At 41.6% G+C, this 288,358-nt stretch overlaps 1 long non-coding RNA gene and 1 pseudogene across 1 annotated transcript; one reads left to right on the top strand and one right to left on the bottom strand.

Annotated features, from left to right (window-relative positions):
• The first annotated feature begins 157,867 nt into the window (after nt 1–157,867).
• LOC132346142 (uncharacterized) lies at nt 157,868–287,528 on the top strand. The gene is made up of 5 exons (XR_009495883.1): nt 157,868–158,144; nt 160,984–161,167; nt 180,988–181,096; nt 194,521–194,614; nt 286,374–287,528. It is a non-coding gene; the product is annotated as an uncharacterized lncRNA (long non-coding RNA).
• On the bottom strand, nt 202,804–204,079 carry LOC514725 (hydroxyacyl-coenzyme A dehydrogenase, mitochondrial-like; annotated as a pseudogene).
• Nucleotides 287,529–288,358: the final 830 nt, after the last annotated feature.

Here is a 288,358-nt window from a genome sequence, read left to right as displayed (position 1 = left end):
AAGCTGTGTTTTCATTTCTTGAAAAGTTTTGGAAAGTTCTTCATGCTTATCACAACGCTTGACATCAGAGCAATCACAGAAACAAGCAGGTTCTGCTTATAGTTCACGTTTGCTGTTTCCCCTGAAGGTTTCAGGAGCATATTCTGACCGTAGGTGTCATACTCAGAGGTCAAGGGTGCTCTTCTGCTTGTCTTCCCTTCTTCAAGAGAAAGGTGTATACAGTAGCCTTTTCTCCTCTTGTCTCTACAACATTTTGTTTCATTTATTATGTCCTAAGCCACAGGACTGGAAAAGGTCAGTTTTCATTCCAGTCCCAAAGAAAGGCAATGCCAAAGAATGCTCAAACTACCGCACAATTGCACTCATCTCACACGCTAGTAAAGTAATGTTCAAAATTCTCCAAGCCAGGCTTCAGCAACATGTGAACCGTGAACTTCCAGATGTTCAAGCTGGTTTTAGAAAAGGCAGAGGAACCAGACATAAAATTGCCAACATCCGCTGGATCATGGAAAAAGCAAGAGTTCCAGAAAAGCATCTATTTCTGCTTTCTTGACTATGCCAAAGCCTTTGACTGTGTGGATCACAATAAACTGTGGAAAATTCTGAAGGAGATGGGAATACCAGACCACCTGATCTGCCTCTTGAGAAATTTGTATGCAGGTCAGGAAGCAACAGTTAGAACTGGACATGGAACAACAGACTGGTTCCAAATAGGAAAAGGAGTACGTCAAGGCTGTATGTATGTTGTCACCCTGCTTATTTAACTTCTATGCAGAGTATATCATGAGAAACGCTGGACTGGAAGAAACACAAGCTGGAATCAAGATTGCCAGGAGAAATATCACTAACCTCAGATATGCAGATGACACCACCCTTATGGCAGAAAGTGAAGAGGAACTCAAAAGCCTCTTGATGAAAGTGAAAGAGGAGAGTGAAAAAGTTGGCTTAAAGCTCAACATTCAGAAAATGAAGATCATGGCATCCGATCCCATCACTTCATGGGAAATAGATGGGGAAACAGTGGAAACAGTGTCAGACTTTCTTTTTCTGGGCTCCAAAATCACTGCAGATGGTGACTGCAGCCATGAAATTAAAAGACGCTTACTCCTTGGAAGGAAAGTTATGACCAACCTAGATAGCATATTCAAAAGCAGAGACATTACTTTGCCAACAAAGGTTCGTCTAGTCAAGGCTATGGTTTTTCCTGTAGTCATGTATGGATGTGAGAGTTGGACTGTGAAGAAGGCTAAGCGCCAAAGAATTGATGCTTTTGAACTGTGGTGTTGGAGAAGACTCTTGAGAATCCCTTGGACTGCAAGGAGATCCAACCAGTCCATTCTAAAGGAGATCAGCCCTGGGATTTCTTTGGAAGGAATGATGTTGAAGCTGAAACTCCAGTACTTTGGCCACCTCATGTGAAGAGTTGCCTCATTGGAAAAGACCCTGATGCTGGGAGGGATTGGGGGCAGGAGGAGAAGGGGACGACAGAGAATGAGATGGCTGGATGGCATCACTGACTCGATGGACATGAGTCTGAGTGAACTCCGGGAGTTGGTGATGGACAGGGAGGCCTGGCGTGCTGCAATTCATGAGGTCACAAAGAGTTGGACACAACTGAGCAACTGAACTGAACTGAAGCATTATGATCGGAGAAGGCCATGGCACCCCAGTCCAGCACTTTTGCGTGGAAAATCCCATGGATGGAGGAGCCTGGTGGGCCGCAGTCCATGGGGTCGCTAATAGTTGGACAAGACTGAGTGACTTCACTTTCACTTTTCACTTTCATGCATTGGAGAAGGAAAGGGCAAACCACTCCGGTGTTCTTGCCTGGAGAATCCCAGGGACGGGGGAGCCTCGTAGGCTGCCATCTATGGGGTCGCACAGAGTCGGACACAACTGAAGCAACAAGCATTATGATTCCTCTTGTTGATGGTACTCTTTAATGTACATAGAGGACTTGTTTTATTTGTACTCCATTAATGCAAGAAGAATTTTCTAAAAATTTTCAGAATTCTGCAGTAGATTATTTTTATAATGTTACTCTGCCACTGAGTGACACGGGTGTGAATATTTTCCTCTCTTTACTCAGCATCGAATGGTGTCCAGACCCTAATTTTTTCCACAGACAGGAGCCCGGATGGTGCTGGGTCTCTCCTCTGCTTTTGTGAGTGATATTTGGACCCTCTGTTCAGAGCCACGCCTAAAGGGCTGACTGTGTGTCTCTCAGTCTGATGTTCAGGGGACAGCAGACTTCCATCTGCAGCACGTCTGCTCTGTCCACAGGGATTTTTCTCCTTCTCTTTACTCCTGTTCTTAGATATACTGAAACAACTGAACAGATAGAAGTAATAATTACCAGAAGTCACTCCTGAAAAATGTGTTAGTTGCTTAGTTGTGTCCAACTCTTTGCAGCCAATGGACCGCAGTCCACTAGGCTCCTCTGTCCATGGGATTCTCCAGGTAAGAATACTGGAGTGGGTAGCCATTCCCTTCTCCAGGGGATCTTCCTGATCCAGGGCACTCTCAAGCCTCTTTTTGTGCCTGCCCTTGTCTGTGCTATTTGACAGTTGAGGCATTGCCTGAAGAGTGCACTGTATCTCAGGTGTACCCATAGGTTCTTACTCGCTGGTTTTCTGGGAATCCAGAAAGAATGAAGGGTGTGTGTGTGTGTGTGTGTGTGTGTGTGTGTGTGTAAGGCAGAAGAGAGAGAGCTGTGCTGTACTTTAATAACCCTTAACGATAACAGTGTGGCTTAGTTGATGCAGTTTAGAAACCTGGGTCAGTGAGATACTGGAAGGGAATGGAGTCACTGACCATATAAAAATCTGTATCTATATTCAGCCATAGCCATAAAATACCATGGTAATGGATTCTTATTTTAAATGTATTCAGTTCTTTTTTTCTCATTAAGATAAGTTTATTTATAGTTTATGTAACCTCTGATTGGCAGGAAAATTTATGGATCATTTGAGAACACTCTCCCCCTGAAGTGTTAAACTATGTTAGCATTTAATGAATTACTCTCCAGGTCTCCTTAATGACTGATTCCTGAAAATCTTCTGATGACTGAGATGTAAAGCAAATGCACATTATGATAATTTCTCCCATGGATTTTCTGCCTCACCGTTCCTCTGCCAGAACACAGATGATTGGTTTTGATACTAGAGTCTGTGGTTTGGAAGATCAAGTTTAGATTGTCCACTGATAGGAGGAGCCATTATGTAAAATCCCTTATCCAAAAGAAATCACATATCTTAGACGCTTCCTCTAAACACAGTGTATAAGTTTCTTGTAGCTGCTGTAAAAAATTACCACAAATTCGGTGGCTTAAAACAACAGAAATGTATTTTCTCACAGTTTAGTAACCATCTAAGGTATCAGTGTCAATTAGTTAATACAGTTTTGAGGCCTGAAGTCCAAAATCAAGGGCGATACTCTCCCTGGAGGCTCTGGTGGAGGGTCCGTTCTGTGCCTCGTCTCAGTTCTGGTGGTTGCCTGCATTCCATGGCTCATGGCCGCCTCGCTCCAGAATCTGCCTCCATGGCTCATGGTTGCATCCCTCCCATCTCTGCCTCCGTGATCACATTGCATCCTCTTCTCTCCATGAAATCTTGCTCTACCTCACTCTTATGAGGACATCTGTCCCTGGATTTAGAGCCTACTCAGCTAATGCAGGACACTCTCTCATCTCATGATCCTCATCTTAATTATATTACCAAATACCCCCTTTTCCAAATTAGGTCTCATTCACAGGCCCCAGGGATTAGGAAGTGAAAGTTGTTAGTGGCTCAGTCATGTCTGACTCTTTGTGACCCCATGGACTGTAGCCCACCAGGCCCCTCTGTCCATGGAATTCTCTAGTCACGAATACTGGAATGGATTGCCATTCCCTTCTCCAGGGGATATTCCTGACTCAGGGCTGGAACCTGGATCTCCTGTGTCTCCTGCATTGGCAGGTGGGTTTTTTTTTTTTTTTTTTTTTAAACCATCTGAACCACTTGGAGATTAGGACATGGACAGATTTTTTTTGGAGGGGGGCATACACACCATTCAGCTCACTGCAATTTATCATTTATACCTAAAACCCATTAGTGTCTTTTTTATTGAGCAAATATTAAAGCAAGACTAAGGCTTGAGTTTCCATGGGAATGGAGACAAAAGTTGTACATACGTCAACTCCGAATGTTTTTTTTTGCCAACGTTTAAAGAAAGTCGGTAAGTACCTCCCCAGGTCCACTGATTGTGACAGCGAGTGAGCTTTGACTGTTTTCCCCATCCTCCTCTTTTGCCAGGGTACCCAACCAAAACACAGGCAGCAGAAGAGCCTGGGGACAAATAACTCTGCTGTCTGGCCCTTGAGTCAGAGTTTGTTGTGTGTGGCTGGAGGACATGGAATCACAGAGTGTTAGTCATGGAGAAAAAGAAATGCTATTAATTTTGAGAAGAAATGCTAAAACTGGAGGGAGGGAGTGAGAACCACAGGGCGGGGCCAGGCCTGTCTGGGCCTTCTGGGGCTGACGAACGGAGGATGAGGAGGTGACCAAGAAGGAAAAGAGTCTTAAATAAAGAAAATTTCAGAAACAACTCTGTCTGCCATCAAGAAGAGCTGAGGAGGAATGTTGGTAAGTCAGGGATATTCTGTATTCCCTGATGCCTCCCCTGTCCTCCACCCACCCGCCACCACTGCCCCAAACTCCAGGGGGGTGATAAACAGGTGAAGATCAAGGAGAATAACCTGCATTTCTTCAAGGACCTCAAAGTAATTGTTGATTTTCAAAAGCATTCATCTTGCAGAGTTAGCTACTGTTTTATTTTTAACTTGTGAGACCTCAGCTCACAAATGCCAGGGTTACACAGGAAATTAATGTGAAGGTCTCCTGGCTCACCTGGGAACATTTTTCACCATCACATCACCTGATCTATCTCGACAACCCTGACCTCTAGCCCCTGGGGTTCCTGGAAGAGGATGTTCTGAAGGTCAGCTCTAGGAATCAGGAACTGCTGGAAAGAAAACCTCACACATTTAGACCAGAAAAGGCTCACTTTTTTGAAAAATTGCACAATCTACCTGGGCTTCCTTTTTGCTGTCCAAAGAAGGAAAGATAAGGGGCAGAAACGAACATTTGTTGGGCTCTTCCTATGTGCGAGCCAGTTTGAATCATTTCTCTCCTTTACTCTTTGAGTGATAAACATATTTATTATTCCTGTTTTGATAGATTTGGGGGAAAAATGTTTCTGAGAGGTTAAGTCACATGACTGAAGTCCGTCTGACAAGGGCTGGGGCCGGAGTCTGGTCCTGACCCCGTGGAAACTCTTGCCCCCATCTCTCCAGGACTGGCTCCCTTGCGTTCCTCGCATCCACTTGCCTCGTTCTCCCCTTTGTCTGCTGCATCCATCCTAGCTTCTTTTTGTTTCCTGAACATCCCAGATCAGTTCCAGTTCCAGACTTAGCTCATCTGCTCTCTTTCTTTCTGGAATGTTTTCCCTCTGACCATGGTCTGTTTTTTCCCTTAGTTTTCAGCTCTACTGAAATTTCAGCTCCACTAGAGTTGAGTGTGATCTACTCCGGGGAGCCTCCCCGGACCACCCCACTTACACCGCTGTCTCCCCCGGCTATCTCATGCCAGCTCATTTTCTTCCTACACCAAACACTGACATCTGATGTGTGTCCACCCACTAGAATGTCAGCTCCAAGAGGGCAGGATATTAGTGGTCTCCTTCATTCTCTGGCTGGGCACATTTCTCGAATGAATACGTTTATTTCAATATATATTTGTTGAATAAATGCATGAATGAATGAATGAATACATGAATGGCAACATATTGTCACTCTAGTGACATTTCCTAGATGGTTTGGTACCATTTCCCTCTGTCGTCAGTGTGGTTCAACTTTAATGTTAATTGTGATGTGGTTTTTTTATGATCTGAGAAGTTGTCTCCAGACTATCTACATACTCTCTAGGTAGTGTCTACATGTCCAGAGTAAAGTAGAAGAATGAGTGCTACACTCAGTTGAAAAAATTGAGATTAGGCAACAGAAGTAGTAAGTCCTTGATTTTTGAATTTTTTCTCTCTGAATTTGTACAGACATCTGCATTTAGCCTTGGAGAAGGAAATGGCAACCCACTCCAGTATTCTTGCCTGGAAAATCCCATGGAGGGAGGGCCCTGGTAAGGTACATTTCATGGGGTTGCAAAGAGTTGGACACGACTGAGTGACTTTTTTTTTTTTTTCCTGCATTTAGCCTAAAGAAATTATACATGTTACAGGCAACCTATCTTATGTAACAGAGGTGTGTGAGAGAATAATCTGTTACCCTAGTTAGCTATTAGCCCAACAGCAGTCACTCCTGGGGGCTTCTCTGGTGGCGCAGTGGTAAAGAATCTGCCTGCATTGCAGGAGATGCAGGTTCGATCCCTGGGTCAGGAAGATCCCCTGGTGAAGAAAATGGCTACGCATTCCAGTATTCTTGCCTGGGAAATCCCATGGACAGAGGAACCTGATGGGATATAGTCCAGAGGGTCACAAAAGAGTCAAATACAACTGAATGACAACAAAGACAACAACACCGTTCACCCCTGGAGTCCAGGTGTTGTATTAAGAGTTATAGCCTCTTAATGGCTCTTAATGGCTCCAGGTGTTGTATTAAGAGTTGTAGCCTTTTAATGGCTCTCAGCACTGTGGTGAGAAGCATGTCCCAAACTGAGCTCATTGTCCCTGAACACTTTCTCCCCAGCCCCCAAGCCTTCCCAGTCTCAGTGATGCAACCTACTTCGTTCCTTAAGCCAGGTACCGAGTAGGAGAGGGGTCACACTAAACTCCTCTCTTTCCCTTCAGATCCCAAGATAAAGAAGTCCTGTTGAGACCACTTCTTGCTTATCTCTGCAGCTCCATCTTTGTAGGTAACTCATACCCTCCTCCCCACTGCCAACCCCGTGGCCACACTAAACGATGATCACATCCGTAGTGCACCATGCTGTTTCACATTTCTACGCCTTTGCTCCTACTCTGTGTAGAATGTCTTCTCCCTTGGCTTACCTCTCAACATCCACTCCATTTTCAGTACTCAGATTAAGTGTCTTTTTTCCATTGAAACCCTTTCCTCTTCCTTCCCACCAGCAGAATTAGCCCCTCCTATCTGTGGGCATCTGGTTTGCTTGATACACACTTAATTCATCTTTTCCCGTAGTGCCTAGCATACCGCCTTGTTCCAAGTCCTCCATGCCCAGTCCCTGAATGAACACTGAGACCTACAGGAAAGTTGGCTTGCTTTCCCCTGCAGCTAAATCTATAGCATGGTGAGATGTCTGACATTGTGTCCCCGAAGTCTGTATGGTTGAGAAGGAGGAAAGCCTGGGGTTTAGAAATCCACAGTGGATGCTCCACAGAGTGTGTCATGGATAATCTTGACATGAATAATTGATAGTTGACTGTAGCGTCATCAATTAGTAATGGAGGTCAGTCTTGTTTCATGAGAATGTAACTTCCTGGAAGTACCGCTTTTGTTTATTTATGTCCTAATTTTTTTTAAAAGTACCATGTCAAAAATGGTGTGGTATCCAAAAAGTTGAAAATCAATTAATCAAGTATATCAGGTTCCAGAGTGACCAAAGGAGAGGCTGATATTCAGGAAACCCATTTGCTCTCATTAATAAAACAATCTTATCCATATTAAAGTAACAGTAGATGGAGGATAGGAGAAGGATCTATTAGCGTGGTCCAGCTGGGGGCCTCTAAGATCATTCCTTCCTTCACGGAGCTCATGAATAATAAAATAAATCGGTGTGGCACCAGGGAATAAGCTGTAAAGTGTCACAAAATGCCAGGAACAAAATCCATCCAAAGTGCTCTTTTTCTTCCTGAGGAAAAACCTAAAAGAACTTTTCTGATTACCTGACAGTCCATTTAATCCCCAGGAAACATTCCTTTGTTATAGTTTCAAGGAGAATTACTTGAAATAATCCTTTGTACAATGTGCCTGGTTCTATTTTAGTTTTAAATCGTGTCCCCTTTCTTTTTGAATTTGTTAAAAAAAAAAAAAGACATCTAATCAATGCCCAAGTGGAAGTGGTATGGCCAAGTGTGAGTTTCTTTCTCTCCTGGATGAAGTTACCTTTTGTGTCGAGGCCCTTTTAAAAGAGACTTAAAAGACTTCAGGAGCTGAGAAAGAATAATAAAAAAAATCTTGAATGTTATAATTAAACTGTACAGACTTAAGCATCTCTCTTGAGTATTATTGAGGAGGAGCATGCCTTTTGACCAGCTTGCTCCATGTACGGATGCTCACAGTGACCCAGATTTTAAGGGACTTGGGCATTTCTTGGATAAGTACCTATGAGAATTTGTCTATAGCATGTGGTCAAGGCAGGAGGAGAGGGAGCACAGCCCTGCCAATAGTCAGGCCTGTTCTACTGATTAGCAGTTGAAAAGTGGGATAAAAAAGAAAAGGAAAGGGAAGGAAAGGAGTCTTACAGATATCCTGTACGCTTTTTAGGCTTCCCCATAATTTGGCTTGGAAATGCATCAAAGCAAAAGAATAAAGAGGGAAAAACATCAGGGAGATTTTAATTTAGGAAATAAGGCAACATTTAAGCTCACACACGTGGACTCTGTTTGGGAGACAAAATCAAGACTCTTTGGGTGAGCTTTCCAGTGCCCCCCCACCTACTTCAATTCTAGAGTACCATGAATGGGAATTTATTCCTCATAAGAGTCTCACTATCCTGAGTTATCCTGTGTTTTTCTGATTTAAACATTTTCTTCTCTCTCTCAGGTTCCTCCTTCCTCTTTCCATTCTCCAAGGCAGAGGTGGGGGAACGTGTATAATTCCTGGTTCAATTCTAGCATTTCTGAAACCCATCCCATCCAATGACTCCATCCAAATTCAAAATGCAAAATTAATGATTAGTTAACATGGGTGCAATCACTCAGTTCACAGCTCAGGAACCTTATTTATTTATTTATATTTTGTCTTCCAAACTTGTATTGCTTTCTTCTTCCTCTAGAGACAGAGTTTCTTTTTGATCTCTAACTAGTAACATAAGGTTAAACCTCAGAGTGATTTCTTTTTTTTTTGCAAGGATGAAAACTGTCCTGATAGTTTTGAGGTAGCTAGTTGCAAGGAAGGTTAATGAAAAAATTAAGGTAGAAATTTTGTTCACTCTTTCACCTGGTGAGGGGTTTTCAAATTTTTCTTACAGTTCTTTTTCCTTTTACTTAATTTTAGGGGAAAATGGTAGATTATAAGAATGCATTTTAAAACAAATGTTTAGTTAAAAATAATATCCAATTTGGCCTTAACTAGAGCATGGCAGAAATAAAAAAAGGCAGTTAATGTGGGATGAAGTAAATGCTCATGTCAAGTTGCCAGCACATTATCTTCGTGTCTTTTACAAGAAGGGCTTCACTTGCAGAAATGGCTCTTGACAAAGTTAAGTGGTCCTATATATTGTTGGGGAAATTGCCCTTATTTTGTGTGCTTCTTGTTCCAGTAATGGAACCCATGAGCAGTAGATAATTGTAGCGGCCTCATCTATCAAATAATATTAGAAGTCAACAGCTATAATCTGAGCCACTTGCTTTACACAGCTTTTCTCTGTATTTTCTGCTCAAATTGTCAGTTGTTACCTGTAAGTGTCCCCATTCCCTGTGGTTGAGAGAAGCAAAAAGATTTAAGTAAATCAGGAGGTGAGCTGTGTGCAAGCTCGGGCCCAAGCCCTGTAGCCAGCGTGCCGCAGCAGATGATAACAGCGCCCTGAAGAGGGAGAAATCACGGTTCTTTGTGCCACATTCTCTGTCACTATTACTGGTGCAGAGGCTAGGAGGAAGGGGGCTTTTAGAGATAGTCTGGGCAGTTAAAAGCTGAGTTTAAGGGGGTCAGAAAGGAACCTCTCATTACTGGAGAGTAAATCCATGTAGCATTTCAGCATTCTGACCTACTTTTGTTCATCTCTCACATGCCTGTGCTAAAAGCGAAGTTACTCGAAAATAGAGTTGTGCAAGCTTGGGGGTAGATACTTAGATGGTTAATAGATTATTCCATAAACTCATTTGTGGGTGTAAAATACTTCATTATAGAAAGGAAAATGTTAGTTTTGCAGGAATAGTCATTATAAACATCTTTGGTTTGCTTCCTCTATCAATGAAAAGTCAGAAAAATACCAAAGCAATCAAGTAAAATTATGAATGTACTTCACTTGATGGCAGACAGTTTTTATGCATATAAACTACTGTTATATACATATCTAAATTATAGGGCTTATATAAAAAATAATAGTATATATAAAAAGAATAGTATATATAAATAATAGTATGTATATAATAGTATGTGTGTATATATATATATATATATATATACACACACACATATATACAGTAAGATCACATTGTGTCTATCATGTATCCAGCTTAATGTATAATAAGCATATTCTATATTCATAAGTATTTACTTACTACATCATATTTGACGTCTGCATTATATTCCATTCCATGTATTCCTTATTATTGGACACTTTGGATATTTTCAGAGCTTCACTATTATAAACAATGAATATCCTTATAGCTAAAACTTATCAACATCTATGATAATTTCTTTAAGTGAAATTATTAGAATTTTATTAGAAGGATTTCTAATAAAGGAGAAGGAAATGGCAAGCACTTCAGTATTCTTGCCTGGAGAATCGCAGGGACTGAGGAGCCTGGTGGGCTACAGTCCATGGGGTTGCAAAAGTCGGACACGACTTAGTGACTAAACCATCATAGAAGGATTTCTAGAAGGACAACGGGTTAAACAGTTTGTACAAAAGAAGGCAGACCAGTTTCTATTATTACGAGCAGTATGTGAAGGATCCTGATGTGCCTTTTTCCTCAGTATTGATAATGTACAAGGCATCATGGATGGTTCTCATGGTGAGAGGTAGTCAGTGGAAGAGGGGTGCTTGGGTGCTGTGAGGTGGTGGCATCATGGATTAGGGACAGTCCAGCTGAACCACTCCGAGATGGAGGGTCTTGAGCAGGGAGCGGGGCACCTGAATTTGGGGAGTGATATGTCAGAGGCACGAAGGTAGCATTTAGGCACAGATAAGCAGACTGACCCCATCAGTGACTGGCAGAAGCGCCTGCCTGGTTGGTGGGCCCTGCTGTTTTGGGGCCAACAACACCTCCCTTCTCTGAACTCCCACAAAGTTTAATTGTATCATCCACTTTAATATGGAAAAGCTGCCTATTCCCTCATATTGTTCTGTCATTGGATCGTTGTTATCTTTGCTTTTCTGATGGGACTGGAAAGTCTTTGGAGGCAAGTGCCCGTTGTGGTCGAAGCAGAGAGGGTCTGAAAGCTGCCCCATGCTCCACACTATCCTTTCTGCCCCCTGAAAGTTAATAGTTCTCCGTGTACCATTTTCTTTCTTTTACATATGATTTTGTTTGAGAGAAAGTTCTGGGATTATTAGGGCTTCCCAGGTGGTGCTAGTGGTAAAGAACCTACCTGCAAGTGCAGGAGATGTAAGAGATGTGGGTTTGATTCCTGGGTCAGGAAGACCCCCTGGAGGAGAGCATGGCAGCCACACTAGTATTCTCAGCTGGAGAACCCCCATGGACAGAGGAGCCTGGTGGGCTGCAGTCCATGGGGGTCACACTGAGTTGGACACTACTGAAATGACTTAGCAGCAGCAGCAGGTGTTATTAAATGTACACCCTCCTTTTTTTTCAAACCACTGGGTTGATTTAAAGATTTAACCCAAATAATCAAACCAGTGATTCAGTTCTCTATTTTTCGTGGCATTATTATTTAGGGGCATTTCTTTGACCATCAGTTTCCCAGCTTGGCTACTATGTCTCCGAATCACCAAGTGTTCAGTTGTAGGTTTGTCCGTTCAGCTGTTACTGTAGGTACTCAGAAAATAAGAATGGGGAAATTACATTTTATGCAGCCTTTTTCTAGTATAGGGCAGGGGGTTCGAGGGATAGATGGTAGTTTACCCTCAAGTACTAATCTTTCCGGGCTTCCCCCAGTGGCTCAATGGTAAAGGATCCGTCTGTAACACAGGAGACGCAGGAGATGTGGGTTCGATCCCTGGGTGCGGAAGGTTCCCTGGTGGAGGGCATGGCAACCCACTCCAATATTCTTGCCTGGAGAATCCCATGAACAGAGGAGCCTAGAGGGCTGGAGTCCATGGGGTCACAAAGAATCAGACACGACTGAAGCGACTGAGCATATACGCATGCACTGATCTTCCTAGAGCTTCTTGTGCTGGAATTCACAACAATCAGGTGTAAAATCAGGTATAAAGAACCAGTGGTAACTCACTGTGAAGCTCAGTGGAGAGATCTTTGCTTGAACAGGAATACTCAGTGCTGCAGACCGTGGTCTAGCAGCAGCTGTTCTTCTCAGCCTTTGCTGTAGGATCATCTTTGCAGCTGGTGGAGACACTGGGAGTATTTCTATTTCAACTGCTGACTAACATCCCAGGGCCAGGGCCACGCTCACTTCCTATCAAGAGCCAGTATTTTAGCCCTGATACCCTATTGTTGTTGTTCAGTCGCTCAGTCGTGTCCGACTATTTGTGAATCCACGTTCTGCAGTGTGCCAGGCTCCCCTGTCCTTCACCATCTCCCAGAGCTTTCTCAAACTCATGTGCATTGAGTTGGTGATGCCATCCAGCCATCTCATCCTCTGTGGTCCCCTTCTCCTCCTGCCCTCAATCTTTTCCAGCATCAGGGTCTTTTCTAATGAGTCGGCTCTTTGCATCAGGTGGCCAAAGTATTGGAGCTTCAGCTTTAGCATCAGTCCTTCCAGTGAATAGTCAGGGTTGATTTCCTTTAGGATGGACTGGTTGGATCTCTTTGCTGTCCAAGGAATTCCCAAGAGTCTTCTCCAGCACCAAGAGCCAATATTTTAGTTCCAGTGCCCTGAGACACAGTCATTTGCATTCCTAACATTGATCATTTCCATATACTCTACAGTATTTCAACAAAATGTTCACATAGTGCAATGGTGGTTCATGACACAAACCAAGAAAAAAAGGTGCTAATTGATACAAATGTGTGACAGAGAATTACCAGTTGCCATTAGAAATATGCCATGTGACTTTTCACTAATGCATGCTGCCTAAAGGAAAAAAAAAGCAGTCAAAATTCCAAATGGTGCCGTCACGATTGAAGTCGCAGCAATACTGGTGGGTGATAGAATGTGATCTTGAGATGCAAAGCTGTGGGTGGCTGACCTGGAATTTGAAAAGATCCTCGGATACTTGAAATCATTTCAAGGTTAAATGGAAAATGTGAGTGAGGACTATCTGAATCCTCCTTTACCTGGATAATGTATAAAGAAATATGAAGTGGAGAATAAACCTGTTCACGAATGTGTCACTGTTAGAGAATCACTCTCCTGAATGTGTTCAAATTGCTGGAGAGCAGTTTGACCGTGTGCTTCTTTAAGTAAGCTGCTATGGATTTGAATACTGTAATTTTGTAATAAATAGAGATTATTGAGGGCTGACCTTCTTTTGAAGTACTTATGTCCATTTAACAGTCTCTAAGAAATTCGGTATAAGGTTAAATTCATACATACACTGAAAATAAAGATAGAAACTGTTTAGTCAGGGACTCCTCCAACATCTGTTATTACATTCTCACAACAACACTTTGAGGTACTTACAATTAATCTCACTTTACAGATGAATAAACAGAGGCCCAGAAAGGTTAAATGGAAAAGCTAATAAGTGGTAGAGGCACAGGTAGATTTGATCTCCAAGGCAATGTGCTCAGCCACTCAGCTACACCGAATACTTGGCTAGAACTCTTTTCATGTTTCTGAAAAGAAACTTATCTGACCTGTAGGGCTTAAAAATGACTGTGTTGATTACAAGATAGCAATATTTAATTCCACTCATTTTCATTCCTTTAAAGGAAAAACAAAATCATCCATTTGCGGCTGATTGCTTTGCCCTTTGTGCATCTGTTTTGTGTGTGAAGGTTTATAGCATTATATTGACTTTCTTCATTATCTAAATTTTATGTACCTAATGATACTTATTAGTATGCCTAGTGACCTCCTTTAAAATTTTTGCAATAAGGATGCACCCCAAACAATTCATCCAAGCAGCTTTTCATTGGTAAAATGCCTTCAGTGACCAAGCTGAAGCCACATATACTCATTTATGTGAGTGCTATTCTTGCAATTACTGTTGGAATGACAGTTTCTCTGAGGTATTTGAATGATGCAACTTGTTCAAGTTTAATGCCATCTATTATGAACTCTGCTGCATGCTGTTAATAGCTGGAAGGCATTGATTTTGTTTTCTGCTCTCTTATCTCAAGCCCATACATTTTGCTTGCGTTATTGACTGTTCTGATCATTTCATGCACCATGTCTTTAGAAGAGGTATAAATCAATGTCAGCCATGAAACTTAAGTTGTTTATTAGGCTGCCATGTAGGTTTACACCTTCATGAAAATCATCTAATGTGGTTGGTGTCAGATGTTTCAAACAATTGTTGGCCAGTCTGATGAAAGAGGACAGCCTTGGAACATGTCACCCCTAGAGTAGGAAAGTTCATTCAGTTATTTATTTGGGTCACATGTTATACTTGACTGGATGCACTTTTTAATGATGTTAATTAACTTCTTCAGGGTGCTAAATTAGTTTAGAACTGCTATGATTATAGCATGACATAAATTGGACTCTCTATTCTAAGAGATGCATTTGAGTTTTGCAGAGCAAAAGGATATTTTGTACTGAATTAGTGCAAATGAAACCACATTGCTTACATTTGAGTATACTTGATAGAAGACCCATACAGACTTCAGATCAATTTCACACTTAAATCAGAGTCAGAAAACAAGTGCAAGAGCCTGAAAGCCTGTCTATCATTTTATACAATTACTGAGTCCTTTATCTAGAATCCAAAGAGCATCGAATTGCACCTCTAATCCAATAAAAAGTGTTTTTCATAATTAAGGCAATTATGAAATGCCTTGCAAAATCCATTCTTAAGAATCAACTTCTAAATGCTTCCTGTGCATAAAGCAAATTTTGGATTAGTTTAGACTTTATATTCTTCCTTAATTTTTATAGTGCTTTCGATTCATGTCTCTTGGTCCCTTGTTTAGGATTTTTCAGAGCATTTTTCAAATATGGAGTTCTCTTGGTATGGGAGGTGCAGAGTTGCACATGGCAGCATTACTCACACCGGTTTCTGGAACAGCTGTGAATCCAGTCATACGAGGTGGCTGGTATTTCCACTCATGTGATGATTGATAGGTTTGGGAAAGTCTCCCTCAGCAATCAGTCATATGGCCCTGGCCAAGATCTCAAAACCCTCCCAACTGGTTAAAAATTAAATTCAGAAACATGGCCATAAGATTATCTTTAAGAATTTATTGCCTGGATATTTTTTGATTCAATTCATAACCAAAATTAAATACAAGGAAAGTTATTATTATTTGGTCACGACGTGTAGCTTGTGACCTTTGTTCCCTGGATCTTTGTTCCCTGCCCAGGGACTGAACCTGGGTCCTCAGCAGTGAGTCCTAACCATTGGAATGCCAGGGAATTCCCAGAAAATTTATTTTTAAAGTTATACATTTATGTGAGAGGCACCCTGTAGAGGTCTGAATTGTGCCCCCATAAAAATATGAACCTCAGAATGTAACTTATTGGAAAAAGAGTCTTTGCAGAGGTAAGGATCTTAAGGTGAGGTCATTCTGGGTTAGGGCAGGTTCTAAATCAAAAGATAAGTCCTGAGAATAAGAGAAGGAAATGGGAAGGGAGGGGAGGGAAGAGAAGAAGAAAAAGATGGGTGACAGAAACACAGAGAGATGAGGGCCATGTGGGGATGGGAGGCCAAGAGTGGAATTGTGCAGCTCCAAGCCAAGGAGAAGTCAATGGCACCCCATTCCAGTACTCTTGCCTGGAAAATCCCACGGATGGAGGAGCCTGGTAGGCTGCAGTCCATGGGGTCTCGAAGAGTCAGACAGGACTGAGCGACTTCACTTTCACTTTTCACTTTCATGCATTGGAGAAGGAAATGGCAACCCACTCCAGTGTTCTTGCCTGGAGAATCCCAGGGACAGGGGAGCCTGGTGGGTTGCCATCTATGGGGTCACACAGAGTCAGACACGACTGAAGCAACTTAGCAGCAGCAAGCCAAGGAACACAGGGGTTGCCAGCTGCCAGCAGAAGCTAGGAGGAAGGCAGGAAGGGGTTTCTCAGACAGAGCCTCAAGAGGGACCCAGCCCTCTGACATCCTGATTTTGGACTTTTGGCCTCTAGAGCTTTGGGAAAATAAATTTCTGTTGTTTTAAGCTGCTGAGTTTGCAGTACCTTGTGATGGTGGCCCCAGGCCTCCAAAACATGCCCCAGCCACTTCTGTCTGATATGCAGGTGTTACCTGCTTCCTCCTTCCCATTCAGGAGTGTGCTCACCGTGCCCTGCACCAGTGTGCCCTCTGTTCCCGCCTCTGCCTGGTGAGGGCCCCCATGCTTCCAAGGCCAGTTCATCATCCCCTCAACCACTTGGTTCTGATACTCCCTCTTCTCTAAACGCCCACAGCCAGCGTGTCTATATCCAGAGTAGTGCTGCCCACGCCCGCCTTGTATTATGTTGTACGTATATGCTTCCTCCCTTATTGTTTGGAAACATGCCTTGTTCAGCTTTAAATATGCTAGAATGCTTAGCACAGACCTTCATCTATAGTCGGGCTTCAAAATATGTTGAATCTAGTTGCATGGCATCATTTGCCATGAGACAAATTCTGTTTTTGTTTCACAATTTGGGTATGAAATTGTGTATGCAGAAAAAATTGAAGCCATGGGAGAAGTAATTTCAACAAAGCCAAAATTCGATGATTCTAAAAGCAAGCGTGAGAGAGCTGCTTATATTTCAATATGTTTTTGAATGAAAATATGTTGTTCAACGGATAATTCCAAGTCCAAATATTTTCCTGGGGAATATGATGTAGAATCATACTTACAGTTGGGGATACTTAATTCACTGTGTTAATGAGTATGCATTTGACTTCTCTATTTTTAGTCGTATTAGTCACTCAAATATTCTTCTGAAATATATTATCCTTGCATAATAAAAATGCTGTTCAAAAAGTCTTCATTCAGGACTTTAAAAACACCTTATTCACATCTAGTCAATTTCTGATCGTTTTGTTTAGCAATTTATTTTTATACTTTGGAAGTATAGCTTCTTTTTAAAAAAATGTATTATTTTTTGGCTTTGCTCTATCTTTGTTGCTGCACAGGCTTTTCTCTAGTCGCAGTGAGTGGGGGCCGCTCTCCAGTTGTGGTGGGCGGCTTCTCACTGTGGTGTCTCTTCTTGCAGAGCGTGGGCTCTGGAGCACAGGCTCAGTAGTTGTGGTGCATGGATTTAGTTGCTCTGTGGCATGTGGGATCCTCTTGGATCAGGGATTGAACCCATGACTCCTGCATTGGCAGGCACATTCTTAGCCGTTGACCCATCAGGGAAGCCCTTGTTTGGCAATTTAAACAAGATAATGTATTGGAAAGTACTTTCAGAGCTGCTACATGCAACACACATTAATTATGAAATTTGAAAAGTAGTTTGTGAGTCTGAACTGCCAAATTTAAGTCAGTGGTTGACGACTTTTAACCTTGGTGCAAAGCCTCTTTTTTATCCCATCTCTATTTGGCACATGCTTTCTGGATTTAAGCCCTTTCTTACCATGCCTGTGTGTAGGTAGTCTTGCTGCTGCTCCCTCTTGATGCCAGGTTTTGGTGGGGAGGACCATGCTTAGATGGATCTTCCCAACCCAGGGATCGAACCCATGTCTCCCACATTGCAGGTGGATTTTTTACCAGCTGAGCCACTAGGGAAGCCCAAGAATACTGGAGTGGGTAGCCTATCCCTTCTCCAGCAGATCTTCCCCACCCAGGAACTGAACCAGGGTCTCCTGCATTGCAGGCAGATTCTTTACCAGCTGAGCTATCAGGGAAGACTTAGATGGAATAAGCAAGGTTTCTGGCTTGAGGAAGATTTACATCTGAATGCTGGGTCACATTTTAGCTAATTGTACGTCTGTCACCAAATCATTTAGCTCAGCTGAGCCACAATTTTACCATCTGTAAGCATGATTAATAGTATCTACATCATAGCACTGTCATGAGGGTTAAATTGGGTAAAATAATATCTGTAAAGTGTTTAGACTTGGTCTTGGCATATTCAGGGTGCTCAGCAAATAAATTGTAGTCATGATTTTGTTGTGGATGATCAAGAATTAAACCCTCTGAATTTATTTAATTCATTCAACAAATATGTATTGTTGTAGGCTTTGAGAATACAACAGAGATGAGACACGGTGTCTGCCTTTTCAGATGGGAGCCAGATATTTAAATAGGTTGAAGGAAGTCTGAGAGAGAATCTGAACAGTATAATGGACACATGTTATAACCCATCCCATTCAACTCAACTCTTTCTGGTTCAGTTCAGTTTAATTGCTCAGTCATGTCCAACTCTTTGCAACCCCATGGACTGCAGCACGCCAGGCCTCCCTGTCCTTCGCCAACTCCTGGAGTTTACTCAAACTTGTGTTCATTGAGTCGGTGATCCCATCCAACCATCTCATCCTCTGTCGTCCCCTCTCCGCCTGCCCTCAATCTTTCCCAGCATCAGGGTCTTTTCCAATGAGTCAGCTCTTTGCATCAGGTGGCCAAAGTATTGGAGTTTCAGCTTCAACATCAGTCCTTCCAATAAACACCCAGGACTGATCTCCTTTAGAATGGACTGGTTGGATCTCCTTGCAGTCATAGCGAAATGTCTATACCTCTTTTTCTCCTTTCTGTCCCCAAATTCAATTAAAATGGCTGGAAAGGAGTAAAAATAGGTAAACCCACAAACACAAAGGAAAATGAATGGAGACACCAGCAAATGAAAGAAGCCTAGAGCTGTAGCTGAATGAGCAGCGTAGAGGGAAGAAACAATCCCAGGTGCCCTCAAGAGGGAGACTGTGAGGAGCAAGCAACCCAGAACTTGAAGAGGAGGGACATATTGAGGCTTCACGATGGGACGGCAGGGAGCAGAGAGGCACCAGGCAGATACACTGTATATGCAGTGGTTGGATTCCTTGGGTCCCGCCCCATTCCATGCATCCAGTTGACAAATTCCACAGGCAGGGCGTGAGAGGTTTGTATTTTGGACAAGTGAAACCAGAGAGAATTAGAATTTACTGACAAGGAATATGGCTTCCTAGGTGGCGCTAGTGGTAAAACACGCCCCTGCCAGTGCAAGAGACGTAAGAGACGTGGGTTCTACCCCTGTGTTGGGAAGATGCTCTGGAGGAGGGCATGGCCACCCACTCCAGTATTCTTGCCTGGAGAATTCCATGCGCAGAGGAACTTGGTGGGCTGCAGTCCATAGGGTAGCAAAGAGTCAAACATGGCTGAAGAGACTTAGCACAGCATAGCACAGCACAGCACAGGCATAGGGAAGGGCAAGGATGGAGTGGATAATTAAATACGAAGAATGAAGTGAGTGTCTGTACGTGACCTCTGGTTCCCTTCCCCTACTCTGTTATTAATACTAACATGTTAGAAGTCAGACATGTCATCCTAACCTCCTCTGCTTCCACTCACTAAACACACACACATAAACCCAACTGGGCCAGAAGATAGATTCTTCTCTGGAGAAACAATATGACCATAGAGAAAAGACCTTTACATATTGACATTATGGTACTCTAATGAAAAGATTAGATTAATAGCCCGTCACACTGTAGTGAAAACTATCCAGTAAGCCCAATCCAGGCAACTAGAACTTCCACTTAGATTGTTGTAAATACAAGCAGACAACCAAGAATTTCTACTCATTGGAGGGAGATCTGTGAAATGAGAGAGACTAAAGCAAAGAGAAAAAAGGAACTTTAGAAGAAATTGATATAAGGCAGGAAACTGAAGAAAACATCTAGAAAACTAAAATTAAGATTTAGTTCAGGAAATAGGGAGAGATACTGCATATATGAAGGAAGAATAGGACACTGGGGAAAAGGAGTAACCAGAAAGGATGAAATGCTATTGGAAATTAAAAATATGATAGGTGACATAAAATCCCAATAGAACGATTGGAAGATAAACTTGAATTCTCCTCCAAATAGAACAGAACAAAACACCAAAAAAACTAAGAGATGCAAAATAAGAGAAAAGATAAGAACTGGAAGATTGATCCCAGAGGTCTAACCTGTGACTAATGAGTTAAAAAAGCAGAGACGAGTGAAAGTGTAGCTGAGAGAAGTATTAATGAACTAGCACTAGAAAATTTTCTACAACTGTAGAAATAAATAAATCTTTCAGTTGAAAAGGCCTATTGAGTATCCATCATAATGAATGAATAAAGAATGATTAGAGATGGCTCATTATGACATACCAGGATACAGGGGAAATGAGAAGTTTACAGAGTAAAAAAATGTATTGGGAATCAGAATGGCATTGCATTTCTTAACAGCAATACTGAATGCAAGACCTGCAAAATTTTGAGGGAAAATAATTATCAAACAGGATTCTGTCCCCACCTAAACTATCTTGTCATGTGTGAAGGCAAAATAAAAGAATTTCCTGATGTAAAAGATTAACAGATATATGTGTCACATATATATATATGTATGTATTTTATATATAGCATATATTTACACATATAGAGATTAAAAAAATTTTGACTATGTTGCATGGCATGCAGAATCTTAGTTCCCCAGCTAGGGATTGAATTCCTATTTTTATATTTGTATTCCTCCGGGTCCAAACCTTTTCCTTCTTATTCCAAATATAACCCATGTGATATTATGTTAAGCATTCTCTTGCTTTTCCTTATCATTTTACTATATGTTTATATTTCCAAACAATATATCATCAGGAGGACAGGAGGCTCTGGGTGGAAGGGTGTTAGGGGGAAAAAAAATCACGATGGCTTATATGATAATGTTGAGCTTTTTGCAAATAATACTGAGGTGAATTTTTTAGATCTGATGAAATGTGAAAAAAAATTAATAGATGCTTCAGTTCAGTTCAGTTCAGTTGCTCAGTCGTGTCTGACTCTTTGCGACGCCATGAATCTCAGCACGCCAGGCCTCCCTGTCCATCACCATCTCCCGGAGTTCACTCAAAGTCACGTCCATCGAGTTGGTGATGCCATCCAGCCATCTCATCCTCTGTCATCCCCTTTTCCTCCTGCCCCCAATCCCTCCCAGCATCAGAGTCTTTTCCAGTGAGTCAAGTCTTCACATGAGGTGGCCAAAGTACTGGAGTTTCAGCTTTAGCATTCCTTCCAAAGAACACTCAGGGCTGATCTCCTTTAGAATGGACTGGTTGGATTTCCTTGCAGTCCAAGGGACTCTCAAGAGTCTTCTCCAACACCACAGTTCAAAAGCATCAATTCTTCAGCGCTCAGCCTTCTTCACAGTCCAACTCTCACATCCATACATGACCACTGGAAAAACCATAGCCTTGACTGAAAATTAATAGATGCTAAGCAAATGAAAAACAAGGAAACCACTAACTCCTGTCTCTCATTTTTCCTATTTGGGTATGAGTCGTTGGAGGGAAATGACCATGCGTTTCCACATCTGTCTGCCTGGTCCCTCACCTTTTGCGGACATTCAATACATGTGCATGAGTAGATAGAATGAAAATTGTTAATGAAGACATAGTCAAACCAACAGATAAACAAGCCTCCTTTATGTATCAATCTGCGTATGCAATTATTCCTATAATTTGGTGGTAGTGAAGCTTGGGTCTCCTGAAAAATGGTGATATTTTAGTTTATCAGACAACAAATACTTATGAGTTTATGATCTTACTCTTTTTTATTCAACCAGAAACTTACTGTCTTCTAAAAACTCAATCCACAATTGGGGTGTCTTGTTTCCTTGAGATCTTGGTGACTTCCCTGTGGCGCCTATTTTCTGAGTGCGTATCTGTGGGGACCTCACCAGGTCTCTGTTGAAGCTGGGGTCCTGTCCTTCATAGATGATTTAAATTTGCTTGAGCCAGATATTTGGAGGGCATGGCGAACCTGGGATCCTTTTAGAATAAGACTGCTGTTTTCCCAGAATGCCAGGTTGTTTTAACTTTGAAATCCAAGCTCACCTGAGGCAGGCTTCTTTGTGGTTAAAAATTTGCAGGGAAGATTTTTTTTTCAGCTTTGAAGTTCAAGACATAATCTTCGTTGTGCTCTCCTGGAGAGCGGAGGATTTATGTTTGGTTTACCTGTGTTGAGCATGCAGCCCTTTGGCATTGTGTCTTTATGCGGGGTGTAGTGTGCACCTCCTATTTATGTTCCATCTTAGGCTGTGTGTGCTGTTCCAGCACCTCTTGAGGCCTCGTAGACCAAGTTCAAGTCCGTCTGGTTTGCCTATTGACATCAGTTTGAGAGGCAGTTTTGGGGCTCTGGTCTTCATTCAGAATCTGGCTGTGACCTGGATTTTTGCTTCTGAGAATTCCTTACTTTCTTATCAACTCACTGATGCAAGTTAGAAGACAGATTTTCTATTTCATTAAGTATTTTTAGTCGTTTGTAGCAAATAGTTTGGCTAGAGTATCTAGTTCACTATACTCCTGAAAATTTAAGGCAGTAGTACTCTTTTCAAGTATATCAATGGATATTCTTACAATATACCAATCAACAATTCATCCTTTATAGAGAATTGAACAAAAGAAAGTGAGACTAAATTGCAAGTCTAATTAAAAGTTCTGTGACTAAAAGGCTGATTGGACTCTGGCCAAGCCAAGTGACTAAGAGGAATTTAAATATCTCTCTGAATATTTAAAAAACAGAAAGGGAAACAAAACAGTACCTGCAGTCATTTATCTTGTTTGATGGAGTCCTCCTTTGCCTGAGGCAGGAGGCTGGAAAAGATGACCTCTTAATGCCCTTTGAGTTCTGTCATTTTATTACATTTGTGAGAAATAGAGCTAAACTTTCAGAACAGTTTTTCACTGTGAGTTTGTGAAGTGATATTATGAAACTGGTCTAGTTTCTATCTGTCAATTTCAACTTCCTGCAGTGAAATTTCCAGGTACTGAGTTTTACTCCACAGGACACAAATTTCTTTTTCTTGTGATTTGTCAGTTTTCTCAGGCTTTCCAAATCATATACAAAAATGTGTAAAGAACGGTTCCCTCTGTCTGTATCCATAGGGATTCCCTTTGACTTTTCCTAGATAAGATAGACGAAGCATCAGAAATAACTAAATCAATTTTCCATTAATATTTGGTAGTGTAGTAAATGCCAAGATTAAGGGAAGGGGAAATACTTTTAGTATTCAGAAAGATGTTGTCATTGTCGCGAGTCACCAGGGTCTTTTGTGAGCTGACTGACAGAAATGTGCTCATCGGGGGTTATTCATTGATGTAAAATTTGATGTCTGATGCCTTGTTAGTCCCCCAAAATTTACCACTGTGTGCGACGGTGACTGTCTCTTTCAGCCCTGGCGTATTAGGACGAGCAATAGCCATTGTGATGATGGCATATTTTTCTCAGTAGATTCTTGACTCTATAGAGTTTTGATTTTAGAAAAAAAAAAAAAAATGCCATCACAGGCAACTTTCTTTCTTTTTTATCTTTCTTTGTTATGGCAGCCACATATTATTTTATAACTGAAAAAAATCCAGGAGAGTTAAAAAGAAAAGACAGTGCTAATTCAGACCTTGCTCTTGAGGGAAAGAGGAAGGCTAGACTGTGCATCCAGTGAGCCAACTTACAAGTTAGTTTGGCATTTTCTGTTTGTTTTATATAGTTTTCCCAGTGTAGGGGGAGGAGTCACTCTGGGCCTATTGAGCAATTTTACTTCAGTTCAGTTCAGTCGCTCAGTCGTGTCCGACTCTTTGCGACCCCATGAATTGCAGCACGCCAGGCCTCCCTGTCCATCACCAACTCCCGGAGTTCACTCAGACTCTTGTCCATCGAGTCCATGATGCGATCCAGCCATCTCATCCTCTGTCGTCCCCTTCTCCTCCTGACCCCAATCCTTCCCAGCATCAGGGTCTTTTCCAGTGAGTCAATTTTTCACATGAGGTGGCCAAAGTACTGGAGTTTCAGCTTTAGCATCATTCCTTCCCTTAAAAATTCCTGAATATGAGATGAGCAAGGTTAAATCACAGATGACTGAATCCTTAGGGAATCCGGCTGCCTTTCACTCTTTTCAGATATAGAATCTGAGCAGTTTAAAGAGCTGTGGTGAGCACACACACCACAGGGCTCCCCGTGGCTGTGGACAGCACTTGGCAGATGATCCTAAACTGATGCCATGGTCCTCCAGGCTGGCCCACGGGTCCCTAAGACTGCCCGCCTCATCTGTGAAACCTTTTGAATCCACATTCCTCCTTTGTGATTATTTGTTTTTACTTGCAGATGATATGTAAGTATTGCTCCCATTGTTGTTCAGTCGCTCAGTTGTGTCCAACTCTTTGGACCCCATGGACTGTATGGCATACCAGGCTTCCCTGTCCCTCCCCACCTTCCAGAGCTTGCTCAAACTCATGTCCGCTGAGTTGGTGATGCCCTCCAACCATCTCATTGATACCTAGATGTTTTATCTATTGTAAGATATATACAGAAAATATAAATTACCATCAGATGAGGGAACAAAAGAAATGTAAAAGAGAACATGTAGGGTGTCTTCCCAGCTCTACTGGATGGATGCCGTCCCCACCTTGCGTGCACCTACTTTGGAGGATGCCAAGAAAGGACACTTAAAGACCTAAAGATGATCAAAGAACAACTAACTTCTCATGTTAAAGAAGTGAACAGGGGATTTTCTGGGCAAGTGTGACCTGATGCTCCTCTTGACAGAGGAATATATGAATAGTATTTGTCTGCCTCTAGTTCTTTTGGCGGAGAAGGCAATGGCACCCCACTCCAGTACTCTTGCCTGGAAAATCCCATGGACGGAGGAGCCTGGTAGGCTGCAGTCCATGGAGTTGCTAAGAGTTGGACATGACTAAACGACTTCACTTTCACCCTTCACTTTCATGCATTGGAGAAGGAAATGGTAACCCACTCCAGTCTTCTTGCCTGGAGAATCCCAGGGATGGGGGGGCCTGGTGGGCTGCCGTCTATGGGGTTGCACAGAGTTGGACACGACTGAAGCGACTTAGCAACAGCAGCAGCAGTTCTTTTGGGTTTCCATGTCAGGTTGATAGCAAACAGTGTTAGAGAAGGGGGGAAATAATGAGATACCTAAATTATGATAAAAGGAAAATAAGAATCTCCCTAATTAATTTTGCTCATCTTTAGAGATCACAGGAAAGGAAATGAAAGGTGGCGGGAGCAGGCAGAGGGAAAATCTTGCAAATTCTTCAAATACGAATGAGATTCTGTGATAAACCCTCACTTTCGGGTAAGCATTTTAATGGATCCCTTAATTAGCTTTTCTGGAGAGCTCACTGATGATATGCTGGAATAATGATCCCCTGTGCTCCGAGTGTCTAGTCATTAGCTTGCAAGGTGACTGAACATACTAATACATTTGCCTTTTAGACACTTTAAGCCCATGTTCCTGTGATAAGGGTCTTGCCTTTTTTTGGCTCAACCATAGAAAGACGTAGGTGGGCTGGGTTCTCTCAGAAGGGCAAGGACACTGAGCCAGTCTCCATGTAACTCCAGGTCCTAAAAGGAGATTCTTGGGGCGGATCTTTCTGGAACTTTTCCCGTGCTGCCTGCCACTTCTGTACCAAAGCTTTGGCTCAGCATTTATAGGCATCCCCTAGATCTGGAATTCATTCTAGTTTAGAAAATTAATTACCTCTTGTCACCTTTATCTGCAGCATCTTTTTGAACATGCAGCTTTCATCTATGTGTATTTATGTTGTACTTCTAAATGGTGGATTAGTTTTCCATTTTATTTCTAAGGCATGCTTTCTACACTTCACGGTTGTAGATCAGACAAGGTGAGGAATAGGTTAGGCAAGGTGAGTGGGTGGAAACTGGGAAGGTGCTTCAGCTCCCAGCTGAGCCAGTGACTTGGCTTTGCACCAAGTCCGTAACAAACCGGGCTCGGGTCACCTCTGACGGGCCCAGCCTGGTTTGGTTCCAGCATGTTAGTACATGCTGGTGTGCGCAGCCTTTTGCATTGCATAACTTCTTCTTGTGCCCCTGGCTGAAAGCAGCTAAACTGCAGATAATTTATTCAGCATAAATTATTGCTAACCTTAGCTGGAATAACGCACGCTTTTGATCCTCTTTAGATATGGAGCCGATGGGGGATTGGCTGGCTACAAAGTTTTCCCTGTATCTTTCAGTTAAATCAAACTCCAGATCTTGAGGACATCTGATATTCCTCAAGGACATTAAATCTATAAAACTGGTGCCTGAATCATATGCTCAAAAAAATATAATTCACAGTTTGTTTTGTTAGTGTGAGCTATCAGTAACGTTTTAAACATCTAATTACATTTTTCACTTAATAATTCATTCCTGTATAATTAGAGACAAGTTATGCAACATGCCTAGGTTTTCAAATGTGGACATCTTCTTTAAGTGTTTTACACCAGTATCTACGAGATGAAACATAAGAACAAATGCATATTTTAAAAAATTAATGCTCAAGTTTTGTTTTGTTTTTGTCCTGGCACAGCCTCTCTCTAGGCAGTTTTGATGAGGTATGTTTTGAATGGTAATAAAAGTTCCAACCTGCCCAAACTACATATTCTTCACTAGGCAGTTTCAGGGAAATCTTCCCACTGTGCTTGCTTTTAACTTCCCTCCAGGTAGACACACTTTACCCAAAAAGTATGATTGTTTAGGTCAGCAAGCAACCTTACGAAGGGATTTTGCACACACCAGTTGAAAGTGTGTGTGTGTGTGTGTCTGTGTGTGTCCTATCAGAGTTCAGAATTCCTGGCCCAGCTCCTATGCTTCCACATTACACTCAACTCACATGGAAGCCTGGAAGCAAGTCACGCTGTCCGATTGGTGAATGTTGATCCTAATCATGTAGGGAAAATAATGTCTGGTTTTTAAATTGAAAACGTAGCACTTCAGTGTGGTAAGAACAATTCAAACACTGCCAAAGGGCATATAATGAAGACACGTAGATCTTCCCACCAGATCCCAATCTCTAGTTTTGTTCCACGGGTAACCACTCTCCCCACATTCTTGGGAATCCTTTCTGAAATAGTCAGTGCACATATCCGTTTTATATGTATGCTTCTTATTTTAAAAATACCCAAGGGGCATCCTATCTGTACTGTTTGGCTCCTTACTCATTTCACTTATCAATCTATCTCAGTGTGGTGCCAAATTGATCATGCATCCTTTCCACGTTTGCACAGCTGTCCACTCTTTAGATGAGTCATGCTTTATTTACTTATGTTAAATATTTATTTGTTTGGCTGCCTTGGGTCTTAGTTGTGGCACGTGGGATCTTTCACTGTGGCGCACAGACTCTCTAGTTGTGGTGCGCAGGCTCAGTAGTTGGGGTGCAGGCTTAGCTGCTCTCCGGTATGTGGGATCTTAGTTCCCCAGCCAGGGATCAAACCCACATCCCTGGCATTGCAAGGCAGATTCTTAACCACTGGACCACCAGGGAAGTCCCAAGCCATACTTTCTAACTCATCCCTTATTGCTGGACATTTGGCTGCTATTACAAACAAGTCTGCATACATTTTTGGGATCTGATGTGAGTAGATCTGGGCTACCCCGGTGGCTCAGTGGTAAAGAATCTACCTGCAAATGCGGGAGATGCAGGAGACATGGGTTTGATCCCTGGGTGGGGAAGATCCCCAGGAGGAGGAAGTTGCAACTCACATCAGTCTTGTCTGGCAAATCCCATGGAGAGAAAAGCCTGGTGGGCTATAGTCCATGGGGTCACAAAGAGTCACATGCACATGAAAAGATCTAGAGCATGAGTTACTTGAAGCAGGTTTGTTTGGTCCAAGGGGATGTATAGCTTAATTTTCATAGATGTTGAAAAATTGCCTTTGCAAAATCACACAATGTAAGATTGTAACAAAAGTAGACTCATTTCAAAGGAATACATCCAGACCCCAGTGTCTCCAAATCTCAGAGCAACGGCCACTGAGATGGGGAAGCCTGGGCAGGCAAACTTTCTGTCCTTCCTGTCAACCAGGTAGTATCCATGATTTACACTCCTGTAAAATGCTTCCCATGTATCATCTTCTTAAATCCTCAACACACACTCACGAAGCAGAGATTTTTATCCCATTATAAATCACTACATGATGCCAATATTTGGGATCAGTCAAAAATAAATGACAGCACGAACGTTTGACTTGTGCTTGCCCAGGATCTCTTTGTAATTGAAACCCTGCACATGGCTTACACAGAATATTCTAGGATCACTATGAAGTATAGGTAAATTCTGTCGTTCTGTGTCTCTGTAATACTGGCGATGAAATGACTTAAGAGCAGCACACTTGCATTTTAACGCTACTTGAGATCTTGATAGACACAAGCATGTTTAGCCCAAGCCATTTAGGTTATAGTTCAGGCTCAACGCAAATCTGTGACCTATTCAACTCTCCTTTATTTCAAGATGGCAAAGCGTGCTTGACAAAGAAGAGCAAAATTCGTGATTAATTCCAACGTCTGTAAAAAGAATGCATCCAACAGCACGTCCTGTTTGTTTATTTGTTGAGGTATTAGGGACATTTTGTATTGAATTAAAATACTTGAATATTGAAAAGTCTTAAAGTGCACTATATAATGATGAATGGGAGAAAAATCCATTGTGCATGGATGTGTAACCCTTATCAGACGGGTAAGAAGACAGGAAATGTTGAATGGAAATATTTCACAACCTTGTAAAATCTTCTCCATGGGTGACCTCAGAGCACCCCTTCAGGGACATACAGGCATCCATGGCTTCCTGGCTTACCGTGGTAGTCATGTGAGTTACAGGCCGTGTCTGTTCATTACTGCTTTTATTTGCTATGTTCTTTTTTTGTGCCTGTGTGCATAAGGATGGCTGATCCTGTAAGCTTCTCACTAGTTAATGACCATCTAGCTGGCTTTGTTTCCTTCTAGTTAAGGAGAGTAGTCTTGGAAGGCAGAGCATGTGGATTTGAATCACGGCCAGTAATTTATCTGTGTGTCTCTGGGCTTCAGTCTCCTCATCTGTAAAATGGGATCTTGATATTAACTGTCTCATAGGGTTGTAGTGAGAATTAAATGAATTCATCATGGAAATCTCTTAAAATAGTTCAAAGCCCATCATTTAAAGTAGGTCTTTACAAAGCTTCCTGTTACTATAACTAAGCCCCTTTCACATGAGAGCGCTGTAGTCAAGACTGAGAAGTAAATAAAAAATTTAAAATGAGAACGTCCTTGTCAGTTAGGGGCTCTCAGTCTAATTTGATAAGTATATACCACGTGCTAAGAGAGCATAAGGAAAGGAGAGATTATTGCTGAATGTGTGACTTCTTTTTAAAGATTTATTTTCTTAATTTATTTTATTTTTCAGTTTAGTTCAGTTGCTCAGTCATGTCCAATTCTTTGTGACCCCATGGACTGCAGCACACCAGGCTTCCCTATCCATCACTGCCTCCCAGAGCTTGCTCAAACTCATGTCCATGGAGTCGGTGATGCCATCCAACCATTTATTTATTTTTAACTGAAGGATTATTACACTATCGTATTGTTTCTGCAATACGTCAACGTGGATCAGCCACAGGTATACTTATGTCCCCGCCTCTTTAGCTTCCCTCCCACCTCCCATCCCATCTCACCCCTTCTGGGTTGTCACAGATTACTAGTTTGAGCTCCCTGAGTCATACAGCCAATTCCCACTGGCTATCAATTTTACACATGGTAGTGTATATATTTCCATGCTACTCTCTCTATCCCTCTCCTTCCTATTCCCCCGCCCCATGTCCATAAGTCAGTTCTCTATGTCTGCATCTCCCCTGGAGTGGGTGGTTTCTTGGAGGAAGCTGGATTTACCCTAAATAGTAAGACTCATGTCTTTCATAGAAAAGAAGGATGTCCTAATAGAAGCAATTCCCTGAGCCCATGTAACTATTACATTTACCTAATATTTCTTGACTACCTATTATTATGTATTGGCAATGCATTAGGTGATGGTGATCTAGTTAGGTCCCTGCCTGCACAGAGCTTCTCACTGAGACAAACACAGTTTCTGAATGATGTGTTCGTGCCTTCCTCAAGAAAGGAGGTCCAGGGAGAAGAGATACATGCCATATTTGGTTTTGCATATTATCGTGTGTCACTTTGTGATACAATCATTGATATATATATGAAATGGAAACAGGATCACAGTTTGACATATAAAGCATATAAAGCAATGGAAATGATAATTTTCAGAAATAATTTCAAAGGAAATAGGAGAGACTAAAAATTTCAAATTTAAGTTTTTTAAAAGCAGATACCTTTTTAATATTGGAAAGGGTTTTAACCTAGGCTGATTTTGTATGTCCATAGCTCAAATCACCTTAGGAATGGTTTCTTTTAGGGCATGCTTTCCTTCTTCCATTTACATCATTCATTCACCAAATACTATTGGGTCTACTCTGTGATAGGTCTTGTGCTAGACAGGCGATGAGGAGCATCACTGAGACAAACAGAGTCCTTTTCCTCATGAGGCTTGTATGTTCTTGGACTGAGTTAAAATGAAATGATCAAATAAAGAAACCACCACCTGCAGTATGCTCAGAACTTACGTATCCTTCCTGAAATGAATCTGTTGGAATCTCAAAGGTGAGTATGGAGCGTTTGGAATGAGCTGTGCTTTGTGTAAGGAGTGGGGTAAGACCTGTGGTTCATGTTGGCAGTGGGGTGTGACTGTTGGTTGGGTAACCTGTGGTTCCTGTGGGGAGTGTGTTGTGTACCCCCAAGGAAGGGGGAGGGGCATGGCAAGGAAAAGGGGTTTTCCTCCCCTCCAGATTGCTCACATCACTTTAAACTGCAGGATAACACAGGGTAGAAGAAGAAGGAGCTCAGATGGTAAAGAATCCACCTGCAATGCTAGAGACCTGGGTTTGATTCCTGGGTTAGGAAGATGCCCCTGGAGGAAGGCATGGCAACCCACTCTAGTATTCCTGCCTGAAGACTTCCCATGGACAGAGGAGCTGGGAGGTCTACAGTCCATGGGGTCACAAGAGTCAGACACGACTTTGTGACGTAAGCACATCAGCGTCCTTGTTTAATGGTGCTTGATGAATTTCCTACCCAAAAGCCTTTGAGCCTGTTCCCAGGATTCTGGGCTACTATTTCTTTTTTTTAAAAAACTCTTTATTGATTTTATTACAGTGTTGCTTCTGTTTTATGCTTTGGTCCTTTGGCCTCCAGGCATATGAGATTTTAGCTCCCCAACCAGGGACTGAACCCACACCCCCTGTATTGGAAGGTGATGCCTTAACCACTGGACAGCCAGGGAAGTCCTGGTCACTGAGTATTTCTAAGGGGTGGTTGGAACTTCTTGCTACCTTTTAAAGAACTGGAAGTAGAGCCTGTCTGAGATGTTTGGTCCTGGGAAGCACTCTTAGTCCTAGAAGGTCTTAGAACTGGCTGGCATCAAAATTGTCCTTGATCCAGGGCCAAATGTGGTTTCTGCTGCTGGGTGTGAGTGCTCCCTAAACCTGCTTGTCTTGTGGTTAGGGAACTGTTTTCATATCTCAGATTTTACCGTCATTGTGGCTAATTGACATTAAAGGTATAAGACCCAGGTGGGCCTTCCACTGCCATGGGTAAAAATCAAGAGCCCCCAAATCAGGAGGAAACCTGCTTGTGAAGAAGTGGAAAATGTTTCCCACCAGGACAGAAGAATGATTTTTTGGGAGAAACTTATTTAAAGTTCTTTTGTATTCTTGGTGCTTTTCAAGGCAGAAATATATTTGTTTCCTTGGTTCAGTGAGTGCCTGTCCAACGACTACATCATTAAGTAAAAGCTAAATGCAAATTGAGTGGTGATGATGTTTCATATGTTGACCTCACGGCAATCCTGTATGATCAGCTCTCTGATCATATATGGGGGTGCCTTGGTCCCAGACATGCAGCAGAAGCCTCTGAAAATTTGCCTTCATAATAAAAAGTTTATGGTTGCTTACATTTGAAATAGAAACTGCAGGAATCCTGCAGGCTGCAGGAATCAGGCTCGGGCACGCCAGTGACCTATTTTGCAATGCCGAGCTCACATCCAAGACCCTCTCAGGAATTGTGAGTAATGTGTGTGAAGCAAGAGACTGAAAACATGAAACAATCCGAGAAATAATTTAAAGTTTCAGATAAATTATAACATAATTTGGTGTTTCTTTGAAGATGAAAGTCGTTAAAAGTCTTTATTGCAGTACATTGTGCTTTGTAAAGTTGTTTGAAAAAACAAGTCAAGGATTCTAGCTTTTTTGTCTGACTACCAGACCCTTATCAGACCCTGGGAAGGTGGTGGGCGGCTGGGGTAGGAACTCAGGCAGGGTGAGGTGGGGAATTCGGGCACCTGAGAGTGTGGCCTGGGTCATGAATTCTTGCTTCTGCTAACCTGATGGGTCTGTATTTGTGGTTGAAATAGTCTGAGAATTCCTGGGAAATACAGATGCGATAGTCCCATTGTGTGAATCCTGCCTGTCTGCTCAGAGTCAGTAAAGAAAGCTGCCTAAGATGTTATCAAGTAAATCCTGAGGGATAGGTTGGCTTAGTGGTCTTGTAGGTAAATAGGAAAGATAAGAGAGGCTGTAAAGCTATTTCCAGTGAGACACGTGGAGAAACTCCCAAGAGGGTTGAGGCCAGGCGTCCTGTCCTTCTCCACTTCAGGTCTAGGAGGTGCCCCTGGCTCTCACTCCAAGCCTTCTGCTAAAATGCATCTCTAATGCATGAATTGGCTCTTCTGGGTCAGATACATAGGGTGATAAAATCACCAAAATGCAAAACCAGCTTTGCTCAAATGAGATATTTTTTTGTCACACAGCAACTAAGCTTTGCACTAACAAGAAACACCAGGTGACAGCGAAAATGCTTTGCAGGTGGTTGTGAGAGCCCGCAGGGGAGCACACGTCTCATCCTCTCTCTAGTGCCTCAATTCATCCTTATACAGGTTTTTCTGCGCATGTGTATCATGCCATTCTCCTGAGCTTGCAGGTTTTGTTGTTAAAAAATTGTTTAATACAGCAATGGAAACATGAACGAGTCCTTATAAAGAATTCCAGTGATGAGCAAAAAGGAAGGTCTTAAGTATTCAGGAGAAACTGAAAATAATGAAAAGTTTTAAAAGGTATAAGAATGAGAGACTAGGTGGTAGATCTGAAGGAGTCATCATCAGAGAGAATGCCAACAAGAGAGAGATTCACACACACACACACACACACACACACACAAACACACACACACACAGAGGGTCACAGAGAGAGACAGAGAGAGAGAAGTGAGAAGTGAGACCTGAGCCACGAACGCCGTGGACATCGTGGTGGCTGTGCTGCTTGTTAAGCTGTTGCTCTCGTTTCAGACCTGCTGTTTGTGCTCCGCTTTGTGAAGCAAGCCATATTTCTGCTTCGCCTTTTGGCAGCTGCTTCTTGTTGGGATCTGTCCATGGAGATGGAGGCTTGAACCTGGAGCAGCAGTTGGTTCCCGTTTCCAGTCTTTTCCTCCATTCCTGGACCCTGATCTGTTTACCAGCGCAGAGGTAGCAGTGCCAGCTGGCAGGTTCCTCCCAATCAGAGATCTGAGTTCGAGCTCTGTGGAGCCCCTCCTGTAAGTGCTTGAGGCATCACCACCAGTCAGGCACCACGATTTCCTCAAGGATGACCAACCATGCCCGTTTGCCTAGGACTCTCCTGGTTTTAGCCTGAAAAGTCTGTGTCTCAGAGAAACTTCTTCCCAGAAGTCTGGTTTGGTCATATGATGCTCCTCTTGGGTTCTGCTCCATTTCTCTACATTTTCCTTAGCCTCAAGGAGACCCTGATGCTGGGAAAGATTGAAGGCAGGAGGAGAAGGGGATGACAGAGGATGAGATGGTTGGATGGCATCACTGACTCAATGGACATGAGTTTAAGTAAGCTCCGGGAGTTGGTGATGGGCATGGAAGCCTGGTGTGCTGCAGTCCATGGGGTTGCAAAGAGTTGGACACGAATGAGCGATTGAACCGAACTGAGCAGTGGTGAGTGCTTCCTAAAATTGCCCAGATTTTCCCTTTGCCTTTTCAGTCATCCATTACCCACTTATGCAATCTCCTATATTAAATTCTCACTTCTAAGATAACTTGTGTGGTAGTTACCTAAGTGGGGTAGTTATTTAAATGATGCTTTAACTGGGGTTTAAAAGCACCTCCAGTGAACGGAAGATGATGACTTAATGCCAAATACAGCAAATTAGACGTTTTGTAATTAAAAGAGGAAACCAGCAAAAAACCGCAAACCTGGATTTCTAATTTAAATCAATGTAGGAGAAAAAAATGTAGAATGATGAGCCATAAGTATCTACCTCTAATGTCACTGCATTTCATCCTAAAAATTCAGATGTCATTTCTTCCACCTCTTCTTTGTAATTCAGAAGTCATAGATTTCACATGCATACTTCCATGAAAAAAGAAAAATTCATGCTATTTGTTAAGGTAATCGCCAAATCATGTTATTTTCTTTAAAGTATTAAGGACTTAAAATGTTTGGCATTTTAACAGTGCTATTTTTCTCCTTCTTCTTACTTTTCTACTTTATGGTATATTACTTAGAAAACAGAGAAAGTTTGGGGTGTCTAACCCAGCCCCATTGTTCCATAGGCCCATGTTTTCTTTTGGGGTCACCCGAGGAGGACCCTGAAACAAGACCTCAAGTGCAAGTCATTTAAATGAGAGGAGAAGGAAATGCTGGAAGGAAGTGGGGAGATGAGACAGGAGGAGAAGACAGCCAACAAAGGCATGTGAGGACAGTTTTAGCTGTGGCAGCTGGAACTTAATCCTTCTGAAGAAAATGAAGGAGCCAGTTCAGAACATGTGCTCCTGACTTATCCCACCTGAGGGGCAAGGGAGCTGGGGTATTTATGCTCCGACTCCTGTTTGAAGGAGCCAGTTCAGAACATGTGCTCCTGACTTATCCCACCTGAGGGGCAAGGGAGCTGGGGTATTTATGCTCCGACTCCTGTTAGATATTGCTTAGAGTGGCTCCTGGGAATTCTTGATTTCCCAGCATCCCTAGTCTTCCACGTGGACAGGCAGAGAGGGCTTCAGAGGCCAGAGACCTCAGCCAAAGAAGATAGTCACGTGAGCAGGCTGTGATAAGTCTGGTCCACGTGCTATGAAGTGATGAGGGTACGAGGATGTGGCTGAATCACTAACAGCATCTGCTGTATTTTGTTATTTTTATTGCATGAAGTTCTGTAACATGAAGAGAGTTAGGAACACATATTCATTGATGTAGGAGAAATCACTGCCATTTGATTTGTCAACCTATAATCAGTTCCCAGGGCTTGGAACCTATCATTCTTGTGTTGAAGGATTCATTTCTGGTGGATGTTAGAGCATCCAGGGACATATTTTAAATTGGGAGCTAGAGAGTTCCAGAAAAACATCTACTTCTGCTTTATTGACTACGTCAAAGCCTTTCACTATGTGGGTCACAACAAATTATGGAAAATTCTTCAAGAGATGGGATTACCAGACCACCTTACCTGCCTCCTGAGAAATCTGTATGCAGATCAAGAAGCAACAGTTAGAACTGGACATGGAACAACAGACTGGTTCCAAATTGGGAAAGAATATGTCAAGGCTGTATATTGTCACCCTGCTTATTTCACTTATATGCAGAGTACATCATGCGAAATCCTGGGCTGGATGAAGTACAAGCTGGAATCAAGATTGCTAGGAGAAATATCAATAACCTCAGATATGCAGATGACACCACCCTTATGGCAGAAAGTGAAGAACTAAAGAGCCTCTTGAAAGTGAAAGAGGAGAGTGAAAAAGTTGGCTTAAAACTCAACATTCAGAAAGCTGAGATCATGGCATCTGGTCCCATCACTTCCTGGCAAATAGATGGGGAAACAATGGAAACAGTGAGTGATTTTATTTTATTTTTTTGGGCTCCAAAATCACTGCAGATGGTGACTGCAGCCATGAAATTGAAAGATGCTTGCTCCTTGGAAGAAAAGCTATGATCAACCTAAATAGCATATTAAAAAGCAGAGACATTACTTTGCCGACAAAGTTCTATCTAGTCAAAGCTATGGTTTTCCAGTAGTCATGTATGGCTGTGAGAATTGGACTATAAAGAAAGCTGAGCCCCAGAGAATTGATGCTTTTGAATTGCGGTGTTGGAGAAGACTCTTCAGCTTCCCTTGGTCTGCAAGGAGATTAAACCAGCCCATCCTAAAGGAAATTAGTCCTGAATATTCATTGGAAGGACTGATGCTGAAACTGGAACTCCAATACTTTGGCCACCTGATGCCAACTGACTCATTAGAAAAGACCCTGATGCTGGGAAAGATTGAAGGCAGGAGGAGAAGGGGACAACAGAGGGTAAGATGGTTGGATGGCATCACCGACTTGATGGGCATGAGTTTGAGAAAGCTCTGGTAGTTGGTGAAGGACAGGGAAGGTTGGTGTGCTGCAGGCCATGGGGTCACAAAGAGTTGGACACAACTGAGCGACTGAACTGACTGACTGATTGGAAATAGAACACTGGCTTTCCCAAGTTTATCTCTCAAAATTTCCAAATACTATGGAACAGTTGAAGTTTTAAAAGGGGCAAGGGAGTTCCAGGAAGTAGTGAGCAAAAAAGCATCTTACTCTCTTTGTTCAAATGGGGACTCAAGGAGAGAGGGAGGGGACGGAAATGGAAAAATTGGACATGGGGGAGGAGCAGGTGTTCCAGCCCAAATCAAGCTGGAGCAGGCGGAGTGGAATGGATCAGGAGGTGACCTGTGAGTCAGGAAACACACCGGTGAAGAACAGCCCATGTTTTCACTAAATATTAAATAACTGATTTAGAGAAGCTAAGAAGGCCATCTTCTGCCTTTGGGGAAGGTGTGGTGGACATGGTGTACTAATTTACAGGTAAGAACAGGTGTCAGTAGGGATGAGGGAAGAGTCTTTGCCATGAGAGAACAGGGATTCACAGGAAGGCTGACATCCTTGGATCACCTCCCACTGTGCCAATTTCTATACCAGATTTTGTGGGCTCAGGGAGCATGATATGAAAGATATTTTGATGGAATCTCTGAAGTTTGGAAATGTACCAGAAGCACACCATCCAGCTTCTTCTCTGTTAGTAGTCACTCCTAAGGATTTAGTTTTTTTATAAGACCTAGCTATGGTTTTGTTTCAGTCTGAACTCAGCTGGGGACACTTTTTTTTTTTTTTTAGAGAGAGTGCAGAGAGTTTATTTCATTTTTTAAAAATTAATTGATTAATTTTAATTGGAGGATAAGTGCTTTACAATATTGATGATGTTTGACGTACATCGACATGAGTCAGTCACAGGGGGACACCTTTTATTCTTGTGTCCCTGGTTGGACTTCAGAGACTTAAGGAATCAGGTAGCTTACTTGTTCTCCAGGGAGGGCTTGGCATCATCACAAATTGATGACTTTGTTACGGCCTTTAGTATCCTCTAAATTTGCTCATCTGTCTCTCAGGTCAACAAAAACGAATATGATATCCTCTGTTCTCTGTGGAAAATCTAAGAGAAACTATTTGGGGGTATGTTTTGATGAAAACATTTATGAAAGTATTAGTTGCTCAGTCGAGTCCAGCTCTTTGTGACCCCATGCATTGTAGCTTGCCAGGCTCCTCCCTTCATGGGATTTTCCAGGCAAGAATATTGGAGTAAGTTGCCTTTCCCTTTTCCAGGGAATCTTCCCAACCCATGGATTGAATCCGGGTCTCCTGCATTGAAAGCAGATTATTTACCATCTGAGCCACGAGGCATAAGAGCATCTATTGCTGAGCAATAATTTTATTGATGAACTTTTCATAATGGAGGGAAAAAACTTTTCTTCCATGTTGCAGGCATTATCCGGACAGTGTGATCTGACTTGTTTCTTTCTGTTTATTATCTAGAGTTTCCATGTGACCAATTTCAGGTCTTTAGGTTTAAGCAGATTTTGTTTAACTATGTTAGATAAAATCCAAAAACAGTTATATAAAAAAAAAGGAACTGAATTTAAAATTTAGTACGATGCTGACAATGACTTAGGATGTATAAAGCTCAGCAAAAGAAAAGATGACAAAAGTCCCTTTTTCAGAGATGGAGCCCATTTGTTTGGAGTGTGTTACAATGTAATGGTATAAACATAAGCTTCGATTAGTAATGATCAGGAGCTGGAATAATTGGGCATAGGCTCATTTGAGCAGTTCCAATTCAGGACAGTTCTATTTGTATGGAATTATTTGCATTTATGTTTTTCCTGAGTTAAAAAAGAATACCCCTGGGTCTTGCTTAGAGCGTGGGGAATTAAACATACAGCTCTCATTAACAAGCCTGTGAATTGTACAGTCTGCTTCATTCCCTAAACACTTTGTGGAAAGTGCTCTGTCTGCCAGCGTGCTGGATACAACCGCGTTTTCCAGATTGGAAGGCTTAGCAGAGTGACATGGCACTGAGAAACAGGCCACATATGGGAGGTCTGTCACCCAAAAGGTGCCTTTGGAGCCAGACGTTTTCCTGGAAGAAGGCCAAACGAGGAAGATGGAGCAGGTGAGGGATGGCCGGTACTGGGATTTAGCTTCCCGTTGTGAGTTTTCTTTGAGGAAAACTTTCATGACTGACATAGGATCTCAGAATTCTTGGGTTCCCTTAGTGTGAGAACATGGGAGCTGAGAAGTGTCAGGAAAGGAGCTCTCTTGGCCACAAAGGCGATGTCATAATTAAGAGTATGGCCTTCAGCGTCAGATTTCCATACCTCATTTACCACCTGTTTGACCTTGGAGATGCTTTTTATCCTCTCAACCTTTGCTTCCCACCGCTGCAAAATGAGTTTGGGGCTTCACAGGTGGCACTAGTGGTAAAGAATCTGCCTGCCAATGCAGGAGACACAGGAAATGCAGGTCGGGAAGATCCCCTGGAGCAGGAAATGGCAACCTGCTCCAGTATTCGTGCCTGGAAAATTCCATGGACAGAGGAGCCTGGCAGGCTACAGTCCATGGTGCCGCAGAGTCAGACACGACTGAGCGACTGAGCACACAAAATGAGTATAAAAATAATACTTACCTCATGGGGTTATGATGAAACATCCATGTAAGAAATGCCTAGTGCATAGTAATGACTCAAGAATTTTTTTTTTCACTCTTGGATCCCAGGGATCAATTCATTTCAGAAGCCATTTCATCAGCACTTGTGCTTGCTGCAAATCAATGGGCAGATTGCCTGGATTGGGCTTGAAGGCAATTTATTCTGGTGTCTCTACTGTTTGCTTTGTCTTGCTCTGAATTCAGGCTGTGAAAGGTGAGTTGGCATCAGCAGCCGGCTGTTCCCACCTCCATCTGAATGCCAGTCTTCTCATCTATTGACACAAGAAGAAAGTAAATAAGGGAATGTCCTCGGAATTTTCTTTACACTAAACATGTAATTAGCCACTTACCCATGATGAGTAAAATTTAATTTCAGCTAAGTGAAAAGGAATGCTGATTAGATTTATTTTATTATCTGTTTACTTTCTGGGAAGGGGGCAGCTGGATTAAATATCTTCTTGAGCTGCACTGCTAAAGTCCTGCCGTGCTTACCAAAGAGATTTGTGAAAACTTGTAGGAACTGGACGTATAAATGCAAACGATGATTTTATGGGCATTTTCTTTCGTTTCATTTGTCAGAGTGATGGTAGGTCTGGCCATGAAGCTCCCATATGCCCAAATGCAGAGGGAAGAAGGGCAGGAGGAGGGTTGGGGGTCTGGGGGGAGGAGGCAGAGGCAAAGCTGTTCGGAGGGGTCTCTCCCTTCTGCTTTCTCAATTTCTCGCTTTCCAGTGACTTTGCTTCCCTTTGGCAGCTCAGAGCCCCAGCCTGGGCCACTTTCCTAGGCTGCCTCCACCCTAGGACTCCTGGCTGCTCCCCAGTCACTGCTCTTCCAGCCTTTAGTTTATCCAGACCCCGTTTACAAAGGGCCCAGCTCTCGACTAACAGCTTTAAGGAAATAAATAGAATAAATTCCTCTGAAGAGTTTCATAAGTGATAGCAACTTCGTGCATTTTCTTCCTAATGTGGTATTTTTATAAAGTAGAAACTTAGCATGCATGTACGCATGCAAAAAATTTGAGGTGTCAGTGTTTTAATTTTAAAAAATGAATCAGAAATGGAATTTCAGAAGGCCCTTCTAATTGCCCTTCAAATCAGACCACAGACTCAGCTCCAGCCTTGCCTTTGCCTAAGAAGGGAGACAACTGTGGGGTGGGCTATGGAGCTGCTTGAAGGGGTCTCCCCTACCCGCCCCCATGGAGCTTAGGCCTAAAGGTTACTGGGAGACACACTTTGGCAGCATAAGGAAGAATTTTTATACCAATCTATTAGGACTATGTAGCTTTGTGAGGTAATGAGTTCCAAGTCTTTGGAAGCATTTAAGCAGAGCTTAGAAAGATACCTGAGAGAAACACTGTGGAGAGGATTCAGATGTCATGCATATCAGTCAAGGTGGAGCAGGGGCCCCAGAAGGACTCTAGGAAGTCTAGACTTAGAACCATAAAGAAGGCTGAGCCCCAAAGAACTGATGCTTTTCAGCTGTGGTGCTGGAGAAGACTCTTGAGAGTCCCTTGGACTGCAAGGAGATCAAATCAGTCAATCCTAAAGGAAATCAACCCTGAATATTCATTGGGAAGACTGATGCTGAAGCTCTAATACTTTGGACACCTGATGCGAAGAGCCGACTCATGAGAAAAGACCATGATGCTGGGAAAGACTGGGGGCAGGAGGAGAAGGGGCTGACAGAGGATGAGATGGTTGGATGGCATCACCAACTCAGTGGACATGAGTTTGAGCAAACTCTGAGAGATAGTGAAGGACAGGGAAACCCAGCGTGCTGCAGTCGATGGGGTCTCTAAGAGTCCGACACAACTGAGCGACTGAATAACAACAGTCTAGTCAGGGGGCATTTCATCCAGGTTATGTTGGCCAATAAGGCAATTGGAGACTAGAATGAAAAACAAGCATTACCCATAGGACTAGAGGGACAAAGGGAAAAGCTGGTGGTTTGAGGGCCCAGAAACTGGGCCACTCTGGCCAGTGTTGAAGCTGCTCTGGAGCTTCCCTGAGAGAGCTGGGGCCGTGGAGAGAGGTGTTGTTTGGGCTGGAACCTCAGAGTGGGGACCTCCTGCTGCCATAGAAAGTGAGGAGCAGTACCCTGACCTCTCCCTTCCTCCTGCTTTCCAGTGTCCAACCAGTGCTTCCCATTGGCCAAAGCCAGCTGGGAGCCTGTCGGCTGGGAACTTGGACCATGGTGAAGGCTGGGGCATGGGTCTGAGAGCCACCTCCCAGGTACAGGGGTCTTTGGACTAGATGAACTCTAAGCTTCCTTTCAAATGTAACAAACAAAAGCTGGTTGTTGTTTACTCGTTGAATTGTGTCCGACTCTTTGTGACCCCATGGACTGTAGCACCCCAGGCTCCCTGTCCTTCACTATCACCCGGAGTTTGCTCAGACTCATGTCCACTGAGTCGTGATGCCATCCAACCATCTCTTCCTCTTCCGCCCACTTCTCCTTTTGTCTTCAATCTTTCCCAGTGTCGGGGTCTTTTCCAATAAGTCATCTCTTCGCATCAGGTTGCCAAAGTACTGGAAGGTCAGCTTCAGCATCAGTCCTTCCAATGAATATTCAGGGTTGATTTCCTTTAGGATTGACTGGTTTGATCTCCCTGCCATCCAAGGACTCAACCCTCTTCAATTCTGTTTTAAGACACTCCCGCTTAGCAAGTATCAGTCAGTTCCTAGAAAAAGAGACCAGTGAACATCCAGAAATCTAGCCTATGAATTCCACCTCCCCTGTTTCAGGGACATTTATACATTGCTTATCATCTGGTGCCACATAAGCTACACTCGATAGGATATTCTCCTTCGATATTTTTTCAGGCCATGGTGAAAAGTTAGGGATTGTGGATGCCTTCTTTGTTCTTGTCTTTCTGGTTTCCTGGTCATAGAATTAGATTGAAAAGGTTTTTATCATTGCATTTTTTAAAATTCTTTGCTAAGTATTATTATTATTATTTTTTTACTTATAGAGGATTTGGGGGATGGCCATTACAATAGCACATTCTCAGTGCCCTCACTCAGCACTGCCACTACCATTCGGCCAGGTCCCTCCTTGGGGTCATGTTGGGTTGGTACTTGGGGGTGAATGGGAAGCATCTGTGGGGTGTCTGGGTCTCATTATGACCCTGTTAAGATGCCCTGGCCCCGCTCCTTCTCACAGTTTCACCTGTCTCCCTGAAACTGGGTGTCTGGGTGCTCTTTCTTAGCGGTACAGTCAGCCTGGCCTGGCTTTGCTACAGCCTGGCATGATGTTTTTTGTTTTTTTTTTTGGTCTGGCAACCCACTGAAGATGAAAGCAGTTCTTCCCTTTCAAGTGGTGGCAGTGGGCAGGTTTTCAGAACTGGAGTGTGCTTTGCAGAGCTGCCATGAATCTGCCCATGGCTGTGGCTTTGAAAAGGAAGGCGTTTAACCTTGAAAGTCATCGAGAATGGAAATGGTGGGTGGGTGACCAGGCGTGCTGCTTACGGCCTCTCTCTCAGTTCAGCTCGTCTCCCCTGCTCCTGGGTCATGGAAGTTCAGGGTCAAGAGGTGAAGGTACAGAACTGGAGGTGACTGAGTTGAAGTCACATGGTTACCAAAAATGGGATGCCTTCCTAGGTTAGAGCATGAATGGGAGTTAGAAGCAGTGTTTGTCTTCTTCTGGAAAAAAGGCTTACTGCCCCAGACTTAGGGCACAGTGCTGCCAGACACATGGAAGAGGCCCAGAAAACATTAAGCAGTGGGCTTTGTCACCTCCCCTAAAGGTACGGATTTTACTATTTCATAATGCGCCGTCACCTCCTGGCATGGTTGGGGCTGGATTTTGAATGTGTCACCCGGTGCAGTTAAATGTGAAGAGACGAAGCGGCGGGTGGCGTTCCTGTGCTTCTCTCGGCCCCGCCGCTGCAGCTTACTTTTTGAAAAGTGGAATGGAAATGGCTTGCTTGGACAAGTGATATGGTTATTAATAAATATTTCGATAGCACCATCCACTTTCCTAGGCCTGAGCCATAAGCAGAATTGTGCTAAAAGAACAAAGGGAACAGGATCTCCTTCCCTTGGGAGCAGAAAGCTCCCTGTGTCTGCAGTAGCCACCGGTCCGGATGGCTGCATTTTGACGGCGGTCCTCTGGGTTCCATTACTTAAACAGAGGATGTGCCTGTCGTCCACCTCTGGCGGGTCATGCGATGCTTCCTGCTGGGGCCGAGAGGGAAGGGAAGCTTGAAGTTAGGGGTCAGAGTTCCTGTCTCAAAAATACCCATTCCTTTTGGTTCAAACACTGAGTAAATGATATTGATGGTAGCTCCGCACCTATTAAATATTAACTCAGGTGAGGTGTTCCAAGTAAATGACTTTTCTATAGTTATTATCAAAATCTTTCTAAAAACAGGCTACACGCTTACTTGCCTTGCAACATAAAGGATATGGAACATATCTTAACCTTTCCTAAATAATTTATCGTCCTCAGTGTGGGTTGACATTCAATCTAGAGGCTGTATTTCAGGGTGATAATTCCTGGGACTTGTGGGTTTTTACTTTTTATCTTATTTTCTTATTGGAGTACAACTGCTTCGCAATGTTGGGTTAGCTTCTGCTGTACAACAGAGTGAATCAGCTGTGTGTGTCTACTTGCCCCCTCCCTCTTTAGCCTCTCTCTGCCCATCCCATGCCAGCCCTCTAGGCCAGCACGCAGCTCGGAGCTGAGCCCCCGTGCTCTACAGCAGCCTCCACTGGCTCTCCAGTGCACACACGGTGGTGTATATGTCAGCGCCACTCTCCATTTCGCCCCGCCCTCCCCTTCCTGCTCTGTGTCCCCATGACCATTCTCGATGGCCACATCTTTATCCCTGCCAGGACTTCTGTTTGCTGTGTTTTCACTCTGTCTACTTTCCATAGGTAAGTCCTTCTTTGAGCAAATATTTATGGAGCATGTACCATGGTTGAGGCCGTGTGGCTACAAAGGTATATGCCAAATAACCTCTGCTCTCAGGAACTGCTGAGTTTGGCCAGGGACGGCAGAAACATACATTATGATCTGCATTTGATGCAGTGGCACAGGTGGACAGACATGATGGGAAGTCTCACGGAGGAGGGGGTATTTGGGTTGGATCTCAAAGGATGAGTAGGTGATTGATGACCAGACACCGGCCCTAGGGAAGGACATTCCAGGCACTGAGCCCACTGTGTGTAGAGGCTGCGAAAGTACATTGCATTGATGACCAGAGACCCTGGGAAAGGGCATTCCAGACACTGAGCCCAGCATGTGTAGAGGCTGTGAAAGTGCCTTGCCCAAGCGGGGAAGGCGCAGAGTGTCTGCAGGGGCAGGTGTGTGTGGGCCTCTGGAAGTGAGGGGCTCTCCCCTACCCCCGGGCTCTGTTTGTTTTCCATCGCTGGGGTCACTCTGCCTGGCTGTGCCCTCCTCTCTTCCTACCATTCGAGCACTTTGTCTTTTGTTGGTTGTGAAACTACATACCTGATCTCATCAGAATTGTGTTTAAAGGCACAACAATCAGCTTCCAGAGGGAGGGCTTCTTTTGCGCACGTATTGTAATGGCTTGGGTGGATCTGTTGGCCACTCAGAGGTTCTTAGCTCTCATTTGCCTACTGAATGATGGAAGATGCCAGAAAGGTGACCTTCTGAAAAATGAGGTATCTCTCTAATTTTTCTCTTATGTCCAAACAGAGACATAAATAGTTAACATGGAGCTCACTCATGACGGAGGATGAATGGACTAGTGTTTCCAAAGCATTTGGCTGTCGTTCTGCAAAGAGTGCTGTTAGATGCAAGAACACCATTGTTGGAAATTCAAAAAATGATGGATGGTGGCAAATCTCTTTAAAAAACTCGCATCAGCTCTCATCCACATTCTTCTGATGCACCGACCCTGTGCTTTGATTCTGGGATAAACCCCTGCTCACTGTAGATGTGAGAACTTGATAGGTATCAAAGCGTGAGAGAAAATAATGTCATAAAAATAACCAACATCAATAGATCAAGGAGTAAGAATCACTTCCACTCTGTGGGCTGCAGGAGCAAGCGGCACAAAAAAGAAATGATTGACATCAGCATATAAACATCTGCCTGATGAGACCTGGCCATGTAGTACAACAGGAAAGTTACAACCCATGGCCACAAGAATGAACGTGGGCTTAAAAGTGAAACACTTGGAGGACATCTCCCTGCCAACCCCCAGAGCCTCCGAAGAACCATATTGTCAATTTACTGACCTTATCCCTGTCTCTTCCTGCTATACAGCTTTGGAGTCCAGGTTCAAACACAGTTGAGTATTTGGCTTCCTGGCAGGGGCTGTTCTTTCTGCAGACCTATTAAATGGAGTCCAGTGCAGGCAGATTCTGGATGCCCTCTTCCCCCCTTCCCTGGAGCTCTCTTGAAGATCCCAGCTTATATAGTATTGCTTGCTCAACAGGAGTGGTGGTGTCGCTTGAGCTGGAGCCAAGCACGGAAACACTATTGAGTCAGAACGTAGCTCAGGGTTGTTCTGAAGCTTTCTTAAGAAAACAATCATTTCACTGATACCTACTGTATACTTACTAGTGCTTCCCATGTAGTACTGGTGGTAAAGAATCTGCCCGCCAATGCAGGAGACACAAGGGACACCGGTTTGATTCCTGGATTGGGATGATCCCCTGGAGAAGCAATGGCAACCCACTCCAGCTTCCTTGCTTGGAAAATTCCATGGACAGGGGAGCCTGGTAGGCTGCAGCCCATGAGTTCCGAAGAGTTGGACACGAGTGACTGAGCACAATAACACATACACGAAGCATCATGCTATGAACCATTGAGGGATTAAAAATAAAAACGTGGGGTTGTTTTTAAAGAGGGTTTTATAATCCTGTTGGTAAGAAAATACATAAATACAAAGATCAACGTATCAACCCTTGGGTTCTGGTTGAATGGAGATTGGCTTTACCTGACGAAGCTTGCTAGGAGGGCATGATCTTATCTGCAATGCAGGAGGAGGCAGTAGGGCCAGGGCACGTGACCTAGGCAATCACACAGCCCTAAACTGAGAAGGGCCCCACGCTTGTTTTACTGCTCTGTAGTTAGCACGTTCAATTCTTAATGATTTTTGAGCAAGGAGACCCACATTTCACCTTTGCTGTGGGCCCCACAAATTATGTAGTTGGTCCTGAAAGGGGGATGTTTGTGATGTGGCATGCCTAGGATAGCAAAGTGGTATCTTGTGAATGAGTGCTTCATAGATTGGCTTGGTTGAGTTGAAGAGTCCAGGTATAAGAAGTGTGGGGAAAGGAGGGGTCCCTGGAGGGAAGATAAGATAGTTGGATTTAAATGATAGTATGGGATCTTACTTGGAGAAGGAAATGGCAACCCACTCCAATATTCTTGCCTGGAGAATCCTGTGGGCAGAGGAGCCTGGCTAGCTACAGTCCAGGGGGGCCACAAGAGTTGGACATGACTTAGTGACTAAACCACCACCACCACCATGGGATCTTACTAAAGCTAGTGGATGCAATGAAATTCCAGCAGAACTTCAAATCCTTAAAGGTTGATGCCATAAAGGTTTTGCATTCGTTATGTCAGCAATTCTGGAAGACCCAGCAGTGGCCAAGGACCGGAAAAGGTCAATCCTCATCCCAATTCCCAAGAAGGGTTGTACCAAAGAATGTGCTAACCATCGGACAATGGCACTCATCTCCCATGCTAGTAGGGTCATGCTTAAAATCTTGCATGCTAGCTTCAGCATCATTTGAACCAAGAACTTCCAGATGTCCAAGCTGGGTTTAGAAAAGAAAGAGGAACTAGAGATCAAATTGCCAACATTCGCTGGATTATAGAGAAGGCAAGGGAATTTCAGAAAAACATCTGTCTCTGTTTCATCGACTATGCTAAAGCCTTTGACTGGGTGGATCATGACAAACTGTGGAAAGCTCTTAGAGAGATGGGATTACCAAACCATCTAACCTGTCTCCTGAGAAACCTGTATGTGGGTCAAGAAGCAACAGAACTCTGTGTGGAACAACCTGGTTGGTTCAAGATTGAGAAAGGAGTGTGACAGGGTTGTCTGCTGTCACCCTATTTGTTTAGCCCATAAGCTGAGCACATCACGAGAAATGCCAGGCTGGATGACTTACAAGCTGGAATCAAGATAGGTGGGAGAAACATCAACAACCTCAGATATGCGGATGATACCACTCTAATGGCAGAAAGTGAAGATGGACTAAAGAGCTTCTTGAGGAGGGTGAAGGAGGAGAGTGAAAGAGCCAGCTTAAGACTAAACATTGAAAAAACTAAGATCATGGCATCTGGCTCCATTACTTCTTGGCAAATAGAAGGGGGAAATGTGGAAGTAGTGACAAATTTCCTCTTCTTGGGCTCCCAAATCACTGCAGACAGTGTCTTGCAGCCATGATCAGAAGACAGTTGCTTCTTGGCAGGAAAGCGATGACAAACCTAGACAGAATGTTGCAAAGCAGAGACATTGCCCCGCCGACAAAGGTCCGTATAGTCAAGGCTATGGTCTTCACAGTGGTCATGTACAGTTGTGAGAGCTGGACCATAAAGAAGGAGAATGCCAAAGAATCGATGCCTTTGAACTGTGGTGCTGCAGAAGACTTCCTGAAAGTCCCTTGGACAGCAAGGAGATCAAACCAGTCAATCTTAACAGAGATCAACCCTGAATATTCACTGGAAGGACTGATGCTGAAGCTGAAGCTCCAGTATTTTGATCATCTGATGCAGATGACTCACTGGAAAAGTCCCTGATGCTGGTAAAGAATAAGGGCAGGAGAAGAGGGCATCAGAGGATGAGATAGTTGGATGGCTTCACCAATGCAATGAGCATGAACTTGGCAAACTCTGGGAGACGGTAAGGACAGGGAGGCCTGATGTACTGCAGTCATGGGGTCACAGAGAGTCAGACATGACTTGGGGACTGAACAACAACAACAACAGCATGGGATTTTAAGAGGGAGTTGCAAACATGACCAACACTGCCTATTTATGCATTTTCTCATAACTTATATTAGCCTACGGTGTCCCAAGGGATAGACAGGGTTAGAGTAGGCTTGAGCGTGCCATTTTCCTTTTGGGCCCAAGATGTTGTGTGGGCAGATCCATCCCACCATTCCACTCCTATTTTCACCTCAGTATTTGGAACAAGGCTCTGCATAGCTTTCCCCAAGAGACATTCATGCCAACAATACGGAAACACCTTAGCCCACCAGCCTTTTGCCTGGAGGAGTTAGGTAGATCAGAATTCATTCCATTCAACTGATGAAGTGTGAGAATCAAATAACCCAGGTTAAATTTTACACTGTGTTCCAAGATGTCTAATTGAGATTGAAATTCATCTGGTTAAATCCAAAATAAACTGACTCCCCTCAAGTCTCCTCCAAGTTCACTCTCAGGTTAGCTTTGGATCATGGTTAATGTTCTGAGGCTGGTCAGGAGAGGTAGGGAAGGAGGCTTCCCAAGCCTCAAGACCATGTGATTATTGGGAGTTGGGAAGAAGTGAATTGGCTCATTATTCTGAGTCACTTTTTGTGGGGAGCTGTGTTCTGGAAGGAATGCACTTGGCATTGAAGATCACAAAATGTGAGCAAACCTCTGGTGCCTCTGCCTGCGTGTCCTTGGGCACGCTTAGTTACCAACTCATTTCTCTGTCCCCTTCCTTTGCCATACTGAGATGTTTGGAGGATTGGCTGTGAGTGCATGATGTTTTTGGAAAGCAATTTCTCATATAAACTTAAGGTATTTTCATTAACTGAGTCAGATCTTTGAGAGGATTTCATAGAGCCAGGCTAATTAAGTATTATTAATTGCGTCTGATTCCTTAGCCATGGTTGAAAAAAAATCCATCTCTTGCATTCTCTGTCCATTTCCATCTCTTCCTCTTGCTTTTTCTCCTCACAGCAATTCAACTTACATCTTGGGGAATCTCACAATTAGTCCTAAGTGGTGGTGGCTTATGGGTATCATGCAGCATTTTACAAGGGGAGAGCAAGGCTTAGTGACAGGAATGATTGAAGCTGGCCGGCATAGGCTGTTCCATGGCATTAAGTCCTGCTCTGGTCACTCTTAAATCTGTCCTCTGCCTATATGGGAAATTGCCTGGTGGTGTAAGGGGATTTTTGTAAGTAGCAAGAAAGCGTAAACTGATGGAACTCTTAAATTAACCAGGTCGTTTTCTTATCACATTTTATAGTTAGACATAATTAAAGCCACAGCAAATGCCTAGACGAGTTCACATGGTAGAACCTTCCCAAGTCCTCAGGGGTCGGGTTACAGAGGTTCCATCTTTATTGTCAGTGGGTCATTAACTCAGGAAGCATGCAGAAGGTGGAGTGAATCATCTCTGTGAGTGGTGAACGTGGTGAACTGGGCATGTCTCAGGAAGGTCTGATATGCTTGCTGGAAGCCTGTTTAAGGACCTTTGTCCTCCCTTCTAATTACTAGCATCAACAGAGATATTTGTTGAGAATTCACAAGAAATGACCACAAATCACAGGAAATTAGCATTAATTGTGAAAGTGCATTATATCTATAAAGAGAAGGTAATGGGTTTGGAAAAAAGGTGTAAATTGTGAGGAAATATAGTGATATTGTAAAAATAGGATTCACCATAGCACTTTGCTGAGTGAATCCTTCAGCAGGTTGCAGTAGCTTCAAAATACTGGCTCCAATTGGTAGAGGGTGGTGACTGAACAGATATTCTTCATGGTGAATGGCCCTTCTAAGAACAACTGCCAAACCAGGGTCTTCTCAGTTGAGTTCACTTTATTTCCCACCCCACCACCACCCCCTGTAACTTTGTAATCACTACGCTGATGGTACAAAGATCTGGGGCTTCTCTTCAAGATTGTTTTATAGAGTCCAGCTTGTTTTTCTTTTTTTTTCTCATTTGGCAGCTTCCCATCTTCATCTGGGTAAGGGCATTGCTTGTGGTTGTGGGACCCATGGTGGTTTGTGATTGAATAGTTATCTCTCTGCTCATTTGTTTAGTATTCATTTTCTTTACTCATCTCTAAGCTCAGTGACTGTAGAAACCATATTTGTTATCAGTTTGATTACCTAGAAACTCAGGCTGAATATGGATGTTGTTATCTCTTAGTGTTTCCATATGGGATTTCTTTCTTGGGATTTCTTGTGAAATTTACATGTTTTTCTGAATCATAAATCCCAAGACAAGCCAGTCATAAAATCAGGAAAATTGGAGAAAATAACATACTTTTATAAGGATGAACACAGCATAGAGATTGTTCTTGGTTTTGAGGAATCCACTGATGTCAAGTAGAAAGCAAGAGCAGAAAATAGTGATACTTGGAATCAAGTATAAAGGTCAATGGGCTTCCCTGGTGACTCAGTGGTAAAGAATCCACCTGCAGTGCAGGAGCTGCAGGAGACTTGGGTTTGATCTCTGGGTGGGGAAGAGCCTCTGGAGGAGGGCATGACAACCCACTCCAGTATTCTTGCCTGGAGAATCCCATGGAGAAAGGAGCCTGGCAGGCTATAGTCCATAAGGTCGCAAAGAGTTGGACACCGCTGAAGGGACTGGGTGCACAAGCATGCATAATGTCAACAACTTAGGGGTAATGGGACAGGGATGTATAAGAAAGAATTGCTCACAATCTAATCAGCCATGCTGTTATAAGTGTGGGTTTGTGGCTCTATTTCTGATGGTGAACCCTTCTTAAAAATAAAATACAAATGAATGAGTTTATATGCATAGTATATTTTATGCAAATCTTATGAGTGATGCTCCAAGAAATAATATGTATTAGAAGCAAAATAAGCTCTTAACTTGGCTATTTAGGCACATGATTTTGTTAGTGCTTGCTAGGAGATTGAAATGTTACATTTATTTGAATACTACCCAATAATGTTTGCTGATATTTTCCAATGAATATTCTAGGCTCTAACTCTTTGAAAATACTACTAAATTTAATATTTCTTATTTATTAAAACTTTAAAAAACTATCTATAATAATGAGTAAAGTTTTAAGGAATATTAGAAGTATTAAAAAATAACATAATTTCAGGAATTTTCAAGAATTCTCAGGAGTTAAAAATTCCCATTCCTAAATTCCAACAATTAATATCTGCCATGATTTTGGAAACACAAAGCTCTATAATAAGCCACCCCACAATCCCATTGCTTAAAATAGCACCAATTATTATCTACCACAGTTCTCAGGGTTGAGTAAGATCAGCCAGATGGTTATTTCTCCATCTCCTCATGTTGGCGGGAGCTGCAGTCATCTGGGGGCTGTTGAAACTGGAACTCCTGAGATGACTCACTCGCACGCCTGGCAGTTGATGACTGTCAGTCAAGACTGAGCTGTGGCTTTTGGCCCTAATCCTGCTCTTCTCATCTCAGTGACCTCCTCATTTGGCTTGAGCTTTTAGAATGTAGGAGCTGGGTTCAGGGAGGGTGTGTCCCAAGATCAAGCTTTCCAAGAAGGAAGGAAGAACTGCAAAGTCCCTTAAAACCTGGGCCTGGGAGCCCCAGCCTCTCACATATGCTGCCTCCTGTTAGCTGAAGCAGTCACAGAGCTATGCCACATTCAAGGGGAGGAAACATAACTCTTAGCTCCTGATGGGAGGAAGGACTGTATAGTCTGTCCTGTACAGACTGCATACTACCCAGGCTCCCCTGTCCATGGGATTCTCCAGGCAAGAATGCTGGAGTGGGTTGCCATTCCCTTCTCCAGGGGATCTCCCAGACCCAGGGATTGAACCTGCATCTCCTGCATTGCAGGCAGACCTTTACCGTCTTGTCTCTGCTCTCTTTCTGTCTGCGCAGGCTGGAAGGTCCGAAACGACTTCTTGACTCACATGCTGAGGTTGCTGTGAATAAGGCTTGAGTGAACTGGGTCCTTGGTTCTCTCTCTCCATTGGCTCCTCTGTTCTCTCTGTGGAGTCTCAGGGCCCTTCCTTCTCTGCGTGATCTCTCCACCAGTGTAGGTGGACTTCTTATTAATATACGGTGGCTCAGGACTTCCAAATTAAGAGTTTGCTGTGGGTGTTCATTGAGTGTATGAATGAGTGACTGAAAGATGATGCCCTGTCACTAGTTCATTCACTTCCAAACCTAATTTTGGACCAACAGGATCTTTCCCTGAGGGGAGCCTGGCTTCAGTCTATCTACACTGTCCATCTCAGTGCCCGTGGCATCTGACTAGACCTGCAGTCCTCGGACCTGCCCATGGAGACCTGGGGCCCTTCTCCTGATTTCCAGCCCTCACAGATTTAGTTAGTTAGTTGATTCAGTTGCTCAGTCATGTCCAACTCTTTGTGACCCCATGGACTGCAGCACGCCAGGCCTCCCTGTCCATCACCAACTCCTGGAGTTTACTCAGACTCATGTCTATTGAATCAGTGATGCCATCCAACCATCTCATCCTCTGTCAGTCCCTTCTCCTCCTGCCTTCAATCTTTCCCAGAATCAGAGTCTTTTCCAATGAGTCAGCTCTTCTCATCAGGTGGCTAAAGTATTGGAGTTTCAGCTTCAACATCAGTCCTTCCGATGAACACCCAGGACTGATCTCCTTTAGGATGGACTGGTTGGATCTCCTTGCAGTCCAAGGGACTCTCAAGAGTCTTCTCCAACACCACAGTTCAAAAGCATCAATTCTTCGACACTCAGCTTTCTTTCTAGTCCCACTCTCACATCCATACATGACCACTGGAAAAACCGTAGCTTTGACTAGATGGATTTGCTCATACATTTCCGGAAATCACTTATCACTTTCCTCTACTCCTGAACCATTTTTCTCAAAGCCCATTTTTGGTTCCTTTAGATTTTTTGAGTTGTCAGGACCTCTGGAAGCTCCTCTAGTAGTTTAATCCTGAACTGTTCCCTACCTCAGCCTTGTTTCTTATGTTGTAGTTCACCTCTGCCCAGACATGAGCTTCTAAAATCTTGTATATATGCTTCTTAGATCATAAACCCACACATTGCATAACTTATTTGAATTTTAGATTTTTTACAATTAAATGATGCTATTTAATTGAAGGCCATTTGTATGTTTGGAAGAAAATAGCTCAATTAAACTTTATATTAAGGTCTTCCCTGTAGCTCAAATGGTAAAGAGTTTGCCTGCAGTACAGGAGACCCGGGTTCGATCCCTGTGTCAGGAAGATCATCTGGAGAAGGGAATGGCAATCCACTCCAGTATTCTTGCCTGGAGAATCCCATGGACAGAGGAGACTGGCAGGCTACCATCCATGGGGTTGCAAAGAGTCAGACACGACTGAGCAAATAACACTAGAGTTTATATTATACACATGTGTACACATGCAAATACACATACACGTACGTGTGCACACACACTCCTAAACTCAGAATTCTTTTTTCTCTTCTTCCCCCAAACTGCTGTCTCCAGAAGGGCCAGTCCTGTGCTTCGTTTTTGACTTTGAACCTTGGCTGTAATGAAGCTTCTCTGCTGTGTTTAAGCTTTGGCTGGTCTCCTATAGATCCAGAGCCAATTGAAGATATGGATTTGCTCACTGGGACATGAAATCCCAAGGGATAAACTGGTATCACCCACATGATTTCAGTTGTAATAAAAATCTTTATCATGCACGGGGCTTGGTTCCTGGACTCTCTTTGACTTTCAGAAATATTTTTGCAAGCTTAAATAATGTCAACAAATCCTGAATGGAGGAGACAGTTCAAGAATTATAACCAAGCAATAATGATGACATTAGGCAGGAAAATGCAGATGAGCATCAGTTTTCTTTTATCTCCTCCAGTAAAATCCTTTTAAGAGAAATTTGGAATTGTGTTACCCTGGAAAACATAGCTGCTTATATGGAGAGATGAGGTCATGTTTTTCTATTGTACTGAGGAAACTCAATTATTAGAAATTCCAGACTTTCTAGGGGACTCTGACTCATGTTTTGAGACCACATTTTATTCAGCAAACCATAACATTCACATGACCATCTCTCTCTCCACTGAGGCATCCGGCACCACATTCTGCTTGCAAATGTTTAAGCGTTTTTCTTAGAGTAGAATTCTGTGTGAGTCCCTGCCTTATTTCTTTTACTTCCCACCCACATCGTCTGCCTCACAGATGGAGGCAGAAAGTGCACATTAATATTCTTCACTCCCCCAACTGGTGGGTGGCAGAATAAAGTCACACTTTCTAGTCAAGGACTGAAAGTTTTGATCACTACTCTGGTTCTTCCTCTTGCTCGCTGACCTGTCTCCTTATCCCCATCCCCTCCCTCCAAATCTCAGCTCAAACAGGCTTTTGAGTGAACCTTGGGCACGGATTCATCTCTCTGAGAGGTTACCTCATTCATTTATTTGGTCATCTGTTAAACAAGTATGTGGTGAGTATCTGACAGTGTTCTAAGCACAGGAAATAGAGCAGTGAACAGAACAGATAAAATCTCTTGTCTGCCTGAAGTTAACATCAGGGGGAATTCACACTGCAAACATGATATGTAATTGTAATATATAATTTGTCATGGGCCCACCAGGCTCCTCTGTCCATGGAATTCTCCAGGCAAGAATACTAGAGTGGGTACCATTCCATTCCGCAGGGGATCTTCCCAACCTAGGGGTCTCCTACACTGCAGGCAGATTTTTACTATCTGAGCTACCAGGGAAGCCTGGTAGCATCAATAATTGGTTGGGAATGAGGGCGATGAGAAAAGTACAACAGGGAATGGGAAACGGAGCCTTAGAAGCAAGGGTTGCAATTTTACTTTATTTTAATTTTTTTCAACTTTATTTGAGGTATAATTGACAAATATAATTGTATACATTTATAGTGTATAGCATGGTGATTTGAGATACATAGTGAAGTGATTATTAAGATCAAGATAATTGACATATTCATCACCTCACATAGTTAACTTTTTAAAAAAATTTTTGGTTATGTGAATGCTTAAAGTTCTACACTCAGCTACTTTCAAGTATACAATACTGTATTATTAACCATAGTCACCATTCAGTCTATTAGAATCTCAGCACTTACTCTTCATAAAACTGAAAGTTTATATCCTTTGACCAAAGTCTCCCCATTTTTCCTTCTTACCAGTCCCTGGGAAACCACCATTTTATTTTCTGTTTTTATGAAATTGGCTTTTAAAAGAATAGATTCCACATATAAACATCATACAGTATTTATTTTCCTCTGTCTGACTTATTTCACTTAGCATATGCCCTCCAGGTCCATCCATGTTCTTACAAATGGCAGTGTTTTTTTCTTTTTTCTGGTTGAGTAATATCCCATCAGATATATATATATATATGGGGTTCCATACAAGTTTTAGAATAATTTTTTATATTTTTTGTCAAAAATACCATTGGAATTTTGACAGGGATTACATTGAAGCTCTAGGTCACTTTGGCTAGAATGGACTTCCCACAATATTAATTCTTCCATTTCAAGAATATGGGGTGTCTTTCCAGGTATTTGTGTCTTCTTCAATTTCTTTAATTAGTGTCTTATACTTTTCAATGCATAGGTCTTTCACTTCCTTGGTTAAATTTATTACTAAAGATTTTATTGTTTTGATGCTATTGTAAATTGGATTGTTTGTTAATTTCTCTTTGATATGGTTCATTAGTTATATATCCATTCATTAAATATTTATATATATATGTGATTCAGCCTTCTTAAGTTGTCTGTTTCTAGGAATTATTCATTTCTTTGAATTTATTTAATTTGTTGGCAAATAATTGTTTATAATAGTCTTTCTGATTCTTCACATTTCTGAGGTATCAGTTGTAATGTCTCTTCTTTTTAGAGTAATTTTATTAATTTGAGTCATCTCTCTTTTTTTCTTAGTCTAGTTAAAGGTTTGTCAATTTTGTTTATCTTCTTAATCAACTCTGGGTTTGGTGATCAAAAGATTGCCTTTCTAGTCTCCACTGGATTTATTTCTGCACTAATATTTCTTGTTTCCTGGAACCCCTGACTCACTGCCTCTGGGCCCTGGTTGTGTCTTTGTCACACTCATTCACTGTCTACCTAATTCCTAGTTCAGCATCTTCTGTTCCACCCAACCCCTGTGCTGATTCTTGGCAGCCTCAGCCTCTGGGTGGATGGTCTGTACCACATCCTGGCCTCTTAGTTCCTGCACTTTCTCATCCGCAGTGTTTTTCTTTTTTCTGCACTGGTTAGCCACCCACTCCCATGGCCACATCTTAGATTTCTGCACCAAAATAACTTTTACAATTCTCTTAATATCTGAAATGCTAATGCCCACGCTCTTACAAAAGGCTTTTTATTCTTTTAGTTAACTTTTTGAGGAATCCCCACTATAATCATTCTTTGGCCTTATTGAGTCAATTGAACACCCTAATTTCTCACTGTTCATTAATTCTCCCTAAGCTTTCTTCGTGTTTTTTTTTTTTTTTTTGTCCAGCTTAGGTTCTGGGTCGTTGTTCAGTCGCTAAGTCATGTCTGACTGTTGCAACCCCATGGACTGCAGCACACCAGGCTCCTCTGTCATCCACTATCTCCCGGAGTTTGCTCAAATTCATGTCCATCGAGTCAGTGATCCCTGCTCAGTCAGTATTGTCTTGCAGATGCCTGCTTCTTTTTGGCTATGATGCTCTCTTTTCAGAACTCATCATCTAAAGCACTTTAACACCACCAGTGCTTACGTGCTAAGTCACTTTAGTCTGACTCTGTGACCCCATGGACTGTAGCCCGCCAGGCTCCTCTGTCCATGAGCATTCTCCAGGAAAGAATACTGGAGTAAGTTACCATTCCCTTTTCCAGGGGATCTTCCCAACCCAGGGATCGAACCTGGGTCTCCCAAATTATGGGCAGATTCTGTACTGTCTGAGCCACCAGAGAGCTTTCCAAATTATCCATGCCTGGGCCCCTGAGGTGAGTTGACCAGTGTCTGGAGGAGGAGCCCAGGTATCAGCGTTTGTTAAAAAGCTCCCTGGTTGTTCTAATATCCAGTCAAGGCTGGGAGCTGCTGCCTGGATGAACCCAGCTGTGTGCATTGTTCTGCCTGTCTGAGCCTCTGAGCCTTGTCAAAGAAAACCACAACTGAGAAGACTGAATTCCTCTTACATTCTTGATCTCAGACCTTGGGAGGGTTTCCAGTACTCCCTGGACATCTGGTCACATATCTGCCTGTGGCCCCCTCAGAGAGGACGGTTTTATCCTTTTTCTTTCTTCTCAAATCTTCTTTCCTTCTCTGTCCAGTCACACTTAGCTGGTGAATTTACCTCATTCTTCACTGGAGACATTACTTTGCGAACAAAGGTCCGTCTAGTCTAGGCTATGGTTTTTCTTGTGGTCATGTATGGATGTGAGAGTTGGACTGTGAAGAAGGCTGAGTGCCGAAGAATTGATGCTTTTGAACTGTGGTGTTGGAGAAGACTCTTGAGAGTCCCTTGGACTGCAAGGGGATCCAACCAGTCCATTCTGAAGGAGATCAGCCCTGGGATTTCTTTGGAAGGAATGATGCTAAAGCTGAAACTCCAGTACTTTGGCCACCTCATGTGAAGAGTTGCCTCATTGGAAAAGACTCTGATGCTGGGAGGGATTGGGGTGCAGGAGGAGAAGGGGACGACAGAGGATGAGATGGCTGGATGGCATCACTGACTTGATGGACGTGAGTCTGAGTGAACTCCGGGAGTTGGTGTTGGACAGGGAGGCCTGCTGCTGCTGCTGCTAAGTCATTTCAGTCATGTCCGACTCTGTGTGACCCCATGGACGGCAGCCTACCAGGCTCCCCCATCCCTGGGATTCTCCAGACAAGAACACTGGAGTGGGTTGCCATTTCCTTCTCCAATGCATGAAAATGAAAAGTGAAAGTGAAGTCCCTCAGTGATGTCTGACTCTTAGCGACCCCATGGATTGCGGCCTACCAGGTCCTCCGTCCATGGGATTTTCCAGGCAAGTACTGGAGTGGGGTGCCATTGCCTTCTCCGCAGGGAGGCCTGGCACGCTGCAATTCATGGGGTCTCAAGGAGTTGGACATGACTGAGCGACTGATCTGATCTGATCTGATCACTGGAAAAGTGGAAACCATCTGATGGGGACTCCCCAGTCTCCTCGCTATCCCCCTTCCAGGCGCTGGGTGTGGTCACTTTAATTCATACTTATGCCTTGTTTGTTTTCTTCTTATTGTCTCTCTTCCATGAGACTGTGAACTCTGAGGGGTCATGTTGGTTATTTACTGGTGTAGACACCCAGCACAGGGCCCAGAGCCTATCAAGCAGGAAGGAGACACTTGAATATTTGCTGCATAAACAAGGCAAATCTTGATGACACGCATCAATACAAAGGTGTAGATCATACTTGCAGCTGTTTTTGTGGTTGGACAGAGGTTAGACATCATTCCAGCAGTCTCGCTTTGCCCAGACTGAAGCAGGTCACAGGACTTCCTCATGACCACGCAGATGGTGGATTGCAGAGGTGCTCCCAGAACTCTTAACATGGCCCAGCCCGTATGGTCAGCTACAACGAGTGTTTGAGCCAGACTCCATTTGTCCATTGATATTTGGCTTTGGGACACAGGGTCTTATTTTTAGGGCAGAAGATGGTGATGTTGGGTTCAGGCCAGTATCCCAACTGGCTTGTGTCTCCTCAGCACCGACTAATAGAGGTGGGAATGGTTTCAGGAAGGAGTTGGTATGGAACAAGGCCAGCCTGCAGAGCACAGCACTGAATTGTTCTCACCTGTGCATTCGATACTTTCGTTTAAAAAAAAAAAAAAAAAAACCCTCTCATGTAAAGCACTTTGCTAAAAATAAAGTTTCTAAGATACTGAGTGACTTTACGGAAGAAGTACCTATAAGGACTTACACTGTGCTTGTCAGTGTATAATCATAGACATTTTGACAAAGGTACCATTCAAGCAAGAAATAATAGAAAGAGAAACAAAGAGATCTCCTTCTTCCACATTAAACTGGCTAAAAAAATCCCAGATTAACTCAAGCAAAGATTATTCTAAGAAAGAGTGCTTCTCTGGTGTGATTTAGCCAACATCTGACAATCCCTAGACGCAGACTTGCTGTGTAGTGATGGCTTTTGTCACAAACTTGAAAAACTTAATTGGAGGAGTGTTCAGTCTTTAATAGGTACAGGAGGCCTTCCTGCATGCATTAAACATCAGAGAGGACTGTTATGAAGTAGCAGTTCTGTTTATCCAATTCCAATATCCAGTTCCTCATGGTGGTCAAACTATGACCCTTTTAGGGTAACCAACCATCCCAGTTTCCCTGACATTGATGGGTTTCATGGAATGCAGGACTTTTGGTGCCAAGTTGAGAGAGTTCTGGAAATGCTAAAGTGATTAGTCACCCTAAACAATGGTAAATGTTGGAGAATGGCTCTTTTCTCTCCATCATAAGTAAACCCCTTCTTTAGTTCTGTCCATAGAAAAAGGAGCCATGAATCCAGACTGCTCTCTAACCTGCCCAGTATTCATCAGACCTCCTTTGGAGGCTGAAATCAGTTGCAGATACTCTGGCTCTAATGTCCTACTAACTCAAAAGTGAAAGTGAAAATGTGAATTGGTCAGTCACCTCAGACTCTTTGCAATCCCATGGATTGTAGTGCACCAGGTTCCTCTGTCCATGGGATTTCCCAGGCAAGAATACTGGAGTGGGTTGCCATTTCGTTTTCCAGGGGATCTTCCTGACCCAGGAACTGAACCTGGGTCTCCTGCATTGCAGGCATATTTTTTTTACCATCTGAACCACCAGGGTTCAGGGACCACCTGAAACCCCAGCTACTCTCTTAGCTCTTATCCGGGATTTTCTATAGACCTGGACCCATGTAAGGCCTTTGCCTAACGGGAATATTACTGCAATTTTATATGGTCCAAATTATTGTAACCCACTCTTCCCATCATTCCCTAACCAGCTTAGAGTTAGACCAGTGATCCAGGTTGGTTAGCCACTGTCATTGTGGTGATGGGGAAGTCACCTGAATGCTCTGGTTCTTCATTTCCACCTTTGTAGACGAAGGTGTGGCATTTCCCACATTTTAAGTGCAGCCTATAATATCTGGGGAGTCCAAGATTCTCTTTGAGAATGGATAGTAAAAATAGGATAAAAGAATTCTCCCATAAATATTTCCAAAATCCATGTTATAAAATTATATTGTCAAGTTCCTGTCTATTCATCTTTTCATACTTGCTTGCCACATCCTGACATTGGAAATAGTTGTCAAAATAAATCAAAATCTCACTGTTTGAAACAGGCATTAGTGATATTAGATGAGAAGAATTTTCCAGACAGTTTTGAACTCTTGCTATGATATGATTTATGCTGAAGTGTTTGGAAAGTTGGCCTGAAGTTTGGCAAATGATCACAAATTGCCTGGAATTATTTAGGTCTGTACAATTGTTTAATTTTTATGAGTGTGTGCCTTCTTTCTTCAATTAAATTGTAAGATTATTGGGGCCATTAAGCAGGGGTTATGGTTCCAGAAATTCTCCACAGTGCTTAGGACAGAACTCTGCACACATTGAGTGGGAAGAAGGCTGTGCATAGAGTCATTGAGCGAAAGCATTGTATTTCTTCAAGTATTGGCATCTGTGTTGGTTGGTGGATGGCCAGTCGGCAGAGTGGCCTTGGAGAGTGAATTATGTGTGGAAATAGCTCTAGGTTGTGTGAAGAACATCCGTTCATTCATTAGGCTGTAGTTAACCCTACAGGTTCCCACTGTGGTGTTAACATTGAATAAAAACAGAGACAAGATAAAAAGCTCTTTCATGTTGACACAAACTTGAATAGGCCAGCTATTAACCACTGATGTTGAGCTCTATTTTGTCAAGATAATTTCATGCCTCACTTTGAGGTGAATCTAATATTGGGAATATTTCCTCTACTGCTCAGCTTGTGAACCCACCTCAGGGTATTATGGCACCACACTAAGATAAGCTTGGGAGAAAAACCAGAGTCATCAGTTTTCTTATTTTTAAATATAAAATTGAACAGATCTTGTGCCAATTAGTTCTGATTAAAACGTCCAACCTTTCTAGTCTTATATTTTTCATATTTTTAAGTGGAAAGGAGTCTAATTATGGCTGTGGAGACCTGAGATATTTGTGTATATTATGTCATAGAAGTGCACAGTGTAATTATTATTATTATCAATAAATCTTCTCATCAACAAATCTTAAAACAGTGGAGTCCTTGCATTCCCTTTTAGCAGGGAAATTGTACATTCTATACTAATGGAGATTACTATGAATCATTATGACCTACTATGCCAGGGATGAAAATAGGTTTTTTCTTGGCTGTCACCACTGCTCTATTGGCAGCAATTGACAGGAGCACTGAGGTAAGGATTATGAAGCTGCCTCTAGACCAGGAGTCAGCAAATATTTTTTTGTGTGTAAATGACCATAGTAAATATTTTCGGCTTTTTGGACCATATGGTTTCTGCTGCAACTATTCAACTTTGCCATTGTAGCATAAAGATGGTAAGTAAACTCAAGGGCATGGCTATGCTCCAAAAAACTTTATTTACAAAAATGGGTGGCAGTGAGATTTGGCTCGTGGTCCATGGTTTGTTATCTCCTGCTCCAGACTCAGAAAAGGTAATGGCTGCTTAGCTTTGTCTGCTGGGGCATGAGAGTAAGAAGTAGCGTCATGGGTACCCTTCCTTTCTTCTCTTTGAGTGTCCACAACATTCATTGTAAAAAAAGTTCTGATCATAGCTCTGGCTATTGATTAGCATGCATAACCTAGATAGATCAATAGAAGTTTTAGATGAGAATTAGCCAGTTGTGCTCTACATAAATTAAAACAGTCTGTAATCACTTACAGTTCTAAAATCCAAAGTTCTGGAAATCCAAAGTTTTTTTTGTTTCAAGTGGCAAAATTTGAGCTGTTTCACTTGGCAGTCAAACCTGGCTGGAGTGGACATAAGGCTCTTTATAGTCTGTATTTATCTTGCTTAATGTGGCAATTGATATGTCTTGTTTGATCACAGACTGTCTTCCTAGACTCTTCATTATATACTGAAAGGTGTATGTACCAAATCACCTTTCTGAAATCCAGAAATTTCTGAGGAAACCATTTTTATGGAGGATTTCTGATGAGGGATTGTGGACTTATAAACACAAACTACTTCTTTTTCTTTTGTGGAAGGAGGAACACCTTCAATATATGCATGTCTGAATAATGACAATAAATTAGTCTAATCAAGCCATTTGACCGATTGCTAGTTAAAATAGTGTAATCAGCTTAATCACCTGTGTTAATGAAGAGTTAAGCTTCTGATTTTAAACCCAGTAAAGCCAGGAAAATAAACATTAATCTTTTCCATAATGACCTTTTCTCTACTCCTTTTATGTAAATATATTTTGACAGTGCTGTTTGGCACATCTATCCATACAAAATGGTGCAGATCTTTTTGGTCAATAATTGGCTTCTACAGTCTTCCGTTACCTCTGCAGGTGCAAACAAGTGTGGTATATTGCAGTGAAGGTCAAGGGGATGCATGAGCATTGAACTGAATGAGACCTCAGGACTCATCAGAACCAGAAGCTAGAAGGATTGGACCTCAGTCTTGCTCTTCCACTAGATGTGCCATGTTTCTAGCTTACCCATAAAATGGGGCTGTTGGCACAAGGGTGGAATTGCACATCTCTCATTGTCTTTGTATATTTGCCATGTTTTCTCTTCTTTTATTTCAGCATTTACTAGTCCCCACTTTACATTGGACAACAATTTCTTAGAGTGTAAGAAAAGCAGAGATATTACTTTGCCAACAAAAGTCCATCTAGTCAAGGCTATGGTTTTTCCTGTGGTCATGTATGGATGTGAGAGTTGGACTGTGAAGAAGGCTGAGCGCCGAAGAATTGATGCTTTTGAACTGTGGTGTTGGAGAAGACTCTTGAGAGTCCCTTGGACTGCAAGGAGATCCAACTAGTCCATTCTGAAGGAGATCAGCCCTGGGATTTCTTTGGAAGGAATGATGCTAAAGCTGAAACTCCAGTACTTTGGCCACCTCATGTGAAGAGTTCCCTCGTTGGAAAAGACCCTGATGCTGGGAGGGATTGGGGGCAGGAGGAGAAGGGGACGACAGAGGATGAGATGGCTGGATGGCATCACTGACTTGATGGATGTGAGTCTGAGTGAACTCTGGGAGTTAGTGATGGACAGGGAGGCCTGGCATGCTGTGATTCATGGGGTTGCAAAGAGTCGGACACGACTGAGCGACTGAACTGAACTGAACTGAAGAAAACCCTTGTATCTTCAGTCTTTATCACAGAGGTCAGTATGTTTGTTGACCAACTGAATGCTTGTAGATTCAAGGACTTAAAACTAATTGGGAACTCTAATACCATCTTTTCAAATCTTTCTGTTTTATAGATGAGGAAACTGCTATCTAGAGAGGTTTATTAGATAGTCCCACATATTGGATACTGTTAGCCAGCACTTTGCTGGCATCATTTTATTAATTTCTACAATAGCTCTGGGAATTAAGTGAACCATCCACAGTTTCACAGATGAGGCAATTGATTCTTGAAAGGTTAAGTAACTTGGTAAGAAGCAGTACAGATCACTCTAGCTGAATCCAAAGTCTATCTTATTTTAATGTGTAATTTTCCATCATATTATAGGATCATGCCTGCCTCTGATGACTCATAGATGCCTCTAGATCCTACTAGGATATTCTGTTCATTTTGATTCATATCCACTGGAGAATATTAAGATGAGTAAACATAATACTTGTCTCTGACAAAGTTTACAGCCTGGAGGAGAAGCAGATGTTATAACCTAGGTTATTTTTATAACTTCTCCCCCTGCCTCCTTGTACAGCTTTCTATAAGATATAATTAACAAATAAAATTGTAATATATATAAAGTGTACAGTGTGATAATTTGATACACATAGTGAAATAATTACCACAGTCAAGTTGGTTAATTAACATGTCTATCACCTCACGTCTGTTTTTCAGTTGTTCAGTCGTGTCTGACTCTTTGTGACCCCATGGACTGCAGCACGCCAGGCTCCCCTGTCCTTCACTATCTACTGGAGTTTGCTCAAACTCATGTACATTGAGTCAGTGACATTATCTAACAGTCTTATCCACACTCTCTAGGTTTGTCATAACTTTCCTTCCAAGGACTCACGTCACATCCTTATCTTTTTTTTTTGGTGAGGTCTCTTAGCAAGTTTCACATGTATGATACAGGATTATTAGCTATAGTCACTATGCTGTACATTAGACCCTCAGAACTTACAATTCTTCCAGCTGAAAGTCTGTATCCTTTGGTTAGCATCTTGCTATTTGCCTGTCTCAGGTCCCTGGCGACCACCATTCTTCTGTTTCTATGAGTCTGGCATTTTTTTAAGATTCCACATGGACGTGATGTCATATACAGTATCTGTCTTTCTCTGTCTGGCTTATTTCACTTACCATTCTGAAAGAGATGGGAAAACCAGACCACCTGACCTGCCTCTTGAGAAATTTGTATGCAGGTCAGGAAGCAACAGTTAAAACTGGACATGCAACAACAGACTGGTTCCAAACAGGAAAAGGAGTACGTCAAGGCTGTATATTGTCACCCTGCTTATTTAACTGATATGCAGAGTACATCATGAGAAACGCTGGGCTGGAAGAAGCACAAGCTGGAGTCAAGATTGCCGGGAGAAATATCAATAACCTCAGATATGCAGATGACACCACCCTTATGGCAGAAAGTGAAGAGGAACTAAAAAGCCTCTTGATGAAGGTGAAAGAGGAGAGTGAAAAAGTTGGCTTAAAACTCAACATCCAGTAAACGAAGATCATGGCATCTGGTCCCATCACTTCATGGGAAATAGATGGGGAAACAGTGGAAACAGTGTCAGACTTTCTTTTTTTGGGCTCCAAAATCACTGCAGATGGTGACTGCAGCCATGAAATTAAAAGACGCTTACTCCTTGGAAGAAAAGTTATGACCAACCTAGATAGCATATTCAAAAGCAGAGACATTACTTTGACAACAAAGGTCCATCTAGTCAAGGCTATGGTTTTTCCAGTGGTCATGTATGGATGTGAGAGTTGGACTGTGAAGAAAGCTGAGCACCGAAGAACTGATGCTTTTGAACTGTGGTGTTGGAGAAGACTCTTGAGAGTCCCTTGGACTGCAAGGAGATCCAACCAGTCCATTCTGAAGGAGATCAGCCCTGGGATTTCTTTGGGAGGAATGATGCTAAAGCTGAAACTCCAGTACTTTGGCCACCTCATGTGAAGAGTTGCCTCATTGGAAAAGACTCTGATGCTGGGAGGGATTGGGGACAGGAGGAGAAGGGGACGACAGAGGATGAGATGGCTGGATGGCATCACTGACTCTATGGACGTGAGTCCGGGTGAACTCCAGGAGTTGGTGATGGACAGAGAGGCCTGGAGTGTTGTAATTCATGGGGTCTCAAAGAGTTGGGCACGACTGAGTGACTGAACTGAACTGAACTGATAATGCCCTCCAGGGTCATCCATGGCAGAATTTTCTTCCTTTATGGCTGAACAATATTTCATTGGGCTTCTCTGGTGGCTCAGTGGTAAAGAATCTGCCAATTAGGAAAGCGGGTTCGATCCCTGGGTTGGGAAGATCTTCTGGAGAAGGAAATGGCAAACACACTCCAGTATTCTTGCCTGGAAAACCCCATGGACAGAGGAGCCTGTCGGAACTATGAACCATGGGGCGGCAAAAGAGTTGGACATGACTGAGTGACTGAGCACTTGTGTATACTATATGTTATATATATGTATTTATATAAAAAAAGTTTCTTTATCCAATCATCTGTGATGAATGGTTAGGTTGATTTGGTGTCTTTTCTGTTGTGAAAAATGCTGCAGTGAACATGGGAGAGCAGGTATCTCTTTGAGATAATTACTTCATTTCCTTTGAATATATATTCAGAAGTAGGATTGTTCTATGTTTAATTTTTTGAGAAACTTCCTCACTGTTTTCCGAAATGGGTGTACCAATTTACATTCCCCCCAGCAGTGTGTAAGGGTTCCCTTTTCTCTACATCCTCACCAACACAACAGTATCTCTTATCTTTTTGATAATAGTCATTTTAGTATTTGTGAGGGTATATGTCATTGGGGTTTTGATTTGCATTTCCTTCACAGTTAGTGATGTTGAGAATCTTTTCATGTACATATTGGCCATTCATATATCTTCTTTGGAAAAATGTCTGTTCATGTCCCTTGTCCATTTTAAATTTTTTATTTTTCTATTGAGTTGTAGGAGTCCCTTATATATTTTAGATATTAACCTCTTACTATATATGGTTTGCACATGTTTTCTCACATTCTGCAGATTACCTCTTCATTTTGTTGACTTTTTCCCTTTGTTGTGCAAAAAAAGTTTAAGTTAGATATAGTCTCACTTGTTTAATTTTTGATTTTGTTGCTTTGCTTTTGTTATCAGATCCAAAAATGATCACCAAGACTGGTGTCCAGGAAGCTTTTCTTTCATGTTTTCTTCTAGGAGTTTAAAGGTTTCACGTCTTACAGTTAAGCCTTTAATACATTTTTAGTTCATTTTTGTTTATGGTGTAAGATAAAGTTCCATTTCATTCTTTTGCCTGTGAATATCCAGTTTTCTCAACACCACTTAAGGGAGAGATTATCCTTTCTCCACTATGTATTCATGGTGCTGTTGCTGAAAATTAGTTGACCATGCATATGTAGCTTTATTTATGGGCTCTTCATTATATTCCATTGATCTGTTGTTATGCAGATACCATACTGTTTTGGTTACTGTGGCTTTGTAATACAGTTTGAAATCAGGACATGTGGAGTCTTCAGTTTTGCTCTTCTTGCTGAAGATTACTTTAGCTATTCTGGGTTTCTTTTGTGGTTTCATATGAATTGTAGATTTTTTCTATTTCTGTGAAAAATTCCATTTGAAGTTTGATAGGAATAGCATTAAATCTGTAGTTCACTTTGGTTTGCCATAACTTCTTAACCGGTATATTTGCTTTTCCCCTCATCCACTTACAGCCTTTACTTTGCACAGAACCAAAGTAATTCTGTTGATTTGTAAGAAGATCGAGTCCCTTCTCTGTTTTAAGCCCCTCAATGACTGAACTCTGTTCTAAGCCCTTCAATGACTGAACTGAATGAACAGAGTCATTTCAATGACCAATAAAGCCATTTGCAGTCTGGCTGCTATTATTTCTCTGACATAAACTCTTACCTCTCTCCCCTTGCTCCTCCCATCCCAATTGTTTTGGTCTTTCTGCTCCACCTTGAATATATCAGGCACATTCCTACCTCAGGACCTTTGTATTTGCTCTTCTTCAGGCTTGGAAGACTCTGAGATAACTTGCATGGTCTTCTGCTTTATCTTCTGTAGTGAGATTTTCCACTGTTCATCCTATCAAAACTTGTAATCTCTTCTACTCTTCATATGCCTGCACATAAAAGGCACTAAAATATTTGCTGGATATTGAATAAATATATTATTTGGAATGTAACCGGAACTTTGAAAATGTCTAACTGAAGTGTCATAGGAACCCAGGAATCCTTTCTCCTTAAGCACACAGGATTTGTAATTCCTCTATTTGCTGAGGGTCAAATTTCTCATCAATCATGAAACAAAGATTAGATTCAGCCACACAGAGATACAAATACATTATGCTGGAATTAACCAAAGAATCTATTCTTTAAAAGAGTTATAGGACTGGAAGCAATCTGGTTATCAAGATACAAGAAACCGGTAAAATTATGGGCTATGTGGTGAATGGAAAATGATGCAATTAAATAAAAATATTTGTCTTGGAAAAAATTAATGATGTGGATTTATGTTATTTTATATTATTAGGAAAACTTAAAAAATCAAGTTATTAGTATAAAAAGATTCCATTTTTGTATGTGTACTTCAAGTAAAGTTTAAGATTATTTTTGTATGTTTTAAAAAAAAAATTCTATGAGTTTTTCACCTATTTTGTTCCATGGAATCTCATAAAGTCTATGAATTTCTTCTTAATGTCTTTAATTGCATAAAAATAGGATAACAAAAGGAACATTATATTTAAATGTACTTCTCAAGATGTTGAAAGAGAAAATTTTGATGTAACTATATATGTATTTTAAATTATCACTCTGAATAATAAGACACTTAAATACAGTCATGCTAAAGTTAAATTTTACTTTCTAGTGACATATCAGTGTGAAAGCTGTGATAGCTTAGCTTGAATAAGAACGTTAAATTGTGGAATGGTCTTTACCAAGGCAACACTCATTCATGTTGAACATCCAATCAATTTTGATTTCTTTGTGATAACTACAAGTAGTGGAAATCTAAATGTACAAAGGTCTGCCTTTGTAAGTGGAACAAATTACTTCCATAGCTTGCTTTAGAGGATGACAATAGGCTCTCTCGAGGAATACAGGAATTCTTCAAACCTTTTTCTCTTTCTAGATCTTTGATTTTTTAAATGTTGTTTAGCTTTTTTAAAACTGTAGTATAATTTATATATAGTGAAAATCACAGATCTTAAGGTAGAGTTCAATGAGCTTTGACTAGTACCTAATCCTATTTTCTCCCACCTCAAACATTTTTGGATTTTTGAATTTCAAACTATAGCTTACTTTTTGCTTATTTCAAAACTTTATGCAAATCGAGTAATGTAGTATGTATTATCTTCTATTTGCCTTCTTTTGCTTAGTTTATTGTCTTTGATCAATATCTAATTGTATATATTAGCTGTTCATTCATTTTAATTGCCAAGTAGTGTTTCATTATAAACAAATGGTTTATCCATTCTTTGTTGATGGAATTTTTGGTTGTTTCAAGTTTTTTACTATTATGCATAAAGCTGCTATTATCTTTATTGTATGTCTTTTTGTGGAAATATATTTTACTTTCACTTGGGTAAATATCTAGGAATGTAATTTCTGGGTCACAGGATAAATTTATGTTTATATTAAAAACTGCCAGTTTGGCAATTTCTGTATGTTATTTTTTGTTTCTTGCTCTCATTTTTGTTCTTCAGTCTTGCTAAGGGTTAATCAATTTTACTAATATTTTAAAGAAAAAAACCTTTTTACTATGTTAACTTTCTTTATTATTTATCTGTTTTTCATTTTGTTCTGATCTTTATGATTTTTTCCTTCTACTTCAGGTTTAAATTATTCATTGCCTTCTAGCTCTTACGGTGAAAATCTAGATAATGAATTTTAAACCTTTCTTCATTTATCATATAAATCTTTAAAGCTAAGATTTTTACTCTAAGCACTGCTTTAGTTACATCTCATCCATTTTGGTATGTTAGATATAAGTAATTATTCAATTTAAGATATTTTCTAATTTCCTTTGTGATTTCCTTTTCAATAGGTTGTTTGAAAGTATGATACACTATTTACAAATATTTGGGGAATTTCTAGATTTTTAAAATTGATTTCAAATTAATTACAGTATAGTCAGAGGACATACTTTGTATGTCCTTTGAAAAGTATTGATATTTGTCTTTCCTATTTATTCTGTCTTTTGCTCTCTTACTTGCTTTTTTAAGGTTAATCTAAATTTTTATATATCATTTAATCTCTTCTATCACTTTTCAGCTATATCATTATAATCAGTTTCCTATTGCATCTATAACAAATTACCATAAATCCAGTGACTTAAAACAATACAAATTTATTATTTTATAGTGCTAGAGGTCATACGTCTAAAATGAGTCTCACTGGGCAAAAATCAAGGTGTCGGCAGGACAGCTACATTTCTTCTGCAGACTTGAGGGGAGAATCCATTTCTCTGCTTTTTCATCTTTTTTGTGGCTGCCTATATTCTTTGGCTCATTGCCTCCTTCATTCTTCAAAACCAACAATTATACCACTTGGACCTCTGGCTCCATGATCAGAGGTCACATGCCATTTAGTGACAGGCCTAATAATATAATTTCAAAGTATTGATGAATATAAATGATGTGATAATTCATCTTCAGTAACTGTAATGTGATTCTTTTTGATGATAAGGCCACAAGCATTGCTCATATTGCTGTGGTTTGTAATTTCTATTTTACCTGGGTTCTGGTTCACTGATCTTTTCTTATTCAGTGTTTAATCAGCTGTTAAGGCTATTCAGTGAAATTTCATTTCAGATATTGTATTTTTCAGTTTTAGAAATACCAGTGTTTTTTTTTTAATTTTTCCTTTTCTATTAAGATAACCTGCCTGTTGCTACTACTGTGGTTTATTGTCTACTTTGATGGTTAAAGAAAATGTAAAATTCTAGTGAGGATATAAAGACGTATTTTATTCCCATCCAGATTGGGTCAGTTGTATCCCAACATATTAATACTGGTTACCTCTGGGTGATGACTATGGCAGATTCTTATTCTTTGCTCTTTTCTGTTTTTTAAATATTTTTTCAATGAGCATGTATTACTTTGTAATTGTAAAGACTATATATATATATATATATAGCTTAAATATATTAACATTTAAGTGGCATGTACATAAATGTAATATTCTTTTCTACAATATTATGTATATTTTAAAAAATGTGTTGCATAAATGTTAAATTCATTATATTCCTGTTAAGGTAAAATGATTAAACAGATAAGTTAAAATGATGGTAAGTTTTCTTGAGTATGGAAAACAGAAAAAAGCAATATCATTATCATATCAATATTTATTATAGCTATTCTCTCAATTTTAACATATTTTATATTCTATAAATAAATCTATTTCATATATAGAAAACCAATTATTTTTAAAATTATAATTTATATGAATAGAGTAATTATAAGTACTTTATTATATATTTGTGCCTTATTATTCTAAAACATTTTATTTTTCAGTGTTGGAATTCATTAATAATTATGTCTTGTCACTGAGAGAAGATAGTTTTTTGATTATTCATTATAGTTTACTACATATATCTAGCTAGCTTATTTAAAGGTAGTTACTTCATGAAAGTAGGTTAAGCTCTTGAGAAGTAAATATCTTTTCCTTCAGGATATTTATTAAATCACTATTATGCAGTGTATTATTAAGGTCATAAGCATTAATTATTAGCTTCCAAATTATCACGTTAGGCAATCGTTATTTAATATAAAATAATCCTGCTTTCCTTTTGCTGTATTTGTAATTCTGTTAGTCCTGGGCAGTAGCATAGATAGAAGAGACACTTAAGGAGGCAGAGTTTCTAGATAAACAGCAAACTACATTTAAAAGATGACCTACTTAAAAATGTAAAAGCCACAAGACAGGTAACTGTTAAAGGAACCACCCAACAGCCTTTTAAGAAAAGCACAAAATCTTTTCTCTCGAGTTGAGCCCTGTTACAACCTGGGTCCTGGGGCAGCTTGAGGGATGCCAAAGGCCAGCTTGTGTTCCCCACATATCACCTTACATAGGGCATAAGGCGGTCACCCTCTGGATCTCGGGTTTCCAGAGTGGCTCAGACAGTAAAGAATCTACCTGCAATGCCGGACACCTGGGTTTGACCCTTGGGTCAAGAAGATCCCCTGGAGAAGGGAATGGCCACCCACTCCAGTATTCTTGCCTGGAGTATTCCACGGACAGAGGCTACAGTCCATGGAGTCGCAAAGAGTCAGATACGACTGAGTGACTAACACTTTCACTTTTTCCTCTGGGTCTCACCTCTCCTGTAGGTCCTGCTCTGGGTACAGTGTTTTGTGCTGCGTGTACACGTAAGTGCTGCAGCCACTGCCCAGATCCTCAGTGCATTTCTCTTATGGTCTGGCATACACATTCATTTCCTGGTGTGGAAGCAGCACTCCATCTTCAGCCTGGGCTCTGTGATTTGCAGTGTGTTCAGTATTAATTGCTCACTATTCTGGGAACTTCACATATCAATATGACTGTGCCATACAGTGTGATCATTCACTACAAATGTGTTTGAAATATTTCCTTGCAGCGGCAAGTGCTAAAATGAACAGATATTCCTGTTTATCATAAAATGAATTATACCCTAGACCTTCAAGCTTGAAAGGCGCCGTGTGGAGTCAGTCCCCCATGCAAATAACAAGGGAAAGAGGGATCTTCATTTATAAGAAGTTCAGGTGTAACATCCAGCAAGTGTCCATGTGAATGCAGGAAACAGATTCTTGGCTTCTTCTGGGATGGAGATGAGCAAGTCCTTCAGAAACACTGTTTTGTCACCATTGGTCACAAGTGTAGTCAAGGCAGTGTGGTCTCATCCACCCCCCCATCCCCCGACCCCAAGAGGCCCTAGGATAGTGAGGAGAGATTCCTGGGACTTCAATCACAGTCACATTATAATAAACGGCAAAGAGAAACAGTTTCCATCATTTTTTTCTTCCCCTTTACACTCCATTTTGCAACAACTTTCCAGAACTTTGGTCAGTACACAGATCCCCTGAATCAGTTTTGGGCTTCTCTTCTGCTGACCTCTGAACCCAGGGACCTCCTCATTCTAGGGCCTGCACAGAAGGACACACTATCTCCTACTCTTAACTATTCAGACTTCCCAGTCTGGGATATGTAAAAGTTGTTTTGCTAATAACTACTTGGAGAGAAAGAAAGTGTTAATCACTTCTTAGTGTCTGACTCTTTGCAACCTTATTGACTGTAGCCTGCCAGGCTCTTCTCTCCATGGAATCTCCACACAAGAGTACTGGAGTGGGTTGCCATTCCCTTCTCCAGGGGATCTTCCCCACCCAGGGATCGAACCCGGGTCGCCTACATTGCACGCAGATTCTTTTACCGTCTGAGCCACTAGGAAAGCCCCCACCCGGAGAGAGGTAGGTGTAATGCAAAATGACAAAGAGGGACCTCATAAGAAATCTAAGAAAGGTAGAGCTATGGTCACCCTTGTCTCCTGTCTGCACAGAAATGACTTGAAAGAGTGAGGCAGGATATTTCTTAGCTTGTGTCTTTTGCTTTATGATGTGTTTCTCTTTCGAGTTATTTCTGTCCATACCCTTCTCTTTTTCTTTTAGGACTACTGAATCCTGAATTTGAGTTTACCAAACCACCCAATTATAGGAATCACCTGAAGTTCTTTGAAAAAATGGATCAAACGACCCTATCTATGATATAAAAAGTAAAAGTCTCCAGAGGAGAGACCCTGACTGTCTGTGTTTTAAATCATTGCGCAGGTAATTTACATTATCAGACAAGCCTGGGAAACACCATACAGACTTGTCTATGGTGGTGATGGTTTAATTGCTAAGTCATGTCCTACTCTTGTGACCCCCATGAACTGTAGCCTGCCAGGCTTCTCTGTCCCTGGGATTTCCCAGACAAGTGACTTGACTATAGTGCCAAGTAAAAGTCCATCTCCAATTTTCCATGTCCTGCTGGGATCTTTGGAGAGTGGGATAAAGGTGAGTTTGCCCAGGAATTCAAACAAGTTTTTTTTTCTTCCTAGTTCAGAAGAAACATTAGAAAATAATTTTTTACTGAAAAGTATAATGATATAATAGAGATAAAATCATAAAATGTAATGTAATAGAGAATTACTATTGCTCACTTATTTGCTCACAGACTTTACCCTTACTCGAAAGTTCTGGAAGCCATTGAGAAAAGGGCAGAATACTACGCCTGGCATGTTCTTCTCTCGCATGTGTGAAAATTCTAGAAAGCTCTGTGGGAAACAACCAGCTCTTAGGGGAAGAGGATGGATGTGGTTTTCAGTCTAGATATTTCTATCTTGACTGATCTGTATTGCTGTTTTGCAAAAAATATTATCTTTACTTTTTAAAACTAATAAGAATGAAAAAAATTGCCTTTCTCAGTATGATGGGTTAAAGTTTCTCCACCTGAACATAGACATGTGTGACTGATAATGGACAGGGGCCGAGGCTGCCCCTGCATGAGTCTGACGGATGTTTTCATTCGTGCATCTGTTTCCTTCTGGCCATACAGGTGTGATTAGGTTTCTTGGGTTTCTTCTTTCCTGTGGCCTTTTTACGGAGCTCTGCAGAGCCCTGGCTTCTCAGGAGAGCCATCCAGGAAGACTGGATGTGGGCTGGAGCAGGGCTGCATTACCGGCCTGCTCTGGGATTTGTTGTTGTTGTTTAGTTGCTAAGTTGTGTCCAACTCTTTGTGACTCCTTGGGACTGTAGCCCACCAGGCTCCTCTGTTCATGGGACTTCTAGGCGAGAATACTGGAGTGGGTTGCCATTTCCTTCTCTAGGAAGGCAACCTAGCTTTAAAAAAAACAAAACAAAACACCCAGAAGGTTCATAGCAATATAGGCATACCTCAATAAACAAGAAAAAAGTCAGATAAATAACCTAACTCTACATCTAAAGCAACTAGAAAAGGAAGAAATGAAGAACCCCAGGGTTAGTAGAAGGAAAGAAATCTTAAAAATTAAGGCAGAAATAAATGCAAAAGAAACAAAAGAGACCATAGCAAAAATCAACAAAGCCAGAAGCTTGTTCTTTGAAAGGATAAATAAAATTGACAAACCATTAGCCAGACTCATCAAGAAACAAAGGGAGAAAAATCAAATCAATAAAATTAGAAATGAAAATGGAGAGATCACAACAGACAACGCAGAAATACAAAGGATCATGAGAGACTATTATCAACAATTATATGCCAATAAAATGGACAACGAGGAAGAAATGGACAAATTCTTAGAAAAGTACAACTTTCCAAAACTGGACCAGGAAAAAATAGAAAATCTTAACAGACCTATCACAAGCAGAGAAATTGAAACTGTAATCAGAAATCTTCCAGCAAACAAAAGCCCAGGTCCAGATGGCTTCACAGCTGAGTTCTACCAAAAATTTAGAGAAGAGCTAACACCTATCCTACTCAAACTCTTCCAGAAAATTGCAGAGGAAGGTAAACTTCCAAACTCATTCTGTGAGGCCACCATCACCCTAATACCAAAACCTGACAAAGATGCCACAAAAAAAGAAAACTACAGGCCAATATCACTGATGAACATAGATGCAAAAATCCTTAACAAAATTCTAGCAATCAGAATCCAACAACACATTAAAAAGATCATACACCATGACCAAGTGGGCTTTATCCCAGGGATGCAAGGATTCTTCAATATCCACAAATCAATCACTGTAATACACCACATTAACAAATTGAAAAATAAATATGAAAAATAAAATACGATTACCTCAATAGATGCAGAGAAAGCCTTTGACAAAATCCAACATCCATTTATGATAAAAACTCTCCAGAAAGCAGGAATAGAAGGAACATACCTCAACATAATAAAAGCTTTATATGACAAACCCACAGCAAACATTATCCTCAATGGTGAAAAATGGAAAGCATTTCCCCTAAAGTCAGGAAGAAGACAAGGGTGCCCACTTTCACCACTACTATTCAATATAGTTTTGGAAGTTTTGGCCACACCAATCAGAGCAGAAAAAGAAATATAAGGAATCCAAATTGGAAAACAAGAAGTAAAACTCTCACTGTTTGCAGATGACATGATCCTCTACATCGAAAACCCTAAAGACTCCACCAGAAAATTACTAGAACTAATCAATGAATATAGTAAAGTTGCAGGATATAAAATCAACACACAGAAATCCCTTGCATTCCTATACACTAATAATGAGAAAATAGAGAAATTAAGGAAACAATTCCATTCACCATTGTGATGAAAAGAATAAAATACTTAGGAATATATCTACCTAAAGAAACTAGAGACTTATATATAGAAAACTATAAAACGCTGGTGAAAGAAATCAAAGAGGACACTAATAGATGGAGAAATATACCATGTTCATGGATCAGAAGAATCATATAGTGAAAATGAGTATACTACCCAAAGCAATCTATAGATTCAATGCAATCCCTATCAAGCTACCAACGGTATTTTTCACAGAGCTAGAACAAATCATTTCACAATTTGTATGGAAATACAAAAAACCTTGAATAGCCAAAGCAATCTTGAGAAAGAAGAATGGAACTGGAGGAATCACCCTGCCTGACTTCAGGCTCTACTACAAAGCCACAGTCATCAAGACAGTATGATACTGGCACAAAGACAGAAATATAGATCAATGGAACAAAACAGAAAGCCCAGAGATAAACCCACACACCTATGGACACCTTATCTTTGACAAAGGAGGCAAGAATATACAATGGAGAAAAGACAATCTCTTTAACAAGTGGTGCTGGGAAAACTGGTCAACCACTTGTAAAAGAATGAAACTAGAACACTTTCTAACACCATACACAAAAATAAACTCAAAATGGATTAAAGATCTAAACATAAGACCAGAAACGATAAAACTCCTAGAGGAGAACATAGGCAAAACACTCTCCAACATACATCACAGCAGGATCCTCTATGACCCACCTCCCAGAATATTGGAAATAAAAGGAAAAAAAGACAAATGGGACCTAATTAAAATTAAAAGCTTCTGCACAACAAAGGAAACTATAAGCAAGGTGAAAAGACAGCCTTCAGAATGGGAGAAAATAATAGCAAATGAAGCAACTGACAAAGAACTAATCTCAAAAATATACAAGCAACTCCTGCAGCACAATTCCAGAAATATAAATGACCGAATCAAAAAATGGGCCAAAGACCTAAACTGACGTGTCTCCAAAGAAGACATACAGATGGCTAACAAACACATGAAAAGATGCTCAACATCACTCATTATCAGAGAAATGCAAATCAAAACCACAATGCGGTACCATTTCACGCCAGTCAGAATGGCTGCGATCCAAAAGTCTACAAGCAATAAATGCTGGAGAGGGTGTGGAGAAAAGGGAACCCTCTTACACCGTTGGCGGGAATGCAAACTAGTACAGCCACTATGGAGAACAGTGTGGAGATTCCTTAAAAAACTGGAAATAGAACTGCCTTATGATCCAGCAATCCCACTGCTGGGCATACAGATCGAGGAAACCAGAATTGAAAGAGGCACTGTACCCCAATGTTCATCACAGCACTGTTTATAATAGCCAGGACATGGAAGCAACCTAGATGTCCATCAGCAGATGAATGGATAAGAAAGCTGTGGTACATATACACAATGAAGTATTACTCAGCCATTAAAAAGAATACATTTGAATCAGTTCTAATGAGGTGGATGAAACCGGAGCCTATTATACAGGTGAAGTAAGCCAGAAAGAAAAACACCAATACAGTATACTAATGCATATATATCGGAGAAGGTGATGGCACCCCACTCCAGTACTCTTGCCTGGAAAATCCCATGGATGGAGGAGCCTGGAATGCTGCAGTCCATGGGGTCGCGAAGAGTCGGACATGACTGAGCAACTTCACTTTCACTTTTCACTTTCATGCATTGGAGAAGGAAATGGCAACCCACTCCAGTGTTCTTGCCTTGAGAATCCCAGGGATGGGGGAGCCTGGTGGGCTGCCGTCTATGGGGTCGCACAGAGTCGGATACGACTGAAGCAACTTAGCAGCAGTAGCAGCAATGCATATATATGGAATTTAGAAAGATGGTAACGATAACCCTGTATGCGAAGCAACAAAAGAGACACAGATGTACAGAACAGTCTTTTGGACTCTGTGAGAGAGGGAGAGGGTGGGATGATTTGGGAGAATGGCATTGAAACATGTATAATATCATATGTGAAACGAATCACCAGTCCAGGTTCGATGCATGATACAGGATGCTTGGGGCTGGTGCACTGGGATGACCCAGAGGGATGGTATGGGGAGAGAGGTGGGAGGGGGGTCCAGGATGGGGAACACGGGTACATCCGTGGCAGATTCATGTCGGTGTATGGCAAAACCAATACGATATTGTAAAGTAATTAGCCTCCAATTAAAATAAATAAATTTATATTAAAAAATAAAATAAAAGTTATTCTAAAAAAAAAAAAACCCAAACCCAAACCACCAAACAGCATGCAAAAACAAACTTCCTGTTATCCAGCAAGTAGCAAAGTGCTCTTTTAATTGTAGCTGTTACTATAATTTAAATGGAAAGTGTTTTACATCCATTTTTCTCAAACTGCTCTAATCACAGTAGTTTTCATTTTGCCTTAATGTAGCAAATACACCTGATGACTTAATTTTGCTCCTTTTTATAATATAGCATTTTACATTTAAGTATCCCAGGCTGCTGTTGTGTATTTCCAAAGTAGAAATGATAAAAACTCCCTTAGTTATGCTATGACTTGAAAAAATTAAACTGTACTTTCAAATGACTTACTTCATTCAACTCCAAATGAAATAATGGCTTTAGATGTCTCTTGTATTTTAAATTTAGATGGAAATTAAATCCAACACAAACCACATTGGGTATATAATAGTCAAATATCATTTTAAGAGATTATTATTTGAATGGATCATTTTCTCGTGGGCTACTATCTGTAGCTAAGTGAGTTAACAGTGGGTTCTCCCTATCCTTATTAATGCATGGATAAGAATTTCTTGTTTTCAATTCCACAGGAAAAACCTTTTTCCAAAGATAGAGAAAAAAATTCCCACTGGGATATTGTAATTTTCTCCTGTGACAAAAATTTCTCCATACATTTGTCTTGACATGTTGGCTTAGCCATTGTCCATGTGGTGATTCTTGACTGAATATATGCTAAAGGTATTTTAAGTGTATCTGTACCTTTTTTTTCCTGGAAACTTTTTGTTTCAGTTTTATGAGTGTTGTTGGTGGGTTCTTAAATGATGACAGAGTTCATCCTCAGTGAGGAGTAGGTAGGGAAAAGATGATCTAAGAAATCATATTTGCCTGAACTTTATAACATTATCAATCTCTGAAACTTTATGCAGGCCTGTTCAGATTGGTTTTTTGTACACCCTTCCTGCAAAGTCCAGACTAAGATATTTAATAAGTTTGGGGGGTAAAGTTGTTGAAAATCAGAGTACTTCCCTTTAAAATGCCAGTCATTTCATTTTGTGCCTTTTGTGATAATCTTAAGCTGCTTAACATATAATAGCTTAATAGTCTATTGTCATTGTTTTCATTTAATTAAAGTATATGAAATGCATAGAGAATATAATAAGAGAACTTTTTTAATGCAAATGTCGGCCAAATGCCAAAGAAAGACGTCTATAGGAAGGCAGAAAGTCTGGACTGCATTTTTTCTGTGCTCATCATGAACTTGGAAGTCACTTAACATTTTCAGGACTGTGTCGTCCTTGTTCGAAAAGTGGAGATGAAAATACTTGCCTGTTATGAACTTTGTTTCTTTACCTATGAATTGAGCTAGACTATTTGCCCAACTTTTCTTCCCCTTGTGTTCTACAATAAAGGATTATTTTAAAGATATGAAACAACTATAAAAGTATCATCAAAATATCTAGAGACTGCACATATCTATTGGAGAAGGAAATGGCAACCCACTCCAGTGTTCTTGCCTGTAGAATCCCAGGGACGGGGGAGCCTGGTGGGCTGCTGTCTATGTGGTCATATAGAGTTGGACACAACTGAAGTGACTTAGCAGCTTAGCAGCAGCACATATCTATGAAATACAAATACATTTGACATAGATTGTTACCACCTTTTATTATGGTAGGTTTCGGACATGAAGAGTGGAGAAGCCGCTATTTTTGGAAGTCCTGAAAAGTAAGCCCCATCTTTCCTGAGGAGGGGGAAATAACTTCTTAAAATTTTTTAGGACATGGATATTAAAAAAAAAATTCCTCATTTTTTGGTTAAGCGGGCCTCAGATGTGCTAGGGCTGTTAAGAAGTTTGTGACAGAGGTTATAGTCTGTAGTTTGCCTTAACTTTTTCTGAATTACATAAAAAATATTGCTAAAGCAGGTAACAAATTTCCTTAGCTGTTTGAAAGCAGATTTTGCCTGTATTTAGGGTGTGAGGTGCCTATTTTTAAAAAGCAGGGCATAAATAAAAGATATAAATAAAATATCATTCCACTAGGGTTTGTTTTTCTTTTTTATCCTCTCTAGCTCTTTCAAGGGTGTTGAAATCTGCTGAGATTTATTTTGATGAAGGTAAGTGTCTTCTTGTTATCAGGCAGTAAAGATGTTCTGTTACTGTTTACTGTCTCAGCAGCTCTGAAAGGTGCCATCTGAACACTTGTGGTTATAATAGGCAGAAATAATGAAAAGCCATTTTTTTTGCTAGTGATGTCCAAAGGTTTGATTTACCCTCTTCAGAAAGTGAAAGATTTATTACTGACACATAAGGTGGTTTTGAAAGATAACAGGCCACAGAGCCCTACCTGTGAGAGACTTTTGAGGTTTGATTCCTGGAAGCAGTGGGTTAGTAGGTGGAGAAGGATTTTCAGAGATGTGGATCTTGGTGGCAGCAGCTGCAAGGCACATACAGAGAAGGGAATCACCAGGTGTGGAGGTCCTGGTCAATCACAGGATGTGAGGTTTTAAATCATCACCTTGAGTTGCTCTTCTAAAAACGCTGTGTGTTAAATGTAGCATATGCATTGCGGGGGCAGTAATGTGGCCTGATTTTGTCTTTATATAGCAGAGTCCTGGACGAGGAACAAAGGGACCCGCCTGGGTTGGATGCTGGCCACATAGGGAATCCTGAGAAAGTGGTCTGTACTTTCTAAAACCCAAACAGTGCTGAATCAATGGGTGTTGAGGTATGTGTGTGTGTGTGCGTGTGTGCGTGTTAGTCGCTCAGTCGTGTCTGACTCTTCACCACTCCATGGACTGTAGCCTGCCAGGCTCCTCTGTCTGTGGAATTCTCTAGGCAATAATACTGGAGTGGGTTGCCATTTCCTTCTCCAGGGGATCTTCCCAACCCAGAGATTGAACCTGGATCTCCTGCATTACAAGCAGATTCTTTACCATCTGAGCCACCTGGGAAGCTGACCATTGAGATGAACTTCCCCAAATGAATTCATCTTATTTGTGCATTTGTTGAAATGTCTGGACATTAGGTATCTAAACGTGAATAAAGCTGAGTTCTTGTGGTGGTGGTGGGTTAAATATGAAAGTGAATGTTTATAAAGCAGTGTGGTAAGAGACATATTGAAGAATGGGTATGGCATGATGGACACACAAGTTAGGAAGCTATCTCTTTTGAGGGTAGAAGGGCTAATGAGAGGGAGTTAAAGGAGATTGCTTTTGAACTTATTCTTGCATGATGGTCCAGGAAAAAAAGGCCAATGGGAAAAGGTGTACTACATAAAGGGCCAGATAGTAAATATTTGCAGACCATATGGTTTCTGTGGTAACTACTTTGACACTGCAGCACACAACCACCAATAGGGAATGAAGGGGCATGGCTGTGTTCCAATAAAACTTTATTTGCTAAACAGGCCACATTTGGCTGGTAGTGTTGTTTGTTGACTCCTGCTATACAAAGGCCATATGCAAAGATGGATGCTTTTTCCATCTTGGAGTTTTAATAAACATGACTTCACAGATTAATATATGTGTGTGTAGGTATAAACCTGGGGATGTTTATCAGAAAGGTGCTCACATCCCAGTAGCACTACAATCTCCAAGCAAACTGGCCCAGCTTCTAGCTCCTACACTGATGACTAGATGTCTAAAGGTTTTCTCTGGCTACCAGAGCTGGTAGGCCAGGCATGTGGAGCAGGGCAGGTTGCTGGGGAATTAATATGGCCCTCCCCTTCTCAAAGTCCTCAGTCAACTATTGACTGAAGTTGGTGGACAAGTATCCCAGTCACTGCCCCCTGGGGAGGGTTCTCAGAATGGGATCAATGGACAGTCTCGGAGTTGCCCATGGGACTGAGTCCAATGGCCCGAAGTTTCAATTTTCATCCCAACACACTCTTATTGACATCTTACCTGGCCTTCACCTGCAAGTCCATGGTCACCTCCCAGATCCCCTATGTGTACTCAAATCTGTGTATTAACATTTGTTTCTGAAAGCATGCCAACTAAAACAGTGTCAGGGGCCTGGAGGACATAAATTGAACTCACTATGTGATTACTTGGAAACCCCTGGTTAAGAAATGCTGCTGAGAAACGTTCTCAAAGTAGGGCAGCCCTCCTCTGCAGACCTGATTTGGGTGCAGAGACCTAATAACAAAAACCAGTTTTCTTTAACTATGGGCTTTGCTGTAGCTCAAATGGTAAAGAATCCATCTGCAATGCAAGAGACCTGGATTTGATCCCTGGGTTGGGACGATCCCCTGGAGAAGGGAATGGCAATCCACTCCAGTATTCTTGCTTGGAGAATCCCATGGACAGAGGAGCCTGGTGGGCTGCAGTCCATGGGATCGCAAAGAGTTGGCCATGACTGAGAGACTAACGTTAACTATGGACAGATCTGCCTACTGTTGGATCAGGGCCTGTGGCTTCCATCTTTGATCCCCCTTGACATCCTCTGTGGCTGCTGACATTGTCCCTGCCTCTACCTCAAGCTCCCGCATCCATCTCTTTTCCTCCCATTTCTGGAGCTGTTGACCCGGGCACAAGTGCATCTGAGACATGTGTGATCAAGGCTGGAGGAGGTTTGGAGAGGTGGACTCACTGGAATAAGTTTGAAGGGGAAGGTTGAACAGATGGGAGAGGGGGTGGGGCCCGAGCTTGATGGGCCAGGAATGACTGGATGAAGCACTTGGATGCAGAGTTGAATCACTGACAGTCTTGGAGGAGGCAGTGGCAAGAGTGTTCACTGATCATTCCTAAGTACTTGCTGATAGTCTACACTATGCCCTGGGGCTTCCCTGATAGCTCGGCTGGTAAAGAATCCGCCTGCAATGCAGGAGACCCTGGTTCGATTCCTGGGTCGGGAAGATCTGCTGGAGAAGGAACAGGCTACCCACTCCAGTATTCTTGGGCTTCCCTGGTGGCTCAGTTGGTAAAGAATCCCCCCACAATGTAGGAGACCTGGGTTCGATCCCTGGGTTGGTAAGATCCCCCGGAGAAGGGAAAGGCTCCCCACTTCAGTATTCTGGCCTGGAGAATTCCATGGACTGTATAGTTCATGGAGTCGCAAAGAGTCTAACACGACTGAGTGACTTTCACTTCACTTCACTTCACTTCTGTACTATGCCAGGGATTGAGGACAGGTGCAGCCACATGGACAGGGAGGTGCTGAAAAGTTACTTCCTTTATGAAACACTTTCTGGTTCTCCAGGTACCAGGGCCCCTCTGCATGCCACTATTCCTTCTAATAAGTCATCTCAGCACTTCAGGGACTTATTAAGCACACCGGGATCAAACCTGTATCCCCTGTACTGGCAGGTGGGTTCTTTACCACTAGCCCCAGGTAGCTCAGTGGTAAAGAATCTGCCTACAATGCAGGGGCCACAGGAGATGCAGGTTCGATCCCTGGGTCAGGAACATCCTCTGGAGGAGGGCAGGGCAACCCACTCTCGTAGTCTTGCCTGGAGAATTCCATGGACTGAGGAGCCTGGTGAGCTATAGTCCATAGGGTCGCACAGAGTCAGACACGACTGAAGCAACTTAGCATGCATACTCCAAAGTCCTCAAACATCCTCTCCTTCACTCCGAGTCAATAGTTAATTAGAATTTCCCCATTCTTGTTTCCTCTATTCATGTCTTTACTTTTTCTCTTAAGTGTTGTAAAGTAAACCCCAGCCATCATCTCCCTTCACACCTGTCCATGTGTGAGTATACATCTCTTAAAAATATGGCCATTTTCTTACATAATCAAAATGCACAACTGATCGTGATTTCTTAGTATCATCAGTCTATATTTAAAACTTGGGGGCTGCTTCAGATAACCTCTTGTTACTGTTTGTTGGGACAAGAAATCAAACAAGAACCACATGTGTCCTTGGTTTGGTCTGTCTCCTGTTTCCCTGCTGGAAACTCAGTGTTGCTTGGGCTCTGACCACACTGTGACTGGGGCCTTGTGAGAACCCGTCTGCTTTGACAGTTCCCATCTCTCCTTTTACTCTCACCCTCTTCCTCTTCCTCCTTCTTTCCTTTTTTTTTTTTTTTTTTTGTTTTAATGGCAGAAAAGTATGTTACATGCAGATAGTTTTGGTGGGGACACTGAATTTGAACCTGTATTCTTATCTTGGAGGACTGGTTCTAATCTTTGAAGATTTAGCCTGAAGGTTAAAGCATCATGAAAAATAAAACTACAGGTATAAACCTGCAGTCTTTTTACCCCTTACAGCTTTGGCCTTATTACCCCAAGCAATAAGTCTAACCCCTTTTCCTCAGTGTATTGAAACTAAAGAGTAAGTAGTTGATTCCCACTGTTCTTCCCACAAATTTTCAGCAGGGTAGGGCCAATTCACTGCTTGTTTTAGGCTTGAAACTCCTCCTGAAGTGCCGGATGAAAGCTGGTGTGTAATTGAAGTCGCTGGATATTGTGCGCTTGAGATGAGAGAGTGAGTTGAATTTCATGGGCTTTTCTGCAGCTTTCTCTCTTAACTAAAAATGTTGGCATTTTCTAGGAAGTTTGCTATATGTTTATTGAGAAAGATACTTCTCTTCAGTACAGTGTGACATTTCTACAAAAATCAATGATTTAGAAACAGGTATCTGAAATGAAATGTGCAACTTCAGTTTCCATCTGTTGAAAAGCCTGCTGGGCTGGTTTTGAAACCTTCATACATGTTTGGTACACCTTCAGGGAGTAAAAATTATATTGACTCTGCACTCTGGAACACGTAAAAAGATCTTTTGGAATGTGGCAAAAAATATAACCACCACCTAGTCCTGTGTTTTCCAAATTGACTGTGGGATATTTACTTAATTTTTTTTTTGACTTTTAGTACTAGTGTTTACTATTTTCCTTTTATCTTGGGAGATTTTCATTTTTATTACACATGATTACCTAATCCAGTGAAAGGAGTGGCAGTGAATGCGGCTCAGGAGTGCCATATCCCTGTGTCAAGTTGAAACTTGTTCTTTGATTATTAGAGGTAGTGAAGCTTATAGGAGCATGATGATGTTTTAATTTGGATTTCGAAAATTAAAAAAAGCCAGGCACTAACTATGGACACAGTGAAGAGGGAGAGGCTGAATCCATTTTGAAATCCAGCTCCTCCCCCCTAGATACTCAAGAATTTTTACATCTGCTTTCAAGCCCTTAAATATAAAAGGATTAACTTCTAAAGTTACTGATAAAGGGGGGAAGAGAAAAAGAGCAAAGAGTATAGAACGACTCTAATGAAAACTCGGCACAGGGCTAACACTTAATTCCGTCTCACAATAACAAGAAGAGAGCATAATGGAGAGTGAGGAGCAGAGCCATTTACTTAATAACTTCCTAGCAACCGCTGTAATGAACACATATGGGCAGATGAGTCAATTCTCTAAGATACTACCTCACATCAGGGCTTAGAAAAAAGGGGAAGAGGAAGCAACAGCTAAACACCTGAGATTCCTGAATTTGGGTTATGTTCTATGCAGTTTCACACTAGACCACTTGATCTTTGTGACTGTGGTTTAAAACTGATTTGGCAAAAGAAAAATAACGTGGTGAGATGAATATCATCTCCATCTAAACATAAGTGGGAGTGAAGCGTGGAAGGTCTACCTTGTCTGGGAACAGATGGTTAGGACTGATGCCTGTGAATTTTCTGGCTTAACTTGAACATCATTAACACCGAAATCCTCCTCACCCTCATCACTGCTATCCTTTGCTGAGTGGCTCCTTTATCTCAGATACTGTGTTAGGCACTTTACATATGTTTCTTACAAACCTCACAGCACTCATGGATAAGTTGATATGATGATCTGCATCTTTTTAAAAAAATTTATTTATTTTAATTGGAGGCTAATTACTTTACAATATTGTATTGGTTTTGCCATACATCAACATGAATCTGCCACGGGTGTACACGTGTTCCCCATCCTGAACCCCCTCCCACCTCCCTCCCTGTACAATCCCTCTGGGTCATCCCGGTGCACCAGCCCCAAGCATCCTGTATCCTGCATCGAACCTGGACTGGCAATTCATTTCTTATGTGATATTATACATGTTTCAATGCCATTCTCCCAAATCATCCCACCCTCTCCCTCTCCCACAGAGTCCAAAAGACTGTTCTATACATCTGATTATCTGCATCTTACAGATAAGGAATCTGAGGCTTAAAGAAGGAAAATCACTTGGCTAAAATCTCGATCAATAATAAGAAAAAGTAAATATAGTTCATCTTGACTGAGGATGTACTGTTCCAGGTGCCTGGCGCTGTGTTGAGGGCTTTGTGTGGACTTTTTAATGGGATTGTACTCAGATTACAGATGAGGAAGAAGAGCCACAGGGGTGGCATATGGTTTGCCTGAGGTCATATAGCTGCTCAGAGGGAAAGCTGAAACTCAAATTCAGCCCGTTGTGGCAGAAGGGTGGGAGAATTAGAATTCAAACCAACCATGCAGGCTTAGTTGCTCAGTCATGTCTGACTCTTTGTGACCCCATGCACTATGGGGTCCTCAGGCTCCTCTGTCTATGGGATTCTCCAGGCAAGAATTCTGGAGTGGGTTGCCATTTCCTCTTCCCAGGGATCTTCCTGACCCAGGGATTGAACCCGCATCTCCTGCACTGGCAGGCAGATTCTTTTACCACTTAGCCACCTGGGGAGCCACAAACCAAATGTGCTCGATGCTAAAGCTCAGGCCGTACGGCTGCGGCTCACCATGTCCATGGACACTTGGAGGGTGGAGGCAACCATACTGTTCAACAATCGTGTGAGTTTGGGTCTTTATAATCACTCCAGTGGATGTAACAAAATTACCAGCAGCTACATTGGGCTTCTGGAAAGTGACTAAAGCCAGTTTAAAATCACAGAGAACTTGTGTGTCCAAAAGCATGTGAGTGTTCACACCTGGATGGTGCTTCTTCCTCCGTGGACTCCTCCTGGGCAGTGTGTCTTGCTCCAGAACTTTCTCTCAATATTCACTCAATTTAGGTTCTTTTGTTGGTGTTGGAGAAGACTCTTGAGAGTCCCTTGGATTGCAAGGAGATAAAACCAGTCCATCCTAAAAGAAATCAGTCCTGAATATTCTTTGGAAGGACTGATGCTGAAGCTGAAACTCCAATACTCTGGCCACCTGATTTGAAGAACTGACTCATTGGAAAAGTCCCTGATGCCAGGAAAGATTGAAGGCAGGAGGAGAAGGGGACGACAAAGGATGAGATGGTTGGATGGCATCACTGACATGATGGACATGAGTTTGAGTAAGCTCTGGGAGTTGGTGATGGACAGGGAAGCATGGCGTGCTGCAGTCCATGGGGTCGCAAAGAGTCGGACACGACTGAGGGACTGAACTGAACTACTTTCTTCTACCTCAGTCTGGTTGTTGACTGGATACTCGTTAAGAAAACACTTTGTCTACTAAGAATGGATTAAAGGATTCTCTTTCCAGAATAGCACACTTACCTTTTTTAAGGTGCAGATGTTTTCAGTGCTTCACACAAGATAAATGATTAGCTGTAGAATTTCAGGTCCTTGACAGGGAGCTGGAGGAGCATACTTGAGGTACCTGTCTATGGAAGTGGGAGTGAGGGCTGGCTCTGAGGGGATTTTCTGGGCAAAGAGAGGACTTTTGCCCCTCTAAAGATGTCAAACAGGCCCATGTTGCTTATTCCACCCACATTATAATCCAGGGGGGTTCTTTCCCCCCCCTGTTGGCTTCCTATAGGAAGATGCAAGGGGGCGGGCGGGGATCTGGGGGAGATGTAGCCCAAGGAAAGTGGGTCAGTAGGCTGAGAGACGGGACAAATCTCTATTCAGTTGCCTAGACTGTGCCCTTTGTCAAGTTGCCTACAGATACAGCACCTGTATGCTCCCATTTTGCAGAATTACCTTCCCGGATTAGTACCCAGAGCCCAACCCCAGTGAAAGTGAAAGTCACTCAGTCATGTCTGACTCTTCGCGACCCCATCGACTATACAGTCCATGGAATTCTCCAGGCCAGTCTGGAGTGGGTAGCCTTTCCCTTCTCCAGGGCATCTTCCCAACCCAGGAATTGAACCCAGGTCTCCCACATTGCAGGCGGATTCTTTACCAGCTGAGCCACAAGGGAAGCTGGATCTGTATAAATACTTGCTGACCAACATCCTGTTCCCTTCCTCTCTTTCTCAGCTGTTCGGCCTCCTCCCACTCTGCTGGGATTCGGGGCCATCTGATGAGTGAACCGTTTTTTCCAGCAGGTCTTATCTTTGCTTAAACACAGGCGAATGTCTGGACCCCGTTTTGAGCTGGCTCCTCTCCCTGGACATCTTTGAGTCAGCCTGCGTCTTTTAAGAGCTTCCCTTGTAGCTCAGTTGGTAAAAAATCTGCCTGCAATGCAGGAGACCCAGCCCGATTCATGAATCGGGAAGAACCCCTGGAGAAGGAAATGGCAACCCACTCCAGTATTCTTGCCTGGAGAATCCCATGGACAGAGGAGCCTGGCAGGCTACAGTCCATGGGGCCGCAAGAGTCGGACACAACTTAGCGAGCATCTTTTAAAAGGAAAAACTCCTCGGAGGGGCCCTCTTTCCCGTCTCCCTGTAGGAGTTGGGGTGGGGATAGCAGTGGGGATGGGGAGCAATCCTGGCCTCCCGGGATCTCTCTAGGCTGGTGTTACTCCATGGGTCTCTTCGCTGTTCACACTTTGAGGGCATTTTAAAAAATGCCTAAGGCTTAACTAGCTGCTGTGGTGAAGGAGACAGTACCTAGGGGTGGGGGGTGGCAGCGCCATCTTGGAGCAACTCACCTGGTGCGCGAGGACCACCTCCTGCCCGACCTCCCTGGCATCCCAGGCAGGGAGGTGGGGGTGGGGGTAGTGAGCTTGGAGGCACCTCACCTGCAGCTCTAGAGTGCATGGCTGGCGGCCACCTCCTTTCTCCAGAGCTGGTGTCTGAAGGTCACTAAGACGGGAATCTTTGTAAAATTTTATTTCTTAGTTTCCTTCCCCACATTTTCTTTCTCTGTCCCTCACTAATGACAGGATTTGAGAAATTCATTGATTCCCAAGCTTGAAATGGCCAGCGAGAATCACTGACATCATGCTTGTCTTGCCAGCTTTTGTTTGGGGTCCACTCGAAAGTCTTTGCATCTGAGATAGTTTAAGATTGTTGTTGTGGTTTGGTGGCTAGGTCGTGGTGTCTGACTCTGTGCGACCTTATGGACCGCAGCCCCGCAAGGCTCCTCTGTCCATGGGGTTCTCCAGGCAAGAGTACTGGAGTGGGTTGCCATTTCCTTCTCCAGCAGATCTTCAGTTTCTTAATTTTGTTCTTTCCTAGTGGGGAAAAAAATACAACTTACCTTTGCAGTAAGAATTTCCCCCACCTTCCTTTTAGAGAAAGCACTCGACAGCACCACCATCCTAGGTTAATAGACTAATAATTGCTACATTTCATACCATGTAGGGTTCCCTCTGAAACCTCAATCACATTCAGATACTGTGGTGGGGGTTTAAATGCAGCAGTTAATGTGCATTCCCCACCTCTAATCTTCTTTTTTTTTATTGAACCTTTAAATGGAATTTGTGCTCCTGTGGGTCGAAGCAGGGCTTTGAGATGGAGTTCCATGGTTTGGTTTGGTTCTTCAGTGAAAATTCTAAGAGTGTGAATTGCACCAGGAGATGCATTTATTGTTGTGGGTTTCAGAGGAAAGCATGAAATCTCACTGACTTGCTGAACATTGTGGTTTTGAATCAGAGCTTTGGAGACGAAGCTGCTAAACCTCTCTGACCAAACTCTGAAGCGAAATCACCAGCTTAATTTGCATATTGGTTTTGCCACAGTTTTAGCTCCACCCCTTTTCAATGGCTCTCCTTTTCAGTGGCTACAAAGTCTTACAGGTAGGAGTATTTTCTGATGTTTAACCTAAAGCCCTCTTGCTCTTTCCAAAAATCCGTTGCCTCAGACAACCGAGGCACCTGTGCTATGGTTTGGACAGTATTACTTCGTGTATTTAAGGGCTGACTTTCCCTCCAGACTAAATAAATCTGGTGTCACCGTCTATTAAGATGAAAAAACACAACCCTTTGCTGACTGACATACAAAATGGAAATGCAAGAGGCTTGGGCTTTCCTTTTATTTTTCATTCTCTCTTTTTAACCCTTGTAAAGGTGTTGACACAGATTTCAGTATGCTGCCAGTGAGGTTATATTTTTGATTAATGATGGCTCTGCTTGGCATCACAGACTTGAATTGACCATTTACTGTGGGGCTGCCTGACCTGGTCATGGCCAGACCAAAGGAAGCCACACAGACTACTGACCACAGCTGTTGCCATCTTTCTCCTCCCTCATAACTGCTTCCAGCTTGGAAGTCAAAGCATTTTGTTTAACAGCAAGTAGAGAAAAACTTGTTTCTTGCTTGTTTTCAAATGGTGAAAATTAAGTCAGTTGGCAACAGGTGCTTATTTCCCTGTGGGTGGAGGAGGTGCCAGATGATGTGGCTCTATGCCTGTGGATCTGGGCAAGCCCAAATTGTAACCATACCACCCCCGAGCAGAGTCCATTTAGTTCCAGCAGTTGGATAATTTGGCAAATCTTTGAATCACTACCCAGGGTTTCACAGATGGCATCTCCACTGCAGAGACCCTTCTCTTACTCACAAGAAGAAAGGGAAAGGGGAGACAGTCGAGCAGATGCATTGGTTATTGCCCAGGGGTGAACACCTGGAGGACTGGCCATGCGGGTATTTGTGGAATGATGGCTTTTCCTTCATGACTAGAACAGGTAAAGAACTGTCAGGTAATGCTGAAGCTAAAAAATAGGCTGGTATCTTTGGAATTGTAAGTAAGAGTTTGGTGCTCACAGTGATAAATGTGACCCAGATAGTCTCCAACCCCTTTAGAAATTGAAATTTAAATGTGGGATAAGAGAGCCTTAATTACTTATAGTGAAGACATCTCTTCCACTGCTGGTTGGAATGTATGTAAACAGATCAGACATTCCACAAGTTTTTGATCTTGAACACCGCTGTAATTGAGTATCCCACACAGAATGTTACGGTGAGGGGTCATTCTTATTGAAACATGTTTTAAAATCTCTGATGCGGAGGCCTTTATCTGCTTATCATTAAAGATGTTGGTCATGAAGAAAGTTGTTATCTTGGAGACTTTGATACCTGTGACAGATCTTGTAAACACTATTTTCTTACACTGTTTTTGTCAAATCAGATTTCGTCTGGAGTAATAATGCTCCATCCTGATCCTGTGCTTCTCAAGGTACCTCTGATTCTTTCATTTGGTACTGAAAAAGTTTTCATTTTTAAAACCTTTTACAGATCTTTCTAATATAACACTGTATTTTAAAAAAAAAAATCTCATCACCTTTGATGGCTCATCAACTTTTGATGGCTCTCCATTGCCCTTTGAGTCTTGAAGTGGAAAGGGATCATACAAATCCAGTCTCTTGCTGGATAAAGAAATTATCTCCCCAATAATCTTCTTTGGTTTCCTGCTTATCGCTCTAGCCATAGGGACTTCACTGCCTCATGAAGTGATGGGTTTCATTGTTCGCCAGTCTGAGGTATTAACAGGATTGTTTTTGTATTGATTGAGGTGAAATCAGTTCCTTGAAGCAAGCACCTATTGGACCCAATTTTGCCCATGAGAACAATCACAACCAAATAACCTGCTCTCTTTGTGCTCAGTCGTGTCCAACTCCTTGTGACCCCATGGACTGTAGCCCACTAGGCTTCTTTGTCCATGGGATTTTCCAGGCAAGAATACTGAGTGGGTTTCCATTTTCTCTCCTCTCTTTGGGCATGGTGTTTGAAGACATTACTTTGTCATGGTTTCCTTCACCAGTTCAAGCTTTAGAACCCTTTCACTATTTCTGGGATGTGACCTCTGAGTGCGTTTTAGTTGGTCATTGCTCCTATCAAGTTGTAAAGGTCAAGCCCAGACTTATCATCTGGGTTTTCAAGAGCTACCCTGCCAACCTGTCTACTGTATCTACCATATTTGCTTCCAGGACTTCACCATACAAATATCCAGTTTCAGCTATCTCTTCAATGCCATTTAAATAAAGCAATGATAATTCTTCTTTCTTTGGTTTGTCTGAAAGATACAACAGCAGTGTAAGTTATGATAATACCTTTAATGATGTGATTTCAGGAACCTGCCCTCTGCACAGTGCTGGAGTTAGGTGAATGACTCTACTCTGCCATCTTGGAGCTAACAGTAGGCTTCTAGAGGGACAGTAAAAAAGTTAACAAAGAAATCGGTGATTGCAAATTTCAATAACTGCCGTCAAACGCTGAGCCAGAGAATTAGGACCACATAGGTTTGCATGTAGAAAGCCTGTTTTTTAGGTTTGTCACAAAGGATTGTCACAAAGGCCTCTCTGGGGAGACAATACTGAAGTGACACCTGAAGGATTGGGACTTCCCAGGTGGCACAGTTTGCCTGCCAATGCAGGAGACACAGGAGACCTGGGTTTGATCCCTGGGTTAGGAAGATCCCCTGGAGAAAGAAATGGCAACCCACTCTGATAGTCTTGCCTGGGAAATCCCACGGACAGAGGAGCCTGGAGGGCTATAGTTCATGGGGTCGCAAACAGTCGGACACGACTTAGCGACTGAGCACGCACCTGAGGGATGGTAAGAAGCGGACTCTGCTCGGAGTGGAGGAAGAGGAGGGGGAGAGACCCAGTCTGCTGGCGTCTGAGGAGAAAAGAGCTTCGTTGCTCAAGGGACCCAAAGAAGCGCCAAGGGGCTGGGGTGTGGAGAGTGTTAAGGGCAAGAGGTCAAATCCAAAGGGCTTTGCAAGCCATTTAAAGCTTTGAACTTTTCCCTGAAAGCAAAGAGGAGTTCTATTCTGAGGACATTTAAAGCAAAGTGTGTGTGTGTGCGTGTGTGTCTGAGAGAGGTTTAATTTTAGAGACTCCCAGACAACTGTGTGAAGAAGGAAGAGTTGTGGTCCAGCTCTGTGACGGGCGTGTGGTGTGGTTGGTGGGGGAGCCTGCCTGGTCCGAGTCCATCCTGTGCTCCCATCAGGGACCTCCGGTGTCAAGGAAGAGCCCTGCGGTGGAGCTCAGGGCGTGGCCATCCTCTGGGTAGGGCTTGTCCAGAAGAAGCTCAGGCAAGAACGAAGAACCACCTCGGTCAGGAGCCAGCACCTCAGATCTGGGGCTGTTGGCCAGGTCCTTTCAGCGTCTTCCTCTCTCCCCTGGGGACCTGGAAAGCCACCTGATCCTAGAGTCCCAGTGACTCCCGGAGCCTGAAAAGAAAACCCGAGTCTTCCTGAGTTATAGGCTGGAGACACAAGGGGAGAGATGAACGAAATGATCTGTGCCCATAAACCTGGCCTACTGGCTGTCTTAAAAGTTAGATGAGGGTCAAGGGTAGTGAAGAAGTAGATGGGTCTGCTCCCCAGTGGCCCCTCTCTCCCCTCCTGCTCAATCTCCTCCACTCTTCAAACCATGGTCCAGACCGCAACCCAGGGAGACAAAGGACTCAGCCTTTCCTCTAAACTTGACCTCTGCAGGTAGGGCCTCACAAGCAGTTACTGGAGGGAGGAACTCTTGCTTTGTCACCTAACTTCTGCGGTTGAGAAAAGCCCACTGCTCTGGGCCAAAGAGGAGGGGGAGTGGGGAGAGGCGAAGTTAATGGTTGGAAAGGGGAGACATTTAAGTGGAGAACAGAAAGTCCACTGAAGACTTTTATCCGTTTCCGCTGTGTGAATTCTATAATGAAACTCTTTCTTATCTCTCCAAGAAACTAGCAGTAGAATGTGAATTTCTCCTCCAAAGAATTGCAATTTTGTAGGGAGCTGTCATTTAATTGACAGCTTCCCAGGTGGCCCTAGTGGTAAAGAACCCGCTTGCCCATGCAGGAGAAGTAAGAGACATGGATTTGATCCCTGGGTTGGGAAGATTACCTGGAGGAGGCAACCCACTCCAGTATTCTTGCCTAGAGAATCACATGGGCAGAGGAAACTGGAGGGCTTCAGCCCATAAGGGTTGCAAATAGCAACTTAGCATGTCAATTGAAGTAATCTTTCTGTCTTGATGGGCAATGTAGGCTGTGTCCAGTTATGAACTGTTGTGAAATTGGTTTACACAAACATAAAAGAAAGGGTGTGAGACACACACACACACACACACGTTTCAATTGGTTTGGTCTTGACTTTTCCTTTGTTTGGCCACTCATGACTCCTGTGAGTGCCAAAATTCTAGGTTATCCCTGACTTTTTTTTTTCCGTTTTACAAACCCTTGTATTGAAGGCTGACTTTCAATAGATCACGGCAAGGGAGCTGCTCTGCTACATACGAAACCCCGACCCAGAAGCAGGTCTATCACTGACTCTTAAAAGGGGAGAGTCTGGGTACTGCCAGGATCCTGGCACAGGGTTCTGTAATTGCATTATGGTTCATAATTGTTTGGAGCTGGATTATTTGTCCAATTCCATCACACATGATTATTTCCTTCTCTTGCCTTATAAATTGGATAAAGCTCTTATCAGCGTTCGCTCAGCCATAGGAAACGGCCTGAGTTTTTCAGGCCCTCACACTGTGCTTAAACAGAATTTTAATGTATCTAAGAGTACCAGGCCTAGTGTTGTTTGTTTAACACTGGTATTGCAGAGCCCTCTTTTTGACCAAATCGGTCCCAGCTGCAGCAAGCAAGGAATGCAATGAATAAATATCCACAAAACAGGAGCACTGCTCACTGGCCATCTCACGTGGAGAAAGCTGGGTGTTCGCTGCCTGGGTTCAGCAGACCGGGTCTTCAACAGCCACTCACGCAGGTTTGCAGCCAGGAAAGCTGCCTCCTCGGAGTTCCGTGTAGATGGTCTCGGGCCCCTTGGGCAGGGACAGAGGCTCTTGTGTGGCAGGCAAGCCTCTGGACCAGTGCCGACCTGGTGTCTTGTCTCCCTTTATCTCTCCCTCATTTGACTGGTGGGCACGGTCCCCGGGACTTTAAGGTGGATTTGTTTTCCACCAGCTCGATGGATAACCTGGAGCTAACGTGGACGGGGAGAGATTATGGCTCAGAGAGGCTTCTCATCACAAATGCAAGTCAGAGACTTCGTTGTGTCTTGAACCTTTGCCTTTTGACTCTACACCAGTGCTCTTTTTGTGACACTGCTGGCATAATAGAATCCAAATGCTTCTTAGTTGTGAAAGAAAAGCTTTGAGTCAGAGAAAGGCTGAGATGGTTGGGTTTGAACTTTCTTGGATGTTAGTGGAGATTTAAGCAGAAGGGGAAGAGAAGGAGGTCTTAGGCCTCCATCCAAGGGATTGACTCAATGTTTCGTGGAGATTATGCAGACCAGGGGACATTCAGTAACTCAGCCTCGAATCCTTGTAGGTAGCTGAGACCCACAGCTGGGCTTGAGCTGACATCTTTTGCCCAAGATTCCGTGGGATTTGGGTATTCCTGGCCATTGCAGCAGCAACCCTGGGTATGGTGAAGTAACGAAGGATTTAAAAATACCCGACTTGTGTATGTTAATGAGCAAGGGCAGCAGTCTTTTAACTGAAAGAACCATTAGCACTTCCCCTGTTAGAGGGATTTTATATAATTTAGAAGAAAACACTCATTATTTTAATTTTCGTTGTTAGCTGTAATATTCTTTACAATCATAATGTATCCCTAAGCAGTTTTTTTTTTTTTTCAGAGTTCAGTAGTCTAGTTAAAAAGAGGAATGTCAAAAAAAATCAAAATTTCTAAAAATGGTTCCTGGGTAGGATTTATTTAAAATCTACTTACATATTAATATATACAAATAACAAATATAAACAATGTCAAAAAGCAAGAAACACAATCAAGTATTTAAAATTCTCCCTATTATTATTCAACTAAGACAAAGCTGTTCTATTTTTCTTTTTAAAGAAAGCCTTTCTTTAGTGAGCAGTCACTAAAATTACTGGTAATGTGGCATAATGCATTTTGCAGTTTGACAAGTGCATCTTAATTTCTCTTACGTTTCTTTCCTTCTGTTTCTCACCTTTGTTTGCATCTCATCGCATTGGAGACGTTTTCTGTTCTGTCCTGGATGGGGCCATCTCTCTCTGCCTTTGTCCTAGCTCCTTGTCTACCTTGGGCCTGGCTACTTCAGTGCAAAGGTCTTGGTTTGTGTGTGACACCTCAGCCCTTGTTTCAGCGCAGTGGCTGGTCCTCCTGTAGCCTTGTCCTCCTTTGATGACAGTGCCTTGGTCCCCAGCACCTGACAGGCTGCTCTTGAGCCCTGTGTCCCCCCATCCAGAGTTTGGCCAGATCTATCTGAGCAACATGGTGGATGATGCCACCATTTCCTTTGCTCTCCATAACCTTCTTCTCTGTAGAATTAAAAAGGACACCTAAAGAGAACTCAGATCTGTTACAAGGCATCTGGAGGAGGCCACTGGAAGGGGTTGCCTCTGTTCTTGCTAACAGCAGACAGGAAGAGCTTTATATTAAGGTACAACCGGTGGTTCCAGCCAATGGTCCAGACCAACCAAAGGTCTAGTTCCTTGTTAAGACATGCACCTGAAGATTTATATAGACCAAGGTTCCTTAACTGGGGGCCTAGTGTTCGACATCAATATCACATGGGAAAGTGTTTTGAAATAGTCTGACCTAGGCCCTGGTTTGTATCCATTGAGTCAGCCTCCATGGGGGCCTCATCTTTGGAAAAGGTCATCAGGGGATGCTGACACACATCTTAGTTAAAAGCCAACGGTTCAGAAAAAATGACTGGTTCTTTGGAGGCCATCTGACAGCCAAGCTGTGATGTGTTTCCTTCAGGCCTTTCGTCTGCAGTGAGCACTGTTTTATAGGGCACTGAGGTATCACTCAGAATGCACGTCTGGGGGAGGCTGAGCTTTTGGGGGCTCAGGAGAACGATTGCATAGCATGTTCTGTCATCTTCACTGTGCAGAAGAGTGTAGTGAGCTGCCTTCATGAGGGAGGGCAGTGCCAGGGCCCACGGGCAGCAGTGAGCCAACTCCACTCCTCGCTCTGTTTGTTAAATTAAAAAGAATTAAAAAAAAAAAAAAAGAGAAACTCCTAAGTCATGACTGACTCTTTGTGACTCCTTGTGAGGACTGTAGCCTTCCAGTCTCCGCTGTCCATGGGATTCTCCAGGCAGGATTACTGGAGCGGGTTGCCATTTCCTTCTCCAAGGGATCTTCCCGATCCAGGGATCGAACCTGCATCTCCTACACTGTCAGGTGGATTCTTTTCCACTGAACCACTTGGGAAACCTGTTTGTTAAATTAGCTCACTTGATTTCTCTGGGCTTCGGTCTTCTTGCTGTTAAGATTAGATTAGGTGATGTGTAAGTTCCTCTGAAGTTCTAAGGCTACTTTGATTTCAACTTAAAATAACACAAAACTTACAGTATAATTAATACAAGTGATTTATTGTACAAAACCTTGAAACTTGGGAGTAAGTAAAAAGAAAAGGAAAAGTTCATTATCCTATGACCCCACGACCCTGAGATGACCTTTAGGTATAAATTCTTTTCATCTTTGTGCAAACATGAACACAGGTATGCATGTGTGCACATAAATACGCAAATACATATATTTTAGTATAGTTTGCATTTTATTAATACAGAAAGGTGATCATATTGGGTACTGTTCTGTAATCTGTCTTTTTAGTTAATATAGCAAGAACAGAGGAATGCCTTTCCATGCCACTAAATGTACACCTGGTGCTTATAACTTGGGGGTGGAGATCTTAATGATCAAGAGCCGGGCCTTGGAGCCTGACTCTGGCTGTGGTCCGTACTCTCTGTGTCACCTTGAGCAGATTACCTCACCTCTCTAAATCTCAATTTCCTCCCACGGAAAATGGCCATGGCAGTAATGTCCACTTCATAAAGCATTCTGAGGATGAAAATCAGACAGTGCGTGTTAAGTGCTCAGGGCAGTGCCTGGTAAGTGCCCACAGTAAGGGCCCAGGAAATGGTAACTGAGAATGCTGCATATCGTTTCATTTTACTAATGTGCATAATTTCACCAGTCCTCTATTACTGCTTATTTAGATTTTTGTTCGCTACTATACACAGCGCTGCACTGATTGTTTTATAGGTAAATATTTGTACATATCTGTATATAGTTTTTGGACATACTCCCAAAAGCAGAATTGCTGAGCTAAATAAAGGGCACGTATATTTTAAAGATGTCAATACATAGAGCTCAAGTCTCCTGCAGAAAAATTGCAGTGACCTTCCCCGCATCCAAAGGATGTAGGTTTTTTTTTTTTTTGAATTTAAAGGAGAGGGGAAATGAATGTAAATGGTGTCATCATTTTATTTTGCATTTATTTTTATAAACCTACTCACTTTGCCCGCTTCTCTGCTGCACTGTTTGCCTCTTTATCAATGATTTGTAGAAATATTCATACATTCAGAGCAGCAGCCTCTGTTTTCCTTTATTAATTCATGAGAGCCAGCTCCATAGCCCAGAGCTGGGGTAAGTGCTAGTGGTGAACAGATAGTCCCAGTCCTTGCCCTCATGTTTGCAAGATTCAGGGAGGAAAATGGAGATTCATAAAAAATGATTTTAACCTGCAATAAAGAAGGATCACAGGGTTATCCTGGAAGACTTTCCAGAGGCAGCGATGAGTGAAGAGAAATTGGGGAAAGAGGGCTCAGCCAGGTTCAGATGGAGTTCCAGGTGTGTAGGAACATTTTTCTTAGTTGGTTCTTTGCCTTTAAAAAACAAAACAAAACAGAACAAAACAAACCTTGTCTCATGGTTTATGCTGACATCTCAAGATTTTTCAATTAGTAAAATCTATAAATATTTATATTCATGTATATTTTCTGCCTTTGATGATTTACTTGGAAAATCTGCCCTATGAGGTTTTTACTTAAAAAGTTTTGTTGCTGTTAGAATTCTTCATCCTAAGTGAGCAATTGTGGGTTTCTAAAACTACCTTGTGGGTCTGAGCTCATGGACAATAAGACTAACTTTTACAATGATCTTTTGAAACCTATGCTCGGTGATAAAAGGAGGGAAAATGTCTTAATTCACAGAAGAATAGTGAAAGGGTAGAGTTTGTATTCAGCACTCTCTTCTGAGCTGTTTGATTCGTAGCACGTCATGCTTTGAACAAATCTGTATGGGCCCAGATTGCTCTACTGGTATAAGAAAGTTTTCTTTCAAATTAATTCATGCTAAGATGTGAATGACTGAATAAACTGTCCCTCATCTATTTACATTTGAACAGAACACCATAAAAAAGAATAATGCTTATAAAAAATTGCAGAATTTCAGACATCCAAGTTAGGCTGAATGTAGGAGATGTTAAAGTTTTGGTTAAATGAGTTTCTATAAGCATTCTTCTATGTACTCACATTCCTCAGCCTAATCCCATTCTTAGTTGTCATCTTTTTTCCCACTCCTCTCTCCCTGGTCCACTTATGACCTCTTTGAGTGGTTTCTCAAATTCATATCACCACCCTATCAGTGTGTACATGCTCTTGGATATTTTGTCAGTTGACAACTGTGCATGTGTGTACATGTGCATATTTGCTGTAATGATAGAAAACACAATTTAAACAGGCTTAAACGATAGGGAAGTTCATTGTTTGAAAAATCCAGAATATGTGGGTTCAGGTATGGTTTGATCCAGGGACTCCTATGGTAGACTGAGGCCCTGGATTTTCTCATTTTTTGTTTTCCTTGGGATTGGACCCATCCTCTGAGAGTCAGGACCTTAGTGAGAATCTACAAAGTACTCATGTTTCTTGTTTTCCCATCATGCCACTGATAGGGAAGAGAGAGCCTCTCTCTACAGCTTTAGAGGAGCATCAGTTCTACCACACTTGGTAGCTTACAATCAGGGCACTGCTTCATGAAAATAAGTATGAATGAATGCTGATAGGCAAAAGCCAGCAGCTCTTCTCTACAAATGCACTGCTTTCCCTCAGATTCATCAACACACAACCAAGATGGTACTTGATGCTTTGGTTCTGACTTTACTAATTCTGCTGGAACAGTTACCACTCTCCCATTTTCTGAGTTCATAATCTCAGCATTCAAATTTGTTGTTTTGCATTCCAGCTACTAGGTCCTACAGTACACTCCATCCATGTTGATGCTTCACTCACTGGTCCAGCTCAGGGCAAGCCCCGCCTGCTCTGTGGAGCCTTCTGTAGACACTGGGGTCTATACTGAATTCCGCTCAATTCCTATAACAAGGATGCCCAGCATTCACGGGCAGTGCTTATTATATGCTGCTTTATACTGCTACTTATCTCTGCCTTACTTCCTCCCACTTTTACTGCCTAACTGGATTTAGCATGTGGGCCTCTGGGCACTCTGGTGTTTCCCTGAATCTTCCCACACCACCCACCACAAGCTGTCTGAGCTGCAGGGACACAGTTGAATCTTCCATTGACTGAGGGAGCCCCCAGGCCCCATGGAGGTGTGCTGGGGTGGGATTTTCTGCAGTCAGCATGGAACTTTGGGCAAGCCTTGGGCTTGACAGCTGCCCAGTGGTATCCCCTGTGGAAATGAGGGAAATTATCTCCCACAATTGCAGGAATGCTACCTCAGACAAGGTTATTTTTTCTACTGTATGACGTTTCAGCACCTTGAAGTTTCTGGGTCTGCACAAAAGGGGCTACAAGCTGAATTGTGTTGGATGGAATCTACATGCTCCCTCCCTCCCAAAATGTGACTGCATTTGGAGAAAGCATCTTTAAAGCGGCAGTTAAGTTCAAACAGGGTCATATCCTGGCTCCAATTCAAAAGGACTAATGTCCTTATAAGAAGGGGGAGTAGGACACAGACACAGAGAAGGAAGAACCACATGAGGACAGCCGTCTGCAAACCGAGGAGGGAGGCCTCAGGAGAACCAGCCTCACCTGCGCCTTGATCTCCAATTGCTAGTCTCCGAACTGTGAGAAAATCAGTTTCCGGTGTTGAGGCTCCCCAGTCTGTGATACCTTGTCGCTGCCGGCCTAGCAAACGAATACGGGGGAGGGGGTGTAGTTTTTTAAATGAATTTGAGGCACAATCTCTCTTTTACCAATAGAATTTCATTCCTTGGGCTACCGTGCTGTCAACTCTGTTGGGCACAGCAGATGCCTCCTGGGGACACTCTGGTAGTGCTGGATGCTCAGCCATTTACACACATTTGTGCACGTGTGAGCTCCACCACTCTCTGCCCTGTCTCCTAGCCACGTTCATATACTAACGAGCTGGAGCATATGATGAGTCCTGCTCATAAGTTGTCAAAGACTCTGATTTCTATTTCATACAGCAGCACAATCTTAGCTGGGATTGTCTGGAAGTCAGAGATGGTATTTGATTTGTAGGATAGAAGGTGGACACAATACTTGGTACCTGGCTGAAATTAAGAGGAAGACTTAGATATGCATGCAGTAGGCATCTCTCTCAGAAAAGATCTGGTTTGTCTTCATTGCTTTGAGTAGAAGTGTCTGAAGTCTCTTTTCCTTGAGGAATGTGTTGTCCTTCAGAAGGATTCTATCTCCTTTTTAACCAAAGGACCTGTGTCACATGATGTAAGACCAGGATTTGGTAATAAGGATGCATTTAGCTCTCTTCATTCCTTGTACACATTTTCTTTTCTCAAAGGTTTCTCCTTTTTTTTTTTTTTTGGTTATAGAGCTTGCTGTTTGGCCACAAGAACTGTAGCTTTGTAGCATGAGAAGATGCTACTTATTTATCAGAACGTATAAGCAGACGCTTGAGAGTGGGGGCTAATGTCAAGTATAGACCATAAGTAGTTTTTGTAAGGCTTTCACAGAGGGGTGGAGAGACTCTTTTAAAGATGAAATGATTTTCGCAGTGGCAAGGGGGGAAAAGAAGAGACAAGGCTCTGGTGTTTCCCTGGTAAATGCAGCACTCATTCAGAGAGTCAGACTAGCATCTCTGGAAAAGTCACAGCACAGGTTCATCCTGAGAAGAGAGTCAGGTGAGCACTTCTATTATATGTTATAAGTGTGTGTGTGCATATGTGTATATGGAAAATAGCACCTCGAGTAAGCGTGGCTGTGGTGGAGAGTGGGAACTAGGAGGGGCTGTGGATGTCTGGGTCTTAGAGGCATCAGCCCCTCCTAAACTGAACCTGGCATCAACCTTGGTCACCATGACTGACCAAACACAGCCAGAGAGCTGTGATACCAGGGACACAAGGAAACTAAGATGGAAGTCAAGTTATCACTCTTTTGAGGGGCAAACTCCAGTGTGCTCGTGAATTATCTTTGAATGCTTGTTAAAATACAGATTCCAGGAATTCTTCTCCCCCAGCTTTGGATTCAGGACTTCTGGGGTGGGGACCTGGCATCTGTGTTTTTAGCAGGTGCCCAGGCAATTCTGGGCTCAGTGGCAGAGAATCCACCTGCTAAGGCAAGGAGACAGGAGAGATGCAGGTTGACTCCTTGGGTTGAGAAGATCCCTGGGAGGAGGAAATGGTAAACCTTTCCAGTATTCTTGCCTGGAAAATTCCATGGGCAGAGGAGCCTGGTGGGCGGCAGTGCATGGGGTTGCAAAGAGTCGGACACGACTGAACAACTGAGCATGCACGTAGGCGATTCTAATGTAGCGAATCTGGCTTGGGAACTGCTGACCTAGAAGGCTGTTGTTTCTGGGCAGTGGATGGACCTGCCTGTCTCCTTGCTGATAAAACCTGCCAGTAAGCCACGCAGCCTGGCTGTGTTACGGAGATAATACCATGAACAGAACCCAGATGATTCATATGTAAACTTATTAAGTTCCAATGTTTTCATAAGCAACTTATCCTTTCCAAAAATCAGGTTATAATAGATTTTGGAAGGAATCTTTGGGCTTGCTTGTCAGAAACAATGGCACAGGTAGATGGTAGATTTAGGGACGTTGCCACGCCTCAACAGTGGATGCTGTCATCTCGGGGGGCACAGATCTTGGCTGACGATCAGATGACTAATTGCACCGGATTTCTCTACAAGGGTCCTGTGAGGGTCACGCACATGCCTGGCCTCTTATTTGGACCGCAGTAAACCAACTGCCTGTTAATAGCCCTTTGCTCCCTTTAAAAATGTCCCAGGAGGCTTTTTCTTTCTGTCCTGCAGAGTTTAGAGCCTCTGCTGAGAAATGGGCCTCAGTCTTGGCTAAATTAACTCTTCAGGTGTTATTTCCATCAGGATAGACTCAAAAAGGGGGGCTCTAGATCCCTTACAAACCACAGAGGCAGCACTCTGTGGGACATTTATGTAATCTGTGGCCCTGTGTTTAACCTAATCCTAAAACAATTTAGATTTTTTTGTAAAATTAGTTTAGTATTGGTCGTTGCTCTTTCTGGACACCGATGAAATGATGTAAGAAAAACACGAAAGATTTCCCAAAGTTCATGTCTGTTTCATTGGCCTTTAACATGTAGACAGGAATATTTTATGGGCCAATCTATAAAACCTCATTGTGTATCTTCAGGCCATTAGTGTTTCTCAAAGTCTAGTTTCTCAAAGATAGTTTCACAATACTATCGTCAAACTCTAAGAGGCAAAGAAATGTTCTTTTTTTGTCAAGTCAAAATCCAATTTACATGGTGGGAAACACTGCTGTTTTTCTATTAAATGTGTTTTTAAGTCATACTACAGCAGTTAGATAATTTGGGTGCTTCTCTGCCTGTCATCAGAGAAGGCAGTGGCACCCCACTCTAGTACTCCTGCCTGGAAAATCCCATGGATGGAGGAGCCTGTTGGGCTGCAGTCCATGGGGTCGTGAAGAGTCGGACACAACTGAGCGACTTCACTTTCACTTTTCACTTTCATGCATTGGAGAAGGAAATGGTAACCCACTCCAGTGTTCTTGCCTGGAGAATCCCAGGGACAGGGGAACCTGGTGGGCTGCCATCTGTGGGGTCACACAGAGTCGGACACGACTGAAGCGACTTAGCAGCAGCAACAGCAGCAGCAGCATCTGCCTGTCATGGGAACTCGGAAGACACACATCCACTTCTGTGTTTCTGACAAAATCCTTTTTTTCTTTTCCATTGTGGTTTATTACAAGATACTGAGTATAGTTCTCTATGCTGTACAGTAGGACCTTTTTTATCCATTCTACATATAATAGTTTGCATTTGCTCATCCAGGCTCCCACTCCGTCTCCTGCCCACCCGTTTCCCCCATGGCATAATCTTAATATTACATATTGGAATGACCATAAGACACTGATGAATCCCCTGCCTGATTATTATCAGAAAGGATCATATCAACTAAAATTACTCCAGTTGGCTAAGATTTCTCAGAGTTGAGTTGGATTTTGTCCTAGCTGGACGGTTCTAAAGGAAAAACTCATTCAGAGTTAAAGAAAATAATGAACGTTTTGGGTAAAATGTGAAGCTTTAGTCATGTTAAAAAGACCGTTTTTGTGTGCTTGGGGCTACCTATGGCAGCTAACATCTTGGTGAGCTCATCAGAATTTAGAGCTATTGAAAATCAGAAATTCACTTGGGGCCATATTGGGATTTAAAAATTGTTGAGCTAGCCAACCAGTAAGACTTAACTTTAAAAAATTTTGAAATTCTTTCTTTCCTTTTTGGACCTAGAAATCTGGGAGTTGCAACCCCAAATCTGTCTGAGCACTTGGCAGATTTAAAGTCCAATTTTTGTGAAAGCCTTTGGCCCTACATCTGGGCCACCGGTGCTCAGCTGGGTCTGTTCTCCCCCCGCCTCCCGTGCTGCATGACATTATGCTTGCCATACCTGGGCCGAGGTACTGCTGACGTGTAGGGGCCATTTAGCAGGATGCTGAATACCCTATTGTGTGTTCTACAGCCTCTCCCCTCCCCCACAGGAAAGCATTTAGCCCTCTTTTTTTCTCTTTGTAAGTTATGAAAGCATGATAATACATTTACTGGAGACTTGGAAAATACATAACAAAGTTACATACAGTTCCACGATATGTTACAATTATTTTTCTACTATATATTACAATTACTTTTAAGTAGATAAATTAAGATTTTTAGTTGGAGTTTCAATATCAAACTCTCAAAAATTAATAGAATGAATATATAGAAAAGTAGAAAGATATAGTAGACCTGAAAAACACCATGAACCAATCAAACATAATTAAGATTTATGCAATTTTCATGTAGCAGTAGGATACAAATTCTATTCAAGTTCCCAATATAGACTATAAGCTAGGTGACACTGGAACATACCCAGGGACCATTTATCCCTCTTATGTGTCAATAGTGCTGAGGTTGAGAATCCCTGTTCTAGGCCTTGCTGGGACCATCCCGGTGTGGTACTGGGCTGACATCCCATGAAGGTGAGAACCAGGCTTCTCTGTCTTCTCAGAGGACTTCAGTTCTGCATTTGACATCAGTTCAGTTCAGTCGCTCAGTCGTGTCCGACTCTGTGACCCCGTGAACTGCAGCATGCCAGGCCTCCCCATCCATCATCAACTCCTGGAGTTTACCCAAACTCATGTTCATTGAGACAGTGATGCCATCCAACCGTCTCATCCTCTGTGGTCCCCTTCTCCTCCTGCCCTCAATCTTTCCCAGCTTCAGGGTCTTTTCCAATGAGTCAGCTCTTCACATCAGGTGGCCAAAGTATTGGTATTTCAGCTTCAACATCAGTCCGTCCAGTGAGTACTCAGGATTGATTTTCTTTAGGATTGACTGGTTGGATGTCCTTGCAGTCCAAGGGACTCTCAAGAGTCTTCTCCAACACCACAGTTCAAAAGCATCAATTCTTCAATGCTCAGCTTTCTTTATAATCCAACTCTCACATCCATACATGACTACTGGAAAAACCATAGCATTTTACATCAAAGACTCAGAAATTCCTCTTTAGTAGACTCTAAGACTTACTAATTACTGAGGCCCTTTTGGGGATGTCCACTCTAAAAACAACCCGTAAGTCACTGAAAGGTCAACTGAGTTTTGATTTGAGGGAGACAATTCAAGGGAAATTTTGTCCATTCATTCATCTACAGTCTCTAAAATCATTCCCTGCATTGAGTAGACTAGACGTTGAGAAAAATAAAAACAAGCAAACAAACTCAATGCGTATGCATTTTGTTATCTTAGTTTCTCAGGTATTTCCTAATGGAAGTGATGCGATGATAAGCTCCTGGGATGGGTTGAGTTCACGAAAGAACACTGTGGTGTGTCATGTAAGTGTGCTGCTGCTGCTGATTTGACATTTTTCTTGTAGCTTTTTTGGGTGGTGTTATTTAGAAATCATTCACATGACGAGTATTTCTGTGACTTTATCCATCCCACGTATACATCCTACAACCTAACAGTGTTAAGTTCCTGAGACATACGGCACAAGGAGACCAGGCCTGAGTTCCAGCATGCTTTCCTCTTATTGAATCTCCCCAGGTGACACAGGAGCCTCAGTTGGCTTCATAAACTGGACCAGAGCCGGCCTGAAGCTCAGTTCCTCTTTTCCCCCACTCCCTCACTTCCAGGAGCTGGCCTGGCTTAGCGTCCAGACCCAGAGCTCCTCTTATGAGTCTGGTTCCCCAATCTCAACTTTCACCTTCCAGAGCGATGGCAAAGGAAGATGGAAGTTTCTTTAACCTGGAACTCCTGTCTGAAGAAATTCTGCAGGATGGAATAGGCGCACATCAGGCCATGCTCCCCCTGAGAGGCCTTCACGTTGAAGTTTGGGCCGAAGGGGTGATGAAGGTATGGGGGAATACTGTATCAGAGATGAAGACTTTCCTAACCTGTCACTTCTTATATAAACAGGCTAGCAACATAGTCTTCTTGGAATGTAGAACCTGGAAGCTAAAGTAATCTCTTTTTGATGACTTGATTCTTCCCTTCATTAGGAAGCCAGGGTGGGCTAACAGAAAGCCTGTTGGAGTGCACAGTCGCAGTGACTAATTAAACCCAGATGCCTGCCTCTGAATTGGTTTTGATCTATCTTTTACTTCGAATTTTTCTATATGATTTAATAATGTAATACAACTCACCCTCCTTAGGATGTAAGCAGGGTAGAAATGATAAATAACAGGTAAAAAAAATAGATAAGAAGTTTTCATGTTAATGCCTTTTTAATATCACTGTACTCAAAAAGTACCTTTGCTGACTGTGGGATGAGTCGTTTGGGTGTTTTGTTTAGGGTGTGGTGGTTGCCTTGGATGTGGATGGTTTCCCCAGTATTACTTGCTTTCTTTGTTTGTTCATCCTTCATGGACTTGGCATCCTCCACTGTCCTTCCTGTTGGTGCCTCTTTTCCCTTCTCCAATTCTGCATTTACACTTGTCTGAGTCTCTTGACAATCTTAAAAAACAAACCAAAAAACTTCAAAAAAGTTTATTTCTTTGCAAAGAAAAGTTAAAGTTGCTCAGTCATGTCCCACATTTTGTGACCCCATGGACTGTATGTAGCCCACCGGGCTCCTCTGTCCATGGAATTCTCCAGGCAAGAATATTGGAGTGGGTAGCCATTCCGTTCTCCAGGGGCTCTTCCTGACCCAGGGATGGAAACCAGGTCTTCTGCCCTGCAGGCGAATTCTTTACCATCTGAGTCAGCAGGGAAGCCCTTTGCAAAGAAGTCTGCCTGTTGGCTGTCCCTATGCTGACTTCCCAGGTAGCGCCAGTGGTAAAGAATCTGCCTGCCAGTGCAGGAGATGCAAGAGATATGGGTTTGGTCCCTGGGTGGGGAAGGTTCCCTGGAGTAGGAAATGGCAACCCGCTCCAGTATTCTTGCCTGGAAAATTCCATGGACAGAGGAACCTGGTGGGCTATAGTCCATGGAGTTGCAAAGAGTTGGACACAACTGAGCATATGTGCATGTGACATGCTGTTACAAGCTAGCCCAGCATTATACGAGGGCAGAAATCTGGTGTTCAGTTCCTTGACTTCTGAGATGATTGGTTTGAAAGATGCAACACTGACTGGCCCTTCCCTTTCTGTCCTTAGCATCTGCCGCTGCCGAATCTTCTCTTTCTATTGATTCTGGTTCTCCCTGCCACAAGGAACCTTAGGGATTACCCCCCCTACTCAGTTGGATAACAAAACATGCATGAGGACTAGAGTAAATTCTCTCTTTAGTCTAGTGCTTTTCCTATAATATTTCACGGGCCTGGCCTCAAAACACTTTGAAGCTGTGTTCTTGCTGTTATTACTTAACAGGACGAAGTCATACTAATGTAGAGGTCCTAGAGCTGGAATTTATGGTTTTTCTCCTTTGGCTCTTGTGTCAGATCTACATAAAGAGTCTCCTAATTCAGCTTTTCCTAGAGTGTGCTTTTCTGGACACTGATCCTAGTAAATGCTAGAAAAGACAGTTTTATCATCAAATAAACAATGTTTGGAAAATACTACGTATTGTGCCTGACTCTTAAGAATTCAGAATGTACATTATTGGTGCATTATAGTCTCAGAGAACTCTTGCAGAGCTCAAATTTATTTCACTCTGTTTAACTCAGTGTTTCCTAAATATGCTTAACCATAACTTCCCCTATCCCTTCCTCTTTTTTCTTCCCCAGCCCCTGCCTATAAGCATCAACTAATAATATCTCCATGAATTAAAATTGCTTGGAATGCACTTTGGGAAATGATGTTCTAAGCAAAGATACAGGAGGGCTCTCAGAGCTCCTCTCACCATGAGGTTACCTGGGAAACCGTGCTTTTGGCACACTGCACAGTGCCAGCCCCCTTTTCATGTCCCTCTACACGTGACACCACATCTATCCGCCTCCATCTCATCCATGCATTTCGAAGGCTCAGTATTTTTCTGGTCCATATTGTCTCCGATTGCACCAAATTGTAAACATATGACAGAACAAAATATTTCAACTACAAAGTGGAACTGAATTCTTGCAAAGGAGCCAGGATTTCGTGAACTTCATGAAAATGATGTTGGAGAACAGTTCAAAGCTTATCTGATGCCACTTACAAATGAGGTTCTGGGAGAGTTAACCTACTTAAGAGCAGAAGAGAACCTCAGGGGGGATAAAGGCTATATAGATTCTCCCGACAAGGAAGTTCTGAATCTCCAAAGAATAAGCGCTGACACTGGGAAAATTAATGATGTGTGTGTGTATGTGTGTGTGTGTGTGTGTGTGTGTGTATACACACACACACATGTATATACCTATATATATGTGTGTGTGTGTTTATTTATATTATCGTGTATGTGTGTGCTCAGTTGTTCAGTTGTGTCCAACTCTTTGTGACCCCATGGACTGTAGCATGCCAGGCTGGTCTGTCTTCCACTCTTGGTGTTGAACATGCTGTGGGTTTCAGTTCAGTTCAGTCTCTCAGTTGTGTCTGACTCTTTGCGACCCCATGAATCACAGCACTCCAGGCCTCCCTGTCCATCACCAACTCCCAGAGTTCACTCAGACTCATGTCCATCGAGTCAGTGATGCCATCCAGCCATCTCATCCTCTGTCATCCCCTTCTCCTCCTGCCCCCAATCCCTCCCAGTATCAGATTCTTTTCCAATGAGGCAACTCTTCACATGAGGTGGCCAAAGTACTGGAGTTTCAGCTTTAGCATCATTCCTTCCAAAAAAATCCCAGGGCTGATCTCCTTCAGAATGGACTGGTTGGATCTCCTTGCAGTCCAAGGGACTCTCAAGAGTCTTCTCCAACACCACACAGTTCAAAAGCATCAATTCTTTGGCACTCAGCCTTCTTCACAGTCCAACTCTCACATCCATACATGACCACAGGAAAAACCATAGCCTTGACTAGATGGACCTTTGTTGACAAAGTAATGTCCCTGCTTTTTAATATGCTATCTAGATTGGTCATAACTTTTCTTCCAAGGAGTAAGTGGCTTTTAATTTCATGGTTGCAGTCATCATCTGCAGTGATTTTGGAGCCCCAAATATAAAGTCTGACACTGTTTCCACTGTTTCCCCATCTATTTCCCATGAAGTGATGGGACCAGATGCCATGATCTTTGTTTTCTGAATGTTGAGCTTTAAGCCAACTTTTTCACTCTCCACTTTCACTTTCATCAAGAGGCTTTTTAATTCCTCTTCACTTTCTGCCATAAGGGTGGTGTCATCTGCATATCTGAGGTTATTGATATTTCTCCTGGCAATCTTGATTCCAGCTTGTGCTTCTTCCAGCCCAGCATTTCTCATGATGTACTCTGCATATAAGTTAAATAAGCAGGGTGACAATATACAACCTTGACGTACTCCTTTTCCTATTTGGAACCAGTCTGTTGTTCCATGTCCAGTTCTAACTGTTGCTTCCTGACCTACATATAGGTTTCTCAAGAGGCAGGTCAGGTGGTCTGGTATTCCCATCTCTTTCAGAATTTTCCACAGTTTATTGTGATCCACACAGTCAAAGGTTTTGGCTTAGTCAATAAAGCAGAAATAGATGTTTTTCTGGAACTCTCTTGCTTTTTCCATGATCCAGCGGATGTTGGCAATTTGATCTCTGGTTCCTCTGCCTTTTCTAAAACCAGCTTGAACATCTGGAAGTTCACAGTTCATGTATTGCTGAAGCCTGGCTTGGAGAATTTTGAGCATTACTTTACTAGTGTGTGAGATGAGTGCAATTGTGCGGTAGTTTGAGCATTCTTTGGCATTGCCTTTCTTTGGGATTGGAATGAAAACTGACCTTTTCCAGTCCTGTGGCCACTGCTGAGTTTTCCAAATTTGCTGGCATATTGAGTGCAGCACTTTCACAGCATCATCTTTCAGGATTTGAAATAGCTCAACTGGAATTCCATCACCTCCACTAGCTTTGTTCGTAGTGATGCTTTCTAAGGCCCACTTGACTTCACATTCCAGGATGTCTGGCTCTAGGTCAGTGATCACACCATCGTGATTATCTGGGTCATGAGGATAGTTTTTTTTTGTACAGTTCTGTGTATTCCTGCCACCTCTTCTTAATATCTTCTGCTTCTGTTAGGTCCATACCATTTCTGTCCTTTATTGAGCCCATCTTTGCATGAAATGTTTCTTTGGTATCTCTAATTTTTTGGAGATCTCTAGTCTTTCCCATTCTGTTGTTTTCCTCTATTTCTTTGCATTGATCGCTGAGGAAGGCTTTCTTATCTCTCCTTGCTATTCTTTGGAACTCTGCATTCAGATGCTTATATTTTCCTTTTCTCCTTTGCTTTTCACTTCTCTTCTTTTCACAGCTATTTGTAAGGCCTCCCCAGACAGCCATTTTGCTTTTTTGCATTTCTTTTCCATGGGGATGGTCTTGATCCCTGTGTCCTGTACAATGCCATGAACCTCCAACCATAGTTCATCTGTGGGTTTAGACAAATGTATAATGATGTGTATCCACCATTGCAGTTTCATACGAAATAACTTCACTGCTGTAAAAGTCCTCTGTGGTCCACTTTCCCCCTCCCTTCTTCCATCCCTGACAATCACTGATTTTTTTAATTGTCTTCATAGTTTTCCCTTTTCCAGAATATCATGTAGCTGGAATCATAGACTATTTAGCTTTTTCAAATTGGCTTCTTTCACTTAGTAATATGCATTTAAGATTCCTCCCTGTCTTTTATGGCTTGAGAGCTCATTTAATTTTTTTATGCTGAACCATATTTCATTGTTTGGATGTATCATAGTTTGTTTATCCAGTCACCTACTGAGAGACCTACTGAGAGCATCTTGGTTGCTTTCATGTTTTGGCAATTATAGAGAAAGCTGCTGTCAAGCCCTGGACAATTTTGAGATAACTCAGGAAAGGCGAGACAGGAGTACATTTACCTTGGGTCTAGTGGGATGCATGTCTGTGATTCGTAGTCACTTCCGTATCTTGTCCGGCATCACTAGTTATCCCAGTGCAGAAATAGTTCCAGGAATGCTTGTACCACTCACTGCACCGCCCCCCAGCGTCGTGGCTCAGAGGTGCTGAGTCAGACGCCAGCCTGCAGTTGGCGCGCTTCATCAGCTGATCCCGGAAATGCGTTGGCGGTGGAGGAGAAGCAAGGGTTGAAATGTATGGAGCCAGAGGCCAATGTGTGAAAATGTCATCAGTTACATGACATTGTAAGTTAAAGATTTGGTTCTCATCAACACCTAGCTGAGTGGAAGTTCTCTCTTTGTCAGGAATATAATTGTTAATGCAGCATCTTTCTGTCAACTGTGCAAGAGGACAGGCTGAGCTATCTTTTGGTTCTCTGTGTAGAACATACACAACACTTTTTTTTTTCCTGATGAAGAGATGCTCAAATAACATCCAGCCAAAAATGAAGAAAAAAGTATTATAGAGCTTTGTTAATTATTCAGTTAGTAAAAATATTATGGCATTGTTGCATTTTATGCTCTATGTGTGGTTTTTTTGGTCAGTTTTAACTATAATTTTTTGAGATTCCCTTTCTCAAGTATATATGAAATATGCTTCTGTACTTCAATAGCAACTCCATACTTATAATTTCACATTCTTTTTTATTAAAGAGGAAGCATAAGAGTGTAGAGTCTTTTGGCACTAACCCTAGATCCTTCTGTAACCCTTGGCTTCTTTATGTTAAGATCTGGTTGCTTTTTGTGGCATCTGACCAATTCTCTTTGTCACATCTAGGTCATTTTAATACCCAACAATAAAGCAAATGTTGTTTTAATAGGCTCTTGACTCAGAGAAATTAAGGAGGGCAGAGTGTTTAAAGGAAGAAGTAGTGTGAATGCTGCCTACCTCCCAGCCTCACCCATCTGAGCACATCTGTGCAGTGTCTTTCCTGTGCTTGCAAACCTCGTAGTATTAAAGGAGGGATTCCTAAATTTGTCTTTTAGAGAGTCTTTCATCATGTAATTAAAAATAGCACTATTATGGAACAGTTAAACAGTGTTTTAAAATTCTGCAAAACTCCTATGTGTTCTTAATGTTAAGATCACTTATTAATCTTTTATTGCAACATAAGTGAGTTCTACTTCTATTTTAACTAGGGGACATTTGATTATTGTTAACTGTATTTTTTATTTAACAAAAATTTTCTATATGTGTTTTTTAACTTATTCATAGAACATTGAAAAAGTCAAATAATGATACTGTTTATCTATAGAATATGCTATGAGGACTGGACTGAAATTTAACAGTGAGTAGAGAACTGATATAAATTTCTAAGCAGCTTTGTTCCCCAAACTCCACTTTCATTGTCCTTTATTTGTTATTTCAGATTAAATTCAGTTATGTTACTTGAGCTGAACACATTTCAACCTCATTTAGGTGGGCAGTTTTAGCTTCAGAAAGATGAGAATTTGCATATTTTGGTTTTTAAAAGAGCTATAATAAAGGATTCTAAATCTTTAGTTGGCCAGTTTAGATAAGATATAGCTAGAGGAAGGCTGGGCTCCCTTTAATTTTGTGTTTCCTGATTACTGCTGAGGGCAGGAAAAGGAACAGCCGGTGCTTTGTTCTGCATCTGGACATGAAACACTGGCCCCAGTCCCTCTTCCTAGAGTGGACTGCATGTTGTGTGGGCATCCTGTCTCACACCTTCACCACAAGGCACATCACCATTACGTGGAGCTGGCGAGCTCTGCAAATCCTGAGACTATAGAGATACATTTTCTGGCATTGCCGTCAATTGTACAAATCTTATGGAGTTGTCCTTAAATTATGCGAAGTGTGCTATAAAAAGGAAACAGCTTCGGAAGAACTGTGTCAGGGTCACATCAAGATGACTATAATGCTACACAAAAGAAGAACGACTTGTAAATTTGATTTCATTCATTCGTTATTGGCAACAAGCTTTTAGATACAGAAAACTCTTCAAATCGTACATGCCTCACTGGAGTTCTTAAAACACCAGACTTGGTATATCACAAACATTGAAACTGAATCGATCCTATTTTCAGTCCTTAGCTCCTTCCTGAGTCACTGCTCTGAGGTTGGCATGGTCAGCACTACAGGTGTGAGGACTGTGCGGCACTGGGACCCTTGCTCTCAGAAGGCTCCAGTTCAGAGTGATGGAAAAGAAACCAGTGAACCAGTGCAGAGGCAACCTGAGTGCCACACCAAGGAAAGCAGAGGAGGGAAAGGGGGCAGAGACTGAGAGAGGGCACTTGGGAGTGAGTTTCCTGAGAAGGCTTTCTGGAGGTGGTGACGTTTGAGTAGAGAACCTCCTTGCAGTGAGAGAGGGAATCAGATGTGGTTCTAAGAAAAGAGCTTTCTAGATGGAGGGAACTGCAAATGCAGGCATCTTGAGGTGGGAATATGCAGGGCTTGTTCGGGGAACAGCAAAAGGCCATTGTGACTGGAACGTGAGTGGTGGGCTGATGATGGAGGGGAAGCCGGTGGGGGCAAAGGGGTGCTTGGTCTTCAGTTTCAAAAGATCACCGGTTGCCCTGTGGAGAGCATGCTGCAGGCTGACCTGAGAGGGAGCCACGTCTATCCGTTAGCATTTGCAGAGAAACCATCCTAAGATGTAGCAGCTTAAAGCAACAGCCTTGTGTGCAGCTTATAAGTCTGTGGGTCAGCAACTTGGGCTGGACTTGGCAGGCAGTCTCCACCACGCTTAAATATTTCAGTTCAGGGGAGCAAGGCATTAACGAAACATCATGTGGTTGGAGAAGGCTTCCTGGCAGAGCTGAGACCTCAGGTGTCCCTGAAAGAGGCAGTGGGTTTGGACAGATAGGTAAGGACATTCTAGGGGAAGCATGAAGGGAGGAACTGGGGTGAGTGCACACATGGTGTGCGGGTATGTGCTGTTGACTGCACTCTGTGTGGTCTGACTGGGGGTATGCTGACTTGGGCAGGGCTGCAGAGGTGGTTGTTTTCAGTCGCTCATTCATGTCAGACTCTTTGCGACCCCATGACTGCAGCATGCCAGGCTTCTCTGTCCTTCACCATCTCCTGGAGTTTGCTCAAACTCATGTCCATTGAGTCAGCAATGCCATCCAACCATCTCATCCTCTGTTGCTCCCTTTCTGTCTTCAATCTTTCCTATCATCAGGGTCTTTTCCCATGAGTAGGCTCTTTGCATCAGGTGACCAAAGTATTGGAGCTTCAGCATCAGTGCTTCTAGTGAATATTCAAGGTTGATTTCTTTTAAGATTGACTGGTTTGAAGTGAAGTGAAAGTCGCTCAGTCATGTCTGAACTCTTTACGACCCCATGGACTATACAGTCCATGGAATTCTCCAGACCAGAATACTAGAGTGGGTAGCCTTTCCCTTCTCCAGGGGATCTTCCCAACCCAGGGATCAAACCCAGGTCTCCCACATTGCAGGCAGATTCTTTACCAGCTGGGCCACAAGGGAAGCCCAAGAATACTGGAGTGGGAGCCCATCCCTTCTCCAGGGGATCTTCCTGACCTAGGAATTGAACCAGGGTCTCTTGCATTGCAGGTGGATTCTTTACCAACTGAACTCTCAGGGAAGGTTTGATCTCCTTGGTGTCCAAGGGACTTTCAAGAGTCTTCTCCAGCACCAAGTTTTGAAGGCATCCATTCTTTGGCACTCAGCAAAGGTGGTAGGTGTGTGGCTAAGCTTCAGAAAGACTGGACCATGAGAGGATCAGCTCGGAGGTGGAAGGAAGTATCCCTGCAAGACATTTGAGGACGGGAGCAATGTAGGAGGTAACAGAGAACCTTGGCCTTGTGCTGGAGATAGGGAGTAGGTGGGTGCTGGGAGCTGCCCACTCATGGGGGAGTATGGCACAGAGAGGACCACCCTGGACTGATTACCACAGGGTCAGGAGGTGGATGTGAGCTGACCTGATAGATGAGGCAGGCCTTGCTAATGGCTCCATGAGGGAGGGGAGGGGCAGGTGTGTAAAAGGTGATCCTGCAGCAGGATATCCTCAAAGTGTGTTCTCTCTCCCATAGAATAATAATGTACTGGTGTCTGAGTTCTCATATCATCACGATGATGGACCGTAAAGAATGGATGCTTTCTAACTGTGGTGCTGGAGAAGACTCCTAAGAGTCCCTTGGACTGTGAGGAAATCAAACCAGTCAATCCTAAAGGAAATCAGCTCTGAATATTAATTTGAAGGGCTAAAGCTGACACTGAAGCTCCAATATTTTGGCCACCTGATGTGAAGAACTGACTCATTGGAAAAGACCCTGATGCTGGGAAAGATTGAGGGGAAGAGGAGATGGGGCTGACAGAGGATGAGATAGTTGGATGCCATCACCGACTCAATGGACATGAATTTAAGTAAACTCTGGGAGATGGTGAAGGACAGGGAAGCCTGAAGTGCTGCAGTCCATGGGGTCACAAAGAATCGGACACAACTGAGTGACTGAACAACAGCATCATCACGACGGTCAGAGATATAAAAGAACTCCAGGTAGTCAAGAAGAACGGGACTTAGTACAGGGGAATACTTAGCCTTTAGAGAGACAGGAAGTAGTGAGGTCTCCAGGAAGCCACTAGATGGAAGTACCCCCCAGCACAGATGGTGGTTGACTGAAGCACCCCTGGGCTGCCAAAGCCCTCACTTGGCCACCCCCTCCCCAGAGGAGCGCTCCCCCTGATGGCTTCTCTTCTGCCTTTGATCATGTGTGAGCATGTGTGACCCCTTCTGTGTGGGGTCTGACAAGGAGTCCTGCAGGCAGAGGTTCTGGAGTGGTGGATATGAGACCACCAGCTCCGCAACACGGGGTGGGTTGTAGCAGGGGTAAGTGATGCTGAGGAATCCACAGACAGCCTGACTCCTGCAGGTTCGTCCTTCCTCCCTTCCCTTTAATACCCATTCCTGCAGAGATCCGTGCCCTATTTTACAAGATTCCTTTTGGCAGAGTTTGGTCAAAATCCACCTTGGCATTCCCATAAGCAGTTGCAAAGAATAATTTAATGTTAAAGACCACTTAGCAGTGCTCCTTATTGTTTCCTATTATGGAGCGAGACTGGACAGAAAGTCTGATGAAATAATTCATTGGGTTATAGAAACTCACTTGTAGTTGCCTTGTATATTTTATCTATGTATCTATGCATTCATCAAAATGCAAGTACAAATGCACAACTTGCTCTTGCTAGTTAATTGAATTCCAAACTCCTCTGGCGTGACTGTGTGTGTATTTTATTTTTACTTCTTGGTTCCTTACACTCTGCTAGTCCTCTGCTCCCCTCAGTAGCCCTTCACCTGTACTGCAACATCAGTGCACACAGAGAGATGGGAAAGTGTTGCTCATAAATTCTTTTTAAGGCCAGCTCTCTTATTTTCCTTTCTCGTTAATGCTCGGTGAAGCAAGAAAGGAAGAATAAACAGAGGAGAAGAGAGAATAAGAAAACTTACCTAAAGTTCATCAAAACCCAGCAGAGAGGGGTAGATTGCTGGGGTGCATGCTCGAAGCTGTCTTGCTGTCATGCATGACAGGAATGCTCATGCTCGTTCTCTCACTGCCGTACCAGCTCTGATTCTCCTATTCCTTCATCCTGAAAATATTTATTAGGAGCCTAGGGTGTGCCAGAGATTGTGTTAGAGTTGGAAGATGAAAATATAGAGTCTCAACTCTCGAAACTTCAGTTTAATGTGGGAAATAGATATATCCATATGTAATTAGGATGTAGTGTGAGTCTTGCATAGGAGGTCACAGATTTACAAGGATTTCAAGCTGCGGGAATTTATCTTTTCTACATTCTATAGTGGCCTTTTCTGGCAGTCCCTACAGTGGTTGATTTATGTCTCACTGCACTGGGCTGAGGGCTGCCTGGATCGCTGGTGAAACACTGTGACTGTATGTCTGTCAGGTGTTTCTGGATGAGATGATCATTTGAACCAGTGAAGGGAGAGAGCAGATGGCCCTTCCCAGCGTGGCAGGCATCATCCAGTCCTGTGAGGGCCCGGACAGGACAGACAAGCAGAGCAAGGGCGAATTTGCTCTCTTGTCTGCTTGAGCTGGGATAATTGTCTCCTGCTCTTGGACATCAGGACTACTGGTTCTTGGTCTTTTCGACTTAGACTGGGACTTATCCAAAGGCCCCAGGTTCTCTGGTCTTTGGACTAGGACTGGATTATACACCAGCTTTCCTGGTTCTCCTGAATGCAGACAGCAGATCATGAACCTTCCATGCCTCCATAATTGTGTGAGGCAGTTCCTATAGGAGGTGTCCATACTTATGTATTTATCTCTGGAGGACCCCAACTAATGCAGTCCCCATCCAGTTCGATGTGTTTTGAGTGTGTGCTGGGCTTTAATTGGTAGCTCAGCTGGTAAAGAATCCACCTGCAATGCAGGAGACTCTGGTTCGATTCCTGGGTTGGGAAGATCCGCTGGAGAAGGGATAGGCTATGCAATCCAGTATTCTTGGGCTTCCCTTGTGACTCAAATGGTAAAGAATCTGCCTGCCATGTGGGAGACCCTGGTTCAATTCCTGGGTTGGGAAGATCCCCTGGAGAAAAGATAGGGTACCCACTTCAGTATGGCTGGCCTTCCCTTCTGGTTCAGCTGGTATTTTGGCCTGGAGAAGTCCACGGACTGTATAGTCTATGGGGTCACAAAGAGTCGGACACAACTGAGTGACTTTCACTTTAGTTATCTTGATCTAGCTAGTAAATTTAGTTACTAAACTCAATGCCAAATGCTTGGTGAATTATCTCATTCTCTTCTTGCACATAAAATCTCTTACAGGTCATTTCATTCCTTCCTGGTATCTGTCCAGCAAGGACTCAGCCAGTGAAAGGCCACATATCCTTTGTTTATTCCAGCCCTCCCGACTTCCTTTTCCTCTCTATAAAGCCTTCTCCTGCCTTGCAGGACTCACCATGGTTGTAGATCCTGAACTGCAATTCTCTACTGATCTCAAATAAAACCATCTTTGCTGGAAAAAAAAAAATCGATCTTTGCTGGAAAAAGTATCCAGTAGTCTGTCTCAGGCCAACAGGACATATATAGGGAAATATTTATAAAACCCTGTTCCTGTGGCACTTGCTATTTGGGAGAATCAAGGGGAACGTCATAGAACTAGTAATTCTTAAGCGGGGACTTGAGGGGTTAGTTAAGAGTTTTCTGAGTATTCAGGAGTAGGAAGAGCATTCCAAGCTGAAGCACAAGTAAGCCATAGAAGCACACAAGGCTTTTTGGCAAGTGCAAGAAAAGAGTGTTTTGGTCTCTGTTATTTCAGAAAGTCCTGGACAAGAGTTATTTTTGTTGGTGGGAGTCACCTGGCCAGCACCAATGAGCTGACTCTACAGTAAAAATAAAAACGTGTGGTTCCAGTTTAAGATGGGCTTAGAGCCCATGAATTTCTCTCTCTTCATTCCAGAGATGACCTCTAAAATGACAGTGAAGGGATGATAGCAATAATCATAATAGTAATAATAAGGAAAATGACAAATATTGGGATTCCCTTTTATGGCTCTACCATTTACTTTTGCATTTTGATTCCTGGATTGACACTGGAGAAAAACAAATGAAAAAATAGGAAAAGCGTTAGTGGGTATGTCTCCTTGGAGGAGGCAGGGCAGGCCTGAGAACTCCTCGGCATCCGCTGCCCTCTCACTCATCTGCCTGATGAGCAGGCATCACCAAAGGGTAGTTCAGGTCCTAGGATCTCTGGCTCTGTGGTCCTGTCCCCCTGCACCTCTCTTCCCAGCCAGAGCCATCCTCCCAATCGTTCATCCCCCAAATCTTGCTTTTGCATATTGCATTCTTAATATAACGTGCAATCCTATGCTGCCTCTGCCCTTCCGGCTCCTGCAGCCCTCCTGGCTCACAGTTGTCCCGTGCGTCCTGGTTCGGTGTCTCAGCCTCGTGCCCTCTCATGTCCCAGTGCACCCATTCTCCGGACCTCAGTCATGCCTTCCTCACCAGCTTGCCACGCTGCTTCCTGCTTCTGTGCAACCAAGAGTTGCCAACACACAAAAATGTGTTGATGGATCTCCTGTGTATTTATTAAATACATCACACAGAAAAGAGGAGTGGGGTTTTGCTCCAGTTAAATTCTATTTGAGTCAAACTCTCAATCCAATATTCTTCACGCAGTCATAGAAGATGGTCTCGATTCAACTTTCACATGAAGAGTGTTTCCGCTTAAATTTGGCTCCCTGGTGTCCCTCCTCTCCACACGCGTCTGTATTTCTGCTCTGCTTTCCTACTCCTTTCCTGTGTCAAGGAAAGAAACTGCCCTTCACCCCTCTATGTTCCTCCATCTGTGCCATGGGCTGAATTCTCTTCTACCTCCTCACACGTCTAGCATCAACAGTTTTCTACACTTCCAAATTTTTCTGCATTCTCTTTCCATGACTCTCTTTTCTGTCTTTTGATATATTAATATTTTCCAATCTTAAAACACATATCCCCTATACTCTGCTATCCCCATTAACAACTCCCCTTCTTTTCACCTTTGAAATTCTTGAGCTACTAGTCGGCACTTCCTGCTTCTTATCCTACACTCCGCTCTTTGTCCCTTCAACATTGGCACTGTTTCCAATATTCTATTGCAACTTCTTTCTGGAAGGTTATCAGTGACCTTCAACCCCCAAAATCCAAGAACTTTTCTCAGATATAATTTCCCTTGACCTTGCTCTAGCATTTAACATTGTTCATGAACTTCTCCAGCTTGAAATCCTCTCAGCTCTTTGTTTCCATGACAACTCACTTTACAGATTCTCCCCCTTTTGATTTCTCTTTCTTCTTCTTCTTTTACTCTTTTCTCTTTCCTCTTCTTCCTCAAATGTAAACATCTATTTATATGTTATATTTAGGACTTCCCTGGTGGCTCAGATGGTAAAGCATCTGTCTACAGTGCGGAAGACCCAGGTTCGATCCCTGGGTTGGGAAGATCCCCTGGAGAAGGAAATGGCAATCCACTCCAGGACTATTGCCTGGAAAATCCCTTGGACAGAGGAGCCTGGTAGGCTACAGCCCATGGGGTCTTCTTCTTCTTTTACTCTTTTCTCTTTCCTCTTCTTCCTCAAATGTAAACATCTATTTATATGTTTTATTTATATATAATAGTATAAGTTTTGCCATCATTATTAACACTAATATTATTTTCTTGAGCACTAAGTATCCACTGTCCTTCCGAGTGCTTTCTCCATGTTAAAGTGACTAATGCTTATCACTAGTGGCAGCAACTACTATTATTCTAATTTTCCAGATGAAGCTGTTGAGGGACAAAGAGGCTAAATGACTGATCAAGATAAGATTACAGGGCTACTGAATGGTGGAGCTGGGATTCAAACTCAGGTATTCTGACACAGAAAGTCCAAGTTTCTAAGCATCTTGGTCATCTTTTCTTCTCATATCCAGGTTTTCTAATTCTCTCTCTCTTCCCAGGCTTTGAAGCTCATCCCCAGTGTGTGGCTACTCCTGGACGCATTTCCCATTTTACACTACTGACTCCATAGTACAATGTGAAGCAAAGTGAAAGTTGCTCAGTCGTGTCTGACTCTTTGCGACCCCATGGACTATATAGTCCATGGAATTCTCCAGGCCAGAAAACTGGAGTGGGTAGCCTAGTCCTTCTCCAAGGGATCTTCCCAATCCAGGGATCGAACCCAGGTCTCCCTCATTGCAGGCAGATTCTTTACTAGCTGAGCCACAAGAGAAGCCCAAGTGGATGCCGATTAACAACCCCAGTGAGTCCCATCAAGACAATGCACACACAACAGTTCAGTTTAGTTCAGTTCAGTCACTCAGTCGTGTCGGACTCTTTGTGACCCCATGAGTCGCAGCACGCCAGGCCTCCCTGTCCATCACCAACTCCCGGAGTTCACTCAGACTCACGTCCATCGAGTCAGTGATGCCATCCAGCCATCTCATCCTCTGGCGTCCCCTTCTCCTCCTGCCCCCAATCCCTCCCAGCATCAGAGTCTTTTCCAATGAGTCAAGTCTTCACATGAGGTGGCCAAAGTACTGGAGTTTCAGCTTTAGCATCATTCCTTCCAAAGAAATCCCAGGGCTGATCTCCTTCAAAATGAACTGGTTGGATCTCCTTGCAGTCCAAGGGACTCTCAAGAATCTTCTCCAACACCACAGTTCAAAAGCATCAATTCTTCAGTGCTCAGCCTTCTTCACAGTCCAACTCTCACATCCATACATGACCACAGGAAAAACCATAGCCTTGACTAGATGGACCTTTGTTGGCAAAGTAATGTCTCTGCTTTTGAATTGTCTCTGCTATCTAGGTTGGTCATAACTTTCCTTCCAAGGAGTAAGGGTCTTTTAATTTCATGGCTGCAATCACCATCTGCAGTGATTTTGGAGCCCAGAAAAATAAAGTCTGACACTGTGTCCACTGTTTCCCCATCTATTTCCCATGAAGTGATGGGACCGGATGCCATGATCTTCGTTTTCTGAATGTTGAGCTTTAAGCCAACTTTTGCACTCTCCACTTTCACTTTCATCAAGAGGCTTTTGAGTTCCTCTTCACTTTCTGCCATAAGGGTGGTGTCATCTGCATATCTGAGGTTAGTGAACATACACAAAAGCACAACCACTTGCAGAGGGTGCACACACGTGACAGTGTAAGCCAGACACGTGAATAACGTGTGTGATGGGACATGTGAATTCACATTCTCATCTTTGTAAGTTTGCAACTTGAAGGTTCGCATGTGAGGGACTTACAGCATCACCAGCCCGATAGCACTGCTTTTGTTAATGGCGCCACTTGGTTCTGCCCTCCGCATTGTCAGGGATGTTTCCACATCGATTTGCCCCTGTGAATTCTGTCTCATCCACGTATTTCTTCTGCTGCCGTCACTCTACTTCATTCTCTCTGTGTCTTCTCTTGACAACCTCTCTGCTAGCTTCTTATCCACCAGAAAGATGATTTAGGGTGTATGAATAAAATACATTGTTGTCATAGAGGGGGCTCTCTGGAAAATTCTTCTGTGTTTGATGTCACCAAATGGCTGCTCCATTTTTAAGAGCCTTTTAGCTCAACTCTATGGGTCTGTCAGCAGGAGCCTTAGCCAGGCCAGGTCTTAAGTACAAATGTTTACAACTTTGAAAAACAATCTCCTGTCTTCCTCTACAAAAGATATCAGCAGCCTCATGAGCGATTTCTAACCCCACTTAAGGGAAACTAGTTCTGTTTGATGGACAGGCGATTGAGCAAAGCATTTTCACATGAGATGGAGCTGAGGCATCCACAATATGCCAGGCTGGAAGAATAGCCCCCCGTTGAGAGGACATCATGGAAGTGGGTCCTGATGCTAAGTCCTCTTGACAGACATTGGCCGTGTCCCCTGATTTTGGTGCATTGTTTAGACTCCTGTTCTCACAGCTGACCTCTTCTCAGGATGCTATATTTTGGATTTTGCCTCCCCAGCCTTATAATTTCAACACGTGGATTTTCTTCTCTATATTCTTAATGCAAAGGTTGATTTTCATAGCAACTTGGTTTAGTGACTAGGCTTTTAATAAGCTTAAAAAAGTAACTTTTTTTTTTTTAAATGAAAAGATTTTGTTTTCGAGTGAATGATACATAAAAGAGATATACTCAGAGCCTGGGGACCTAGGGAGTCCAGTCCAGTCACTGCCTTCTCCTGTGGGCAGCTCTCAAAGAGGCCCTGAGGGTTGTTTTGAAAATATACAGAGTGTGAGGAGAAGGTATACATGGAGCCCTTGGGTGTGAGGTTCTTGTTCCTTGGTTTTCCTTGGTAAAGCAATCAGTCCCTGGGAACCTTACTTTCCTTCTGTTTACAGTATGTCTATTAAATAATACTTGCCTTACCTAATCCTACCTTGAAGGATCTTGCAAGTAAGGTACTTTTTTTTTTTAAGGGCAATATGAAAAAAGTGAAAAGTCTCTGCAAAATGGAAAAAGTTTTGCAAACATTAATTGCTACATTCAGATTAAAAGAACTTCCCTGAATTTAGTCAGTATCTGTTGACTTTTAAAATGGTTTTAACAAATGAATGGGTGCCTGTAATTATTTTTAGCTACTGTGCATCTTTCTCATTGTGTCTCCTCCAGTAAACAATTCCCAAGGCTGCTGTACTAAGCAAAGCCAATACAAATGTGAATAGAAAATCTCATTCTTGTTAAACGCGAGATGGGTACACGCTGTGGTAGTATTTTGTGCTCTAACTGTGGGAGGCTCTGAAAGCATATTGTTGACTGAAAAATAAAGGCATTATATTTGCTCTTATTTTCATTTTCCATGTTCTATATCTGAAAGCCACGAGGAAAAATGCCCAACGGACCAAAGTAGTGGGGGTTCATTTATGTATTTGGCCCTTTATGCCCTGGAATAGAATTCAATTGGTGAATGTACTTTGCATGATTTTCCCATAGAGCGTGCTGTATTTAATAGCATCTGGCACATCTCAGAGAGCCCCATTGCATATCATGAGATGTTTAAATTGTATTGAATACTTTATAGAAGCAATTTCCATTCTGTTGTGTTCTTTCCACAGATGGTGATCCAAAACAGTTAACAGTGATAATAATACTGTTCACTTTACTTATTTGTGACTTATCACTGTTGCAGATGAAAAACCAGCATTTAGGGATCACTGTTGCTATTCCCTGATTTGGAGACTGACTTCTCCTCAGGTGATACCTCAGACTTCACATTTAGGTCCCTGGAGCCAGATGGAAGCTAGCGTGTGTGTGCTTGGACTTGATTTGTACCTGTAATAGTCAAGTAGAGTGCTCAATTTAATAATGACTGGTACCTACAGAGACCAATGAACTCGGTTCTTAAGGTAATGGAACCAACACAAATACCGTTTGAAGAATGTGTCTGTCTTGCCCAATTTCAAATGCCCATGAGCACACACTTATTCAGCCAACATTGAGCAGAGTGCTTGGCTCAATGGGGCTGTGCTGTTAATAAGATACTCTTCCTGCTCTCAGGGATTATATAATCAAGCAGGGAGGAGTTGTTTGACAATAACAAGTATTTGTCAAGTGTCTCCTTTGTTCCAGGCATTGCACTATTTAAGACAGTAGCAATTGTGTTTTATTTAGAGTATTTCCAGGTAAACTTAACAAAATGTCCAATTTGAAGATTTAAGCAGGAAAAATAAAGACATTGAAAGTTACTATGATAGGCTTAATTAGCCTTGATTGCCCAAATAACCCCGCCAAATACAGTCTACCTTGGTAAACTGGGTATTTGGTTGGTTGGTAAGTCAAAGGCTATATGTTAACCCATTCGCCAAAGAAGTCTCTAACTTCTGCTTTTAAGATCTTAAAGTTTTGATCTAGGGAAGAGAAATAAAATCAATATCAGTGAAGTTTTTTTCTGATTCACTTAAGGAATGTGGAGATTTACATTTTAATGATAGGCTCTAAACCTCACTACATACATAATCACATCCAGAGTTAACTGCTAAGATGCTTTTTATGTGTGAAGTGTAACCATACATAATGAAATTGATTGTAAAATACTAGAATACACACACACCCTCCTTAATCTTTGTGTTTCTATAGGGCTCCCCAAGTGGTTCAGTGGTAAAGAATCCTTCTGTCAATGCAGGAGCCACAGGAGACATGGGTTCAATCCCTGTGTTGGGAAGATCCCCTCGAGGAGAAAATGGCAACTCACTCCAGTATTCTTTCCTGGGAAATTCCATAGACAGAGGAGCCTGGTAGGCTACAGTCCATGGGGTCACCAAGAGTCAGACGTGAGCACGTGCGCGTGTGCACACACACACCCACACTTGTTCCAATATCTCTCAAACATCTACTGTCAGACTCTATAGGTAGGTGTTACTGAATTCATGCTGTTGATGATAGAGAAGAAAAAAAATCTGTCAACATTTATCCATTTGTTCATTTAATCATTTAGTTAAAAAATCTGTATGCATTAATACACATATAAATGTTTAAAGGGTACCTATTAAGTACTAAGTATTGAATGTTGGAAAGATAAATGAATTAGGCAGCATCCCTGCCCTCAGGTATCATGAAAATAAATGCATTTAATACCGTGTGATAAGACCTCGTGCAGAGGTAAGCAGTGGGTAGCGTGTTTTCATGGAAGGAGGGAGAAGACTTCCTGCCTCGAGGGCCTGGTGAGCGGTAGTGACTCTTTGAGTTAAGCTTTCTCAGAAGTTGCTGTTGTTGTTCAGTCACTAAGTCGTGTCCAACTGACTCTTTGTGACCCATGCACGGCAGCACTCGAGGCTTCCCTGTCCTTCATTATCTTCTGGAATTTGGTTAGATTCATGTCTGTTGAGTTGGTGATACTATCTAACCATCTCCCCTCTGCTACCCTCATCTCCTTTGGCCTTCAATCTTTCCCAGCACCAGGGTCTTTTCCAAAGGAAAACGAGAGCCACGGTAGTGTCACATTTAGCAGGAGAGAGAAGTAGGAAGAGAAGCCGTATTTGGTTGCAGAGTAATGCACTTTGTTCTGTCCCTGTTGGTATTGGACCATGGAGGAGGGGAACTCCTGCAGGCAGTTCCGGCAGAGTCTCACTCACAGTACCATGCTGCCTGGGAGCGTGAGGGTAAATAAAGCATGAGCTGCTGCAGAGAAGTCACAGTCTGGCAGAGGAGTTAGTGTCCACATCCTAGAGGAATGCACGCCAAGGCCGGCCCTGAGCCGTCACAGAAGATGTTCCCGGGGGCTGTTCCCACCTGTGGCCCTGCCTGCAGACCCTGCAGCACTCCCCCCTGAAATCCAGGCTGAGACTTGGAACACATTTTTAATTACATCACTCCCTCGTTAAAAACCCTTTTGACAGTTCTCAATTACCTGTGGAATAAATCCTGTTCTCCTTAGTGTGTCTTATAGGGTTCCTCAGAGCTCATATTCCACACCTCCTCCGATAGTGATAGTTGGGGCCAGTGCACCTGACTGGCTGCCACTGCGCCTGTGCGCTCCTGCTCCTGAACTTGGTCCAAAGTGTTACTTGGCTTGGATCGGTGTCCCCAGCTGCTCAGTGGCGACGGTTGTACTAATTCTCTCAGCCTTGCCCCCTGCTGCACCTAGAATAATGACTCCATAAAAGAAAAGTATACGATGAAGAGTGGATACTGGTTGGAAGACCTGGGTTCTAGTCTTGATTCCATACTTTCCAAATCCCAGTGGTCACATATGGTTGTGAGAGCTGGACAGTAAAGAAGGCAGGGTGCTGAAAAACTGATGCCTTTGAACTGTGGTGGTGGAGAAGATTCCTGAGAGTCCCTTGGACAGCAGGGAGACCAAACCAGTCTTAAGAGAAATCAACCCTGAATACTCACTCATTGGAAGGACTGATGCTGAAACTGAAACTCCAGTATTCTTGGTCATCTGATGCGAACAGCTGACTGATGAGAGAAGTCATGTCTTTCCTTGATGCTGGGAAAGATTGAAGGCAGAAGGAGAAGAGGGCATCAGACGGTGAGATGGCTGGATGGCATCACCAATGCAATGGATATGAACTTGGGCAAACTTTGGGAGATGGTGAGGGACAGAGAGGCCTGGTGTGCTGCAGTCCATGGGGTTGCAAAGAGTCGGACATTGCCCATAAATTTCTTATGTTTGATTGCATCTGTAAAATTGAGTTAAAAATGCTCTTGTAGTTTTCCCTGGGTGATGGAGAAATTCAGAGTGATATGTAGATATACAGTAACTTGTAAATGAAGTGCTTTAAATGTATTTTATAAGGACATTTCATTTTAGGCATTGATATGCCAATTTCTAAATAACAAGATGAAATGTACAATTAATGACATCTTCCAGTGGCACACCTTTTTTTTTTTTTTCCTGAGAAATTTTTGATGAATATATGTTAAAAATAGGGAGTACCATCTATCACCAACCTAAATCGATCACTTACTTTGTACTTGGTACCCTGCTAGATATTGAAAATTCATCACTTACTTTCTCCTTTTGGAGATCACATGTATTTACATGTCACAAGTAACTAGGCAGAAAATTATATGCTTTGATATTTCAGGGAAATTCAGATCAGATCAGATCAGTCGCTCAGTCGTGTCTGACTCTTTGCGACTCCATGAATCGCAACGTTATCTCAAATTCCATAACTAACTTGTACTTAGGTTTGGCTACACAATGGGTAGTAGATAATTTCTTGCACTTTTGCTCAGTGGTCCTCAAATATTTATGGTTCATTATTCTTCTCTTCCTGCTTCCCAGGTGGCTCAGTGGTAAAGAATCCACCTGCCAAGCAGGAGATGTGGGTGTGATCTCTGAGTGGGGAAGATCCCCTGGAAAAGGAGATGGCAACCCACTCTAGTAATCTTGCCTGGAGAGTCCCGTGGACAGAGGAGCCTGGTGGGGTACAGCCCATGCGGTCGCAAAGGGTCAGACACAACTGAGTGACTAGACACCAGCAGCAGCGTTCTTCCCCTCATAATAATCTGACGGTGCTTGGAAGATCCCTTGGTGAAGACCGCACAGCTGGGAAGACAGTGATGGGTAGCCCCTTTAGCAGTTGCATTAAAATTTTTATCTGCTTGTCTGCGCAGCTACACAAGTGAACCCACAAACACAGTGGAAGAATTGAAAATGGGCTACTTCGGAGATAAAGGTGTGAATGTGTCTTCTGAGCTGGAGTCCTAACTGGCCCTAGATAGCTGCTAAAAACATTCTTTGATCTTCTCCTTTAACCAGGGCTTCTGTATTCAAAATGATTAGTTTTTCTATTTTTTTCTGTATCAGCAAGCATACAAAATGTTTGCTTATCTGCATTTTCTGAAAATTCACATTTTCATCCCTCATTTCTAACCTTGAAGCACTGACCTTTAGCTCCAGACATTATTTAGCAACATCAGTAGCAGTACTTGTATTACTAATACAGCTAGTTTTATTGAACATTCCATGCACAGGCTCTGTGCAGCGTGTTTTATTCACAGTATCTAATTTATTCTTCACAACATAGGTGGATGAGAACAATTATATTAATAGATAGGGATTATTTGATCCCTGTTGTCCTGATTAGAAAAATGAAGTCTGGAGAAGTTAATTTGCCCAAGGGCACATATCTAGGTTGTGGAAAGGCAGAATCTAAACCCAGAACTTTCTGATTCTAAAGCCTGTCTAACTAACCACTGAACTACACTGTCTTCTGAGGCTTTGTCGCTGGGTCACATTTCTCTTTTGCAAAAGCTATACTTCTTCTTCAAAGAACTGCACATTAGTTTGTGTGTGTGCGTGCCTGCGTGCTAAGTCGCTTCATTCAGGCACGCTAAGTCATTTCAGTTGTGTCCGACTTTTTGCAACCCCATGGACTGTAGCCTGGCAGCCTCCTCTGTCCATGGGATTCTCCAAGCAAGAATACTGGAATGGGTTGCCATGCCCGCCTCTAGGGGATCTTCCCGACCCAGGGGTTGAACTCGCATCTCTTACTTCTCCTGCAGTGGTAGGAGGGTTCTTTATCACTGGTGACACCTGGGAAGCCCTCACATTAGTTTGCATCACCTGTTTCTTCTCTCTTCTTACAACCTTCCCTCCGCATAATTAGATCCCAATCTATGCCTGCTTGAAAGCAAAGTATGTGACCTGGAGGGTTTCGAATGAGTGACCAGCAGTGATAAGGGCGCCATCTCCCCTGTCCCTGGTAGCTGGTGGCTCTGGCTGTCACTGGCCGTGAGTAGCATCCATTTACCCTTTGGTGTGCACGCAGACACCAGTCTCTGTTTTGATGTGGGAAAAGGGTCTATTAGGGTCTGTGTCAAGCCTGGCTCCTCCAGAAAGCTTCCATAAAATTCTGGCTCCTCAGCAATCATAGCATTATTTTCATATTCCCTCTTTCCAAATCCAGCTCTTGAGAAGTCCCTGTTCACATTTCACTGATCTTTCTAGAGTCCAGGTGTTGACTGCAATTAGAATAAAACTTCCTGAGGCCAGTGCGAGGCACATAGGAGCTGCTTATCAATAGATGAGCATTATAAATAAATAAGTAAATAAGCTTCTGCCCTGTACAATGACCTGTTATTATTTTGTGACTAGGTTTCTAAGTCAAAGTGAAATGGAAAATTGAAGTAATTATTTGGACAATTTAGCAGGAAAAATAGTGGCAGGCTAAATTTTCCAGATAATGTGTGACTGTGGCTCATCTCACTGAGATTAGAGAGTCTGAATCGTGTTTGCACACCTGGGTCTATATGTTAGGAGTCAGCTCTCAGCCCTTTAGGAGACAACTCTGGATGTTTATCCGGAGAATGCGTCTAAATGCACCTCCCCAGCCTGGCCTCTGGTAGTCTAGCAATGTACACAGTGTGATCACGAATCACGTTGTCTGCAGTTCCCGTTGACCACCCTGTTGGAGAAGCTGGTAACCGTTCCTAAGTATACATGTCCCACGTGTCTCAAAAATGTCCGTATATGGGAAGTGTTGCAAAATGCCATGAGCTACAATACACATGGCCTGGATAAAATGCTTTCTTTATAGAACCATCTCTGGTGCAAGAATCGTTGTCTAATGAAGGCACCAGAGCCCACCCCGCCAATAGCAGCAAAGGACACAGCACTGAAGCATCTCTTTCTCCCCAAAGGCATGTTATTTTGTGCTGGAGACTCTCCATAGGTGGAAAAGCACAGAGAGACAGCACAGCATTTGGGCTCTTCCATTAGAGCAGGACGGTGGGGGGTATAAGAGTAGGGCAAGGACGGGGGCGGCGGGGTGGTGGGGTGGTGCTGAGACAACTTATTTCCATTTCTAAATAACACAGAAAATTGGCCCCTTTCCTTGCAGTAGCTACGATACCTGTGAACATTTCTTTCTCTGCCCAGATCTGCATTGAGTGTTTCCTCCTTGATTTCTCAGCTCAGTCTGTGGTCATTGGTATAAACCAAACAGATCCTTAGAGCCCTTAATAAATCCAGAAGAGGCTTATAGGGGAGCCCTTATAAATACATAATAGCTACGTCTGGATAACACGTAGACGTTTTAACTCCCTGAAAGGGATGTTATTTTGAGGGTCTCCAACAGTATTATCAGAAAAAAAGCCACATGGATGATGAGGAAAAGGAAGGAGGAGGCTGCATTTAAGATGGCTTTTTCGGACCACTCTTTCATCAACTATTGATTTGATTGCAAAAGCCTTTAGTTAGTGCAGGAATTCCACTGGTAATAATTAAATTTTCAAGAGAAACGCTCGCAGGAGAAATGAGGGGAGTTGGGTAGGGAGGGGCTGTATGTGGAATGGGTTCCACGAATGTTAATGACTCCGTTAGAGTTACATAAAATTAACAGAAATTAGATCTACGGTTATTGAAGAGCCTCCTTTATATTGAGAGGAGCCATTTAAGTATAACGATTGGGGATTATGGTTCAGTGGAGCCTTTTAACTGTTCATTTGCCTGCCTAACTGACCGCTGGGCGGAATGCGATAAATTCAGGATATTGTACGACGACTCCTGTTTCCCTTTAATTTGGATTCTGTTACCCAGTTGTCTTCCCGACATCAGAGTGAGGGTTAGTGTTGGGGTTTATCTGTTCCTGAGTGAGGTTGACTGACTCGAACAGTTCTTGCGAAGTGTACAGTCATTAATGGTTTCCCAGCGCCCCATTTATCGAGATTTCTGTCTAAAAGACACCTCCCTCCATTTCTGCAGCATCTACTTGGGATGTAGTTTGGGCATGTCCTTCTTCCACAGGGCCCTTGATTGCTTTCAAACGTTACCATGATCTGAACCTTCATTATCTCCAAGGTGGGGTGAGTGAGCATTCTAATGGAGGATGGCAATATTTAAGACAATGGAGTACAGCTCCTGCAATTGATGGATTTTTTTTTCCCTCCTATAGACATATTTTGTATGCTAATGTGCCTCTGAAGGCGAAACCTGACTTTTTACTGCAAATTCCTGCATTGGCTGCCGAGAATGTTAGCTCAGGTTTCATGGGAAAAGATATTCTTTGTGAGTAATGGGGTGAGAAGCGAGAAGAGTGCAATCTGCCTGCCTATGATGAAGACTTGACAAGAAAGAGTTAAATCCCCATCTATTGTCTGAGGCGGGCTTACTGTTAGGAAACTGGGGCGTATAGATTAATTCACTGGGGGCCAACTGTTTGATTTCTCTCCCTGCTGCTTGGCACAGGAATGAAATTGTAGCTGCGTTTATAGCAGAAGGTTGGATTATATTCTCTTTTGTAGGAATTAAACCCCATAGAATAATTTATGCAGAGCCAAGCAAAGTCGAAACACATAAAGAGAAGTTGGTGGAGTTATCTCGAGGCAAACACCCTTGGTGTCAGTGTCAAAGTGGTGTGTGTGGTGTGCGCCATTCTTTGGGCGGTGTGTGTTCCTTGGAAGAGAAATGTGTACAGAATATTCTTGGAGCTTTTGCTCTGGGTTCTCGTTACGATAGAACCTAGGAAAGCTTAGCTCCTACAGAGAACGGACAGACTCGTTCACCCTCAGGACTCACCACTGCCAGACATTATGATACTTTATTGGGATAGGAGTCCATATGAAAAAGTGTGTCACCCATTAGCTTGGGACCTAATGTGCACTTACTCAGGTTAAATAATTCAGCCAGTTCAGGGAAAGCTAGGTTTTTACATAAATATTAAAGGGCCTGCTTTAACTGCTTGCTGTGCCAGAATGCCCATGGCATATGAGACAGGGGTGGCCAGTGTTAAACTGATAAATCAAATGATGACTTTTGTTCTAAGGGGCTGTGCAAGGGATGATGAAAGAAGGATAAATTGCAGGATGCTGTGTTCGCCCCCTTCCTCCAATATGCGATGCTATAGTGGTCCCCCTTATCTAGGGGGGGTATACATTTCAAGACCCCTAGTGGATGCCTGATGGAGAAGGCAATGGCACCCCACTCCAGTACTCTTGCCTGGAAAATCCCATGGATGGAGGAGCCTGGTAGGCTGCAGTCCATGGGGTCACGAAGAGTCGGACACGACTGAGCGACTTCCCTTTCACTTTTCACTTTCATGCATTGGAGAAGGAAATGGCAACCCACTCCAGTGTTCTTTCCTGGAGAATCCCAGGGACGGGGGAGCCTGGTGGGCTGCCGTCTATGGGGTCTCGAAGAGTCGGACATGACTGAAGCGACTTAGCAGCAGCAGCGGCAGTAGATGCCTGAACCATGAATAGTACCAAATGTTACATATGCTATATCTTTTTTTTCCCCTGTACATACATATGATAAAGTTGAATTTATAAATTAGGAATGATAATATCCAAATTGCCAGCATCACCACCCTTGTGCTTTGGGGCCATTATTAAGTAAAATAAGAGTTCGTTGAACATTAGCACTTCCGTCCTGTGACAGTGGCTCTGGTAAGGGAGGTGACTGCTAAGTGACTGATGGGTGTGGGGGCACCAGGCAGAGGCAGGGCTCAGTCCTGGGGTGGGAGGGCATGAGATTTCATTATGCTGCTCAGAACCACGCAGAATTGAAAATGTATGAATTGTTTATTTCTGGAATTTTCCATTTAATATTTTCACACCATGGTTGACTGTGGGTAACTAAAACCTCAGAAAACAAACCAAGGATAAAAACCTTGGATAAGGGGGGAGCCACTGTATTTTGAGAAGAAGTGCTTTTCCAGGTAGTTAGGTGTGTGGCACTCATTGTCAGGGAGAAAGGAAACCTCTCTTGGGTCGGGGCCCAGGGCCTGGGTCTCTATCCACAGGCTGTAAACCAGGTTGCTCTGGAGCCTGAAGATGCTGCTGGAACGCAGACCCTGCTGCTGGGGGCGGGGCAGGCTTTCAGCTTTAGCAACTGGTATTATTGTCCTTGTTTTAAAATCACCAATGAATTTTTTGAATATCATTTTTTTTGAGTTGCTTAGACAAGAACAATAATTCGATAAACTTGGAGGAAGAACATTGTTTTGCAAAAGACTAGAATATAAATATTTGTAGGTCAGTTCTGCTCTAAGGTTTATGTTGAAACCATGAGTTTGTTCCAGTGCTAGCGATCTCTTAGGGAATGATTTGAACACAAAGTGAATTTCGTTCATGTCGGCGTATGTGTGATTTCATCAGTAAGAAACACTACATGAATGCAGAAAACTGCACCCAACTGAACCAAGCCTTAGACACAAAAGGAACATGCCTCAAAAAGCGGCCAGCCAACCTTGTCCACCACGTGTGTGGCGGGCCACAGCCATGCACAGGGTGATCCGTGTCACCACTTTCCATCCTGTTCCGATGACCTCCCTGACACCACTTCACAACAACTCACAAAGAGCAGCCTCATGAGGCACACAACCTTAGGCTGGCAGTGTGCCATGTTTATTGTATACATAACTTCTTAACCTTTTAACACAAATACTAATGTTTTATATAGGTTCTTATCTTCAAATTTGGAAAAACATGGCACTCAGTTTTTGAGTCTTGTGCCCTAATCTCATTTTCTCCATAACCCTTACTGCTTTTATCGTGTGATTTTGCGTAGTACTATGAGATGGTGATATTTAGGAGCACGTGTCACCTGATGGGCTTCCCTGGTGGTTCAGGTGGTAAAGGATCTGCCTGCCATGTAAGGGACACACGTTGGATCCCTGGGTTGGGAAGATCCCCTGGAGAAGGGATGGCTACCGCCTTGAGTATTCTTGCCTGGAGAATTTCATGGACAGAGGAGCCTGGCAGGCTACAGTACATGGGGTTGCAAAGAGCTGGACTTGACTGAGCGACTAAGCATGCACACATGTCACCCTATAGTAGAACTGACTGTATTTGTTACAGTCATTCAGCAAAAACTCATTTTTTTCCGTATCTCTTCTTCAAAAAATGTATTTTCTGGGTTTATTAGAGCTCCTTCTAGTTTCAATATAGAATAATATTCAGTATCATATGGATATTTAGCTTTGTAAAATCATAGATCTCTTCATATTGAGTTATCTGAATAAATGTTTGTTGAAATGATCTGAATTGGCTTATTCACTCTTTAAATAATAGAACCTATAATTATGGATGCTAAGATTCCTGTCTCAGATACCTATTCAACCTCACTACTCTCATACTCATGAATTTTCCAGAGCTTATTTGCAGAATTAAAATTCTATGGAGATAGCAATATTTCCAGATTGAGTTTAATAATGATATATTGAAAGCAAGATTTTAATAAAAACAGTTAAAGGATCAATTCACTTTCTCTTTGCTCTGTAAATGTTGTTGTTGCTAAGTTGTCTCCAACTCTTTTGCGACCTCATGCTCCTCTGTTCATGGGATTTTCCAGGCAAGACTACTGGAGTGGGTTACCATTTCCTTCTCTAGGATATCTTCCTGACCCAGAGATCGAACCCAAGTCTCCTGCATTGGCGGGCAGATGCTTTACCACTAAGCCACCAGGGAAGCCTGTAAGTGTTACTAGTTTCAGCTTAATCTAGGAGTGGGTTGATCAGAAACTCTTAGCATGGTCCTTCCTATGCTAATTTCATTCTTACGTTGGAGGTTGTTGCATTGGAGGCCTGGTCACAATGCCAGCATTACAGATCATATTGACAAGGCCAATTTACTTGCTGAATTACTTGCTGAACTACTGAATACATGGCTTATGAACAGATCTCATTCTCTACTCATTTTCAATTCTCTCATAATTCCCTTCTTTCAGGGGAAGAAAAACAAATTACAGTATGAAAATTCCCAGTACAGCAAATATAAGTTTCCAATCCCTGTACAGGAAGAGAGTAGTATTTTTAAGTAGATACTGGAGGTATTCTGAATTTTAAATTTCATGACCACCTTCTTCCACTGAGGTTGTATCAAGTAGCATTTAGTGCACTCCTGGAGCAGATCAAAATGCTCTATTTAGTAGAAGAATTTTGCAGGACTGATGCCTTTAAAACATTGTATCCCCTCTCACTGAAGTTTGAAATATTCAAAAATATTTCTGTGAGAATTTATACTTAAAATTTTTTAAATGTGTTTTTGAAATTAAAAATTACCTGCATCTCTTGCATCTCACTGCATTGGTAGACAGATTTTTTGACACTGCTTAAGTGACTTAGCAGCAGCAGCAGCGCCACCTGGGAAGCCCTTAAAAAAATTGCTCTTGGGTCATTTTAATTCCTGGCATTGCTTTTTCTTGATTCTTTTATTTTTCTTTGCTACTTCATTATTTTTTGTATAGCTCCTATGTTGATTCTTTTTTTTTTTTTTTTTTACTATTGTGCCTAACTCTTTGTAAGAAATTATGTTGGCTCAGAAATTAAGAATCTGCCTGCGATGCAGGAGACCCAGGTTTGATCCCTGGGTTGGGAAGATACCCTGCAGAGGAGAATAGCTACCCACTCCAGTATTCTTGCCTGGAGAATCCCATGGACAGAGGAACCTGACTGGCTACAGTCCATGGGATCACAGAGTAAAAGACACGACTGAGCGACTTTTGTGAAGAGGTCAGAATGATGTTTATTAGGAATTCTTCTCATTTCATAAGGTCGTGTGTGAGAGAAGATTCTTTTACTCCTTACTTCTCTTCAGCTAGCAGAATTTGGTAATCATAAGCCTGTTTACAATCCGACTTTCTCCATCACCATATCATTTTGACAGATTGCTTCCTGCAAATATGGCTTGTTTGTGTAATTCTTTGTTCAGACTCAGCTATTCTGCACCTGATGGAATGATACTGGAGAGGAAAATTCCAACAACAGGAAGCCAACATGCAATTGGTGGGGAAGAGGGATGGATTGGAGGGAGGCATTCAAAAATACAGCACTCACATAACTTGGACCTAATTATACTTAGACTCTAAAGATAATTCTCCAAATTAGTTTAAGCAGTATTTCTTAGTTCCCCAATATTGAGACTTCATCAGACTAGTCACTACATAAAAAAGGGACTGACAGTTCCAGAAATTCCTTTTGTCCTTTCGTCACTCACCCTGTGAAAACAGAGGTGACGTCAGGCAATGAGAAGACTGCAGGTAAAGGGAAGTCAAATGCAAGTCGCTCAGTCGTGTCTGACTCTTTGTGACCCCATGGACTGTGGCCCACCAGGCTGCTCTGTCCATGGGATTTCCCAGGCAAGAATACTGGAGTGGGTTACCATTCCCTTCTCCCGGGGATCTTCCTGACCCAGGGATCTTCCTGACCCAGGGATCGAACTGGGTCTCCTACATTGCAGGCAGATTCTTTACCATCTGAGCCACCAGGGAACCCCAGGTTAGGGGAAATTGCAGAGTCAATAACTAAACCCTAGTTTAGTTTAAAAAATGGACAGGTGTTGTAGTCAGGAAATTTGAACCAAAAAATATGAGGGCAATTGAGATAATCAGTGAATCTTGGAATTAAAGAGTTGCAGATCATTCTTGTTATTCTGGTCTTAGTCTTGCTGTAAAAACCTCTCCAGATCCTTCTTAACATATATACCTTGGTTTTTAGAGCCAGATGTTTCCCCCTCTAAAAACAGTATATTGCTCTTGGTTCATGTGATAAACATGTAATAAAGTAGTTCTAGAGATTTCAAAAATCGAAAGTCCTAAATATCCACCATAAAATATATATATTGAAAAAGCATGTTAGGTAATGATCTCAAATGTTCAGAAAAGAAGAACAGTAGGCAGTGGATGTTCAGAAATCGCAAATAAATTTTCTCAGCCAGGCTTGTTAACTTCCTCTTAGTTTGCTGAGCTCTCTTCTCTCCCACAGACTGAGAGAGAGAAAGACCAGCAGATAAAATCATTTTGCAATACAGAAGCAATCACACCAACATTGTGCTAGATAATAGCCCTGTTTAAGTCTGCAGGGGTCACTTTATTGGCTGTAAACTCCTAGAACCTACACACAAATATTGGCAGGCAGGTAACCAGCTAACAGCTGGAAAAGGTAGGCAAATAGATGAAGTAGAATCAGTCTGAAAAAAAGATCTTCATTGTTACAGCCACATAAGCGGAGGATATTTTTGCTTACTCCTCTGCTTCTACCTTATTCCTTGGTCATCTTTCTCAAGTGATTACTTCTGGCCACACCTTTGGTCTACACCAGTGGTTTTCAATCCTGGCTGCATGTAAGCCTCACTTCGGAGGTTTTGAAAAATACTGACATTGGGTTGGCACCTTGGTAGATTCTGACTACTTTGGTCTGGAGTGGGGCCCAGGACTGGGTGGGTTTTAAAGTTACCCAGGTGATTCTAATGTGTGGTCCATTTTGAGTGGCACTGGTCCCATCCGTTTCCTGGCAGTGTAGCAGTTCTTGGGTCTAGAGAAGTGACTCTTAACCTTGGCTGCAGATTAGGATCACCTGCACCAGCGTTGTAACATGCCAGTGTCTAGGGCACGCCTCTGACCAGTTAATTCAGACCCTCTGGAGTTGGAATCCAGGAATCATTATTTTTTAAAACTCCTTCATGATTCAGTTGTGCAGCCAAGGTTAAGAACCGCTGATGCAGAATGCTGTGGGGCCACGCAGGAGAACAGTCCAGGTGTGAGCAATACCTGTCTGTGGAGAGTCGTGCTCCGAGGGGATGACTGGCTCTGTCCGGAGGCAAGGAAAAACCCCCGACACCTAACAGAAAATGGAGAACTGAATTGGCTTCCATAGTCTGTCGTTCAGGAAGCTGGGATTTTGACTTTAAGAGGGCACCTGAGCTCCATGGGGAGGATGATGGAGGACAATGGGGGATGAGGAGAGAGAATCTGGAAGGTGTGGTTTCCCTGGGGGCTGCACCAGAGAGGTTGGGGGAGGCTGGGGGTCTCTGAACCTGAGGGCTGCGAGCATTCATCGCTCCTGCACCCTCACTGCTTCTCATTCTATGCAGCACCCTTCTCCCCATTCCAGAAGATCTGTGGCTGCCCCAAATTCCCAAATGACCCTTGTCACAAACCTGTCTCCAGAACACCCAGGTACCCGGTCAAAGCTATGGCAAGTCCTGTAGTCGCATCTTCATTAAAGAGTAAATAACCATGACCTCTCAACAAAAGAGCTTCCAAAGTCTGTGTGTCGACAGAGGACTTCCTCGAAAGCTGGTTTGACTTGTGGCTTCCTGGCTGCCCTTCTAGTGAATCCACTGAGCCCATCTGCAAGGGCCCAGGATCTGCGTCTTGCAGCAGGCATCCAGGCTATTCCAATGGCCTCGGTTCTCCAACCTCGAGCAGAGAAAGTGTAGCAGCACCTGTGGGTCTTTGACTTTTAGGGGAAATGGCTGATCACCCAAACGAAGATCTGCAAGTTGTTCTGTTATACCACATTCAACTTTATTTTTTAACATCTAGCTGTTTCTGCAGGACAGGGTTTGAGCCCATATCTGTTGTGTATTTCTATGACATTTGTGGTTGTCTTGAGTCATAAGCTGTGTATCATGTGAGTGTAAAACAAGTACTTGTCCCCAACCCACCCCCCCAATTCCTTAATGATGAGCCTCTCTTCCAAAGCATGGTCGGACAAACTGTACAGAAGCTGTACACTAAAATTCGTATGAAACACAAAAGTGGAGCAATAATGTAATTTTCTTGATAGTATGGTTCTCCCATACTATAGATGGATGGTTACATAGCATCACCGACTCAGTGGACATGAACTTGAGCAAACTCTGGGATATAGTGGAGGACAGGAAAGCCTGGTGTGCTGCAGCCCATGGGGTTGCAAACAGTTGGACACAACTCAACAAGATCAACAAATGGTTCTCGCAGGCATGGTGGGGAGATGCCTAACAGAACTGACTCCCATGCTGGCCCTTGGACTGACTCCCATGAGTGACATCACTGGTCCTTTATGTGTAGATCGCAAAGCTGTTTAGGGTTGAGAACATGGGCTAGGCTTTTCTTTGATGCATGATCTTAGCCTCCTTCAGTCCGTGCTAAACTTCTCTATATCTGAGGTTGGGTTTTCTTTAGCATGACTGGGGTCCAAAAAAATTGAGTGAAACTTGAGATTTTTTTTTTTTACAGTCAAGTGTATTAATATGAGGACTCTAAATCAGTATCACCAATTTTGGAGTGCCTGCTGTTGCCCAGTCTTTGTAACAGAGGGATTTCAAGTTAACGTCTTGTCTACTCAACAACTCAGGATTAGTCTAGTTTATTCATGAGAAAATGGAAGTGCAAACAGGAAAGTAACCTGTTCAGTGTCAGGTAGATGATAAGTGGTCAAGTCATGATTCAGATCCAGACCTACCTGCACACAAGCCTGTGTTCTCTTTCTACTACCCTGTCTCTCTGCAAACTGCCCTGAATGAATTGAGAGTGGAAATTTTGTTGTTGTTCAGTCACTAAGTCTTGTCTGACTCTTTGTGGCCCCATGGGCTGCAGCACACCAAGCTTCCCTGTCCTTCACTATCTCCTGGAGTTTGCTCAAATTCATGTCCACTGAGTCAGTAACCATGTGGAATCTGAAGTCTACCTTAGACCGATGGAATTAAAATCTTCATGTTAAAAAGATTCCCATGAAATTTGCACACACGTCAAAGTTTGAGATTTCTTGTTCTTGAGAAACAGTTACTGGAAAAGACTGGAATGTAGAATCAGAAACCTCTGATAGAACAAGAGAGTGGTAGATTTGTCTTAGATATCAGACTGTCCCACAAAACCAAATTAATTTTACGGTGTAAAGTTTAACAATACCAAGGATAGAGTTTACCTTCCAGTGCAGTCCCCCTCCTTTCTTCCTCTGCTTCCATCATCCTAATCCACAGGCAGAGACTTTCTGGAATGCCCAGATTGGTTGTTGTGATGTGGAACTCAATGTTGGGATATAAGGGTGGCTCAGTGAGGAAGCTGAGATGTTTGGGACTGGCTAGGGCAAGGGGCGGAGAAGGCAATGGCACCCCACTCCAGTGGGGTGGAAAATCCCCCTGGAAAATCCCATGGACGGAGGACCTGGTAGGCTGCAGTCCATGGGGTTGAGAAGAGTCAGACACGACTGAGCGACTTCACTTTCACTTTTCACTTTCATGCATTGGAGAAGGAAATGGCAACCCACTCCAGTGTTCTTGCCTGGAGAATCCCAGGGATTGGGGAGCCTGGTGGGCTGCCGTCTATGGGGTCGCACAGAGTCGGACACGACTGAAGTGACTTAGCAGCAGCAGGACAAGGGGACAGGATATCACCCTGGCTGTCAGTCACTTTTCAGTGTCTGAACAGCAAACCGAGGTGGAATCTGGTCTGAACCTGCAGAAAGGCCGGCTGCTTAGTTAGCAATAAATCATCCCAAAGAAGGCAGGCCCTTAGTACCTGCAGCTGAGTGGAACTGAGGCTGGCCAGGCTGACTCTAGTCATTGGTGAGCATTAGTCAAGGGCTCACATGGCTGGTGTGGGAAGAATGAGTCATACTAGTCGCTGTAACAGACACTCCCTCTTGTCAAGGTTTAACCTGATGGCAGTTTACTTCTTGCTTGGTTCCCAGCCTACTGTGGGTCAGGTGGCTAGCCCAAACTTCACATCCGGGACCAGGACTGTTTCCTCTCTGTGGCTGTGCCAGTTCCTGGCTTCAGGCCTCCTTGACCTCATTCAGAACTCAAGACAGGATTGTGTGGGATGCTTTCATGAATCAGACCTGAATTGGCATCTGTGGCTGCAACCTACACTTCATCCAGAATTTGGTCATCTAGTTCTACAAAATTACAGGAGAGCCTGGGGAAATGGCAGAGAGCATTGGCTTGGTGGCCATCCAGCAGAACTCTGCCTTTGTCTGAATTCATAGAGGAACCAGGACTGCCTCACTCATCGGGAAAGTGATGAAAAAATTCCCCTGCTCTTCCTGTGTTTGTTTAGGTGATACCCATTTGTCTGAGATAAAATGTATTTTTCTGCCTGTGTTCTACATAAATGAGTATGGGGAATAACAATTTGACAATGTCCTACAACTGATGGATAAAGATTACACACTGGGAAATTTATCCGAAGACCTGAAGGAAGAGATAGGGAGCCAGTTAGAGTCCTTCGTGCCCTTTGACATGCTCTTTAAAATCAGGAGGCCGCACACTGGGTGGGCATTCTTTAAGAAGATCATCTATGTGTTTCCGTGGTCAGAGGAGGGCAGGAGGCACGGGAGGAAAGGAGGAAGGTGGGGAGCAAAGACTTCCAACAAGCTGGTTGGTCCAGCACGCTGCCCAGGAGAATCCCCATGGCTGAATCAGGCTGCTTCAGTCTTTGGCTCCTGGTTCTTCCTGGTTGTCGAGCGTGGCCTTGGTCCTGTGCTTGCTGTCTGCCTGTCTGCTGTGTCCGTCTTTCCAACCTTGCCCCGTCAGGTCTCCTTGCTCTCACACAAAGCACCAGACATAATTTCTGCCCCAGCTCTGACCTGCTCTTAGCTCCTTTTCTTCTCCTGGATCTCACCCTGAATGTCTCATTTTCACATGTTGACCAGTTTAATGGCAGAAAGAAGGAAACCAGTCCTCACTGAGTACCTGTCATGTTCTGACTCTGTGAAACTGGCATCGTCATACCATCAGTCTTTGACATGGGTGTTAATACTTCCATTCAGAGGAAAATAGAAAAAAAAAAAAACACCACCAAAATCCTGACCCAGATGAAGGTTAAATTGTTTTTCTATGCCACCCTTCTAGTGAGGGCTGGAGTTAAACTTTGAGCCAGATGTTTGACCCCAGACACTGCCCTTTTCTATCCCAGTTCGGATCAGCCTGCCATGAACCCTCATTACCCCATCACCCCCACCCTGGAATTTGTCTTTATCAGTATCACCTTTGAAGCTCGGTTTTGATAGCCAGCTTTCCCAGCTGACAACAATACAGGCAGAGTCTGGCCTAGACCAGGGCAAAAACTCTGATGCTGCTGGAGACTCACAAAAGAAGAGATGAAAAATCAGTCATGGGAGCTAGAAGGAAGAGGCCAGAGCCTTTATCTTTTGCTTCTTCTCATCTTCACTTGATTTTCTGTGGGAAGCACTCAATAAATTGTTGTTCAGTGAATGGACCCAAATCCCTGTGATGTTAGCCATGGGGCTGACCAGAGGTGAATACAGGGATTTCCTGTCTGGAGCTTTGTTAGTGACCGACAACTAACACTGAAGCGGTGGCGATCAGGGACCCAGAAAATCCTGACAAGGTCATTGCTTTCGGGAAGCCCTTCTGTTTGCTGCCCGGGGCAGCGGAGCCTAGCAGAGGAGCAGCGTGGTGAGAGGAAGCGCACGGGTCTGCAGAGAGACAGATGGGTTTGAGTCCCGGCCTGACTCCTTGCTGACAGTGTGGCTTTGGGTAAGTCACAGAACAGGTGTGAGCCTCTGTTCCCTATGTTAAAATTTTAATTAAGGAACAACTGTATTGAAAAGGCTATTGTATGGAGTGTGTGTGTGTGTGTGTGCGCGCGCGCGCACTGGCAAACAGCAAGCTCTCAATAAATTGTAGCTATTATCTTTATTCCAAGCAGATGCAGTCTCTGCCCTGTGGAAATGTGTTCTCTGAACCAGCTAATATTTACTCTGATTCCTTACTGAAATGATAAATGGCAGTGATCGGGGAAGGTCCACTTTATGTGCAATAGGAGCTGGTGTCATCTAAGGCTTTGCTACTCAAAATTTGGTCCATGGATCAGGAGCAGAAACATCACGCTAGAGCTTGTAAAGGCTTCAGACTCCCAGGCTCCACCCCCGACCTCTGACCCGGAAGCTGCCTTGTAACAAGAACGGCATGTCATTTATAAACATATTAAAGACCCTGGTAGCATCTGCAGGCTTAGATCCCTATCTTTAAACTGCAGAGAGGACAATGCTTAATTCATAGCACAAGGAAGAAATGTTGGCATTTTTCCAATTTTCTCTTTTGGGCACAGATTCGCTGTGTAGCCGAGCAACATCTGATGGGTTCTCTCCCACCACATGGAAGAGGTATCCACCCTATGTGCAGTTCTCATTCTTGATGTGGTAGAGTTACAGGGAAAGAAGCTTCTCGCCTACATTGACTCTGGGCCTCAATCTGACTGATTGCTTTTGGCGGCGCGTGGCCGGGACGCGTGGCCTCCGATGCTGAGTCAGGGCGTGCAGAGGAGGGGAGAAAGGCGTGGGTCTGCTGGCGGTGGCATCTGCAGTGGTGACCCGTGGCCTCCACGGAGCACAGTGCAATGGTTGCCATGGTAACGGCTGTGCATGGTCAGGGGTGACTAACTGAGCCGCAGGAGCTGGACCAATGGCCCCGTTGTCGCTGACACAGCAGTGTGAGTGCGGCTTGGGCTCCGCCCACAGGGGAATTTGACAGAGAGGCACATTGGAGCCTTCTTGTTCCTTGTTTGCTGTATGTCCTTCATTCTGGGGAAAACCCAGAGATCTGAAAAAACTGAAATGAAAACAATATGAAATTGAAAGTATTCTGTGCTAAGCACGATGAACACAGAGTACATAACGGGGGTAGGAACTGAAGGCACAGAGGGAGGGGCCAAGCCTGCACCCCTGCTTCAGAGCTAATCAGGGTGAAAGCTTCCTGGGAGCTACTGGGACCACCTCCTCCCACCCCTCATTTTACAGATGACAAGTCTGAAGCCCAGAAAGGGTCAGCGATTTGCTCAACATCACACAGCAGTGGGTAAAATAAATAAAGGCACTTTATAGTCTTTAGAGGGCTCCCCTCGTGGTAAAAAAAATCCACCTGCAATGCTGGAGACCTGGGCTTGATCCCTGGGTTGGGAAGCTCTCCTGGAGAAGGGAAAGGCTACCCACTCCAGTATTCTGGCCTAGAGAATTCCATGGACTGTATAGGCCATGGGGTTGCAGAGTCAGACATGACTGAGTGACTTTCACTTTCATGGTCTTTAGAAGCTTATGGTTTTGAGAAGCTTAAGAGAAGGGCTGATTCTAGAGCTCAGGGGTCCTTACTCCTAGTGCAGTGTGCTTTCCAAGGTAACACCCTGCCTTTTTTTCTTATGATTTATGTTTTTTGGATCTCAGTGTTTCCCAGGCAGAAAAGAATAATGTCACCGGTATCTGCTTTTTGGTGGTGTGGGCCAGAGGAGGACTGTAGGCCTGTAGTTGAGCTAACTTGGAGTCCAGCCACGGGTGTGTTACCTACCCACAGTGACTTTGAGTCAAGTTATCTTTCTCCTTTCAAGTCTTTATGTATACAGTGGAAATAACCAAAACGATAACATCTTGCTCCTAGGGGTGTGAAGATCTTATATGTAAAGTGGCTGACGTAGTCAGTGTTTGAGTTAGTTTTCATTCCTGACCTAACCTTGAGATGGAAGGGGCTTCCCCTTTGTGTACCTGACCTAACAACTAGGGAAAATTTGCAATATTGAGTGGAGTGCATATTAAATGTATGTCATTAGTGTGTGATTTCAAAAATGGTGAAGTGAAAGGCGAACAGTAAATGGGTTATAACCTCTAAACCTCCAACAGTCTGTGGTTCCTATGTGACAATAGCTAGTACTTGAAACCACAATGATAAAGCCACACAGAAATGTACCAACAGCTTTCAGAGGTGTGAATAGAGTGTATTGAATTTGAGTCAAAGGGAATTCTTCTACCATTATGTAAAAGGACTAGCAGAGTCTCATTTAGAATATCATTTTCAATTCTTATCACTTTGGTGTAAAAAGGATGTTGTACTGAAGGAGAAGGTGAAGAAAAAGCAATGAAAATGATTCAGGGACAAGAGGAACCTGGTCAGATGGAAAAGTCAGAGGATCTAGGCTTGTGTTGAAACTAAGGTGATGTCAGAGAGGCGTAGGCGACCCTTTTGAGAACATGATGAATCAACACTGCACAGATACTGCATTTGTGCTCATGAGAGAAGGGATCATGCAGGGGCAGAAATTAAGTTTTGTGCTACATCCAAGCAAATTCCCAAAGATTCTACGGTTTATATGCATGGTATTAAATGCATTAGTTCCCTAAGGCTGTTTTAACAAAATACCACAAACGGGTGACTGAAAACAACAGAAATTTATTATCTCGTAGTTCTGGAGGCTAGAAGTCCAAAGTCAAGGTGTTGGCAGGACCAAGGTCTCTCTGGAGGATCTAAGAGAAACTCCCTTGTCTCTGCCAGCTTCTGGTGGTTGCCAGGAATTCTTGGTGTTCCTGCGCTTGCATCTGCACCCCCGAGGCTTTGCTTCCATCTTCACATGGGCTTCTTCCCTGTGTGTGTCTGTATGTCTCCTCTTCTTATAAGCACGCCACTCATATAGGATTAGGGGCCCACACTATTCCATTATGACTTCTTTTAACTAATTGTATCTCCGATGTCCCTATTTCCAAGTCAGATCACATTCAGAGGTCCCAGGACTTGAACATATATTTTTGGGGGACACAATTCAACCTGTAATACATAGAGATCATTCATTGAATAGTCCACTGAAAATTACTTTCTGCTCCCATGAGGGTGACCATGGAGATTTCTGAACACAAGATTTTTTTAATTTTTATTTTTACTTGAAAAACTTTTTGTATTTTAAAAATTGTGGCAGAAAACACAGAACAGAAATTTTACCGTCTTAACTGTTTTGAAGTGTACAGTACAGCAGCGTTACTACATGTAAGACCACAGGGTATCTGGGGGCCAAGTGGGGGGCCACTGGGAGAAGACTCTGAGACGTGCCAGAGTCCAGCACAGGAGCATGGGCAAAAACCCACTAACTCTACAGCACTGGGCAGCGCAACTTCACTTTCGAGTAAAAGTTGCAGAGTGGGCAAAAAAACACACTCATCTGGAGATTAAAAGGAAAGAGCTGGCAAAAACAACAGCTGAAATTCATTGAATGGGGAGTAGAGGTGGGTTGTTTGGCTGTGATCCCAAAGTAGAATGGATGCTGAGAGCAGCAGAGGCTGGAGTCACTGGTTTCTTGGCTCCAGAAACTTTCCCTCCCTGGATTGGGGCATTCCCATATCCAGAAGACATGTGGTGCGCCACCAAGGAAGACAAGGGGCTTCCCTGGTGGCTACGATGGTAAAGAATCTGCCTACAATGTGGGAGACCCAGGTTCAATCCCTGGGTAGGGAAGATCCCCTGGAGGAGGGAATGGCCACCTGCTCCAGTATTCTTTCCTGGAGAATTCACGGACAGAGGAGAGCCCTCCATGGGGTCACAATGAGTCAAACACAACTGAGCAACACACACACACACACACACACCCAAGGAAGGCAGGGGGAGGGAATGGAATCCTCCAAGATCCATACCAGCTTCTGAACTTCCTGCTGTGGTTTGGGGGGGACGGCAGGGAGGAACAGCAGGCAAGGATCCCCTGGCAGAGAAACCCCTCCTCCCCTTGACTGGAAGTGTGGGGCAAGAGTGAGGACCACAGAGGATGACCAAGACTAGGACTGCATTCTCTATCTGCTTGTCCCCACTCTGCTCTCCTTCCCTCTAAATCAGAAACCTGCCATCCTTTTCCAGGGAGAGGGGGAGAGAACCAGGACTTTGTGTCCCACCACCTCTTTCCCTTCATTTATTATAACTGGGTTGCAGGAGGCAACCCTCATTATCTCATGAGCTGGCTTTGAAGGCTGTCTGAAGAGGAGGCAGGCACTCTGCTGTGTGTTGGGAGGCGAGGATGCCTAGCGCCCCTTCAGAGGGGTGTTAGGGACAGAGAGTGCAGGTCTGAATGGGAGAGGGCCCGGTGCTGGGAGCCCCGAGGGTGTATGTCTATCTGGTGGATGAGGCTATGTCCTGAGTTGTGAGCAGGAGTACCAGGTGAGGGAGGAGGCAGGGGTCGTCCTGTGTGAAGGGACAGTGCGTGTGTCCCGTGCATGGAGCATGGGGTGTGGGGTCAGTGGGCAGTGGGCAGCCCCTGAGGCCGGAGGAGGAGGAGGAGGCCTGGACTGCATCCGGTGATGAAGGTCCACTTCTGTCTATCAAGAGGGAGATGGTGAGAGGTGTCAGAGGATGACTTAGATTACAGGCAAAAAGCAAGACTGTTCCAGTATATTGTCTAATGGCAGGCAAACTCTTAACGGTATTACGGACTGAATGTAATATCCCCTTACAATTCACATTTTGAAGCCTTAACCTCTGATGTGATTATATTCGGAGATGGATCCTTTGGGGATAGTTAGGTTTGGATGAGGTGAGGCTGGGGGTCAGTGTTCTAGAAGAAGCACCCTCTCTCTCTCTCTCATATGAGGATGGGGGAGGGCAGCTGTCTGCAAGCCAGGAGGAGGGCTGTCACCAGGAACCGTGTCTGCCTGCTCCTTGACCTTGGACCCCTCAGCCTCCAGACCGGTGAGAAGTAAATGTCTGTTAACACATTTTGTTACTGAACCCGAGAGCGGTTTGTGAATTGGGTCTAATACAGAGCTCAGATTGTAATGGAGAATGCCCAGATCTGTCTGAATGGGCAGAGAGAAGAAGCCCCTTGATGTCTCCAGTGCTGAAACACCGTGGCTTTGAACCTCATCTCAACAGTTCCCAGTCGAACTGCCCCCACCCTGTACTGCGAGCGTCTGCATCTCTGCTCCCTCTGCTATGTGCGTCCGGAGTCAGACCTGCCTTTCCCGGTCAGTGGTCGGTAGCATCCCCTCCTCGCCCACTGCGGCCACAGTGCGTGGGAGGCCAGGTTGAACCTTGAATGCGCATGGCTTGGAGCCCTTCCACAGACTCAGATGAGATGGCTCCCTCCCTCTCCTCTCTCTGCATCTCTCCCTTTTCTTCAGTTCTGTGGTCTCGTTGGTCTGAACTCCTCACTGACCTACCAATGACACCTCCCTCCCTGCTCTCCTCATCTCCAGGCTTCATGCCCAAGGTGCTGGCGCTGCCTTTTTCAAACCCTAAGCCGAGAACGGGTGCCGGCCTGGTAAACAAGCCTTCCTGCAGCGTGGAGGAGAGCTCGCTTCGCTTCCAGAGGCAGCCGAAAGCCAGCATCGCTGGGCTGCCCGGAGCCCTGATTTCCTGGTGTGTTGTTGACACTGAACACATGAGTGCCCAGCACTTGCTGACATCGGGAGCTGTAAATGTGCCAGGAGAGGGGAGAGGCAGGCCGGCTGGGGAGCTGGGAGCCGGGCGGATAATACTGCAGCGTCGTGAATTATTTTTACGTGGATAATTAATACTGGAGAAACAATACAGCCACACAGAGCCTCCCACGAGAGAACACTGTCAGTCTCCGTATTCATTTATTCTTTTCTAACCAAATTGATGGGCCAGTCGACGGCCTTTCTAGATCCACACGGATGATGAAACTGCAAACAAGTTTCATTTAAATAATGGGCAAATCTTCCAATTAGTCAAAGCCTAATCCTCATGCCTTAAAAATGACAAACTGCTCTTACCACGGCTTCTGTTTGTTGAAAAGGTAGAAAAAAAAGTTGGGGGTGGGGGGTGGGGTGGACCCAAATGAAAACATTGATTGAAAAAAAATTTAGATGCACAGATTCTATTGCACATTAATCTAGGGGGAGCTTTACAAAGTCAATAATTGTCATAAAGATTCATTGGTCAACATTTAGGGCCTAATTAAAAAATATATATTTTGATGGTTTTATTCCTTGAGCATCTGCCTTTTTTAAACTATTGGAATATTTTAATTTCCTTGTAAAACCATAGAGTTTTCAATAAAGGAGCATGTGTAACTGATATAAATAAGTAACTTTAAAAAATAAGTACCTTAAAGTGAATTAATTTATTATCTATATGTTTAAAGTTTTCTGCTGTTGATAAAGATAAAATGAATCCTTTACCAGATAACTGCTTCAGTTCTGGTTTAGAAATCATTCCTAAATATGTAAGAACAAATACCCTTCAACATGTTCATCACTCCTTCATCTACTCAGCAGGCATCTCCGAAACACCTAAGTCACAGGTCCTCCTAAGAAACTTAGCAACAACAACTGCCTGTCTTCTAGGAGACTGATAGGTAAATAAGCAACTGTCATACCATTAAGTTGGCCAGTCCCCTGACTCGTAGTGCTTGGCAAACCTTAATGAGAACAGGGATCACTTGAGGTCTTGTTGAAATGCAGGTTCCAAGGTAGTTGGTCTGGAGTAAGACCCAAGATTCCACACTCCTAACAGAACCCCTGGAGAGGCTGGGGACCACTCTTGGAGAACAAGGTCCCCAAAGAGGCACAGAGGGTTGTAGGATAATGGAGAGGAGGGCACTTCAGCATGTGGATTGGGGCTTGGCCATGGCAGGGCTCAGGAAATGGCCTCTTGGAAGAGTATACAAGTGAGCTGAGAGGTGAAGGAAGGAGGGGGGAGGCCTAGTTGGGGAACTCTTGGGAAGAGGGTATGTCCTCACATTCTAGCCTCAGTCTCAGAGGTCGAAGAAGCCCTGTGTTTGGAAAATCCCAATTAGTTTGATGTGGCTGGAATACAACTGAGTTAACCAGTTGCATCTGCCAAGGAATTCATATCTCTAAATATATAGGCTTCATCAATATAAATTTGCCCTGGATAGGTTGATTTTCAAAGTGTGACCCTTGGGACTCCCCAAGACTGTTTTGGGAAGTCTGTGGAGTCAAAACTGTTTTCATAATAATGTTAGATATCATTTGCTTTTTTCCACTTTTGCAATGTTTGCAATAATGGTACCAAAGCAATGATGAGACAGACTGTTGGTGCCTAATGGTTGAATCAAGGCAGTGGCCCCAAAGTGTGCTGGTATTCGTCCCATTCCTCACCACCAAACATTCAATGCAAAAAATTAAAAACAAAACTAGAAAACCAAGGAAATCCCAGTTTCAAGTAAGAACGTCTTGTGGATTCTTTGCCATCTGAGCCACCAGGGAAGCCACTAATACAGCATTAAAAAGTTATTAATTTTATTAAAGTTTGGCCCTTGGTACTGATGTTCAAGCTGGTTTTAGAAAAGCAGAGGAACCAGAGATCAAATGGCCAACATCCACTGGATCATCGAAAAAGCAAGCGAGTTCCAGAAAAACATCTATTTCTGCTTTATTGACTATGCCAAAGCCTTTGACTGTGTGGATCACAATAACTGTGTGGAAAATTCTGAAAGAGATGGGAATACCAGATCACCTGACCTGCCTCTTGAGAAATCTGTATGCAGGTCAGGAAGCAAAAGTTAGAACTGGACATGGAACAACAGACTGGTTCCAAACAGGAAAAGGAGTACGTCAAGGCTGTATATTGTCACCCTGCTTATTTAACTTATATGCAGAGTACAGCATGAGAAATGCTGGGCTGGAAGAAGCACAAGCTGGAATCAAGATTGCCGGGAGAAATATCAATAACCTCAGATATGCAGATGACACCACCCTCATGGCAGAAAGTGAAGAGGAACTAAAAAGCCTCTCGATGAAGGTGAAAGTGGAGAGTGAAAAAGTTGGCTTAAAGCTCAACATTCAGAAAACGAAGATCATGGCATCCGGTCCCATCACTTCATGGGAAATAGATGGGGAAACAGTGGAAACAGTGTCAGACTTTATTTTTTTGGCTCCAAAATCACTGCAGATGTTGATTGCAGCCATGAAATTAAAAGACCCTTACTCCTTGGAAGGAAAGTTATGACCAACCTAGATAGCATATTCAAAACAGAGACATTACTTTGCCAACAAAGGTCCGTCTAGTCAAGGCTATGGTTTTTCCTGTGGTCATGTATGGATGTGAGAGTTGGACTGTGAAGAAGGCTGAGTGCCAAAGAATTGATGCTTTTGAACTGTGGTGTTGGAGAAGACTCGAGAGTCCCTTGGACTGCAAGGAGATCCAGCCAGTCCATTCTGAAGGAGATCAGCCCTGGGATTTCTTTGGAAGGAATGATGCTAAAGCTGAAACTCCAGTACTTTGGCCACCTCATGTGAAGAGTTGCCTCATTGGAAAAGACTCTGATGCTGGGAGGGATTGGGGGCAGGAGGAGAAGGGGACGCCAGAGGATGAGATGGCTGGATGGCATCACTGACTTGATGGACGTGAGTCTGAGTGAACTCCAGGAGTTGGTGATGGACAGGGAGGCCTGGCGTGCTGCAATTCATGGGGTCACAAAGAGTCGGACACGACTGAGTGACTGAACTGAACTGAACTGAACACATCTCTTTAGTGTTACGTGTGACAAAGCAGGAAGCACATGTGAAACACTTCCATTACATAGTGGAGCCCCAGGGTTGTCTGTAGGAAGAGCAGTTGTGTGATTGACTCGTGGGCTGAACTAGCTGCTTTGTTCCTGAAACACTATTGCTTGAAAATGTCTGACAGACAAACTGGTTATTCAGACTTGGATATTTGGCAGACGTTTTCTTTTAAAAATGAATGAAGGGAGCCTGTCACTTCTAGGAAAACAACTGACAGTATTTGTTGCCAGTGATAAAATCTGAGCTTTCAAGTGAAAATTAGAATTTTGGGAAACTTGAATCTGCCTCTATGAGTTCGACAGCTTCCCAATGCTTATAGACATTTTTGGTGAGGTTCATGGTGATATAAATGAATTTTTAAAAAATATTTATTTATTGAAGTATAGTTGCGATACAATATTATATAAATCTGACTCTTTGCAACCCCATGGAGTATAGTCCGCCAGGCTCCTCTGTCCCTGGGGATTCTCCAAGCAAGAATACTGGAGTGGGTTACCATGCCCTCCTTGAGGTGATCCTCCCAACTCAGGGATCAAACCCAGGTCTCCCGCATCGCAGGCAGATTCTTTACTGTCTGAGCCACCAGCGAAGCCCATTATGTAAGTTACAGGTGTACAATCTAGTGGTTCACAGTTTTTTAAAGGTTATACTCCATTTTATTTTGTTGTTGTTGTTCAGTTGCTAAAGTCATGTCTGATTCTTTGCAACCCCATGGACTGTAACCCACCAGGCTCCTCTGTCCTTCACTATCTCCCGGGGTTTGCTCAAATTCATGTCCATTGAGTGGGTGATGCTATCTAACCATCTCATCCTCTGCCACCCCCTTCTCCTTTTGCCTTCAATCTTTCCTAGCATCAAGGTCTTTTCCAATGAGTTGGCTCTTTGAATCAGAAGGCCAAAGTATTGGAGCTTCAGCTTCAGCATAGTCCTTCCAATGAATATTCAGGTTTGATTTCCTTTAGGATCGATAGATTTGATCTCCTTGCTATACAAGGGACTATCAAGAGTCTTCTCCAACACCACAGTTTGAAAGCATCAATTCTTTGATATTCAGCCTTCCTGATGGTCCAACTTTCACATTGGTACATGACTACTGGAAAAGCCGTAGCTTTGACTAGATGGATCTTTGTCAGCAAAGTGATGTCTCTGCTTTTTAATACACTGTCTAGGTTTGTGATAGCTTTTCCAAGGAGCAAGCATCTTTTAATTTCACTCCATTTATAGTTATTATAAAGTATTGGCTATATTCCCCGTGGTGTACAGTATATCCTGGTAGCTTATTTTATGTTTAATAGTTCGTACCTTAGTCCCCTACCCTTATACTACTTCTCCCTCCTTTCATCTCTCCACTGGTAACCACTAGCTTGTTATCTATATCTGTGGATCTGCTTCTTTTATGTTATATTCACTAGTTTGTGATATTTTTATGTTCCACATATAGGTGATATCAAACAGTATTTATCTTTCTCTGTCTAACTTGTTTTACTTAACGCAATGCCTCCAAGTCCATCCATGTTTCTGCAAATGACAAAATATCATTGTTATTATGGCTGAGTAATATTCCATTGTGTGTATATACACCACGTCTTCTTTATCCATGCATCTGTTGATAGATACTTAGGTTGCTTCCATATCTTGGCAGTTGTAAATAATGCTGCTGCTGTTTGGCAGTTGTAAATAATGCTGCCGATATATGGTCCATGTATCTTTTCGAATTAGTGTTTTTGTTTTCAGATATATACCCAGGAGTGGAAATGCTGAGTCACAGGGTAGTTCCATTTTCAGTTTTTTGGGAAACCTCCATACTGCTTTCCATGGTGGTGGCACCAATTTACATTCCCACCAACAGTTTGTGAAATTTCCCCTTTCTCCACACCCTTTCCACACATTTGTTATTTGTGTTCTTTTTGAGAATAGTCATCCTGACAGGTATGAGGTGATATCTCATTGTGGCTTTGATTCGCATTTCCCTGCTGATTAGCGGTGTTGAGCACCTTTTCATGTGTTTATGCACTTTTGATATTATGTAATAACAGAGCCAACAACTGGAAGGCATGCATGAGTCAGTAAACCAATCTTTTCCAAATGATCAGTGCATGAGTGAAAGATCCATTTGAAGTGTGATGAATGGATTTAATACAAACACACACAGGGAAAAGTTCATCAATATACTTTTGGATTCCATATTCCAACTAACCTTTAAGAAATGACCACTGTTGGGTTTTGGCACAGTATTGAAGAATATCCACAATTATCTTAAATGGCTATAAAATACTCTGCCCTTTTCCAACTGCACATCTTTGTCAGATTGTATTTTCTTCATATGCATCAACCAAAATAAATATCTCAACAGACTAAATGCAGGGAAGAAATGAGAATTCAGCTATGCTCTGTTAAGCCAGATATTAATGAGGTTTGTGAAACTACAAAGCAATGTCATCCTTGTCACTATTTTCTGTTTAGAAAATAGTTGTTTTCTCACAAAATCAAATAATTTTGGCAGTATGTGATAGACTTATTATTTTTTGAAAAAGTAAAGTAATAAATATTTTAAAATTATCAGTTTCAATTTCTATTATGTATTAATCAATATATAAAATCCCCATGAACCAAAATTCTTTGGGGTCCTCAATAAATTTTAAGAATTTTAAAAAGTCCTAAAACTAAAAATTTTGAGAATGAATATTTTGAATTACACATTTATAGAGACAGAGATGGGAAAAAGATAGATATTTTTGCTTTCCCTGTGTTCCACTTGTGAACAAGTATCATCAGCATCTATAGAGTTGCTCAAGCCTTATATCTAGAAATTATTCAGTGGTTAATCCCCACCCTAGTGAACTACCTGGTCCTGTTGGATCCCCTTCTCAGCCCTTGTGCTCACCAGCCTCACCCACAGCCCAGACAAAGCTGAGGAGGTTGCAGGTTTCTTCTGCTCATCAGCAGGCAAAGGGGAGAACAGAAAATGGGGAAAAGGAAGGTCCCCTTTCCTTCCATGCCCAGGTGATAAAAATTTCAGCAGATCAACAGGTCCTGATGTGTATTATCTATTTAGATTTCTAGCATCATTCCTAGGAATTTGGGTGTCATTAAAATGTTCCCACAATAGCTGTGGACCCTGAGGTAATAGGTAATGGGACACCCTCACCCCTTAGGTTTATTGAGGATGGAAAGTATTTTCAGTTTCTAAGTTACTCCATAAGCGCTAGAGCTGAAGCCATGTGATGCCACGTTGGGCCACAGATTTGATCAATGTAGTTCAAGAACTGCTTCACAAGGGCAGGGGCTTTGTTGTTGCTGTTTAGTTGCTAAGTCATGTCCAGTTCTTCATGACTCTGTGGACAGTAGCCCTCCAGGCTCCTCTGTCCATGGGCTTTCCCAGGCAAGAATACTGGAGTAGGTTGCCATTTCCTACTCCAGGAGATCTTCCCAACCCAGGGATTGAACCTGCATCGCCTGCAGTGGCAGGCGGATTCTTTACCATGGAGACACCAGTGAAGCCCTAGGACAGGGGCATCGGGTGTTTAATGGAATTACCTAGTAGTTGAGATGGCAGTTTGGGGATTATTTAGCAGGTTGGCTGAGAAATGGTAGCTTAGTGAGGACAGATACTGAATTATGTGCTTTATTTATGTAATATGTGTTTTGTTTTGTTTTTTGTTTTTTTGGACTGTTTATCTGATACAGCATCAGGTAAAAGGTGGAAAGGATTTTAATAAAATGCTACAGTAATATAAGAATCTTAACTTCATTAGATATGTCAGAAGCAATAAGAGTGCAGCAAGTCTAGAGCATCATGAATATTTTGGGCACCAGATCACCAGAGTGGACACTGTTAATCCTTACAATACTGTGGCTCAGTTTCAAAGTTGTGAAAAAGACTGTTTTTGTGTCAACTCAAAAAGAAAAATATACATGCATATTTAGATTTCAGTTCAGTTCAGTTCACTCACTCAGTCGTGTCCGACTCTTTGCGACCCCATGAACCACAGCATGCTAGGCCTCCCTGTCCATCAACAAATCCTGGAGTTTACCCAAACTCATGTCCATTGAGTCAGTAATGCCATACAACCATCTCATCCTCCATCATCCCCTTCTCCTCCTGCCCTCAGTCTTTCCCAGCATCATGGTCATTTCAAATGAGTCAGCTCTTCGCATCATGTGGCCAAAGTATTGGAGTTTCAGCCTCAGCATCAGTCCTTCCAGTGAACACCCAGGACTGATCTCCTTTAGGACAGACTGGTTGGATCTCCTTGCAGTCCAAGGGACTCTCAAGAGTCTTCTCCAACACCACAATTCAAAAGCATCAATTCTTTGCTCAGCTTTCTTTATAGTCCAACTCTCACATCCATACATGACCACTGGAAAAACCATAGCCTTGACTAGACGGACATTTGTTGACAAAGTAATGTCTCTGCTTTTAAATATTCTGTCTAGGTTGGTCATAACTTTTCTTTCAAGGAGTAAGTGTCTTTTAATTTCATGGCTGCAATCACTATCTGCAGTGATTTTGGAGCCAAAAAAAATAAAGTCAGCTACTATTTCTACTGTTTCCCCATCTATTTGCCATGAAGTGATGGGACCAGATGCCATGATCTTTGTTTTCTGAATGTTGAGCTTTAAGCCAACTTTTTCACTCTCCTCTTTCACTTTAATCAAGAGGCTTTTTAGTTCTTCTTCACTTTCTGCCATAAGGGTGGTGTCATCTGCATATCTGAGGTTATTGATATTTCTCCCTGCAATCTTGATTCCAGCTTGTGTTTCTTCCAGTCCAGTGTGTCTCCTGATGTACTCTGCATATAAGTTAAATAAGCAGGGTGATAATATACAACCTTGACGTACTCCTTTTCCTATTTGGAACCAGTCTGTTGTTCCATGTCCAGTTCTAACTGTTGCTTCCTGACCTGCATACAGGTTTCTCAAAAGGCACATCAGGTGGTCTGGTATTCCCATCTCTTTCAGAATTTTCCAAAGTTTATTGTGATCCACACAGTCAAAGGTTTTGGCATAGTCAATAAAGCAGAAATACATGTTTTTCTGGAACTCTCTTGCTTTTTCGATGATCCAGTGGATGTTGGCAATTTGATCTCTGGTTCCTCTGCCTTTTCTAAAACTAGCTTGAATATCTGGAAGTTCACGGTTCACTTATTGCTGAAGCCTGGCTTGGAGAATTTTTAGCATTACTTTACTGGCCTATGAGAAGAGTGCAATTGTGCAGTAGTTTGAGCATTCTTTGGCATTGCCTGTCTTTGGGATTGGAATGAAAACTGACATTTTCCAGTCCCGTGGCCACTGCTGAGTTTTCTAAATTTGTTGACATATTGAGTGTAGCACTTTCACAGCATCATCTTTCAGGATTTGAAATAGATCAACTGGAATTACATCACCTCCACTAACTTTGTTTGTAGTGATGCTTCCTAAGGCCCACTTGACTTGACATTCTAGGATGTCTTTCTCTAGGTGAGTGATCACACCATCGTGATTATCTGGGTCGTGAAGATCTTTTTTTGTACAGTTCTTCTGTGTATTCTTTTTTGTTTTTTTTCTTTCTTCTGTGTATTCTTGCCACCTCTTCTGAATATCTTCTGCTTCTGTCAGGTCCATACCATTTCTGTCCTTTATTGAACCCATCTTTTCATGAAATATTCCCTTGGTATCTCTAATGTTCTTGAAGAGATCTCTAGTCTTTCCCATTCTATTGTTTTCCTCTATTTCTTTGCATTGATGTTTAGAATTACTAAATTGATATTTGACCTTGGTCAAAATTAACATTACATTTTGTATAGCACTCATCATGATGATACATAACAATCACATTTAAGCATTATGAAGTATCTTATTATAATTGCTTTGATATTTGATAATTTTTCCAAGTAATTAAATATGTTTCCCTTCCTTTGAATTTTCCTTTTTATTTATATCTAGATGGGCTTCCCAGGTGGCCCAGTGATAAGGAATCCACCTGCCAGTGCAGGAGACACTGGAAATGTGGGTTTGAACCCTGATTCAGAAAGATCCCCTGGAGTTAGAAATGGCCACCTGCTCCAGAATTCTTGCCTATGCAATTCTATGGACAGAGGAGCCTTGTGGGCTACAGTCTTGGGGGTTGCAAAGAGTCAGATATGACTGAGTGACTGAGCATGCATATTCTATAGATATACAAAGGGTATGAGTTGGTTAAGTTCCAGATTACTTTTTACTACCTAATTGCTCATGGAATGCTACTTTCAATAGAAGGCACCCTCCCCATATAAGTCTCACCAGACTTTATGGTCAGGGGATGCTATTGCCTTATTTGGAAAGGAATGGGCATTTTGTAGAATTCAGCGATGAGTGAAAATCAGAATGAGTGAATACATCATGTTAAAAAAAATAAAGCTTCTTAACATTCCTAGAAAAAAATGAGTGGTTTAACTTCCAGATCCTCCACACACATAATCAAGCATAATAGTAGGAAAAGAAGCATTTAACCAGTGGAACCACAGAGCTTGACACAAGGCAGAATTGCATCATTGTCTCCTCACTTCCTGCTGTTCCTGTTATGACCTCAGACTTGAGAGCATCTGCCTTAACCACGGCAACACTTCAGAGAGTTTTAGGTCTAACTCTGCCTCTCATTGCTGTGTATGAGTTGAGGCAAGTCAATTCAGAGCTCTAAAATCTCATTATTATTATTATTTTTTCACAAAATGAGGAGCTTGGACTAGTTTAGTAGGCTTCAGACTTACAGTAACTCTGTAAGTTTGGAGCAGATAATGGTGGGATGCTCTAGCTGAAGGAAGGAGGTGAATGGCCCAGAAGCTTCTCTGACGAATGTTTAGAGTTCCAGGGAACACAGTTTGAAGGTATGTGGACAAGTCAGGCTCTAGGATCCTAATAACATGCCATCGAAAATAGGCATTGATAATAGGCATCGGTAATACACCTCTATACTACTAGCCAGGTGGTTGGCATATGTAACTAATATTTTTATGGTAACTAACCCTGCCAGCCTAGCTATGTTCTATAATATGCAAGTATTGACCAACATCTCAATTTTTGTACAGCAGAATATATAGATTTGAAACAACTAACAAAAATATTGTCATAATACTTTTGGTGATTTTCTTACAGTAACTAAGAGAAGGATATATTTCTTGCACCCCTGTGTCTAGGAAAAGTGAACACGTGAAAGGTAGACTAAGAGAGTCTGTGTTTCAAGAAAATGAAGATATTCCTCTGGGTTTAATGTGCAAGTGCACACACACACACACACACCACCACCACCACTAAAAACAATGAGAGAGTAGCATGGAAACATACACATTACCATATGTAAAAGAGAGAGCCAGTAGGAATTTGCTGTATGACTCAGGGAGCTCAAATTGGTACTCTGTGACAACCTAGAGGGGTGGGATGGGGTGGGAGGTGGGAGGGAGGTTCAAGAGGTAGTGGACATATGTATGCCTATGGCTGATTCATGTTGAAGTGTGGCAGAAACCAACATAATATTGTAAAGCAATTATCCTTCAATTTAAAATAAACAAATTAAAAAAACCACCAAAAACAAACAGAAAGAACCACAAGAAACCCCACGACCCTTCCCTACATATTTTTCTCCCTGGGCGGCCAGGGAGCCACTGGTGTCCACCTGCTTTCCCTCAGCTCGCCCTTTTCCAGCAGCAGCTGTGCTTCCCGAAGCTGCGCCTTCTTCCCGTTTCTCTCCTGGCCGGAAAGGCAGCTTCACGTGCTTTGTTGCAACAAGTCCAGACTCCTTCTCTGGCCTCACCCAGAACCCCACCCTCCAAATCCAGTCCGTGCTGCTCTTCCAGGGCTAATTTTGAGGATTCCCCCATGTGCTCCTCTTGATCCAAGCAGGCTTATTTCTTCCCTCAAAGACACAGATGCTCCCAAAGCCACCTTGCTTCCTGCCCAAAGGCCAGACTTCGGTTCTTTCCACTTGACTTGCGGCAGCCCTAAGCTTGTGTTAGGAAGAAGGACTATTGCTACTGGAAACCTCTCATAACTTAAAAAAAAAGGATGTCAAATTTTACAAATACTGTAATTTTTACATATGAGAAAACACTAGAAAAATATTTTAAAAAATCACATTGGCGATATTAGAAGGTAGAAATCAATAGGAGATTCTTTTATTATTTTTTCTGTAAGATTCTTATATTGCATTGAAATTACACTGAATCCAAAGAAAAGTGATGAGTTTTAACTTTACATTAAATTCTGGACCAAAAACAGATCTCTAATAGTCCAAATTTAAAATTCTGTGACTTCATGAAATGAAGTAAAAATGTCTCAAGAAAATGAAAGGATGAATAAGCCAATAGATTGTTTATAGACATCTACAAACACAATCTTCATATATACAACTGTAGGTAATATATATTAATAAAAGATAAAGGTTAAAAATGTTCATCTATTGAATCAAGAACCTAGATGATAAACTATATTTGTTTAAGAAAGATTATTATTTTTTCAGAAAAAAGTTCTCTGCTTTTTCTTCCCAAGCTTGCTATTAGAGATGAGCTATTAAGGCTTATCCTTTTCTTTTTTTTTAAACATACAAAGCCAACTTTACAAAAAGAGGAAAAAGAAAAACCAGCCTCTGATAGATTGCCCAGTAGAGAATTATTTATATGAAAAATCCTGCCTAAGCATAATTTTTTGAGATGACATGTGCTTTGAAAATACAATGTGATTTCATCTTGAATGTAACTGTTTTTTGTTTTTTTTTTTGCTGACACCAAAAGATACAGAACCTGCTGATATAACATGGATAGTAGTTGGCTCAGTCAATCCTGAAGCCTATAAATCCATGTGATATAGAGTTTACAAAATGGTATTGAGGAAAATATCATTGATTTATGCAATTGGAAATTTGAGCAATACGATTTTACTTAATTATGTTTGGTTTTCCTCCTTGAGAGCCTGCGTCTCTGATGACGGGGGTTGGCTGTGGCTCTAACAGAGCCTGTTTCTTCCATCCTGGTTCCTCTTTGGAGAGCAGTTTTGGATCCATCACGATTGTTTTGTGGTCCACTGAGTGTAAGAGCATGCAGTGTGCCCGAGAGTAAAGATGGAAGTGAGTTTTAAGGGTTACTCATGAATAAAACTGCAGCATATGACACTCAGGAAAGGGAGAAAAAAAACAAAAACCACACACAGATAAAAGCAGACCAGCCAGCGAGTCTCCTGAAAGTGTTCATATCTCGGGCTTCCCAGGTGGCTCAGGGGTGAAAGAATCCACCTGCCAAGCAGGAGACACAGGTTTGATCCCTGGGTCTGGAAGATCCCCTGGAGAAGGAAATGGCAACCCACTCCACTATTCTTGCCTGGGAAATCCCACAGACAGAGGCAAATCTCAGTCTTACCTGTCTCCCTTAATGGGTATTTTGAGTGTACCTGATCTTTCACTCTAGAAAGGATGTTTGTTGTATATTAGCTCTTCTCACGCCGAGAGAGAGCAGACGCAACAGATGTATGTTGAATGAATGAATCCTCTCCAGTGAAGTCTACATCCCTCTGCCAGAAAAACCATTCTTAAATGTTGCTTTCATTACTTCATTTCCTGTTTTCAAAACTTCAGAGGCCTCACTTCACCCAGAGCCCACATTTATCTTTCATGGTTCTGTGCAATTTGGCTTCAACTCTGGTTTTCTAGCTTTATCACCTGCTCAACTGCTTCCCTAGGTCTGCCCCCTACTGTGCTAGATGCCCAGCTACTCACAGACTCCTGGAAGGAAGTGCAGGCCAAGAGCTGTTGCTTTCTCACTTGTTCCCGCTTACTGATCCCAGCTGTGCCGCTGCTTGATCCCTCCTGCTTCTAGGGAGCTTGTCCATAAACTTCCAACCCGTGAGTGGTGCAACCCAACTGGTAAGTGGTCGAAAACCCCTCCTTTGAAGCTGTGCCAGAGGTGCGAGTACTTCTCAGTTGGCCCTTATTCTCTTACTTTGCTGTAATATCAGTTGTGCACTTGGCTATGGTTGTGCATAAGTTTGTCATGTTCTCAAATATGACAAATGTTATGAGACGACCTCAAAATATTTTGAATTCCCATCAGAGTCTGGCACAGTGTTATATACATAGAGTGTTATGAACTGAACAGTGTTTCCGCAAAATTCCTATGTTGAAGTCCTAACATTAAGGACCTCAAACATGACCATGTTTGCAAATAGGGCTATTGCAGGTAAGTAGTATATGAGTCTCAATCAGGGTGACTGATGCTCTTAGAGAAAGGGGAAATTTGGAGACAGACACATACGCAGGGAAAATGCCATGTGAACATGAGATCAGAGAATGGGAATGTCAAAGATTGCCATTAAACCACTAGAAGCCAGGAAGAAGACATGGAACAGTGCCCTCAGAAGGAACCAGCTCTAATAACACTTTGATCTTGAATATCTAGCCTCCAAAACTGAGAGACAATACATTTCTGTTGTTTAAGACTTAGAAAACCAACTTATGGTTGCTGGGGTCAGAGTGGGGGAGGGATAGTTAGGAACTTTGAGAAGGTCATGTACACACTGCTATATTTAAAATGGATAACCAACAAGACCTGTTATATAGCACACGGAACTCTGCTCAATGTTATGTGCCAGCCAGGATAGGAGAGGGGTTTGGGGGAGAATGGATACATGTATATGTATGGCTGAGGCTCTTCGCTGTTCACCTGAAACTACCACAATATTGTTAATTGGCTATATCCCAATACAAAATAAAAAGTTGAAAGTCCAAAAAAGAAAAAAAAAAAAAAAAACTCTCCTGTTTAAGCCATGCAATGTGTGGAACTTTGTTAAGACAGCTCTAAGAAATTAATACCACATGCTTAATAAGCATTTATTAGAACAAAGTGAAAGAAAGGTCAAGGGCTCACTGTGGGCCCCCCCTTTGAAAAATAAAACACATTTATTAACATTTGAAAAAGTAGACTATCTTCAGAGCAGTGTTCTGGGCTTCCCAGGTGACTCAGTGGTAAAGAATCCACCTGCCAATGCAAGAGACACAGGTTTGATCCCTGGGTTGAGAAGATCCCCTGGAGAAGGAAGTACAACCCCCTCTGTATTCTTGCCTGGGAAACCGCATGGAGAGAGGAGCCTGGCAGGCTACAGTCGTGGGCTTGCAAAAGAGTCGGGCGCAACTTAGCGACTGGAAAACAACAACAAAGAGCAGTTTCAGGTTCACGGCAAAATCGAGTGGAAAGTTCAGGGATTTGCCATTCTTTCTGGTCATGAGTGCACACAGCCCTCCCCACTGCTGTCATCCTATGCCAAGTGTTCCATTTGTTCCAGCCGATGAAACTGCACTGAGGCATCACTCTCACCCGAAGGCCGTAGTTTACCTTAGGGTTCTCTTTGTGTCGTACAAATGGGTGTTGGCAAGTGTAGTCACTGTTATAGTATCATACAGAGTCTTTTCACTAAAATAAAAACGAAAGCTTTTAGGATTTCACTTAAAAATCCTCTGTGCTTTGTCTGTTCATTCCTCTCCCAACCCCAGTTCTTACAGCTGCTGATCTTTGCATTATCACCATCGTTTTACAGTATGTAGCCTTTTCACACTGGCTTCTTTCCTTAGCAATAATGTATTCAAGATTTGTCCATGTCTTTTCAGGGCTCAATAGTTCATTTCTTTTTAGTGCTGAATAATTTTCCATTGTATAAATGTACCAGTTTATTTATCCATTCACCTACCAAAGAACCTCTTGGTTACTTCCAAGTTTTGGTAATTATGAATAAAGCTATGAACATTCATGTGCATGTTTTTGTGTGAACCTAATTTTTCAACTTATTTGGTTATATACCAGGAATTGTGATTGCTGGATTGTGTGGTAAGAGTATATTTAGTTTTGTAAGAAACTGCAAAAGTGTTTTTCCAAAATAGCTGTTCAGTTCAGTTCAGTCACTCAGTTGTGTCCAACTCTTTGTGAACCCATGGACTGCAGCACGTCAGGCTTCCCTGTCCATAACCAACTCCTGGAGCTTGTTCAAACTCATGTCCATTGTGTTGGTGATGTCATCCAACCATCTAATCCTCTGTTGTCCCCTTCTCCTGCCTTCAATCTTTCCCAGCATCAGGGTCTTTTCCAATGAGTCAGTTCTTTGCATCAGGTGGCCAAAGTGTTGGAGCTTCAGTTTCAGCATCAGTATTTCCAATGAATATTCAGGACTGATTTCCTTTAGGATTCACAGGTTTGATCTCCTTGCTGTCCAAGGGTCTCTCAGGAGTCTTCTCTAACACCACAGTTCAAAAGTATTAATTCTTTGTTGCTCAACTTTCTTTATGGTCCAACTCTCACATCCATACATGACTACTGGAAAAACCATAGCTTTGACTAGATGGGCTGCTGCTGCTGCTGCTGCTGCTAAGTCACTTCAGTCGTGTCTGACTTTGTGCAACCCCATAGACAGCAGCCCACCAGGCTCCCCCATCCCTGAATACTGGAGTGGGTTGCCAATTCCTTCTCCAATGCATGAAAGTGAAAAGTGAAAGTGAAGTCCCTCAGTAGTGTCTGACTCTCCTTGACCCCTTGGACTGTAGCCTACCAGGCTCCTCCATCCATGGGATTTTCCAGGCAAGAGTATTGGAGTGGGGTACCATTGCCTTGTCTGTGACGAGATGGACCTTTGCTGGTAAAGATGCTGTCTAGGTTTGTCATAGCTTTTCTTCCAAGGAGCAAGCATCTTTTAATTTCATGGCTGTAGTCACCATCTGCACTGACTTTGGAGCCCAAGAAAATAAAGTCTGTCACTGTTTCCATTGTTTCCCCATCTATTTGCCATGAAGTGATGGGATTGGATGCCATGATCTTAGTTTTTTGAATGTTGAGTGTTAAGCCAGCTTTCTCACTCTCCTCTTTCACTTTCATCAAGAGCCTCTTTAGTACTTCTTCACTTTCTGCCATAAAGGTGGTGTCATCTGCGTATCTGAGGTTATTTATATTTCTCCCTGCAATCTTGATTCCAGCTTGTACCATTTTGCATTGCCACCAGCAATGAGTAAGAATTTTTACTGCTCCCATCCTTACCAACATTTGGTGGTGTTAGGATATTTGTCATTCTAGTAGATAGGTGGTGGTATCTCTGTTGTTTTAAGTTGCATTTCCACAACGATATATGATATTGAGCATTTTTTTCATATGTTTACTTGCCATCGGTGTATCTTCTTTTGTGAAACATACGTTCAGGTGCTTTGTTCATTTTTAAATCGGTTTGTTCATTTTCTGATTTCTGAATTAAAAGTTCTTTGTATATTTTGGATAGCAGTCCTTTATCACATATATCTATTGCAAATAGTTTCTCCCAGTCTGTGGCTTGTATTCTCATTCTTTTAGCACAGTCCTTTGCAGAGCAGATGTTTTTACTTTGTGAGGTCCAGCTTATCAGTTATTTCTTCTGTAGATCATGCCTTTGGGGTTATATCTAAAAAATCACTGGCAAATCCAAAGTTACCTACCTGGATTTTGTCCTCTGTTATATTTTAGCAGTTTCCTAGTTTTGCGTTTTACATTTAGATCTATGAACCATTTTGAGTTAATTTTTGTGAAGAATGTAAGGTCTGTCTAGAGTTGTTTTTTTTTTTTTTTGGCACTTGAATGTCCAGCTCCTCCAGCACTATTTTCCATTGTGATAACTTTTCTTTCTTTATTTCTATAAATATATTTAGTTGAATAAAATTTTGAGTGGGTCTATTACTGTGTTCTCTGTTCTGTTTCATTATTTGTCTGTTCTCTTGCCAATACTGTATTGATTACTGTGGCTTTAATGAAGTGAGTCTTGAAGTTGAGTAGTGTCAGTCCTACAATTTTATTCTTCTCCTTCAATATTGTGTTGGCTATTCTGGATCTCTTGCCTTTTTACATACATTTTAGCATCAGTTTGTCAATATTTGAAAATAACTTGCTGTGATTTTGATTGGGATTCAGTTCAGTTGTTCAGTCGCTCAGTCATGTCCGACTCTTTGCGACCCCATGAATCGCAGCATGCCAGGCCTCCCTGTCCATCACCAACTTCCGGAGTCCACCCAAACTCATGTCCACTGAGTCAGTGATGCCATCCAGCCATCTCATCCTCTGTCGTCCCCTTCTCCTTCTGCCCCCAATCCCTCCAGCATCAGAGTCTTTTCCAATGAGTAACTCTTTGCATGAGGTGGCCAAAGGACTGGAGTTTCAGCTTTAGCATCATTCCTTCCAAAGAAATCCCAGGGCTGATCTCCTTCTGAATGGACTGGTTGGATCTCCTTGCAGTCCAAGGGACTCTCAAGAGTCTTCTCCAACACCACAGTTCAAAAGCATCAGTTCTTTGTTGCTCAGTCACAGTCCAACTCTCACATCCACATGACCACTGGAAAAACCATATCCTAAGTATTTCAATTCTGGAGTGCTAATGTAAAATGTATTATGTTTTCAGTGTCAAATTCTACTGGTTCATTGTCAGTATATAGGAAAGCAAGTTGACTTTTGTATATTAACCTTGTATCTTGCAACTTTACTATAATCACTTATTAGTTCCAGGAGTATTTTTTGTCTATTATTAATTTTAAAATTTTCTACATAGACAATCATGTCATCTGTGAACAAAGTTTTATTTCATCCTTCCTAATCTGTATATTTTTATCTTACTCTTTTCTCTTATTGCATTAAGCTAGTACTTCCAGGATGGTACTGAAAAGGAGCTGTAGAGGGGACATCCTTGCCTTGTTCCTGAACTTAGTAGGATAATTTTGAGTTTCTCATAATTAAGTCTGATGTTAATTATAGGGTTTTTTTGTTTTTAGAAATACTCTTTATCAAGTTGAGAAAGTTCCCCTCTGTTTCTAGTTTATTGAGAATCTTTATCATGAATGAGTGTTGCATATTGTTCATTGCTTGTTATGAATTTTTTGATCCATTCATGTGATTTTTCCTTTTTTAGCCTGTTGATGTGATAGATTACATTAGTTGATAATTGAATGTTGAACAAGCCTTGTATACCTGGAACAAATCCTACTTGGGAATGGTGTATAATTCTTTTTACACATTATTGGATTCAGTTTTCTAGTATTTTTTGATGATTGTACATGACAGTGTATTGGGGAGGAGGAGCTGTGGCAAATGGACCTTTAGTGACATGGAGGGGAGGTATAGGGAAGGGAAGTGTTCTGTTGTCCTCTGGTTAGGTTTTAGTCTCTCAGTGAGCCTGTTCTTCTGGGCTAGGAACTTCACAAGTGCTTCTTAGTCTCCTACCCCCTTTGATGGGATGTGATAACCTGAAAAGCAGAGACATTACTTTGCCAACAAAGGTCCATTTAGTTAAGGCTATGGTTTTTCCAGTGGTCATGTATGGATGTGAGAGTTGGACTGTGAAGAAGGCTGAGCGCCGAAGAATTGATGCTTTTGAACTGTGGTGTTGGAGAAGACTCTTGAGAGTCCCTTGGACTGCAAGGAGATCCAACCAGTCCATTCTAAAGGAGATCAGCCCTGGGATTTCTTTGGAAGGAATGATGCTAAAGCTGAAACTCCAGTCCTTTGGCCACCTCATGCGAAGAGTTGACTCATTGGAAAAGACTCTGATGCTGGGAGGGATTGGGGGCAGGAGGAGAAGGGGACGGCAGAGGATGAGATGGCTGGATGGCATCACCGACTCAATGGACGTGAGTTTGAGTGAACTCTGGGAGTTGGTGATAGACAGGGAGGCTTGGTGTGCTGCGATTCATGGGGTCGCAAAGAGTTAGACACGATTGAATAACTGAACTGAACTAAACTGATAGCCTGAATGAGCTAGTATTTCCCTTCCCCCAGATCACTTAAGCTCTGATCAAACCCCAACATTTTAGGATCTTTACATAGCTTTCTTTTGAGGAAAGGATTTGTTAAGAAAGCCAGAATGTTCTAGCATGTTCCTAAATGGTTTCTTTTTCCCTCCACCTTCCAGATACGAGGAATTTTTCCTCTGATAGTCAGAACCTGGTCTATCTTTTGGAGGTAAAACTCACAAAAATGTGGAGCCCCCCCATGACTGATCCCCCTTGGAGTTTCTGTCTCTCGGAGTTGTTTACAATGAACCTCCAGCAATTTCTCAATGATTGGTCAGGTTTTTCTAATCCGGTAGTAGTTGCTGTGGAGTTTTCTGCTCTGTAAGTTGCGATTTTCAGCATCTTTCCCATTTTTGAGACAGCAGTTTGCACTGTGACCTCAGGTCTCTGGCCTCTTATTGGAAGTGACACCTTCCAAGCTCCTTACAAATTAGACTGGAAACCAATAGTCCTGTGGACTTTTTAATTACTTGCTGGAGTCACACACAGCTACTTTGGCTATGTGTTCAAGGCAAAGATGACTCACTATTGTGAATATGATGCAGTTTTAAAATTATAATCTACTGCGGGAGCTTTAGTAGGAGTTCATTAGATACAATATGAGTTTGGATTAAAATACCAATAAAAGCTTTCTCATATAAATTAATTGCTGTAAGAAATCAAATTTAATTCATCAAAACAGAAAAAAAACCCCAAAATTTAGGTAAATTTAATCCTTTATATTTTATCAAGAGCCAAATATATATAGAAATATAAAACATCATTCATTTTGCCTTTTGCTGCTCTAATATGTGGCATTCAAAAAAACTCCATTCAAAAAAGTGAGAACAATTTGCCATTTCTAGGCTCACATAGTCATCTGATATCAAGAGTCACGTTGGATCATATGCATGCTCAGATCTTTCTCCACCTCCCTTTTTACATTCATAGCTCAATAATCTAATTCTCATTTCACAAGAGTTTCTCTTTAATAAATGGAAGAGAAACATCACTGCACATTTTACAGCAGTTGCATTTTTTTGAACTAGGCTGCTCCAAAAATTAATTGCTTCATTGTGTAGAGCTCCTCTCCCAATTTTTTAAGAAATGGGAGCTATAGCTTGCCTTCTTTGAAGTGTTTCATCATTTTGCTTATTTTGTTCAGATGTTTTGAAAATGCCTGAAAGATTAAAGAAACTTAAACATAAAATATATTTTGTTCAGTCATGGAAATATTTAATAGTAATATTAAATATGAAATAAACTGGATTCTTTACTGGCTGAGCCACCAGGGAAGCCCCAAAATAAGCTGAAGTGTCCCAAATCTATATTGAGTTAACTGGGTGTCTCTAGTGGCTCAGCAGCAAAGGATCTGTCTACAATGCAGGAGCCACAGGAGATGCAAGTTCTATCCCTGGGTTGGGAAGATCCCCTGGAGAAGAGAATGGCAACCCACTCCAGTGTTCTTGCCTGGAGAATCCTATGGACAGAGGAGTCTGGTAGGCTACAGTCCATATGGTTGCAAATAGTTGGACATGACTGAGGTGACTTAGCACAAGTATGCAACAACATAACTAGAGGTAAGTGGGTGACATTCATATGTCATGTGATTTCCCACACTGTTCTGGGCATGGTCTGCCTTTAAAGACATATTGTATATATGATATATATTATACAACTACCATTATACTATATACAATTATATATAATATACAATATATTATAATATTAATATATAAATAATAAAAAGAATAATATGTAATTGTATAATATAATAATATGTAGAATACAATTTAATATATAATTATGCATATATAAGAAGCTAGTCAGGACTTTTATTTATCTTTAATTAATCTTTTGCCCATAGAATAGCTATTGCTGACTCATGGAATGCTCTTTCATCAGTGATTAGGAATCTCCTCCTGGTTTGAGCACCTAGAGGGGTTTATTTTTAATGACATAATTTATTTGCATATTTGAAAAGCTCTACTCAGTTGAAGTACATTTTATATATGTGTGTACAAAATCCATTACTGGGTTAAGCTATGATTTTTGGGGAACAAAGAAATAAATCTCTCTGCATTGAATTGTAGTTAAGCTCTGAATTTTCTCAATTTCCTCTCCAGCGTGTATCCTAATTTCCCTTCCTCCAGTTTGATAAGTAATATTGGCCTCATGGTTACCCATTTATCTGTTATGCCTTTATTTGAAGCTCTTCAGGAGATGCTATGTGTAGAAATACCTGGGTCTCTCAGAACTGGTGACATCTTTCTGTTTGACTTATTCTACCTCAGATGTGTTAGTGTTCATCACGTTTGTTTTTCAGGGGGTAGTTTGGAAGGTTACCTTATCTCCTCCGTGGAGGCCAGGGTCAAAAGAGACTAGCATGCTGAGTTTCCATTCAGCACGTGCTCTGCTCCAGCCTCTTCCTCCTCTCTGAGCTGACATGTGTGGGGAGACACAGAGACAAGCTTACAAAAGACTGTAGTCCTGATCTGAGGCCATCAGTTAAACCTTTTCCTCCAGCCCCCAGCACAGCATGGCTTCCAACTTGTCTAGGGCACACATCAGAAGAGAGGCAGGGAGGATGAAAAGGTGATGCACATACGGAGTAGAAAGCCATCATGTCCTTGCATGCATCTCTTCCCTTATCCAACTTAACTCCAACAAAAGAATGGGAAGCTCTTGCTGAAGATATACATCCTAGACTCCTATGGAATAATAATCGATAGAGTAGTGGAATTTATTTTTCCCTCAGGATGAATGAGTATTAGAGTTGTCAGATGAGATAAATCTTTTTTTCTATTTTGTTGTTGTTGTTTAGTCGTTAAGTCATGTCTGACTCTTTGGGACCCTGTGCACTGTAGTCCACCAGGCTCCTCTGTCCATGGGATTTCCCAGGCAAGAATACTGGAGTGGGTTGCCATTTCATTCTCCAGGGGGTCTTCCCAACCCAGGGATCCAACCCATGTCTCCTAGATTGGCTGGCAGATTCTTTACTGCTGAGCCACCACGGAAGCCCATACCTCTCTCCAACTCTACCACTAGCCTCATAATTTTTAATCTGTGCTGCTGCCTTTAGGATCCTGAATATGCATATGTTCATATATGACTCTCTGATGTATGGCGATGACTTGAATAACAGTATCAAGTCACAGTTGTCACTCAACTTTGTAGTATTTAGTTGTGTGTGTGTGTTAGTTGCTCAGTCGTGTCCAACGCTTTGCGACCCCTTGAACTGTAGCCCGCCAGACTCCTTTGTCCATGGGATTCTCCAGGCAAGAATACTGCAGTGGATTGCCATTCTCTTCTCTAGAGGATATTCCTGACCCAGGCATCCAACCCAGGTCTCCCGTGTTGGAGGAAGTTTCTTCACCATCTGAGCCTTTGGGAAAGCCGGTGGTATTTAATTACGTATGATCAATGAAATTACCCAATCTGACAAAAAGTCTATAGGATAGTACCTCTAAATGGTAAATGCTGCTGCTAAGTCACTTCAGTTGTGTCTGACTCTGTGTGACCCCATTGACGGCAGCCACCAGGCTCCCCTGTCCCTGGGATTCTCCAGGCAAGAACACTGGAGTGGGTTGCCATTTCCTTCTCCAATGCATGAAAGTGAAAAGTGAAAGTGAAGTCACTCAGTCGTGTCTGACTCTTAGCGACCCCATGGACTGACTGCAGCCCACCAGGCTCCTCCATCCATGGGATTTTCCAGGCAAAGTACTGGAGTGGGGTGCCATTGCCTTCTCTGAAATGGTAAATATATTGGTATAATGTAGAGATTATACATTATAGAAATAGAAAGGTACACATTTCTATTGTTGTGATAGATGTAGTATTCCCAATTCAAATGTTTCTTCAGAGAAAAATATCAGAATAACATTCTCTTCTGCTCACTACCTCTCAATTTCTTTTATTTTTCTGCACCTAAATATATATATACTTTGAGTATGGAAAGACCCGCAGTTGCTGACATATGAGAAGGGGCTTGTTTTGTTTTGACAGAGTCTCCAGATTAGTTCAGTAGAAGAATTTCTTGAGCTTTGGTGAGCAAGATAATTTATAAAAATTCTAGGATTTCAGCAAACTAGTCAGGAAACATTAGAAAAATTTGAGTGTACATCTCCAATGTTAAGTAATATTTTCTGTCATTCTCCTTTTTCCAAGACATACAAAATCAGGAATAAATAAGTCCCTGAGTAAAAATGCCAGTGGTTTTTGACCTCAAAGTACCAAACGAGTGGAAGTACTGGAATTCAAACACCGCCTTGTCCTCCTTTTCTCTGGGTAACTTGGCACTTTCCTGATGGTCTTGGCATTCCCACGGTCTTAGGCAGCTTTACTCTGGCTCCTTGCTCTCTGCTTACAATGGGGCAGGCGTCTCAGCCTTCCTGTTTCTCTCCTGATCAACTTCCAAGGGCTGGATAGAGGCTCCTTGAGTACATGCCCCAGTGCCACATACATCTCTCCCCATCAGATAAGACCTCAAGGTCTTCAGCTTATTCTTTCCGTTCAGTTCAGTTCATTCACTCAGTTGTGTGTGACTCTTTGCAAACCCATGGATGGCAGCATGCCAGGCCTCCCTGTCCATCACCAACTCCAGAATTTACTCAGACTCGTCACTGAGTCGGTGATGCCATCCAACCATCTCATCCTCTGTTGTCCCCTTCTCCTCCTGCCTTCAATCTTTCCCAGCAGGGTCTTTTCCAATGAGTTGGCTCTTTGTATCAGGTGGCCAAAGTATTGGAGTTTCAGCATCAGCGTCAGTCCTTCCAATGAATACTCGGACTGATTTCCTTTAGGATTGACTGATTTAGCCTCCTTGCAGTCCAAGGGACTTCCAGGAGTCTTCTCCAACACCACAGTTCAAAAGCATCAGTTCTTTGGTGCTCAGCTTCTTTATAGTCCACCTCTCACACCTGTAAATGACTATTGGAAAAAATGATAGCTTTGACTAGATGGACATTTGTTGGTAAAGTAATGTCTCTGCTTTTTAATATGTTGTCTGATTTTGTCATAGCTTTTCTTCCAAGGAGCAAGTATCTTTTAATTTCATGGCTGCAGTCACCATCTGCAGTGATTTTGTAGCCCAAGAAAATATAGTCTGTCACTGTTTCCATTGTTTCCCCATCTATTTGCCATGAAGTGATGGGACCAGATGCCATGATCTTAGTTTTTTGAATGTTGAGTTTTAAGCCAACTTTTTCACTTTCTTTTTTCACGTTCCTGATGTCATCTGTGTATCTGAGGTTATTGATATTTCTTCCAGCAATCTTGATTCCAGCTTGTGCTTCATCCAGCTTGGCATTTTGCATGATATTATTTAACTCTGCATAGAAGTTAAATAAGCAGGGTGACAATATAGAGCCTTTCCCAGTTTGGAACCAGTCATTGTTCCTCGTCCAGTTCTAGCTGTTGCTTCTTGACCTGCATACAGATTTCTCAGGAAGCAGGTATGGTGGTCTGGTATATTCCCATCTCTTGAAGAATTTTCCACAGTTTGTTGTGATCCACACAGTCAAAGGCTTTAGTGTAGTCAATGAAGCAGAGGTAGATGCTTTTCTGGAATTCTCTTGCTTTTTCTATGATCTAGTGGATGTTGGCAATTTGATCTCTGGTTCCTCTGCTTTTTCTAAAGCCAGCTTGAACATCTGGAAGTTCTTGGTTCACGTACTATTGAAACCTGGCTTGGAGAATTTTGAGCATTACTTTACTAGCATGTAAAATGAGTACAATTGTGTGATAGTTTGAACATTCTTTGGCATTGCCTTTCTTTGGGATTGGAATGAAAACTGACCTTTTCCAGTCCTGTGGCCACTGATGAGTTTTCCAAATTTGCTGACATATTGAATGCAGCACTTTCACAGCATCATCTTTTAAGATTTGAAATAGCTCAGCTGGAATTCCATCACTTCCACTAACTTTCTTCATAGTGATGCTTCCTAAGGCCCACTTGACTTCATACTCCAGGATGTCTGGCTCTAGGTGAGTGATCACACCATCGTGGTTATCTGGGTCATTAAGATCTTTTTTGTATAGGTCTTCTGTGTATTCTTGCCACTTCTTCTTAATATCTTCTGCTTCTGTTAGGTCCATACCATTTCTGTCCTTTATTGTGCCCATCTTTGCATGAAATGTTCCCTTAATATCTCTAATTTTCTTGAAGAGACTTTATTCCTTAGCAAAAGTAAATTCTCTGTCTCCAAAGGACACCTCCCACCAGACTTTGGGGAGCTGCTTACATTATTTTACTGGGAGAGTTAATTCTGGCGTTCAGAGGTTCAGTTCTCCATCTGACATTTTTCCAGTATTTCTCCCAAGGTGCTAGTGAGTCTTCAACAATTAAAAAAAATTCAAATATTCAGTTTAGGAGTTTCCTTTTGCTACAGTTGAGGCTGTCCAGTTTATAATTAGTGATTGAGAAGATGCCTGTATGTGTATAGGATAAATAGTCCTACAAAGTTCAATATCAATCACCTGTTTCCCTAGGATCAATAACGATGTGTGTTTTGTTACCATGTTTCTGAACTATGTCCCAAGGGAACAAAACTCAGAAGGAAGATTAGTCTCCTGTTCTTGTTTGTAGTAGTTTACACTATTAATACACATGTAATAGGCATTTAAAAATTCATTTTGCCATCATTTTCTGTTTCAATGCCACTGGATCATTCTTTTTTTTTTTTCCCCCCCCACTTAGTAGCTAGGTGTTGAGCATTTACTCTTTGGAGAAGGAAATGGCAACCCACTCCAGTATTCTTGGCAGAAAAAATCCCATGGACAGAGGAGCATGACGGGCTACAGTCCATGGGGTTGCAGAATCAGACACATCTAAGCAACTGAGCATGCACACACATTGGACGCTTACTACATGATTGCGCCGCGTCTGTGCTGGGCACACCAAGCAAAGGAGATGGACAGGAACTTGACTTCACAATCTTATGGGCTGTTAATCATATAAATGGTTAACATCATCACAGCTGCCCATCTCAACTTGGAATGATTCTTTTGTTAAGACCTGGCACTCCAGTTACTTTCAAGGTGAGAACAAATACCGTTTTAAAACACAGAAGTCAAATAATTCAGAGAGGCACTAGTATATGTTACATGACCTTCTGAAAAATATTAATTTGCAGAGTGTTTCCATATTTGGCAGTATGCTCTGAGAGTTGTAACGAATGGTATTTGCTTATTAATGCAAAATGGTTGTGAGTATAATATACTTGTTTGTATAAAATGCAAATTAAATATCAAGAATACATTTGATTGTTCTGAGAAGTCAACATAAAATGTAGAATGTTAATGCTTTAGGGACCTGGAGAATGTCTCATCTCGTCCCCTTGTTTTATAGAAAGGAAATGAAGAGGCGAGAGATAGCGCCAGGTCACCCCTAGCCTCTGCTTCACACAGAGGGTTTAATTGAGATCAGCTGAGGCCGAATGGCCTTACCACTGACTCCAACTATAAAAAGAGATTTGTAGAGGAAAACAAAAACTTAGAAGGGGAAGCTGGGTTTTCTTCAGGGAATTGGTCTAGTGCAAAGCTTTGTTGTCCAGGACAGCTTAGAGACAGAAGCCTGTTACAGAGATGTTGCTTCAGGAGGTCACTGGCTTGAGGTTTCCAGGAAGAGGAGATGGATGATTTTGAAACCCTGAAGAATAAGGGAACCAAGGGCTATTCTCAAAATTTCACTCTAATGGTAATTAGTTGAAATTCCTTGGGAATTTTAGCCATTTAAGAATGAATTGCAAAATGTTTTAGAGTGAAAGGATTGGCTAAAATACACTTCTTAAAAACCAGTTATCCATTTCATTAATTCTAAGTCACAATTGACTTAAAATGCTCCATTTTTTATATGCCACTGAGAAGGAAAGATTGCTGCCCATGAAACATTGATACGATGCTTTCTTACCACTTAGAATTCATTTGATACTCATTTGAAGTCTTTGGACTTAGATATAGGATTTTTTTTTAAATTAATTATTTATCACTCTTTTGCCTACAGAAGAAAGGAAAACATAAGGGAACTGAGTAATTGTGGTATTCTAACGTTTCTTCCCCATCCAAAGGCTAGTTCTTCTGCATCCCTTTTCATTCACCGTCATTAATGTCCTTGTTTGTGTGTATATCAGCCTCTTCCTTTGAAGACATTGACGGTTGTTGTTTCTTAAAGAATCTGTAAGAAAACCCAAAGCCATGGTGCAGGGCTCTTCACCTAGCTTGGACTCCTAGGTCGGGAATGGGGCTCATCATTTAGTTACCACCCCAGACCCAACTCCCCACCAACATTTGATTGTAGGCTCTTTACAAGAGTGCCTTTCTCATTTTCCAGGAGTTTTTTTTCCAAGTTGTTGATGTTGGGTCACACCTGGGCAGTGAGAACCCTGTCATGATTGCCACAGGTCAGACAGAGATTGTTAGATACCACCTAGAGACATCCTGATTTTGGATTTCAGAGAGTAAAGTGTAAAGAAGTGTGACTCTCGGAACTAATGAAAATCTGGCACTAAAGGACCCCTCGCCTTTATTGCTTTTCTCCCTTTGGAATTTGACCTATTTTGCAGACAAAGTAAATTAGCTGCTTTGTTTTGTTACTGTGAGTAATTGAGCTTGGGGCTGTGCGTAGTGCCTGCTGCCTTTCTCTTGGTCAGCATTTCCTGTATGCCTTTGCAGAACGCAGGGGATCTCCCAGTTGTTAGCAGGTTTCCCGTGTGGAAAGAATTCTGTGGTTGCAGAAGTCTGGGAGATGCCATCCACCACCTTTATCTCTTGAAGAAGCACCATTCTAATGAGCAGCAAAGCCTCTGAGTTGTCCTACGGTGAAGAACCCCACTTAAAACCTCACCTCTGTGTTTTCAAACTTGTGTGACTATAGAAGTCTTTTCCCCCATTTTATGAGTGCACTCTAGCAGAGTTTGAGATATTCTTCTCTAGGTCCCCCTTAGCTTGTACCATTCCTCTCATATGACCCGTTCTCACCTATGGGTCAGTATCCTAACACACCATTCCTGGATGGTCTTCTTCACGCCCAAGGCTTCACTGTGTACATCTCGTGAAGATTTTCAAAGCCACTTCACCCTAGACATGATCTGGAGACACTGCCTTGGCAACAGATCATCCCCAGGTCAGAGTCTCCCATGCCCTTCCACCTCAATGTGTTCTAAAAGAAATTAATAATATTCATGTGTCCCCAAACCTAGGGTTCTTGGGTTCTCTCTTGATAACACCCCATCAAGGCACAACCATCTTCTGACTCAGTGCCCCATGGTCAGCCCTGTAAGTCCTGTAAATTCAAATCCATGAGTCTCCAGCTGGGTCCTTCCCCGTCTGGCCACTGCTGCCTTAATTCAGCCCCTCTGACTCCAGCTGGAATGCTGATGCCCTTGGAGTTCTTTCTGCTGGGATCTATCCTCTCTGTTGGGCTTCCCAGGTGGTTCAGGGATAAAGAATCCACCTGCCAAGCAGGAGAGGTGGGCTCAAACCCTGGGTTGGGAAGATCCCCTAGAGAAGGAAATGGCAACCCACTCCAGTATTCTTGCCTGGGAAATCCCATGGACAGAGGAACCTGGTGGGCTACAGGCCATGTGGTCACCAAAGAGTTGGACATGATTTAGCAACTAAACAACAAAAGCAATAATCCCATGGACGGAGGAGCCTGGTGGTCTACAGTCCATGGCATCGCAGAGTTGGACACAACTGAGTGACTTCACTTTCACTTTCACTGGTGGTTTTCAACTGAGTTATGCTGGACATTCTCATTTAATGGGAACTAGAAGGTTTTTTTTTTTTTTTTTTTTTAAAAGAAGGAGAGAGGCATGATATGACTGTTTGGAAACAATCAGGCAACAAGAAAGATAGTTTTGGTTGTTTAGTCACTAAGTAATGTCTGACTCTTTGCGACCCCATGGCCTTCAACCTGCCAGACTCCTCTCGCCATGGGATTCTCCAGGTAAGAATACTGGAGTGGGTAACCATTTCCTTCTCCAGGGGATCTTCCTGACCCAGGAATCGAACCTGTACCTCTTACACTGGCAGGCAGGTTCTTTACTGTTGAGCCACCAGGGAAGCCACACCCTCCCCCCCCCAATTACATATGCATTTATGGTAAAATACTATGCAGTCACTTTGCAAGTTGTACTTATTTTCATATTTCTTAATATGGAAGACAGTTCAGGCTATATTTTTAAGTGAAAAAAAATCAGATTACAAAATAGTTTGTATCATATATTCCTCACTGCTGCTGCTAAGTTGCTTCAGTTGTGTCCAACTCTGTGCGACCCTATAGATGGCAGCCCACCAGGCTCTCCTGTCCCTGGGATTCTCCAGGCAAGAACACCGGAGTGGGTTGCCATTTCCTTCTCCAATGCATGAAAGTGAAAAGTGAAAGTGAAGTCGCTCAGTTGTGTCCGACTCCTAGCGACCCCATGGATTGCCGCCTACCAGGCTCCTCCGTCCACGGGATTTTCCAGACAAGAGCACTGGAGTGGGGTGCCATTGCCTTCTCCGATATTCCTCAGTAGGGACACATAAATATTTTCCATATATATATATATGGCTTCCCAGGTGGTACTAGTGTAAAGAGCCTGCTTGCCAAGGCAGGAGGCATAAGGGACCCAGGTTCAATCCCTGGATCAGAAAGATCCCCTGGAGGAGGGAATGGCAACCCACTCCAGTATTCTTTCCTGGGGAATCTCACAGAGGAGCCTGGCAGGCTGCAGTTCGTAGGGTCACAAAGAGTCCGATATGACTGAAGCAACTTGCCATGCATACCATATACATATAAAGATTATGCAAGTATATAAAAATGCTAAAAATCATTTATCTGTTGGCACTGGGTACCACACACGGTTTTAATTTATTTTTCTCTGTTTTGCTTATGTGTTTTGAATTTTTTAATACTGAAGTGGTATACTTCTAAAATTAAAAAGTTAAAAATTATTTGACAGATTTGATCCTAAAACACTACTCCCTGTGTAAGTTTCCCTAATGTGACTCTTCCCAGCACTCACTACTCACGTGCTTTGTTGCTCAGAGAACAGTCCAGGCTGTGCTCACATCTGTTCCGTGTGCTGGGCTGTGAACTCCTTGAGGACAGAAGCCATGTCTTAATTATCTTGTATCCTGTTATTTAGCCCAGTTTGACCCTCAGTGAGTGCTCAGTAAATATTTAATGAATGATTGAGACTGATTTTGTAAAGAAGGCTAGATTTGAGGTTCTTTCTTGCTGGTACGTGTGTGTGTATATCTGCCTCTGCTCACTAATGCTGGGCCCTGCTCTAGGCACGTTATATGCATTCCCTACAGTGTAGATAATCCCATTATTACTGCTGTTGCTGCTGCTGCTGCTGCTAAGTTGCTTCAGTCATGTCTGACTCCTAGCGACCCCAGGGTATAAATGAAGGCTTGAAGGTAAGATCGGTCTGTGGATTTGCTCTGAGTTGCATATGCCTTACTCGAAAACTTCTGCTTTTAAATACTATTACACTGTCTCCTAAGGGATTCTCTGGTGGCTCAGTGATTAAAGAATCTACCTGCAGTGCAGGAGCTGCAGGAGATGCGGGGTCCGATTCCTGGGTTGCCAAGATCCCTTGGCGAGGGCATGGCTACTCACTCCAGTATTCTTTCCTGGAGAATCCCATGGACAGAGGAGCCAGGTGGGCTACAATCCATGGGATCACAAACAGTCAGACACAGCTGAAGCAACTTAGCTACACTGTCTCCTGGGGCTCCACCATAACCACACAACACTTGGAAATAAATGCACTTCATGCAGCAAAGGCCTGGGATGGTGGCAGGCTCCTGATGAAGGGAAGGGTGATTCTGATCTGAGTGGAGACATGTTCAGAGCCAACGCTATTTTCCTGCCCCACACTTCTGCCCAGAGTGGCCCTGTGTGTGGAACCTAATGTGGTACCAGGTCACCATGTTGACCTGAAGCCACATCTGTGTCTTAAGTTGGATCTTGAATGTGTGGGCCTGGCATTCATAGTTCCAGAGCCCTGAGGAGAAGAGAAAGCAAAAGCAAAGCAAACACATAAGCCTAGAATCTTCTATCCTGTGTGTGTATTAGTTGTTCTGTTGAGTCTGACTCTTTGAGATCCCATGGACTGTAGCCTGCCAGATTCCTCTGTCCATAGATTTTTCCAGGCAAGAATACTGGAGTGGGTTACCAGTTCCTTCTCCAGGGTATCTTCCCGACCCAGGGATCAAACCCAGGTCTCCTGCTTTGCAGGCAGATGCTTTACTGTCTGAGCTCTACTATTCTGATCCAATCTAAAATCCTTTATTGTTGTTGTCATTCTGTCACTCAGTTGTAGCCAACTCTTTGCAACTCCATGGACTGCAGCATGCCAGGCTTCCCTGTCCTTCACTGTCTGCTCAGACTCATGTCCTTTAAGTCAGTGATGCTTTTCCCAGCATCACGGTCTTTTCTAATGAGTTGGCTCTTTGCATCAAGTGGCATAAGTGTTGGAGCTTCAGCTTCGGCATCAGTCCTTCCAAAGAATATTCAGTACTGATTTCCTTTAGGATTGATTGATTTTATCTCCTTGCTGTCCGAGGGACTCTCAAGAATCTTCTCCAGCCCCACAGTTCAAAGGCATCAATTCTTTGGCATTCAGGCTTCTTTATGGTCTAACTCTCACATCCATATGTGACTACTGGAAAAACCATAGCCTTGACCAGACGGGCCTTTGTTGACAAAATAATGTTTCTACTTTTTAATATGCTGTCTAGCTTTGTCATAGCTTTTCTTCCAAGGAGCAAGAATCTTTTAATTTTATGTCTGCAGTCACTGTCCACAGTGATGTTGGAGCCCAAGAAAAAGTCTGCCACTGTTTCTATTCCCATCCCGCTCCCCCGCCCGCCATCTATTTGCCATGAAGTGATGGGACTGGATGTCATGATCTTTGTTTTTTGAATATTGAATTTTAAGTGAAATTTTTCATTCTCCTCTTTCACCTCAAGATTCTCTTTAGTTCCTCTTTGCTTTCTGCCAATAGGGTGGTGTCATCTGCATATCTGAGGTTATTGATATTTCTCCTGGCAATCTTGATTTCAGTTTGAGCTTCATCCAGCCCGGCATTTTGTATGATGTACTCTGCATAAAAGTTAAATAAGCAGGATGACAACATACAGCCTTAACATACCCCTTTTCCAATTTTGAACCATTGTTGTTCCATGTCCAGTTCTAACTGTTGCTTCTTGACTTGCATACAAGTTTATCAGGAGGCAGGTAAGGTGGTCTGGTATTCCCATCTCTTTAAGAATAAAATCCTTTTATTACCTTGCCCTGAATCAGCAACATGCCTCTGTATATGAAAAAGAGAACATGGTGAGAACATGGAGTTGCTCTTACCTTTCCATGCGTCTAGGGTGTTGCCTGGGTTCCACAAATCTAAGTGTCCTGAGCAGCTCATCAGGAAGGGTCAAGTGGCTTCCAGTTGGTGAGAGCTATAAAGGCATTGGTGTGACTCCCCCTCCCAGCAGCATCTGTGCCGTTCCCTCTCCTGGTTGGGTGACCAGCCATCCAGATGTGGTTGGGACCGAGGGCTTTTCTGCAACCAGCTTTTGGTATGAAAACTGGCATGGTGGGCTACTCACCACCTCTTCCCTATGTAACCCCATTAGGCAACTTCTTCTTACCCTTTCTACCACACACACACACATTGCAAATACCATTTACTCTTTTTTCTCAAAAAAATTAATGCATTACAAGAGGTTTGGAAAATTAGAAAGGTGTAAGGAAAGACAAAATACATACCCACAGAATCCTACCATCATCCAGGAATAACTACTGTTAGCATTGTGATATATTTCCTTTCACTTTTTTTTTCTATATGGACAACTTTTCTGTGACTTATTTTCACATTTCATAGCTTCCTTCAATACTCATTCCAACCAAATTATCTTCATAAAATTATTTGTAGGTGTGAGGACAGCCTTGGATGATTTATTTCATCCCATAGTCCTGAGATATGGTCCTGGACAGATGCCCGAGCTGGAACATGCAAGAACTACCAAGGACTTCAGAACCAGGTAATTAAGTCCTTAACAGAGGGTAGCAACCATTTTTGAGGTTGATAGGTAAAGGAAAGCAAGGGAAGTTGCAGAGCGTTTAGCAGAGAACCACAACAACCTTGGGATATTGCATTATGAGATTGTAGAATTAATTCCATAATTACGATCAGTATGTGAGTGTTTCTTATATGAAAGAGAGTGATAAATTATTCCCTGTACCTCTAGTGAACAGTCAGACAAGAAGAAATGAGTCTTGAGCATAGTGTGAAGGATTTAGGCTAGATAATAAGAAAAGTTATTAACTACCTTAGTGGGTTAGAGAGAGTCTAAGAAATCTTCTCTGAAAGTCTTTAAAAATGATAAGAGATTTTCCTATCAAGGAAGGATTAAGTGTGGGCCTGCCTAATGGAGAAGAATAAACAAAATAGCTTTGTTAGAGTCTTAGCCAGCCCTTAGGTTCTATGATTCTATATAGAACAGAGAGCACATAAATTACATGTAAAATTGATTTTTATTTCACATTTTCCTTTGAGAAACAAAGAAAAATACAGTGATATTTTCAAAGTCTGAGTCGAATTTTCAGATGGTGACAGAGCAACGTGTTGCTTAGGGTTGGATAGTAACAGCAGAGGAGGGGCACTGGGCTGTGACGAAGTTGACTTTCATTATTTTCCCAAATTGCATTCTTGTTGCTTTTCCCTGAAACTTTAAAATAGGTTCACTTAGTTTAGTAAATGTCTTAGCTGAGATTTTAAGCCCTATTTGTGTTTCAAGGGATTAAACAAATCTGCCTGGCTTGCAACACCGCGGGTGACTTCCGGCCTCTGCTGCTTCACGCCTGTTATGTAGATCCTTCTTAATTGTTCACAATGTTCAGCGCAACATACTTTATATTTTCTGCTGGTCTTCCCCTCTCCTGCACAGTCATGCGAAGAGTGTATTCATGGTAAATATGGTCCATGGAGAGAGCATCCCTTTCTATGCAAATTGGCTGCTCAGGGACTAGTTGGGAGCTTACAATGTCATTGAAAGTCGCACAAATCAATTGGCAAACATTACTTTCTGTGATTATCTTGTTTTTGCACTTACATTTTTAATTTTGACAGTTTAAGTGTGCTTGGGGTTCATGGTAGTGAAAGGCCAAGTAGAATGTGGGGCAGGTCACTGCTGAGATTCCCGTCGCTTGGCTAATGAGGTTTTCTTTGGACCGTTGGTGTCATTTAATCTCATTAAGATTAAAGAGAGGTGCTTTAGAACAAAACAAATGAACAAATATTTATTGGGTGCCTGTGATGTACAAGGGATGTATTAGGTAGAATGGGGCATGCAAATTAGAAGCACTTGCTTTTAAGAGCTTTACTATCTAATTAACAAAAAAATAAATAGGAAAAATAAAAGAATACAGAGCACACAGAAAAAGGTGTCACGGAGCAGGACATGATTGAATGTCAATTGAATTATTCAGGTGAAGATGATTTTGGAAAGAAAACTGTGTCAGGCTCCTTTCTTCAGGTTATAAGCTATAAGTTGGTCTCAAAAGCCTTGGTTAAACAGCAAAGGGACCTTTCAAGATAGCAAGTTAATGTGTGTGAAGGCTGCCTAGCAGAAAGCAAAAGGTATGTTCAGGAAGCAAAGAAGATATTTTGGTTGGAAAGGAAACTTGGAGCAGGAGAGTAGTGGGAATGTTTGGAGAAAGATTCTCAGTTAATACCACGTGAATTCATTTTCTATTGCTTTGTGATAAACTCCTGCAAATTTAAAAGCTTAAAACAGTACCCATTTATTAGCTCATAATCTTATAGGTCAATAGTCTGTGTAGGTGCAACTAGCTTCTCTGCTTAGAGTCTCACAAAATCAGAGTCAAGGGGCCAAGTGGGCTAAACCAGGGATTCTGGAGAGAATGCTTCTGTTGCAGAAGAACGGAGAGAAAGCAGTCATACCCCAGGTCTTGGGTGAGTCCCTGGAACAGGCCACCAAGATAGCGTCCTTGGCTTTGCAAAGGAAGAATTCAAGAAAGAGCCAGAGTAGAGTGAAAGCAAGTTTATTTAGAGAGATACACATTCTATAGGCAGAATGAGGTCTGTCTCAGAAGGGATGTGGGATGGTTAGTTTTGTCCATTCTGAAGGAGATCAGCCCCGGGACTTCTTTGGAAGGAATGATGCTAAAGCTGAAACTCCAGTACTTTGGCCACCTCATGCAAAGAGTTGACTCATTGGAAAAGACTCTGATGCTGGGAGGGATTGCAGGCAGGAGGAGAAGGGGACGACAGAGGATGAGATGGCTGGATGGCATCACTGACTCCATGGACGTGAGTCTGAGTGAACTCCGGGAGTTGGTGATGGACAGGGAGGCCTGGCATGCTGTGATTCATGGGGTCGAAAAGAAACGGACACGACTGAGCGACTGAACTGAACTGAATTTCATATGCTAACAAGTGGGAGGATTATTTCAACTATTTGGGGGAAGGGGGAGAGATTGCCAGGAATTGGGCCACTGCCCACTTTTTGGCCTTTTATGGTCAGCTTTGGAATTTGTCATGGCACCTATGGGTGTGTCATTCAGCATGCTAATATGTTACAATAAGCATACAATGAGGCTCAAGGTCTGTTGGAACTTGAATCTTCTGCCATCTTGGCCCTTAGTTGGTTTTAACCAGTTTTTGTCTTTTCCTCAATGGTCATGTCATTCTTTTACTGGTTGTGCCCTGACTCTTTCTCTCCCATCTCACGTCCAAGCTCATTCAGATTGTTTGCAGGTCAAGTGCTTGTAGGAGTGAAATCCTTGTTTTCTTACTAATTACTGGAGAGGTACCACCCTCAGCTCTTAGATGGCACACTCATGTCCTTACCTCATGGTTCCTTCCATCACAGGGATAGCCAACCTCCCTCAAGTTGAATCCCTCTCCCTCTTCGCATCTCCCTTATTTCCTTTTCTGCTACCAGCTGGAGAAAACATTTTTTTTTTTTTTAAAGTCTCCTGTGATTAGTTGAGGCTCTTGCACATAATCTCCTTTTTGATTAGTTCAAGGTCATCTGCTTAGTGACTTTAATTATGTGTGCAAAATCTCTTTTCTCCATGAAATGTAGCAATCACGTTCACAACACAAGGAGATGAAGATTGTGAGGGGTCAACTTAGACCTCTGCTTCCCACACTCAGCCCCTAACATTCTGCTGCCATGTCCCCTTCTGTTACCTAAGAACTCAGAAGTGTGAGGAAAAAGAGCCTAGTTTAAACAGAGACAGAAATATGGTGGAATTTGGCACTTTTGTCAACTCTGTTTTATTTTCAATCAAATATCTTTTTCAAGGAGGAAAAAATGAACATGTAAGGAAAGTTCTTAGATAGCCTCCCATTCATCTTTCAAGGTTATAAGCATGTGAAAGGCTTCCTTATGCCCATAAAGACTTTGGCAGCATTACTGACTTGACCTAGATGGGAAGACATACTTCAAAGAGTAAGAAAAATTCCACTGAGGGTGTGTATACTATTCATAAATCCTCCTTTTTCTTTCCCTGGCCCAAGTATTCTTATATTTGTTACATTTTTAAAGCATCGTGTCATTCCACAAAAAGTGCAAAATCCTATTTCAAGGGATAGGCAGGAGAACTGGTGTCAGAATTTAGTTAAGAAAAAATAACTCTAGATGTTTATAACTCAAGTTTACCATGCTGATGGCATTCTCTGTTCCAACATGGCTGTAACATGTTGAATCATTCAGGGAAGAAACTATTTATATCTCTCTCACTGAGTCATTGCAGTCAGTCTGAAGTTGGACAGTCATCAGAGTGGGCAGAGGAAAGGGGAAGGCTGGGTACAGAGTGCAAAAGAACAAGGAAATTGTTTCTTGTATGATACTGTTGGACTCAGTTGCAATGCAGTGTCACCAGTTTCATGCAAGTCGGATAAATATTCCCAGTTAACACATTCCTGGTGCCCCTACTAGTTTTGCAGAGAGCACAGCACAAAGTGTTGCTGCTGCTGCTGCTGCTAAGTCACTTCAGTCGTGTCCGACTCTGTGCGACCCCATAGACAGCAGCCCACCAGGCTCCCCTGTCCCTGGGATTCTCCAGGCAAGAACACTGGAGTGGGCTAGACTTTTTCAAAATCGTTTAAGTCCGTTTAGACTATAAAAGTATCTCTTTCCCTTCACCGGTTGCTTAACTTCATTTCGGAAGAGTGTTAAGACCTTTCTCATAATTTATGAATCCCATGCTAATGGATGAATGCAAATATTGTTATCACCTTCCATTGACAGAGGACTCCATTATTACAGTGGAGAAAAGTGTTAATCCTTTTGTAATTAATGCCTTATTGGGGTCTGTACAGGTCAAGGATGTAGTTGGATTTTGGTAAATTAACTTTGAAGTCCTATCCTTAAATCCTCATTTTTTCTTTATCTTTAAAAATAACACTGCTATAACTTTGTTCTTTTTCTTTTACTGATGATATAAGATGTAGTGTATATGCTGAAATGAAACTAAACTGGACAAAAAGTGAGTATGAAGGACACATGGCTCTTAATATAACACCTCCTAACAAAACAGGCAGGAAGATTTAATGTACAGAAAGGACTATGGTGGTGTTATACTCGTGGTAGAGATGAACCACGAGTATAACAACTTGGTCTTATTATACTGGTCTTATAAGAAAAACTATTTCTCCCAAATATTGTCACTGACAATGTCTTAAACCCAAATGGAAGCTAAAACTCAATATACTAAGTAATGAGCTCATCAGTCCATGAATATTTATTAAGGATTGTGTGACATAAAAATATAAAACGTATTGATATTTTTCCCTCTTGGTTGCAACATGGATTTGGAGAGACATGAAACCAGTAAAGAGCTTGATGGGGTGTTTGAGTCCAGGGATCCTAATTGTGGCTCAGACATAAGAGGCAGGTGTCCAGGAAGGTGCTCAGGAGGAGTCTCACTCACTGAGGAGTAGACTCTGGGTTGTTGGGGACAATATAAGGTGAGCTTAGCAGCCCAGAGAAAGGCATGACCAAAGGCACCATCACAATAGCTTTGTTATGACTGATGACCTTGTGTGTATATGTGTATGTTGGCATACAAAATGGTGAGGAGCAGTGTGGGCTTTGCACCCAGGCAGAGCTTGGTTTCAGTCCAGCACCATCACTTATGAAATGGCCTTGGGCAAGTTATTTAATCACTGGCCTTCAGTTCCCATCTGTAGAATGAGAACGAAAATAATGATTACCTCGAGGTTGTGAAGAGGAATGAATGAGAGGATATCTATTGATAGCAAGCACTTAGAATGTATCTAACATGTAGAAATATTCAATATTATTTAGCTTATTATTGTTTTTTTTTTTAATAGTTATGGGATTGATCAACCAAGAGCTCCTCTCTCGTGAATAGAGTAAAAATATCCAACCACCGTTGTTTCCTGCATGCCAAACATTCTTTGGGAGTACCTGGCATGTATTACCTTATTTACTACTCACACCAGTGCTCTGCCCGTGTTACCTATGGGGAAAGCCAAGCAAGAAGTGTAGTAACTTGTGCAAAGTCACAGTATCTAAGAGCTAGGATTTCCACCCAGGCAGTCTGGTGCTGGTATCTGGCTTTTGGTCACCATTCTGTGCCACCCAGGACTCCAACTCCGTAACTGAGGCATTTAACCCAATTATGATTCTACTCCTTATCAGAGAGGAAGGAGGCTAGCAGTCATCATCTGCCAGTCTATACTGAGTGTCCTGAGCATGCCCCATTATGGTGTACCAGCCTATGGCAGGATGCTCAAAGTTGTTTTTTTTTTTTTCTTTTAAAGATGTCTATGCCTTACTGGGCTTCCCTGGTGGCTCAGAGGTTAAAGTGTCTGCCTGGAATGCGGGAGACCTGGGTTCGATCCCTGGGTCGGGAACATCCCCTAGAGAAGGAAATGGCAACTCACTCCAGTACTCTTGCCTGGAGAATCCCATGGAGGGAGGAGCCAGGTAGGCTACAGTCCATGGGGTCACAAAGAGTCGGACACGACTGAGTGACTTCACTTTACTTTCATCCCTTACTAAGAATGCTAGTAAGTTGTAATGGCTTCAAACATGTTTAAGAATTAGGTAGTTCATTCTAGAATAAGAATTTATCTTAGGAGATACAGGATTTTCTTCAATAAAGATTTAAAAGATTTTTTTAAAAGAGCAGTGGAGGAAATAGTGGAATATACATTGAATCTACAAAGCTCATAAATCTGTATAGTCTGTTGTTTTATTGCTGATCTTATTAATGGACATGTATGCTGATAAGTTACCACATGCCTGATACTCAGAAAAGCAAGGCAGTCTCTGATTCTTAAGGATGAGCCATCCAGTTGAATGCATAGAATGCTAGAAGAGAGCTTGGTGTATGGATTCACAAAGACCCAGAACTGGCTTGCTAGCTGTGTGACCCAGACTTTGAAGTTTCTGAGCTTTGGTCTCCTTATTGGTAAAATGCGGATAATGGCACCTATCTCCAGGGTTGTTAGAACTGAATAAACTGAGGTTGTATCTACAAAGCACCTGGTATGGCAGCTGGAAAGTAACGGGTTCTTCCTAAATGGTATCTATTATGGTTACGATTAATATTATTTTGACATCTGTACATAATCAGCCATTACAAATATATGAACCTAGGTGTGCAAACAATAATTTTACTAGGTTCAGAGTGGTGAGGGCAATGGGATGGAGTATTCAGAAGTTATTTTCTGAAAGAAATGGAGTTTGAGTTCATGTTTTCCTGAGTGGTTTCTAAAATAATCCCTCTTTTGTTAGGAGTAAAATGATCCTGGGGCTTCCCTGGTGGCTCAGATGGTAAAGCATCTGCTTGCAATGCAGGAGACCCAGGTTCCATCTCTGGGTGGGGAAGATCCCCTGGAGGAGGGAATGGCTGCCCACTCCAGTGTTCTTGCCTGGAAAATTCCATGGACAGAGGAGCCTGGCAGGATATAGTTCATGGGATCGCTAAGAGTTGGACATGACTGAGCAGCTAACACACAAAACGGTCCCTGTTTCTCAGGGTCTTTTTATGATGAACACACAGTAACTCCCCAAAAGGAACTCAACATACTGTGTTTCTCAAGCATTTTTATCTCTTTGTTCTGACATGGAGTTCTCACGGGCTGGGTGGTGGAGCAGACTCTGGGAAAGGTGTGATGGGACCCTGTCTGGAGGATGGACTGGCAGCTTTCTGGAGGGAGATGGGGCAAGGGTACAGGAGTAGTGGCTGGGGCAGGTGCCCATGGGAGACCAGACTGAGAGGGTAGACTCGGGACTTGTGGGCCAAAATGGTGGATGAGGGAAGGGTTTGTTGTTTTGTTTTCAGAAGTTTTGTTTTTTTGAGTGTTCCCTGGTGGCACTGCAGATGGTGACTGCAGCCATGAAATTAAAAGACGCTTACTCCTTGGAAGGAAATTTATGACTAACTTAGATAGCATATTGAAAAGCAGAGACATTACTTTGCCAACAAAGGTCCGTCTAGTCAAGGCTATGGTTTTTCCAGTGGTCATGTATGGATGCGAGAGTTGGACTGTGAAGAAAGCTGAGTGCCGAAAAATTGATGCTTTTGAACTGTGGTGTTGGAGAAGACTCTTGAGAGTCCCTTGGACTGCAAGGAGATCCAACCAGTCCATTCTAAAGGAGATCAGCCTTGCGTGTTCTTTGGAAGGACTGATGCTAAAGCTGAAACTCCACTACTTTGGCCACCTCATGCGAAGAGTTGCCTCATTGGAAAAGACTCTGATGCTGGGAAGGATTAGGGGCAGGAGGAGAAGGGGACAACAGAGGATGAGATGGCTGGATGGCATTACTGACTTGATGCACTCCGAGAGTTGGTGGTGGACAGGGAGGCCTGGCCTGCTGCGATTCATGGGGTCACAAAGTGTCGGACATGACTGAGCGACTGAACTGAACTAACTGGTGGCTCAGATGGTAAAGCATCTGTTTGCAATGCGGGAGACCCGGGTTTGATCCCTGGGTTGGGAAGATCTCCTGGAGAAGGAAATGGCAACCCACTCCAGTATTCTTGGCTGGAGAATCCCATGGACGGAGGAGCCTGGTGGGCTATAGTCCAGGGGGTGGCAAAGAGTCGGACACTACTGAGTGACTTCACTTTCACTTTTCAATCTGACAGCATGGTCCAGAATGGTCTGGATGGGCCTAGTCTGCAGCAGGAAAGCCCATCAGAAGATTTGGGATTAGTCCAAGCATCAGATGACCAGGTTTCCCAACCTTGTCTTTCTATTATGAAGTCTCAGCTGATGATGGTGTGACGACTGCTGTGCTTGGATGCATCACTGCCAAGTGTCTGGCTTCATCAAGGGCACCCAGCATTTGTACCAGGTCTCCAATTCAGTGCCTTCGTTAGCTCAGGAATGTGCCTTCTAAGATTTCTGTTGCTCTAAGTCTTTTAAAAAGTCTTTTGCTTCGAAATTATTTAAAAAGGGCATTTAAACATGTGGAGATATTCACTGTTAGGTACAGTTTCTTTCACAGCTGGCTGATCTAAAACTTGCAGAAACCACAGCCCTTTATGGTACATTTCATGTTTGCGTGTCTGTCATTTGAAATGCCTCCCAGAATATATTGGCAGCTCACCAGGCTGAGCGCATAAATGGAATGGCCTGCCAGCCTTCGTGGCCTTTTCCTTTGAATTATCAAAGAAACAAAATTAAGAGGTGGGTTTGTGTGTGTGTGTGTGTGTGTGTGTGTGTGTGTGTGTGTATGAAAATTAAAAAGATAACTGGAGAAACAGCTGGTAGATCACAGTTTACAATTACTGGAAGTCCCAGCTAAGAAGGATGCAAGTACTGTGTGATGATCTGCATGGAAAGAAGAAATATTCTTGTTCTTTTTTTTTTTTTTGAATTCTCTTTCTCTCTGTGTCTAGATGTTTCTCTATTCTCTGCATCCTCATATTACTGGGATTGGCAGGTCAATGCTAGTGAGTTCTAGATGCAGAATGAGTTCCCTGTCTTCTCCCTTACTTTCTAGTTCACTTTGACCTTGACCTGAAAGATAACCTTCCACAAGGCAGGAATCTTCAGCAAAAGTGTTGTGCTTGGCAATAGCAGCAGTTTGATCACATGGCTATTTGGTATGAATTGCTTTTTAAAAAATATACAGAGAATAATTTATTTATATTTCCTTATTTAACAAGTGAGGGGTGAAATAAAGGAGTTCTTCATATATAGACACTGAAAAACAAACCAACATATTCTAACCACCTTACAGCCAACAGCCAACAGCTGCCCGTTGAATGTTATATGCGTGGATAGCAGAAGTGGTCAGTGACAACGCAGGAGAAGGCAGTTCAGGTCACAAATCCAGAACAGGAAATATATTTTCATCTTGTTATTTATGACCCAGCCTTAAAGGAAAACAGATGGTAGTACTTTCAGAGCTGTTTTGCTCTTGTTTCAAATGGCTAATTCAAATCAAACATGGGATTCTATTCTTAGTCAAGGCAGCTGCTGCATTGTCTGAACAGGGCTGTTTTTCCCAACCACATCCCCTCCCCTGAACAGAGTAGCCAGACAAGACCATAGACAAGTTCCCATCACCCAGCAACCCTGAGAGAACTGCCTCTGCCCGCAGAAGAGCTGCATCTCCTGGGGTGTCACCACGTCCAATAAACTGGCTGCATTTTGAGTATAATCCACCACTTCCACACCCTGCCCTCATGCAGTTCACCCTGTCAGAAGCATAACTTGCCCTTTGAAGGCAGTGATTTATTCCAATTTTAGAGCCGAGTGGCCTCTCAGGGACTCCTTTAGGGTGGGGAAGATTGCAGAGATGGGAATAGAAGTCAAAGAGGGCCTGAAGAGGAAATGGAATATGAGATGTTCCCACAAGATGAAGGAAGAGCCGAACACTGTGGAAGTGGCTTCACCCTGGGTGGCCATATTGCCCTGCTGATTTCCTTTAGCCAAAGGCTCTTTTATAAGACTCAATGGCAAGCAGTTGAATAGTAAATGCTTGATTTAACCACTCTTTTAAAAAATGAATTTTTGAAAACAAAGTAATGTATGTACATCATTGAAAAAATAAAGCACTTTCCAGTCTTTGGTTTTCTTTCTTCACTCTCTGAGAGAGTTCCTTAGCTCCAGCCTTCCACAGAAACCTCCTCCCTGCCATCCCACAGCCCGGAAGCAATCAGTTCAAATACTTCCGGCTGTTAACTTTGGGCATCTACCTCTGTATTTCTAAGAAGTACACTTATATTGTTGGTTTTTTAAATTTTAGACACTATTTCTTAATGTTCTCTGGTGATATTTAAGATTTATCCCCCTAGAATTCCTTTCCCAACTTACCCATTCTCCAAACTGAGTTATAGTACATTTTTTGGTTAATTACCTGACAGTTTTTATATTATTACAAGTAAGTAAATATTTTTTATTGTCAAAATATCTGTCACAGTATTATTAGACTTCCTTTCTTGTACAAATTTTTTCTTTTTATGCAATTAATTATTGCTCAGTTTTTAAATTTTCTTTTTTTATGTTCTTTATAAACTTTTTTCCTTTGATATAAAAACTTATCCAATGTATAACTATGATATTTTTCAAATAATGGAGTATGTCCAATAATCTTTTAGCATCCTTATACTCCCTTATTCCCCCTTTCTTCTGGAAACCTTCCTTCTCCCTCTTTCTTCTTGCTCTGATCTAGGCTAGGTCTTTTGAACAAAGCTTAATCTAGGACTTTTTGTTATTTTTACCCTGGGTTGGCTCCTTTCCCCAGGATTCCACGTCCTATGATAGCATCTTAAACACAGATGCATGGGAAGTAAAACTTCTGATTCCTTGCATTCTTGAATCTATTGTTATTTTACCCTGACATTATACATATAGTAATTTGACATGGCAGTGATAATAAGAAACTAAGATTAATGAACTTGAAGTCATACCAATAGAAACCTAAAACTATAAAACTTCTATAAGAAAACACAGGAGGAAATCTTTATGATCTTGGGGTTAGTCGAGGATTGCTGAGACATATCACTAAAAGTATTCATTAAAACACTCAATTTTACCAAAATAAAAAACTTAGACTCCTTCATAAGAGTAGGAAAATAAAAGTCACAGACTGGAAGAAAATGTTTGCAAAACACATATCTGATAAAGAACTTGTAAGTAGAATATATTGTTAACTTAATTAAATAAGAAAGCCATTAAGCTGAGTTGGTCCTTGATGCCTTAGCAGCCTACATAAGCAAACCAAAACCTAAGCCTATAAGTGCCTCAAGGTTAAGAAATCAACACCTAAGAACTGCCAGTTACAAACAACCAACTAACCTTTTTCCAAACGAGGCAAATGCTTAACCATTGTCTCATCAAGGAATTTCATGGCTTTGCTTCTGCTCTTTCTCTATAAGTTTATACCCTTGCTCTTAGTGATGGAATATTCCTAAGCACTTGGCATTTGGCATCACCTGATTTAAATAGGTTTTTGCTTAAGCAAACCCTTAAAATGTTTAATATACTTTAGTTCATCTTTTCACTGTTCTGGCGCTGTAAGTGGAGAGCCCTCATGGCCTCCAGGAGCAACAAGCATAGAGCAGGCATAAGAAAGTCCCTGCTCCCTTAGTGCTCACTGTTCTCTTCCTGCTCTTGAAGATCACAGTAAGTCCTTTTCAGATATTCGTGCTACTGAACACAAGTTTGTGCCTGATGCGCAGTGAGACCAAAGAAACCAAAATGTTATTAGAGTTTGGAGCAGGGAAAGGTTTATTGCAGAGCCATGAAAGGAAAATGGGTGGCTTGTGCTCAAAACCTCTGAACTCCCCAGTGAGTTTGGAGAAGTTTTTACAAAAAATTATTTATTTATTTATTTTTGAAGGATAATTGCTTTACAATATTGTGTTGGTTTCTGCTGTATATCAACATGAATCGGCCATGAATCAATAGGTATACATATGTCTCTTTCTTCTTCAACCTCCCTCCCACCTCCTACTCCATCCCACCACACCTCTAGACTGTTACAGAGCCCCAGTTTTAGTTCCCAGAGTCATACAGCAAATTCCCACTGGCTCTCTATTTTTACATATGGTAGTGTATATATTTCCACTCTACCCTCTCCATTTGTCTCACTCTTTCTTCCCCGCACCCCACCCCATGTCCATAAGTCTGTTCTCTGTGTCTGCGTCTCCCTTATTGCACTGCAAATGGATTCATCAGTACCATCTTTCTAGAGTCCATGCATATGCCTTAATATATGATATTTGTTTTTCTCTTTCTGACTTACTTCACTTTGTATAATAGGATCTAGGTTCATCCACCTCATTAGCACTGACTCAAATGCATTGTTTTTTTATGGCTGGGTAATAGTCCATTGTATATGTGTACTGCAGTTTCTTTATCCATACTTCTATTAGTGGACATCTAGGTTGCTTCCATGTCCTAGAGTTGCAATAAACACTGGGGTACATGTGTCTTTTTCAATTATGGTTTTCTCAGGGTATATGCTCAGTAGTGGAATTGTTGGGTCATATGTTAGTTTTATTCCTAGTTTTTTTAAGGAATCTCCATATTGTCTTCCATAGTGGCTGTATTGATTTACATTCCCACCGACAGTGCAAGAGGGTTCCCTTTTCTCGGGGGGGAGGGGGAGTTTTTACAGGCAAAATTTGGGGTGAGGGCTATAAGGTGTGTGACTTTCTTCTCATTGGTTGGAGGTGAGCTAACAGGGTTGTGCTCCAATAATCTTGCATTCAGCCTGAAGTCACCATCCTCGACCTGGATGGGGGCCTTTGTTCCAACAGAAGAACTCAAAGATATTGTATATATTCCTTGAAGAGAAACCAGGACCCTGTCTCAAGGCTGCACTTTTATTTCTTGACTGCTCTTCCCTTGTTCCTGCATTCACTCCATTCCTTGATTAGCAGCCTTTTGAATCTGCCCTTTGGAGCTCAGGGAAGAAGGCTGAAATCTTCTGCCTGAAAATAAGAAATGGAGGACACAGAAAGGATTTGTGCCTAGGAGGGTCCCACAGAGTCATTTGGTTTCACTTGAGCCCCACAGATTTTGTGCTATGAACTCTCAGACTTTATATACACATTTCTTTTTCTGAACAGCATCCAAGATTGAGCTGCAGCTAACTTAAAATGTACTCGGTCCAGTGTTAGGCCTCAGGTAATCAAAGCTTTGTTTCAAGAGGGGGCAAAAAAAAAAAAAGAGAAAGAATATGGGTTCCTATGATTACAAAGACTCTGAGACTCCTCCACCTGGGACTCTGGCTAACTATCTGTATAAAAATTATGGCTCCACTTGTGTTTGAACAAGTAGATTAAACTTACTGAAGATAATCTTAATTACAGTAGCCACAGTAGGAAACTTTTAACCTAGATAAGCTTATCAATTTACTTGATGCCCTAGAGAAACAGGGATCTTAGCCAAGAATTCAATGTAAAAGATAAAGAGAAAAATGTTTTTTCTCCTCTACAGTTTCTGGTGACCAAGATGGGACCTGCTGAGACATCTCACTTGCTCTGGAGCTTGCAGATGGAATCCGAGGAAAACTGGCAGAAGCTGGTGAAGGGTAAGAACTTCTATGAAAGTCGGCTGTTTCAAATATCTGTCTATAGGGCCTGGTTGAGAGAGGAAGGTAAAATTTCATGTTGTCCTTTTCTTTTCAAACTCAGACTCCTGACACTTGTTTTTGGAGTATACTTTGGTTATAGGTTCTTTCCCTCCCAAGGAGGGCTATTTTTTCTTCTTTGTATTGTTTGGTGTCCTCAGAACTTGACTTTCTGCCATTTGTGGTTAGTATCCTGTGAACTGTTGCCCATCTCATGGGAACTGGCTAAATCATGCCTCCTTTTGGTTGTCTTTAGTAGCGGTTCTGGATCTTGGGAAGGCTGCATCTTTTGCACCCTCTTAGGGAATGCCTCTTGTATCCATGGGTAAGCCTTACTTGGTTTGGTTTTGAGTCACTTAGTAGGTATACCTTTTTTTTTTTTTAAGAAAAAATGTTCAATACTGCCAGAATATTTACTGTTTGTCCCAAGTAAAACCTGGTAAAAAGATATTTGAAAGATTTTTTAAACATGAATTCTATGGGCAGAAGTTGGGCAAACTGGAAACTGATATTCAAAGTTTGATAGAAAAATTTTAAAGACCTTTCCCCCTAACTTAGAATGAAATTACATGCCCACAAGGGGAAAAAACAAAACAAAACCATTGAAGAAGAATTTACTTTTGAAGCCATTGTGGAAGAATTTACTGAAGCATTCCAAAGACACATAACTCTAAATCTAGAACACAGAAATCTTTTGATTTCCATCTTAGATGGAATTCTTTTACGTTATATATAAGAAAATTGAAGATAATATTTCGGTGGGTGGGGCAATTCCTTGATATCATCCAGATTGCAACTCAGTTCTTTGAGGAATTAAAAACAACTGTACTTGCCTGACAAATGAACTCTATAGAACAGAATTATAGCTCTAGAAGCAATTCAAAGCTCACCTATCCTTTTTACCAATCCCCAAACATCCCCTATTCATCTCAAAGGTCTGCAGATACTGTAAAAAGGTCTTGACTTAGGAAACAAAAGTCCTTTTGGAGGAACTTACATCCTTTCTCTGTGCCTTTGAGGTGTAAATGTTCTACCAGGTCTTCTCTAAGAACCAAGAGCCATCTCTTTGAAATGCAAACTTCTGTGGGGTAATTCTTATCAGAAAGAAAAAGGAAGCTATCTGGAAACTAGGTGAATAAAATTGTTAAAAGTCTTCTCCACAAATATTAGTAAAAAGCTTAAGCCTTTTGAGCAGGAAACTTCAAATTATTTTCATCTTCCTGAAACACAATTCAGATCCAACTGTTCTTTTATAAACTAGTGAGTTTTGCATTATTGTACTTGTCTCATGACTAAGATTTTAAAATGAAATCTGTAGGATCTCTGTTTCAGTCTGTCTATATGTTTATATATGTCTATATACATATGTTATAGATGTGTGGTTTTTCTACCCATGGATAGTGTTTCCAAAATTTGTAAAAGAGCTCTATTTAATCGGCTTAAGGAAAAATAAACATGTATATAAATTAAGTATTCCCCTGAATTATAGAAAATAACTCGAATGATTTTCAAGTTCTCATGATTTGGAATAATCTTTAGCAAATAAAAACTGGTTTAAGTGTTGCTTTAATTAAAATAGGCATGTCTTTGGAGTTATCAAGATTAAACATAATGCAGACATGAAACTTTTATTCTACTTGGATTTGCCAAAAATCAGATAAGCTCATGTTATGTGTTATAAAGTTTGTCAGCAAGAAAAATTCCTTATGATGATGGTTGTTTACTGTCTCATGAAATTTTTATGAGTAACCCAAATGTAATTGTTAAGAATAAGAAATTTAAATAAGAGTAAATAATATAATACTGGAGTGGGTTACCATTTCCTTCTCCAGGGGATCTTCCAGACCCAGGGATTGAACCCAGGTCTCCAGCATTGCAGGCAGACGCTTTAACCTCTAAGCCACCAGGGAAGCCCAAATAAAATAAACGTTTATTTAAAAACTTTACAATAATAATTATGTTTCAATCCACTCCAGTACTACTGCCTGGAAAATCCCATGGACAGAGGAGCCTGGTAGGCTACAGTCCCTGGGGTCGCAAAGAGTCAGACACGACTGAGTGACTTCACGTTCACATTCACGTACATAAAAATAGTTTCCAAAATCTTTTTGGTAACTTGAAACATTAAAGTTATATTAAGTTAAATAAAGCATATTCATTGGATATCTAGATTGTTTCCAAATAAGATAAAATACTGAAGCATTAATTACTGAACATAAGCTAATCTACTTTTGGTATTTTGTTAGAGGAATTTAAGGTATTTTGGTTTCTGACAGCCAAGACTTATAATCAATACATGTAATTAAAACTTCTAGAAATAAGGATGAAGGGAAGTAGCTATGTATGAAGAGTACATAAGAAAAGTAGAGTGCATTTTTGGGATAAGCCAAGATATAAATGGCATGTTGTTGTTGTTAAGGGAAAAAATCATTTTGCCCTAAGTAGGATGACTGGTTGTTCCAGACTAAGAAGGAGGAAAAAATATAGGACAGTTATAGAAGAGAAGGCAATGGCACCCCACTCCAGTACTCTTGCCTGGGAAATCCCATGGATGGAGGAGCCTTTGGGCAGCAGTCCATAGGGTCGCTAAGAGTCAGGCATGACTGAGCGACTTCATTATAGAAAATTTATGGAAAAAGAGTCTTGGAAAAGAAATTTTATGAATGGTCAAGATGGCTAAGAGTGGGTTAGATTTATTTAAATGTTTTAAGAATGAGTCTTAATATAAAAATATCCTGGTACAAAATTAGAATTTGGTTGTCTCTATGTTAAAAGATGATGCTGTGAAAGTACTGCACTCAGTATGCCAGCAAATTTGGAAAACTCAGCAGTGGCCACAGGACTGGAAAAGGGCAGTTTTCATTCCAATCCCAAAGAAAGGCAATGCCAAAGAATGCTCAAACCACCACACAATTGCACTCATCTCACATGCTAGTAAAGTAATGCTCAAAATTCTCCAAGCCAGGCTTCAGCAATATGTGAACCGTGAACTTCCTGATGTACAAGCTGGTTTTAGAAAAGGCAGAGGAACCAGAGATCAAATTGCCAACATCCCCTGGATCATCAAAAAAGAAAGAGAGTTCCAGAAAAACATCTATTTCTGCTTTCTTGACTATGCCAAAGCCTTTGACTGTGTGGATCACAATAAACTGTGGAAAATTCTGAAGGAGATGGGAATACCAGACCACCTGATCTGCCTCTTGATAAATTTGTATGCAGGTCAGGAAGCAACAGTTAGAACTGGACATGGAACAACAGACTGGTTCCAAATAGGAAAAGGAGTACGTCAAGGCTGTATATTGTTACCCTGCTTATTTAACTTATATGCAGAGTACATCATGAGAAACACTGGACTGGAAGAAGCACAAGCTGGAATCAAGATTGCCGGGAGAAATATCAATAACCTCAGATATGCAGATGACACCACCCTTATGGCAGAAAGTGAAGAGGAACTAAAAAGCCTCTCGATGAAGGTGAAAGTGGAGAGTGAAAAAGTTGGCTTAAAGCTCAACATTCAGAAAACGAAGATCATGGCATCCGGTCCCATCACTTCATGGGAAATAGATGGGGAAACAGTGGAAACAGTGTCAGACTTAATTTTTGGGGGCTCCAAAATCACTGCAGATGGTGACTGCAGCCATGAAATTAAAAGACACTTACTCCTTGGAAGGAAAGTTATGACTAACCTAGATAACATATTCAAAAGCAGAGACATTACTTTGCCAACAGAGGTCCATCTAGTCAAGGCTATGGTTTTTCCTGTGGTCATGTATGGATGTGAGAGTTGGACTGTGAAGAAGGCTGAGTGCCGAAGAATTGATGCTTTTGAATTGTGGTGTTGGAGAAGACTCTTGAGAGTCCCTTGGACTACAAGGAGATCCAGCCAGTCCATTCTGAAGGAGATCAGCCCTGGGATTTCTTTGGAAGGAATGATGCTAAAGCTGAAACTCCAGTACTTTGGCCACCTCATGCGAAGAGTTGACTCATTGGAAAAGACTCTGATGCTGGGAGGGATTGGGGGCAGGAGGAGAAGGGGACGCCAGAGGATGAGATGGCTGGATGGCATCACTGACTCGATGGACGTGAGTCTGAGTGAACTCCGGGAGTTGGTGATGGACAGGGAGGCCTGGCGTGCTGCAATTCATGGGGTCGCAAAGAGTTGGACACGACTGAGCAACTGATCTGATCTGATCTGATCTGATGTTAAAAGAACTGTTTCTTTGGACTATTGGTCTGCTCTTGACAGTGATTCTGAAAGAGTTTTCTTTACCCTTTGAGTAGTCTGCTTAAAAAGCATAGATTTTGAGTGTCTTATCAAAATAAATTTTCTAGGCTTCATACTGTCTTTATCAAGTTTTTGATTACATGGGAGAACTGAGTTTTCTCAATATTAAGAGAAAAAGTTTTTTTTTTTTTTTTAACCATATAACCTTCTGTATTTGCCTTTACGATCTTCTACTGTCACTTTGGTTGAATAGATAACTGAGTATTATTTCATAATTACCTGTGGTTTTACATAATCAAATATAAAAGCCTTTTGCCATTTTGACAACTTCCCCATATCATATTCTAAATGGAATCTTTTTGACGATAAACTAACTTTGAGAATTCCTGGGGGGTCCCTGAGAAATCTCAAAGGACTTGTGTCTTACCTTGTGCAAGAGAGATATTGAACTGATTAGGTTTATTTGGTATGTTAAATTATTAACTTACCAAAGAGGCATTATCAAATAAGAAGTGATGATAAACCTCAAGTTATATGTGTACAGATATATGTTACTAATATAGATACTCCAGAAATTGCAGTTCATAGAAATTGGTCAATACTTTCATTGTTCAATTGTTATTTTAAACTGTTGTATGCTATAGAAATAACTATACTTTTATATCAAACTCTCATCATATGTTTAACCATTGCTGTTTTTTTCAAGTTTTTTGTAGACAGTTATTGTTTTATTTTCATCCTTTTATAGAAGACTTTATTTTCAGAGAGATTTATTGAAAGGACTCTGTTAAATATCCTAGAGTACAGATTTCTGATAACTTTATGATCATATTGCTGAACTGGGTAATAATTTCTAGAACCTTATAGGAAAAACTGGATTCAAGCACAAGAATTAATAACCATGGACTGACTGAATAGATAAGGATGATTGTAAGTTTTCATGAGTTTTTGTTAGAAAGATTGCTGTTTCTTTAATGTTTCGGCTTTCTAAGTTTAAGGAAATCTTTTCCTTTTTGCTCTTAATCTCTCTATGATTTATAGTAGTTTGGCATATATACTTTTGTTAACAGAATTGAAACATTTATTTTTTTTCCCCTGCCTGATCCCTCCTTTCTTTTTTTTTAAATTAATTAATTAATTTTAATTGGAGGCTAATTGCTTTACAATATTGTAGTGGTTTTTGCCATACACTGACATGAATCAGCCATGGGTGTACATGTGTCTCCCATTCTGAACCCCCCTTCCCTCCTCCCTCCCCATCCCATCTCTCAGGGTTGTGCCAGTGCACTGGCTTTGAGTGCTCTGTTTCATGCATCAAACTTGGACTGGTGATCTATTTCACATATGGTAATATACATGTTTCAATGCTATTCTCTCAAATCATCCCGCCCTTGCCTTCTCCACAGAGTCCAAAAGTCTTCTTTATATCTGTGTCTCTTTTGCCATCTTGCATATAGGGTCATCGTTACCATCTTTCTAAACTCCATATATATGTATTAATATACTGTATTGGTGTTTTTCCTTCTGGCTTACTTCACTCTGTATAATAGGCTCCAGTTTCATGCACCTCATTAGTACTGATTCAAATGTGTTCTTTTTAATAGCTGAGTAATATTCCATTGTGTATATGTACCACTGCTTTCTTATCCATTCATCTGCCAATGGACATCTAGGTTGCTTACATGTCCTGCTATTGTAAACAGTGCTGTGATAAACATTGGGGTACATATGTCTCTTTCAATTGTGGTTTCCTCAGTGTATGCCCAGCAGTAGGATTGCTGGGTTGTATGGCAGTTCGAGTTCCAATTTTTTAAGGAATCTCCACACTGTTCTCCATAGTGGCTGTACTAGTTTGCATTCCCACCAACACTGTAAGAGGGTTCCTTTTCTCTGCACCCTTTCCAGTATTTATTGTTTGTAGAATTTGCCATTCTCACCAGCATAAGATGGTACCTTATTGTGGTTTTGATTTGCATTTCTCTGATAATGAGTGATGTTGAGCATCTTTTCATGTGTTTGTTAGCCATCTGCATGTCCTCTTTGGAGAAATGTCTGTTTAGTTCTTTGGCCCATTTTTTGATTGGGTCATTTCTTTTTCTGGTATTGAGCTGCATGAGCTGCTTGTATATTTTTGAGATTAGTTGTTTGTCAGTTGCTTTATTTGCTATTATTTTCTCCCATTCTGAAGGCTGTCTTTTCACCTTGCTTATAGTTTCCTTTGTTGTGCAAAAGCTTTTAGGTTTAATTAGGTCCCATTTGTTTATTTTTGCTTTTATTTCCATTACTTTGGGAGGTGGGTCATAGAGGATACTGCTGTGATTTATGTCTCTGACACTCTCTAGTGCCTTGCCTATGTTTTCCTCTAGAAGTTTTATAGTTTCTGATCTTATGTTTAATCTTTAATCCATTTTGAGTTTATTTTTGTGTATGGTGTTAGAAAGTGTTCTAGTTTCATTCTTTTACAGTTGGTTGACCAGTTTCCCCAGCACCACTTGTTAAAGAGATTGTCTTTTCTCCATTGTATATTCTTGCCTTCTTTTTAAAAGATAAGGTGTCCATAGGTGCATGGATATATCTCTGGGCTTTCTATTTTGTTCCATTGATCTATATTTTTGTCTTTGTGCCAGTACCATACTGTCTTGATGACTGTAGCTTTGTAATATAGTCTGAAGTCAGTCAGGTTGATTCCTCCAGTTCCGTTCTTCTTCCTCAAGATTGCTTTGGCTTTTAGAGGTTTTCTGTATTTCCATACATGTTGTGAAATTATTTGTTCTAGTTCTCTGAAAAATACCATTGGTAGCTTGATAGGGATTGCATTGAATCTATAGATTGTTTTGGGTAGTATACTCATTTTCACTATATTGATTCTTTCAATCCATGAACATGGTATATTTCTCCATGTATTTGTGTCATCTTTGATTCTTTCATCAGTGTTTTATAGTTTTCTATATATAGGTCTTTTGTTTCTTTAGGTAGATTTATTCCTAAGTATTTTATTCTTTTCATCACAATGGTGAGTGGAATTGTTTCCTTAATTTCTCTTTCTGTTTTCTCATTGTTAGTATATAGGAATGCAAGGGATTTATGTGTATTAATTTTATAACCTACAACTTTACTATATTCATTAATTAGCTCTAGTAATTTTCTGGTGGTGGCTTTAGAGTTTTCTATGTAGAGGATCATGTCATCTGCAAACAGTGAGAGTTTTATTTCTACTTTTCCAATCTGGATTCCTCTTATTTCTTTTTGTTCACTGATTACTGTGGCTAAAACTTCCAAAACTGTGTTGAATGGCAGTGGTGAGTGTGGGCACCCTTGTCTTGTTCCTGACTTTATGGGAAATGCTTTCAATTTTTCACCATTGAAGATAATGTTTGCTGTGGGTTTATCATATATGGCTTTTATTAAGTTGAGGTATGTTCCTTCTATGCCTGCTTTCTGGAGGGTTTTTTATCATAAATTGATGTTGAATTTGTCAAAGGCTTTATATGCATCTATTGAGATATTCATATGGTTTTTATCTTCCAATTTGTTAATGTGGTGTATCACATTGATTGATTTGCCAATATTGAAGAATCCTTGCATCCTTGGGATAAAGCCCACTTGGTCATGATGTATGATCTTTTTAATATGTTGTTGGATTCTGTTTGCTAGAATTTTGTTGAGGATTTTTGCATCTATGTTCATCAGTGATATTGGCCTGTAGTTTTCTTTTCTTGTGGCATCTTTATTTGGTTTTGGTATTAGGGTGATGGTGGGTGGCCTCATAGAATGAGTTTGGCAGTTTACCTTCCTCTGTAATTTTCTGGAAGAGTTTGAGTAGGATAGGTGTTAATTCTTCTCTAAATTTTTGGTAGAATTCACCTGTGATGCCATCTGGTCCTGGGCTTTTGTTTGTTGGAAGATTTTTGATTACAGTTTTGATTTCTGTGCTTGTGATGGGTCTGTTAAGATTTTCTATTTCTTCCTGGCTCAGTTTTGGAAGGTTATACTTTTCTAAGAATTTGTCCATTTCTTCCAAGTTGTCTATTTTTTTGTCATATGGTTGCTGATAGTAGTCTCTTATGATCGGGCACTTGGGGAGTTGCTCATATGTGCTTACGGGGTTTCATCCTGGAGCCAGAGAAGCTGCTCACTTGTATTTGTAATATCCATCTCCAGTCTTCTTGCCAAACTTATTCTCTGCTACCAACTTATTCAGGGATGGGCTGGCTGAAACAGGGGGTTCTTTGAATCCATTTCATGCCAACCATCCAGGATGAACTTTGTAGTATACAGCCCAACATAATCGAGGCACTCAAATGGACCCATGGGATACCTGGCACCTGGCTTCTTAGCAGTATCGATGTCTTCCTTGGACATGTCACCTCATTCATACAGCCTGACTGCTTCTATGAGGTATGGCACCAGAAGACGGTTCATAATAAATCCAGGTGTGTCCTTGCAAGCAACAGGATGCTTTCCCAGGGCTTTGCTGAGGTCTAGCAGAGATTCAAAGGTCTTCTGGCTGGTCATTGGTGTTTTAATGACCTCCACAAACTTCATCAAAGGCACTGGGTTGAAGAAATGGAGCCCAGTGAACTGGTCCTGTCTCTTGGTGTAATTGGCTAGGCTTGTGATCTGCAATGAAGAAGTGTTGCTGGCAAAGATTGTGTGTTCCACAGCAAACTTGTCTAGCCTTTTGAAGAGCTCGTTTGTCACCTGCAGATTCTCTACAATGGCCTCCACTACCAGGTCTGTGCTGTGGACCACGGATGCCGCACCCATGCTGGGTGATATGCTGCTCAGAGTCTTTGCCACAAATTTATCAGCACTCTTTGGGTTTTCTGCAGACTTCTTCTTGGCCACTTTCTGAAGACTTTCCTCGATACCCTTTCTAGATTTTGCCAGGATGTCCTCTGTTTGGTCCACCAGCACTACTGTGTGGTCAGTTGCTGCAGCAACCTGGGCAATTCTGGAGCCCATCAGCCCACCGCTGATGACCGTCACGTGCTTGATGAGGATTTTCTTTGTCGAGGCCATGGCGGTGGAGGAGGAGGACATGGAACGCATGAATTGCCAGGTTATGAAAGCCATAGTGCAGGTGGTGAAGGCAGCAACAGGGACAAGACCTGGCAGAGAATGATTCCTCTTCTCTTAATCAATCTATGAATTATAGTAGTTTGGCACATATACTTTTGTTAACAGAATTGAAACATTTATTTTTTCCCCCTTCCTGATCCCTCCAGAATTCAGGAAATTATTGAATATTCTTATTTTCAGGGTAGTATAGTTATTTGCATAAGTTTAATAGGAACCTGTTTTATTATAACAGGACACAATTAGAAACACTGATTACATTATCAAGACTTTGGACTTTGACTGGAATGTCATCTCTATAAATGATGTGCATAAAATCACATATGTACAGATAGGTTAAAGGAACTAAGGTTGAATTTCTGGAACCAATAAAGCCCCTTGGAAAACTAGTTTACAGAATTCCAAGCCTTACAAAGTAAGGAAGAAAGGTCACTTCCTGGAAGCCCTAAAACTCTCAGGATATTTTGGGGACCTTGAGAAAAGTGGAATCAACCCAAATCTCTCTATCTCTCTATAGAGATCACAGGTAAAGCCTGATGGTGTTCTGGGCTTGGCTTCTTAGCCTCAAGAGATTTTAAAAGTCCAATTTGAGATTCCTCATGAAAAGTTCCAGCAAAGATGATTTAAACAAAGTCTATAGGGTCAATCACTATTTTTTGCTTCACTTATGCAAATAGTCAGGTCAAGTTTAAAACAAATCAGTCTTACCATGAGTATCTGATAGAAATGATGATGACTGTACAGAAGAGAAAATTAAGTTTCAATAGGAAACTATAGCACAGTCTTGTGGATATTAAATTCTGGTCCTATGAATTGTTTTGTCATGTACCTGTAAACCAAACTAGATCCTGAATTATTCTAATTTCCTCAAATACTTGGCTATGACTCTCCAAACTAATGTGTCTGACTTTTCTCCCACCTTCTGATTTGGAATCACTAAGAACAATATTTGCCCTTGAATTTTGTTGGAAAGTACTCTACCTGGTCCTCCTCACTATTGAGACTGCAGTCAGACTTGAACCTTGTGTCTGCACTGCCCAATTACAAATGGCTTCTCCAGATTCTTGGACTTATATACCAGCTAAAATCTAATATTAAAATTGATTAGAGATGTTCTTCCTCAGAGGCAGATGGCATCTTGAGGCAGACAGCTTTCTGAAGATCTCAGAGCAAGATTTTCATCTTCAATATGAAACCTTTATTTCTTTTTGCCTTTTCCCAATGTGTGCTTTCTCTTTGTCAATGCTTGGGAAGAAAATACACCTTAACTCTGAATTATCCTTGAATCTATTGCTAAGGCCACATCTGTACAACAGAAGTCACTAGACTTTCTTGCTAAGGTGGTTTTAGATAATCAGATTGCTTTAGATTACTTACTGGCTGAACAAGGAGGAGTCTCTGCTGTGGCAGATATTACCTGCTGTGCCTGCATCAATACCTCTGATACTGTAGCAAAATACAAGAAATTAACAAACACACCATTTGGCTAAATCAAGTTCACACTCCTTCAGGTATATTTCCTGATTTATTTGATAATGAACTGATTTGGTTCATAGGGCCTTCTGGCTAAGAGTAGTAATTCAGTCTGTTGGTTTTATCCTCCTGATAGTCATTATTGCAGTCTCTCTTGTGCGTGGTATTCTCTCAAGGGTCTTAAACACCCATTTGCAGCCACCAGCAGTGAATCAGGTGGTCTCTCTGAGCCTGGACAAACAAAAACAAGATGAACAGCGAAGACAATTTTTCCATGAATCTGACATTATAACCTATAAGTTTCACAATGAGACAAAAACAACCCTGATGGTGAGTGAGAATGTTGCTAATAACAAATTTTTGGTCAATTTCTCATGTATGCAAAGATGTCCAAAATGGGGGAATTATAAAATAAAGTGAACAAGGAGGCCATTAGATTGAGGTGCTTCAACCTTAGCAACCTATGTAAGCAAACCAAAACCTAAGCCTACAAACGCCTCAAGGTTAAGAAATAAAAACCTAAGGACTGCCAATCAACAAGCCTTTTCAGAATAAAGCAAACACTTAAGCTGTGTGTGCATGCATGCTTAGTCATTTAGTCATGTCCAATTCTTTGCGATGCTATGGACTGCAGCCTCACCAAGTTCCTCTGCCCATGGGATTCTCCAGGCAAGAATACTGGAGTGGGTTGCCATGGCCTCCTCCAGAGGATCTTCTTGACCCAGGGACTGAACCTGTGTCTCCTGAATTGCAGGTGGATTCTTTGCTGCTGAGCCACAGGGAAACCCAACACTTAAGCGATAGCCAATCAAATAATTTCCTACCTTTGATTCTGCATCTTCTCTATGAAAGTCTTTCCTCTTATTTCTGCAGAGGGAGCGCTCCTACTTTCAAGTTAAAGTGCTACCTGATTTGAATTGATTTTTTTCTCAAATAAACTCTTAAAAATTTTAATATGCCTAAGATTTATCTTTTAACTGAACAGTAAGAAAACGACCCAATTTAAAAATTGTACAAAGATTTGAACAATTTACCATAGAAGATATATGGATGATCAATAAGCACATGAAAAGATACTCAACAGTAGTCATTAGGGACATGTAAATTAAAGTCACAGAAAGATAGTACTTCATACCTATTAGAATGAAAAATTAAATAGACTGACCATATCCAGTATTAGCAAGGAAGTAGAAGAGCTGGAACTCTCATACACTGCTGGTGGAAATGTAAAATGTCCCAACAACTTTGGAAAGCAGTCTGGCAGTTTGTTAAAAAGTTAAAACTTACACCTATTATGTAATGGTCAGCCATTCCAGTAATAGGTATGCACTTGAGAGAAAATAAGGTATATGTCCAATGTTCTTAGCAGATATTTTGTAATAGCCCAATCCTTGATGAAAGTGAAAGTGGAGAGTGAAAAAGTTGGCTTAAAGCTCAACATTCAGAAAATGAAGATCATGGCATCCGGTCCCACCACTTCATGGGAAATAGATGGGGAAACAGTGGAAACAGTGTCAGACTTTATTTTTCTGGGCTCCAAAATCACTGCAGATGGTGACTGCAGCCATGAAATTAAAAGATGCTTACTCCTTGGAAGGAAAGTTATGACCAACCTAGATAGCACATTCAAAAGCAGAGACATTACTTTGCCAACAAAGGTTTGTCCAGTCAAGGCTATGGTTTTTCCTGTGGTCATGTATGGATGTGAGAGTTGGACTATGAAGAAGGCTGAGCACCGAAGAGGTAATGCTTTTGAACTGTGGTGTTGGAGAAGACTCTTGAGAGTCCCTTGGACTGCAAGGAGATCCAACCAGTCCATTCTGAAGGAGATCAGCCCTGGGATTTCTTTGGAAGGAATGATGCTAAAGCTGAAACTCCAGTCCTTTGGCCACCTCATCTGAAGAGTTGACTCATTGGAAAAGACTCTGATGCTGGGAGGGATTGGGGGCAAGAGGAGAAGGGGACGCCAGAGGATGAGATGGCTGGATGGCATCACTGACTCGATGGACGTGAGTCTGAGTGAACTCCGGGAGTTGGTGATGGACAGGGAGGCCTGGCGTGCTGTGTTTCATGGGGTCACAAAGAGTCGGACACGACTGAGCAACTGAACTGAACTGAACTGAACACTTAGAAAGCCCTTTCAGTTTCCTGAACATTTAAAAAAAAAACGTATTTACATAACCAGTTATTTTACTGATGAGAAAACTGAGGCAGAGAGAAGGAAGTGCCCAGTGTCACTCAGTAAGGGGCAGAACTGAGATGCAAACCCAGGCGTTGTGGCTGTGGTGTCATGGTCCTCCCTGTTCTGCCTTCAGGATTTCAAGGTGAGGGGTGTGAAGTGTGCCCAGTGCAGGGATGGCGGGCCACGAGACAGCGCCACCTAGTGTGTGTGGGAGGGGTGTGGAGTGGCCCGCTGGGGGACCTGGGTTGCAGTGGAGAAGGGACCCGTAGGGGCCATGCAGGTGAAGGCAGTGCATTTTGGGCAGTAGGCATGCGAGACTCGATTCGTTTCCCATATTTACCTATCTGGTTACTGTCTCCATTTTTCTTGCTCTGTGTCTCTTTACTTCTCTTTCTCTAAAATGCATGCGGATGGGGAACTGTATATGTGTAACTCTTGATAACCACAGGGTGTAGAACTAGATCAAGGGAGCGGGTGCTGGAAGCAACCATGTCATCTTTCCTGGTGGAGCCCTGGAAGGCTTGGCGAGAGCGATTGGAGAGCTATAAACATTGGCTGAAGACTCCACTCTACTTTCAACAGGCGGGGGCTTTCATATGTATTTAGTGACTCTTATTAAGTCTTTTGAGAGATTCCTGCAGCTGCTGAAAGCTATGTCCAAATCCAATTTTTTGGAGAAAATATGTAAATGATTATGATATTGTAATAGTGTCATTCAACGTACCAGTCTGAACTCGTGCTTATTCACATCAAGAGGGAAGATGAACTCAGATTTGCAACTGCAAAAGGCCAAAGCTGATTCTCCCCAACCCCCCAAATCTCTAAACTAAACACATTACAGAATTAAAATGTTGAATAATTGGTAATTAGCAGTGGTCCTAAAGAGTACCAGGCACTATTGCAAAGCTGCTATAACCCGCGGATATTACTATAATTGTTTTTCAAGGAAAAACTGGATTAGAGATGAGACACGATGACATGAAGGACGTTCAGTGTTCGGCAAGTTGAGACAGGCAGCTCAGGGGCCCCACTAATCTTTAAGTCCCTGAAAGGTATATTGTTAATACTACATGACAGACAAATTATATTGCGAACCCCAAGAAATGCCTAGGGGGAAATCAAAAAATGCCGTTAGCAGACAGACCTTTTATGATTTTCCCAGGATACTGCTGTGTTTCCAGAAACACGGCTCACAGTCTCACTGAATCACGTACGTCACATTACCAGAAACAGTTGCTGATGAATACTTCATTTAAATGGTATTGAGATAAAAGCAGGAAGGCTGTGAACAGTTAAAGGCAGAAAAGTAACATATGTGTCCACTGGTGTATTGTCCCAAATGGGGAGCACCTTTATCATTTTTTTTTTCATTCTGCCTAGTTCTGCCAGGGCACTGGAAAACATATGTCACTTTTCCACCTTCACGGGGTATTTTCTAGTTTGTTTGGATTTATGTCACAGGCTTAATGAGATTTAAATGGAACTTTTGTATGTGAATAATATGGAGCATTAATGCAAAAATTGTAGTTTGCTGGGCTGCTGGCAGAATTTGCATAAGGGTTTACATATGAAACAAGAGTGTTGAAGCCCTTGTAAATCACAAGGCACAACACTACTGGAGAAATTTTGTTGTTGTTGTTGTTGTTGTTGTTTAGTCGCGAAGTCATGATTGACTCTTTGCAACCCCATGGACTGTAGCTCACCAGGCTCCTCTGTCTATGGGATTTCCCAGGCAAGAATACTGGAGTGGGTAGCCATGCCCTTCTCCAGGGGATCTTCCTGTCGCAGGGATCGAACCTGCCTCTTCTACATTGGCAAGCGGATTCTTTACCATTGAGCCACCAGGGAAGCCCTACCGGAGAAACAGAGGGAGCAGAGCAAATTATCTAAGTAACTATGGTTTTAGGAAAAAAGAGACATCTTTAGTTTCATGAAAGTCGCCTCTGTTGAAAGAACAGCAAACCGGCGCTAGCCTGGAAGAGGCACAGTGGTACCTTGGACTTCTTGAGTGAAGTGAAAGGCGCTCAGTTGTGTTTGACTCTGTGGCATATCTGACTCTTTGTGACCCCAGGGACTGTATCCCACCAGGTTCCTCTGTCCATGGGATTCTCCAGGCAGGAATACTGGAGTGGGTTGCCATTTCCTCCTTCAGGGGATTTTCCTGACCCAGGGATCAAACCCGTGTCTCCTGCATTGCAGGCAGATTTTACCATCTGAGCCACCAGGGAAGCATCCTTGAGAGTACTTCCTGGTTCCTGCCTTCATCCACACTAACCTTCTATACAAAAGTGGGTCATCATGGACTCCTATTCCACACTGTGCTGTGTAAACAGGATTTGATGGAGAGCTGGGGAAGAGAGAGAGAGTAAGCTGTTAAAATTCCTGAGAAAGAGTGCAGCTTGCTTTATCTGGACAAATAACTTAGCATTTCCAATTCAGAGACCCCCTTGCCCTTAGAGGAGCATGGAGATCATCTTACTGCTCCCTTGCTAGCCTCAAGGGCATTCTAAGGCCTCCTTCCACTTTCTGGAACCCCCTGGAGCTTGGGGAATCTCTATGAAGTTGCCTTACTTGTTTTGAGTCATGTTATGGGGGTCCCCACCCACCCTGGCATATTACTCCCATCCCCACTCCTGCCCTCTCAGGAACAAAAGAAGATGGTTCGATTTACTCTGGAGGACTGGAAGCTGTGCCCTGACGGATGTCACCCTCCCTGAGGCTGGGTGGGCAGGGAAACAGGTGAGGAGTGGGGGACAGCCTTCCAGAATTTCTGCAAGTTTCTCCACGGGTTTTTCAGTCTGAAGCTGCATCTTAATCCAGTCAGAGTAGGTTGGGCTGTGGGGTGGCGCCCAAGGTGGCTTGCTGGAAGTCCAGGCCCTCCTAGGGCTCTTAAGGAAATGAGATTTTGATTTCCATCTTGATCATGAGCAGACGTCCTGACGTGGAGCCACATGAAGTCACCATGTCTCTGGGACAGCCAGAGGAGAATTAAAAGGAAGGCGCCAGCCACTGTCATAAGTCACCCTGGAGATGCTCCTCCTGGGCTGCAATGGCTTGAATCTCCCAGGTTTGGGGGGGGTGGTGGTGATGCATGTCCAGGCTACCACTGGGGACAAGAAGCCTGGTACTAGAATGTGAAAGAGAGAGGAGTTTAGAGATGATCGAAATCATGACGAGGAACAGAGCTGTGCCGAGACCGAAGGAAAATCAGCGATCCTCAGCCTGTCTTTATTTAAGCATTTTCTATTTTGTTCATCATGGATCTTTTGCATACAGGGGCTTCCCTGGTGGCTCAGGTGGTAAAGAATCTGCCTGCAATGCAGGAGACTCTAGTTCGATCCCTGGGTGGGGATAATCCCCTGGAGAAGACAAGGGCAACCCACTCCAGTATTCTTGCCTGGAGAATCCCATGGACAGGGGGGCCTGACAGGCTATACAATTCATGGAGTGTGAAGAGTCAGACATGACTGAGTGACCAACACTTTCACACTGAAGTTTTGGTGGCCCTGTGCATTTTGCACAGGGGGTGACTAATCTCACTTGAGTCCCCCTAGTCCTGGCCCTGGGTCTGATCTAGTCCCGTAGATTTCAGGTGAGCAAACTGATGCACAGAGCACAACGTGGCTTATGCTCTGTGACAGAGATAATTAAGGGGAAAATGAATTCAAGTTTATATTCAGCCTAGTGGATTTTTTTTCTTTCCTACCTTACCATACTGCTCCTTTGCTTGCTAATTTTTTTTTTTTTTTTTCCTTAATGAAAAAAAAAAAAAAAATTCCAGAAATCTTGAGAAAGTTTCCTTCTCATGAAGTTTAAGGCCTGTGCTGAGAGGTGAGGAGGGAGCAAGGTAATGACAGATGTGCTGCAAGAGGGAAAAAGCCAGGGACCTCAGCGCTGGTTTCACAGAGTGGGTCTCAGTGGAGCCCACTTTTTCTGTAGCTACAGGTTATTTCTTCTAAGGTAGGTCAAGTAGACTCTTTAAATGGCTGCTTCTTCAGATTTACAGCTATTTTAATTTAACTCCAAGTGCTCAGAGGAACGCTTTTATTTAACTTCAATAGAATATAGCTTTATTAAAGTCAAATAAGGAACAGGGGGGAAAAATGAACCCAGAAAGAAAATATGCCAATGGAAATTCTTATTTGAGAAATGTCCAGATATTACATGTCTTTCATTTGAATTCATTTCTTAAGCACCAAATGAAATTTTAGGCCCACCTGAGAAGCAAAATAAGATTAGTCCACCGAACAATAGGTAACCAAGTTTTGAAAAAAAGACAGCAAAATTTGCAGAGATAAAAGTTTAATTATGTCCTAGTTGCTTGCTGAGATCTGGAAATCAATGTAGTTATTTCAATATAATTCTTGGTGGGCTATCAAATGACACGAGGGATCTTTGTCCCCCTTCTGTTAAAATATAGCCACCATAAAATAATTAACAATAATGGAGTTGACATTAGATTAATGTAGCTAACCTCAGGTTGGTAGTGGAATTGCTTTTTGAATGAAACAGAAAAAAAAAAAAATGAAGAGCAGACCTCTATGTGAGTGAAATAGTAAGAAACGTGCTTGGAACTCTGAAGACATTTTCTTCTTTGTCTCAGTGTGGAATAAAATTCTAAACCCTGCCTACAGAATCTCTTTTAGGAAAAATATGAAAAATACCTTAAATGGAAAAACCTGGGTGGTATGAAATTGATCAGTTTTATACCTTTTCAATTAGGTCTAAATACTTAATATACCACATTGCAAAATCATCACCCCCCCCCCTTTTTTTTAAGGGAATGGTGTTGATCATGGGAGACTAAGATAGATTTGATTCCCACTTGAGCTACTTAGCAGATGGACAACTAAGCCTTAGATTTTTCATGTATATAATTATAATAATAATAACACCAACTTATTTATCTTGCAAAGTTGTTGCACAGAATAAATCCCCAAATTCTCTCTCTCTCTCTCTCTATACATATATGTAAACTTTTATTTAATATTTATTAAAGATAAGTATTTTAGTATTTTTTTAGAAGTTAGAAAAATCTTCAGAGCTACTTACTAACTAATACAAATATTCTTGTGAATATTATGTGTTTGGCTTCATAAACTAAGAAAGAACATTTAATTAAAAAAGAGAAAAAGTTTCTTTGGAAACTTTCTATCTCTGTGTATATTCTGCTGGTCAGCTGGATCTCAGCAGAACAGACTTTAACCTCATAAAAATACCAGTTGTTTCTGTTGATATTATCCTGCTGTCTGACATATAATTCTACACTTCATTTTTTGAAATTTGTGAAATCAGATTCCATGGTAGCCATTTTGGGAACCAGTGGCTTTAGCCTAAATACCCAAGAAGCTTCTTCTTGAAGTTATAAAAATGTTGTGGAGGTATTATTGGAAGTTCCTTAGTCTGACCCCTTCGCTCTGGGCTTCTGGTTCCAACAGCTGTCTGGATCTGACTGCACATCATGGCAAAGAGATGAAATTTTGGTGAAATCATTTAGATATGCAGTGGTTTAACTAACTAGAGGGAACCTTTTATGGCTTAAAAACAACAGCCACAACCAACCTAGGGCTCAGAATATGGAACCAACAGCACCCTTGAATCATCAGTCTCCTAACTGATTCTTGACTTTAACAAATATTTCTTGCGAACTGACTATAATGCTAAACACTTTGCCAGGTTATGGGGATATATTGTTGAGTAAAGCTCAAAGACAGAGTCCCTGCCTTCATATAGTATTCAGTGTAGTAAAATAAGATTTTAAGCGAAGAATCACATAAATGAACATAAAATAATGACTCTCCTAGTGCTACAAGGGAGAGGTCCATGGTGATTTCAGACTTTGCAATAGAGGATGTGACAAAGCCTCCCCTTGAAGACGATGTACGTGAGCTGAGATCTGAAGGAAGACTGGTAATTACAGAAAGGCAGGCAGGCAAAGGAATAGGGAAGAAGAAGCACTGCAGGTAGAAGGCGCACCAAGTGCCAGAGCCCTGGGGCAGCGGGGGCATGCACATCAGAGGAACTGAGAGCAGCCGGGTGGCTGAAGCACGCTACAAGGTTCCCATGTGGATGTGGATAGAACAAGACCATGGACATGTTGGTAGTCACATTAACAATTTTGGTCTGGATCCTCAGACCCCTGAGAATCATGGTTTAATCTGCTGTGGGCCCCATCTGTGTATGTGTGTATGTGAAGATCAGATTTTTCAGTGTGAAAAACATGACTGTGGTTAAAATATGAACAAAAGATTGAAGACGGGCTCAAGTTGATGCAGAGAGATCCTTTAAAAGGTTCTTGTTTTGGAAGGAGCTAGTGGTGGTTGGGATTAAGGTGAGCAGGGCAAAGGTGGGGGAAGGTGGGAGGTTTTGAAGGATACTTAGGAAGTAACTTGATAAAATTCGGTGCAAAGATAGGTTTTACCTTGGAATTTCTTCTGATAGTTTTAGGAAAGTCCATTTTGTTCTGATTTTTCATATTCTGTCTTCTCAAAAAAATTTTATTTATGCACAACAAGAGTCAAGAGTGTGCAAGGCACTGGGATTTCATGAAGAGCCAAAGAAAATGTGCCTGCTCTCTTATGTTTACAGCTGGATGCTATGGTTGCTTGCTGTATAGGGGTACCATAGGACTTCCCTGGTAGCTCAGATGGTAAAGGATCTGCCTATAATGCAGGAGACCCAGGTTCGATCTCTGGGTCGGGAAGATCCCCTGGAGAAGGAAATGACAACCCTCTCCAGTATTCTTGCCTGGAAAGTCCCATGGACAGAGGAGCCTGGTGGGCTACAGTCCACGGGGTCACAAAGAGTCGGACACAACTGAGCAACTAACACACACACAGGGGTACCGTATGCCCATTTCTATACTAATATTTTTATGTTTCTCTCACCGGCACCTTGAAATGCCATAGATATGTTAGCATTGCAATGGTTGTCATCATAAATTGTAATGAGCAGCTGAAATCTGTTCCATGTACAGATAACCAAGTTTCTTATAGTATTTTCACTTGTGGGTTTCTGACTTGATCTTATATTGACATTCTTGTTTAAATATACTGAAACTTCCTGTGGTCTAAAAGTGTGGGGCACCTCATCTTTTTCCTTTAAAAATATGGTTTCCGTTGCTCATGTTACGTCTATTTCTAGTGGTACTTGGCAACAGGCTCTGAACAATGATGAAGGGACTGGGTGCCCAGTAACCTGAATGCTCTAGATTAGGACACTGAGCACAAACGGAAAGGTATAGTATTCAGTCCTGACCAGACAGCTCTCAGAATTTAACCTCCCACTGGGCAGTTCTCTTATGTGAAGGGTGAATTGTGCTAGGTGTTTTTTTTGGGGAAACTGTCTCTCTAATAGCTAACTTCAAAACCTTTCCCCTTTGACTGTTTTGGAGTCTTTGTTGTTAAAAACAGAAGGGAGTTAAAAGTAGAACGAATATAAAATAAAGGATAAAAGGCATTCTCTTAAGCTGTTTTCTAAGCACAGTGGGAACTGTAATATCTGTCTGTCTGTCTAGTTGCTATCTATATACGTTTTAAGATCTTTCTTTCCATTTAGTAGAACAAAAAAGTTAAATAGTGAATTTATCTCTATTAGAAGCAGAATGATTTTTTCTTCACAATACCCTTTCATCTATCTTTGTTTTACTTAGATGGACACATTTAATGACATCTTATTTATTCTGATCTTTAAGATTTCAATTAAGAAATTATTTCCTATTAAACTCGGGTTCTCTTGCAGGAAAATGCTTCCTGTCTGTGCGTGATGTTTTTCTTTCGCCTAATCTCTCACAAGTGATTTGACTCTACTAGGGGTTCTCAGAATTGCACAGTGATGGTTAAAATGCTCTATGCCAAGGCCCTGACATTTTTACTCATTAGATCTAAGATGAGGCTGAGGAATCAGAGTTTTCATGTGGCATTTCAGGTGACTCTCTTTTTCAGCATCCTAGGACAACTTTTTGACGCTGCTTTTAACCAGCGTCAAATAAGAGAAGGCAGGATTTAGCAAACGTTTTGGCTATTTTAAAAGGTTCCTCAGGTGAAGCGCCGTCGGAAGAGTGCCAGTTGTATGCACATTTTTGTTCCCTCTAGTTTCTGCTGCAAGTCTAATAAGTCTCATATGAAATGTTGCTCTTTATGTTCAAGTTCTCTTATTGGGAGGTTTTTCTCCTTTTGTCTCTGGGAGACAAAAACTCAATATTCGCTTAATAACTTAAAAAAAAAATGAGAACACTAAGCTGCAAATTGAGTCTTCAGACCGCTGAGCCCATTGCTAATTTTTGTGCTGTAAGCGATGTACAATTTCCATTGTTATCTTTTTTGTTTAATGGATCTGTCATAGAGCTGTCACATCCCAGCCCTGCATTTTGCCAAACGTTCTTTAAACATATTTGAAGTGGATGAACATCCGTGGGACAGATTTAGGCTTTACCTATGGAATATTCTAAGGTATCCTCCAGTATGCACTTAGGTCCCCCTGACTGCCACGTGGTGATAATCAGTGTATTGTTCAGTAATTGCTAGATTAAAAAGACCAAAAGGATCATTCATTTGCTTTTAGATTGCGCTACTTGGCCTTGCTCTTGTGGGACACTTGAGAACCTCAGATGACACAAAATAAATGTTCCATGTACAACAATACAGTGAGGGTTTCTATATTCTTGCCATTGTTACCTACAAAAGTTAATTCTTTCCAGGTGCATCGTGAGTATTTGATTAAAACAGCCCCATATGAGTTGTCATTGATTCACTGGAATAGCATCTTCAACCTCTGAATCCCATGAGCAGCTGGAACAAACGCATGTTTCACCCACCCACACATGGGATGGTTTTAGGAGACTTTTAAAATAGGGACTTTCAGAATTGATTTTCTAAGACAGAGCTCAAAATATTCAGGTAGAATGGGATGGCACGAAAAAGCTGATTACCTTAGAAATACTCCAGGAGGAACAGTTATTAGGGGTGAGGGTTCTTGTGTGGACAGCAAGAGAGATATCATTGGATTATTGTTTGTTATGGCTACTTAACCAAGAGTCATGACTGAGAGGTTGCCAACTTACATTGTTGATGAACATGAGATTTGGAATATTTGTCCTGAGCTTGAGAAATTCCTTGATAAGTTATTCATGAGAATTTCCATATTATTACCGTAGGGGAGGTGAATTGACCAGGATAAGGAAAACTAGCTGCAAAAACAGCAATCTCCAAATCCTAGTGGCTAACAAGTCTGGGTTTATCCCTGCTCCTGTGGCAATCTGGTGCAGACTGGGCATCCTTCTCTGAGAGATGGCGTAGACACCCAGCCTCTTCTAACCTGTGAGGCCACCGTCTTACACACGGGACCTCCGTGGATACAGAACTAGTGTGGAGAGACTGCAAGATGCTCTCTGGCCAGGCCTGGAAGGTGCTCACATTCTACTAGCCAGAACCTGGTCTCGTAGGCCCAGCCTGTGTCCACAGAGACAGGAGTGTGGTCTTCCTGCGTGCTCACTCAGAGGAAGTCAGCCTGGTGAGGACCAGGCCAGTCCCTACTCAGGAGAAACAGGCACCCTCTCATAGTGTAATATCTCTTGGGTGTGGCTGGGTCTTGACAGAAAACAAAGAGACTTAGCTTAAGGAAAGGAGTTTGTATTCTGTTTTGGGAAAGAAGTCCTGAACTTTGGCAGACTTGGGTTCTAGTTCTTATTCTGCCCACTCAAACTCCTGTGTGATGTTGGATGAGTTTATAAAATTAGAATAATATCAGTATTTCGTTCATAGGATTAGTGTGAGAATTAAATGTGTTAATGCTCAGAAATTGCTTGTATAGGCTTAATAATAATAACAGTTATTATAAAATGATGTAATTATAAACAACTAATAATACTTAGTATTAATAATATTTTAATAATTATTACTAGTTATTAATAATTGTTACTAATCACAAACAATGGTTATTAATAGTTGTTTATTTCCCCAGTGACCTGAGAAGAAAGAGATTTACACAATAGTGATTTTCGACACTGTGTCCATAGGGGACTCACAAGTGTGATGTAGAAGGACACGTGGTAAGGGGCAGTCCCAGCTGTGCTGAGTCTGAACCTCCTTCTACTGGAAGGCCACACAGGTGGAGCCCATGCACAGCCAGGACTCGGAGGCTCTAGTCGACACCCGGCACAGGATGGCTGGGGGGATTCAAAAGATGGGAAGAATAGGTGTATTTTTGTTAATCGAACTATACTTGATTTACAGTGTTGTGTTAGTTTCAGGTGTACAACATAGTGATTCACTGATACATATATATCTATCTATCCTTCTTCAGCTTCTTTTCCCTATCAGTTCAGTTGAGTCCAGTCTCTCAGTCGTGTCCAACTCTTTGCAACCCCATGAATCGCAGCACACCAGGCCTCCCTGTCCATTACCAACTCCGGGAGTTTACCCAAACTCATGTCCTTCGAGTCGGTGATGCCATCCAGCCATCTCATCCTCTGTCGTCCCCTTTTCCTCCTGCCCCCAATCCCTCCCAGCATCAGGGTCTTTTGCAATAAGTCAGTTCTTCACATGAGGTGGCCAAAGTACTGGAGTTTCAGCTTCAACATCAGTCCTACCAATGAACACCCAGGACTGATCTCCTTTAGGATGGACTGGTTGGATCTCCTTGCAGTCCAAGGGACTCTCAAGAGTCTTCTCCAACACCACACTTCAAAAGCATCAATTCTTCGGCACTCAGTTCAACTCTCACATCCATACATAACCACTGGAAAAACCATAGCCTTGACTAGACGGACCTTTGTTGGCAAAGTAATGTCTCTGCTTTTGAATGTGCTATCTAGCTTGGTCATAACTTTCCTTCCAAGGAGTAAGCGTCTTTTAATTTCATGGCTGCAATCACCATCTGCAGTGATTTTGGAGCCCCCCCAAAATTAAGTCTGACACTGTTTCCACTGTTTCCCCATCTATTTCCCATGAAGTGATGGGACCAGATGCCATGATCTTCGTTTTCTGAATGTTGAGCTTTAAGCCAACTTTTTCACTCTCCTCTTTCACTTTCATCAAGAGGTTTTTTAGTTTTCCTCTTCACTTTCTGCCATAAGGATGGTGTCATCTGCGTATCTGAGGTTATTGATATTTCTCCTGGCAATCTTGATTCCAGCTTGTGCTTCTTCCAGCCCAGTGTTTCTTTTGATGTACTCTGCATATAAGTTAAATAAGCAGGGTGACAATATACAGCCTTGACGTACTCCTTTTCCTATTTGGAACCAGTCTGTTGTTCCATATCCAGTTCTAACTGTTGCTTCCTGACCTGCATATAGGTTTCTCAAGAGGCAGGTCAGATGGTCTGGTATTCCCATCTCTTTCAGAATTTTCCACAGTTTATTGTGATCCACACAGTCAAAGGCTTTGGCATAGTCAAGAAAGCAGAAATAGATGTTTTTCTGGAACTCTCTTCCTTTTTTGATGATCCAGCAGATGTTGGCAATTTGATCTCTGGTTCCTCTGCCTTTTCTAAAACCAGCTTGAACATCTGGAAGTTCATGATTCACATATTGCTGAAGCCTGGCTTGGAGAATTTTGAGCATAATAGCGTGTGAGATGAGTGCAATTGTGCAGTAGTTTGAGCATTCCTTGGCATTGCCTGTCTTTGGGATTGGAATGAAAACTGACATTTTCCAGTCCTGTGGCCAGTGCTGAGTTTTCCAAATTTGCTGGCATATTGAGTGCAGCACTTTCACAGCATCATCTTTCAGGATTTGAAATAGCTCAACTGGAATTCCATCACCTCCACTAGCTTTGTTCGTAGTGATCCTTTCTAAGGCCCACTTAACTTCACATTCCAGGATGTCTAGTTCTAGGTGAGTGATCATACCATCATTATTATCTGGGTCATGAAGATCTTTTTCATACAGTTCTTCTGTGTATTCTTGCCACCTCTTCTTAATATCTTCTGCTTCTGTCAGGTCCATACCATTTCTGTCCTTTATCAAGCCTATCTTTGCATGAAATGTTTCTTTGGTATCTCTAATTTTCTTGGTGAGATCTCTAGTCTTTCCCATTCTATTGTTTTCCTCTATTTCTTTGCATTGATCACTGAGGAAAGCTTTCTTATCTCTCCTTGTTATTCTTTGGAACTCTGCATTCATAATCACAGAAAACTAGCCAATCTGATCACACAGACCACAGCCTTGTCTAACTCAATGAAAGTAAGCCATGCTGTGTGGAGCCACCCAAGACGGACTGGTCATGGTGGAAAGGTCTGACAGAATGTGGTCCACTGGAGAAGGGAATGGCAAACCACTTCAGTATTCTTGCCTTGAGAATCCCATCAACAGTATGAAAAGGCAAAATGATAGGATACTGAAAGAGGAACTCCCCATGTTGGTAGGTGCCCAGTATGCTATAGGAAATCAGTGGAGAAATAACTCCAGAAAGAATGAAGGGATGGAGCCAAAGCAAAAACAATACCTAGCTGTGGATGTGACTGGTGATAGAAGTAAGGTCCTATGCTGTAAAGAGCAATATTGCATAGGAACCTGGAATGTTAGGTCCATGAATCAAGGCAAATTGGAAGTGGTCAAACAGGAGATGGCAAGAGTTAATGTCAACATTCTAGGAATCAGTGAGCTAAAATGGACTGGGAATGGGTGAATTTAACTCAGATGACCATTATATCTACTACTGTGGGCAGGAATCCCTTAGGAGAAATGGAGTAGCCATCATGGTCAACAAAAGAGTCCGATTTGCAGTACTTGGATGCAATCTCAAAAATGACAGAATGATCTCTGTTCGTTTCCAAGGCAAACCATTCAACATCACAGTGATCCAAGCCTATGCCCCAACCAGTGACACTGAAGAAGCTGAAGTTGAACAGTTCTATGGAGACCTACAAGACCTTTTAGAACTAACACCCAAAATAGATGTCCTTTTCATTATAGGGAATTGGAATGCAAAAGTAGGGAGTCAAGAAAAATCTGGAGTAAAAGGCAAATTTGGCTTTGGAGTACGGAATGAAGCAGGGCAAAGGCTAATAGAGTTTTGCCAAGAGAACGCACTGGTCATAGCAAACACCCTCTTCCAACAACACAAGAGAAGACTCTACACATGGACATCAGATGGTCAACACCAAAATCAGGTTGATTATATTCTTTACAGCCAAAAATGGAGAAGCTCTATACAGTCAGCAAAAACAAGACTGGGAGCTGACTGTGGCTCACTCAGATCATGAACTCCTTATTGCCAAATTCAGACTTAAATTGAAGAAAGTAGGGAAAACCACTAGAGCATTCAGGTGTGACCTAAATCAAATCCCTTATGATTATACAGTGGAAGTGAGAAATAGATTTAAGGGACTAGATCTGATAGATAGAGTGCCTGATGAACTATGGATGGAGGTTCGTGACATTGTACAGGAGACAGGGATCAAGACCATCCCCAAGGAAAAGAAATGCAAAAAAGGCAAAATGGGCTGTCTGAGGAGGCCTTACAAATAGCTGTGAAAAGAAAAGAAGCGAAAAGAAGAGAAAAGGAAAGATATTCCCATTTGAATGCAGAGTTCCAAAGAATAGCAAGGAGAGATAAGAAAGCCTTTTCCCTTATAGGTTAATACAAAAGGTTGAGCAGAGTTCCTTGCGCTATTCAGTGAGACTCTGTTCATCTATTTTATATACAAAACTTGTGAAAGTTAGTTGTTCAGTAATGTCCAACACTTAACGACCTCATAGATCGTAGCCCACCAAACTCCTTTGTTCATGGGATTCTTCGGGCAAGAATACTTAAGTGGGTTGTCATTCCTTTCTCCAGGGGATCTTTCCAACCTGGGGATAGAACCCAGGTCTCCTGCATTGTAGGCAGATTGTTTACCATCTGAGTCACCAGGGAAGCCCATTTTATATATAATATAGTGTGTATCTGTTAATCCCAAACTCCTAACTTATCCCTCCCTGCTGACTCTCCCCTTTGGTACCCAGAAGTTTGTTTTCTATGCCTGTGGGTATGTTTGAGGAAGAGCCTGTCTAATGTAGGTCTGCATGGTGAGTCTGAGACAGAATAAGATGGAGGGTAATTAGACTTCACTAGTGAAAGGGGGGTCTAGTGTCTAGCACTGCATGTCACTCCACAAGGTTAGGGAAATCACATACAAAGTTAATGGGAGAAAGCTTTGGGAGTGGACCTGTGACATCTGGTATTGGCATCTCAGATCCTGGAAAGTGCCTCTCTGTGGTCCTTTTTCCACTCATCTCTTGGTCCTCATCCAATCTGAACCATTTGCCTAGGAGGTAGCTGGAGGGATCTAACCATTCTAAGAAATAGGGGGAAAAAAATCTTCCTCTCCCTTATAGGATAATGGCATAGCTTCCATATGTTCTGGGTCTGAGAAGTCATTCCTTTTCTTGGGAAACATAAAAAAGTTCACACACACAGAAATCCCAGACTCAGTGGTGGCATGCTGAGGGCTTTTATTTTCTTCTCTTCCTTCTCAATTCCCCTTGGAGAGAAACCCTGAGAACATTTCATGGGTGAAGTTAAAAGGAGGTATAAATCAGGATAGGCTCAGTTATGCTGCAGTAACAAACAACCCCAAATTCTTATTGCCTTATTAGAACAAAGGGTTCTTTCTTGCTCTTGTTACATGTCACTCAAGGCCAATTGGGTGCTCTGCTTCATGGTCTTCTCTCTTCAGGACTCAGGCTGAAAGACCAAGGGAATGTGGCATGATTCTGAGAAGGGTGTGCTATGTGTGTCTAACAGGGACAATTAAATGCTCCCATGTGGACATGAGAGAGTCAGATGTCAGAACTATGGCTGACTTTCAAGCACCTGCCTAAAGAAAATGAATAGTTGAGAAAAAGCATGGCCATTTTGAGTAAATATGTCAAAGAAAAACCTCTTACCCCTAAAATGCACTGAAAAATTACTAACATTAGCTTTTTAAGAGGAATTTCTTTTCTCAATTTTGTTAAAGTGGCTAAAACAGAGTTTATCAATGGCTTGTTCTTGAGCTAAGAGCTGAATTCTTTGGAAATTTTTAATTTTTCTATTTTATTTTTTCTATTGAAAATTTTTTGAGAGGTTGGGAGGTAGATTTTTCTTATATTAAAGAGCAAGTGAATGATCTTTCTGTTTTAGGATATTGGTTGGTTTCTCTGCTCCATGTAGGTGGGGACTGTCTTAAAGTACTGGTTTTTGTATCCTTACTGGCTTTCCAGCTGTGCCTAGTATAGAGCAGTCAATCTTTCCTTATTGACTGGAATCAGCATTGCACGATCAATGAGTATGAAAAATGAATAAGCACTGGTTTCATAACACATCAGCCCATGTCCCATGTATTTCTGAGGAAGTTGTGAAAATTTCAAAACAAACTTAACTTCAATTGAGTTTCCCTTAAGAAAAAATGTGACACTTCTGGTAATGTCACCTTCAAAACAATAAAACCATATCTGTTATGTAGTTTTTGAGATATTATAACAAGATTCCCTTGAACATCAGAATAAAGAACATATTTCATCTCTGGTAAGAGACTCCTGCTTGCTTGTGGGCATAGTACTTAGCAAGGTATAGTGTGAGATCCTAATTACATAGAATTTTCCAGATTGTCCCTGGAAATATTTGGGGGATTATTTGTTGACAGCAGTCTATTTTTATTAGTCTTTTGAAAAGTTCTGCGTAAAAGGCGTTTCTCAAGAAGAAAGACGTTTTCTTAGGTCTTTCAGTTTGAGCACTTCCCTGGTGGCTAAGTGGTAAAGAATCTGCCTGGCAGTGCAGGAGACCTAGGTTCAGTCCTGACCCGGGAAGATCCCACATGCCGTGGAGCAACTAAACACGAGCACCACAACCACTGAGCCTGTGCTCTAGAGCCCTGGCACCGCAGTTACTGAAGCCTGTGTGTCCTAGAGCCTGTGCTCTGCAACAAGAGAGGCCACGGCAGTGAGAAGTCCATGTACTTTAACTAGAGGGTAGCTCCTGCTTGCTGCTACTAGAGAAAAGCTTGTGTAGCAGTGAAGACCCAGCACAGCCAAAAATAAATAAGTAATTAAATAAAAATTAAAATCATTAAAATCAGTTTGAAAATCATGTCTGAAAAGTCAGGATATTTGAATATGAATTGATTGTGACTTAGTTTAGCACCCAGCTTATGAGCCTAATCAGGCAAATGAAATAATTTTCATTCAGAAGATTAAAAAAAAAATCCAGTCTCTCTTGTCTTTCAGTATCTTCTAAAAAGCATTCTTCTTATTATATGCCTTTTGCATTTCATAATATTCCTCCTCCTTTCTCCTTGTATAAGATGTTTCTTTCAAAATGCACCTACAGTTCCCCAGCACTTTCTCAGCCTAATGCCTCCTGCTTTTCCCTCTGAACATTGGACTTGTCATGGCCATTGTTTAAATAGTAGGGACAATTACCGGGTGTCACTGAATGCTGCCGGTTCAGCTTGTCCTCTCTGCCTTGGCCCGGGCAGTACAGTCACAGCTGAATGGGAGCCCATTAGTCCTTGTATCCATCGACAACTAGAGAATGGATTGCACACCAGGCGGTTCTTTCTCACCTCGTCACTGTTCCCTGACTGTAGGCATTCTCAAGGCTAGAAATCACCATTCTTAAAAATTTTTATTTTATATTGGAGTACAATTGATTCACAATGTTGTGTTAGTTTCAGGCATACAGTAAAGTGATACAGTTATACATATATGGTCACTCTTCTTTAAAAAAGAGATGGTTGTGCTAATCAAATCTGCTCTAAAGATATATAACAAATACTATATGTAACGATATAAAGCAAAAAAATAAACACTGAACAAATACTGAGCAATTAAGAAATGCTCTTTTTTTTTTCCTCCCAAATGCAGCTGGAGTTTTGCATAAAATTCTTAGGCCCACTTTTGAGTTATCAGCTCCTCGGAACCAGTGGAAAAATCATAGACTTTGATGTGTAAAATAACTGAGAAAAAGAGTGTAGAGCCTTATAAAATACCCGAGTTTAATCTGGACCAGTCAGGAACAAGACTTGAAATCCTCTTACTGAGGAAAAATGGACAAAAGCACACTTGCCTTCTGAGGCACAAAATAAAAGAAACTGTAAAATGTGTGTGGGGCAGTGTCCCAGAAATCAATTATGTAATTTTGTACAATCATATCAGGTAGAGTATCAACCCATTACTGAAACTCAGAGCTTTCAAACCTAATGGAGACTATTTGACATTCCTAGGCGAGCTGCCAAAGGCCCATTTCCAATTGCCAACATGACAATTATTGACACAGACATGCACAGGCAGGGAAGGGTTTTCAAGGAAATAACATCAATAATTTTCTACTGTGTCTTAAGCGAAAAATCAGTAGAAGGTGAGTGACTAGAATCCTTATGGAATCCATACCTGCGAATCCCTTGAATCTTGGCGCAGAGGGGGAAGTGGATATCCACGGGAAATCCAATTAGGTTGGAAGGGGAGAGCTGAGCTGTGCCTGCTGAAGGGGGACAGAACGTTTTCAGTCTACTGTCCCCAGGTATGGAAGAGGACCACTCTCAAGTTGCTCCTGGCTCCATGCACTAAGCGTATCTGGCCAGCCAGGCTGATCTTCTGCAGCTCTGATTTCAGCAGGTTCTCCTGCTTTAGTGCCTGGGATGGTTGGATTTCTGGTAGTTCCTCTGTCTGTGTCCTGGTGTTGGTGGCTTCTTTAGCCCATCTTACCTGTCACTGTTTCCCAATGAATTTCGCTCACCCTTCCCCTTTCCCAAATCCTACTCATATCTGATATCCTCATCCTTATTCTAAGCTGGTCCCCGTGCTGTCCCTCGTCCTGCGATATCCTCTCCACTTTCTGCAATATCCTCTCTATTTTCTGACCTATTTCTGCTCCTTGTTGAGGCCATACTTGAATCTAGTTGTCTTACATTCTTAAGACTAGCTCTTGTGTACTGAGAGTGTCCTAAGTCAAGGACTGTAGTAAAGATAACTGATACGTTGTATCTATGGTCTTGGTGGGCTTCCCTGGTGGCTCAGACAGTGAAGAATCTGCCTGCAATTCAGGAGACCTGGGTTCAATCCCTGAGTTGGGAAGATCCCCTGAAGAAGGGAATGGTAACCCACTCCAATATTCTTGCCTGGAGAATTCCATGGACGGAGGAGCCTGGTGGGCTACAGTCTATGGGGTTATGAAGAGTCAGACACAACTGAGCAACTAACACAGTTTTGGTACGTCTATGTTTCCCTCCTATGTGGGTAAGTAAATTGAGTTGTTTTCTGTCCACAGATGAAATATACTTCTTATTGAGTAATTAAATAACTTTTCTTTCCTTACAGAAAAATATAATAAATATGCATAGTAGGTGTTACTGTTCCCGTCTTATAGGTAAAGAAACCGAGTTCAGAAGGATTGGGTTCCCTGTGTACATTTGTTTACATAATCAAATCTCTGTTTATTGATCTCTATTATCAAATCTTCAAATACTGGCCTCTCTGACTCTAGAACCCATATGAAATTAAGTTTTCCCACTTTCTAGCATCCAAGGATCTCTTTCTCTGAAATTTTCTAACACTTAAGTAATAGTGATGATGGCAACAAAACCATAATGAAAACACTAAAATTTGCCAAGACCTGACTTAAGGAGCAGCCTCGGCTATGTTCTTCACATCCATTATCTCGGTTGGCTCTCACAACAGCCCAAAGAATGCAAACAGTGTTAGTGCCAGATAGACAAGTGGTATCTGGAGGAAGAAGAGAGATCTTTCCAAGCATGGATCACAGTAGAGCCTCAGTTCCTTGGAAACAAGGACCTCCAACTCAGGCATCAGACACCTAGGCAGAGTCCAGAGGGAGCACTCTCCCCACGGACAGCAAGACTGTTCCGGATGGGCTGAGCAGCTGTGCTCATGATTGAGGACCACCCTCAAGAGCCATCTGGGGTAGTGAGCACCAATGTAGTGGGTTGAGGGGGGCAATGGGATGGCCAATTAGACTCCAGGGTAACTAAGTGAAGATTTGAGAAGGGTGGGAGGTGTGTCCCACAGCCAGACGAATATGCGTGTATGACTTAAAGAGGTGCTTAATTAAACTTATTTATTCTTATTGATAATGGGAACTTCATTAACACCCACTGGCTGCTAAGGCCTGAGGAAACTGGACCACACCCAAGTTGCTTCGAAGTATGGATAGGCCATGTAGGCAGGAGGGAAAAGAATCACGGTCTTTCTCCTTCAATGTGAGCTCCCCAGACCTTGAGCAGCGCTAGCCACAAGGCCACAGGTATGCTGCTGGGCCTGTCCCTCGCCTGTAAATTGAGAGATCTGGGCCAGATGGCCTCCAAGATCATTTCATCTCTCGAATTCTCTGCTCCATTACTCAGTACAAACTAAGAGGCCGGAAGTCTGTGAAGATGAGACAAAGGACCACAGAAGCAGATGGAACGTGAGGCTGCTGGGGTACGGGAGCTGAGAAGGGTTGGAAGAGTCAGGCATCCTGGGTTTGAATCCTCTCCTGCCTTTTAACCTTGAGCAGTTGCCTAACCACTCTGCACACAGATTTCTCCAATGTAGATCCAGAATACCAATCCCAGCCACAAATGTAGTGGTGAGTGTTCTTTGAGCATGTGAGTGTGTGTGTACAAGCTCCCGCCAGGGGCTGGCCGTGGAAGATGAGGGCTGCCCAAAGAGTAGTGTGTGCTTCTGATTACAATGCAGCCACAGTGCCTGCCTTGCAAACCACACCGGCCTGCCTCTGTGGCCTGGAGATGTGGAAAGGGACAGGCCTTATTTTGGCGAACAGATCTGGGTCTGAAAATTAACTCTGCCATTTATTAGACACAGTAGGGAATAGCTGAGGGCCTCATTTCCTCATCTGTAAAATAAAAGTACTTGGGTTACCTAAAAAGGTCAAAAATTTTTTTCTTATGATTCCAAGATCTGTAACTAATTAACCTCCTCAAAGGTAGTTGCTGTTTAAAAATTTTAGTCTTCCTGCTTCCCACTACCTCTTGCACATAGTAGGTTCTGGAAAGTCCTATTCACCTGTGTGAATGAGGAATAAGATGGCATTAGTAATGTAATGCTGTCAGCCTCAACAGAGTAAGAAACCTCACATAAAACCAAGGGACACGAAACCTTAATTTTCTGAGTGCTGAACTATCTGAGTCACGCTGTTTCAAAGATTTGGGCTTGTGGCCTAAACCGATAACAAATTCTTTCCATTAAGAAATTGCTCCTTCCTGTGAGCCTGACTTTTGAAACAGTGCAGGCAGTTCAGACACCAGCAGAGTGCCTGAGTTGGCTCTTAAAATGATTGCTGCCACGGCTGGCCCTCTGAGCTGAGCACAGAACATCCCAAAGATAACAGCAGAGTCCAGCTAAGACCTGCAGTTGCTGAGAAGCTGGAGGTGAGAATACACATTGCCTGTGCACAGCCCAGTTCCTCCCATTCAACGTTCAGAAACCTGATTTGCTATCTCTGTGTGTTGGTCATTCAGTCATGTTCGACTCTTTGTGACCCCATGGACTGTAGCTCCCCAGGCTCTTCTGTCCATGGAATTTTCCAGGCAAGATTACTGGAGTGGGTTGCCATTTCCTTCTCTGGAGGATCTTCCCAACCCAGGGATCAACCTGGGTCTCCTGACTGCAGGCAGATTCATTACTGTCTGAACCACCAGGGTGAACCCAAATAATGATTTTTTTAAAGTAAATATTCACCAGTAAGCATCTAACTGGAGCGTGAGGGGAATCTTGCTGTTTGGAACATTTGCCTTTTATGCTTAAATAGTTCACAGTTCGAGGGAAACAGGACAGGCAGATGTGGAAATGCCATTCTGTGTCTCTCTGACACAGAAGGATGAGTTGCATGTACAGTCTGGAGCCCTTGCTTTTTTTTTTCCCCACCTGTTTTTGGGAAATGTATTTGTCAGACCTCAGCTCAGTTCTAGTTCTAGAATCTAGAACTGGGTGGGTGGGGTGCTTTGGAGGGAAAGATGGAAAGGGAGGAAGGAGAAGGGGCATCTTTGCAGCATCCTTTCAAGGTCTTCTCTCTTCAGGACATTTTCCCCATCTTTTCTCCTACAGAACAAGTTCACAGCCTCTTGGTCTGCAGGACAAGAGTCTTCCTTCTGTGCTGGGATCAGTGAGTGGGAGGAGGTTTCTCTCTCTCTGTCCCTTGCCTACATCCTCCTATTTTCTCCTGGTGCAGTTACAGATCGCCCAATCCATCACGGAGCCCGGAGTTGGACAGGGACCCTCTGAAATTCAGTAAATGTCCATCAAGTCGATGCACAGATACCAGACAGCTTGAAGACTTGCAAGTCTCTGTTTGTTTTTATTTTTAAGGTCATTGGGGGGAAAGTGCACCATCAAGGTTTCATCCAAAGCAAAGACTGGTTGCTATCGACTTTTATCCACTTCCTAAGCACTGCATTTCTTTCAGGCTTCATCAAAGGCCTAAGCCTTCATTCAGAATCTTTTTCATCACTTTAAATAGTTCTCCTGTCTTTGTTGAAGTTTTCTGCCTTAAGACAGCTGAGGTCAAATGTGCTCCAAAGGAGGAAATAAAATGAGGTAGGAAAACTGGTTGTAACCTTTGTGCTCAAATCCTGATAGCTGGTGTATGATTTTTTTTTTTTTTTAAGTGAGCCACTGCCTGGCTACCCTGATCTCTTAAGTATCTGAAAACATAGTGTTGTTGTTTTTTTTTTTAAAACAGAAAATGTCAAGGAAAAAGTCTGTGCTAATATATATATTTCAACAAAGTTTTTAGAGAGAAAAAGTGATGTCCAAATTGTTTGAGATAGTCAACCTGGCTCTATTATATCTGTGTAGCAGTGGGATATAACAAAGCTAAAGATTTAAGGCAATTTTGACACCTTAAAGCAGAACTGCTAGCACTGCACATGCTTTTAAACCCAAAGAGGATTCAGCCTGCTCACTTATTACTTTCCGCATCTTCAAAAGGACAATGTCTCTCTTTTAATCTTTTGGCTTTGCTGTGAAGCCATGGGAAGTTATTGACTTTGCAGGCACTTTAAGTATACAATCAGGTGGAAAAGGGACACTGGTGCACTGGGGGCTGTGAGTTCAAATTCTTGTCTCTTTGTGCCCCTCTCCTCCCCACACGAATAGAATTGGAAAGGGCAGAGAAAACAGCGAGGGTCCGCCATGCGTTTTGATTGGGATCCTCTCATTGAGTCACGGGTACCTGGAGCCATTCTGCTCAAGACGGACTCCACTCATTGCTGTTGTTATTTTTTAATCTTGACAGCTCCCAGGGTTCTGGTGGATGATGTGCTCGGAAATGCCTGGCTTTCTTGTAGCCCCTGTGAGCTAAAATAATGAACAAGCAATTAAATCTCATGCTTGAGGGCCTGTGCTGATTGCTTGCAGGAGAGGGGCCTGGCTCAGACTTGTTCCCTGCATGGGGAACGGGTCGGCGCCTGGCTGGAGTTCTCCTGGAGGACGAGCTGCGTCAGCTGCTGGAGAGCTTGGGGTGCTCCAGGAGAGGAAACTAGCGAGAAACCGAGGTTCCCTGAGACACCTGCACTAGGAGGGGGTAAGGTACTGTCAGGATCGTGACTTGAGAGCAAAACACAACAGGCTGGGACTCCACCTTTTCTTCTTGTTAAAATAATATCCTCTGCAATGACTGATGTTTACAGGCACATGTTTTTAAAAAACATGGAATGTATTTTTGGTATTTGGTTAAAGATGGGCTCTTGTAGTTGCTGGGGAGCTAACTGCCATCTTGCTGAGGTTCCTATGCCAGTGACCCAGTTTTGGAGAGAGGATGTCGGGGACAGTGCCAAATTCACCAACATGAGACCACGAGTAAGTGGAAGAACCAGAAGTGGATCCTGGCAGTCTGCCTGGGGAAGTGGGGCGCTCAACCATTCTGTGGGTCCACCTCAGTATTAATTAATTAAAGAAGTGATTCATAATTTAATAAATAATCCCATGAATAATGAACAGATACATACAGGAGTTACACTGGGACTTGCCCTTGGGAACTCGAGGAGGAGTGAGACCTACCCATTTCTGTCCTGCTGGATGGCACACTCTAGCACGGGAGACTGACCTCATGAAAAGAAACACACTGTCAGATAACAACAGACTGTGACCCTGCCGTGCAGTGAAATCATGCCATGAGGTCGGAAAGTCTCGAAGAATGTGTAGACTCATTCAGGGGTTTATAAAATGCCATTCTGCAGAAGTGAACTTGAACTGAGGCCTGATGGATGACAAAGTTGGGGGGTGGGTGGGAAGAAGGCAGCATGATACGGAGACGGAAAGCAATGGGGGGCGAGAATGGTGAGGCCTCCGGGGCCAGTTCAGGTGCGATTGTCCAGGTCTCACTGTGAATGCTGGTTCTGATCCAAAGAGCAATGCAGTGCGGTGGAAGGGCTTAAGGAGGGGAACCACACCGGGACTTCTGTGCACTGCGAAGGGCGCTCCAGCTGTAGCACACGAAGGAGGGGGATGGGTGGCTTAGGAGCAGATGGTGATGGTGACTGCGATCAGTGGTAGGATGAGATACAGGTCGAAAGGTATATTTAGGAGTTCTTTAGGAGGCAAAATGGACAGGACTACTGATGGACTTATTCACGGCGCAGCAATCGAGACATACACTAACACATATAAAATAGATAGCCAGTGGAAATTTGCTACATGACTCAGGGAACTCAGAGCAGAACTCTGTAACAACCTAGAGGGGTGGGAAAGGGTGGGAGGTGGGAGGGACATTCAAGAAAGAGGGGACATGTGTATCTATGGCTAATTCATGTTGATGCATGGCAGAAATCAAACCAATATTATAAAGCAATCAATTAATTAAAAATAAATAAATATAATTTAAAAGAAGAATGGGCAGGACTCGTGCCGGTTGGATTTGGGGCCCGAATGAGGTGTCAAGGATAGCTCCTGGGTATCTGGCTTACCCAGAGGGGTGAGCAGTGCTATTAGCTGAGACGGGGGACACAGAGGCAGGGCTGCCCAATTTAGGAGAGGATTTGAACTCGGTTCAGGCTGCTGAGTGTGAGATAGCCCCAAATGCAGCTACGATAGTAACTATTCTAACAACTGTAAATCTTTGCTCATAAGGGTATGAAATTCAAATTAGAGTTTGGAGGTAACTGGCACTGAAGCCACGGATGTGGACAAGATGTGGTAGAGAGAGGCTGAGAATGAAAAGGGAAGAGTCTAGGATGGAAACCTGAGGAACTCCAGTGGGTGCAGGCCATGAAGTGGAGGATTAGAAGGGTCCAGAGCAGCAGGAGAGGACCCAGGAGCCTGGGCCGCTCAGAGGAGGGACTTTCAGAATGACGGGCTGGGTGCTCCTGCTGAGTCCACGAGATGAGGACTTTCACTCATCCTTGAAAACACCTTGTGAGGCAGGAATGATGATTTTCTTCATTTAATAGGTAAGGGAGAGCTTCCCTGGTGACCCAGGGGTTAAGTGGAATCCACCTTGCAATGCAGGGGACATGGGTTTGGTCCCTGGTCCAGGAAGATCCCACATGCCACTGCATCCTTATGCCACAACTACTGAGCCGGCTGTCTGCAACCACTGAGCCCAGCATCCGCAGCCACTGAAGCCCACGGCCCCGGAGCCCGTGCTCTGCAACAAGAGGCCTCGGCAATGAGAGGCCCATGTGCTGAAGCCCATGGCCCTGGAGCCCATGCTCTGCAACAAGAGGCCTCGGCAATGAGAGGCCCACGCATGCAACTAGAGGGTAGCCCGCGCAGCAATGAAGACCCAGCACAGCCAAACATAAATAAATATTAAAGAAATCTTTAAAAAAAAATAGGTGAGGGAGTTGAGGCACAAAGAAGTTAAATAATTTGAGGCAAACCCTGGAATGAATAACTGATGAAGCAGGACTTGAAACCAGATCTTTCGGTCTAGATCCCATGCTTTTGTCTCTGTCTCTCTGTAGCTTAATTTCTTTCCCATTCAACTTTTTTTCTCCCCCTAGGAAAGATAACAGCATAATGGTATTTTGGTTTGTGAAGGAATCTTGATGAGAAAAAAGAATGACAACTCACATTGACTATGAGGCTGCTAAGCTGATTGGAGGTTTTGAATATATGATAAGTAAATAGGCCTTAAAATGTCATGTATCTGACCCCTAATTAGGCTGTTAATATCAAAACGGAAAGCATAGCTGAAACAATCGCTAAGAGACCGCATATGTCCTCTGCTTCAATTACTCTCAGAACCAATTTAGTAAAGATGATTTTTCTCAAGTTGGCCAATGCAATCCCAAACCAGATAGGTAAGAGGAAGACCCTCTTGAAGATGGTCATTGAAGATGCATGCAGAATAATGTTAGCGACTAAGAATTAAGGTGAATGAAGGTTTTTTTTTTTTTCATCTTTATGAGATCAGAAGTTGAGACAAAAGGGTGAAGTGAATGTCTGTTGATTTTAAAAGCAACTCTAAGCCCACTGCACTGAGAAAACCACCTTCCCTGAATCCTATGTGAATTAGGAAAACTCAAACATGGGTTGAGGGGGTTTGATTAAAGGGGTTGTAAGTATTCTGGTGTTTGTGGCATTATTTATAATGAGAAGGGGTAGATGGGTATATATGACCTGTTGGCTGAAAAGCAATATGGCCATTCAGCCTGGGAGTCAGGGTGGGCGACCTCTGACGTCCCCCTCTCTATGGGGAAGGCTGACAGAAAGGGAAAGATTTAAACACTTTAATAAAACCAAACTCTGGAAACACATGCAACCTGAAGAATGAGAACTAGACAGAGTCCCCAGCTGGGTGGTTGGTTATTTTTGAGAGTCCTGTGATGCCCTGGGCTTAACTCTGTTCCTGCCTTTCCACTGTGTTCTCTAATAATCTGGGTGGTTGGTCTCCCTCACGGCAACATGAACTTATTTATGGCAAGGACTATCTCTTAGTCGTCTTTGTTTCCTGGCACTTAGGTAAGTATCTGGACCATAGTAGATAGTTGTTAAACAAGCATTTGCTGGAAGATTAAACAAGGGAACAAATGCCACGAAAGGCTTGAGAATTACGAAGGCAGTCAGGGGCAGGAAAGGAAGAGGACTTTGGTCTCTGTGCTTGGAGAAAGAGACTCTGGAGAAATTGTGCGTTCACGAATACCCAGGAGAGCGTTACTGGTGGTCTGAATTGAATGGAAGCCTAAGACCTGGATAACTCAGGCAGAAATCTCTCCCATTCTTCAAAATGAAAAGAACCAGAGGACCACCCAAGAGTGGCTCATGTGGAAGAGAAATTCCTTTGTGGGTCCGGCACAGTGGGGTTGGCTGCCGGGAGGGAGGCCTGAGCGATGCGAAGGTGTGCACCCACCCACGGGAGGGGCGCCTCTGTGGAGGTAAATGAAAATAGCCCAGCGGTGGTGGCTGCCAAGGAGGTGAAGGGAAGAGGCCCTTATTCCAAGGGTGCAGGATTGGTCTTTGGAGATGGGCCTTTTCTCCTTCTCATTTACTTGCTTTGATTCTTGGGAAAGCAGAAGTTTTAAACCCTGGTGATTAGTCAGATTAAAAGTTAAATGTATCCAGTGATGGAAGTGATGGATGTAAGAAGAAAAATCAAGCCAAAGATAACTGGTGTGATTTACTTATCTCTAACACTGGCTCTCACTCCTAATTGACTCATTGGAGGCCAGTGTGTGGATTGCAGTGCATTCTTGAAGACCTAATTTTCTTGGTGAACTTACAGAGGACATGCTCCCCTGAAGGTGGCCTCTGACTGTTGTGAAGGTTAGAGAGTTCTGAAGGATCATTACTTTTTCCTCTCCTTCGTGGTCCAAGAAGCTCTCTGGATAAGAAAATGAAATTTATTTGCCAGGGGCATTAATTAATTAACTAAATAATTAATTAAATTAATTAATTAAAGTGTATCATTGTGATTCACTATATTTCATATAAATTAGTCTGTTGAAGGGGGAGTTATCAATTATCTTGAAGCTGGTTGCATTTTTTTATTCCTTCACAGTATTTGCAGCTTCATGGTACAATTTGATAGGTTTAAAAGCAGTCAAATAGGAAAGGATGAAGCTCAAAATAGGAATCACATTGTTGAGAGTGATGAACAGCAAAGTAGTGAAAATATGTGCTTTTATATGAATTACTTGCTATCAGGCTTTGGGAAATGTTTCCATAAGTAAGATTTTAATGGATTTTTGAATCCAAGTTTTCAGTGTTATAAAATGATGGCTTTTAGATGTTTGTCAGTGCAGGGGAAGAAGCAGAAGATGAGACTCAGTTCTTTGCACTAATTGAGAACTGAAAGAAAGTTCTAGGCAGCTTTAGGGAGTGGGTTTGGAGTCATATAGCCCCTCAGACCTGCCTGACCTTTGACAACATCCTTAACTTCCTTAAATATATAAAATGGGAATATCTCAAAGGAACTTTGTGGTGATGAAGTTAGATATTCATGTGTGTTCCTGGTGCTATACCCTTCCTAGTGTATTAAAAGTGCTTAATAAATATTGACTGCATATATTTGCAATATATTTGTTTTTTCACATAATTGAAATTTGCTGTTAGAGTGTAATGTGACTTTCCCTCCTTGTCCCTTTGATTCAGAAGTTTTCTGAACATTTTCATTATTCTCTTTACGTCTGATGCTTTCCTTAGGTTTGCTGACATTGGTTGAATACATTGGTGGATATGATAAACATTTTCAGACACCGCATTTTATCTGAAAAAAGGTGTGTGTGGGGGAACTACATCTTTAGATACCTTAAAGTTAACTGGAGATTAAATACATTAACACCTTTTAAAAGACATTATGGCTCTTAAAGAATTTATCCTACAGTAATTTTCTTATTTCAAGGGATACTTTTAGGCTCCAACTATGCGACTTCACTTTCACTTTTCACTTTCCTGCATTGGAGAAGGAAATGGCAACCCACTCCAGTGTTCTTGCCTGGAGAATCCCAGGGACGGGGGAGCCTGGTGGGCTGCCGTCTATGGGGTCACACAGAGTCGGACACGACTGAAGTGACTTAGCAGCAGCAGCAGCTGTCTATATATATACACGTATACACATAAGTGTATACATATATATATATAGATAGGCATGTGTGCGCATTCATTTCTGACTCTGCGACCCTGTGGACTGTAGCCCGCCAGGCTCCTCTGTCCATGGGATTCTCCAGGCAAGAACACTGGAGTGTGTTGTCATTTCCTTCTCCAGGGGCTTTTTCTCGACCCAGGGCTCAAACCCACCATTCTTGGGGCTCTTGCTCGGCAGGCAGGTTCTTCAGCGCTGAGCCATCTGGGGAGCAACTATGTCTGCAGCCTACATTTATCTTTAAAGTAACTTTTGTCCTTTGAATACTTTTTTGAAGAGCTTCTCAGGAAGCCATCATCCAAAATTTCCCGTCTTGTTATGTTTTATGCAAGACTTTCTGTGCTCCTCAGATGTATTTACCCTTTACTACTAATTGATTTGCTGTGGCCACCTGCACATTGAATGATAATTGCTTGAGAAAAAGACTTTACTTTCACTCAGGTATCTACAAAAAGCGTTGACAACAGTTTGAATCATATTTTGGAAAGGTACTTTAATTTTTCCTGGACTATAGTATAGATTGCCCAAGTAGCTGATCAAGGTTTGGGCACTATTTTTAACTTTCAGCAGTTTCTAATCTAGGTTCTACCATCAGCTTCTGAGTAGCTGCTAAAAACCTTTTTTATTCTTCAACTGTTTCTCTCTCTCTCTCTTTTTTCCCCTAGTATTAAAACTAGCTTTTAAGATTTTGGAGAAGAGAGTGAGTAGAACACACTGGGCATTTGGGGCTGGAAAATTCCAACTTTCTGGCTCATTGCGTGTGGTTTGTTTGCTCTTTCTATGCATGTCTTGGTTTCTCGGTGATTAAAACTTGGTATAAATGTTGCTACTTACCCACCTGTCAAGGATGGTGTGAGAATGAGTAATAATATCTGAGCCATATTTTTGCTCCTTAGAAGAAAGGTGCTATATAAATACAAAGTGTTATTTCATTAAAAATGCTTGTATGATAACAGCATATGTTAAATTCCATTTCCTTGACCAATTTTACAAACATATTTTGCTGTTACAATATGGTTGTTTTTATGGGTAGTATGTGTGTATCCTACACTCTCTGTTTTAGTTTCTCTCTGGGTGGTGTGACATATCACACGTGAAAAATAAAGACATCATTCTTGATAGATCATGAAGCTACTGCTAAATGTTACTTGCTTTTGTGCACTTCAACTAGATGCTGGCGACATACCTACTAATACAGAGGATATAAACTGCATTCCAATGTAACAAGGTACTATAAAAATGCAACTTGGGTAAACAGGATGTTTTTCTTATTGATCTCCGCTCTGTATCAATGATTAGCAGACCATCTGACAGAGGTGCTGTCCCAAATATTAAGATCCTGGGTTCAGCGGCTGGACGTGCTGTTTACTGGTATCACACAGAGGGACGCTGGGATTCATGCTTGCCCCAGGTGAAAGGTCATCTCTTCTCGCTTCAGGCCACCAATCAGGAAACTTCTCCTTTTGCTGAAAAGGTACATTTGAATCTCTTACATCACTATAGCGTGCCCAGAAAACACAGGGGTGGCAGATATATGTAGGCATGGCACAATTACAGCACAGTATGGTGATTTGGGGGGGTAATTTGTTAAAATGCCGAGTAGACTTTCTGGCAAGAAGTAATAAGGGCTTTCAGCAGTCCCTTTGTTCTACCCTTACTTTTCTCAGCAAATTACTTGACCTCCTACCTCACAGATCAGATATCTCCATCTGCACCTCTCACCATATGATTTGCAGCCATACCTAGTTTTCCTAACTTTTTAGTTTGAAATCTTTTGTATTTACTAAAGAGTTAGTAACACTATGAAGTGTTCTGATACACTAGCTTTTCCTGAGGTTGACATCTCACCTAAGCATGGCACATTTATCAAAACTGAGAGATTAACATCGGTCAATATTATCAGCTAAACTACTGACTTTACTTAGGTTTACCAAGTGTTTCTGCTCATGTTCATTTTCTGTTCCAGGGTACCACATTGCAGTTAGTCATCACGTCTCCTTAGTTTCCTCCGTCTTGGACCATTTTTCTTTCTTTTTCTTTCATGACCTTAAACATTTTGAAGAGTAGTGGTTAGGTATTTTGCAGAATGTCCCTCAATTTGGGTTTATCTGATATTTTCTCATAAATACACTGGTTATGGATTCAGGAAAGAACATTAGAGGAGACATGCCCTTCTCATTATGTCATATCAGTGGGCACCTAACATCAGCATGGCTAATTATGGCTAATGGGCTTGAGTTTGAGCAACTCTGGGAGATAGTGAAGAACAGGAAAGCCTGGTGTGCTGCAGTCCGTGGGGTTACAAAGAGTCAGACATGACCAAGCGACTGAACAACAAAATTACAGGTGATACAAACCTTGATCAGCTGGTTAAGGTGATGTCTGTTAGCTCTCTCCACTAAAAGTTACTATTTTTCCCTTTCTCTAACCTGTTCATTAGATGTAGTCCCTAGGTCTGACCCACACTCAAAGGGAAGGGTGTTACACTCTACCTCCTGGAAGAAGAGGTATAAAGGGATTTGTTGTCATATTTTCAAACCACAACAGTAGTTAGTAAATTTGGGAGGTATAAAAGTATGAAAAGATACCCTGTTTGTTCTTAAAGTTTCACTGTTTTCAGCAATTATCAATTAATCTTGTCTGCAGCAATAAATATTGTGGTATTCTAATGGTGATTTTCTGTTTTCCTGATTCCGTCTATATTTATTAACTGGTATTCTTCCTTAAGGAATCTTTATCCTTTCTCTTTGTTTATTCAATTATTTATTTATACAAGCATGGACTCATGTTTACTTTATTCTTTGAGTGATAAAGTAATGTAGTTTTATTTATTTTATTGCCTAAATCCTATTAGTTTTGGCCACCAGGAGCCTTTATAGATTTGTCCTTAGATCCTCTGGACATGCTGTCATTAAGATGTGTGTTTTTTAAACTTTCTGGCACTAAACAATGTTCTGGGATCATCTTGGATTTTTTTTTTTTTTTTGGTTGTTTTGTGCCCTGGTCTTAGAATCATGGCAAGACCCATGAGGTGAGGAGTTGAGGCTTTCCTGCCAATAGCTATGTGAATGAGTCCTCTTGAAATTAGATTCTTCAGCCCCAGTCAAGCTTTGAGATGACTGAAGCCTTTGCTGACCTCCTATCTTAGTTTGACCTACTATAACCAAATACCTTAGACTGGGTAGTTCAAACAACCTATTTTTATTTCTCACAGTTCAGGAGTCTAGGGAGTCCAAGTTCAGGGCACCACAGATTTGATGCTTGGCAAGGACTCTCTTTTGGTTTATGGACAGCCAGCCTCTGGTTGTGTTCTCACATGGCACAGAGAGGGAACTCCAGTCTAGTCTTCTTATAAGGACAGTAACCACAGCCTGAGGGGCCCCACCCCCCCGACTTCATCTGAACCTTATTAAACTTCTCAAAGGCATCATTTCCTGATATAATCTTAGTAGGGATTAGAGTTTCTACATATGAATTATGAAGGACACAAACGTGCAGCTCATGATGCATCCTGACCCTAAACTCATGAGAGGCTCTGAGCCACAAGCACTCAATTAAGTCCTGAATTACTGACCCAAAGAAACTGTGTTTTCAGCCACTATACTTGGTGGGAATTTATGGCACAGCAATAGATAAGTAGTATAGATTTTGGTACCTGGAAGTAGGGTGATTCTATAACAAACTTCTAAAATGTGGAAGTGGCCTTGGAAGTAGACAGTGGGCAGAAGCAGGAAGGACTTTGAAGAGAGAGTTCGTGAATGATTAAAGAGCCAGGAAGGAACTGGCCCTAGAATTGCAGTGGCCTCTGATGACGCTGTGGTGAGGCCTTGAAAGCAAGGTGAGGAAAACTTCCTGCACACTCTGTCTGTTACAGAATGGCAGAAAGTTTAGCAAGGCTGCCACCTGAATTAACATGAAGTAGAGAAGGCACCTGATGAACTCGGTGGCCCACAACTGAGGAGGAGTCACACAGACAACTGAAGCTGCCTTAGGGCATATTCCTGCCTCTTACACTAAATGGAGAGGAAAACAAAAGAAGAGATGGTTACAAACAGAAATGCTGCTGAAATTAAGGAACAACATTAGGTAACTATCAAGCTGGGACCCTGCCAAGAACACCTGGTCTGGAGAAGAAGCCCTGATGTTGTACCAGCAGCAGGAGCCAGAAGGTGTCTGTACCTGCCTTCTGCCCTCTAATCTTATGCAAGTTCTTAATGTGATAGACCTAAATTCGAATCCAGAATCTTAGCTACCATGAAATGAGGGAAATAAAGTTGCTGATTGGGTAACTACATGCTTTTAGCTATGTGCTAAAAGCCTAATACTATGAAAAAAGAGGAGAACATATTTTGGGGGACAATGAATGGTCTCTTTCAAGCCCCAAATTCCCTCACATTTGAAGGAAGAGCTACTAGACTATACTTTTTGAGAACTTAATAGGAAATGGGAACCCACTCCAGTATTCTTGCCTCCAGAATTCCATGGACAGAGGAGCTTGGCAGGCTATAGTCCATGGGGTCGCAAAGAGTCAGACATGACTGAGCAACTGTCACTCACTCACAACAAGAAATGGAAGCTCTACTGTGGCAGGCCATCTACAGAAAGGAGAGCTCAGTGAGACAGCTGATTGGACTAGCATAGGGATCCACAGACTTAGGGTAACATTTTGGACTTTCCTCTTTCTTTTTCCATGGGGAATGTAGAGGTGCCCATGGACAGAGTGTGAGGGGATCCCAGCAAATTGCTCCCCGAGGTTGGGGTGCCTGCAAGAGGGAGGCCATGGGCTACATTGCACAGATACCAGGGTATGAAACATGTTAACAAAAATTCAGGTGGAATCTGTTACTAAGTCAGGGAACTGTAGTTTAGGGATTCGTATAAGATTCACTTACGAACGCCTGGCTCAGTGTGTGGGTCAGCAGTGGGCTCCTGCCATGATGGAGAATAGGACAGCCAGAAGCTGAGCCAAGAAAGGGAGTGTCCACAGCTCCAGATAAATGGAAAGACTTTTGATCCTATAGTGAAAGTGAAAGTGAACGTCGCTCAGTCGTGTCCGACTCTTTGAGACCCCATGGACTGTATAATCCATGGAATTATCTAGACCAGAATACTAGAGTGGGTAGCCCTTCCCTTCACCAGGGATCTTCCCAACCCAGGGATCGAACTCAGGTCTCCCGCATTGCAGGCGGATTCTTTACCAGCCGAGTCACAGGAGCATTATTATGATAAATGATTACTATTATTATTGTTATTTTGGTGTTCTATTCTCTCTACCCCCTTTCTGACCTGTTCTTCCTGAAAGAAGCCGAGTGAGTGGAAGAAGAGGATGAGAAGGGCCAGGACAGAAGATGGAAGAACAGGTCGTACCCTCTTCCCTGTTGCCTTGAGCCAGGAGCCCCACCTGCAGCGGCGGAAGGGAGAGGCTTTGAGTTGGATGTGATATTGAACTTTTGATTTACGCTGGAATTTATGGTTCACAAACCAAAGGCACATGGTGAAATGTCTCCATCTCAACTTTCCTTCATTACGACTGACAGTTTTGATACATGAAAATGAGCTTGGAATTATGTGACTCTAATTATGAATGGAAGTAACCCTAAAGCTATGAAGTTTGCGTGAGGTATCAAGTGGTGAGGAAGGGAGAATGTAGGGGTGGGGAGAGAATAAACCCATTTTCTGTTTGTGCACCTGTGAGGTCAGCCCGTGCCCTTGTGTCCTGGTCACCCTCTGGCTGTTCTCCTGTCATCTGACCAGAATGGACCAAGTGAGGATCTTAATATCATTGATGCTGACACCATAGTACTTACTGTAGCCTAAGAGTGTGGCTTTGAGCTCAGATTAAAAAAAATTCTTAAAAAAAAGAACACATGACCTTGTTTTATGGTAGAGCATCCTACATTTTGTTATGCAACTGATTATTTAAACATAAATGCAAGATTGTTGAAATGGATCCTGAGGTTACGCTCTTCCAGCTTATTTAGATTTTCTGGTTGATGTTGAATGGTTTGGTTTTCCTCCCCAGCTTAATGTCCCCTGACAACCAGATAAACATACTCAGTTACTTAGGATATGGTTCAGGTGCTCAACAGAGATGCAACGTAATAGTGGCTTAAATAAGATAGAAGTGTATTTCTTTCTGAGCTAGCTGGGTATAAGTCTAGAGCTGTAGGCAGGCTCTGTGGCTTCAGAGATCCAGCTACCTTCTATCTTATTTCTCCCCAATCCCTAGGCCAAGTTCACTCACAACAACTTCATATCCTAATCATTATGAAGGGCAAAAGCGAAGAGGGGGCACCTCTTCACTTTAAGGACAGGATTTCCAGAGCGTATCAAATCTGTTCTTATCCTATTGGATAGAACTTAGTCACATGGTTATTTCAACTTGCCAACAAGGCTGGAAGAAGTAGTCTTTTCTTTTGTTTGTTCTATTATCTGAAAGAAAGAGAAAATAATTATTGGAAGACAGTGAGCTATCTTTGCCACAGGTAATTTCAGAGTATGTATGTATGCAATTCTACATACATCACTGTTATGGGCATATCTGTTGGACTTGAAAAAAAAAAAAACATTTTTTACACCCCCACAGGCCTTTATTTAATTTATTTTTTTATCTTTTAGTTGCACTGAACAGTATGTGAAATCTTAATTTCCTGACCAGGAATAGAACCCGTGCCCCTGAATTGGCAGCATGGCATCTTAACGACTGAACCACGAGGGAAGTCTCATTGTGGGAGTTAATCTTCACGTTTTTCATGCTTCCTTGATTAACATCCCAGGTTCATAGATTTCAGTCAGCCACAAATCCACCCGATGCCAAACCTCGCTCAGTCTACATTTCTCTGTTTTCTCTGAAGGATCATTTGACAGCCTTTTACAAAATATCTTACTGAACTCTAGATACAGTATGATTGTTGCCTTCCCATGATCTCCAGCAACTAACCTATCAATAGAGGAAATGAGGGTAGCTCAGCATGCCTTAATCTGAGGGAACCTGGACTTTCCTTTATGGCTCTATTTTCTAAGGCTCACCAGCCACCTGTTTAACAATCCTGTCCAAAGCATTGTCAAGGGAATTCAGTGCAACTGTACCTACCTGCAATTTTTGGAATTCACGCTGTTTCCATTTTTGAAAGTCAGATGGACTATTTTGAAAGTGTCTATTTCCATCCTGCAGTCACCTGAACTATTTTCATTACTTCCTAAGTTGCAGGCACTCAGTGAATCACACATGCAAATTCTTTTAATACGACAGTGTATTTGTTTCCTAAGGCTGCTGTATCAACTTACCACCAACGGGTGGTTTAAACAAGAATTTACTTCCCATGGTTCTGGAGTCCAAGACCAAGGTGTTGGCAGGTTTGGTTATTCCGCGGGCTTCTCCCCTTGGTTTGTGGATGGCTGCCTCTTCGCTGTCTTTCCATGGGCTTCTCCCCTTGGTTTGTGGATGGCTGCCTCTTCTCTGTCTTTCTGTGGGCTTCTCCCCTTGGTTTGTGGACGGCTGCCTCTTCACTGTCTTTCTGTGGGCTTCTCCCCTTGGTTTGTGGACGGCTGCCTCTTCGCTGTCTTTCTGTGGGCTTCTCCCCTTGGTTTGTGGACGGCTGCCTCTTCGCTGTCTTTCCTCTGTGTGTGAGCACCCCTGGCGCCTCTCCTTGTGAATCCAAATCTCCTCTTGCCATAAGGACACAGTTAGGTTAAATTAGGGTCCCACTCGAACCGTCCCATCTTCACTTACCATCCCTTCAAAGAACATATTTCCAAATACAGTCACATCCAGAGGTATAAGGGGTTCAGAATTTCAACACAGGAATTTTGGGGGGCATGATTCAGCTTATAACATGTAGTTTATATACTTATAATGTGTAATGTTGTGTATATAACACTACATGTAATCTTATCCCCACTGATGCAGCAGTAAAGAATCTTCCTGAGCGCAAGAGACATGGGCTCCCTCCCTGGGTCAGGAAGATCCCCTGGAGGAGGGCATGGCAACTCACTCTAGTATTCTTGCCTAGAAAATTCCAGGACAGGGGAGCCTCACAAAGAGTTGAACAAGACTGAGCAACTAAACGTGTGTGTGTGTGTGTGTGTGTGTGTGTGTGTGTATCTTCTTGGATTGAAGTAATAATTTCATTTACAGAAACCAGGTACTTTCTTATTTCGGGAAATTGGGGAGAGTTTGGCAGGCAATAAGATGGCATAGGACCTTGCTAACTTAGAAGTTTTTCAGAAGCATACACTTGAGGTCTTCCTCAAGACCTATTGTGTTTAACTGACTGACTCATTGGAAACAACCCTGACTCATTGGAAAAAGATCCCGATGCTGGGAAAGATTGAAGGCAGGAGGAGAAGGGGATGGCAGAGGATAAGATGGTTGGATGGCATCACCAACTTGATGGACATGAATTTGAGCAAACTTTGGGAATTGGGGAAGGACAGGGAAGCCTGGTGTGCTGCAGTCCATGGGATTACAAAGAGCTGGACATGACGGAGTGACTGAACTGAACTGACTGTGTTTAACAGGACACTCCTCTCCCTCACAAGTGATTTGTGTGCCCACTAAAATTTGAGTATTACTGGGCTAGGGACCCAGTAAATTTCATATGTCCCAAGAGGTTCCTGGGGGAGATATACCCAGAAGGGACACTGGCAAAGGAAATAAAAATATTCACATCTCTGGGCTTCAGATAAAAGAAAAAATAATGAAGAGAATGAGCTTCCCTTGTGGCTCAGCTGGTAAAGAATCTGCCTGCAATGCAAGAGATGTGGGTTTGATCCCTGGCTTATGAAGATCCCCTGGAGAAGGGAATGGCAACTCACTCCAGTATTCTTGCTTGCAGAATCCCATGGACAGAGGAGCCTGGCGGGCTAGTCCATGAGGCTGCAGAGTTGGACGCTACTGAGCACAACACGAGCGCTCCAACATAGCTTTTTGTATGTGTCTTTCAGCATGATATTGCTTTGTCCAGGAGGCTTTCATTTCCTCCTCAAGACTGAATTAGGAGCCCTACTCACATGGCACTTCCTGCGTTGCGGTGCTGGCCGATCAATCTACCTATCTGTTTTCCCCGCTATGTGAAATGGGGGTTTGGTTCATCACTAGACTTCACACGTGGCAGGGGATCTACTTCAAAACTTACAGGAATGTTTCATTTGAATGACTGTTAAACAGGTTAGGAAACTATGTTTCTCCAGTTTTTAAAAAATATTTATTTATTTATTTGATTGTGCTGGGTCTTCGTTGGGGCATATGGGATTTTTCAGCTGTGGCATTCTCCAGTTTAAATATGCATCCATTACATGTTTTATAGAAGGTATATTTGTATTGTTATTGCAATAAAATTGCATAATCAGGGGAACAGCCCAGATTATTCCTTTTCATATGGTTTAATTCATTCTGAGTTTTGAAAAGCAGTTTCTTCTTCAACCATTTAAAAAAGTTATCTTACTCTTTAAGGGGCAGATTAAACGCGATTTTTTTGGGGGGAAACGTTTTTTAGTAACGAACTACTTAGAGCTGTTTTTTGTCATAGAGAAGGTCAACAAGCTGGGAACACTTGTCACTTTGTAAAGGAAAATAATGTGTAGCTGAAATGTAAATTTGACAATTATTTTACATAACTTGCCACCAACTAAACCGTGAACCTCTTTGTAGAACAACAGATTTTCATCTCTCTTGCCTATTTTATTATGAAATATTGTGAATTTTGTACTGTATTTTAAAGGTCCTCTTTTTCAAAGTCAACCACCTGGACGACAATCTGTAGCCTTTTACGCATTTCTGGTTCAGTGCCTTTGCTGCCGTGATCTTCCTGTAAGCGGTCTGGTGAGTGTATTTGAAGTATGGTGTTATCTCAGTAAACTTAATCTGGAGCATTTTAAGGGTCTGTTCACAGTGGCTGAGAGGAGTTCTGTGTTGTGGTACTGCCACTTCGCTTGGGGTACTCACCCCATTGTAGGTGACCTCTGTTTACTGACACAAGCCCCTCAGAAGGATGCAGTGTCTGTCTGCATATTAAATATTGGTCAAGATTAATATTTATTCCAATTTTGGTTAAAAGGTCTATAAAAATTTTTAAATGCTTGCTCTTATCCACTGGTGGATTGACCCCACTGTAATTTATTGAACTCCCAAATAAGCTTGAGATTATTACTTGTCCTTCACTACTATTGCAATTATGTGTAATTCTGTCATTGCATTTATTAATGCTATCAAGTTTATTTAGTTATTCAAACTTTAAAATAAGCCTTGGCATATCATAGGCAAATTTCATCTCTCTTCTATTTTATTGGAGCTATCTTGATAATTCTTGAATTTATAATCTTTCATATGAATTTTAGATTCAAATTTCACCAAACTCAATCAATTTTTGGTGCAATTTTTGTGTTGAATTTTAGACTAATTTGGAGAGACCTGACATTTTTATCATGTTGACCATTTTCATCTATGAGTACAGTATATCTCCCATTTATCTAGTCCTTAAATCCTTCTATAATATTTCAGAATTGTATCTCTAATGATTTTCTGCATTTTTCTTGCATATATTGTAATGTATCTGTAATATTTTATATTTTGGTGCTAAAGTGAGTGGGATCTTTTCGCCAACCGCATGAGTGGAAATACACAACCAATTATATGTCCCATGCTCCCTGCTATTTGTCTTTCCTGAGCTACTTGGCTGTACACAACCTTACGCTGTTGGACTCTGGTAAAGTCTTGAAAGTGAAAGTGTTAGTCACTCAGTCGTGTCTGACTCTGTGATCCCATGGACTGTAGCCCGCCCACTATAGACCCTGTGGACAGAGGACAGGCTTCTCTGTCCATGGAATTCTCCAGGCAAGAATACTGGAGTGGGTTTCCTTTTCCTTCTCCAGGGGAATCTTACTTGCCTTTCCTGAGCCAGCTGTACGTACACAGCCTCATGCTGTTGGATGCTGGTAGCGTCTTGGGCTCTGTTTAAATCTCTGCTGAGAGATGCCCTGCTGGGTGCCAGTCCTTTGGTGATAATGAGTAAAGAGCTGGCTGAGGTCCCCATCAGTGGACTGGAGGATGGAGCCCATGAACCATTTCAGAGCACAGAGCAGATGTATGAAGAGGCAGAGATCGTGAGGGAGAAGAGACAGAGACAGATCCTGGAGACTAATAACAACTAAACAAACATTAGAAGAAAAACATTCACAAAGAAAAGGGAGACTTAATCCTGAGGTAGGAAGTCTCATGAAATTTCAAAGAGGACTGAGGAGTAGAGACAGACATCCAAGTGTGTCCTGGCCAAATCTGTAAAACTGAATGATAAAGAAAGAAAGCCTTAGGCTTCCAGATAGACAGAACAAGTTTTTATAGAATAGATTTTTTTTTTTACAAATTATTATATTAAGACAATATTTTATTCTGTTGCAGAGAAAAATACTGATTTTATGGTGGTCTTAAATTCAGAAATCTCTGTGAATTGTCTTATTTGGTTTTAATGATGTTTTTGCAAACTTAGATTTTTTTAAATGTAGATAATTGTATTATCTATAAGTAATAAAGTGTTGGTTTTTCTTTTCCAGTTCTTGTGTATTTAACTCATTTGTTTATTATTGTCTTGCTAAGACTTCTAGTCGGAGAAGGCAATGGCACCCCACTCCAGTACTCTTGCCTGGAAAATCCCATGGACGCGGGAGCCTGGTGCGCTGCAGTCCATGGGGTCGCTAAGAGTTGGACACGACTGAGCAACTTCACTTTCACTTTTCACTTGCATGCATTGGAGAAGGAAATGGCAACCCACTCCAGTGTTCTTGCCTGGAGAATCCCAGGGATGGGGGAGCCTGGTGGGCTGCCGTCTATGGGGTCGCACAGAGTCGGACACAACTGAAGTGACTTAGTAGTAGTAAGACTTCTAGTATCATGCACTCTAAACTTGGTGTTTGCAGAGAATGTTTTTAAAATGACTCCACTATCTGTGTCTTATCTTGTAGATTTTTGGTAGAAATTCTTATTAAGACTTTACAAAAGCTACCTTCATTTTTTGTATATAGAGTCCTTATGATTAGTGAGCTATTGATTTGGTGAAATTCTGTTTTTCATTTATTTAGATGGTGAAATCATTTTTCTCCCTTAATCTGTTAATCTGTAAAGTTTTTTTTCTAATAGCAAATTATCCTTACATTTCTGAGGTAAAGTCTACTAGGTTATTTGGTTTTTTGTTATACTGTACTGATTTTTAAAAGATGTTACATTAATGGATTGTATTTACTAATATTTTAATTAACAAGTTTTTGAATCTGCTTTTATGATATTAACTATACTTCTCTGGTGGCTCAGTGGTAAAGAACCCACCTGCCAATGCAGGAGATGCGAGTTCAATTCCTGGGTGGGAAAGATTCCCTGGAGGAGGAAATGGCAACCCAACCAGTGTTCTTGCCTTTGAAATCCCATGGACAGAAGAGCCTGGGGGGCTGTAGTCCATGGGGTTGCAAAAAAGTTGGACGTGACTTTAGTGACTAAGCAAATACTTTTGCTTCCTTGAACTCTTGTTGTTCAGTCACTAAGTCATATTCGACTCTGCTACCTCATGACCTGCAGCACACCAGGCTTCCCTGTCCTTCATATTTCCTGGAGTGTGCTCAAACTCATATCCATTGAGCCGATGATGCCATCCAACCATCTCTTCCTTTGTCACCCCCTTCTCCTCCTGCCCTCAATCTTTCCCAGCATCAGGGTCTTTTCCAACGAGTCGACTCTTTGCATCAGGTGGCCAAAGTATTGGAGCTTCCACTTCAGCATCAGTCCTTCCAATGAATATTCAGGACTGATTTCCTTGAATTGTATATATCATCTTTTGATATCTAGGGAGATCTCTCCCTTTTCCTATTCTTTAAAATTGTTATATATTATGTATATATTATGTAAAATGTATTTGTTCATTGAAGATCTGTTAGCTGATCTGAGTTTTGTATCTATTCTTGGTAGATGATATTAAAAGTAAACTTATACAAAATTATGGCTTATATACTGTTAAGGTTATAAAGTAACTTCTAGTGATTTGCATTTTTCCCTAGAAAATTGTACTTTTGACTATGTTTTCAAATATATTCACATGAACTTGTTCACCATACTCTATTAAGCTTTAAAAATATCATATGTGTTCAGAGTTATTTCCCTTTCTTTTTTGCAAAAATTGTTATTTGTATTTTCTCTTCTTTTTCTTGATCAGTACTGCCAAACTTAAAAAAAAAAAGTTATGTAATTAGTTTAAAAAATTTGTCTTGCAAATGGTCTCTACATTTTCTAATTAATCTTATTCATTTGGCTCATATCTATTAGTTCCTTTTTATCTTTGAATTTATTGATTTTCCCCTCAGATTCATAGGTTGCCTACTTAATTCATTTATTTTAAGTATTCCTCTAAAAATATATTTAGGCCATATATTCTCTAATTATGTCACATTTGGCTCTATTTCATGTTTGGGCATATGGTAGTTTTAATGCTCTTTTGTTTCAAATATGTTCTTATTTTTACTATGATGTTTTCTTTAACCTATGAATTATTCCATAATATGTGGGGAACAGAGATCAAGCTGGATCAGACACATATGATATTCATCATCTCTTTATTGCTTGACTTACGGTTAAATTGCATTGTCATAAGAGAATGTGTTCTCAGCAGTATCAATTCTTTAAAATTAATCACAATATCCTTCATGATCTAGTAGGCAAAACAGTTTTAGCAAATATTTTATGTTTGTTCTTATAGTTAGCTTATTAATATTTCATTGAAATATTTAGACTCAATAATATTTCTGAAATAGATCTTTCTGTTTGATAGAGGTGTATCAATTTTACATTGTAATCCTGTCATTTTTGGCTTTACATATTTTGAAACTATGCAGTGAGTGCATGTAATTTTGTGATTTTTTTCATACTTTATTGCTAGAAAAATTTTCTTGGTTATTACAGTGTAACTTTTTATATCTATTAACTATTTTACCTTAAATTCTATTTTGTTGGATAATAATATGCTGTATTGTATTGCTTTTCATATTTTCCTGGAATATGTTTTTGTGTCTTTACTTTCAATATTTTCTTGAGGTTTGTTTTTAGTTCAGTTCAGTTGCTCAGTCGTGTCCCCATGGACTGCAGCACACCAGGCTTCCCTGTCCATCACCAACTCCTGGAGCTTATTCAAACTCATGTGCATCGAGCTGGTGATGCCATCCAACCATCTCATCCTCTGTCTTCCCCTTCTTCTCCTGCCTTCAGTCTTTTCCAGCATCAGGGTCTTTTCTAATGAGTCAGTTCTTCACATCAGGTGGCCAAAGTATTGGAGCTTCAGCCTCAGCATCAATCCTTCCAATGAATATTCAGGACTGATTTCCTTTAGGACTGACTGGTTTGATCTCCTTGAAGTCCAAGGAGATTTTAGTATCTCATGAAAACACCATATAGCTGAATAAAATTCACCCGACAATCTCCTTTTTTCAAATAGATGAGTTTAATTTATTTATGTTTTTTAATGATTACTGATGTGGTTGTACTTTTTTCCAGTATCTAATTTTGCCTGTCTGGTTTACTATCCTTTCTTTTTTCTTCTGGGTTGATAGAATTTCCTTCACGTTGGTTATTTTTACTTTTCCTTGTGCTGGTTTGGAAGTTATAAATTGCATCTCTAATATTTTTGGTAACTTTAAAATTTAAAAATATATAATCAGCTAAATTTTGTAAACAAATTGAGACTTGTTCATTATTTTTTTGTTCTCCAAAAGGATAAAAAGTTTTCATATACATTAAGCTCACTTTTAATTTCTCCAGTTTCACATTATTGCTCTCTAGAATGTAAGTTTCACTATTCTTTTTTTAAAAGAACCTCATCCATTCCTATGTAGTTTACTTTTCTTCTCATTGAAAAATTTCCCTTAATAGTTCTTTTAAAGAGGTTGTTAACTCTCTTTATCACCATGAGTCTGAAAATATCTTTATTTTACCTTGGTCAAGGATGATGTATGAACTAAGTGTAACTTCTAAGTGGGCAGTTATTTCTCTTGAACATTTTTATGCTGTTGCTCCAATGTTATCTGGACTTTCTTGTTTTTCAGGAAAGTCTGCAACTTTGCTATAATCTTGCCGTTCTTTTCTAGCATTTTCTTTCTTTTAAGGGAGCACTGTGTCAGAGATTTATTTAACTGATGGGGTGGTGAGCCAACTCTGAAAAGTGTACGCAAGGCAAAAGCATTTATAGTAACTGAAAGGAAGGATGCGCTATTACACAAAACTGATTAATGCACAAGACGGTCAAGGCCACGATGACGGCAATGCCGTTCTCACCTTTGAGATGAAATCCTCTCTCCCAAACAGAAACCATTTGTTCATCCGCAGGAAAAAATTTCATCTACATTGCCACAGGACAAAAATCATTTGAATAATTATTACTTTTGTAGAGATTGAAGACTATCCTTATAGATTTGTAAAATACCCTAATTAATAGTAAATGATTAAAGCACATACTCCTAGAGGATCAGAAAATGCTCTAGGTATGAGTTTGAAACATGAGACCATCTTTTTATCTATTTCCAAATTTGGGATAATTTTTCTAATAGTTCTCTTTTTGTGTTCCCGAACTACCTCCGGGGGACTATTCCTGGTTCAAATAAGGGTGATCTCATGGTGTTTTGGCCTGCTCTCATAGGTACAGCATTCAGTGTTAATTAGCAAGTATAAACTGTGGTATGATCTTCAAATCTGGAGTCATATGGTATTAAGCAAGTATAAAAAATCATAAAAACAACTATGTCCATGATTTTGTAAGAAATCTAGGACTGGATTTTTTAAAAAAAAATAGTCTCTATTCTCCAGAGATTAAATAAAACATCGATTGCATTTGTTCTTCTACTTTGAGGCTTTGAAGCCAAACCCAGGCAATTCATCTCCATCAGCTTTTGCTTGGAGTATCTACAGATTTGTGTGAACTCCTCTCTCTGTAATGTCCCTCAATCTTCTGAGCTTCCTGGCCTGCCAGGGGGTGACCTGTCTTACTACCTGTGCATCTGGGACTCTGTGAGACATGAGAACAGTTCCTGGAAGAATACTGAAGGAGTTGATTCCACCCATGAAGTATTACCCTTCATTATTAATGGTGGGCTTTTCATATCTGATCACATGAGATTTATTCTGATATATGACACTCCATGTATAGCCTTTGTTACACATTCAGTTCGTGCAGTTACATTCTGATTAGTTTTACTAAACACGTGCAACTAACGACATTGCCATTAAAAGTAAAGGAACTCAATAAAAATATTTTTTCTGAATTTTGAAGAGTCAGAGAGAACATAATGCAAGCACATAGTTATTAAGTTGAGGTCAGACAAAGGTCAAGAATTGACCCGGCAATTCCTCTCCTAAATCAATCCTCTCCAAAATTTGCAAATGGAGACTCAAATAGGCACTTTAGGGCAAATGCCCATTGCAGCATTATTCATAATAGTCAAAAGATGGAAACAATCTAGGTGTCTATAAACAGATGATCAGATAGACAAAACAGGTATACATACAAGGAAATACTATTCGGCCACAAAAAGTGAGGTTCCAATAGATGCCACAAAATGGATGAACCTTGAAAACACTATGCTAAGTGAAAGAAGCCAGACATAGAAGATAAAATATTGTATGATTCTACTTATATCAAGTATCTGGAGTAGACAAATCCATAGAGATAGAAAATAAGTTAGAGCTTACCAGGGACTGAGGACAAAGCATGGGAAGTTATTACTTAATTGTTACAGAGTTTCTGTTTGGGGTAATGAAAAAGTTCTGGCAGTAGATACAGTGATGTTTACTTAGCATTGTGAATGTAATTAATGCCACTGAACTGTACACTTAAAAATAGTTACGCACATTTTACCACAAAACAAAAAGGAAAAAAGAAATCAATTGACGTAAAAGAAAAAGGGCTTTCTCATAGAGCCATCAGAAAACAGAATGATAAAAACTCTACAAACATTCCAAAATAAATAATCACAATGAGATGTTCTTGAGTTCATTCAGCTGTTCTTAACTGAGTTTTGGCTTTCGTGGTACCAAATTCAAAAGCATCCTGGAAACCCTGAGTACCTCTGACAATTTTATAAGAGATACCAGCTCCTAAGTCTATTCCTTAAAATATCAATTGTTAAAAATACCAGGCAGAGTCCTTTTCATGAGGCTCTGAGTCTGTTCTTCCTTATTGCAGACCAAATTTCTGGCCAGTGGCTTAAAGGAGAACCTTTAGGGAAACACGGGAGGAAAGCAGCCGCCATCTGTTGGTGACAGAGCAGCTGACAATATTAGAATGAGTAAAATCTCTGCTAGGATATGACATATACCTTTTTTTGTGAGGTTATGATCAGTGTTTCCTTGTAGCATAAGACACTATATTATATATATATACTGATAAAATTGAGAAAAAGACATATTCCTGAAGCTTTGAGCAGATAAAATTCCAGTGACATTCTCCCAGTGCTTACTGCATGTTTATTTGATTATTTGCTGCTGTTGCTTATGTATAAAATCAGCAGATACAGCAAATAAATCCTTGCAACTCTACTCTGTGCCCACTGTTTATCTTGCAATGCTCACTGCACCAACAAAGGTACTTGTGGTTTTAATTTGCACGGCTAGCCACAAATTAATTTTCTCTTTATTGTACTTACTGAAGGATCAAAATTTTAAAAATCAGTGATGTCAATAATTTCTATACTAGAGATTGGCTTTTGTCTCTTTTCTGTTGATTAGTGGTGCAGACCATTATAACCTATATTAAAAATATAAGATTAGAAATATTTCCATATACCCCTCTCAAGTTTATACTACCCATAAAGTTGGTCCACTAATTAGAAGTGGTTAAAGTGAGTTATGGGCTTCCCTTGTGGCTTAGCTGGTAAAGAATCTGCCTGAAATGTGGGAGACCTGGGTTCAATCCCTGGGTTGGGAAGATCCCCTTTAGAAGGGAAAGGCTGCCCACTCCAGTATTCTGGCCTGGAGAATTCTATGGACTGTAGAATCCATGGGGTCGCAAAGAGTTGGACACGACTGAGCACCTTTCACTTTCACTTTCAAAGTGAGTTATGCAGGTATCTTAAAAATTTTTTTGAAATATTGTTGATTTACAGCATTATATTAGCTTCAGGTGAAGTAAATAGTGATTTGATACCTTTATAGATTATACTCCATTTACAGTTATTACAAAATGATGGCTATATTTTCTTGTGCTGTACAATGTTCCCTTATTGCTCATTTATTTTATACAATAGTAGTTTGTACCTTTGAATCCCTATCTTGCTCCCCTACTTTCCTCTCCCCGCTGGTAACCACTAGATTGTTCTCTGTATCCATCAATCTGCTTCTATTGTGTTATATACATTGTTTTTTTTTTTTTTTTTAGATTCCACATAGCAGTGATAACATAGAATATTTTGGGCTTCCCTGGTGGCTCAGAGGTTAAAGTGTCTGCCTGCAATGCGGGAGACCTGGGTTCGATCCCTGGGTCGGGAAGATTCCCCTGGAGAAGGAAATGGCAACCCACTCCAGTACTCTTGCCTGGTGAATCCCGTGGATGGAGGAGCCTGGTGGGCTACAGTCCACAGGGTTGCAAAGAGTTGGACACGACTGAGCGACTTCACTATGCAGGTATTTCATGCTCTGTTTTCTACTAAAGAACTTCATTCCACAGCATCTGACTCTGACAGCTGACTCAATGCACACATATGCAAAACACAGTTTTCTGTGAGACAACTTCTGGGAGAGAAAAACAAGTTGTTTAATTAAAGACTGATTGATTCTCTTCTCAAGTTATGTGCTTATTTATTCATTTGGATGAGTTTAATAACAAATACACTTGTGAAGATAAGAAAGATAACACACGTAATCACTCTTTAGAAAGCCAGATATTAGATGACAACCTACCACAGAGAAATTTCTTTCTACACGTGTTTCAGCTTCTGTATTTTTAAAAATTCTATCATTTTTAATATGGACTTGTTTTGGTTTTGTCCACGGGACCTTGGTTCCCTGACCAGGGACTGAACCCTGTAACTCTCTGCAGTGGAAGCACAGTCTTAACCACTGGCTCACCGGGGAAGTCCCTCAGCTTCTGATAATGTCTTGCCTGCACCCCTTCTATCTGGCCCCTTCCTCTTTCCAAATTAGGGCTGGTTACTGATGGGAAACTAGACAGGTTTGGGTGGAAGAAGATGATTAGAGGTAAACGCCAGCATCAAAGAGGCCTGGGGCTTCAGGATGGATCCAGATAGGGAAATGTTCTAGCAGGTGGTAACACTGGCCTCTGCTAATAGACAGAGGCTTGTTCAGCCAGGAGGCTGGTGGAAGAAGAGTGGATGTGGGCATTGAGAGTTGAGGTCAGGAAGAGGCTGTGGGAAAGGAAGGAGCTATTGCGGTAAGCCAGGGAGGCCCAGGGAAGGAAACCAAAGCAGGAGTCGTAGGGTGCTCACTAGCAGCTTTGGGCTTCCCAGCTGGCGCAGTGGCAAAAAATCTGCCTGCCAACGCAGGAGACGCAAGAGACATGGGTTTGATTCCTGGGTTGCGAATATCCTCTGGAATAGGAAATGGTAGCCCATTCCAGTATTCTTGCCTGGAGAATTCCATGGACGGAGGAGGCTGGAGGGCTACAGTCCATGGTGTCAGAAAGAGTCGGACATGACTGAGCTCACATACAACATAACACAAGCAGCTTCTATTTCAAAATTATTTGTTCAAAGTCTGTTCACTGCTAGGAAGTATGGACAGTGTTCTGGTTCACTGGCAAGAGCCTCGCGCTCAGCAGAATTTCTGGCACATGTGTGTGTGGTAAGTTGCTTCAGTCGTGTCCAACTCTGTGTGACCCTATAGCCTGCCAGGCTCCTCTGTCCAAGGGACTCTCCAGGCAAGAATACCGGAGTGGGTTGCCATACCCTCCTCCAGGGGATCTTCTGGACTCAGGGATGGAACCCACGTCTCTTAGGTCTCCTGCGTTGGCAGGTGGGTTGTTACCCCTAGCACCAGCTGGGAAGCCCACTCCTGGGACACAGTTGGTGCCAATACATTTTGTTGACTTAATGGATGGAAGAAAGCAAAATTTGGGGGAACTGATTTTCTAAAATTTTATAAGTCAGGGGGCTTGGTTCCAAAGAAAGCATTAAGAGCCTGGGGAATGAACACACTGACACAAGGCCAGTGTAGGGCCCTTTTGACCCCAATTGGTCCTGGATCCTGCTTGTAGAATTCAAATAGTGCCTCTGGTGATACCTATAGGGACCAGGGAAATATACCTCTTTCTACACAACCCCCTCAGAAGATGAATGAAACCATTCCCTAAATTTCACGTTATTCTTCTTTTCTTTATCTAATGGCTCCTGCCTTCTGGGCCTATGATTCTTCTGATCTGTGTGTAGGAGGAAGCAGAGGTACCCACACAGAGCACGGATCCAGGAAGGGTGTGGTAGATGCAAAGGATAACAAAGAGTCAGAGGCTAGGCAAATAGTTTAAATCCTGAATAAATAATAGAATGCCATCAAAGAAGTGTGAATTCAAACAGAAATGTGCTCTTATTTTCATCTCTTCATATGGTCTTCATATGGGCCAAATGACTGCTCTCACACTGCTGGGAGGTTTTTTCTCTGTGTGTCTGTGTGGTTAGAGTGAAATCTAGATCTTAAAATTGTTGGCAATGGAAAAAAAAATGCTGTTTGGGGTCTTTAAAGTCTCTGCACTTGAGTTGGCAGCTGGAATTAGTCTAGCTGACTCTCCATTTGTCTTTCCAGTGATGGAAGGAATGACTTTTTATGCTGAGACAGGTATGTATTAAGAATCTCAGTCTTGGAAACAGCACCAAAATCTGAATGAAGTTGCTTCAGATATTGGTATATTAAGTTATATTCATATGTCTTATTGTAGGGGAAATTGGATCTCTGTAAAGATTTTTGTAATAATATTTTCCTTTGGCTGAGGACAAGAAGGAGCTGTTGGGTTTAGACTGAAACCCATCACCTTGATCTTGGACTTCCCAGCCTCCAGTGCTCTGCGGAATAAGTTTCTTTTGTTTATAGGTACCCAGTTTGTGGTATTTTTGTTATAACAGGCTGAATGGATTAAGACAAGGAGCAAAGACTTTTAAAGGACGAGTTAAAAAATTTTTTTCTCCATCTATACTCCATTCTCCTTTTACTAACTCAGCTTCTAATAAGTTAGTGTATAGGGCATTCTTTCCAGCTCTGCTTTAGGGAATTAAGTGTCAAACCTGTAACCGCACTTGGAATGATGTAGATTTGGATAAGGCATAGCTTTTAAGGGAAAGAAAGTACTTGATGGCAATGATGACGTTCAGAGAAGCCTAGAGCAGGGGTTTGGAATGAGAGGGACAGCCAACTACTGGAATGGATTTGTGGATACTGTAAGAGAATGCTGAAAAATCTCAGAAATGATAAGGGAAGTGAGCTCAACAGGAGGTATGGATTGTGTGTGGTCACACAGAAGGGGAGATTTTATGACTATCCTTCATTAAAAGGAAGGATATTTTTTTTTAATTGGTTATTTTCAATGTACATGAATTGTTGATTGGAATATATATTTGCATATCTTTGCACTCAAAGATGAAGAAGCTCTATACAGATTTCTCAGTTTTAAGCTATGGTTTTTCCAGTAATCATGTATCGATGTGAGAGTTGGGCTATAAAGAAAGCTGAGCGCCAAAGAATTGATGGTTTTGAACTGTGGTGTTGGAGAAGACTCTTGAGAGTCCCTTGGATGGCAAGGAGATCTAACCAGTCCATCCTAAAGGAAATCAGTCCTGAGTGTTCATTCATTGGAAGAACTGATGTTGAAGCTGAAACTCTAATACTTTGTCCACCTGATGCAAAGAACTACCTCATTGGAAAAGACCCTGATGCTGGGAAAGGTTGAAGGCGGGAGGAGAAGGGGACAACAGAGGATGAGATGGTTGGATGGCATCACCGACACAACGGACATGGGTTTGGGTGGACTCCGGGAGTTGGTGATGGACAGGGAGGCTTGGCATGTTACAGTCAGTGGGGTCACAAAGAATCAAACACGACTGAGTGATGTCACTGAACTGAACTGACTCAATCTTTTGGGGCAACTGTTAAGAAATATGTACCATGCTCATATATTTTAGTGCCAGAATCATATATTTCATCAGTGGTTATCTTTAAAGGCAGTGATAAAAGTGATTTATTTTTTACTTTTATATTTTGTCTTTTTCAATGATGGACACATTGCAACTGGACACAATCCAGTTCATTCTTAAAAAAAAAAAAGTTAAATTTAAAATTCTCGTGACCAAACCTAGTGGACTGTCCAAAATCCAAACTTTAATAAAGTGGTAAGATTTGGCTTGTCAAACTTTGGTCACACAATGTATTATGTAGGTTATCCTGTCCACACTGCTTACCTAACCAACTGATAATGAGCATCAATAAAGGAATGAAAGTACAAGTATTCTGAAATTTTCACCTATATTCCAGTAAAATTTGGCTTTTTAATTGTCTTCATCTATTTCCTCTCATGTGAGTCCTTTTCTGATTCTTTTCACAATTCAGTCCTCATTCCATGTCACCATTGCCCAGATAACATGTCCTTGCCCATGAATCAGCATTTACTCCTTACCCTTGGAGAGGCACATGTAATAGGTTTTCATGTCTGTGCGTTTATTTCCTGGACAGCTCATTTACTATCTAAAATATTAAATTGCTCTATGTGTGGTATTTGTCATGTCCCCTGCCCCCTTAACATAGAAAACTTTCCTTATCAACACATACTTCTAATTTTTGGCATAGTCATGTTTTGGATGTACCATGTGTATCTCCTTCTGATTTTCACTTTTTTTTTTTTTTTTTTGCTCTTACAAATAATGTCATCTTTCTCTATATTTAACAAAGTTTTTTTTTTTTCTTCTTTTTTTTCTATTTGAGCTTCTTATTCTGGGAATTGACTGCTTTTCCATTGGGAGGCTTTATTTTGCTTCTTTTCTTTCTGAGGTATAGTTGACTTAAAACATCATAATAGTTTCAGGTGTACAGCATAGGGTTTTGAGGTTTTTTAATAGATGATGCTACAAATAAAGTTATTATAAAATATTGGCTGCATTCCCTGTACTGTATCTTATTTATTTTATACCTAATAATTTGTATCTCTTAGGCTTTCCTGGTGGCTCAGATGGTAAAGAATCTGCCCGCAAAGCAGGAGACCTGGGTTCAATCCATGAATAGGAAAGAGCTCCTGGAGAAGGAAATGGCAATCCACTCCAGTATTCTTGCCTGGAAAATCCCATGGACAGAGGAGTCCATGGGGTTGCCAAATAGAATAATTCCTTTCACCTATCTTACTCTTTCCCCCACCCTCTTCCACTGATAATCACTAGTTTCGGCTCTGTATCTGTGAGCCTATTTATATTTTATTTCTTAGATTCCACAGAAAAATGAAAATACACAGTATTTATTTTCTCTAACTTACTTAACTAAGTGTAATACTCTCCAGGTCCATCCATGTTGTTGCAAATGGAAACATTTCGTTTTTTAATGATTCCACTGTATATATGTGTAACACAATTTCTTTCTCCATCCACCTGCTTGTGGGCAGTGGGTTGCTTCTGTGTTTGGCTATTATAAATATTCCTGCTATGAACACTGGGGTGCATATATCTTATTGAAATAGATTGAGTTGGAGATTGAGTTGGGGTCTACTTCTGGAATCTCTATTCTGTGTGTTTATTTCTTTCCGTATCCTTATGATCCTGCAGCATTTACTTATTAGCTTTAGTAGTTTTGATACCATTGCAAAGGGACTTGTTAATAAAATTTTACCTACCAAATCTTGCTGCTGGTATATAGAAAGATAATTGGTAATTTTGTATTTCACTTCATAAATTCACTTTTAGTTCTAGTATTTATTTGTAAATTTCTCTTTTTTTAATGAAGACAAGTCATCTGCAAACATGTACTTTAGTTTCTTCCTCTCAAATCTCTTGTCAGTTAGCACTGGTTAAGGTCTGCAGTACACTGCTGGATAGAATTCTGACTTTCTGGCCTTTTTATTGATCTCAAGAAGAAAATTTTCTATCTTCACCAATAAATATGATGTCAACAGCCAGTTTTTTCCAAAAATGCCCCTTGTCAGGTTGAGGAAGTTCCCTTCTATTTCCAGTTTCTTAAGAGTACTTATGATAAATTGATGTTGAATTTTGTCAGATGCTTTTTCTTCATCAATTGAGATGCTTGTGTGGTTGTTTATTATTTTGTTAAATCTGTGGATTACATTGATTGGAATTTGAATGTTAAAATGACCTTGCATTGCTGAGATAAACTGTTCTTGGTTGTGGTGTATCATCCTTCTTCTGTGTTGTTGGATTCAACTTGTTAATATTTTTTTTATGAGGACTTTGTGTCTATGTTTATGAGAAAAATTGGACTGTAGTTATTTTGTAATCTTTCTAATCTTATAATTTAATCATCATGTCTCTGTATTAGGTTTATGATGGTCTTATTAAATGAATGAGAAATGTTCCCTCCATTTCCATCTTCTTAAAGACTTTATGTAAATTTAGCATTATTTTTTCCTTAACATTTGAATTCACAAGTGAAAACAATTGGTCCTTGAGTTTTCTCTGTAGAAAGATTTTAATAAAAAGTTGAAATTCTTAAGTAAGTAGAGTGGATTTAGATTTTCTGGTTCATTTGTTTTAATTTACGCATGCCATTTGCAAAGAATTTGTTCACTTCAGCTATGTTGTCAATTTATTGACATAAAGTTGTTCACAATACTCCGTTGGTAGTTTTTTAATGCCTGTGGAATATGAAGAAATACCTCCTTTACCATGCTTAATTTTAATAATTTGTGTATTGTCTTCTTTATTTAAAAATTCATCTGTCTTGCTCAGGTTATCATCTTGCTAATCTTATCAAAGAACTAACTTCTGACTTAATTTTCTCTATTGTATGCTTTTGATTTCATGATTTATGCTCTTATATTTCTTAATCAGTCTTGCCAGAGTTTAGCAACTTTATTGTTTCAAAGAACCAATTTCTGGATTTGTTAAATTTGTCTCCTATTTGTTTTCTATTTCACTGACATGCACTCTTATTTTTATTAAGAGTGCACTCTTCAATCAACTTTGGGTTTAGTTATTTTTCTAACTTTTTATAATAGAAAGTAATTTTTATTTTTCTTTTTAAAAATAAAGCTTAAAATTTCTGGCCAATCACTAGTTATATCACAAATGTTGATATGTTATATTTTCTTATATTTCATTTAAAATGTTTTCTAATTTCTGTCATAGCTTTTTTGACTCATTGATCATTTAGAAGCATGTTATTTCACTTTCAAATAATCAAGTCTTTTGTAAGTATCTTATTTCTAAAATTCAATTTTATTTTGGTCAAAGAACATATTCTGTGATATTTCAATCTTTGAAATGTATCAAAACTTATGTTATTACCCAGTTGTATGTTCCCTGTGTACTTAGAAAGACAGTGCTTTTTATAATTTTTGAGTACATTTTTTAATCCATATCTGTTAGGTCACTAGTGGCTTGTAGCATTGTTTAGATCATCCATATCTTTACCGAATTTTTCCTAGTTGTTCTATCAATTACTGAGAACAGTGCTGTTAGGAATCTCCCACGATTGGTAGGTATTTATTTATTGTCCCTTTAGTTCTTTTTAAGTTGTTTTTTCATATATCTTGAAACTTCACGATTAGGTTCCTGCATGTTTTTGACTGCCATTTCTTATAATTGATCCTTATATTACTAAGAAATATCTCTTTTAAAAAATGCCAATAATTCTCCTTGTCTTGATTTCTATTGTATTTGATATTAATGTACCTACTCCCATTCTCTTTTACTTACTGTTTGGTTGCTATATCCTCTTCAGTTAAAATTTTTTCACCCTATATGTCTCTTTTCATTAAATGAGCATGTCTTGTAAACAACACTTGGTTGTGAATAGCTTTTGCTGTTTTTTTCCTGTTTGTCCTGTCAGTTTCTTCTTCCATTCATCCTTGTTGCCCTCTTTTGTGATTCTCGAGCAATTCATTATTTCATGATATTCCTCTATTGGATTTTTAGGTATACTTCTTTATTTTTTTAGTGGCTTTCCTAAGAAATAAGTGTGCATCTATAGTTTACCGTGTCTTTTTAGAGTAAACATTTGGTCCTTTTCAGAAGGTAAAGCCTTGCAATCAGTTCAGTTCAGTTCAGTCGCTCAGTCGTGTCCGACTCTTTGCGACCCCATGAATCACAGCACGCCAGGCCTCCCTGTCCATCACCAACTCCCGGAGCTCACCCAGACTCACATCCATCGAGTCAGTGATGCCATCCAGCCATCTCATCCTCTGTCATCCCCTTCTCCTCCTGCCCCCAATCCCTCCCAGCATCAGAGTCTTTTCCAATGAGTCAACTCTTCGCATGAGGTGGCCAAAGGACTGGAGTTTCAGCTTTAGCATCATTCCTTCCAAAGAAAGCCCAGGGCTGATCTCCTTCAGATTGGACTGGTTGTATCTCCTTGCAGTCCAAGGGACTGTCAAGAGTCTTCTCCAACACCACAGTTCAAAAGCATCAATTCTTCGGCGCTCAGCTTTCTTCACAGTCCAACTCTCACATCCATACACGACCACAGGAAAAACCATAGCCTTGACTAGATGAACCTTTGTTGGCAAAGTAATGTCTCTGCTTTTGAATATGCTATCTAGGTTGATACTGTTCTATTTATTCTTCATACTCTGTGTTATCATTATACATATTACTTTTACACATTTTTAAATCCTTAGTCAATAGTATAATTTTTGCCTTAAAGAGTTATGATTTTGAAGATACTAAAAGAAAAAAATGTCTTTTATATGTATATTCACAATTATCACTTTCAGTGCTCTTCATCCCTTTTTATAGGTTTGAATTTCCATCTGGTATCATTTTCCCTCCAGCCTGCAGAACTTCTTTTAGAATTTTCTTAGTAAAGATTTGGTGGTGACAAATTTTCTCAGTTTTCATCATGGGAAAATGGTTTTTATTTTGGGAGGATATTGTCTCTGGATATAAAATTCTTGAATGTCATTTGTTCTTCCTTTAGCACTTTAAAGATGCCATTCCATTTGTTTTAATGGATTCTGTTGTTGACATTAAATATTATTTATTCTGCTGTTTCCTTGTGTATAATATATGGCTATTCTCTGTCTGCTGTAAGATTTTCTCTTTAACTTCTTTCAGCAGTTTGACTACGATGTGCCTAGGTGTGATTCTCTCTGTGTTTTTCCTATTTACATTTTACTAGCTTCTTGGAACTCTATGTTGATTGATTTTTTTTTTTTTTTTTGCCTAATATGGGAAATTCTCCGTTATCATTTCCTTAAAATTTTGTTCTATTTTCACTGTTATCTCCTATGGATTATTGAGGTTCTATTCATTTATTTTGACTCTTTTCTTCTGTGTCCTTAACACTGGATAAATTCCATTGATCTTTTTTCAAATTCACAGACACTTTTCTCTGCTCCTCTTTCTTCTGCTGCTCCAATTCTCCAATGAAGCCCATCCATTGAATTTTTCATCTCATATATTGTACATTTCTTTTATTGAAATTACATTTAATTATTTTTTTTACAATACTTATCTGTTAAATTTGGATCATTTTTCATTATAATCATATTTACCTTTAAGACCTTAAATATATTTGTAATAGTGGCTTTAAAGTTTTATCTGCTGTGTCCAACAACTGGGTTATTTGGAGACGTATTACTATTAACTATTTTTTCTCTATCTCTTAGGTCAAATTTTCCTGTTTCTTTGCATTCCTACTAATTTTGGAATAGATACTGGACATTCTGAATGATATGTTGTAGAGATTATGGGTTATATCATCTTGCTATAAAAGATGGATTTTTTTTTCTTGGAAGATCTTAAATTCAGTTAAATTATTTTGATCCTGTTAGGATTATTTTTATTATTTGTGAAGATTGGTCTATTTCAGTTTGGGGCCAAATTGTATGGTGTACCTTTTACTATAGCACATGGTTACTGTCAGCTGAATGTCCACTGTACTCAGTGTATAGTTTCTTGATTACACTGAGATGGCACTCCAATATCTCCTAACACTGCACAACCTCAGGTATCACTGGCTAGCTCTCAGCCTTGTAGCAGGCCATCTCTGCATGGTCTTGCACAATCTTACCCTTTTAACAATCAGTCCAGTCCTTAGTTAAAACACTCGAGTGAATCTGCAAGACTCCTCTCCACCACACACACAAAACTCTCTTTTCTTATATACCCTGCTCTGAAAATTCTCCCTCCTTCTGCAGCCTGGAATTCCAATATCTGTCTCCTCAACTGAATGAGACTATTGTTCTGCTTGGTTTCACCTTCCTGAACTATAAAAGAATACGATTAGGCAGAAAACCAGGGAAGTTGTGGAGCAACAGTTGGACTTAGATGTTTCCCCTCTCCAAAGGATTGCATCTTGTACTACCTGTTTGTCAGTGCCTCTATTTTGTCCATTTTCATAATTGTTGGGAAGGCAAGTTCAGTACCAGTTAAGTGATCATGATCAGAGGAAAATTTTATATAAATAAATAAATATAAAGCAATAAAAAACATAAGAAACATTTGTAATCTGATGCCTAGTGATTATCATTTCTTATGTTTTATTATATGCATGTGTACATATATGTATGCATTATGTACAACATTCTCACTCTTTCAGAATAATATAACTTGAGAAATTTAATTAAATATTATTTTAAAAGATACCTTTTAGACTGAAAGCTATAAGAACTGATAAAAGAAATTGAAAAGATAACAAATTGGAAAGATTTCATGCTTATAGATCAAAATAATTAATATTGCTGATCTGTCCATTTTACAAAATGAAATCTACAGGTTCAATGTAATTCCTCAAAATGCCAATGATGTATTGTACAGAACTAGAACAAATAATTCTAAAATTTGACTGGAGTGACAAAAGACCTTGAATAGCCAAACCCATCTTGAGGAAGAAGAATAAAGCTGGACGTACCACACTCCCTGATTTCAAACTAAACTACAAAGCTATAGTAGTAAAAAGAGTATGCTGCTGGCACAGAAACGGACACACAGATCAGTGGAGCAGAACTGAGAGCCTAGAAATAAGCCCACTTATATATGGACAGTTAATCTATGACAAGGGATCAAAGAGCAGAAAGTGAAGAGAGGACAATCTTGTCAATAAATGGTATTGGAAAAACTGGAATGTCACATGCAAAAGAATGAAACTAGACCAGTAACTTATAGCATACAAGACCTTACTGTAAGACTGAAAACCATAAAATTCCTAGAAGAAAACATAGGTTATACCCTCACTGACACCAGTCTTAGACATGTTTTAGTAGATCTGATTAGAAAGGCAAGGGGAATAAAATAAAAAATAAACAAATGGGACTATATCAAACTAAAAAGCTCCTGTGGGATGAAGAAAACCATCGTAAAAATGAAAAGGCAATGTACTGAATGGGAGAAGATATATGTTGGATAAATGATTCATATCCAAAATATATAAAGAATTCATACAACTCAATAACAACAAAACAAACAACCTGATTGAAAAATGAGCAGAGGATCTAAATAGACATCTTTCCAAAGAAGACATACAGATGGCCCACAGGCACATGAGAAGATACTCAGCATCACTAATTATCAGGGAAATGGAAATCAAAATCACAATGAGACGTTACCCCACATCTGTTAGAATGGCTGTTATCAAAAAGACCAGGAAGTGACTTAGCAGCAGCAGCAGCAAAATATTATATAGGGTGTGGAAAAAAGGGAACTCTAGTACACTGTCTGTGGGATTGTAAATTGGTGCAGCTACTACAGAAAACAGTATTAAAAGTCCTTAAAAAGTTAAGAAATATGACACAAACACTACTGTAATGATCTATTGCACTTCTGTGTATCTATCCAAAGAACATGACTACAATAATCTGAAAAGACATATACATCCTTATGTTCATTTCTGCATTATTTAAAACAGCCAACATATGGAAACAACCTAAGTGTCCATTGACACTTGAATGGGTAAAGATGACGTGATACACACACACACACACACACACAATGCTGGGAAAAATTGAAGGTGGGAGGAGAAGGGGATGACAGAGGATGAGATGGTTGGATGGCATGACCGACTCAAAGGACATGAGTTTGAGTAAACTCTGGGAGTTGGTGATGGACAGGGAGGCCTGGTATGCTGCAGTCCATGGGGTCGCAAAGAGTTGGACACAACTGAGCAACTGAACTGCTATATACACAATGGAGTCCTACTCAGCCATAAAAAGGAATGGATTTGTGACAACACTGATAAACCTTGAGAGTATTATGCTGGGTGAAATAAGTCAGGGAAGGATAAATACCATATGATGTCACTCATATGTGGAATCTTAAAAAAATAGAACAAACAAAAACAAAAAAATAGAACAAATTAGTGGTAACCAGAGAGGAAGAGGTTAGAGGTGAGAAAAATAGGGAAGTGGGTCACCTGTATGGTGACTAATGTTAATTAGACTTCTGACGGTGATCACACTGTAGTGTCTATAGATGTTGAACACAATGGGGTACATTGGAAACTTATAGAAAATGACTATTTCAAATTATATCATAAACTTCCAATTTTATGACATACCTTATCCTAATCAATCCCTTGTTCTTGCAAACTTAGGTTTTTTTTTTTCCCCCCACTATTTGAGATAACAGTTGAGGGAACATCCTTATATATAAACTCTGGGTAAATGCCCCAGGCCTAATCAACTTTTATTGAATTCTGTAAAATGTATTGAATTTAGAAAGCAAGAACATCTCATTTGGATTTAAGGCTTGCCTATGTTCTAAATCTGAGGTGACCTTAGATTATAATGTTTGATTTAGTTAAAGCAAGTTGGAGAAAGAAGAATTTATAGAGTGATTTTTAAAATCTCCATTCCTTTGGAAGCCTGTTGGCTCCCTGAAAAGGAATTGGACTGTTCCTGGCCAGCCCAGCATTTAATCCCAACCTGTCACTAGTTTCTATGAAGTGAGGTTTCTATTACTTCCTGGATTGCTCTAGTCTATCAGAGGTCACCATCTCCAATTTAGCCTAGATGTGGATGGGAAAATACCCTGTACAGCCCTAGCATCCAAAGAACATTGGTGTCAAATTCAATTACTGGAGAAGGAGACCTTTTTTTTTCAAAGGTCTCTGAATCCATTTAAAAAGCTTCTCAGATTCCTAGCCCTTTTGCTTATGGCAAATGTATCTCCCACACAGGCCTTCTGACAGCTTTTTTTGTAATTTCACATTGTCAACTGCTTTTGCGGTTGGAGTTTCATTTATTGAAAAGAGTCTCAAATGGAGGTAGAGACAGTTATGTCTTTAACATATGTCTGAGTGTGCCTGAGTGGGGCGAATGTTGTAGGCACATAATGACCCAAGATGATTTCATTTCACGTAGCTGTCCTCTTTTCAGATTCCCAAACATGTTGATTTTCCAAATGTAAGATATTAATTCTGGATTGCTGTGGCCACAGTTCCCATTAACTCCCTGGTGGGCCTCTGAGGAATGAACGTATTCTTGAAGCCTTTGACTCATTTTATTTTAAAATTCTCTTTTGTGGAAATCCCCTACATTTCCTTTTGTTCAATTTGGAGAGCTTTTTTCTTTTCTGTGATTAAGAACTAAATGAATTCATTTTGAATTGAGGAAATGGCACAGCATAGTTTTTTTTTTCTGTACCTGAGAAATTTGTTTTCACAATAACATTTCAGTTAAACCACCTCACAGTCATGAAAGATGAGCGGTGTTTTCTCTGCCATACAGCCTTATAATTTGAAACATAAATGAATCAAGAAATGCAGCTTTGCAGACTGTTTTCAGTATTATAGAATATTACTTTTAACTATTGGGTCAGTCAGTCCAGGATAGATAAGCCTGCCGTTTAAATTGTTAAGCACCATTTCTAGAGAAGATACACTTTTATACTACTGATTGAGCTTCCTTTTCATCCTTTCAAGTTCAGATTTCCTAATTAGAACAGGATGAACAATAGAATTCTCACAGAAGAATAAAGACATCTTCCTGGCTTCCTTTCTACTATTCCTTTTGAACATGGAATAAATGACATAGTCCGCAGCCTTGCTAAATCTTCTATTCCTTCTCAGACCGTTATGTTCCTGACCATTTCAATGAGGAAAGGGGAAGTACTCAGACGGTGTTACCCCCAGACAAAACTTCAAAAGTTCAGACTAATAGTACTAACTCATTGTGGCCATTAAGGAATTATTTTAGAAGACAATATGCAGATACATTTAGAATATTATTCTCTAAGAACAGTTGCCATTTTGTCTCTCCAAATATGTCCTTCTTATTCTCCTTTTCTTTTTAGAAAAAGTTTTACAAGCACTGTCTCATTTTAAGCAAGGTTTTTTTTTAAATCCTCATGAACTGAGTCTTTCATGCTGACCTGTGTGAATTCAGCCCATGGTGACAAATCTTGCAGAATGGAAAGTCTGATTTCAGCCATGAGATGTCGGGGCTTCCTTGGTGGCTCAGCCAGTTGAGAATCGCCTGCAATTCGGGAGACCCAAGTTCGATCCCTGGGTTGTGAGTATCCCCTGGAGAAAGGAATGCCCACTCCAGTATTCTTACCTAGAGAATCTCCTGGACACAGGAGCCTCGCAGGCTCCTACAGTTCATAGGGTCGCAGAGTCAGACACGACTGAGAGATTAAGCATGTAGGCAGGCAATGTCAAGTTAAACTATTAATAGAACCCGCATTTGGAATTGAGAAGCTACCATCATAGGCGTGCTATATTATCTGGGGGAGCCAAATGATTTCCCCAGATATGGATCAGTTGAGCATCCACCTAAAGTTGTTTTGTGAACATTTAAGTTTTCATTTCTCTTGAGACAATGCATGAGTGTTTGTTGAGTGTAAGTGGGTTTGCTAAGTTGTAAATGTAAACCCTTTTTGTGTTTAAAGAAATTGCCAAACTCTTTTTCAGTGTAGCTGTATCATTGGTGTTCCTACTACCAGCCGTGAGAAATCCATTTTCTCTGCATTGTCACCGGGATGTGATGTCACCACTTTTATTTCAGCTATTTTAATAAATGTGTGATGATAACTCGTCACAGTCCTTCTTTGTATTTACTGTTATCCCTGGTGATGGCAAACACCTTCTCTTGTGTTTATTCACCATTTATGTATCCTCATCGGGGAAGTGTGACCGGATGTGATATATCCCTTTTCTAATTGGATTGTTTGTTTTACTATTGAGCTTTAAGAGTTTTGTACATTATAGAAATGAGTCCTTTGTCACATATGTAGTTTGTGCACATAATCTTCAAATTCATTGCAAATCCCTTCATCTTATTAACAGGATCTTTCACAGAGCAAAAGTTGTAAATTTTGATGAACTGCAGTTTGTTGATTTTTTTCTTTTATAGATTGTGTATTTGGTGTCATATTTAAGTACTCTTAAATAAGCCCTAGGTCCCAAATATTTTATCTTGTGTTTTCTTCTGACAGTTTTATAGTTTTACATGTAAATTTATGATCAACTTGCAGTTAATTTTTGTATAAGATGTGAGATTTAGGTAGAGGTTTATTAGTTGCCTGAGGATATCCAATCACTCCAGCACCACTTGTTGAAAAGACTATCTTTCTTCCATTCAGTTGCTCTTGTACCTTTGCCAACAGTCAGTTGGCTGCGCTTGTGTGGGTCTGTTTCTAAGATTTCTGTTCTGTTCTTTTGGTTGTTGTGTTTATCCCTCAGCCAATTTAACATAATCTCAATGATTGCCTCAAATAATGAATATTGAAATTGGATGGCATCACTGACTCAATGGACATGAGTTTGGGTAAACTCCAGGAGTTGGTGATGGACTAGGAAGCCTGGTGTGCTGTGGTCTATGGGGTCGCAAAGAGTTGGACATACTGAGCGACTGAACTGAACTGATTCCTCTGACTCATGGACCTAACATTCCAGGTTCCTATGCAATACTGCTCTTTATAGCATCAGACTTTACTTCCTCACAAGCACTTCCACAACTGGGCATTTTCGCTTTGGTTCCATCTCTTCGTTCTTTCTGGAGTTATTTCTCCACTTTTCTCCAGTAGTATATTGGGCACCTACCAACCTGGGGAATTCATCTTTCAGTGTCATACCTTTTTGCCTTTTCATGCTGTTCATGGGGTTCTCAAGGCAAGAATACTGAAGTAGTTTGCCGTTCTCTTCTCCAGTGGACCACATTTTGTCAGGACCATCCACCATGACCTGTCCATCTTGGGTAGCCCTGCACAGCATGGCTCATAGTTTCATTGATTTAGAGAAGGATGTGCTCCATGTGATCAGTTTGATTAATTTTCTGTGGTTGTGGTTTTCATTCTGTCCGCCCTCTGATGGATAGGGATAAGAGGTTTATGGAAGCTTCCTGATGGGAGAGACTGACTGTGGGGAAACTGGGTCTTGTTCTGATGGGTGGGGCCATGCTCACTAAATCTTTAATCCAATTTCTGTTGGTGGGTGGGGCTGTGATTTTAGGAATCAGTGAATTAAAATGTATTGGAATGGGTGAATTTAACTCAGATGACCATTATATCTACTACTGTGAGCAAGAATCCCTTAGAAGAAATGGAGTAGCCCTCATACTCAACAAAAGAGTCTGAAATGCAGTACTTGGGTGCAATCTCAAAAATGACCGAATGATCTCTGTTTGTTATCAAGGCAAACCATTCAGTATCACAGTAATCCAAGTCTATTCCCCAACAAGTAATGCTGAAGAAGCTGAAGTTGAACGGTTCTATGAAGACCTACAAGACCTTCTAGAACTAACACCCAAAAAAGATGTCCTTTTCATCATAGGGGAGTAGAATGCAAAAATAAGACGTCAAGAAATACCTGGAGTAACAGTCTAATTTGGACTTGGAGTACAAAATGAAGCAGGGCAAAGGCTAATAGAGTCTTGCCAAGAGAATGCACTGGTCATACACCCTCTTCCAACAACACAAGAGAAGACTCTACACAAGAACATCATCAGATGGTCAGTACCAAAATCAGATTGATTATATTCTTTGCATCCAAAGATGGAGAAGTTCTTTACATTTAGCAAAAACAAGACGGGGAGCTGACTGTGGCTCAGATCATGAACTCCTTATTGCCAAATTCAGACTGAAATTGAAGAAAGTAGGGAAAACCACTAGACCATTCAGGTATGACCTAAATAAAATCCCTTATGATTATACAGTGGAAGTAACAAAAAGACTCAAGGGATTAGATCTGATAGAGTGCCTGAAGAACTATGGACAGAGGTTCATGACATTATACAGGAGGCGGTGTTCAAGATCATCCACAAGAAAAAGAAATGCAAAAAGGCAAAATGGTTATCTGAGGAGGCCTTACAAATGGCTGAGAAAAGAAGAGAGGCAAAAGGCAAAGGAGAAAAGGAAAGATATAAGCATCTGAACGCAGAGTTCCAAAGAATAGCAAGGAGAGATAAGAAAGTCTTCCTCAGTGATCAATGCAAAGAAATAGAGGAAAACAACAGAATGGGAAAAGACTAGAGATCTCTTCAAGAAAATTAGAGATAGCAAGGGAACATTTCATGCAAAAATGGGCACAATAAAGGACAGAAATGGTATGGACCTAACAGAAGCAAAAGATATTAAGAAGAGGTGGCAAGAATACAAGAAGAACTATACAAAAAAGATCTTCATGACCCAGATAAACAGGATGGTGTGATCATTCACCTAGAGCCAGACATCCTGAAATGCAAAGTCAAGTGGGTCTTATGAAGCATCACTATGAACAAAGCTAGTGGAGGTGATGGAATTCCAGTTGAGCTATTTCAAATCCTAAAAGATGATGCTTTGAAGGTCCTGCACTCAATATGCCAGCAAATTTGGAAAGCTCAGCAGTGGCCACAGGACTGGAAAAGGTCAATATTCATTCCAATCCCAAAGAAAGGCAATGCCAAAGAATGCTCAAACTACTGCACAATTGTACTCATCTCACACGCTAGCAGAGTAATGCTCAAAATTCTCCAAGCCAGGCTTCAATAGTACATGAACCGTGAACTTCCAGATGTTCAAGCTGGATTTAGAAAAGGCAGAGAAACCAGAAATCAAATTGCCAACATCCTTTGGATCTTAGAGAAAGCAAGGAAATTCCAGAAAAACATATATTTCTGCTTTATTGATTATGCCAAAACCTTTGACAGTGTGGATCACAACAAACTGTGGAAAATTGTTAAAGAGATGGGAATACCAGACCGCCTTATCTGCCTCCTGAGAAATCTGCAGGCAGGTCAAGAAGCAACAGTTAGAACTGGACATAGAACAACATACTGGTTCCAAATCAGGAAAGGAGTACGTCAAGGCCTTATATTATCATCCTGCTTATTTAACTTACACGCAGAGTACCACGCAAAACACCAAGCTGGATGAAGCACAAGCTGGAATCAAGATTTCCAGTAGAAATATCAATAACCTCGGATACAGAGATGACACCACCCTTATGGCAGAAAGCGAAGAAGAATTAAAGAGCCTCTTGTTGAAAGTTAAAGAGAAGAGTGAAAAAGTTGGCTTAAAATCAACACTCAGAAAACAAAGATCATGCCATCTGGTCTCATCACTTCATGGCAAATAGATGGGGAAACAGTGGCTGACTTTATTTTCTGGGGCTCCAAAATCACTGCAGATGCTGACTGCAGCCATGAAATTCAAAGATGCTTATTCCTTGGAAGAAAAGCTATGATCTACCTAGACAGCATATTAAAAAGCAGAGACATTACTTTGCCAACAAAGGTCCATCTAGTCAAAGCTATGGTTTTTCCAGTAGTCATGTATGCAAATGAGAGTTGGACTATAAAGAAAGCTGAGCATTGAAGAATTGATGCTTTTGAACTGTGGTGTTGGAGAAGACTCTTGAGAGTCCCTTGGACTGCAAGGAGATCTAACCAGTCCATCCTAAAGGAGATCAGTTCTGAATATTCATTGGAAGGACTGATCCTGAAGCTGAAACTCCAATACTTTGGCCACCTGCTGCGAAGAACTGACTCATTAGAAAAGATCCTGATGCTGGGAAAGATCGAAGGCAGGTTGAGAAGGGAATGACAGAGGATGAGATGGTTGGATGGCATCACATGCTTTATTCAGATTCCCTTAATTTTTACCTAATGTACTTTAGCTGTTTCAGGATTCCATCCAGGACACCACATTGCAAAATATAGAATGTGAATTCCTTTCAGATACACATGGAACATTTACCAAAATTGACCACATGCTAGGCTGTAAAGTGAAACACAGAATGCTTTAAAGGATTTAAAGCCTGTGTTCTCTAATCAGAATGAAATGAAGTTAGAATCAGCAACAGATACAAAAATTGTGCTAAGTTTAGAAATTTAAAAATGCATTTTTAAATAGTACTCTCTGTCTTTGTGGTTTCTATGTATTTCTATTAGGTTACGTTTTGATTACATTGTTCAAAATTTATATTTTAACTGTTTGCTACTAACAGAGTTATTGATATTTTAGGGTCCCTGAAAATCAAACACTGAGAAAACTACGTGGTCTCAGGTGGTATTTTTCAGTGGTAATTCTTGAAATTTCAAGAAAGAAGTAGAGAAAGTGAGATAGGAAAGGAGCAAAAAGTCAATAAAAGAACATACCACTAACCTAGATCCCACCTTGAAAACTAGGGCTTACTGCTATGGAGTTGCACAGAGTCAGACATGACTGAAGCGACTTAGCAGCAGCAGCAGCAACTGCTGTTTGAGAAAAATGTTTATCCCCGCTCTCAGAATTTCCCCACTCTTGTACAGTAAAGCAAAGTAAGTGATCTACCAAGTTCCATCCCCTGTTTCTCAGGTTGCAAGTCCTGCAGCCCATTGAGATTGTTAGATGAGCTGAGAGGAAAGTGGCGCAGAATGTTGGGATAATGTGAATTTCACTCCCTTTTCTCCAGCATCCTGAGCTCTCAGGTTCTGGGTAATCTGATAGTTCTCTGATAATTCATCTTCGTTGCAAAAACATTTTATGTGTATTGTGCTTATTTATATTGTTCCTTTTTGTGGGATGATTAGTGTAGTACAAGCTAGTCCGTTATAGCCAGAATAGAAATGTATATGTTTTGGTTATTGATTTCTAACTATTCTTCCCATTGATGTTCTCTCTTGCTCTGTCTGAACTTTATTATTGATTGCCCCTCGGATCTATATTATGTCTTTCATCCTGCTTGATTTGTATTTATTAATAATTAGCTTTTCTTTTTCTAGTTTCTTTAAAAAAAATTTTTTTTTATTGATTGATTTGGCTGCATTGGTTCCTAGTTGCTGCATGTGGGATCTTTGTTCCCTGACCAGAGATTGAACCCATGGCCCCTGCATTGCAAGGCAGATTCTTAACCACTGGACCAGCAGGAAAATCTCTTTTTCTAGTTTCTTAATACAGAATTTTGGTCATTGATTTCAGATATTTTTTTCTAATGTAAGTATTCAGTGCCACATCTATTTAAACACTGCTTTATCTACATCCTACATGTTTTGATATTTTGCATTAATATTCTATGAAGATGTACAATATCTTCTAGTGAGGAAAAAGTGAAAAGTGTTAGTCACTCCATTGTGTCCAACTCTTTCTGACCTGTGGCCTGTAGCCCATCAGGCTCCTCTGTCCATGGGATTCTCCAGTCAAGATTACTGGAGTGGGTTGCCAATTTCTTCTCCAGGGGATCTTCCTTACCCTGAGTTGAACCTGGGTTTCCTTCATTGCAGGCAGATTCTTTACCATCTGAGTCACCAGGGAAGCCTTCTAGAGCTAACATGAAAAAAAGACATACTCTTCATTTTAGGGGATTGGAATGCAAAAGTAGAAAGTCAAGTGATACCAAGAATAACAGGCAAGTTTAGCCTTGGCATACAAAATTAAGCAGGGAAAGACTAACAGAGCTTTGTCAAGAGAAAATGCTGGTCATAGCAAACATTCTTTTCCAACAGCCCAAGAGATGGCTCTACACATGGACATCACTAGGTGGTCAATACTGAAGTCAGATTGATTATATTCTTTGCAGCCAAAGATGGAGAAGTTCTGTACAGTCAGTAAAAATAAGACCTGGAGCTGACTGCAATTCAGATCATCAGCTCCATATTGCAAAATTCAGTTTTAAATTAAAGAAAGTAGCAAAAACTACCAGACCATTTAAGTGTGACCAAAATTAAATCCCTTATGATTAAACATTCAAGTATGATCAAAATTAAATCCCTTATGATCCCTAATGACAAATAGATTCAAGGAATTAGTGCCTGAAGAACTGTGGATGGAGGCTTGTAACATTGTACAGGAGGCAGTGACCAAAACCATCCCAAAGAAAAAGAAATGCAAGAAGGCAAAGTGGTTGTTTGAGGAGGCTTTACAAATAGCTGAGAAAAGAAGAGAGGTGAAAGTCAAAGGAGATAGGGAAAGATATACCCAACTGAGTGCAGAGTTCCAGAAAACAGCAAGGAGAGATAAGAAGGTCTTCTTAAATGAACAATGCAAAGAAATAGAGGTAAGCAATAGAATGGAAAGGACTAGAGAGCTCTTCAAGAAAATTGGAGGTATCTAGGGAACATTACATGCAAGGATGGGCATGATAAATGATAGAAAAGGTAAGGATGTAACAGAAGCAGAATAGATTAAGAAAAGGTTGCAAGAATATACAGAAGAACTATACAGAGAAGGTCTTAATGACCAGGATAACAAGGATGATGTGGTCAGTCACCTAGAGCCAAACATTCTGGAGTGTGAATGGGCCTTAAGAAGCATTACTGTGCACAAAGCTAGTGGAGGTGATGGAATTCCAGCTGAGCTATTTCAAATCCTGAAACATGATGCTGTTAAAGAGCTGCATTCAATATGTCAGCAAATTTGGAAAACTCAACAGTGGCCATAGGACTGGAAGATGTCAGTTTTCATTCCAACCCCAAAGAAAGGGCAATGCCAAATAATGTTCAAACTACCATAAAATTGCTCTCATTTCACTTCCTAGCAAGTGCTTAGAAGTGCTAAGTTGCTTCAGTCGTATCTGACTCTTTGCAACCCTCTGGACTATAGCCTGCCAGGCTGCTCTACCAGGCTATCCTTGAATAGGATTCTCCAGGCAAGAATACTGGAGTGGGTTTCCATTTCCTTCTCCAGGAGGTCTTCCCCACTCATGGACTGAACCCTCATCTTTTATGTCTCCTACACTGGCAGGTGGGTTCTTTACCACTAGCACCTGAGAAGCTAGCAAGGTTATGCTCAAAATCTTTGAATCTAGGATTCATCGGTACGTGAGCTGAGAACTTCCAGATGCACAAGGTACTTTAGAGAAAGGTAGAGGAATGAGAGAGAGAAGGCAATGTCGCCCCACTCCAGTACTCGTGCCTGGAAAATCCCATGGATGGAGGAGCCTGGTGGGCTACAGTCCATGAGGTCGCTAAGGGTCGGACATGACTGAGCGCCTTCACTTTCACTTTTCACTTTCACGCACTGGAGAAGGAAATGGGAACCCACTCCAGTGTTCTTGCCTGGAGAATCCCAGGGACGGGGGAGCCTGGTGGGCTGCCCTCTATGGGGTCGCACAGAGTCGGACACGACTGAAGCGACTTAGAAGCAGCAGCAGAGGAACCAGAGATCAAATTGCTAACATCCTTTGGATCTTAGAGAAAGCAAGGAAATTCCAGAAAAATATCTGTTTCTCTTTTTATTGATTAGGCTAAAACCTTTGACTGTGTGGGTCACAACAAACTGTGCAAAATTCTTAAAGAGATGGTAATAACCAGATCACCTAACTGTCTCCTGAGAAATCTGTATGCAGGTCAGGAAGCAACAGTTAGAACTGGACAAGGAACAACTGAATGGTTCAAACTTGGGAAAGGAGTACAACAAGGCTGCATATTATCTCCCTCCTTATTTACCTAATATGCAAAGTACATCATGGGAAATGCCAGGCTGGATGAGCCATAAGCTGGAATCAAGAATGCAGGGAGAAGTGTTAACTACCTCAGAGGTGCAGATGATACCACTCTAATGTCAGAAAGTGAAGAGGAACTAAAGAGCTTCTTCATGAGGGTGAAAGAGGAGAGTGAAAAGGCTGGTTTAAACACATGTCTACCTGTGGCGGATTCATTTCGATATTTGGCAAAACTAATAGAATATTGTAAAGTTTAAAAATAAAATAAAATTAAAAAAAAAAAAAACTGAACATTCAAAAAACTAAGATCATGGCATCTGGTCCCATTCAGTTCAGTTCAGTTCAGTTCAGTCACTTAGTCATGTCCAACTCTTTGTGACCTCATGAATCACAGCACACCAGGCCTCCCTGTTCATCACGAACTCCCAGAGTTCACTCAGACTCATGTCCATTGAGTCGGTGATGCCATCCAGCCATCTCATCCTCTGTCGTCCCCTTCTCCTCCTGCCCCCAATCCCTCCCAGCATCAGGGTCTTTTCCAATGAGTCAACTCTTTGCATGAGGTGGCCAAAGTACTGGAGTTTCAGCTTTAGCATCATTCCTTCCAAAGACCACCCAGGACCTATCTCCTTTAGAATAGACTGGTTGGATCTCCTTGCAGTCTAAGGGACTCTCAAGAGTCTTCTCCAACACCACAGTTCAAAAGCATCAATTCTTTGGTGCTCAGCTTTCTTCACAGTCCAACTCTCACATCCATACATGACCACTGGAAAAACCATAGCCTTGACTAGATGGACCTTTATTGGCAAAATAATGTCTCTGCTTTTGAATATGCTATCTAGGTTGGTCATAACTTTCCTTGCAAGGCGTAAGTGTCTTTTAATTTCATGGCTGCAGTCACCATCTGCAGTGATTTTGGAGCCCAAAAAATTAAGTGTGACACTGTTTCCACTGTTTCCCCGTCTATTTCCCATGAAGTGATGGGACCAGATGTCATGATCTTAGTTTTCTGAATGTTGAGCTTTAAGCCAACTTTTTCACTCTCCACTTTCACTTTCATCAAGAGGCTTTTGAGTTCCTCTTCACTTTCTGCCATAAGGATGGTGTCATCTGCATATCTGAGGTTATTGATATTTCTCCAGGCAACCTTGATTCCAGCTTGTGCTTCTTCCAGTCCAGTGTTTCTCATGATGTACTCTGCATATAAGTTAAATAAGCAGGGTGACAATATACAGCCTTGATGTACTCCTTTTCCTATTTGGAACCAGTCTGTTGTTCCATGTCCAGTTCTAACTGTTGCTTCCTGACCTGCAGATAGGTTTCTCAAGAGGCAGGTCAGGCGGCCTGGTATTCCCATCTCTTTCAGAATTTTCCACAGTTTATTGTGATCCACAGAGTCAAAGGCTTTGGCATAGTCAAGAAAGCAGAAATAGATGTTTTTCTGGAACTCTCTTGCTTTTTCCATGACCCACCAGATCTTGGCAATTTGATCTTTGGTTCCTCTGCCTTTTCTAAAACCAGCTTGAACATCTGGAAGTTCACGGTTCACGTATTGGTGAAGCCTGGCTTGGAGAATTTTGAGCATTACTTGACTAGCGTGTGAGATGAGTGCAGTTATGCAGTAGTTTGAGCATTCTTTGGCATTGCCTTTCTTTGGGATTGGAATTAAAACTGACGTTTTCCAGTCCTGTGGCCACTGCCGAGTTTTCCAAATTTGCTGGCATATTGAGTGCAGCACTTTCATAGCATCATCTTTCTGGTCCCATTACTTCATGGCAAATAGATGGGCAAAAATGCGAAACAGTGGCAGAGTTTACATTCTTGGGCTCCAAAATCATTGCAGATGGTGACTGCAGCCATGAAATTAAAAGATGCTTGCTCCTTGGAAGAGAGGCTTCTCATACATTTGTAATATGCTAGACAATGTATTAAAAAGCAGAGACATTGCTTTGCTGACAAAGGTCCATATAGTCAAAGTTACCATTTTTTTCCATATCTGTGTATGGATGTGGGAGTTGGACCATAAAGAAGGCCGAGCACTATAGAATTGATGCTCTCAACTTGTGGTACTGGAGAAAACTCTTGAGAGTCCCTTGGACTGCAAGGAGATCAAACCATTGATCTTAAAGGAAATCAACCCTGAATATTCATTGAAAGAACTGATGCTGAAGCTCCAGTACTTTGGCCACCTGATGCCAAGAGTCAACTCACTGGAAAAGAAGCTGATGCTTGAAAAGATTGAGGGCAAAAGGAGAAAAGGGTGGCAGAGGATATGGTAATTAGACAGCACCACCAACTCAATGGACATGAATTTGAGCAAACTCTGGGAGACAGTGGAGAACAGAGGAGCCTGGGTGCTGCAGTCCATGGGGTCACAGACTGTCACATACGACTTAGTGACTGAACAAAAACAATTGATATTTTCATTCAATCCCCAATATTTTCTAATTTCACTTATAGCTTCCACTCTGCCCCATGAATTACTATTATTTAGAAGTGTGCTATTTGATTTCCAAATTTGGGAAGCTATCTTTCTGTAACTGATTTCAAGTTTAATTCAATTATTGACAGCAAACATATTTTATGTGTTTTCTATCCTTTTAAATGTAAGGTTTATTTTATAACCCAGAGTATGAGCTGTCTTAGTGACCATGCCACGTTCACCCAAAAGGAATGTGTATTCTGCTATTGTAGGATGAATTATCTATAAGTGTTTATTAGAGCAAGCTGTTTGTTCATGGCTTCTATACCTTTACTAATTTTCTGTCTCTGTTCTATCAAAATAACTCCTTTGAGTGCTGAAGTCTTCAAATTTGTAGATTTTAAAATGTCCTTTTTCTTTTCTCTTTTCTTTTTTGTCAGTGTGTTTTGGTGTCTGTTAGGTCAATACTCATTTACGTTTGCTGTTTTCTTGTTGCAGAACTTTTTGGCCATTATTTAATGTATTTCTTTATCTCTAGTAATATTCATGCTCTGAAGTTAACTTTAATATTAATATAACTACTCTTTTCCCATTAAAATGTTTAGCCCGTTTATGTGCTAATACTTAAAATATGTATCTTTTAGACAGCATATATTTGGGTCTTTTAAAAACTGAATATGGCAGTTTCTGTCCTTCATTTGATATGTTAAATCCATTAATCATTTAAACTTAATAAAAATATTGGTATTGATGAGATTGAAATTTACAGTTTGTCCTCTTGCTCATAGGTTTTCCTTCTCCTGCTTTCTTTTGGATTATTAAAATTATTTTAATATTTCACATTAACTAATCTCTTTTGCATCTTTTAAGCATTTGTTTGAGATTATAGTACATATCTAAATTTTCCTTTTGTTCATGTTTAAATTTATAATTGAAGTTTTTCTCATATAAGTTTTAAATATTTTATCACTTCAAACACAGTGTAGATAGAACTCCTAGAACTAAATAGGTTCCTTTACTCTCCCCTGGGTCTTCACATTACAGTTTGCACATGTATTAATATTACATCTACATGCATTGACAACTCCAGTGTTATAATTTTTGCTTTTCAGCAATCAAAGATATTATAATGAACTTGAGAGGAGAAAAAATAATCCTTGATATTTACCCAGATATTTATCATTTCTGCTGCTCTTAATCTTTTTCCATTAATTAATTAATTTATTTTTATTTGGAGATAGTTGATTTGCCATACTGTGTTGTTTTCTGCCATACATCAACATAAATCAGCCATATCTATTCATATGCCCCCTCCTTCTTGAACCTTCCTCCCTCCTCCCATCCCATCCCACTCCTCTCAGTCAGTTTAGTCACTCAGTTGTGTCCGACTCTTTGTGACCCCATGGACTTCAGCATGCCAGGCCTCTCTGTCCATCACCAACTCCTGGAGTTCACCCAAACTCATGTCCATCGAGTCAGTGATGCCATCCAACCACCTCATCCTCTGTTGTCACCTTCTCCTCCCAGCTTCAATCTTTCCCAGCATCAGGGTCTTTTCAAATGAGTCAGCTCTTAGCATCAGGTGGCCAAAGTGCTGAAGTTTCAGTTTCAACATCAGTCCTTCCAAAGAACACCCAGGGCTGATCTCCTTTAGAATGGACTGGTTGGATTTCCTTGCAGTCCAAGGGACTCTCAAGAGTCTTCTCCAACACCACAGTTCAAAAGCATCAATTCCTCGGTGCTCAGCCTTCTTTATGGTCCAACTGTCACATCCATAGATGACTCCCACCCCTCTAGGTTGTCACATACCATTTAAGGGACTTGCCAGGTGGCACAGTGGTAAAGAATCTACATGCCAATGCAGGAGACACAGGAGATGGTAGTTTGACCCCTGGGTTTGGAAGATCCCCTGCAGGAGGAAATGGCAACCCACTCCAGTATTCTTGCCTGGGAAATCCCATGGACGGAGCACCCTAGTGGGCTACAGTCCATGAATTCACAGAGTTGGGTGGGGCTGAGCCCACACTGTTAAATTTGGTATGCTAATTTTAAAAACTGAGGTAGAATTTATATAATATAAAAGTTGCCATCTGAACCATTTTTAAGTGTACACTTCAGCTCTCTTAAGTACATTTACATTGTGGTGCAACCAGTCTTTGGAAGTCTTTCATCTTGCAGGATGGAAATTCTGTATCTACTAAACCACAATTCGCCATCCCTCCCTCCCTTCAGCCCCGGTAACCACCATTCTACTCTCTTTATAAATGTGACTGCTCCAGGTTCCTCATATAAGTAGAATCATGCAGTACTTGTCTTTCTGTAACAGACTGACTCATTTCACTTGGACCCTTGTATTTTAAAGCACATGTCAGAATTTCCTTCCTTTCTAAGACTGCTAATACTTCTTTTTTTGTGTGTGTATATATATATATATGTATATAGTACATTTTGTTTACCTGTTCCTCAATCAATGAAGACTTAGATTGCTTTCTACATCTTGGCTTTTGTGAATAATACTGCTCTGAGTATGGTATTGAACCATCTCTTTGATATCCTGTTTTTAATTCTTTGGATACATACCCGGAAGTCGAATTGCTGGATCAAAACCATACCATTTCTGATATGTACTGCACCATTTTACATTCACACCACCAGTGCACAAGGGTTCCAGTCTCTACACATTCTTGCCAACACTTGCAATTTTGTATAGTTGCTGTTCTAAGGACTGTGAGGTGGTGATTTTCTAATATTTTAGTTTGACTTTTTGCTTCTCTTTTCATGAAAAGTGTTGACCTATAATATTCCTGTCTTTCATTATCTTTGTCTATTTTTTATCAAAATTGTTTTATTCTACATGAAATGAGCTAAAGAGCTTGACCTTTCTATTCTCCAAAAAGTTTTGCTTTATACAGGGAGTAGCATTTCTTCGGAGAAGGCAATGGCACTCCACTCCAGTGTTCTTGTCTGGAGAATCCCAGGGACAGGGGAGCCTGGTGGGCTGCCGTCTATGGGATTGCACAGAGTTGGACACGACTGAAGCGACTTAGCAGCAGCAGTAGCAGCATTTCTTAATATTTGGTAAATCTTTGCATTTAAAATGACTTCTCTATATGATATTCTTTCTTTTTTATTTCTAAGAGTGTTTGTTACATCCATTGTTTCCTTCTGATCAGTTCTTTCCTTTATATATACATTATATAAAACTAGTACTTCCCTCCATGTACAGCTTTAGCTGTGTCCTATGAATTTGGATATAAAGTTATCATATGAGCTTGGTTATTTGTGTTGTTCTGTTTAATATATTCTATAAGCTTTGCATTATGATTTTCCCCAAAACTGGTGAATAATGGCAATTTTAAAATTCAAAAAGCATATGCTTGATTTCTAATTTTATTTTATATTTTTTAGCTGCTGCTGTTTATTTACTGATATAGAAGGAAGCTTACAACATATATTATTTGCTGAAAAAATACAGACTTTAGAACAACACTTATATTTTCTCACTCTTATCTATACATATATCTATCTGGGTACATAGGTAAGGGACACTGAGAAGGACATTCATCAAAGGGTTGACAGTGGTTATTTAAGGGTTGGAGGGTTTCAGGTAATTTGTACATTTTGCATTGGTCTTTATTGTTTTAATATTTAACAATGAATTATATCACTTTCACAAAGAGAATAAAGGCATCAAGGAAAGGGGCGCACGCAGAGGGTAGACCCTTAGGCAGCAGGGGATTAGTTGCGGGATGGATGGAAGTCAGGCCATCTCCCTCCACTATACCAATATTCAAGACCCTCCATCCTCCACCCCAAAAGAAAGCTGCTTTGTGGATTAGTTTATGTGATTAGAAGCATCCTCCTCCCCATTTTTCCCACTGCTGGACTCTGCATATAGGTTCAGTTCAGTTCAGTTCAGTCGCTCAGTCATGTCCGACTCTTTGCAACCCCGTGAATTGCAGCACGCCAGGCCTCCCTGTCCATCACGAACTCCCGGAGTTCACTCAGACTCATGTCCATCGAGTCAGTGATGCCATCCAGCCATCTCATCCTCTGTTGTCCCCTTCTCTTCCTACCCCCAATCCCTCCCAGCATCAGAGTCTTTTCCAATGAGTCAACTCTTCGCATGAGGTGGCCAAAGTACTGGAGTTTCAGCTTTAGCATCATTCCTTCCAAAGAAATCCGAGGGCTGATCTCCTTCAGAATGGACTGGTTGGATCTCCTTGCAGTCCAAGGGACTCTCAAGAGTCTTCTCCAACACCACAGTTCAAAAACATCAATATTTCGGTGCTCAGATTTCTTTATAGTCCAAATCTCACATCCATACATGACCACTGGAAAACCCATAGCCTTGACTAGATGGACCTTTTTTGGCAAAGTAATGTCTCTGCTTTTGAATATGCTATCTAGGTTGGTCATAACTTTCCTTCCAAGGAGTAAGTGTCTTTTAATTTCATGGCTGCAGTCACCATCTGCAGTGGTTTTGGAGCCTCAAAAAATAAAGTCTAGGGTTCACTTAAAGCTAGGGCCTAGTACCTCACTGTAGCTCAAAAGGGTTGCTGGGTTTGACAGGGGCCTCTCTTGACCTCTCCTTGGTATGTGCCAGCTCCTGCAGGGTGATGATCAGATTTTCAAACATCTGGGTCTTGTTGCTCTCATTGTCACAGGTTTCCTTGATTTCTAATTTTAATAAGCAGTGGTCTATATGAAACTAAATTTTTATAAATTAAGAATAGTACAAATAAATATATCTGCTCATATTGTGTTTTAATGAGTGAGTGCAAATAAAAAAATATGGATGTTTATATACCAGAAAGTTAAAAGTAGTTATCCCTAAGTGCTAGAATTTAAAAAGGTTTCTTTAATTTTCTTTGCATTTTTCTGCATCTTCTTGATTTGAAATGTAGATATGTGTTCTATATTAGAAAAATAGAGCTGTTTGCAATTTTGGGGGGATAAAAAATAGCTTAGATGAATATAAACTATCCATATAAAGAACCCATTTATAACCCTCTACTTATAGAGTTTAGATTTTATTCACTGAAATATCAAAAATGAAATAAAATTTTAAAATCCTATTAATTCCTTTGGCATTGGCTTTAAGCAAATATGTGATTAGTTATTATAAACTTTTTGTTTATATTTTAAAAGATCCTTTAGTTCTATAATTATTAGAAATCAGAGAATTTCCTTTCTTTAGAATTCATTTTTTAAAAAACCTTTGATTTATTTTATTCAGTATTTCAGCATGTTTCTAGTTGAAGGATGAGGATGGAGTCTATAATGTCATGAAATCTGGAGGTTTATGTCTTATTTGCTTGCTTGTTTGATTGTTAATATATCTGAATCGGTACTGGATTCTTATATCCTGCAGGACAGAAATCAGATACTATTATTTATTTCTGTATTCCTAAACATAGAACCTAGCATATTATAGAAACTTAAAAATGTTTCAGTAATGGTTATTGAAATAGGTAAAAAGTATAAACTTCTAGCTATAAGATAATTAAGTACTGCAGATATAATGTACAGTCCATGACTATAGTTAACACTGCTACATGGTATATATGAAAGTTGCTAAGAGAATAGATCCCCACGTTCTCATCACAAGGAGTATTTTTTTCCTTTTTCTAACTATATGAAGTGAGAGATGGTAACTAAACTTATTGTGGTAATCATTTTGCAATATACATGAGTTAATTTGTTCTGCTGTATACCTTAAACTTAACAGTGCAGTATGTCAATTGCGTCTCAACAAAACCGAAAGAAAAAAAATAGAAAAGTGATTTCTACGGAAATGCTACTTTTAACTAGTTCTTCCTGAACTTAAATTCCTGAGGGCAAAGACTACATCTCAGAGTCTATTACATCCTCAGCACGTCTCTGGGCACCTGGCAGTGCCTCAATAAATATTTGTTGGATGAATGAATGGTTGGCAACTTGATTGTGATCTTATTCGAGATTACTTGTTATTAAATCAGATGAATTTCCACCCTTCTCCTTATTTGAAGGGAGAGCACAGGTAAAGAAAACCAAGAAAACCAGGATATCAATACTTTGCCTTCTAATCAACACTACTCCATCTGTAAGTCAGACTTGTATCACACTGTCCTTCTTTTTATCTCTTCTCATCTCTCCTGCAACACCGTGTTTACTCTTCCTAAGTCGGTAAGTAGGAGGAATTCTTTCAATATAGGCTCAGTGGACCAGGACCAACAGAGACAGTGGTGTTCCAGTTTAACTTCAGTTTACACTTTCATAGCGCCTTGAACTTCTTTTCCGTGCTTTGCTTTAGGCCCACTTCTGAGAAAAATTTTATAAATCAATAAAAGACCCTCAAATTTTCCCTGTATTAATAATTCCTTACTCTCTAAATTTGACAGTGTGCTGACAAAGAAGATTTTTGTGTTTGAGTAGCATTTGCTCCAGGCAGATTGATACCTTGTGCAAGTGCCCTCTGTTAGCCTCTAGTTGACTGACACATGATTAGGATGAAGAAATACTGTCTTATTGGTCGTTGTACTTGACGAAAGTGAAAGTGGAGAGTGAAAAAGTTGGCTTAAAGCTCAACATTCAGAAAATGAAGATCATGGCATCCAGTCCCACCACTTCATGGGAAATAGATGGGGAAACAGTGGAAACAGTGTCAGACTTTATTTTTCTGGGCTCCAAAATCACTGCAGATGGTGACTGCAGCCATGAAATTAAAAGATGCTTATTCCTTGGAAGGAAAGTTATGACCAACCTAGATAGCATATTCAAAAGCAGAGACATTACTTTGCCAACAAATGTTCGTCTAGTCAAGGCTATGGTTTTTCCAGTGGTCATGTATGGATGTGAGAGTTGGACTGTGAAGAAGGCTGAGTGCCGAAGAATTGATGCTTTTGAACTGTGGTGTTGGAGAAGACTCTTGAGAGTCCCTTGGACTGCAAGGAGGTCCAACCAGTCCATTCTGAAGATCAACCCTGGGATTTCTTTGGAAGGAATGATGCTAAAGCTGAAACTCCAGTACTTTGGCCACCTCATGCAAAGAGTTGACTCATTGGAAAAGATTCTGATGCTGGGAGGGATTGGGGGCAAGAGGAGAAGGGGATGACAGAGGATGAGATGGCTGGATGGCATCACTGACTCGATGGACGTGAGTCTGAGTGAACTCCGGGAGTTAGTGATGGACAGGGAGGCCTGGCATGCTGCAATTCATGGGGTCGCAAAGAGTCGGACACGACTGAGCGACTGATCTTATCTGATATATATATATATATATATATATATACACACACATACATACATATATTTTTTGGTTCTGACTTTAAAATGTGATCTTTCACATTTTGTGAACTTCCATTCTGACTAATGATTTCCCCTAATACCTTTGTATCGCCCCATTATACAGACCTATGAACACGCAGACTCTGAAGACTGATTCTGATGCCCTCAAGACTACACACAGGAGATGAATGGTGCTTTGGTATTTCAGTGAGTAGATTTCCTTGGAAGGCGTACAAGAGAAACCAGACTGACATTAAGCTCTGTAGTGGGTTAAGATATGTTTTGATATACTTGTAACATATATTCATCTGAGTTCCTTTTTTCTTGGGGATTAACATTTACATTTTGGCGTTTATTCTTCCAGATTTTCTTTCTTAGCATTCACTTATTCAATACAATGTGTAGGTATATATATACACATATATATGTGTGTGTATGTATATGCATACATATTTATATTTACACTTCTCTACTTGTAAAAATACGATCATAATATACATAGATTTTAACCTGCTTCTCCCACTGAGATCTTTCATCCAACTCTGAATCAATGTGCCTTTATATAAGCAATTACTTTACCATCTAATATCAAAACACATTTTCCTTCTAAGGCTTTTCTGTGTTTATTATATACTGTTTAGTAACACCTCTTCACTGAGAGAGTGCAAGGCACAGTCTGTAAATCTGTAAGTGAAAACCTCCAAAAGGAGGAATGGAAATATGAAGACAAGTGAGAAAGAAAGCATGATTATAAAAAGCAAACAAGGAGGAACAGACGGTGTGTAGCTTTGGAAATGAGGGAATGGGTCACCTCATATTTTGAAAACTATTGGATCTCAAGTTCTTCCGGTTCTCTAAAAACAGTTAGCTGCTTTAACCCTATTTATGTTACCTCACAATATGTGATATTGTCTCACAGAAGTTCCCCCTGTGTGGGAGATGCCACTGTCCCCTCAGGCAATGGCTTAGGTCAGCCCCTTCTGGCCCTCCTATTTCTTCCCATGACTGCTAAGGGACACTATTTTGAGGCTAATTTGAATGACTTTGAGACTGTTTTAGTGTTTTCTTAGCTGGGTAGGGCTGCTTTAACAAAATATCATTTAGATTATGTGTCTTAAACAATAGAAATTCATTTCTCATAGTTCTGGAGAGTAGGAAGTCTGAGAAGAGGGTGCCTGCAGGGTTGAGTTTTGGTGAGGGCTCTGTTCCTGGTGTGCAGAAGGCCACCTACTTGCTGTGTCCTCACATGGCAGAAAGAGAGAGGAGTCTCTGGTCTCCTCCTCTTCCTAGGAGGCTACTAGTCTGATCACAGGGCTCCACCTTCATTGTCGTGGATGTTGTCGTTCAGTTGCTAACTCGTGTCTGACTCTTTGTGACCCCGTGGACTGCAGCACGCCAGGCTTCTCTGTCCTTCACCATCTCCCAGAGTTTGCTCAAACTCATGTTCATCAAGCTGGTGATGCCATCCAACCATCTCATGCTCTGTTGTCCCCTTCTCCTCCTGCCCTCAGTCTTTCTCAGCATCAGGGTCTTTTCCAATGAGACAGCTGTTCGCACCATGTGGCCAAGGTATTGGAGTTTCAGCTTCGGCATCAGTCCTTCCAATGAATATTCAGGGTTGATTTCCTTTAGGATTAACTGGTTTGATCTCCTTGCTGTCTGAGGGACTCTCAAGAGTCTTCTCCAAAACCACAATTTGAAAGCATAAATTCTTCAACACTCAGACTTTATGGTCCAACTCTCATATCCATACATGAAAGTGAAAGTGAAAGTGAAGTCGCTCAGTCGTGCCCAACTCTTTGCGACCCCGTGGACTGTAGCCTACCAGGCTCCTCCATCCATGGGATTCTCCAGGCAAGAGTACTGGAGTGGGTTGCCATTTCCTTCTCCAGGAGATCTTCCCCACCCAGGGATTGAACCCGGGTCTCCCGCATTGCAAGCAGACGCTTTATCATCTGAGCCACCAGGGAAGTAGTCATCCATACATGACTACTGGAAAAATCATAGCTTTGACTAGACAGACCTTTGTCAGCAAAGTGACGTCTCTGGTTTTTAAAATGCTGTCTAAGTTTGTCATAGCTCTTCTTACAAGGAGCAAGTTTCTTACAA

This window comes from Bos taurus, chromosome 9 (genome assembly GCF_002263795.3).
Source record: "Bos taurus isolate L1 Dominette 01449 registration number 42190680 breed Hereford chromosome 9, ARS-UCD2.0, whole genome shotgun sequence".
Lineage (NCBI taxonomy): Eukaryota > Metazoa > Chordata > Mammalia > Artiodactyla > Bovidae > Bos > Bos taurus.
This window is presented reverse-complemented; position numbering and strand designations above follow the sequence as displayed.